This window comes from Tyto alba, unplaced genomic scaffold, assembly GCF_018691265.1.
Source record: "Tyto alba isolate M040663 unplaced genomic scaffold, T.alba_DEE_v4.0 Super-Scaffold_13, whole genome shotgun sequence".
NCBI lineage: Eukaryota > Metazoa > Chordata > Aves > Strigiformes > Tytonidae > Tyto > Tyto alba.
The window spans coordinates 32,546,466-32,765,745 of NW_024881275.1; the positions used below are offsets into that span (position 1 = coordinate 32,546,466).

At 36.9% G+C, this 219,280-nt stretch overlaps 2 protein-coding genes across 7 annotated transcripts; one reads left to right on the plus strand and one right to left on the minus strand.

Annotated features, from left to right (window-relative positions):
• The first annotated feature begins 1,508 nt into the window (after positions 1-1,508).
• On the plus strand, positions 1,509-113,589 carry VPS13A (vacuolar protein sorting 13 homolog A). 6 transcript variants are annotated; one of them, XM_042787877.1, is made up of 73 exons: positions 1,509-1,664; positions 9,452-9,495; positions 10,005-10,047; positions 11,031-11,126; positions 11,412-11,513; positions 12,190-12,299; positions 12,665-12,724; positions 13,869-13,928; positions 14,159-14,239; positions 14,675-14,732; positions 16,786-16,913; positions 17,158-17,264; positions 17,859-18,030; positions 18,398-18,460; positions 21,968-22,103; positions 22,811-22,905; positions 23,709-23,851; positions 25,199-25,400; positions 25,490-25,604; positions 28,232-28,368; positions 31,484-31,616; positions 32,408-32,525; positions 37,855-37,993; positions 41,968-42,052; positions 43,783-43,955; positions 45,529-45,685; positions 46,056-46,135; positions 46,390-46,449; positions 46,527-46,683; positions 51,794-51,910; positions 52,000-52,103; positions 52,549-52,716; positions 53,356-53,663; positions 54,408-54,555; positions 55,353-55,503; positions 56,291-56,415; positions 57,299-57,468; positions 58,071-58,291; positions 59,492-59,724; positions 62,166-62,258; positions 62,722-63,078; positions 63,826-63,927; positions 65,281-65,439; positions 65,558-65,819; positions 66,728-66,888; positions 68,024-68,127; positions 69,408-69,705; positions 70,907-71,302; positions 72,128-72,232; positions 72,330-72,476; positions 76,039-76,077; positions 77,129-77,257; positions 77,950-78,083; positions 79,927-80,056; positions 80,402-80,637; positions 82,797-82,950; positions 83,830-83,976; positions 84,536-84,617; positions 85,968-86,037; positions 86,486-86,591; positions 89,989-90,102; positions 91,926-92,071; positions 92,201-92,282; positions 92,837-92,950; positions 93,444-93,519; positions 93,621-93,784; positions 94,135-94,180; positions 95,061-95,184; positions 96,209-96,323; positions 105,857-105,942; positions 106,592-106,715; positions 108,255-108,329; positions 110,659-113,589. In XM_042787877.1, the coding sequence occupies exons 1-73, from the start codon at positions 1,565-1,567 to the stop codon at positions 110,707-110,709; spliced, it is 9,627 nt and encodes a 3,208-aa protein (XP_042643811.1). In that variant the 5' UTR covers positions 1,509-1,564; the 3' UTR covers positions 110,710-113,589. The 6 variants fall into 6 exon arrangements, with proteins under 6 accessions (XP_042643811.1, XP_042643812.1, XP_042643815.1 ...); XM_042787878.1 differs by lacking the exon at positions 76,039-76,077; XM_042787881.1 differs by lacking the exons at positions 105,857-105,942; positions 106,592-106,715; positions 108,255-108,329; positions 110,659-113,589 and adding an exon at positions 98,494-99,059.
• Positions 113,590-119,182: 5,593 nt separating this feature from the next.
• LOC104363342 (guanine nucleotide-binding protein subunit alpha-14) lies at positions 119,183-196,479 on the minus strand. Its single transcript, XM_042788007.1, is given in 9 exon segments — positions 119,183-119,373; positions 120,366-120,519; positions 121,799-121,928; positions 123,848-123,976; positions 126,338-126,392; positions 126,395-126,491; positions 158,283-158,466; positions 195,009-195,322; positions 196,405-196,479. Coding segments are annotated over 9 exon segments (1,329 nt in total).
• Positions 196,480-219,280: the final 22,801 nt, after the last annotated feature.

The following is a 219,280-nucleotide window of genomic DNA, read 5'->3' on the forward strand; positions in this document are numbered from 1 at the left end:
ATACAACAATATGTCTCTGATAAAAGTGTGCTTCCTTAACTCAAACTACTTCTGACTGATTACATTCTGCATGTTGGGGCAGGCTGTGGGTAAGAAGGCAAATGAATGGCACAGTGAAAGGAAAGGTCAGAAGTGGTAGGTAGCATTCTTCTGTTGCTGTAAAAAGGAATTAAATGGTCCTGGCAGTCTTCCCACTCCTCCCTCCCCTGTGAGTAAGACATTATAATTAAAATGGTTTAATTTACTGTGTTAGATACAAAGGTTCAGTGGCACTGAATGAAAGAATACAGGCTGCTCCAGTGTGGGTACCACTCCAGGCCACAAGTCATACCAGAAAACCTGCTCCTATGTGGGCACCCCATGGGCTGCTGCTTCCTTCAGGGCATGTCCACCTGCTGTGCTGTGTGTTTCTCCATGGGCTGCAGGTGGGTATCTGTTCCACCAGGAACCTCCATGGGCTGCAGGGGCCTCACCAGCTGCAAGGGGAATCTCTGCTCCAGCACCTGGAGCACCTCCTCCTCTTCTTCTCCACTGACCTTGGTGTCTGCAAGGCTTCTTTCTCACTTCTCTCACAGCTGCTGTACAGCATTTCTAACCCCTTCTTAAATACATTACCAGAGAGGTGTCACAAGCGTTGTTGAGGGGCCCGGTTGTGCCTTGCCCTGGGTCTGCTGGAGCTGGTGGTAACTGGCTGTGTCCCACAGCAGCCAGCCCTCTGTGCCCTCAGTCTTGCCATGCAAACCTAAGACCACGTGCTGCAAAAGTTCAGAGGTTTGCTTATCAATAACAGCTTTTAATTTGATTTCAAGCCTAATTGCTACCATTCCAGGAACAGGCTGGACGATAATTGTATTCTTCTTGGATCATCAAAGAAATGCGTTGTGGCTGTTTGGCAGAGCAAGAACTGGGGAGAGTAGGAAGCCTCAGCCCAGTCACTTGGACTAATGTGACCCAGATTTTTCAGTTTGATTCAGCAAATCCCCAAGCCAGAAAAATGGCACGAGAGTCAAGCTCTTTGGAGAAGCCGAATTTGGAAATTCAACCTGGTTTAGTCATTACGCTAATAATAGTTCAGCGATTCTCAAACAGCTGGGAGACAGAGTAACTCCTACCCATGCCCAGCCTGGAGAAAAAAAAAGTTATTCCAAAAATCGTCATGACTACCCCGTTTACACTCCTCGGAGTTCAAGCGGCCAGTCCGTGTGACACCCCCCTATTTCCCTCGAAAGCCGCCGGGACCGCCACCAGGCCCAGGCCGAGCCGCCCGCCCCGCCCCTCGCCGGCCGCCGTACCCTCACGCGCCCCGCGCCGACGCGCGAGGAGGCAGCCCAGGGCGCGTGCGCACAGCGCGGAGGGAGGCGGGGGGGAAGGCGTGTGGGAAGGGTGGGGAGGAGCCCTCGCCGCGGTTTGACGTCTGGCGGGCGGTGGGCGGGGCGAAGGCCTCGGGGCCCGCCCCGTCCCGCGGAGGGGCGGGGCGCCGCAGCGTGTGTAGCGGGGAGGGCGGGGGCCGGAGCCGGGGCGGCGGCGCTGCTGCTGCGGCTGCTGCTTCTGCCGCCGGGGCACGATGGTGTTCGAGTCGCTGGTCGTGGACGTCCTGAACCGCTTCCTCGGAGACTACGTGGTGAACCTGGACAGCTCCCAGCTGAAGCTGGGCATCTGGGGAGGTACGGGGCTGCCGCGACGCGGGGGGACGCGCCGCCCGGCCCGGCCCGGCCCGGCCGGCGAGCGCCTGCCCGCCGCCGCCCTCCGCGGCGCTGCCCGCCCGGCCGCTCGCTCGCTCAAGCGAGGGGACCGGGGCGGTGGCGTCCGGGCGGTGCCGCGCCCTGCACCGCGCTGGGCCGCCTGCCCGGCAGCTCCGCCGCCGCTCCGCTTAAAAATAGAGGTGGGGGCGGGCGGGCTGGGGAGGAGGTGCCCGCGGGGGGCGTGGAGCAGCCGGTTGCGGCAGCGGGGGGCGGCGGGGCGGGAGTTGCTGCGGAGCAAGGGAGAGAAAACCCCTGCCAAATCGCTGAGGTGTAGGAACCTCCGCTTGGGTTCTGGTTTTTGTTGGTTTTTTTTTTTTTTTTTTTTTTTCCCCATGTGGAGCTGCCGTTCCTGCCGTCTCCTGGCTGGGGACGTACCTTGGCTCGGGAGCTCGCGGGGGTCGGGTCGGGTGGCACTCGCGGAAAGTTTGGGGAGGGCTGGGCTGTCGGCGGGGTGCAGCCGTAGCCGGCAGCCTGACGCGGCGCGGAGGGGGTGCGAAACTGAACCGACTGACATTTTCTCTGCCCGGAAATAAGAAACTGAAAATGAACGCCTGGGGTTTTGGTAGCGTTTTAGTGCCGGTGGTGTGCTGGTGGAAGCGAGTGGCTCGGCAAACAGCAGTGACGTGCCATTCTTGGTGCTGTCATATGTAGATCTAAAATATTTGTTGTTTTTAGCGTTTAAAGTCAGAAGTAGAGCCCGTCTTAGGTAGTTGCAGAGGCTGTGACCAGCTGAGCTAGGCGAGGTAAGCAGTAGCCTGTAGAAATAAATTAGCATGCCATTCTGAAGGGAGGAAGGTATTCAGTTTGGATGTGCTCTCTTGAGGGCCCATCAGTAATGTATTTACAAGAAAACATCAACGAAGGTCTCTTTTCAGTATTTGGGCAAAGTAAGGTAGCATAAGAAGAGTGAGACACAGCAATTAACAGATGCATGTGCAGGGGCCGCTTCTGGATCGGTTTTGGATGTGCATTCAGGCGTTTGCAGCATCAGCAAAAACAAACGCAGAAGTGCAGGGGTTTTTTACATGTGCGTTCATATGTCTGCAGGTGTGAAGCATCCTTGAGGTATTCCCTACCTACAATTCCATTCTTAGGTACTCGTGTATATGAATCATATTTTGGAAGCTTCTCCTGGAGTTTTTTGCATCTTGGACATTTATGTTTCATGCTTCTGTTTCCCGAAATGGCGTCTTTACTTGGTTTCATCTCTGCAGTAATTTTCCTTCAGTTAGTCAAGGCATTTGTAGGATCTTTGCGAAGTTCAGCCTCTATATGGAGTCTTGCACTGCAACAGCACATGTAACTGCTGGAGAGAAGTTAGTAGTTGTTGATCTCTAGCAGTAAGGCCCAATATAGGATATTTATTATAGATTATGTGTGTCTTCTTTCAGATGATTGAGTTATTGCATCTTTCAACAAAATTGTGTTGAACTAATTGTTTGATCTGTACTTAACAAGTACTTCAGTTATCATACTTTCTTCTTTCTGTTCGGGGAAGGCAGGCAAAATATTTAATGTAAAATATGGAACATTCTGTAAATGTTTTGGGCAATGTTTATACATTACAGAAAGGTAGAAGCTTATTTTTCCAGTTTGTAGATTGCTGGTGGTTACTCTTGACAGTTTCTGTTTCTACGAGGCAACTCTTAACCAGATTAGATGAGCATTAGCTCTCTCACTGTTTTTAAAAAGCTAGATAGATCTCACTAATTTTTACTTTAGAGTTTTAATATTCAGCTATTACATCTTCTTATGTACATGGAATTTGATTTGGGGATTCTTCTATTATTTTCTGTTCAAGTAGTTTTAATATTTTAGAGACTTTAGTATATTTTTTCTTTAAACTAAATTCCTTTCTCCTCAGTAAACTGCCTTTGTACTAGAATAAAATCAGTTTTTCTTTATGTAGTCTGTTACTTGCTTAGCCTAAAAATTGATATTTGAAGCTTGCTCAGAGATGCCCAGAACTGCTGTGTAGCATTGTGGAAGCATCACCTGTAGAAGTTTATTTTTTTGTGGCCTACTGCATGAGGCTTTCACTTGTATTTGCAGCTTAAGCTATGTTTATTGGCATGTGCATCTGCAATATTTCTTTCATTCCAAAGATCTTGACAGACCTAGAAATTGCGTCCCTCTATCTAAAAGGCAGTAACAAATATTAGTACTGGTAGCAGTAGACTACTGTCTTTATATGGACATCATCACTGAATAGTAGATCCCTACAGTCACAGTATATATAAAGTCTACTGATAATTTTATTCATAATTGCTGAAATTGTGGAGCTAAATATTTTTTTTTAGAAAAATAGTACTATTTTTTTGTCTCTGTCTTTTGTAAATTTAATACTTTCATGCTTGTCTTCATGCTCTGAAAGTGTTTCCATTGCAGCTATACGTTTTCATACAGTGTCTTTATGTGTCATGATAAACTTGTTAAATTTTACATAAATCATGTAGTCTTGAAATTACATTGTCCTAAATCCAGTCAATACTTTAGTACTGGTTAAAGGGAAAGTTTTCCTCCCTGTTAAAAATGGCCAGTGCTTTTTGGATGCTATAGCACTGCATGGGTACTATATACTGTATATTAAATTTTAAAAGGCACATATTTTTCGCATCTAAGTTATTAAATACCCAAGGGAGTTTTTTTAGGTGCTGTAGGAAATGAGTTATGTCCTTGTCATATTTTGCAGTTAGCCTGTTTAGATTAAGACTGGTAACCTGTTGTTAGACTCTGGATATATGTACAAAAACTAACTGTATTGTTTCAGCTTCTGCAAATTTGGAAGATTTGTTAATGACCTTCTAATAAACATGCTTAACATTCATTTTGGTTTTGCATAATGAAAGAATTCAGCAGGCCGTATTAAAGCTATCCAGATTCAATCTGTGTAGTAAAGTTGTGTGGTGACACTGCTCCGAAGAACATACATGAGCACAGTAATAACTACAGAAATGTTTTAAAATGTTGTGTTGTTTTTTGTTTTTTTTTTTTGTGTTTTTCCCCCCTCATTAAGAAACCCTTCAGATTAAAGGGTAGAAATGCAGACTGTCTCAATACTAAAGAGAGATATGATGTCTGGAAACAGACTCATGGCTGAGAGAGTTGCAAGAACTGAATGACCTGAAATATAAAAGGCAACGCCGAAAGGAGAATGTAGGACAACTATATAAGTGAAAAGGGTAATTTGAACATGTAAGGATAGTATTGGAAAGGCCGAAGTGCAGAAAAGAACGTAACAGGGAAGAAAAAAATATTCCTTAAGAAGTCCATTAGTATGAAGCAGAATAAAGAGCTATGGTGTTAGGCAGCCATCAAAGAAAGCTATTGGGTCACAGATGCGGGGAAGGACAGTGCTTTAAACCTCTACTTGTTCCGGTCTTCACTTAAAATCATCGTTTCAATGAGCTGTGTTAAGAAATGTGTGAATACTTGGCTTAGGTAAATAGGTTAGGTAAGTATTTAGTTAAGTTAGATATTTTTGGATGCTCTAGACCTGATAAAGTCAAAATTAAATACCTGAAGAAATGTTTGAAGCAATGTGAGATGTTGACGGTTAGCTTTGGAAAATGAAGTGTCATTGAGATTTCCAATCACTATGAGAGACCAAATAGTTTTTTCACCAAAGTTCATGTTGCCACAATTTTCTTTTGCCTGGGCCTAAGTAAGTTTTCATTCAGTGCGTTGGTCAGACCCTCTGTACTGCGCTTTAAAATACTTAATTCTCTGTTGACTTGCCACACCTGCTTACTAGGTAATGTCTCAAGCATATCTTATTTAACACAACTTGTTATTTGAATAGCTGGTGTCTTCTGTTGGGACATCTACATTAGTAGGATGATGTAAGCAGATAATTGACGCAAGTTTGTAAGCACACAAGCACTTCCAGTTTTTCTCTGGCTACACCTATTATTATAATAAGACAACTGCTTTTCATATGTTGTCTTGTTTAGGTATAGCAGGTATAAGGTACAACAGGTACGGGCCTCCCTTTACATATTAGTAATTTGAATTGATTGAGGGATGAAGAATATCTAGTAATTTCTAATGCTTTTCATGACCTATTTTAGAATAGATGTCAATAGAGGAGGTATTTGGCAGACACTGATCCTCAAAGACTTACAGCTTGTCTACAGAAGGTATGCTTGGATAGGCGTAATTAACAGCACAAACACTATTGGGAAAAGACTGGCAAAAGGCAGCAGTTTGTATAAAGTGATTAAAGGCCATCACAAGCTGACAATGCTGTTGCTACGATGCAGAAATTCTGTTATAATATGTGAGCAAGAGTGGTGGGTACTGGTCAGATACCCATTGATGTAGTTTCAGTTTCTGATACCTATCTTTCATGTATCTTTTTGTCGTCTGCCTTCCCTACCTTCCCCTCCCTTCCACCCTTTTCTTATGTACAAGATAGCAGAGGTGTGATTTGATTAATACAGAGGTTAAATCTCCAGGATTTTTATGTGGATTAATTTTCTTTCTGCTCTTTAACTTCTGTTGACATCTGTAACAAAATTTTGGTTAGGCCTATGTGGTGATACGACAGTTTACTGAGTGTTACTTTATTTTCTAGATCTCTTTTTTGTGGGGTAAGTCTTTGGTAGTAGATGTTGTTCATGCACTCAAATTCATGAAGTTGCTTTGTGTATCTAAAATTAAAACTATAAACCTACTAATTCCCGAATTTTGTGAAGCTAAGAATTTGATTTATATGTGAAGCTAAGAATTTGATTTATAACATAGCCTAAATAAATCATAGACCATGCTATAGGTATTTATAAATGTTCTGCCTTTTATTACTGTTTTGGCCGTAAGCCTACATGTTTAACCCTAGATATTTATGCAACTCCAACTGCTTGTCTATACAGTTTTCAAAAGTTGCTTAGTTGAGCAATTTTAAACCCATCAAATGGCGTTTTATCTGGATGGACTTCTGTCATCAAAACAAAGAAACATCCAGTTGCCCACAAAGGAGGAAAAAACCCCAAAACACGAAAACCCCAACTAAACCAAACAACCAGATCTTGATGTATTTTAAAATTCTTGCAATTAGAATCCATGGCAGTGCTCCAAGACAGTACAATTCAGTAGGTGTGTTATGTCCTATAATAGGTCTTTGTTCCCTGATTTTCCTGCTTCTGTTTGTAAGTTCCCCTCCACACCCCCACCCCTGGAGAACAGTCAGGATTCAGTGTAGTTGCACTTAGATCTATCTTTCATTGCAAACGAAACAGCCAAGTGTGACAGAGACTGAATTTTGGCAATGAAAGAGAATACTGACATGGCCAATTACTGCATTTCAAATTGTGCGTGTTAGAATTGGTTGCCAGCTGAAGTGTGGTAACTTTGGAAATAGTTCATGTTTACTGGCAGGAATGTTTAGTCAATCTTTTTCTTGCACTCTCTCAAGTGTAGGAAAAAGAAAGGTTATGTAAATGCGTAAAACATAGTGCTTCAGTAGTAGCCTTTTGAATTCCTGGATAGTCCATTTGCTGTGGTCAGACTGTCAGTCAAGCTTTTTGTAAGTAAACTTTGATGTTTTAGTGAATATGTTTCAGTAATTTTATACTAAAATTAAAATGATTGAAGTCTTACTAATTTATATATATTCTAATTAATTTAACTAAAAACTTTAAACTTATTAATTGTGAGATTGTAAGTATAGGAAAAATGGTGAAGAATTATTTACCCCACTTCCCAATCCCAGCATTTCATGTAGAATTGTCAAAGCCTTCTTGTTTGAAACAGTGTTGATGCCATGTTTATTCTATGCCATGTTTATTCTCTGCCATTACAATGTGCTTGAGTAAAATGAGTTATAGTTCTCTGTCACAAGATATTGTTTGTAAGTGCTTAAGATAATAATCCTTGCACACTTTGCAGTACCTTGTTTTTTAGAAGCATTAGGGCTGCCAAATTATTGCAGCTTAAGTTACTGTGCCTCAGCTGAAAGGTGGAATGTGCCAAACCCTTGATAAATGAGAAATAATGTTTACTTAGCTGATGGTGAAAGTAAAGAAACTAAACCCAGTTAAAATGCTTTATATGTCATGTAGTCTTGGAGTTTGCCATTTTTACCATGACTCAACTGATGTGCAGAACTTGGATGTCATGCATGGTGACTTGGCTCTGGATACCTTTAGGACTACTTGCCGTGAATGCAGTTACAGTTAGAGATGTCTTCTTGGAGAAGCAAATGTAGTGGGGGTTTTTAAAATTATTTTTTTGGTATGTCTCTCATAAACTTTCTGTAATGAGTGTTAAAATGGTCAGTGCGGGGTCAGCTTTATCAGGGAATAAGTTTAGCATAGAATTGAACTGAATGCTTTAATAACCTGTCACCTTGTTATTACCTACAAAGACTATGTAGACTAGTTATAGAGTATTAAAGAGTATGCTTCCTTAGATTTTTGGGTTTTCCCCCTTTTCTGATATTCCTGTCACTATATGTGTATTGTACGGCTTGAAAGCAGAACCCCCAGCTCTCAAAAACATCCTTCTGCATGTAGTATTCTCTGGAGAAGCTGATGGCGGCACATGTTGGATATATACAATTCTACTGAAAAGTGATAATAGATTGTTGCAATTAATAAATTAAATCATTAAAAACTTCATAGTATTTTGTGAGCACTACAAGATGGACGGATTGGTTTACCCAATCAGCTCTGCCACAGCAGTTTAACATCTTGAGCCAACTGTTCTGATGAATGCATTTTTGAGATTAGGGTCCAGTTTCCCAAAATTAGTGGTACTTAGAACAGTAGTCTAATGCCAAATATGAAGAATATTTCTTGCAGCTGGAACTCCTGTCTCCCCGTATGTTTGGCCATTTCTAACTTGCATCCCCAAAAGGAAAGCATTATTGGGTCAATCAAATCTTCATTTACAATCTCAAGTTGTATTTCTTTCCAGGCCTGTAATCTGCTTCTGGTTTCCTGAATCTCATTTATGCTCCTGCTCAGCTGTATCAGGTGTCTGTTCCATGTGCATGTGTTACCTTTGAATTAGTTGTATAGTGTTAACCACTGCAGGTGTTCCATCTTTCTCGCAGAATTTGCAGAAGACTTTGCTTGGGACTATGTGCATGGTTTTAAGTTACAAGTTTCCTGGTCCCTTCCAATATTCCTTTGTTATGGCAAGTGCCTGATGTCAAGTATGTCAGAGAAACAGATCTTGCAATTCAAATTTTCTGTGTTTACAGGTACTGAATTTATTGTTGTCTTAAGACATTTAAAAATCACATTTACTGAAATGCTTCCTGTGAACTTTTATAAGCCTATAAATATAACTTGTGAATGTAAGATCTTTTGAGGGATAAAAACTCACTCTAAATTTAATACTGCTAGATTTCCACAAGCATAGGAAGCAGATGGTTGAGGAAAAAGCAGCAAACTTTTAATTTCAAAATGAGTTCTTATAAAATGTGACAGTAATTTCCAAAATTTTTAATTTGAGGAATCTTGGGTTCTTTTCCATGACATGCAAGCTCCGTAAGAAAATCTCAGATATCATTTTGTAGCATGAATGAACAATATGTTCTTAATCATCTTTCATGGATATTTGATGTGTAGGTTGTGGATATCTTGCACAGCAAAGAATTGAGGAACTACAGGCGAGGCACCACTGACTCGGACTTTAGGATGTTTAGCATGCATCACTACTAATTTGCTTATTACAGTTTTACATATTGACTTCTTTGCATTTAGGAGCTGTAGCACTGAAGAATCTTGAAATAAAAGAAAATGCACTGGTAAGTTATGAAAATAAAAATAAAACTATTATAAAAACGATTCTTGAACAACATTTTGGATTGTATGTGCTTCTTTCAGTTCTTATTTTAGGAATACACTATCTTTTAAGTGAAAACTTACTATTTTGTTTTCTCTGCACTTGTGTGGATTGTCTAATTAATATGAGATTAAAGGTGATGGTGTATACTGGCTTCATTTATCTTTTCAAAAACAAAACTCTCAACAGTTGCTAAAAGAATGTGTTTAGGTTTAAAACAATACTGAAAGACCATTTTCTATAGGTCATGAAGTTAGAAACTTGCTCTCGGCAATGTATTAAGCCTAGCATGGTTTAACAATCTAAATCAGTAACCAAACACTGGCTTGTTCCCTTATATTGAATGTTGGTTGGTTTTTTTTTTTTTTTCCCATGGTTGAAAGGTAAATTTGTTGTTCAGGTTATTATCATCTGTTTTTCTTATATGGGAACATTTCACAAATGAGCTTAAATGTCCTAAAACTCTTTCAGAGTCAGCTGGATGTGCCATTTAAAGTTAAAGCAGGACATATTGGTAAGTTACATTTCATCATACACCCGTGCATGAGTTGCTGAACATACCACCTTTCCTTGAAAGTGGCTCTAGGCATCCTAAGCAATTAATTTTCCTAGTTACCTTGATTTTCATGCTTTGTATACTCTGAAGTTTGACTCTTCTGAAAAAAATGTTTGAGGAAATTCCTTTTCTTGAGCTGAGATAGCAAAGTTAAAATATACTGAAGTCTTGTCTAATCACTTCACTGTTACTGAGAAAAGGACCCAACACAGCAAAGATGAACATCTGAGCAGGGCTGGGTCTTATTCTCAAGACTCCACAGTTGATTTTGCCTTCCACTTCCCTTTCTATCCTTCTCCTCTGTTTTTGCTAATATGAAAAGTGTTCTCATTGCAGGTTACTTGTCTTATAAAAGTTAGTGGTTTCCTAAAGCAAACTTAAGTCTAAAGCCATTATGTTTCCCTTAAATCTACCCTGGAAGTGTATATTTTCCTGTGACTGATTTAGTAATTATTAAAATTGGCACTTGTATGAAAAATGTGAGGTGCTGTAACCTCAGAGTCCCCATGTTCACAAAACATACACTCTACTTTCAGACTCACTTCCACAGAAAAAGAAGGAAAAATACGTGTTTTAAAAATTCTGGATTTGGGAGTATTTAGCTGTCTGGTCACATATGAGCTGCCCTTGCTTTTCTTGTTTATGAGGGTGCTGCTATGGATTTGCAAGGAGGGAGAGGTTGCTGTTAGGAAGAAAGAGTATAATTCAAGGGAGTAGGGAGAGGACCTGTAGACTTAATAGTTCTGCTAATACAGAAACATTTGTGTGCTATGTAAAACAACCAACCTGAAGGATATGTGCCTCGGATGCACTGCTTTTTCCGTCAATATAATAATTGCTCAGAGATGTTGTGGTTAATGTCGATCAGCTTTCTAATATTTTTTTTTTCCCCAGTCAACTATTTAACTGTATACCTCAACCTTTTTATTTTGTGTTTCTAGGTCAACTTAACCTACAGATTCCATGGCAAAACCTTTATACTCAACCTGTTGAGGCAGTTCTTGATGGAGTTTTTTTGCTTATTGTGCCCACAGCCAGTAAGTTAATGTAGAGAAAAAAGTGAATATAGATTGATGGGATTTCAGAAGTATCTGGAATGGGTTGATACTGTTTTCAGGAGCTTTATTCCTAGTAGATACTCCTATCAAATACAATTAGGTAATGGGGGTGGGGTGTCTTTCAGTAGCCTACATGTAGTTACCTACTTTTTTGCTGCTGTTGTATAACTATTAGCAAAATGTGAAAAATACTGCTTTTGAAACAGCATCTTCCAAAGTTCTGTAAGGTTTTTTGTATCAAACCTTTTTACATTGTGTATTTAGGTATAAAATATGATGCTGAAAAAGAAGCCAGACAGCTCTTGGAAGCAAGACAGAGGGAATTGCAAAGGATAGAGGAGGCAAAGCAGAAAATAGCTGACCAAGGTAAGAGTGGGAAAAACTAATGAAAGTGATGCTATTTCTTTCTTTCTTTTAATCCAGAAAGATACTGGATTTATCACTTAAAGTGTTTCAGATTTCTGTTTTCCTCGTGATACTAAAAATCCTATTAGTTACAGATTTTTAGGTGTGGCTGCCATCAATATTGCAGAACAGGCATCCTGAAAATTAAAAGATTCAAACATTGGTGCTATCTGATATAAATAAGGCTTTTGAAATATTGTTTGCTTGTGTCATATGTTGCTTGACATTTTCTTTCTTCATAAGAAACAGTTTGTGTCCAGTAGCAAAGAATTCTTATGATTATACCTTTTTAAAGATTCTGTTTAATTTGTTCTTTGATACATGTTAAGTCTTATAATCTCAAAATCAACTCCTGGTACTTTCAAGAAATATGTATTGGCCACCCTGAGTATGAGTGGGTACAAGTCACACTTCTGAACAACTTGATTCTTTATGGAGCAGGTAATAAAGCTGAAACTGTGTAGTCAGAAGGTATAAATGTTCTCGATTATACTTAAAGGACATGCTTTCATACAACTAGAGTACAATGTAATAGAAAATTTAAGTAAGTATCATGCAAACTTTATGATACTGTTTTCTCTAGTGTACTTCTAAAAATACTTTAATGCAAACAAAATATTATTTTCCTTTAACTTAGATAAAGAAAAAGAAGAGAAACAAGACACTTTTGTAGAAAAACTAGTCACTCAGGTCATCAAAAATCTTCAGGTGAAAATTTCCAACATCCATATTCGCTATGAAGATGATGTAAGTACTTTTGTACTTAACTCGGCATACATTTCTGTACTTATCTCAGCATAAGAGGTTGTGCACTGTAACATGAAATTAGGAACCTGTCTGATTTCTTCTAGTTGCTTTCCACGTTGTGAGAATCCTAGTAAAGTTTTGGAAATTTCATAGTCTTAAAAAAACAAAAAAAAACAAAAAAGAAAACTGATAAAAAGCTTGTACTGAGACATGAATGTATTTATAAGCATATGGTTGGGTACAAAGAAGATATAGTTGTCAGATCTTTGCCATATATATTGCTTTTATTGTTGGCTATTTACTCCCAAAACTAAATTTAGAGCATAAGATAACCCTTTTTTGGTATTTTCTCCTTGCTCTATTAGATCACAAATCGAAATAACCCCTTGTCTTTTGGGATTTCACTTCAGAATCTAAGTTTGCAGGTAATTTTATTTTTCATCCAAAAAGCATGTTGTATACTGATAGGTTAAGTTACGTTTTTGTGTATTATTGTGCTGTCTGGTAGCATACTGTCTAATGAAACTATACCTATAGTCACAAGCCAACGACAATGATAACTACTTGGTTTATCAAATCCAGCATAAATATTGTGGCAATGGTGCAATTAAAGATAGAGTACTGGCATTAAAAAAAACCTTTTGGAGGAAATTCTTAATATTCTGCCTGCTGCACTTTGTGGTTGTCAAGTAGCAGATTTTTGCTGGATTTGGGCTATTCAGAATCTATGAATATTTTACGGGAAGTGCCATGAGGCCCAAGAAAGGAAGTTACTACCTGATACTGGGGGAGAAAAAAAAAAGAGGATGGCATCTTGTTTCAAGCTGGAGCGCAGTTCTTTGATCTTCAGGCTCCACTTCAAAGTGCAAATTGTAGTCATCATAGATTGTATATGTTTTTTTTTCCTTGAGGACTACCTAGCAGCAGCAATATGCTGATACTGATGAGTTGCTCTGATTCAGTAACTTCTGCTGTGTAACTGATTATCTTAAAGAAAATGTGTCTATGTTCCTTTCTTGGATAAAACAGTTGTCTTATGAATGCTTGTTCCTAGCACATTGAAAGGTTTTTGCCAACCCCCTTCCCTAAGCAGTTTTGCATAGTGAACCAAAGCTTTGGTATTCTTACTGCTTCACTCTTGAATGGATATTATCCCTGAAAAAGTATAGTATGTGGTGTTTCTGTTGGGCTTAATCTAAAATGCTACTTCCAGAATTATAGAAGAATTCTAGTCTCTTGTTTATCTCTTTACAAAGAGCCTGCCTAAAAATAATATTGTCGTGAAGGAAAACTGTTTGCTGTACTGAAAACAGAATTTTAAAGCATCTTTTGACTCTTGTGCACAACCTGACAGTCACTGCATGTACATGAGTGTCTTTTGGGGAGAAGTAGCCTTGTCAAGTTACCACTTGAAGTTATGGCTTAGTCACCTTAAATCAGAAGATGGCATTCCATTATTTTCAGTTGGGGTTTAATTATGATGATGTTCTCCTCTTTTTTTCCTGGTTTGTTGATAAAATGTTGATGTATTATAGATGATGGAATAACTTTCTTTAATTCTTATTTCAGACCTCAGATAAGAATTGGAATCCATGTTTACATGATGAAACTGCCAAGTTGTTCTACAAGGTACAGTATAAACTCTATGCTAAAGAAAGAATTGTTAATAAAACAAGCTGAATTAGAGTTTCTTCCACAGAAACTGGGATCAAGAAAACATGTAACTGTATACGCTCTAAAATAAAAGGCTGCATAGCGTGCAAATTCTGAATTTTTTTATTCATCTTCCACTTTGTGAAATCCAAATTATTAAACTGAAACTTGTAGGTATTAATGCATATGTTTGGTTGTATTTTCAGCTTGTACGACTAGATAACCTTTTTGCTTACTGGAATGTGAAATCGGAGATGTTCTACCATGGTGGTTGTGATGAATCGTTGGTAAGTGAAACATGAGATAATGGATCTAGTCCTCTAGTTTATCCTGTGAAGCATCGAGCATGCTTCACATTCAGTTCTGCTTCCATTTATGTCAATGTCCTGAAGAACTGTCTTGTACTAATAACTTTGTTAGGAAATGCAGTAAATGCTTAGGTTTTTACCTGATAGAAGTACAATGCCTGTCTGAGGAATTTTTAAAAAAATTCCTTTGCCACTTAGGAAATGATACACAATATACGGTCATTTTACAATTCAGTGATTTTATTAGCTAAAAATAGAAATCTTAGTCTGTTTAAAACATAGATGAATATTTTTAATTGCACTGTATATCAGAGAGATTGTTTGAAACCTGTATTAAAATGCTAACATTTTGTATTTTAAAACTTTTTCATGAAATAAAAATGCAACTTATTTTTAACTCTGTTGTTTATGTAGGTTAATTTAAAACAGGGAGTTGCCAGCCACAATGTGATTCCGGAAGGTTATGATTTTGGTAAGTGCTATTTTATTTGTATTTGTAATATGTGTGTATACTTTACTTCTAATTTTTATTGCCTCTCAGAGGTTGCTACCTTGTCTGTTATTCAAAAATCTTAGCAAGGAGTGCAGTTTAATTCTTTTGTAGGGAAACTGCCTCTTTGACAGTGAATACCGTACCATATCTGTGGCCATAAAAAGATTTTGATTAAAATATGGGTCTTGAGTCATGTGTCATTCTAATGGAATGTCATAGATAAGTCTTCATTGTTCACACCCATTGATAATTCCTTATTTTAAGAAGTTTAGCAATAGTATGCACATCATGTAAGTTTTGTGAATGAGATTGGTTTGAGCAATAGATTAATGTTTTTGAGGTCACAAAGCTTACACAAAGTGTATCTTTTTTCATTAGAAGTGGAAACAGTAGTCACAGAAACATCAACTTTTTTTTTTTTTTTGGTGTCGCTGTATTGCAATTTATGTTGCTTTGAGTGTTGCGTACTTCAGTCTCTGAAAGTCACATTGGCTCTACTCAAACATGAGGATTGTTTACTTTTCACTGTATGGAAGATACATGGGTTTTATTTCTCATGTGTGATTGTTTAGTAACTGTTTACAAGGCAGAATGGCCCTTGATGTGACTTGTTCTCTAGTAAGCAAGTCCTCAATTCAGCGTTATAACCAGGGTTAAAAATGTGGTTTTCTTTCTGTCTTTGCCTGAAAGGGGAAGCCTTTATTTGACTGACAGAGCACTATTTAATAATTTCTACTGATTTCTTATCTATCTTTTCAGTTGCTAGCTTTGACTCTTTTTACAAGAAAATAAGTTTAAGCATCATCAGTTGTCTAAGTCTACACAGAATTTCAAAATAGTTGTATGCAAAATTCAGGATTTATGCTCTTAAAATTTGGCAGTTCCATCAGGAGATGCAGATATTTAAAGAATTATGTCAAGCTGATATTCTGTGGTAAATGAAAATTCTGGCTCTTTCATAGTAACTCTTTAGATTAAGATGTCGATAGAAAGGCAGTAAGCACAAACTCTGCTTCTGTCACTTGATCTAAATGCAAACATAATACTTACACATAAGAAGAATGAAAAAGGAAATTTAGGAAGCTAACTACAGGGAGAAACTGAATGTAAATGCTACCACATAAGATATGTAGATAAAAGTAAAATAAGCTTCACAAGAAATACAGAGCTTAAAATCAAACAAAGGTAAATTGGTGTAAATATGGTTTCATCTTGAAAAATGTCTGTTTCTACTTATATGAATCTTGGTGAATTTTGAATATTAGGTATGTAGGTGGTCTATCAGTATTTCTACTGAAATCAAATTTTGTTTGGTAGAAATACAATTTACACACTTCAAGTGATGTAGAAATTTTTGTTGTTGGATCAGTTGCTAAAATGGAAAAATTCAACTAAACATGGCTTCTGAAGGCTATATTGAATGTCTATATTGCTGAATTGTGAAACAGATAAAACACTTCTGCTCTGAATATTTTTCATGTGATGTTCTTTGCATTTCATGGGTTCCACACTGATTTTTTCTATGTTTACTTGGGCTTGGTTTTAGAAATCTGAAATGTTTGGCTTCATCCACTGTTGTGAGTTTAGTTTATTAAACAATGTAAAACATCAGTAACATTAAAAAAAAAAAATCCTCATGGAATTGGAGTTATTATAGTGAAATAAGTGTTATGTTTGAAACTACCTTGTACTATAAGTAGCTTGTGTCATAGCCAGAAAAAATAGATTTGTTGCAAATACAAACTATTAATTGGAACATCTGCCATGCAATAGTGCATACAGGAAATTTTTTGAAAATGTTCCACAAATATTTTTGAAATTTTTAATTCTGCAAATGTTGCCAGAATTAAACTGGAAATTGAGTATAGATTGTGTTACATTTTAAACTGTGTTGATGAAGTCTTCATGTTTTGAAGTCTAGCATTTGTAAATGAATAATCTGGCATATTTTGAGCTGATAAGACTGTCACAAATGATACATAATACTCTAAATAATTTAATTTCACTTTTTATGTCAACTTCTCTTTTTTAGTATTCCGCCCAATTTCAGCTAAAGCCAAACTCCTTATGAATCCTCGATCAGATGTTGACTTTTCATCACCAAAAATGGATTTAGATGTAAATTTACAGGATATAACTGTTGAATTCAATAAGCCGCAGGTATAAACTATTTTTCCAGAGTTATACGTATTGTGGTAAAAAAGTTAGCTTGCAAGAATAATAAGAAAAGCAGTCTGAAATTTTATAATAAACATACAGGATTGATTCACTTAGTCCTGTTTTTCTTTGTAAATTATTTTCTTTTTAAAGAGAAGTTTGAGTCACATTGTTCTCACAAAGACAATAACATGCAGTTTGAAATTTTTCTTGTTTTTTGTTTGTTTGTTTGTTTGGGGTTTTTTAGTACTTCAGTGTTATGGAGCTTCTTGAGTCTATTGATATGATGACTCGAAATCTGCCATATAGGAAGTACAGACCTGACGTTCCATTGCACAACAATGCCAAGACATGGTAGGCCACCTCAGACTTTGAAAACAATTTGTTATTCATTTGAAATAATTACCAGGGATTGTTTCTTACTTAAGGAGATTAGAACTCATTTCCTTCTGAAACACAGTCTCTTTTGTTTTTCTTTGTTTTTCTTAAGCTAGGAGTATTAAAAAAAAATGGTGAGGACTTCAAACCAAAGGTGAGAACACAATATTTGAAAGCCTGCATTTGCTGTCTTATAGACCATTATCAAACTTAAGTCTGATAGTATTTTAATATCCTAACTCTGTTTTGATGAAGGAGACCCCATTATATGCTAGGTACTATTACAAGAATGTAGCTGTTGCTTGAATATAGGCAAACCTTTTCAACACAGATGGCAGAGATTTGATTTCTTTTCAGAAGATTACTTACAAATATGTTTTGATTATTCACACACACACACACGCAGTAAAATCCTTCGGATCCTCTACTGATCAAAAGTTTGATGTGAGACAAGGGATTTCACTCTTTCACAACTTGAAGTTGTATTTAGTGGGAGTCTGCATAGTTCTAGCCGTCTTTACAGTATACCAAAAGAAATGTAAACTGAACTTCATTTGTCTATACTTTTAGGTGGAAATATGTTATTTATGGCATCCTTGAAGTAAATATTCAACCTAAGCTCCAAATGTGGTCATGGGAACATATTCGGCACCATAGGAAACAAGTGAAGAACTATAAAGAGATGTATAAAATGAAGATAACATCAAAAAAACCTAATGAAGAAATCTTAAAATTGTTGGAGGTCAGCCATTTCTCATTAAAGGCTTAAGTATTGTTCATCTTGATGTTTTCTTAAACTTAACTGTTTACATGTTCCTAAGTCAGTACTAACTTAAAATTTTCAGTGGCCAGGCTTGAAACTTCATCAGTACATTTCTCTATGAGCAGTATTAATAACCATATTAGATAATCTTCTAAATTAATAACTGCAGTGAAGAAAAAACTTAAACTGGTTCACTTTCTTCTCCAGGTTTATTTAAAGTTTTCAGCTTGAGCAAATTAACTTGGGTTGCACTGACACGGTTGTTTACTGTAATTTCCTGTGAAACTGAGCCATGAAATATAACCATATGAAATTGTCAAAATATAATTTTTCATCTCCTTTCTAGGAATTCGAAAAGGCCTTGGATATTTTTAACATCACTTTAGCAAGGCAACAAGCAGAAGTTGAGGTAAAATTTCATAATTTAAGTGAGTCTAAGAATAACTGCAACATGAGGTTGGGTTGTGGAGATTTTAGGCAGATGGATTTTAGTTCTAGTGATTGAATCGTGCATTATACAGTCTTCCTACTTTCCTTGTTTCATGTTTGTTGTTATAAGGCATAGTTAGTTTCAGCTTGTAATTAAGCAAAAATTAAGTAGCTCTGGGTGCTGCTTCTTCAGAATAACTGATCTGGGATAAATTTCTTTCCACTTTTGGTGAGGAAAATGCTGTGGAAAATATGTTCAAAGGATGATAGGGTAAGTCATGTTGGAAGTGATTATACCCAAAACTTCAGGCTACCCTGCCACACTCTGCAACAACCTAGACTATTTGTTTATTCCTTTCCTTCCTGATACCTTATTTGTAGGTTGAGCACCTGCATATGTAGTATGTTGACCTTTTGTTACTATTCACAAACATTATTCGGAATACAGGAAATGCAGAATACATTTAAGTAGATAATCACAATTGGGCAAGATAATGTGACTTGAGTAGTTACAGTTAAATTGTTAGCCTTTTTTTCCTAGGTTAGTGTACTGGTTAGTTTTCAATATAGTGTCTGAGTATCATTCTAGGAGACTGAGGTGAAATCTGCATAGGTTTTCTGAAATCTGTGAAGTGGTCTTACTTTTAGTCATATTAATTATTAACAGAGAAAGCAGAATATGAAGTTTAGAATCTGAAGTAACTTACTGATAATTAATTAATTTCAATAATTTCTTCTGTAAGTGCTTGAAAGAAATTTGATTTTTTTTTTTTTTTCTGGTGGAGTATATTAAGTATAGTATAAACTCATTTGTTGCAGTGATAGATACGGCACTTCCAAACCAAAACTCTAAACAGGAATCCATAAATGTGATTTTTTTTTTCCTTCTGGTTGTCTGTCTGTACACCCACATTTGGATCCTTGTACGATCATTATTGATCATTCTGCCGAACCAGAAGACACATCCATATTCCTCATCTTCAGCTGTTTGGATGGAGTGCTTTTCATGTGAAGGGTTTTTGTTTAGTTTTAGTTCTCATTTAATTTTGACAGGTTTTTATCTTGTACTGTGTAGTTTTATATGGTTTTATGTTTTTCCTCTTACTTTTTGCAAAGTGAGGGAGATCCCAAAGAGTGTCTTGTTTATGCTTATTTTCTCCAGTGTGAATGTGCTGCTTAGGAAAGGTTATGTCATACTGCATTCCTGACTAGTTTCCAGTCCTGACTTTCGAGATAGGTTTCTGTAGTGCTTTGGGTAGCTTGCAAGCACATGAATTTTCATTTGTTTGGTCTTTAAGCCTTGCATTTGAAAAGTGATAGAAAAGCATCTTGAAAGATCTGCTAGCTAACTCTCTATATTTCCAAGTATTGAAAATCAGGTCACAGTGATTCTAAACTGTGTTCTACCTCCATCTATTTGTCAGAACCCACCTGTCTTACTGTTATCGGCTCATACCTCAGAAAAAGATCTCAAAGGACTTGTAAGAGGCAAATCTACTACTAGCTTGGTATCCTGATAGCCTTACGCTGACTAGGAATTTAAAGGATCACCCTTTAAATGTGGGCTGAGTAAAGCCAGATAAAGGACCCTACTGTTAAGCTTTTGTTTTTTAAAAACATACCCTGTAGTTGAATTTCAAGGGCCTATTTTTCTCTAGACCTTGAAATCAAGTTCCCCAGAACTCAGGTATGTGAACACAGTACCACCTGATTTTCTGGAAACTTTGTAGCAAGAACTTTATGTTCCAAATGTTAGGCCACTTTTTAATCTTTATCACTAGTGCCCTAAGTACCAAACACCAGGTTCAGTGAGCAAAGCGTCAAGTCTCTGTATGAGAGAGCTTGAGAAATTTTGTGGTTTCAATCAAGAGAAGACTTTATAGATGATTCACCTAAATCAGAATACAGGATGGTGCTCTTGGTTCTTTCTTTCTTTTATTTACTTTGTTGAGTAATCTTTCCACAGACTATGACTGTATTCATTACTAAATCAATGTAAATGGTGGACAGGGGAAAGCTCAACAGCATTTCTTTAGGAAATTTCTTTAGGAAATTTAGGAAATTTCTTTAGTTCCCATACTGCACAAATGTTTTCTTTATCCTTGAAGAAGCACAGTTCCCCTCCCTCCTGTCTGTAGCCTTTCTTACCTTGGACTCTGATGCCAACTGCTGCCTTGGACATGTTGGGAATCATAGCTTTAAGCATCACTTCTTTTTCTCCATGGCAGTTGTCCTTCAACACCAACTCCTTAGTGTCCTAGAAACCTCTAATTTCAGAGATTTAACAGCCCTTTTTTCTAAGGTGCTGTCCATTCTTTTCTTGAGCTGTTTGCTCAGTAACATGTGCTTGATGACTTGGTATCCTTTGTGAAGAGAACTTTGGAGGATTTTATTCAAATTTCTGAGGGCTTGTGTTGTTTAGCTGACATTCTGCATCATCTCCCTAAGATGAATCAATAGTATCAATTCAGAAGCCTTTGTTTTTATGGTGAGTCATGCCTTGTATTGGCCTCTGGGTGGATAGGTGTGACAAGTCCTTAAGAAGTTCTGATTTTTAGCCAGCTGTTTTCCCTAATTGTACTGCAGAGACATCTGGGATTTTCTGAATGCTGAGAAGGGATCATTGTCTCACTTTGTGTATCACATTCACTAGAGCATTTCTAAATTCAGGGATTATCTGCAAGTGCTTATATCTTTTTGGATCATATTGGTCAGAAAGAAAAATAAGTTGTGCAGTCCACTACAGTTTTGAGAACTAACCTGCCTCTTAAATCACTTGATGGTTGCTTGCTGTTCCTTATGCCAAATTTTCAGTGGTCAAGTCTGGATGTGGTTTGCACTTTCTGTGGGGACCCGGTATTGGGATAATCATTGACATCAAACAAGACATCCCCTAGTTGTTGAAATAATGAATGTGGAACAAGGGAGGGCTTCCTTACTGTTATAGCTATGTGTATCAGATCCAGGAATAGTCTTCTATGTTCCTTAGAGTAAATATTCTATTACAGGAATAATGACTTTTTTTTTGGTAATTATTATTACTTTGGGCATCTGTCTTGAACTAAAAAGTACAGGGACCATTTAAAATTTAGCCTGTGCTATTTAATTGCTTAGTGTATTTTTAATGATTCTTTCTAAGTGCATTGTTGTAATGTAGTGCGCTATATTGTGTTGCAGATTTTTTTTTTGGTGGTGAAATCTAGAGAAAAAATCTGCTATGTAAGAAACATTTATTGACTTAAAATCAGCTACCTTTTGCTTGCTCTTTTTGTTCATAAAGATGGTTGATTTTATGTAGTGAGAATTGGTCCGATGATGCACTATGTACTTGAAAAAATTAGAAGAAAAGCTAACAACGTTGCCTTTTCAATGGCTGTCTGATGATATTTTGGTGTGTCAGAGCATGTATTGAGTCTACATTTTCATTAGGAAAATGAAGAAAGAATCATGAAGAAAATGACTTGTTTGAATATTTTTAAAATTTCAGGCAACTAAGGCTGGATTAAAAATCTACAGACCAGGAGTAAAACAAGATGATGAAAATTCTGGTGGCTGGTTTAGTTGGATATGGAGCTGGTCAGGTGAAAGAAAGGATGAACAAAAACAAGAAGTAAAGGGTTCAAGTATGTTAATTTCTTGTTTGTTTGTTGTGGTTTTTTTTTATTTATTATTATTAAAAATGACTTATTAGAATAATAGCTCCCTAGCAGTGGAAGTTTGGATTTAATAATTGGGCTATCAAATTATTGACCTTTACATTTTCTCTTAGTTTTTTTTTTGCTGATGAAGTTGTTAATTGCATGTTACGGAGGTACCTTATAATTCCTTCCATAGGTCTTTCTGAACTGTCTTCAATTTGTGCTTTTTTCTGCCCCAGTTTTTACATTTGTCTGCATGGTGTACTGTGTATGGGGGTTTGAAGAAAGTGCTAGAAAACAGTAGCAGTTAATGAAATGTAAACAATTTAACTTACATTAATTTTATACTTTGGCTATTTCATCCAGTGTATTAGAGTGGATTCATTTAAGTACAGGGCACATAGTAAAGGTTGTGAAACACAGAAAGTAAATAAAAAATGTTGCTGCTGTTGTTAGCAAGCTAGGAAATAGAGTAGGTCAGGGTAAAAGTATAACTGCATTTTAAAGCATGCTTTAGGAGGCTCAAGACTTGGATTTAAACCTCAGGGGTTTTGCTTTGTTGCTAATTCAGGACAATGTTGATAGTATCAATGGTATATCAACAGAGCTTCCAAGTACTGGAAAGTATATAACAGTATTTGGATTTTTCAGATACCTATATTGAGTTTATCTAACCCCTTGCAATGTGACAGGTCTTGAAGAGCTGATGACACGTGAAGAGAAGGCTAAACTTTATGCAGCAATTGGATATAGTGAAACAGCTGTGGATCCAACCCTTCCAAAATCAGTAAGTCATAACCAACTATGGTTCCAAACAGTTGGTAGGTTTATCTACTAGTAAAAATCTAAAGATTATAGGAAATCACTTCTAAAATTACTTGAAGCTGTCTCTATATTTGAATACTGTTCTGACACCTTTTAGGTTGCTGCATTCTGCTTTGTGCAGAACAGAGCATCCTTAGATGTAGTTTCAGGAGAGTGGTGTTAGAGCTTACTTTGGATATTCTGAAAGAGTTCAGAAAGAAATTTGCTTGCTCAAGCTAGAATAAAATCATATAAGTAGCGTGTTGTTGTTTAAGTTATGAAATGCTTCATATATCCACTTAAAATGTTCAGAAACCTTTTAAGAAAGTACACTTAAGTGATTTGCTGGAATCTTAAATATGAGTGATAGCAGGTGAGGTAGAGTAGGTGAGTATATGAGGAAAGAGGTGATTGAAGGACTGTAGTGGGGAAGAGCAACATTTTTGAACCATTCAGAAATAGTCTGAGAAGTCATCTTTATGTGCTATACTGTGCATGGTACAATGGACTGCCTTCCAGCTCTGTGTGAGAGGCCCTTTATCTCAAAATGCGATGTAAAGACATCAAAGATATGTTTTGTAATCACAGTCTACTCTTACTCTAACCTTGCCTCTTCGTAGTAACTCTTTGGGAATGACTTTTATACCAACTATGATAGAAGCTATTTATAGCACTAGAAAAGTAGTATGAAACTGGTATTTGTGACTTTCATCTCTTCATAAACTGTATTGAATTGTATGTTGAAATATATTATAATCCACTCTTGTTGTTTTTCTGCATATCTAGTATGAAGCCATGAAGTTCTCTGTGAATTTATTAAGCATGTCTATATCTATAAGAGAAAACAAGCAGACTCCTGAGCTGGTAGTGTTTGCATTAACCGGCTTGAGTACAGTATTTACGCAACGACCAGGTGCACAAGCAATAAGGTGAAATTTCCCTGTCAAACTGTTTTTGCTCCTCATGAAACATTGATGACAACTAATGGACATTTTAATGTTCTGTTATGATGTTTAACTTCCATTTTTCACTATCATTTACTGTGCAGTTTTAGAGCAGAGTCATCCCACGACTGATGGGCAAAGTGAATGGATACTGTTTCTATGATTGTTTTCTCCGTCTTCAGAACTTTTTGTGCCGATACAGTTTTGCTCCCATTTTTTCAGTCTATTATTGTTATGTACAAGCAATCCAGTTACTAATTTGTTTCTTGTTTTGAAAAGTGACTGTCACTGCTTTTGAAACTTAATCTGGACAAAGGATCTCATAACTGCTTGTGTGTAGGCATTTAACATGACCGAAAAGTTCCTGAGTTTTCAGTTAGTCTTTTAGATTTGCAGAAGAAAGATGTAACTGATGATTTTTACTTGATTTTATGCTCTCACAGAAGATGATGGAAAGCAGCGATGTGAAATACTTTATTTTCATTTCAAATGTAATGACTTAAAATTCGGGGGGAGGGTAGCTTTCCTGTTTTAAACCTTGTTCCCTCTACTTTGGGGCGTAGAAGTATAATCTATGTATGATATTAAGATGCTATTGCTCTTGCTGAATTTTATGCACATTTTTTTTTCTAAAGCTTTGCTTGCAGCTTTTCTGTTCCGCTGTGCGTGTAAATGGCCCTAATAATGCTATCTTACTGAGAAAAAGGGAAGACAGTGTTATATTTTTACAGTGAAACACTTTGAGTATTGGGAGATAAAGATCTTCAACTGAGAGCTGTTAAAGAGGTAGACAGGGTGTTGAAAAAAAAAAAATCCAATGCCTAAAAAATACTTTCTCAGAGTAATGAGGCTATTAATCTTATGCTTCTCTTGTGGTGTTTCTTTTATTTCTCTGCACTGGAACCCTTCCCTCTCTGCTGTATCCCAGTTCCCCGGTATAAACTGTGCCATTTAGTTCCTGAGCTCATACTACAGAATTGCCATTCACATGTCTCTTCACTACTCTGACACCTGTCCTCATGGAAAGTGTAAGAAGTTAATAACTTGGACCTCCTTTCTTGTTTACTCAGGGGTGGCTAATAGACACAAAAAATAATGAAATGCAAAACAGTTAACACATGGATATATGTATTAGATTCTTAGACTAAGCTATTTATATATGAGCCAGAGTAGAGGTATGTTGGGTTTTTTTGTCTGTTTTTTTTTTTGTTTGTTTGTTTTGTTTGTTTTGTTTTTTGCTTTTTTTTAAGCCCATTTCTTATGCTTTTACATCTAATTGTACCTAGCCACATGGGTATTACATCTGAACATGCTGTTTACCTTTCTTTACAGATTTGAAACAAAAATTACCTCACTTGAAGTTACAGGCATGTCTCGGGAAAAGTGTACACCCTGTCTCCTATCTTCTCGAACGGTCTATTCGGACAAGAGTACCTCGCTTTTAAGCATAATGTTTGAGACTAATCCTTTGGATGAGAAAGCAGATCAGAGGCTTAGGATAGAATCACAGCCATTGGAAATAGTATATGACGCGGTAAGTAAATATTTCAATAAGTTACAAATCTTGAAAAATCTTACTTAAAAGTAAATCTGCCACATACTATTTTTGCTTTATTTTAACAGATGACAATAAATAGCTTAGTGGATTTCTTCAGACCTCCAAAGGATGTACATTTAGAGCAGTTGACATCAGCAACTCTTATGAAGCTTGAAGAGTTCCGTGAAAAAACATCAACAGGCAAGTACTGTATGCACTTCTGATTGCACACTCGGACACATTTTAGATTCTAGGAGTATGAAAATATTCTCTATCCGTATGGAGATGCATGGATCCAAGTCATAGATTTCTAACACAACACCTAAATAGGTTGAGTTCTTCAATCTCATTACAAAGCACTTGTTCTAGGGTGTTGTGGTTTAACCCCAGCCAGCAGCTAACCACCATGCAACTGCTCGCTCACTCCTCCCAAATCCCAGTGGGATGGGGAGGAGCATCAGAAAAAAAAAAAACCTCGTGGGTTGAGATAAGAAAAGTTTAATAACTAACGTAAAATAAAATTGTAGCAATAATAACAACAAAACAGAATAATAATAATAGTAATGAAAAAGAATCTAACAAAAAGAGAGAGAAATAAAGCCCAAGAAAAGACAAGTGATGCACAATGCAGTTGCTCACCACCTGCTGATCAAGGCCTGAGCAGTGGTTGGCCTCTTCTAGCCAACTCCCCCCAGTTTATATACTGAGCATGGCATTCTGTAGTATGGAATATCTGTAGATCCTTAGATATTCCACAGAACAAGAATTAATTTGTTCCTGTAAGGATGTCTGAGGCTTTCTAGATCAGGGGTGTCTCTAGTGCAGTGTCCTGTCTCTGACTGTGGATAGGAGAGGATGCCAATGGGAAATTTCATACATAAATCCTTTTTAAAAGAAAAAAAAAAAAAGAGTTTCTTTTAACCTTATTTACCATTGTAACCTATTAATATTTAAATTGTACATTTAAAAAATCTGAATATTCAGTGATAATAAGTGAAAGAAGCTACAGAAAACTCAAGTATAATGTATATTTAGTCAATTGCTTTTTTCCAGCTAGTATCAGGAATAAAATCAGGCATCAGTTGTATTTCTGTTCATTAGTTCTTCTTTGACTGAACTGTTTAATCAAGAACTAATGTCAGATTAACCAGAGTTAGGTGAACCAACATGCTTGTCTTTTCTATCAGAAAATTCTTCAGCAATACTGAATATATTGATACCACAGTTCATTCCTGAGATTAATTTGATAAAAATTTGCTTAGATTCAATATGCTTGGTTCTTTGCTCATTATTGCTGAATGTTTTGGTTCTGATCATGTTTCTTTTATTTTGTGGAAATACGAAATCATGCTATGTATCTATTATAATTTAAGCATAGCATTACTTTAGAGGTATATCCAGTGACTCACCTTCACAAGAGTGCTAAATTGCCCTTAGTAATCTAAAAGCTTGTTCCACTTGCAAATGAGAAGCCTGATCGAAATTTCTAAGGATATGATGTGCATTGCTTGTAAAATCTCAGCCAAGACTTACAGAAGTGCCAAGAGAAGAAGGTCTGTTCTGCAGAATATTCTTTTGCAGAGGACTATGCTAATCTCAGAGGTAGAATTAAAAAAAATGGAATCATATCAATATAATTAATATGTTCAGACTTTCAATACTTCTCAGGAAAGAGTTCTTAACACTTTCCTTTCAAGCAGTAGAAGATAGCTGGCAAATATTGGGGAACTGTGAACTGCAGAAGTGAAGGACTTTTTGTTACACCAAAATAATTATGATTTTCAGCACCAGTAAAAGACATCGCAAAAACTTAGTTTCCCAGAGTTCAGTTTATGGACTCAACCATGTTCTCTTCAAGTGAATGAAAAAAGAAGGTATTTTGTTGAACTTTCTACATCACTCAAATACTGTTAGGCATTGAAAACTGAAAAAAATCTTAATATTTTTATTAATCCAAATTATTTTATCTTGCAAATCCTGAAATATTCTATGGAGATCTTCATTGATTTATCTAGCTCTCCTGTGGCAGAAGAACCTTTGATAATGTTGGAACAGTTCTAATTGCTTTCTTACCAGTGTGGGTGTGCTGCAGTGTCATGTTGTCATCTTCATAATTTATTATCTCTACTTCTGTGTTCATCAGCTTGTTGCACCTGGTAAATATTTAATGGGTTGCGGCTGCATCCTAAGGCAGTTTTCAGTGCTAATTTGAAGCAAGACTATTCATTCCTCTTCAGACGAGTAAAAAAAGTAGAATTTGATCTCAAATGTTCTGACAGTCTGTATTTCCCAACCAATTGCACGTTTTTTTAACCAGAATTTTTGTAAGAACTTGTATTTGCTGGTCTTCAGCATCTCAAGATGGAGATTCTTGTCAGCAGAATCAGTGAAAACTTTAGTATTTCAGTAGTAACAATGCTAGAAGTTTGGCTAGTGCAGTTGGACACTCCCAATAAGAACTTCTAGAGCAATTAAATTTCTCAATCTACAGAGCACAATGGGTTAACTTGACAATTGCCAAGTTGCAGTACACATTCCAGTTCTTCTCATTTCATCTCTGCTCAGTATGAAACTTGGATTTGCCTGTGTCGTGTTGCTGTCTCTACTTGTCCATTAGCATTGTTTGCTATCATAGTTTCATCTACTTGGTGCTTCTTCAAAAACTGCCTGTAATTATTAGTTCAGAAGAAATCTGAAGAACATCTGTACCTGCAATTAAACTTGGTTACCTAACATTCACAGCTTAAAGTTAGACTTGAATTTCTTTTAATTCTATAGGTTCTGTATGGATTACTTTGTTTATGGTTACCAATTATATTATTTTTCAGGACTGTTGTATGTTATTGAAACCCAGAAAGTTCTTGACCTCAAAATTAACCTCATGGCTTCATACATCATTGTTCCACAAAAGGGATTCTATGACCGTACATCAAATTTACTACTTCTGGATCTTGGTAGTCTTAAGGTATGTATTTACCTAATGAAGTAACTTACTGAAAATGATAGTTTGGATTTGATTTGATTTCCAGTTTCTTAATTTTTATTTTGTGGTACTGATAAAGTAGAAGTTCCTTTTGAAATTTTTAAGTATTAGGTGTTTATTTTAAACTGCTTTCCAGTCAAGGCAGAAATTATTGAACTCTTCTCAGTAAATTCTTTCAATCCCCAAAAACTGTTAGAAAATAATTGTCCTCTGGAATGAAACCACTGTTGATGCTTTGAACTGTTATGTGGAAAATGTCTAACAATTTTTTTTACCTTAGAATATAAAATGGTAAACTCTTCACTTACATGATTAAATAGTCTTTTTAATATTACTACTATTCTTGTCAATTACATTTTGGTCATTCAGTTTACTTTAAAATGAGAAAAGTAAACATATTGGCAATTTATAAAATAAAATTGATTAAATTTTGAGATATGTTTGGGATACTTCGTGCAAGGGAAAAGTCAAAAAGGTAGTTTAATGATGTATTTAAAATTATAATTTATCATTATAAAGAAGAGACTGTTTCTACCTATTATTAGGAATCTTTTTACTCATTGGTGAACTTGTGTTCTTTCAGGGGAAATGATCTTATATGTATACAGGCAATTTAATTTTTTTTTTTGTTATATTCTGGCTGAGAATGATTCTGCTACTTCCTACCTGTTCTGTTTGCCTTTTCTGCTTTTTTTTAATAAGAATTTGTTTCAAAGCTTAAAATTTTGCTAAAGTGAGGTAAGTTTTCTGTGTCTCTGCCACAGACTGACTTTCTGAGCATGTGGGTGTCAGTTAGAATCATAGAATAGTTTGAGCTGGAAGGGACCTTTAAAGGTCACCTAGTCCAATCCCTCTGTAATGAGCAGGGACATCTTCAACTAGATCAGGTTACTCGAGCCCTGTCCAACCTGACCTGGAACACTTCCTGGGATGGGACATCTATCACCTGCTGGGCAAGGTGTTCCACTGTTTCACCACCCTTATTGTAAAAAATTTCTTCCTTATATCTAGTCTTAAGTTCAAAACCATTATCCCTTGTCCTATTGCTACAGGCCCTGCTAAAAAGTCTCTCTTCATCTTTCTTAGAAGCCCCTTTTATATATTGAAAGGTAGCAGGAAGGTCTCCTCAGAGCCTTCTCTTCTCCAGGCTGAACAACCCAACTCTTTCAGCTTGTCTTCATAGGAGAGTTGTTACTCCCTCTGATCATTTTTGTGGCCCTCCTCTGGACCTGCTGCACAGGTCCATGTTTGACTCCAGAGCTGGACGCAGTACTCAGGTGGGGTCTCACCAGATCTGAGAAGGGGAGAATCACCTCCCTTGGCCTGCTGGCCACGCTTCTTTTGATGCAGTCCAGGATATGGTTGACCTTCTGAGCTGCGAACGCACATTGTCAGCTCATGTCCAGCTGACAATGTGAAATAATGTGAAATAATCCAACTGACAATGTGAAACAATGTGAAATAATCACCAATGTGAAACACCCCCAAGCCATTCTCTGCAGGGCTGCTGTCAATCAACTCATCCCTCAGCCTGTATGTGTGTTTGGGATTGCCCCGGTCCATGTGCAGGACCTTGTGCTTCGCCTTGTTGAAAGAACACGTCAGGTGCTTTAGAAAGTAGAATTAGTGAAAAACATTGCTATGTAGATACTAAAAATAATTTGGATTCACAACCAGATCACTTAGTTCAGTAACTAATAATTTTACCAGTTCTTCTGAATGCTGGTCATTTGTAAGCACTTTGCAGAGTTCAGTAATCAACCTGTATATTGGTTGGGTGTTTGAAACAGCCTCCTTGGTCTAATGGAGAGAGGGAATAGAACAGCCCATGTCATTGACTCCACCCATAAGAAATTACTCTCAGAGTAATACATAGCAGAATACATTTCAAGTTCAGACTCCAGTAAATGTGTCTGTGAGAATTTTTTTTCTGAAATGGATGAGTCATTTTCATAGTGAATGTGGCTCTTGCACTGGTTCCTGTCCTTTAATAGAAAGCAGGGTGAAGGAATTGGGCAATATCAAAAGAGAAAAGTTAGAGGCCTCTTAGGATATGACTAATAATTTTATACTAATTTGGAGTGACATATGCTTAAATGAAATGTGGGTCATTCACTGAATGAGTATGTTTAATACAAAACAAATAGTTTAATTCCCTCAGTTATGTGATGGATAAGGTCAAGCACCAAGGAGGAAAATGGCATATAAAATTAAAACTATCTCAGTGCAGATATGTAAGTGGACTTAATTAAGCTTGCACAGACAATATTAATTTGGTAATTCTGAATTTTCAATCTGCAAGTTAGTTTTAATGTAAAAGCAATCATAGTTCTGTGGCACTGGAAGAAGAAATTCTGTGTCTTAGACACTAGTATTTAAAGCCGTTTCATGGTTATGAACCTTACCTTGAATATTACCTGAGTCTGACAAAACCAGAGAGGGATCCAAAATTGTTAGCCATTTAAGGACGAGGACAGTCACGTTTCACCAGAGATGAATAGCAGAGAACGCACATACAAATGTGAAATACCAAAGAAGTCTGGGCATCTCAAAGCTGAGTCAAAGGGATATTGACTGATATTAAAGAAAAGACACTGAATACTGACGATGAACAATCCAAAATCCCTTTTCTCTCTTACTCTGTTTGCCTAACGTACAAGGTAATGCCACAACTAAATTCAACAGGATTCAAAATAGATTTAATGTTTCTGAGGTGATAAATGCAGTAATATTTTTATTTATTGAACAGTTATTCTACCGATTACAAAGGGTTTGAGATTTTATGCATTGGGGTATGAAACACTTACTGAAGGAAGTTATTCTATTTAACATGTTGTATAAAACTTCATAGATTTTAATAAATTTTTTATTTTGCATGTTTCCTTGAAGAAGAAATAGAGTTTAATACTCTCCATTTTTTGTTTTGATAAAGGCTTCTAATTTTAGATATCTCCTCTGCTGTGATATTTGTAACACTGTGCCCTTATAATGAGGCTGCTAAATTTAATATTTTGCTGTGGTAGGATCAGGTATTTGTAGAATTAGTGCTTTGAATATTTTTGAAATTGATTTATGTTTTTTTGTGATTGTTTTTAAGATGAAAAGCAAAAGTCGTTCAGATTTGTCAGAACTCAAAGTAGGACAAAGCACTATTGAAGATATAATGTCAAGAGCTTATGACAGTTTTGATATCCAGCTCAGCAGTATACAGTTACTGTACAGCAAACATGGTAAGTATTCATGAAAGAAATCTTTCTCTATATGGGTAAAAAGATGTTGGTGGTTGATGTACATTTTATATTTTTAACTGATGCAGGAGAGAATGTTTGGAACACAATTCTTTGAACTCATGTTCTAAACTTAGTCCTATGAACATGTTATGAATTTCCAAGACATACCTTTAGGCCTTAGATTCCAACCTTACCTTTTGCTAAATGAATAAACTTAAAATAAATCCCTTATTTTTGAAGATGCTTAATTTGATTTGTTGTGTAATAAATATGAGTGTAGTTAATTTATTTATGGTATTTTCCTTCAGTGTCTTTCCCTTGCTTCTCTCCAAATTTAAAGCAGAATCCACAAGTAGTTGTAGGTTTGATCATTTTGTGAGGGGAAAGAAAGGATCAGATCACTTATTTAAGCAAATTTTTACTAGTAGTTCAGGAACTAACAGTATAGGAGTCAGAACCAAAGAAGTCTTGGGCATTTAATTGTTAACTGTCTGATTCCAGAGGGGAATCCAGAGCCTAAACTCCCAGTACCAAGTATGTTAAGAATTGGGCCATTAGAAGTCTGCAGCATGGATGGGATAGCTATTTAGATGTAAACAGCAGAAATTATTAAGTAGTCTTGCATGTCTGAAGTTCAGATCTTGTGTAATATACATGTATTGATAGAGCTGTGAAAGAGATAATGTCACCTGAATTTTTAGCAATATATGCTAAATAAGATGCTTGTGATATGTATCATGAGAAGAAATCTCTTTCAGTTTTTGAAGTGTAGATTTTCTTTGCTCTTCTAGATGAGAACTGGCAAGAGGCTCGGAAGCTGAAATATTCATCTCAACATATCTTGCAGCCCTTGGATGTAAAAGTGGAATTTAGCAGAGCTATGGTTGTTACAGATGCAAGAATGCCCAAGTATGTGGTTTCTTTCCTGTTTTGAAATTTTATGGTAAATGACTTTCTTTGGGGGAAAGGTGGGGGAGGGGAAGAAGAAAAAATTGAGGATCTAATTATACAATTTTAAATCTGCCACATACGAATCTTGGAAGTAAAATACCTTGATTGAGAAAAACGGAGCATAAACCCAAGAACTTGCTAGATATGGAAGAGGTGATAGATTGTTACATTGTTATAAAGAATGCATGTATAGTATATTTAAAGATCTTTATTAATGGTATTAATACCTGTTCTAATTAGGTCTTTCTAATAACTACATTTCAGTTCTTATTGGAAATACTGAGGAGCAAAATACATGAACTTACAACGTCTCTTTTGTAAGCATCACAAAAATATTCTGAAAAATAATGTGCTGTCATACTCTCATGTTACTCATCTTATTTGTTTACCTACAAGAGATGACTTCTCAGGGAAACAGTTCTTAATGCATTGAGGTTGCACTTAGGCTTATTTAGCATAAAACCTATTGGTTATGGAAATTGTACTCAGTCAGAAGAAAATGTATGTTACTATTAATAATGAAAGTGTGATGTTAAAGATCACTGAGTCAAAGTGGCAAAGAGTTAATATTTGCATGTATTTTGGAGAGCGCATCTTCACTAATGTCTGATAAGGACACTATTACCTCAAAAAAGTCTGATCAGTTTTGAAGTACTTGCAAAGTAGCACATTAATGCATTACGAGATAATTTGGTTTATTAAATCATTAATTAGACTCATAGTCTTATGCTACAATAAGATAGCATATGCTTATTTCATTCTTAACACTGTCGGAAATTCAGATTTTAGCTATGCACTTCAGAAAATTAATGGCATAAAAGTAGGCCTAGGGTATTACAGACAACTGTTTAGTGCAATCAGGAAAATCAAGAGGCAGTTTATGAAATAAAAGAATTACAAAGAATTTAGGATTTGCTCAGTCAGAAAAAAAACCCTTAAAAATAATGTACCTCACCAGTGCTGTGTATTGTGAATGCAGATCAATGATTCCATGGTGTAACGGTGCCACCTTCTGGAAAGCTGTGAGGCCAGCTTCTGAATTTTGATGCTTTACAAAACATCTCACTCTTTCCTTCTTTAATTTTACTCTGGTGGAGGAGGTGAGATAAAGGAAATACCACTCACAGGAATCTGTCTTTTTATGTCAGAAAGTCCAGGTAGAGAAAGTGAGATTTCATTTCTGTTATAACAGAATGTTGTTTTAATGTACTCTCTGAGTTATGCTAGTGTAGCCCAGATTAAAGAATATCTGCTCTTAATGAGAGCACCTGTTGCTTGCAGTATTTTGTAGTACTACCTGTCTAATGACTTGGCTGATAGGTGTGCTTCTCCTTTTGACACTTTATGTGTCTAAACTGGTTCTGGGATTTTTTTTTCTAATGGATATTATTTCTGTATTCTGAATTCTCATAGTCAGTTACTCGACAGTAAATAGTTTCTACCTGTGTCTAGAAATTGGCAAATTTTTCTTCCACTGAGGTAGTAATATGTCTTGGAGATGAGCTGCTGCTTCTTTTTGAATGCCTGCACTGTCTACAACTGTTAGGAATGCCACAGACAGCAGTTTGATACTAGATGAGCATGTATCACAGTGAGTTACTAACCATAACTAATACTTCAACCTGAACCAAGAGCAAGTAACCATTTAAAATCTAGCATGTTGATACTATGACTCAACAACAGCTGAACTTGTTAATTTTGTACTCAGTTCAGTCTCAAATGCTTTCAGGATGTATTCTGCAGATGGTATTATAAGGCTCTAGAGTCATCTGCCAGTCTTGAAATGAGTGGTACAGCAACTTTTTACCTCATGGTGGAGATTTGACTTTTTCTTTAAGGGCATGCTGCTCTTCCTTCTTGCTTTGAGCTCTTTAGAAGTCTGAAAATCATGAAATTCTGTATAATATATATCTGTTTGGGGTCACGTGATAAATTTTTACGTTTAGTTGTATATCTCAAATCAGGTAAAACTACAGATAATCTATTTTCTGTTGGTCTCTAGCTGTGAGTACTCAAACCCACTGATAGTATCAACATAGTTCAAAATTCCAAATCTCCCATTATCACTGGATTATTTATTTTTGTTTTTAAGAACAGTCTGTTAATGAGTCTTTATGTACAAATACTTATGTCTATGTGATCTCTAGATGGACATTCTGCACAAATGATAAAAATTAACTGGTAGCTTTTGTGTCAGCAAAAATTCACCTAAACTGTAAATTTTAGTAATTATGGTTGATTAGGGTATTATTTGTCAGTATTTCTCACATCAGTGAGAATACAACATGAATGTATTTTTAGTATACATGTAACTATTCCTTTGTATTCCAATTTTTAAAAGTATACTTCCATATAAAGCCAGCATTATATGTTTCCTGAGCTTTTTTCCCTGAATGTTTTGAACAGTAGAACAATATAATTCTGTTGAGAAAGGTGAGTGAAAAAATATTTGTTCTACAGCAAAAACTAGTACCAAAATTGCTTTGTTTACTGTAGGAGAATATTATTAATGAGTCCTTTAGTTTGGAGGGCATCTATTTTACTTTAAATTATCTAAAAAGCAGGTATTCGGGTGTCTGTATTTTTTTTCTTCCTTGATGTTCGTACTTCCTTGGTGACCACTGAATCCAGTTGAAATCCTGGTGATTTTATTGTTCAAGAGCAATAATAAATCCACCAGGACTTTGTGTTGGCTGTGTTTAGGAAGGCACATATTGCTGCCTTGAAGAGAATACTGATTTACATAATTTTCATTTGTTGAAGACCACTGTGTCAAGGGCCTTTCACTGTTAACCTGTACTTTCATCTGCTCGTGTTTCCTAACCCTTAAAATGGAATTTCACTCTGTGTTTGGATCTGAATATCTGCCTTTCTTTCATTTCTGAAAATGTGCTTCTTATAGTTTCTGCCACTTCACATTGGGAAGCACTAACATGATTCTGTAGTTTTCTAGCCTGTGTAAGGTTTTTTTTAGTGTTTGCTTTATTCTGTGGTATGACTCCCCCCTTTTCTGAAGGAGGTGTCTGGTAGTCTGTCATCTGGTTTTTGAAGGTATATGAACCCAGCATTAGGGTACCAATATTAAGAGCATCCTTCCATATAATAGTGTTCATTTAAAAAAAAAAAAAAAAAAAATTCCAATTTGAAGGAATGTACTTATTTGCAGCTTTGAGAATGGTATGCTTAACATTTCCTTCTCTCTAAATATAACCAGTCTGGACTTGGAAGAAGTTTCTGCACAGATTTCCTCATCAGTTGAAGTACTTAGCTCTTCTATGTTGTAGTTTGAGCCTGGTGAGCAGCCAAACACCACACAGCTGCTCACCCACCCTTCCCCCCAACCTGGGAATGGGGGAGGGAATTGGAGGGGTAAAAGGAGACTCACCGATTGAGATGGAAACAGTTTAATGATGGTAATAAAATGAAAACAATGACAGTAATAGAAAATACAAACAGGCAATGCACAATGCAGCTGCTCACCACCCGCTGACCAATCCCCAGCCCGTTCCCGCCAGCGACCCCGAGATACCAAGATCCCGCAATCGCAATCCCAGAAGTGAGAGAGAGAGAGAGCTCCTTCCCAACCACCCCTCCTTTATATAGTGAGCATGACATTCCATGATATGGAATATTTCACTGGCCAGTTAGGGTCAGGTGCTGTGGCCGTGCTCCCTCCCTGCTCCCTGTGCCCTTGCACACGGGCAGGACATGCGGAGTTGGAGAGTCCTTCGAATCTCAGCAGCAGCTGAAAACATCAGTGTGCTATCAGCATTCTTCTCATAGCAAACCCGATGCTGAATCCAAAACACAGCACTATTCTAGTTACCAAAAAGAAACGTTAACTCTATTCCAGCCCAAACCAGGATACATGCCTCAGTCTCTACAAATTGGGAATAATTGCATTCCACTTCAAGATGTTTTCTGAACCTTAAAAGCTTCTGTTAAAAGAGCAACGCAGTGAGCCTGAGGTTACTTGCAGTTTCCTGCCTCGTATCTGCTAAGTGCCTTCTGTGTAATTGCATGGGCTGTCCGTTGTGTGAACATTCATCAAAAACGTCTTAACAATATACATGAATTTTTATAGGGAAGTTTGTGCAATGGAAGTGAGAATTGCTAAGTGTTGTAGACTGCTGGAGTGCTCAAGCAGTAGATGAGCAAGTCCTTTCAGATCTGGCAGCTACACATCTATGCTGCCTCTATGAAAATAAAAGAACAAAATGGAAAAAAAAAAAAAGTCTGCATTTCTCTCTGACAGAACTGTACTTAAAAGTAAACGTCAAAAGTAGTTGAGAATGAATTCCTTAAGAATTTAAGGATGTGAAGAAATTCAGAAATTGTAGAAAACTAGGTATTTACTCTTACAGTTTAACACATGGGACTTTGTGCTTGGCTTCTTCAGGTATGAGGAGCTTTTTTTCAGTTACTCTTGTAGTCTTAAAGTTAGTTAAGGGTGATAGAAAATTCTGATGTTTTTGTCCTCACATCTTCTCCAATGTATTATGTTTTATGTTCTTTTGAAGATTAACCTGTCAGTTAAGCACAGCAAAACTGGGAAGAAGTAGTAGTCAAAACATAATAATGCAAGCAGAAAATGGCTCCTTCTGTTCTGCTCACTTCTGCGATGAATTGGGATGCGGGTTAGGTCTTTAAAAAGTCAGTGTCCAGGTTTGAAGTGGTTCTACTTCTTTTTGGCCAAAGCCTGTTCCAACAAGTTTAAAGTATGTTTGACTGTTTTCATTTTTAAGGACACTTATTTTATTTGTTTATGTTATTTATAGCTATGTCATTTATTCCTTTGTTAAATATCTAGACTACTGCTAGAGTCGGCTTAAATATACATAACTTCTAGAAAGTATTTTGTATACTTTCCATGGACGTTTTGGTCTGTAAACATTCTTATGAAAAAAAGCCCCCACCTTTTCTTCTGTTAAATGCTGTGTAAAGCATCAGTTGTGTGATTTATTACAAGTAATGAAATATATGAACAAGCAACTTCTGATTCTGAGGAAAATATCCTTCATGTAGCCAAATCAGAAGTGGTTATTAGTATTATTTGCAGTCCTGATCTGCAAGACATTGTATCAAATGGAAATACAAATTACCTTAATAATGGTATTTACTGGTTAAGTAACTTTTCTGTGTGCTACAGAAGTAATATATATATAATATATATATATATATATATATATAAAACATGCAATGGTTAGATGAATGATTTTCTGACCAGGAAGACTTGTGTGACTTGAATTAAATAGTTGTAAGATAACTTTGATTGTTTACAAAATAGGTTCAAACTGTCTGGACAGCTGCCCTTACTTTCTATCCAAATATCAGACCGGAAGCTGACAAGTATCTTGGAGCTAATTGATAGCATTCCTAAGCCAGAAAGTGCTCCTGCTACCAGTTCTCCTCCAAAAATAACTGAGGTAAGTTTTTTTTAAAAAAAAATTGTTAATAATTATCAGAAAATACTTTCTTCTATTAGCATTGCAGTTTTGAAAGAAGCACAAAAAAGTGGAGAACAAGCATTTACTTAGTACCTCTTGACAAAATTAGCTAATTCTCTAAAGCTTATAGAAATTTTGCTTATTATCTAGATAGTTTATTGTGATATTTAGCCAGTAGCTTTGTGAGATAGTTTTGCAGTGATTGAATTTAAAATAAAAAAATCCCCAAACTTTTACTACTCTGGGAATTACTCTGTATTTCATATTAATCTTGATCAACAAACATTCACTTCTGTTGAGGATTAGTTTAACTGTACCTTCAAATTTACAAGCTCATAAGAGTACTGGAGAGTTTGGGTTCAGCTCTTTTGTTTAGTGAAGAAAAGGTTGAAACCTTGGAATTTTTGAAGTTGAAGTATTACATGGATCTTAGTCAGGCAGGAGTTCAACTTTGAAAAACAGAACAAAAAATATCAACTATTTGTGGCTTACATTGGCTAAACAGTGCCTGCCTGGCAAAAGGGGCAGCTTCATTTCAGCTGACTTCACTGCTCTTCCCAGCTTTTCTGTATTCAGTTATACAACATACTGGAGTGGGTGGCAGTTCTGCCTTGCATTTCTAAGATTTAGGAGTGTGGAGTGCATTCTCTCTCTACTTCCCCACTCCCTTTCCTTAGTGAAAATGGTTCAGGTCACTGTTTTATGCTTTGTTCGGGACAGATGATTGCCACCTTCTTGTTTTTATAAAGTACGTTTTACCTTTTGATATGACTGTTTTCAACAAAACTAGGAAATTAACTCTGAATTGATAATTTTTAACATCACTGTAGTCTGCATGATCTGACTATGTTTTCCTGTATCTTTAAAGCAGTCCTATCATTTGAACATACATGAAATCTCAAAGTCAGACAAAATTGGGCCATCCGGTTTTCCATCATTTGTAAATACTTTTAAAAATCTGTTATTTAATCTTTTATGTACTTGATTTTAAAGGAATAATGGTAATCTTTGTGTTTGGTTGTTTTTTTTTTTTTTTTTTAAAGTGGTTACTTGATAATTATCTTTTCATCTCTTTACAAATTATTCTGCCCTGTTCCTGATGGCTGTTGCTGCAGTTTTGGTGGTGTTTTCTGTAAATTCAATAACTGTAAATGTACTTGACTGGACACACATATCTATTGAAAGTGAGTAGAGAGTGGAGATTGTTTCCCTTAAACATACAGTTCCTGCCATCTCTTTCATGGTGACATTCAAATTCAGCAGGTGCTGACCTGCTCTTTCATTCTTCATATACTAATAGTATCCCCAGCCAAAAGCTGCCATAATCTGTTTTGTGCAACTACTCACAAACAAACTTTATTCAAGGATTTTAGTTTTACATAAATAAAATACGCATATACAAGATGATTATCCTGTACTTACAACATTGCCTATACTTGAATTTAATTATAGAATTCAACAAATTTAAAATATTTTAAGTGACTTTGATGTGCTTAGTATTACCTGTAAGTTACTTGTGGTGTACAAGATGGGGTGAGGAAAGACTTTTGAGCCAGTGTGAATGTATTTGCATTGTAAGCAGCATCCGTATAAAAACCTATGGTTTAGCCTATCTGTTCAATCTTCCATCTACTGCAGAGTTTGACATACTATAATCGCTGGTATTAAATTCAGTTAGAGTGGATTTGTTGCTTTGGTAGTAGCAGATATACTTTGATGCTTTCATCCTTGTAGCTGAAATTCTTCTGAGCTTTGTTGCCATCACATTACTTCTGAACTGAAAAGGATGTGAAATCCTTTTTCAGACCTCTGAATGTGAACTTTGCTCTTTACATTTTAAGTTAGTGGAGGAATTGTTCTTGGACTGTGAAAACAAGAATTCTCAAACCAGATCCTTCTAGATTTTTGCACCCTGCACTCTTCTTGTACTTCGGTACAAGAAGTCTGTCCACTTCAGTGTGGAAGGCTTTATTTCTCATGATTTGATACGTCTCACTGTTTCTTCTCCTTGTCATCTTAGAATGTGAAGGTGTTATAGATGAGACACTTTCACAGTCACAAGGCTCGTAGAGACTTGGTGTATCTGTCATTCATAGGCATGTATATATTCTGTAAGGTTAAATTATGCAGGCTGCAGGCTGAGAAGAGAGACTGTTGAAATGAGGGAGCTGAAAAATGGAGCCTTGGAAACAGCTTTCAAAGATGAATATTTCTTTGTTGCCATAATACTTAGATTTCTGTAAGATACTGTGAGTTACTGAATAATTGTCTGAGACTAGGCTTTGAAAGTAGCAGTAAGAAGGAAAAAAAAAAAAAAAAAGTACTGACATCTGTATAGTCCAGAGGCAAAGGCACTCAAGAAGAAAGGGCCAACCAGATAACACACGCTGTCTCTCCTTACTTTAACACTCTGTGCAAGACACATGTATGCTAATTAAATGTGTATGTGGAACATGCAGGTGAGAATTCTTTACAAACTCAAACTACTGACACTACTTTCTGAGGTTTGATGGGAAACCTGGCTTTAGTGAATAAACCATTTGGTTATTTCCATTAAGAGAATTTAATTCTGTTATATGATACTACATGGAGTGAGGATTCTTGTTCTTTTGTCCACTCTAGTGGGAAAACAGTGACATTTCATACATTTTCATTTATTTCTCTGGGTTATGCATAGGTACATCTCACAATTAAAGACTCTACTAGCACCTGTAGGGCCAAGTGCCAGGTCCTGCACTTGGGTCACAGCAACACCATGGAATGCTATAGTCATGGGGAACAATGGTTGGAAAGCTGCCCAACAGGAGAGGACCTGGGGGTGCTGGTCAACAGCCGGCTGAGTATGAGCCAGCAGTGTGCCCAGGTGGCCAAGGTGGCCAACAGCACCCTGGCTGGTATCAGAAGCAGTGTGGCCAGCAGGACTAGGGGAGTGACTGTCACCCTGTTCTCGGCACTGGCGAGGCCGCACCTCGAATACTGGGTTCAGGTTTGGGCCCCTCAGTGCAAGAAAGACATTGAGGTGCTGGAGTGTGTCCAAGGAAGAGCAACAAAGCTGGTGAAGTGTCTGGAGAACAAGTCTCATGAGGAGCAGCTGAGGCAACTGGGGTTGCTTAGTCTAGAGAAAACCTGAGGGAGGACCTTACAACTACCTGAAAGGAGGTTGTAGTGAGGTGGGTGTTGGTGTCTTAAATGATGTCCCCAGTGATAGGACAAGAGGAAGTATCCTCCAGTTGCACTGGGGAAAGGTTTGGATTGGATATTAAGAAAAATTTCTTTACCAAATGTGTTGTCAAGCACTGGAACCGGCTGCCCAGGAAAGTCTTTGAGTCACCAGCCCTGCAGTTATTTAAAAGGTGTGGAGATGTGGCACTTACGGACTTGGTTTAGTGGTGGACTTGGTAGTGTTAGATTAACAGTTGGACCTCATTGTCTTACAGGTCTTTTCTGACCCAAATGATCTATATTTCTATGAAATTTAGAGACAATCCTATCTGTCCTAATGTTTTCTCTAGCTCCCTTTTCTTTTTTATCCCCCCCCCCCCCACCTGCCACTATTACTTATATGATTTATAGAAAGAACAGTTGATCTTTTACTGTACTCTGAAGTCGTCAAACTGTAGTCCTGTGAGGGAGTAGGTTTTGTCTTTCCTGAGTTTTCATATGATGAGTGTTTCTGTCCATCTTTTGATCTGTAAAGTTGGATGTTTGATTATCTTTGTTGTGTTTCCTGATATATTCTCTCTGTAGCTAGATGAGCATGCAGTATTTGCTGCTTCTGCCTGATTTAGGGCTCATTTCTCCCCATGCTTTTAATTTTAGTAATGTGTTTAACTGTAATGATTTGCACTTAAAATAAGACCAACTTCCTTAAGTTGTAAAACTTCCATACAACATAGGTGCATGCAGTAACATGACCAATGAATTAAAGAATTTTATAATATCTCCTGTTTCAGGCTGCAATATCCCCTGTGCTCTCAGCACCACATTTATCGCAAGGTTTGTTTCCTGTTTTGGATCTTCATTCATTTGCGGAGTCAGGTAATATGATCTGTTTTAAAATGTGAGTTAATGAACAAGGGAGGTCAAGTTTTTGAGTTCATGGAATTAATTTGTTTCTCATGGAGTAAGTGACCATTTGTGGCTTTGTTTCAAGTTCTTGAAGTTTGAGGAGTGTTATATTCTGTGCAGCTTCTTATAATTCACTCTGTACAAAAGATCTGTATATTTTCTCATAGCAGTAAAATTCTGTATGCTTGTTCTTGCTGTTCCCTTTCTGAAAGCATGCAGTAAAATATTTATTTAGTAGGATGAGTTTGTTTATTTTTGTGTTTGCATATGTTACTACAAATCTCTATTCAGAACATCTGAAATAGTATGTATGCAATCTTTTTTTCCGTCAGTATATACTCAGTCCTCTGATGATGGTTTTAACTATTCTATTCTGCTGAAGGATTTCTTTCCTACTTATCTGGGTTTATTTAAATCACAAAATACTGAAAGAGTGACTGTTAGAAACTACTGTGTTGTTATGAACAAATGTAATTTTGACTCCTACAGGATCAAACAGAAGACTGGCTGTGGAGAAACTGGTCACATTTAAAACTACCATGCTGTTCAAACGGCTTAATTAGATTGTGATGTTTCATCTAGTGGTTACATTTGAAAAATAATCAAATATATCAGTATTATTTTAGTGTCAATCACATTTGTCTTGCTAAAACACTCAGCTGGAGAAATAGAGAGCAATACTTTTTCTCCTCTCTCAAGTTAAAGACATATGTGGTTTGCAAGCACATATAGAAAAATTATCAGCAAGTTAATTTTTACATCTAATTTATCACTTTAAATTTAGTGTGTGTATGGTATGTATAGAAATATGTATCTGTGCATCTTCATCTGTTTTTTTATATGAGTTTGTTTAAATGCCCAAAGGCAGAAAGCATTACGCAATTCTTAAAAATTAGGGTGAGATGAGAGCAATCAACAATTAATTTGAGAAATAACTAGATTTAGATTGAATTAAGTCTGTTTTTTAATTTATACCATATATAGAGCTCTTCTGTCATTTTAAGGGATACATGTTATTTTTCTGTCTTCTCCCCCCAGTCTCAAGGGTGCTTTTGAGCCTTAGACAAATACCTCTTAATGTCATTTGTTCAGCTTTGTCAGAAGGATTGTTCTTCCTCATTTACCTTTAACTTAATTGTTTGTTTTTTAGGTGAAGTAAAAAACCCTTATAAGGTGGTTCAATTTGTTTGTCTTGGTTATGCTTCTGTGATAATGTTAGGTGGATTAAAAGCTTGATAAGTCCTTAGGAGTCTCTCCTGAAACAGGAGATCCTTAGCAGGGAGAGATCCAAAGTAGTGCCGCTAACGGTAAGATGAAGGCTTCTGTATGGTCAGCAGCAGTCAGACCACCAGAAGAGTTATTAAGCTCTTAGTACACGCCAAATGCAAGATGAGCCACAGTTTGTGCTGTCTTTTGCACAGCCAATAGTGAGAGAATGCTGATGAAGGAGTTAGTTGACAAGAACTGATTTATGATGACATGATAGAGGGAACTGTAGGTGTGGTGAAAAGTTGTGTAGGCAGGAGCAGAGATAATTATAGAAACAAACTTTGCTGGTTGCAAATTATCAGCTAGGTCATCTTTCCATACTTGTACATTTAAGTTTTTATAGATGTAGACATAAAAGTTCTAGGTCATAGTACTGCAAAATATTTGCTGTCTAGAATATGTATCTAATAATGTTGTGAATTAATCCTTAGAATCAGAAGAAGAATTTTATGATGCTTTAAGCAGTCCTGTGGAAGACATGCCATTTTTTGAAGCTCCATCTGGTTCCCTCAAACGAGCTAGCAGTACAAGGCGAAGAAAACTACGTAAACAAGAATCTTTGAAAAATATGACAGAATTCCAGCTAAGGTTTGAAGTAGCTGAGGTAAAGTTACTGTTTGTTTTTTTTTTTTTTGTTTTTTTTTTTAATTTCTCTGAAGCACATCTGAACTGTAATTTTTCCCTCTGTCGCATTTATGAATCCATGTCTGCAGAGGTACGGGTTTCCCCATTTCTTGCTGACACTATTCTGTAGTTTTTTTCCAAGTCACAGCTGTGCTTTTGCATGATTGTTGTCACTGAAATGCTTTGATTTATGCACTTTATTTCCCAACTCATTTTATCACTGAATTTCTTTACCTATTACTCAAAAATAACATTATGTATTTGTTTTGGCTTAAGATGTAGATTTTGATATCTTTTTTTCCAGATTCTGCTGTGGTAACAGGGAAAACTTACTTAATGTTTCATCTTGAATCAACACCCTGTTTTTCTGCTTCAGTTTTTCTCCATTTTTTTTTTTTCTGTTATTCTCATACCTAAATCTGTAACATATTCACTGAGATGTTTTATGTGTCATTCTTGCTGTTTCAAACTCCGGGGGGGAAAAAAAGCGTATTTTTCTAAATGCAAGACAATGTCTCTAATTACATCAGTTGGTCTAGTAAAAGAGATGGCCTTTTACCACAATCGCTACCTTTATCATTAGACTATCATGGCTATGACACTGTTATTGCTGTTACTATGTAACTTTACAAGTATGTGTAACTTCACAAATAAAAAATACAAATTCAGTCAATTTACAAATTCTGTTTTAGGATATGGCTTCAACACATTATAACTAGCTTGCAATGTATTATATACTACACTGTATAGAAAATATATAAACAAAATTGAAATGTACTGTTTTTTTGTGTGATGATAAGACCTTGTCTAAGAACTGCTAGTCTAAAGAGGGATGCTATATTTTCCATTATTCTCTAATGGAAACTATCTTACAATCTCTTAGAAAAAAGTACAATTGAGAATCTATTAAGAAGCACCTTCTCTTTGTTGGCTTTGTAGTTTAAAATAACTTACTGGGTTTGGTTTTGGTTTTCCCTACTTGTAGAGAGCATTATATGGAAAGGAAGAGTCCATATCTTTGTATTGCCTTGTTTGTGAAAGACAGATAACAGCTCAGCTAGGTATTTATTTAACAACATCTTTGCCATGCATGGGTGAAAAAGTAGGAAATCCTCTTTCTTGATACTCAGCTTGGGAATCTAACTCTTACCACAAGAGTTTAAGGAAATTTCAGTGAAAGTGGTAAACTCTTTATGCTGACTGAAAATCTAGTTTTGACTGTTTTGAATATTACCAAATGCTTTACAGAGTTGTTTTTAAAAATAAATTAGTTCATGTAGGTGTAACTTTGGTATTACATGTGTGCATATTTAAATTTTTGTTAAAATAGCAGCAAACAGTATTCTAGCAATTTTGCATGTTGAACTGTTTATTTTTTCCAAGGTATTTGCTGTTTAAAGTTAAATGATCAATACACATTAACCAGTAAAATGTATGTAAATATATAATCCTATATAAAAGCTAAGAGGATAATCCCCTACTCTTTTTTTTTTTTTTTTTTTTTTTCTGTTTTTATTTCTTTGTTTGCTTGTTTTGTTTGGGTTTTTTTTTAGGTCTTAATTAAATTATGCCGTCTTACTGGTAATACTGAGACACCTGTGCTGCAGCTTGATATTGTAGGGTTAGGCACTGAACTTAAATTGAGAACATTTGACATGACTGCAAATGCTTTCCTTCGTGAAGTTTGTCTGCTGTGCCCAGAATATATGGGTAAGTATTTACAGTTTGATCAAAAACTTATTGACAAATAACACTGTGAATTTGTGTTCATAAAGCCAGTAAGGCTTTATTTGATCAGCAGAGGAAGATTGGCTTCCTAAATTAAATGGGGCAGGGAGGAAGGGAGAAGTAATTCAGCAGCTCATTCTCTTAGTAGTGCTTTGGAAATACGCTCTAGTGCTGCTGATGTTGTTAGAGACATCTAACTATTTTAGGTCTGCAGAAGAGGTTTTGTGATTAAATAATAATAACAGCTAGTAGTCTAGTTTGTCTATAGTCCATAGATTATAAGAGTTGTAGAAAACTTGTCTATTTTTTTTTCTTAAAAATAATTTTTTTTATTCTTTTGGGTTTTTTTAAGATGATAATGACAAGCCAGTTTACATAGTTACTACTTTGGATAATGTAGCAGACGATCTTCTTGCTCTGGAGTACATAAAGGTGAGAAAAGAGGAGACTTTGATTTTGAATGGTAAGCTAGTCATAAAAAGTATAGTATTACTGAGCAATTGTTGAAAGTTTTTCCTTACATACTAATTCCTTTAACATATCGAGTGTCATGTGTAAAGTCTGTCTAATCCCTAAACAGATTAATTTCTACATCTTAAGTTGTAGTGGTTTTAGAAATAAATTCTCTCTAATGAAATTCACAAACTTCTCATTTGTTTGTTTTCCGTGCACTTTTGGTGGAATAGGCTGATATTAATGGACCAGAACTGAAAACTGCCTATCAGAATGTTCTACAGAAAATAAAGGTATGATATCTTTTTTAACATAATTTTCTCACTGTGGGAAGAGAGACATACTGAATAAACATAATTTGTTCTTTTAGGTAAACTTTTCATCTCTTGATATTCATTTGCATACTGAAGCTCTGCTGAATGCTATGAACTATCTGAATAATCTTCTACCGAAACAAGAAACTAAAGTTGCAGAAGAACCAGTCCATGAAAAAACAGAGGAGAAGAAGGATGTTCTTAAGAAACTGAGTAAGTTGCTTTATTTTTTTTAAACTCTTTTCATTCCTCTCCACTTATTTAAACAAGGAAGCAAATACACTTTTTAAAAATTTTTGTAACTCTGTCAATGACTTTTGAATTGAGGAATTTTGTTTAGGATATATTTACTTATCTGCTTAGCAGCCTCTTTTAATTTCAGTGGTAGTAAGAACGTTAGCCATCAGACTACTATGGAGTAACAAGGGTATACTCATATTGCCTGGCTGAAAGTCTGTAGGTGACTGAATAACTATATGATTAATGAGGCAAGGTAGATACTGCAGCTATTGAGGTTTTCTGAGGTAGCTATACTAAGCATGTTTTTTGAAGATATGTGTTCAGATTCACTTAGTTATGATAATCTGCATTGGATGTTAGTTTACTGGCAGTGATTATGTACCTGGTAGTGTACTCACATATAATGAGAAAAGTATTTTTGCATTACAACATTTATATGGAAAAGACATTTGTAAAAAGTAAGGAAATAAAAAAACTTCATGGGTTAGAAAATTCAGCAGGAAGGTGAAAATTTTCTGTGGTAAGTGTATTAAATATATTCTAGACACTTTTGTGCTTTCCAAATAATAGCATAATTACTGTTTTCATCTAACTCCGTAGTGAAATGACTTTGTACACTATCTTTCTTCACACCATCAAGATATTTTTGTTGGTTTAGGTTTGCAACCTGCGGATAGGTACTCATTTAGCAATTATTGGCATGTAGATTTTGGCTGTAGACATTAGTACAGGATATACAGTACTACATTTCATAAGCTCAAAGTCAGTTTTGGTTGCTAGTGATCTACTGATTTGCTGAATGGCTCAATTCTGTTTGGCACCAGTTTTGTAGGAATGATTTGTTTGAATTTCTTCTTTGGGTTTATGATCGGGCATGTGAATTTGGATTTACCTTGAAGTGTAATAAATAAGAAGTCCTTGCATAGTGGAAGATGGCTTGAGCATTTTCAGTCTTCTGTTATAAGAAGCTGGTAATATCATTCAATATAGGTTACTGTGTTTTTAGGGACACATCCTGGTACTCTGTAGGTATCTGGTTTGTATATACAAGTTTAGGGTTCCTAGCTTTCCTTGGCCTGCAAAAGCAGTATCAGTGTTTCATTCTGAAAGGAGTGCAGGTCAGTCAGTTATTTAACAATATTTGTCTGAAGGGATTATTTTGCTTTAATAAGGTTAATCTCTTTCCGTATGTAACTTTCTGACATATTGGTCAAGACATAACTTTGCTATGTATTCAAGACACTGAGTATATTAAAAAATACATCCATAATTTGTCTTTTCTTTCTTCTTTTTTTTTTTTTTTTTTTTTTTTTCCCCCTGGGATGAATTAAGACTCTTTTGATTTGCCTTAGCATTATTATAGTTACTTTATTACCTTATAGTTGAGGTAATACATTAGGTCTCTTGTGAATAACGTGCTTACTATGGAATTTTATCATTCTCTGAACAAGAATTTGGCACGTCTGATTTGTTGATAAAGTTGTGCAAGGGCAAACAGATCACCTCAATTTTTTGATCTTGTGTCTAGGAGCTACTTTGAAATGAATGCTTCTATTAAATGCTCAGCATTATGCCAGTGATGTTCATTTCTGCTCTAAGAAGGGCTTCTCTGAGATCTTTGCAATCTTTGCTTGCTGTTAATCATAAAACACTGAGGGTCCAGCTAGTTATTAAAAAAAAAAGAAAACACACACACACAGAACTGTGGTGGAGGATAATTCTCACGGTGATTCTAGTTGAACTTTTGTAACTATGTGCTCTGCGTTTACTGATTTCAATAGTTCCCTCATATCACTGACCCAGTGTCCTGGTTTGAGTCCAGGGGGCAACTGAGCACCATGCAGCTGTTCACTCACCCCTTCCACCCCAGTGCTGGGAAGGAGAAAATGAAGCAAAAGTCTCAGGAATCTAGATAAGGACAGAGAGTAGTGGCTCACCACCCATTAAGGTCACAGGCAAAAGGCAGACTCATTAGGAGAAGAAAAAGAACATCACTTTAATTCAAATGCTAGCAAAGACAACACTTAACAGACAATGTGGGACAGTGAGAAGCACCACTACATCCCCAAAATACCTCCCCCTCACCTCTCCTTTATTCCTAGGCTCAGCTCCGCTCCGAATATCTCTGCCTTCTACCCCAGCAGCGCAAGGAGCAGGGGGTGGGGGTTACAGTCAGCTCACCACTCCTTCCTTCTCGGGAGGGGGTGAGCACTGCACATTCCTTCCAGCTTCCATATGGCTGCCCTCTCACAAGAGACAGTCCTCCATGAACTTTCTCTGGTGTGAGTCCCTCCCATGGGATGCAGCCATTGCCGAGCCGCTCCAGTGTGGGTCACCCCTGTGTGTTGCGGTCTTCCCAGCACCAAACTACAACAGCGGGGGCCACTTCTTCCCACAGGGTCCCAGCCTCCTTTAATTGCAGCCACCTGTCCCAGTGTGGGCTCCTCCACAGGCTGTAGGTTGGTGTCTGCTCCACTGGTGACCTCCAGGGGTGGCAGCGGTGGGGGTGGGGTGTGGCCCTGTCCTCTCTATGGGCTGCAGGGGTCTCTGCTCCAGCACACGTCCCCCACTTCCTCCTCCTTCCTTCCAGTGACCTGGGTGTTCACATAGGTGTCCTCCACCCAACCCCAACTCCTCCTCCCATGTTCCCCTTCCTAAATACTGTTATTGCAGAGGTGCAGCCACCATCGCTAATTGGCTCAGCCCTGTCCACAGGTGGGTCTGACTTGGAGCTGGGGGAGCTTCCAGAAGCTTCTCAGAGGGGCCACCGCTGTATCCCCCTCTCCCACTTCCACAAACCCAGCGCAGCTAGCCAACCGGCCGGTACACTGATGAGATCTTTATGAGGCTGCCTGCATTCACTCATGTTAGTTCTTATAAGCATTTCGAGTTAACCTTCAGTACTAGCTTGGTATCTTTAAACCCCAAGTATCACATTTGCAACATTTGGTGAGATTTTTTTGGAATGTTAGTTTGCGCTGCCTTTAAAACATATTTCTGTTTGGGAAAACAGACATACATTTGTAAGTCTTGTGTGGACTCATATTCAGTGATTAATTCACAGTGTTGCTGAATGTCAGTGGTTTTATTATGAGAGGTGGTGAGCTAGTAGCCTGACTGTGTTTTTTGAAGAACAACTTGAGACAGAAATGGTACCTGTACTAGAGAAAAAAAAAACTCAAGCTTTTCTGTGCACAGCTCTTCTTGGGATTTCAGTATTTGTTTCCCATATGTACTTAAATGGAATCAGTTACTTTTTTTAAGCATTATGAAAAGAAAGGTAATAACTGTGTCTGGAGCCAAACAGGTTTTTAACGAAATCATAAAAGATAAGGTTTGTAGCCTCTCTTTTTGGGGGGAATATGGAGGACAATGAAAGTGATACTTGCCTTAGGAATGATGAGAGCAGTTGGAATGAGATGTCACACAGCCATTATCCTTCAGTTTGGGATTTTTTATTATAACATCAGATTTTTAAGAAGTTTAGTTCCTCAGCCTGTTCTTTGAAGGTGTCTCCATTGCATGACAGAACTGAGAAGTAAAAGGTGAAATAATCACTCTGTGAAAAATATTCTTCCATTTCACTGTATTTTTTAAATTATTTTTTTCTGTATGAGATTGTTCTCATTCATGGTGGTTGTTTGGTTCTATTTATACAGGGACGTGCTTGGACACTAGTTGAAATACCATTTGTGTTCCTGTGCTAGTCTGTGAACTTAAAGGGTTCTGTAGCTTACTGAGAGCTGTGGACAGAAGATTCAGCACTTCTCTAACTTTGAACCATTCTGCTATGCAGGCAAACACTGAAGTGTTTGGTATCTTACATAATTCTTATTGAGAAAGGATTAAATTAGTTTCTTATGTATTAACATGCAACAATTTAGGCTTTAAACAGCTGACAGGCTTTTATGGGTGGTTCTCCTCCCTCCTTCTCCCCCGCTCCTGTACAGCTGTGCAGACTAAACTTTGGCTGAGAGTAGTTACTGGTTAATTTACTGTGGTTTGTCTTCTGTTAGCAACATACAGTAAAATCATGTGACTGAAGCTGATGTATTTATGGAACCATAGTTTGGTTGTGAGGGTTGAGAAAACCTTAACATACACATAATACTGAAATGTAATATTTCATTTGAAAAGCGAGGCTGTGGAAAAATGGGTTGAATGCTTATTACTTTTCATTTTGGTGCTTTGTTTTATAGATTACCTGTAAGACTTTGCCACTTAGAACTCAAAGTCTCTGAATACAAGCTATGATATTTCCCTTTGTCATTTGAAGTAGTGTGTAACATTGATTCAGATTTGACCTTCAGAAAAAATGGACTAAGTTACTGAGTCCCTCATCTGTTGACTTCTGTATTTAGCACCATACCAATAGATACTGTTGCGTGGCATCAGTCATGTCTACTCAGAATGAAGATAAATTATTTCTGTTAACAAGAAATAGAATATTTTTACTCTCATTCAGTTTTGGGAAAAACAAAAATTGAGTAAATATTTGGACACCTCTAATCTGAAGTGAACTGTATTTGTGCTTAGAGCTTTTGTAGATCTTAAGGTTGCCTGTACTCATTTTGAAGCATGCCCACTGTTCCTTCTCTTAGTGTGTAGTTATATTAATGGTATTAAGTTGCTTAAAACTTAAGTTTAGAAACTATAGGTTGTGGAGATTTAATAAAAAGTCACCTGGGGCATGTAAACAGGACCATTGATTGCAGACAACTAATCAACAGTCCAGATAGAGTACTATATTATTGTAGCCATCATATTACCACTATTTGAGGTAATCTGCTTAGTCCTGAATAACCTATCTCATTTTGCATTGTGCTCTGTAGATGTATATTAAATGTATTTATTGCAGTTAATAAAATAGGGATGTTGATTACCACAGTTTGTGAAGCATATGGGGACTCCTATATATTCAGTCCTGAATATGCAATTCTTGACTTGTACTTGCTTGTGTGAGTGCAGTGCGTTTTGCCAGTGCTGCAGGCTTGATACAAACTAGGCTTAGGGAAAGGGATAGTAAAATGCATCATCTCCTCCTTGAAGAACTATAATTTTTATTACTTTATATTTCCCACAGCATCAAAAAAATCCAAGTATGAAGATGTTATCGACCTCAATATCTGTGCGGATTTATCCTGTTTACGTATCTTTATTAGAGAGAAAAAACATAGAATAGCTGAAATTCACATTGAAGGTAGGAACAAAACTTTAATCACAAAAGCACAAAACTTTGTAACCAGGATAGCCTCTAGATTTTGTATGTCTTTTGGGGTTTTTTAAAAGGTCTGGATAGCCAAGTGATCATGAAGAAAGCAGCAACAGAAGTGACTGCAAAATTAAAGAACATCATTATTGTGGATTCTGATGAGATGGCATTGTATAAAAAGGTATGCATTTACATGTATCTGATTTCTGAATGAAATATAGATGTTAAATTGAACTTGCTTTGTGGGCTCCACTCCTTAACTGTGATTCTTCTTTTTTTTTTTTTTGTTAATAATGTTTTATGTATTTTCTGGGAGTATTATTCTCTGCAGGCAGACTGATTTCACCCCCACAACAGGTGATTGTTAGGCTGTCATTGATTTTGTGCAACTGTGATGCCCAGCTGCTCATTATGCTCCTTAGTTCGTTGACTTTAATGGACAGAATTATTCTATCGGAGATTCCAACTGAATATTTTCAGATATTTCAAGGATTTTTGTTTTTATTTATTGTCGAGATATTTGAAGTAATAAAAATGTCTTAGAAATGGGAGGTGCTACATTTTATTTTAGAATTCAGTTTCTCCAGCCTAAGTTTTTACAGTAGAGATACTCTTTTTTTTCCAAGGCTCTTTACATCACAGGAAAAGAAGTCTTCAACTTCAGAATGATATCATATGTGAATGCTACTGATGGCATTGCGTATACAAATATGGATGTTGTTGACAATCGTATTTACCTAACTGTTGGGTGTATTCAAGTAGTTTTTGTCAACAAGTTCGTTTCAACTGTTTTGGTAAGTTATGTTTTCCAGGTACTGTTCCTTAGCATTCAGATAACATTGTCAGAGCTAGACAAGGGTAATGTGTCCTTTATAGGGTGGTGCCCATTTGTGTAAGAACTCTTGTATACTATTGTAAAAACTTCACTGGGTTTGGTGGTTGGGCTATTTGCTTTTCTTCTCCATTTGTTTGTTGTTGTGGAGTGTGTGGTTAAGCAACAGTATTTGCTATCATTGTGAGTAATTTTTTTCTTTAAATGGCTTATGGCAGCTTTTAGATATACACACTGTTCATTATAATACTGAAATATAAGTAATATACCATGAAAATTAATGCCTTCTCCATAAATTCTGCTAAGTAAATCCATCTTTTACTCTCCTTATGACTTAATAAAATGTAATTAATACAAGTCATCTTACAAGGTCATTGCTGTTACAATCTGATTTGCCAGATACTTAGTATGGAAATTTATTTTTGCATGTATGCATACTTTATCATATGGGGGGGGATATTATCCTATTAAAGAATTCAGAAAAAGTGCATAGAAAAGTAATATCTTAAGATGGTTTACTACTGAAAAAACTGTGATTCTTAGTGTTTTTGAGGAAGTGTCATTCTTTATAAAATTCCCAAGATCTGTATTCTTTTCTTAGGCTTTTATAAATAACTTTCAAGCTGCCAAGGAGGCTCTTACTGAGGCAACTGTTCAAGCAGCAGAGAAAGCAGCTACAGGTGTAAAAGAGCTAGCGGAGCGTAGTTCCCGTTTGGCACTAGATATCAATATTAAAGCACCTGTTGTGATAGTTCCACAGTCAGCAATGTCTGCGAATGTCTTGGTGGCTGATCTTGGTTTAATCACCGTGAAGAACCAATTCTTTATCGCTAAAACAAAAACACGGTATAATCTCCCGCCTGTTGTTGACTCTATGACAGTGAAATTGAGTGAACTAAAGTTATACAGGTAATGTAGTGTCAAAGTGTTTTGTTTTTTTTTTTTTTTAAATTCATGTAGTCCTTTTGGGATACTGGAGTTGGATAACTTGGAGAAGTTGTTATCAAAATAATTAGTTAATGATTGGTGGTTGAATGATACACTATTATCTTGAAATGGAACAACAAATTAATAAAGGTTTTGTAAAGGCAGTTCAAATGTATGGTTTAGAAGAAATATCAATCTACACATCTTTAAATAGAAGCAAATGTTTGTTTAGGGAATACTGTGTAGAATATTAGACCTATGCATCATTCACTACTTTGCGACAGGTTATACCCATTTGTAAACAGCTATTTTGGTGGGGTTTTCAAGCTATACATAGGAGAAAGTTATCAAGTTGGATAGCTGTAAAGAGGTGTTTGAAAATGGACCTTGGTGTGGTGGAGTTGGAGGGTGAGATGGAAGGGAATTTTCAAATACAGTTGAAGAGTGCTGAGGAAAGAAGGAATTGCTCTTTAGTGGAAAGCAGGTAAGAGATCCTAACTTGCAAGAAGTTAGTATGTTATGTGCCTGGTATGTGCTTGATGTGTCTCCTCCCTGCCAAGAAAAGATATCTAGTTGGTGGAGTAAGGCTTTAACTAGAGATACTAGTATTATTGTGAAGACTGTTTTACAGTACTATTCAAAAAAATGAGGAAAAGACAGAAATGTGTTTTTGTGTGTTAGAATGTGTGAGTGGTCAGGCTGGGAGTATTTTGTTTGTGTTCACAGGTCATGCTTCGAGCAGGGTTCATTGCAAACTGAAGTACAGCTGCTGCAGCCACTCAATCTGGAAGTAGCTGTTGAACGAAATTTAGCTGCTGCATGGTATAACGAAGTTCCTGATATTGAAATATCTGGCCGACTGAAGCCTATGAATGTAAGCACTCATTTCTGAAAGCAGCTGTTAAAATACCTGTGAAAAACTGATTCATTTTTCTGTCCCCCAAAGTCCAAATTCCTTAGGGTATTGTTTGATTTCAAGACATACAGGTCAAGTGGATTTTGTTGTTTCATAGGGAAGAAGGAAGTCAAGATCTTTCTGTTCTAATCTAAGCTCTGTATTTCATCTGTGATACTTCAGGCAGACTTTGTACTATATATTACTGTTGTTATAGGCTTCTTTTACCTGTTAGTATCTGTCAAGGAAGGATTGGAAAAAATAGGGGTTTGTGGGCCTGTTGATTAGTAGCACGATTACCTGCTGAATTCATGTCCATGACAAACTTGAGTATGAGTTAATGCATGTGCTCATTTAAAATTAACATCAGAAATATAAAACTTGTCAGCTGTATGAGGAAAACCAATTTGCCAAATTTTGAAATAGAACTAGTAACCATTACTGTAAAGTACGTTGCGACTAAATGTGGGTAACAATTTTGGGCAACTGTAAGTCAAATTACACTTGTATGACTTCTAACATTCAATTTCTAAACTGTAGCTTTGTAAAGAAAGTTTGTGGACAAAACCAAACTAATGTGTGAACGACTTCTGATTTCTAGAAGTTACTATAAAGGATTGTGTGGATTTGAGAAAAACATTTTACTTGGTTCTTTAGTCGCCTAAACAGAGATGAGATAAACCAAATTAATCTATTTATTTGTAAACTTAGATTTTTAGTTACCAAATGTTTAATTAACTGAGTTGTTCTGAGTTTAACAACAATCTTTTTTAAAGCTGATTCTCAGTCAGGAAGATATTACCACAATATTGAGAACACTAAATGAAAATATAGGTGGAAGCTCTGGTGCATCAGCATCTTTACCGGAACCAAAAGATACGACTAGCCATTGTAGTGATATGCATAGTACTTCACAGCACTCTGCAGGTAATGTTTTCTAAAATTATGTGTGGTCTAGCATTTTTAGGTATTACAGTCAATTTATTATTCCTGTTGGAATTGCCTTTATGGCAAGATGCCAGATTCAGTTGTTTATAACAGTATGACTCTATTATCTTGACATTGTGGTTTGAGTTATGCCCAACAATAATGATAATGAATAGGGGCAACTAAGCCACTGTAGTGAGTTTTGTAGCATGATGTGTTTTAATGCAAGGACTGTTTTGTTCTGCTGGCAGTAATGCACTGAGCACCTAAAAGTCTGTCAGCTGGATTTGGTGACATGCCAATGTTGGAAAGTTCCTGTGTTACTCTTTTTCCTTTGTGTGTGGGTTCTGTTGCTGTTCAGTTTTAGATCTGTTTGTCTTGCTGTAATGGTGGCATCCCTAAAAGTTGTTTGTATTCAGTAGGCATCATTGCCCATGCTCAGCACACACTAAAAAAAAAAGGCAAGTAAGGCTAAGAAAATAATCTTTTATTGAACTCTTCTATTAAATGTGAGAAATAGCAAAAATATGGCAAGATGAACAAACAAGGATGAAAGTAAACTTACATTCTTTGTAACATTCTTTCGCACAGTACCATGCCACATTAAGGGAAGTCGAATATTTATGTCTTAGAGATGGTAAAAATTGCATGTAGAATATGTAAGTGGAGTGTTTTATTTTCTCAAATGTTGTGTGATTTAGCTAAAAGTTTTGTTTGTTTTTCTTTTTTCCTTATTTGCAGTCAGGAAATTTTCTTTAACATTAAGTGTTTTTCTAATTTCTGAAAGGTGTAACTGTTGTAACATCAGCTGTGGTGGAATTGCATTCACCTATGAAAATAAAGACAACACTAAAACTGGACTTCAGATTTGACTCTTTGACTTTAGTATTGTATAGTCCAAATTCAAAACAGGTAAATACAATTTTGTTGCAACAAGAAGGAAACAGCTTTAAGGTTGCCTAGAGTCCTGGAAATTTTGAATAGGAATAGTTTAATTTATGAGCAGAGAAAGTGATTTCTAGCAATATTAACAAACATGATGGAAATGGTAAACAGCTATTTTAACTAAACTGCATGACAGACATTACAGGAAAGAAAATAACGAGTAGTGGCACATAATACATGACATCTTCTGTGATCTGAATTAAAATTTGTTGAAAACTTACCTTAGTTTAAAATACAGTTTGGGAATTAAAAAATGCAGAGGGATACAACCTGTTCTTTAATCACACACACAGGTGTGTGTGGACACATACATATATAAATAAAATTATGGAGAGAGATTTCAAATTTGTATTACAGTATGAATGCATTTTTATACTTATTGGTTTAAATTTACAAAACGTATCAGCAAATTATGAACTGAAAATATGGTAATATTTTATTGTAAAATCATGGCCTGTTATTTTAGATTTTGAACAGTTTTCTGATATTTGACTGGACCCTACATGATCATAAGAGACAAAACTCCATTTTTTATTTGGCACCTTTGCACATACTGTGTAATTTTAAACATCAAACAAACCAAAATTACATAGGACAATTCTACTTTCTTTTAAACGTTGTCTCCCTCTCTCTATGTAAGCTTTAGCAAGCTGGTAGAAGGGTAAAGCTTTGCTTTTTTTCAGTTTTCTCTGTATGTTACTTATTTTTGTTGTCTTTCGAATTACCAGTAGGTTTACTTAATGTTATTGTTGCAAATCTTACCAATTAGAATAAAGCTGTCTGTCATGCCTCTGTATGATTTCCATTACCTGTGAGGAAATGTGCAAACGTTTTCATTTGATATAAACAGGTTACAAATTTGGATCAGAGAGATGACCTTTTGAAGCTTGCAGAGTTTAAATTAGTGTTGATGTCAGCTGCTGTCAAAATGTTATCAGATGGTTCAATGAATGCTTCAGTCAAGCTGGCAAACTGCACATTAGATGATAAAAGACAGTCAATCCAGAAGGCTACGCCAAGGTCTGTATTTTGACATAAATTACTGTTTAGTGGAGTTTGACAAAGAGTTCTAAATGCTTCTATTTTAATATTCTGTTAAAACTCCAGTAGTTTTGGTGTAGTGATTCTTAAAGTACATGTTACTGAATGTTTATTAGTTTTCCTTGCCTTTTGTTCCATGTGTTGTTCACGACAGACCAATATAAATCTAAAAACAAACTTTAATTATGAAATAAATCAGACTTTTAATATGAAATTAATAAATGCATATAGAAACAAATTCCACTTTCAGCTTTAATAAGAGTAAGATTTTTTTTTTCATGAAGAGTAACAAACTTCAGTAAAGTATAATACTTTTGATATGTAAACAAGGAGTTATGCTGGTTTACCTTGTTAAAATGATAACGCTTTAGTTGCCAATATATGGGAGTTCAGTTAGTTTTGAAGTTTATATTACAGAATTTATGTTAATGTTTTTATTCGTCACGTTTTAAAATTTTTGGTGTTAATTTTTAAATTCACTCTTGTTAATATGTTGCAGCTGGAGTAAGAATCTTGAATGTTTTTCAGTATTTGTGGCTGTTTTTATTGTCTCATTAAATGCTGCCTTAATGGTTTTTCAGAATGGTGGAAATGAAACATGGATTTGAAAAGAAAGTTATGGTGGATATAAGCTATAAGCAGGGGAGAGATGGCACTATTCTTGATGTGATTGTTCAGGAGATATACCTTTGTGCAAGCATGGAGTTTCTACTTACTGTTGCAGATATATTCCTAAAGGCTAATGCAGAAAGTGCTGCTGCACAAAGAAATCTCAAACAGTCATTACCTTTAAAGGAGCAAGGTATATATTGGAAATATTTAAAAGTTTATATTTAAGTATCTGTTTAATTTTGGTGTTAAAATACTATCTTAAAAATTATAATACTCCTTTTATGCTATTTCCTGTGTTTGTGTGTATAGAACAGCTTCTTTTAACCATTGATGTTTCTTTCTTTGCATCATGGAAATTGGTTCATGTCCTTTCATCTCCATTTCCAAAAGAAGCTTTGTCTTACCAGACAAAGGTAATACCTAAAAATGTTTGTCTAAAATAAAACAAAATGGGAAAGGACAATTACAGCTGATGCTCTATAGGTTTGTTTGGCTATCTTTGCAATCTCAACAAAGTTTAAAATGATGATTACCAGCATCATAATTTTCATCCTCCTGAGAATGATGGAGCATATTATATTATCCTTAAATATTAATTCAGCCTGCCTGATACTGCTGCCTAGAAATTTTGTCATTTCACTTGTCCACTGTTGTATGTTTCTCCCTACATCAGGAAACAAGTTTTCAGTTCAAGGGCCCAATTTGGTCTTTCTAGGGCAGAACCCTATACGTAATACCAGCAATTAGTCCATCAGCACAGGAAATGGGCTATTTTTGCTTCCAGGCCTCAGGTAGTTCACATCAGGTCTGCAAAGCAAGTCCTTTCTTTTTGTTTTTGTTTTCTTTTACCCTAAATACCTTAGTTGTGTCCACCTCAGCTAAGCCTGATGTGATTTTTTCAGTAGGTGATCAAAAGCTAAACAATTTAGGAAGTCTTTCAGAAGGGTATATTGGTACTGCAAATGGTTACGTCAAGCACTAGTAAATGCTGCAGTATTTTCCTATGGAGAAATGTGTACTTTGCTGCTCCAGAGAGCAGAAAACATATCCAGCATTTTCATAAGATCCTGTCATAGATGGATGATATATAGTGAAGCTGATACACCTGCTCATGTCAGAGGTAGTAACAGTGGTGATGCTGTTATCCTTTTCATTTTGACAAAGAAGCTTTGTGGAATCCTTTGTTGTATCTTAAAGTAATTAGAGCTTTAACGGTTTTGTATCTCCAGCAAAGAGCCTAGAAATAAGCCAGTTGCAAGGATCTACAGGTTTTCTGACACCAGCTTTGCTAGATTTTATCACTACATCTTTAAAACTTCTCAAAAAGTTATGTAAATAATGCTAATTTAATCTTTGAACAACTTGTCTAATTTGATTTATATTTTTGAAGCACCTGTGCAGCCTGTATCTACAATGGAAATGAACATTGTTGTTAAAAATCCAGAGATTGTGTTTGTGGCTGATTTAACAAGAAGTGATGCTCCTGCATTGGTGGTTACAACACAGTGTGAGGTCTTCATTAAAAATAGCCCTGAAAGGTATAGCATGACAGCTGCTGTTAAAGAGATACAAATGAAAGCTTGCCCATTTCTTCCAGAGCAAAGGAAAGGGAACATTACTACGGTGAGTTTGCAAACATCCAGTTTATATTTAAAAGGTGCTGTGTAACTTACACCACCAGCATGCAAGTTATTTCTGAAGCTTTCATTATCAGAATCTGTATTACAGACATATGAGTAGAATTTTGTGGCTAATTTATTTGATTGATTTTATTCTGTTTTGTCTGATATGCCAAAAGCATCATCTTGATATGTAGCTTTGAGGTTTGCTTTGTATGACAAGCTAAAATTAGGAGCCTAGAGAAGTAAAATGTTAATAATCTCTTATATCCCATCAAAGCCAAATAAATATAATATTATGAATATACACTATTTCAAATGCAATGTAGTAAATTTGGAATACTTTCAGTCTGAAATTTTGCATTAAGTAGCTATGTAAGTGAATAACAAAGGGTCACAGACAGAATGGGTAGCATGTAATATGAAATAGAATATGTATGGTATGCTGTTCATAAATTTCTTTATGTTAAGGTCCATAGATCCATTATATTAAAACTGCTTGTTTATATTTTGGCAACAGAATCAAGCTTGTTAGTTACTGGCCAGGTGGGAATCCACCGACTGATGGATCTTCTTACAGCTTGTCCGCTTCTACAGCAGACTATACCTCGCTTAGCTCTGTAATGCTATTGTTGTGTCAGAAAAAAAAATTAATTTCACTGTATATCCAACTGTTATCTGTGTCTTCAGACCATAGATGAATTTTTAAAAATTAGTCTTCTCAGCTCTGTGTTAATGGTTGCTCACTTCGGGGAGCTACATAGCTCCATAAAGCTATAAGCACAAATGACTGGAACTTCCACTTAATCTCTTTATCAGATACTTTCATAGCAGCTCAGTTTACTCCTCGGTTTACTTCTTGGGCAGACAAAGTCTTTGACTGCGTTAATCTCTGAATGATCCAGTAACTGAGAAAGTGATGCACTTGCACTAATAACCACAACACAATGCAAAGTTGCTTGACTTCTGTTTCCATAGCTGGCGAATGTGGCACAAATGTGATGAGCTTTGTAGAAAGCTCTTAGAAGGCTTTGCACCAAGCTTTTCCTCTCACAGGAACATCTTCTGCCAGAATCTCTTATCTCAGACTGTAGAAGCAGGAAAAAAAGACCTGTATCTGGGAGGATGCTTGTACTATAAAGAAGGAAAAAACTTCAGAGGACCTTAGTTTTGATGCTTAAAGCAGTACCTTTTTTGAAAGATTCAGAAAGTTCTCAATAGAATAGTAGAGATCAAAAATTAAAACATTCTCTGCAGATAGCAGCATAACTGCCCCTTTTGAAAACATGTATATAAGGAAATCTCTGAAGTCAGGTTTTCTGTAAACAATACAATTACAGTCTGGGAAAATAATCTGAGAAATAGATGGCCTTCTTTAATCAAGAAAGAAAATCTATGATATGAAGATATATGAAGATTATCAAATTTCTGAAGGCTGATACTGATGTGAAGATTTTATATTGCTTAAACTTTGTACATTAGTGATGGATGAATTCATCTTCCTGATGAAGAGATTTCCCCCGACACCCAGGAAACTAGCCTCTGGATTTGGAGTAGCACAACTGATAAGGCTCTTTCTGTACATTTGTCATATGTACCTTGGTCTAAAGAAGAGTATGTTATTTTTCATTCCTGGCTGTAACACAGAAGAAGGAAAAAAAAATACAATTTGACCTGCAGAGGATAAAATAATAACGTGGACAAAAAATACTGTTAGATCAAACTCACTTGGGAAAAGTGTGGAAAAACTGGTTCATGGTGTTTCTACATCCCTAGCCTCAGATTCAGATATGGACAGAGATGTCAGGAAAGACAGCAAAATCAATATAGTTTGAAATTACCATTTTTGAAAGACTTGTCTTCTCATGTAGGGACTGGAGAGCAAATTTTCCTGTCAATCAGTAGAGTCTACCTACATCAGAGTGCTTTATTAATCCCATAGCACTCTGATTTTGTTTGTAGTGTAACTTAGATTTGGTTTTGGTAAACCTTGGCAAATGGGAGTATGCAAGGTCTGCTTGTAAAATAAAGCTGGAACTGAGTGATTGTGATTCAAACAGTAATATATTAATGCAGAAAAACTGGTGTTTTAACTGAAAAGTCTGGTTCTCCTCAAAAGTCACAGGCATGATGACGCAGTGTATTTGAAGACATCTGCAGACTTTACCTAAAGAATGGAGTTACTGAAGTGTAATGCATTTTACTGTAGCTGACATTTGAATCTTTAATGATTGAGAATGGCTGAGGTGATGCCTCTGATACTTTTTTCTTTACGTTTTAACATGTTATTAGTGTTCAGGTTACTCTTAATTTTGAGGAGTCAAATTGTGGTAACTTTTCCTTTCAGTGCATAGTATTTACACATTTTCGATGTGTACTATTTAGAAGTGTATGATTTTTAAAAGATTTTTTTTCTCTAACACATGTTTTTACTCTTTTGTGTAGGTATTACAGCCTTGTGACTTCTTCTTTGAAATGAAACAGTCAGGTACTGATCCACAGACAGCTGATCTAACGATTAAATCTCTAACAATAAAAGTAGGTAGACTTTCATTGTGCTTTTAGTTCTCTACTACTTCCTGCCCAGCAGGCTTTGAAGTTGCTTGTGGGATATGTTCCTTAAAAAAGTAAAATCAGGAATGACTGAAGTGAGGAATTGTTTCTTCATTAGGTCACCTACCTGTTTAGCATGTGACAACAAAGAAAATTGAAAACTAACAGTGATGTCACGTTGCTTTGGTTTTGGAATCTGTGTTTTATAGAATGGCTTAAAGTGCAGAGATAAGTTTTGAAGTGTTCAGATAGAGCTTCAGAGGTTGAAAATCTGAATAGGTTGAACTGTACCTTGTGGAAAGGAATGAGTTTTTAAATATAAGAGTCCTGTGGAGAATGTATATGTGTTGTTAGTATAACATATTTGTTATAGTTTTGTGTCTGAGAGTAGCTGACTGTTTCCTGTACTAGCTTCCCATTTCCAATTATTCCAACTACTTATTTGCAGGTTTCACCAATAATCATAAACACAGTAATTACTATAACATCAGCCCTCTATCAAACTACAGAAACAACAGAAGAAGAGATTAGTCAAATTCCTCCAGATTTGTGGAATAAGAAAGATATAAAAAACCTAAAAATGTGGTTTCTTGAAGAGTCAAATGAAAATGAAGATACAAATCCAACTGCTGAACTGGTTCCCACAGGAGAGTCATTGAAAATGAATATAGAATCTGTTTTTCTAACACTTGAAGCTGGGGTTGGGCACCGAACTGTACCAATGCTTTTAGCCAAGTCCTCATTTATTGGAGAAGTCAAAAACTGGAGTACTCTAATCAACCTACGTTCTCGTCTTGGTCTAGAGGTGAGGAATCCTACGTAAGAAAGATTTTCTTAAGATTTTAAACCTGTTATGTTATTTAGTCAATAAAAGAAAAATAATCTGTATATCTGATGACTAAAGTACTGCAGATACATATTGTGGGAATAGGATGGGAATAAGGTGTTAATGTAGTTAAAATGAATCTGATGCATTAGATGTAATGTATTTATCGCAGTAATTGGTGTTATACAGTAAGTCTCAGATTTGTACTCTAAACAAGTTCCCAAAGGCCTGTTGCATCAATATTAAATTTTGGAGTAGCAACTACCTAAAACTGTTTGACAATTTTTGTTTAAGATTACAGTAGAATATACTCATGTGTCATTTCCATAAAATATTATGTGGTACCAGTATTGTACATAGAACATCCAAACTGGCTCATACTTGGAAATTAGCAGCATAAAATTCAGTGGTTGTTGTAGGTAGATTCTTCCCTATTTATAGGGCTTTAGACTTCCAGTGCCTACAGTTTAAGCCAAAATTACATTTTAAGTGACACATCTTACACAACTTATTTGGAAGTGGGTCTGTGCAGTAGAGACTTAGCTTCCTCATTTATTTCTCTAATGCACTGACTTCATCTTAAGAGGGAGCTGAAAGTGCAATCTGATTATAAATCTTATATTACTGAAGTAATTAATATACTTGTAAATCGGGATTTTAAGTCTTTAAAATCTGTAGACTTAGCAGTTGTCTGTAATTTCCTAATTGACTTCTGCATTTTGATAGGTACACTATTTTAACGAGATGTTTGGCGTGTGGGAACCTTTGCTTGAACCACTGGAAGTTGAAAAGACTGATTTTTTCAAACCATGGACTCTTGAAATCAAGGTATATTTTCCAAAGCTGAACTTAGATCTTCCATTTCAATACCTTAGAAGAAACAAATGTTTTGCACCTTTCATTACTGAGACTAATCTAACAATTTCGTTCCTTCCTGTTGATTACTGAGACTTTTTTTCCCAGTTGGTGAATGAAACCAGCTTTTCACAAGTGAAGATCCATCCAGACTCACGGATCTGTTAAATAATGTCTTTCGGGTGGCAAGCAGATTTAATTCCAGTTGCACTAGGTATTCATAATGGCTTTATATCAGTTTCTCTAAGGTTAGGTCATATGCTAATGATGTATTCCGTGACTTTGGAAAGATAGAATACCACTTGTCTCATTCCATGGTAGCGTCTATAGCAGAAATGTATTGGAAAAACGGATACTTGTTATTGACTAGCACAAAGTGCACTGTGGGAATAATGCTCTTACCACTTCAGTTCTGTCTTTCATAAGGAAATAGTCTAGATTTTGGTCTCAAAGTAGATAAGCATTTAACTAAGGAAGGGAGAATTTTTTTTTTTTCCACTTTCCTTCTGTCTTAACTGTTCTATTGCATTGTTTGCTGATTTTTTTCAAAAATTTTCAAGTTTTTTTTAGCCTGAGAGGTTGCTTAGAATGGAAAACCCACCCTTTTTCTTAGAGCTGTCATCAAACAACTTTCTACAGTAATGACCTCAGAAGGGTAAAATTATCACCTGAGATACTGGAATTAAGAAACTGTTATTAAAAATATTCCTAAGAATTTTTCAGAAATACACGACACCTAATGCAGGAGAAAGGTAGAAGATACTGAGTCAAGCCTCCCATCTTCTTGCTCGTATTTGAAATGTAACACTGGAAATAAAGAATTTCCAGAAATGTTGATGGCAAAGAAAATGTATTACATGTGATTTTTATTCTTTTCCTTCAAACAAATGAAAACATACAAAATAAATATTTGGTTTGGAAACGTAATGAATAAATTTGGGGTTACTGTTTTAAGTGTAGGAAGTCAATTATGTATAATAGTTTTTACACAGTGTTATTAGATATGTTAAGATGAATGTTTTCACATAACATTTACTGGATATGTTAGTAGTTAGTATGTAAGTATACGTTCTTTATTTTTGAACAATCATAAATTTTTAGCTACTATTATTGGAAATTCATTGAGTTCTGAAATATATCTTTTGCCTCTTGCCTTCTTTATTCTCTCCTGCTTTTGTTTTTATTTGAGAATAAGAACTTGAATAAAAAAATGAAAACCATGACAGAACATAGAAGTGGGAAAGGGAGAGAAAAAGAGTCTTGAGATGAAACTTGCTTCTACACAAGGAGTGGTCAGATAAGAATTCTTTAAAAATCTCCTTTCAGATGAAGAAGAAGGCTAAAAAAGCTTTGGTTGAATCAGATGCAGAAGAAGAAAACTACAAAGTTCCAGAATATAAAACAGTAATACATGTTTCCTCAAAAGACCAGCTGAACATTACACTGTCTAAATGTGGGCTACAAATGTTGAGTAACTTGGGCACGGTAAGAAAGATTATTTAGCTGTGCAGTCTCACAGCTGTTAAATGAACGTTTGCACAGATTGTCTTGATGAAATTTTATTCAGTATATTTGTGTTTTATATCTATACTTTGCTTTCTAGGCATTTGCTGAAGCAGCTAGTCAAACTTCAGACATCTTCAAAAAAGATCGAGCACCATTTGTAATAATAAATTCTTTAGGACTTCCCATCACTGTCTCGCCTAGTGATTCCTTTAGTGTCCTTAATGTTGAATTTGGAGCAAAATTATTTCATTTAAGAGATGGAGAGAATTTAAATATGGAATTTGTCAGAACTAAAAATGAGAGTGACCAGTTCACAGCAATGACAACTCTGAGTAGCAAGAGGTTTTACATTCAGATCTGTAAGTTCCGAAGCTTATACATACATTGTTTTTGTGAATACTGCATGATGCATAATACTGCATCTTGCACAGGTAAATAAGTATTGGGGGACTGCATAACATGGAAGGTGTGTTTCTTTGGATTCTGGATATGTGGCAGTATTTGAAATCCTACTTTAGTCTTTGTATCTAAAAGTTACATGTACCATGCTTATTAATTTTTGTAGCATATTTTTTCTACTATAATAAATTATTTAGGTAACTAGCCTTTATTTCATAATTTTACTGCAATCAAATATATGTGTTTGTAATCACACATTAATGCCGAATTAAGCTGCCCAAAATAATTTTTTTTGGTAGAATTTTGAGGCCTGTATATATGTGTGTTCATAGAAGAAGTTACTCGTAACGGGGATGTTTTTAAGAAAAGATTGTTTTAAATAATGTAAAGTAAAGTAAAACACAGTTAAAGCTAAAAGTAAAATTTAGCTATTTTTAATGGTTTATGTGTTAAATAGTTATGTAGATTTATTGTTTTTCAGCACTGGTTTTTCAGTCTGGTCTTGACCATATGATTTATTAGTTGAATTGTTTTTGCAATATGTATGAGCTGTACCTTGTTCATAAGCAATTACATTTGGTAAACTTTTCTCGTTAGGCACCAGTTTTATTTGCAGTGGGAAAAGCCACCTAAATATTTGAGTAACAGACTCATTTACTTTTTCCTGTAGTGAACAAAAAAATCTTTGCTGTTTCTTTAATATCACTGCAAGATTGGCATATTAAAAGTGGTGACTACTTTTTTACCTGCTTTAAATTTTTTAATAGATTGAAAGATACAGAAGATTCTGTTGAATGCACATTTGTGTCTTTCAAATGTATCTTTATGCTCCTTTTGAATCTTTAATTTCTCATCTTGTAAATCCTAGGTCCACATAATCATTCCACTGTGGAAAAGATTCCATTGACAAAAGTGGGTCGATGTATTTACAGTGTGAGACATGAGGAATCAGGTGTTGAAAGGTTCATTGTCTGCCAAATTGATACTGTTGAAGGAAGCAAGATGATAACTATACGTTCTCCTGTTCAGGTTATTATATTTCCATACATTATAATTTAATAATTATTTAAAATTTTTAATGAATGAAAATGTTCCTGTATTCTTTAAATACACATTTTAAAAAACATATTTTTAAAACTTATCTGAACAATTCATGTAACTTTGCTGTTGTGTATTATAAGGTATTTTAGAAGAAATTTTCAAGAATAAAAAGCTTTTTCAAAGTGACAAAGGCAGGAGTTGGGTTGCGGGTGAAAACGGACCAGATTTGAGATCAGGATAATTCATCAGTAATGTTTTCTGCTACTAGCTCTAATTTCAGTCTTGTTGAACTTTTTGCTTTGTGTCAAGAAACCTCTCTTAACCTTACCTTGGTTCCACAAGGTTATCCTTCTATCAGATTATTTATTCTACTTCATCCTGTACCACTGATACATGAATTTCACGTTTAGTACCAAGTCAGCTGAAGAGCGAGCCCTTTTGAGCATCTTTTGATTTAGTAGTATTTTTGATAGACGTTACGTAGTTTACAAGTGCAGGGATGGTCCAGTGATAGTGTCTGTGTTACATTTCACTTGCTGCTTTTGCCCGGAGTGGTTTATGACTTGGTTAATAACAAGATTCACTGTTTATTCTTCCCTAAATTAAATCTTTTTTTTTTTTTTTTCCAGACCTAGTAATGCCATTAAATTAACCTGAAATAATAATAAAAAAAATGTTTGCAAAGAACAGAAGAACTATATAGCCCCCAGATTATAATGGATGTTGGTGATTTAACCTTAAATAGATGTTGTACTTCCCTTGTGCTTTCTGCTGTATAGATTTTGACCCACACACCCTTGCATCTGTTATTTGTTGGAGAAAGTTCTTTGGAATGTTATCAGATTTCCTTGTCTTTGGTTTTATAGGGCTTTATGTTTTTCCTTGAAAAGAATTTTACAGCTAATGTATTAATTTCATAACTAAATATAGCATTAAACTGCACAACCAAATAATTTAAGGCAGTTTGCTGATATTAGGGACAGTTTTCTTGAAATACCTGACTTTGAATGCTAAATGGGTAAGATGAAAAATTAGAGTTCTCATTCTATGCTCTGTTAGGCTCAAAACACTTTATCTTTCCATTTTTTCCTAATGTATGTTGCTGGATTTTTATTTCATGTAGATAAGGAATCATTTTTCAATCCCATTAAATATTTTTGAGGAAGGAAGATGTTTAGGAACTGCTTCACCAGAAAATGAATTCAACATTCCATTGTCCTCTTACAGGTACGTTACTGCATTCTTCTTTTAGCATGGAATATGTTTATATGTTGTTGATCATTGTATCCATACTGTTATGCTAAACAAAAAAAAGTTTCCCTTTGCTACTTAATACTGTAATTAATACTGTACTGTTCTTGGGTAGGATCTTCTTAGAGCATCTAATCTGAGTTAAACAGAATACTATTTCTTATATTGGAAGTCTTTTGAAATCCATTTTACCAAACAAATTAGCTAAATTACTTTAAATCCAAGCAAAGGTACTTCTGGAACATGGTGACTGCTATCCACACAGTACAGACCTTTTTTCTTAGTGGAGGAATGTCCAGTGATGTGTTACAACTTTTTTTTTTTTTTAAGGCTCTTCTCGTTTTTGTGATTCTGAAGTAAAAAATTGAAACTAATACAATTAAACTCTATCACAGAGGTAGAAAAAGGCTTGTCAACCTTAGAACGACTTGACTTCCAGCATAGCTATGCCATTAGCACCTTCAAGCTAATACCCACTTAAAACTACAGTGAGTTTGTATGTATAATTTAGTTTAGCTGTCACCAGCTTTTAGGCAGATAAGTTTGCTTTGATTGTTTTTTATTACAGAGACTTTTTCCTTCTGTTTTCCCTCAAACACTCTATTTTTTTTAAGTTGACAACTTTGTATCTTTTTTGTTAAATAAGTAACACTTTACTGTAGATAAGTTCATTAATACTTCTAACTATCTGTATTTTATTTAATAAGGTTTAGTGACATTCTGATTCATTGCACAGATATATGGGTAAGTTCCACTAAGCAGTCAGGAAATGATTGCTAACAAAAATGTTCAGCCAAGAAGCAGCTGATTGGATTAAAGCAGTTGTCTTACAAAAACCATGTGTGTAAATAATCCATAAACCTGATGCTTTATGTGACTGGAAAAATGTGCACTTTCTGCACATCTGTCATAAGAGTGAATTGTTTATCCAGAGATTTTGCTTGGAGCAGGAATATAGCAGCACTTGTAAGGAAGTTCAATAGTTTCTTCATAAGAATCTCCAACACTCCCGTCTTTGCAAGGGAAGTATATGGAGTTATGGAACAAAAATCCCAACTGGTACAATTTTATGATTTTTTTGGGATCCAGACCACCTTTTGCTTCCTCCTTTAAGTGAGAGAGAGGCTGGCAGTGAATTACTGTCAGAAATCTTCCAAAGTCCAAATAATACTAGAGTGTTTGTGTTGCATAGTATTTTTTCGTAATTGAAAAATTCAATCTCATATTGATTGTTTAAAAAATGTTTTCATTTACAGATCCGTACTGAGTTTGCAACCGCTAGCCAGTGAAAATGGAGTGGATGGAGAATATGATATGTGTGAAGGAATTACATTTGATGAAATTATGAAAAATGTTGATAGTTTATTACAAAGGAAATGCCAGTCTGTGAGGTCAACTAACCACTCACTTATCATCAATATTGTTCCTGTAAAAGACACGTTGACATCTTCATTATATGCAGATGATCAATGGGATTTTCCATATGTTGTTCATTTATGGCCTTCTGTTCTTCTTCGCAATCTTCTTCCTTATCAAATAACTTATTCTGTAGAGGTAATTCTTTAATGTTTAGTTTTTTGATAATGTTTCCCACCTAGGATATGAAAGCTGAGCAGCTGCTTGAAGTATGTTTATAAATGGATATTAAAAGAAAAGGCTTCTGTTAGAGTATTTGTGAAGCAAGTTTACAGATCTTGTAAGGGCAAGTCTGTACCCATTGAAATGGAACAGTATCAGAATGTGAAAAGTGGTGGTATTAATCATTAGTAATAAGTCATAGTTTAGGTACATATGCAAAGTAAAACTTCCACTGTACAAGTTTAGCCTTGTGAGAAAGTAACTTTCTGTTGCTCATGTGCAACTTGAGCCTAATTAAGCAGTGTGGTTTTTCCTGTGAATTGAGTGCTGCAGGTGACATATGTGGGTCAGCCTGTTGTATTATTTTATGTGCTGTCACTGACTTTTAGCAGTAGCATGCTTTTAAGGAATTTTCACAGGCCTCCATTTTTGCCAGGTTTTGGCTTGAATTGCAGCCTAGTGTCAGATGTTATATTCTTGTCAGATGAAATTAAATGATTAGGTGCACTTTGACAGTTAATAGGCATTCATTCCAGGGCCAGATGAGAGCCAGTCTCAAGTAAAACACCTAGAACATATATGTACAGTGTGAACATTGGTTCCTCAGTACTAAATGTTTCATTCTGTGGATCTGCTATCATTGTGTCCCACTGCTTACTGATGTAGACTTAGGATAATAGAAATATAGATGGGAGACACTGAAACACTTTTTTTTTCAGTTGGTCTTAATATTTAGTATTTTGACTCAAATAGTAGAATTTAATCATTAAATATGTCACAAATTCACAATTACCAGAGCCTAGTGACCATGGCCTCTACCAAATGTATGAAAGTAACAGGCTCTTTTCTGTATGTCTCTTACAAATTTAAATTTAGTGAAAGAAATACCAATTTGAGGAAATCTGTCATTTCAGCATGTTTGTGTTTTGAATTTGGTGACAGATTGGGGTTTTTTTGTGTTAAATATTGATGACTATGCATCGGGTTTTTTTCCTGTAAAATGTTGTATTGGGGTAGATGTTTAAGAATGTAACATAATTAAATAGCATAAAAAGCATTATAAAATTTTGCCTAAATACCTTGTATCTTAATTTTTCAAAGCTAGCTAGAAAATAAAAGCAGATACGATTTTTGAGTGTGACTTATGTAAATGTACACTGTTCTTTTTTTTTTAAAGGGAAATGGAAACAAATATGACACTCTACAAGAAGGATGTTCAGCCCAGATTCATAATGCAGTCTTGGATCAAACAAAACTAGATTTACAGTTGCTTAACTATCTTGATCAAAACTGGAAAAGTGAGTACCATATAAAAAGCAGTCTACCTGATATCAGCTTCACAACGTTTTACTGCATCACGGAGTTGGATAAGACTGAGCTGGATATTGCTGTCCACGTGACCTACACAACGGGGCAGGTGGTTATAGCAATTCACAGTCCATACTGGATGGTAAATAAAACTGGTCGAATGTTGCAATACAAAGCTGATGGTATTCACCGCAAGCATCCACCAGATTACAAAAAGCCGCTCCTTTTTTCTTTCCAGCCCAAAAACTTCCTCCAAAATAACAAGGTATTGTATTTTATAAAACCTGACAGCTCTGTTCTCCCCTATGTTGTTGTACAAAAGCATTTTTAGACTTTGGAAGTTATCTACAGTACGCTATGCTCTGTAAAGGGCATGAAACCTACAATATCTCTGTCTAGAGGCAATATTTTAAATAAGTGTGTTGTCAGATATGCTTGAGATGAGAAACTTACATAATTAAAGGTATTGTTAAGAAAGAGATTCTTGTCTTTGAGATGAATAAAATTCACTGAGAAATGTTTCCTAAATAAAAGAATTTCATTTATTCCATTAAACTGCATCAATAAAGGCCCTATATTCCAAATAAGACGTAGAAATTGTGTAAGAAATATAAAGCTGTGGTACTTGAAAGATGAATGCTACTTGGAAAATGAATACTTGCAGTGGTAGTTGGTAGATTGGGTCTGAGTTGGTAGTAAGCTAAGGTTATGATGCAGTTTACCATTTGAGTCTGCTATGAGTTTTTAATGCTGATTTTTACTGATGGATGAATGATATGACAGAGTTTACAATACTGTTGATTTGCCTTTGGGATTTTAATTGTGATGAATTTTGGAAAGGATCCTTATGTGGTTGTGTCCTCTGGAGTATCTTACACTTATAATGCTCATTCAACATAGATAATAACTAAGCGTGTAGAAAACATCTTTGAGACGATACTGGCAATTGTTATGTCTTGATTTTTTAATAGAAACACCAGTATTTCCAGTATGCACTTATATTTATGTATATATATATGCACACTTTATATATGATTTTAAATGTTGTCAGTGTGTAAATTGAATATTAATTGAGGGTCCTTCTTCACAGGTGCAACTTATGGTAACTGACAGTGAACTGTCTGATCAGTTTTCACTGGACACCGTTGGAAGTCACGGTTCTGTGAAATGCAAGAGTCATAAAAAGGAATATCAAGTGAGTTAAACTTATGTCTCAAATTCATTACTTTCAGGAGATACAAATGAGGTAAGAAAATAACAGCCTACTTCTGACAATGTCTTTCTTTTCACAGGTTGGTGTCACCATAAACAATAGCAGTTTTAATATTACTAGAATTGTGACTTTCACTCCATTTTTTATGATCTCAAATAGAAGCAAATACACTTTGGAAGTAGCTGAAGAGGGCAAGGAAAAGTGGATTCCTATTGTTTTACAACAGGTAAACTTATAAAGGGAGCTATTCTGAGTTGTTTCTCTAAGGAGAAATAAAAACAAAATTTGATTGAATACTCATTGATGGAAAATATGAGCCATGTAGAGTGTTCAGTGACAATGTCTGAATATAGCGTGCTTTTACAGTAAATTATCTGTGTTCTCTTACCTTTTCTCTCTGTTTTAGGACATACTGTAAAGCTGATTTACATTGTAATTGGAATATTTACTCTGTTATCTGCTTCATAAACAGTATGAAAAAAAGACCTGTATTGTTACTGTATGAAACTTCTGTTCAGTATTTGCAGTGGTAGCTGAGAGTGGATTGGCTGACCTGGTACATGTCATGCCACTTTCATATAGGAAGGAAATCCCTCGTGTGGATCAGTTCAGATAGCCCCAAACTGTTCTTCTGGGACTAGTCTGACCACTGTGTTTTCGTGCTTAATTCATCATTTCTAGAGAGGGATTACTGGCCCCCAGGCCAAATGGTGTGGAAATGTCTTTTGAGATTTTGTCAACGCTGCAGAGGTCAAGACTGTTGCAGACTGACTATGCAGGTTGGCTGTTTGCACTGTAGTGTCCCACAATTATGTTTTGTATGTGTTTTGAGGCCACCATACTTTCCTTCAGGTCACGTAGGAAAAGCAGCACCTGTTTGGGGTAGTGTTGGAGGTCTATGAAAGCTGAAGGTGATCGATACTGCATTCTAGAAAGAGTGAAATCTCCCTCCTTCCCTTCCAGTGAGTCTTGAAGAGAGCATATCCAAAACAGAGACAGAGTTTAGCCTAACAAGTAGTGTGGTTGGGGGCCCTCTCAATTTTCTTTGGCATTGTAGATACTTCAAGTGGTTACCAAAAATGCTTGCAAACTAAAATACCAAGGTTAAAATAATATTTTAAATCAGATTCATAGCCAGATCTTTGTTACATTTTTGGTAACTTGAACAGATGCTCAAGTGTGCATTTTTCCTTTAATGTTTATGGAAGAGAAATACCATTTAAATATCATTATTTCAATTTATGTAATCAATACTAGTTTGCTTGCTTTTTGTTGTTATTGTTCCATTGTGATTTTTAAGTGTACACAATGATGTCTGGATCTTTGAGTGTTTAAGTCAGTTCAACTTTCCATAATGCTTATCATTATTTTAAAAAATGTTTCTTTGCTTTTACTCAAAAATATGCTGTTTCTCATAAGCCTACATATTTGTTCTATTTCCTAATATTCTTATGTTCCTCTGAACCAAACTTTTGTTTAACTCTACATAGTTTTTGGGTTCTTTACATTCATGATTCCTCATCTAGTTCATTGATAAAACTCTGAAATGACAAAGGCTCATGTGTAGCAGCATGGGCCACTTCATATCTAATGTCTTATGCTGAGAAAATACAGTCAGATTTTATTACTTCTTGTTGTTCTGTGGTATTTGATATAGAATTGTTCATAGAATAAATTGAATTATTTTACAGGAACTTTTGAAATTTTCTGTAAAAACTATTCAGAGGTAGTAGTTTTGCAAAGTCAAATGCATCACTATATATATAATCTCTGGTTATTCTGTGTTGGCTGTTTTATTGATATGCTTACAGAATTTTCTAGCTTTTCCCACAAGCATCATTGTTTCTCAGGTGTTTTATAATTGTATTAATTGATTTTAGTCTCCTTTCAGTTATCAGATATCAAAGGAGGACTTCATAGTTTTTAAGTTCACTCCTAATATCTTTTGAAAGATTAGGTATGGCAGTTTTATCAAACGGAGTAGTAGAAGTCAACAGAGGAATCTGTATCCCGTTCTAAATTATTCCAAACTTCACTCCCAAAACTGCTTTCCTTTCCACCTTGTGTTGATATTTTCCCTTTTGTTAAGAAGTCTGTAAAAATCTGTGTTGTGGTAGTTAAGTCTGCCAAGATGTCCATTTGTAACCTAGTTGTTCAATCCAGAATTTCTTATTTCTTCTAAATTTAGGTAGAGTCCAGCCACTATTGGTCTATCTTTGGGCATCCAGGACTGATTTCGGGGAATAAGTTCCCATCCGATCCTGCTCCTGAGATATAGAACATTCCTATCCAGATAACCTATTTTTTTTTTTTTTTTATTAATGCCTGTGATTTTTTTGAGTACTTCTCACTTTAGTCTTTTACATTAGGTTGATCTTGAAAAAAAACAAACTTGTTGAAATGTTAATTTGTATCTTGGCTTGCTCCCCTCTCCCCCCATTCTATTTTTGTCATTTTAAGTTAAGCAGGGTCCTTCTTGCTACTTTTCTCTTTTATCCACTCTTATTTCTTGGTGGCAGATAGCCCGTCTTCTCAGGGAAAAAAGCAACCCTTGTGTAGAACCTATCGCCTCTTGACATGCCTCTTGTCTGGAAAGCAGTTGATCTGTCTGAAACTTTAATTACTATTTATAGAAAAATCCACTGTTCTTCAAAGATTGTAATAGAAGTTGTTGGATGGTGATTTGTATAAAGGTGCTGCCAAGGACAGTCCTTCAAAATACATATAGCACAAGACACTTGAATAAGATACATCCTCAGAGAAAGAAAGAAAAAGAAAAAGAAATAAAGAAAGAAGGAGGGAAGGAAACAAAGGAAGGAAAGAGAGAGAGAAAGAAGAAAGAAAAGAAAGAAAGAAAAGAAAGAGAAAGAAAGAGAAGAAAGAAAGAGAAGAAAGAAAGAAAGAAAGAAAGAAAGAAAGAAAGAAAGAAAGAAAGAAAGAAAGAAAGAAAGAAAGAAAGAAAGAAAGAAAGAAAGAAAGAAAGAAAGAAAGAAAGAAAGAAAGAAAGAAAGAAAGAAAGAAAGAAAGAAAGAAAGAAAGAAAGAAAGAAAGAAAGAAAGAAAGAAAGAGAGAGAGAAAGAGAGAGAGAAAGAGAGAGAGAAGGAAAGAGAGAAGGAAAGAGAGAAGGAAAGAGAGAAGGAAAGAGAGAAGGAAAGAGAGAAGGAAAGAGAGAAGGAAAGAGAGAAGGAAAGAGAGAAGGAAAGAGAGAAGGAAAGAGAGAAGGAAAGAGAGAAGGAAAGAGAGAAGGAAAGAGAAGGAAAGAGAGAAGGAAAGAGAGAAGGAAAGAGAGAAGGAAAGAAAGAGAGAAAGAAAAAAAGAGAGAAAGAGAGAAAAAGAAAAAATTGCCAAAGACTGTACGTGAGGCTACAGCTAATTATAAAGATCCTATTATGGCTGGAGATTGTTGTGTAAATATGATATCTAGTGGAGCACTTAGCAAGTGTGCAGCAAAACACTTGGAAACAGCATAATTTTGTGACACATTCTGTGGCTAAAGACTATTACAAAAATTTATTTTTCAGTTCTTCATGGTTGATTCTGTAACTTCTTTTTAGCCAATCCTTTTTACTTACGTTGGTTTTAATTTTAAACCTTGATTTACTGTTGACTGATTCTCCTCGAATTTCCCTGGAGCTCTCTTAATTTCCATGTTGAGACTAACTTCGTATGTTTTATACTAATTTACAAGACAATTTAAATTTCCTTTGTCTGTAGGATACATTGATGTAGATAACACCTTCAATCTTGCTGTTTAACTATATTTTTTTCCTTTGTCTTCCTGCTTCCTGTGGTGTGAGAAACAATGGGAAAGGGAACTTAGTGGCATGGTAAGTTGGTGAACTAGTCTTTCACCATTGAAGATTTGATTCTAGGATTCAGACACAGTTAAATATCAACATCTTATTTATTAATCAATGTTGAAGAAAGATGCTCCTGAAGTTTTGGATGTTGCAGGTGAACAGTTTGAAATACAGGAAAACTGGTCTATCTAGACAGACTTTGGCTCTTGCTGGTTGGGAGTTAATCATAGCTTATTCCCATGGCAGGACTCTTTTAATTAGTTGGAAACTTTTCATTAATTACAATTAAAATTTGTCTTCCTTGCCTCTTTGTCTAATCCATTTGGCATGGATGTGTAAACTACTGAAGAGAGATTGTGGAATTTTTAAACCCAAAATGGCTGTGTTTTCAATTGATGTGAATAACAGAACGGGGTCTTCGATTTAGCTGTGTAATGCTTCATGTTTTATTTATATATGTTTTATACCCACATATATATGTGTGTGTATATATGTATGTGTATATGTATTTATATATATATATATATAAATTATTTCAAAAGAACAACTAGTATGCTAATGTCTTGCATACTCAAGTTACTATGGGGTGTATTTATGCTAATATTCCTTTTTGTCATTGATTGTCACTGTAAGATTGATTTGTACTTTATACTTGTTTGTCAGGAGGTCTGTTAATGTAAGAACAGTTTTGTCAACTGATTTTTTTTTTTTCCTTTTTTTTTTTTTTTTTTTTTTTTAAACAAGCTTGACCATTTCAGTGTTGTAGCCGTGCTCAGCTCTGGATTTCCTATCCATTATCCATTTTAAATCTGCTTCTCCATGTGAATATGAAGTGTTACTGTTTTCACTTTTAGCCCCTTCACTTCTCGGTTTCTTCACTATAGTCTTAATTATTTCTGAGTTCCTTTCAGTTTATTGTATTCAGGTAAGTAATTACTTTTAGGTTTTTTAATAAAGTTTCTGATCCAACTCGCTACACCTTTGGGTAGAATTTTACTAGATGAACTGTGGGCTAAAGTGAATGCCATTTAACATCTAGTTTGTTCTCATTTTCAAATATCTGATTATTTTTTCCTAGTGCATTCCTTTTTGGCCTGAAAGTGATGCCAACAAACTGCTTGTTAGAGTTGAAAATTCTGATCTCCCCCCAAAGAAGATAAATTTTGATAAGCAAGAAAACTGTCTGCTACTGCATTTGGATAACAAGGTAAATGGTTGCCTTCAGGAATTAGGTAAAACAACATGAATAACTGTTTCCATTCTCAAAAATTTCTGTCTTCCAATACAACCAAGTATTGCAGAACCTTAGCTGGGGAAAATATTATTTATATAAGAGTGCATTATTCTCATGTTCATGCTGTCTTTACTTTGTGTGTACACACATATATAAGTAGATGTTTTGTTTTAAGCGCTTTTCTGCAAAGCAGATTTATAGAAGTAGAAACGGAGATTGTTTTGGTAGTGTTCTCTAGCTGGGGCTGAGAAATATTTACATTAGTTCTAAAGTAACATTAAGTTATGTTGAAAAGTATTTTTGATTCCACTAGATTTACATCTATGTTGCATATAGTCTCTTCTAGCTGTAGTTTTTAAATATATGAGTGTTTTAATAGTAGAATATTTTGGAGAACAGTCATGCATATGAATGGTTCAAGGGAGATTCCTCTAATACCAGCCTAAATGTTTACAGTAGAAAACTCCTTCATAGTTTCGATTACTAAGTGCAGTGCCTAGTAGTTAGACCAGGGAAGTATTTTAAAGATATATTAAAACAGGTTGTTTATCTGACTGATGGTTTTATCTTATGAGAGTAAAAGTTTTCTGAAATATTTAAATTACATTTGCTTTATTATAAATTCATTACACTGTTATTTACTTTGTAATTTTTACATCTGATAGCTTGGAGGAATTACAGTGGATGTTAATCTGACTGAACATTCTACAGTGATTACCTTTTCTAATTACCACGATGGCGCTGCTCCATTTCTCTTGATAAACCATACTAAAGAGGACATTATTGAGTATGGCCAAAGGTAGGGAAAAAGAGTTTTAGTGTAGATGTCTGCATGGAGACATATGAACTGTTATTTCATGTATTGTAAGCATGCCTATTTCTTAAGAAGCCTATTTTTTTAAGAAATGCTTGCCATGATTTTGTCAGAGCACCCAAAAATCTCCTGTTTTATAAATTGAAGAGAATGAATTTTTAACAGAGCAGTGTTGTGTAGTGCTAGGTGCCTGTTTCTACAAGTAAATAAGCTATTTTGTGAGCTAAAGAAGCTCTCCGGTCTCTGTATGAATTTTGTGGCCTTGCGCTCTACATTCCTTTACATTCCTGGTGGGGGCAAAGCATGTGCTTGGCTTTTCTGGAACTATGCAGGTGCTGACTGTGCAGAATAAGTAACAAATAAGTTGTAAATGTAATTAGATTTGCAACTTACTGTTGTATCATATTTAGTTGAGTTTTAGCTGAAAGAATGGGTTAAAATTTATGGAAGAGATGAAAGAATGGATTGAAAAATGGTTAGGTAGTTGTGTAAATTTTGTCAAGCCAAATGAAAACTAAGAGTATTTTAAAAAAACACAAATTACCTGCAATCAGTGAAAATTTGGTTCTGCATCTGCACGCAGCTATACTGGTTCTGTTACCAAGCTGGAATGTCTTTGTAATGCTTTGCTACTCTATGCAGATACTGTGCAGTGCTGAGAAATGTAAGCATATCTACAGCATTCTTGACCTGTTTCTTTATAAAAGCCAAACAGCCTCTATGTTTTTTTCCTCTCAGTCAGAGCAGTATTTGAAGATACTTACTTGAGAAGAGGAAAAGCTGCTAGTCAAGCAGTTAAGCTTGCAGCTGTATGTTACTGTTTGTCTGAAGAATACAGTCAATTTTTTGAATTGGTTTCTATCTGTAAAGATTAGTAGTTTTTACCTTTTTAGCTAGCTTTTGGGCATCCCTAATATAAATTTAATACATATATATGTAACTATTGTAGAACTGCAGCGAATAGAGTAGAATAAGAATATTTCAGTTGGAAGGGATCCTACAGTAATCACCTAGTCCAAACTGCCTGACCATTTCAAGCTGACCAAAAATTAAAACATGGTATTAAGGGCATTGTCCACATGCCCCTTAAACACTGACAGGCTTGGGGCATCAACCACACATCTAGGAAGCATGTTCCAGGGTTTGACCACCCTCTCGATAAAAAAATGTCCAGTCTAAACCTCCTCAGGCGCAGCTTTGAACCGTTCCCTAGTGTCCTACCACTGGATCCCAGCGAGAAGAGATGAGCACCTTCCTCTCCACTTCCCCTCCTGGGGTAGGCTCCTTTTAGGGAGCTGTAGAAGACAAGTCTGCCGGTTTTTAACTGTATGTGAGGGGGAATAAAATTTAAAATCTGTTTGTCTGAAAATATCCACTGTATCCAGATACTAAACACTTTACTTTTTTCCCTTCAGCAGATCATGTAGGGGAAACCTTTCCTAAACAACGGATTTTGAACACACTTCTCTTCTCATGGAGTATTAATGTTAGGCAGCACAAATCCTGAATTTTCCTTTAAGCTTGTAAGCTCCACTGTAGGTTTTTTTTCTCTGCTTATTGTTTCCCTGTTAATCACAAGTGGGGAAGAAAATCTACTGTGTATACTTTATTTCTAAAGAGTACATATGTATTTTGAAGTATAACTAGAGGTTTTATTATTGTGCTGAGAACAGTTTTGTGTATGTTTTTCATGCACAATGTTGTTTTAAGTTTCCATTTTCATTATTTGAAAAATATAATTGAAGTGTTCTTGTTGAAATGCTAGAATGTAAAAGTCATTGACACAAAATATTCATTGACATTTTAATTTAATACCACTTTGTTCTAGCTCCCTCAGTGAATTGGAGGACTGTCTTCAGCCAAATAAGGCAGTGCTGTATACTTGGGCAGACCCAGCAGGATCTAGAAAACTGAAATGGAAATGTGGAAATAGAACTGAGGAAATTACCCCAAAAGAGGTACGTTTATTATCTAAATCTCCTTTTAACGCTAATTTATTATCGTGTTCATCAGAGTGTGTGTGAAATACCATATGTAATGAGCATGATCAGCAATCTCATATATGAGGTTCAAACAGAACAGTAGCAACACTGTTGGGTGGAGCTTGTGCCAATTAGCATTGTCATCAGTTCAAAAGCATGTGTGTGTGAGAGAGACTGCTGTAAAACTGCGTAATTAAAAATGTTATTCTTTCCCTGTACCTTCAAAAAATGTATTGTTGTTCATGTTGCTAAGACTTGCATTTTTTTGTGGAGTGGAATGATGAAATGGAGTTGTAAAAACTTTTCCTCTCTTCTTCATAGGACAAAATGGAAATACTCAGCCTGGATTGTAGAAAAGTGGTCTATTTAGTTTCATTTTTTGAAGGTTTGCAGCGTATTGTCCTCATCACTGAGGATGAGAATGTATTTAAATTGACATATGAAAGTGTAAAAGCAGAACTAGCAGAACAAGAAATTGTTCTGTCTTTGCAAGATGTTGGAATTTCACTGGTTAATAATTATACAAAGCAAGAGGTGTCCTACATTGGAATTACAAGGTACTGATTTTATGTGCAACAGTCTAAAATGTTTAACTTCAGGTATTTTCACTCACTGAATTTTATTTTGGAGTGTGATGGAAGAGGAAAAAGAGGTCTGGGTAAGAGTATTTAGAACTAAATCATTATGTTTTCCTGTTGTAAAGAGAAATATTTTCACTGTGTTTTATATTATTGTATATGCTTTCTCTGTTTGGATGTACATTTGCAACACATAATTGTAACTCTGTGTGGAGAACTTCCCAGTACATTGAACAGAAGTATTCTCTGCCCATGTAGTCTGGGATGTGGTAATAGAGTTTTAAGGAGTAGGATCTGTGGGTAGTTCATGTCAGTGGATTTTTTCCATCTTCATTACAGAAACAAGTTGCTGAATTCTGCCTTGAAAATTTTGATGCAGTAGCAGCATCTAGTTCTTTTTATTTTTTATTGAGAAATTATGGCAACTTCAAGGCTCTAATACTTTGGGTTTTCTACTATAACACTGCAGAGGGAAGCAGAAAAGAAACTATGTAATGGTTTAAGAAATGTGTGCTATCATATATTCAAACAGGGGCTTTATAGAATGCTTAAGGGACACTCGTATGTCATTGCCATCCGCACACTTCTGTATATTCATAGCCATGAGGTTGCTAGAGTGAGGCTTTTTCTCTTAATTCTTTGCACCACACGGCAAAACAAACAAGCCAAAACTTCACATACATATATATTTCACATACATCTGTCATTTACAAAGAAAATACCAATCCTTGCCCTCACCTGAGAAATTGAGATCTGATAACTATCTAGACAGTGGAAACACTCTATTAAATGTGTCAGCTAATTGCCTAGATTCAAAGTAGTATTGAGATTTCACTAAGTGTTTTTTGGAAGCAGTCATCCATAGTTAGTCATCTAGCAGTGCTTATAATTGGTATTGTTTTCTCATTAAACCCAGGTGGAAATCAAACTCCTGAAAGGTCTTTCTGAGGATAAGAGATTATTTCTTGGGTGGGGTGAAGAAAACCCCATTGTTCAGAATGTTCCCATTTGTGTATGTCTTGCTATAAAAAGAACAGAAAAGGCAGTTTGTATCTAACTTGATGCAGAAACAAGTTTCACCATGCCAGTTCTGGGATCACAACACACACACCAAAAAAAAAAAAAAAAAAAAAAAAAAAAAAGCAAGAAGGAGGGGGTGGGGCAAGGGAGGAAAGAAAGAGAAAACTCCCATCAGTTTTAAGGTAGTAGTCTTATTTTGTAGCTGTTTTGCCCTTCAGCTCACCTTTGTTTTTTATGGTGGTTCTGCCATTGATGTGTCTGAACACAGACACAGATGTGTCTCAAAGAGATGGCTGTGTCTGGAGAGGTATGAGTTTATGGGCTACAGAGTAACTTGGGGAAAGAAGAAATACCCTCCACCTCTCTGACAGTGTCAGTTGGTGCTTTATCTGTCATGTGCCTTTGGTTTGACTGGAAGGTGAAATCAGACATGAGAGCTTTTCACGGAAGCAGTTGAGTTAAGCAGAAAAGAATCCGGTGCCCTTTACAGATGATTAATTATTCTCTTGTTCTATTTATAATAAGAAACAAAATAAAGGAATGATTTTGGGATACCATTAAAAAGAAAAAACCCCAACAACACAGCAAACAAAAAAAAAACGGGAAAGCCTTCATCATAAAATTGGTAGAGGAAAAAATTACCATGTATTCATTTAGACGGAAAGAGTAAAGAAACTAGCTATCAAAAATAAGAGGTAGTTCAGGAGGCATTTAATCATGGCTTGAAGTTCTCAATTGCTGGTAAATTCAGCTATGTCAAAACACAGGCAAGAGTAAATGCAGTAAACTACATTGAGACTGTAGAATAATGTTCAGCAGTTCTGTTTAAACTGAGCTTCCCGATTAAGTATCCTTACATACCCATCTTTATCAAAGTGGGGAGTTGTACAGACTTGCTCTTAAGTTCTATTTTTTGCATTATATTGAAGAGACTGGCTTCCACTTAGTACCAAGAAGGCAGTGGGTGATTCGGGTCACTTTTATGTACTACAGTAGTTCTCTATGATGTGGTTTCTCATTCCATAGTTATAACCTATTAAAAAAACATAATGTGGTATGTAAAACTTTTTTTCAAATAACTAATCCTTCTCTCTTGCTCCTTTGTTTTGTTTTCAAAGTTCTGATGTGGTTTGGGAGACAAAACCCAAGAAGAAGTCAAGATGGAGACCAATGAGTGTTAAGCAGACTGATAAATTAGAACAAGAATTCAAAGATTACAGTGAACTAACTCCTTCAGAAAATAAGATTATTGAGTTGGAATCAAATGTTTTGGTAATACCGATAGTTTTCTAATCTTATTGCTTACATATATACACAGAAAAAAGATAATGTATCAATTTTGCTATCTTTGAACAAACTTCTAGTGAAAATTGAGATGATTGATTTACCATTTGAAAACCCTTCCTTATCTCTGTTTAGAAAAAAAAAATAGTTGAAAAAAAATGAGCGTTTGAAAGCTTGATAGACTTTTTGTTGTTAGGCCCTAACTTTGAAATTGAAGTGTGACATTTTTTCAGGTCATGGGACTAAATATGCATAAAGCTACAGTAAGGAAGCTTTGCATTTGATTCATTTGTTATACTGGGGAGGTGGGAAGGGTGTTATTTTTGAGGGGGTTGGTTGGTTGGTTTGTTTTAGTACAAAATCTTGTTTTTTTCAAGTGCCTTATAATGGGATAATTCATCTATGCCATTCAACTACATACATATGAAAAATCATTCCAGAAATTATTCTGGAATGTAGAAGCACGTTGTACTCCAAATGCTGTGGTCCTTCTCTGTAGAAGAATCTAGATACTCACTAGAATTTTGTTGTAGGTAAATGAACATAATACAAGTAAATGAGCTAATTTTTATCTCAGTCATAGACCATTGTATTATACTACTCTGCCTTTCCTCTAGAAAGCCGTGTATTAAATGCTAGTGATCCCAAATAATGCAGTATTTTGTTGTTTTACTTCTATTGGAATTCATGACAAAATTTTATTGTTTTAAATATAAGAAAGTTATGACATCGGACATAAAAGCTGCAAAACTTTTACTGCTAAGCTATCTTTACAGTGATAATGAACAGCATAAATTTTAAAGTCTATTATAAAAAGCAGTCTTTTGAGACACGTAGCATACCAAATTTTCTTCAATAATACAATAGGTATGTTTAACTCCTAATGGAATGAATATGAAAATTCAACAACCAAATGAGATTCCTATCAGAAGAAATTATCTGCCAGCTTTAAAAGTAGAATACAGTTCATCTGCACATCAGAAGTCTTTCAGAATTCAAATTTACAGGATACAGGTGAGTCTTGTCAAAAAACAGTGAGTTATTTATTAAGGAAAAGCAACTTCTATGGAAACTTGGATTTATTTTTAGAATTCTTTGGATTTGTTATGTTTTGAATTTAATTTTACTCATTAGCTCTTACATCAGTGCTGCTCAATCTTTGGAAATACTACTTAAGTGCTTTGGAAAAAAAAACGAGACAACTGTGACTGTTCAGGAAGAACATTTATCATTCATCTTCTATGCTTTTTCTTGTGGCTTTTCTTTATGACCAACAAAAAAATAGGTACAATTTGTTGTCTTGCATATGTTCAAGTTTTTAAAAACAAATCCTTTGCAAAATTTCTGTGGGCCGTTTATTACCATCGATTTAGAGAAGCTTTCTAGACTATTCGGATTGGATTATTTAATTCTGAAAATAGATATATTTTGAACCACAGCTTTTTTTTCTGCTTTTGAATTGGTGGAATGCTACAGGTAATGTTTACAATTCTTGTGTTTGTCCTGATTTTAAAATATTTCACTATTGAAAAGCTAACATGCTGCACCTTGTCCTGTCCTTACCCCCCATTAGATACAAAACCAGATTCCTGGAGCCATATTTCCCTTTGTGTTCTATCCTATTAAACCTCCAAAGTCCATCACCTTGGATTCAGGTTTGTAGTTGTAGTTTAATATGAACCTTACTTCTAAAATGAGAAGATATATTACTTGTACTGATGTTAACCATGTCACTTTTATCAGATGAAGTTTGTATAAGCTTACTGACTACAGATAACACAAGTACTAATGTTAGAGATAGGGAAGCAGTTTTCTCTACAAAGATACACAGAATACCATTTCAACAGTTAACAGTCAGAAGAAAACATTTCTTTCATCCTTCTATATCACACCTTTTAAACACTTTTTTTACACACTAAATCAGTGCTCTTGGAGAGCATAACATGAAAGTTACATTTGGATTGAGTTGAAAATGGACTTTTGGCAGTTGCATTTAGACCACAACTAAAACTTAATGCTGACTAATATGGAAGAGATGCCTGCTGAAAATAAGAAAAGATCAAATTGTTTATTATCTTGATGGTAGTGAATCTGTTGCACTGTTTCTGTATTATTTGCATTTGGAGTTCTGGGGCAGTGAGGATTCAGTTTTCATCTCTAGTCATCTGACTTTTCTCTACTGCCCCAAATAAATTGTTTATCTTAATCCTGTTGTTTATTTTTCTCTTCGCTTGCATGCAGTAGATGACCTAGTGACATATCTGAAATAATCTTAACTGATAAAAAAATAAATGTGTGCTGGTGCCAGTCTAAGATCAAAATTAGTATGTGAAGTACCATTTATAAACTCTGTAGGTGGCAAATTATATTTTGCCTGTTTTGTATGTAGCTTTGTGACTTCTCCCTTGCTGGGAGCATAGAGCTCAATGTCAGTATACTATGTGATGAACTTCAGTCTTCCATTAACTCCTTCAGGGCAAAATCACTTGGAAGACCGGAGTAAGCTCAGGAGGGTTTCTGGGTTGAGACAAAGAATACCGCTTATAATTTTGTACAGAAGTTAATAAGATATCAAGGTTTTCATTCATGAAACAAGGTGTTCGTTCTAAATATGATCAGTTTCAAGCTGCATTTCATAAATCTGCAGAAATCTTTTTTTTTTGTTTAGCTTATATTTTTTGTATTTGCCGTTGGAAAATTTTATTGCCTGACTAGGGAAATCATAAGTCTAAAATTATACTAATATTAATTTGCTTTTAAATGAACATTTTCAGAGATCAGTGAAATAGAATTTTGATGTTCCATTTCATCCTTGTATTCCTATTCCTTTCTATTCCTGCTCTTTTCCCTGACTTAGTTGTTTGCCAGTCATATACATTCTGTAATCCTACTTTACAGGATTGAGAAAATCCTGAATATATATGACATTTTCATATTAAAAATATGAAGGTATATATGTAATTCTAAAATCTGTGCTGATCTCTTTTTATTTTACAACTTCATAGCACCAAAACCATTTACTGATGTCAGTATTGTTATGAGAACTGCAGGACATTCACAAATATCTCATATTAAGTAAGTATTTTGACATGTTTCATTTCTTTTGCTATTGATCATGTTTAATCAAGCCTTAAAATTAAAATTATTACAGTGGCAAATATAATGCAAGATAATTTTACACCAACTCATTCTTGGAAAGATCAGAACACTTAGAGATGAAAGCTCACCCCCCTTTATTATCCACATAATTACAGAGTAAAGCAAGGATTTTTAAGTCTCTTTTTAATGCAGATGTTTAGTCTTTTTTAATTTAGAAAAAACTCTGTGTTTAATGGTGCTACATACAGTGTTAAATGCTGCTACTTGGTTAAAATAGTTCTAGTTACAGGAAATGTGTTTATCTTACACCACTACACCAGTACCTGAAGTCAATACATAAGTGGCCTAAATACCCTAGATTAAGTTTTATGTGCTACTCATGTTTGTAAAACACCGTAATAGTTGGTTTCTGTTTCATTCGTAGGTATTTTAAGGTTCTGATTCAAGAGATGGATCTCAGATTAGATCTTGGCTTCCTGTATGCTCTAGTTGAATTTTTTACACAGACTGATGTGCCAGGTGACCAAGAGGTAAAAACTTTTTGTTGTTTAAAGATTAATAGATTTTAAGTTTGTAATTATTCAACTTCTATTTTAAAAAAGAAAAAACAACTTGGTCTTCTGTGTCCATAACACTGGTTAATTGCTGTGTCTGGGACTAATATGAAGCAGTGAGGTTTTTAAGAGTTATGGTTGCCCGAGGCAAACAATAAACTTTATTCTCATCTTGCATGCTATGCAAAGAGGGCTTCAAAACCTTCCGAAACGAATGAAACTAATGCTGTTGTAGACTCTTTGATCTTACTAACGCCTGAGCGATTGGGTCATTAAGAACTCAAGACAGGAAGTAAGTGAAAATAATACTCTTCTTAATGTAGCTTATTTAAAAAAAAATACAAAAAAAATCTAGTAAAATCTTGGCCAGAAGTTCTTTGAAACTTGTCTGTCCATGAGAGCAAGAGAATGTGAAAGAAATGGAGAGAGGTTGATTAGAAAGTGAAAGTGTCTTTGGTGATTTTATGCAAAATTATAAAATTAGAAGATGATGTAGCTGACGTGTTGATACTAAGTGGAGAGGAGAGGGCAGTGAGCGGGAAATGAATTTACTGTACAGGGAGAATGAGAGGAGTTTGTATTTAGAAACAGTGGAAATAAAGTAAAATATAATAATACAAAGTGCAAGGTAGTCTGCTTGGGAAATAATAATGAAAACTTCAGGTACAACCATAAATAATATGCAGCCAAAGCCGACCAAGAGCCTATGGGTCAGGATTAAATGGAGGACAGGGACAGTTGACATTACAGTGGAGGTCTGATGCAGGCCACCCATTCAGGAAGACTGACTGGATGTGGTGCTCTATAGACAGATAGAAGCAGCCTCACATTCCCAAGGCCTGGTCTTTATGGGGGACTTCATCCACCCAAATATCTCATGGAGGGACAACACAGCTGGGCATAAGCAATCCAGGAGCTTACCAGGATGCATTGATGGTAGCTTCCTTCTCCAAGCAATAGAGGAGCCAGTGAGGAGAGGTGCTGTGCTGGACCTTGTCCTCACCAACAAGGAAGCACTGGTGGGGAATGTGACACTCAAGGGCAGCCTTGGCTGCAGTGGCCGTGAAATGGTGGAGTTCAAGATCCTTAAAGCAACAAGGAGGGCACACAGCAAGCTTGCTACCCTGGACTTCAGGAGGGCAGACTTTGGCCTCTTCAGGGATCTGCTTGGTACCATGGGATAAAGACCTAGAGGGAAGAGGGGCCCAAGGAAGCTGGTTAATACTCAAGGATCACCTCCTCCAAGCTCAGAATTCCAACAAAGAGGAAGTCAGGCAAAAACGCCAGAGGCTTGCATGGATGAACGAGAAGCTCCTGCACAAACTCAGTCATAAAAAGGAAGCCTGTGGAGGGTGGAAGCAATGAGTAGCCTGAGAGGAATACAGAGAAACTGAGCAGCCAGGGATCAGGTTAGGAAAGCTGAAGCCCACATAGAATTAAATCTGGCCATGGATGTCAAGGACAACAAGAAAAGCTACTATAAGAATGTTGGTGATGGAAGACTAGGGAAAATGTGGGCCCTCTCTGGGAGGAAATGGGAGACCTGGTTACCTGTGATATGGAGAAGACTGAGGTATTCAGTGACTTTTTTGTCTCAGTCTTCACTGGCAAGTGCTCCAGCCACACCACCCAAGACACAAAAGGCAAAGGTGGGTACTGGGAGAATAAAGAACCACCCACTGTAGAAGAAGATCAGGTTTGAGACCATCTAAGAAACCTGAAGGTGCACAAGTCCTGATGAGATGCATCCACAGGTCCTGAGGGAACTGACAGATGAAGTGGCTGAGCTGCTATCCATCATATTTGGGAAGTTGTGGCAGTCTGGTGACGTTCCCACTGACAAGAAAAGGGGAAACGTAACCCCCCATTTTTAAAAAGGGAAAAAAGGAACGCCCATGAAACTACAGGCCAGTCAGTCTCACCTGTGTGCCCAGCAAGATCATGTAGTGGATCCTCCTGGAGACTATTCTAGGGCACATGGAAGATAAGGAGGTGATTGGTGACAGCCAACATGGCTTCACTAGGGGCAAATCATGCCTGACCAATTTGGTGGCCTTCTGTGATGGGTTTACAGCGTTGGTGGATAATTGAAGAGCAACTTACATCATCTACCTGGGCTTGTGCAAAGCATTTGACACTGTCCTACATGACATCTATGTCTCTAGATTAGAGAGACATGGATTTGACAGATGGACTACTTGGTGGATAAGGATTTGACTGGATGGTTGCACTCTAAGATTTGCAGTCAGTGGCTCGATGTCCAAGTGGAGACCAGTGACAAGTGGCATTCCTTAGGGGCTGGTGCTGTTGAACATCCTTGTTGGCAACATGGACAGCGGGATTGAGTTCACCCTCAGCAAGCTTGCCAGTGACACCAAGCTGTGTGGTGGTCAACGTGCTGGAAGGAAGGGATGCCATCCAGAGGGACTTTGACAGGCTTGAGAGGTGCGGCCATACAAACCTCATAAAGTTCAACAAAGCCAAGTGCAAGGTCCTGTACATGGATCAGAGCAATCACAAGCACAAATACAGGCTGGGGGATACGTGGATTGACAGCAGCCCTTCAGAGAAGGACTTGAAAGTACTGGCGAATGTAAAGCTGGACATGACCCAGCAATGTGCACTCACAGCCTAGAAAGCCAGCCGCATCCTGGGCTGCATCAAGAGAAGTGTGACCAGCAGTCAAGGGAGGTGATTCTCTTCCTTTACTCAGCTCTTGTGAGACCCCACCTGTAGTGATGTGTTCAGCTCTGGAGTCCCAATATAAGAAGGACATGGGCCTCCTTGAGTGGGACAAGAGGAAGGTCACGAAGACGATCTTGAGGCTTGAGCACCTCCCTTATGAGGACAGGCTGAGAGAGTTGGGTTTGTTCAGCATAGATAAGAGAAGGCTACAGGGAGACCTTATAGTGGCCTTCCAGTTTCTATATAACAGAAAACAGTCTTTAGTCTACTTTTTTGTATTTAAAAACCTATCTGCTATATTACGTGTTCAGGAGGATATATGTGTATGCCCTTTGTTTGACCCAGGTAAAAATTGTCCAAACCTTACTTGAAAATGATTAGCATTTGAATTTTCATAAAAATACAGGTTTTTTGAGTTGTGGATTTGTTTGTTTTGTTTTTTCTTTTACTAAGGAATAGATATAAGTTGGATTGTCTTTTTATGCCTATGTCTCCTAGTCTTCACACAGAAAAAGGCAGCAAACAAACTAGTTAAAAGTACTCTAAAATACTAACTCTTTAAATAAAAAAATAAGATCAGGAGAGTGTAAGTTACTATGAGTCAATGTATTGCATCTCAGTGACAAATGCATGGTAGCTTTATATACTTTAAATTTTAAAATATTTTTATTTGAAAATGCATTCACAGCTAGAACTTTTCAAAAAGGATGTTGAATCTCTTCAAGAAGAACTGATGAGTGTGTCATCAATGGATACTTCACAAATCAGCTTGTATGAGTACTTTCATATCTCTCCAATTAAGGTACACATTTTTCACTGTACAACCTGTGTTTGCTGTGTAACTGAAGAGTTTTTGTCTCCTTCAGAATAGTAGGTACTGGAAATGAAGAAACATAGGGGTGAACAAAAATAAAAAAGAACAATGTCCCAGAAAAGTGCTTTCATTGTAAACCACTAACTTGTATGGGCTTTACATTACTATTTATTAAATATGTAGAGTAAAAGTTCATTATTTCATTCCTATCCATGACTTTCTTCATGTACAGGAATTATTTTTCTTTTCATTATTTAAGAGATGCTTTCCAAATGTGATAGTTTGTGTGCAGTGCATTGTGGATTGGGGAATGTGTATTTTCTAAAAAACATACAGCAAGCATTCCTGTGCAGTGACATTTTCTGCTTTATTGTTACTTATTCACTGGAAAAACAGTTTAGTTTTGTTTACTCCAGTAAAGTCTACTTCTGACTATTTCCCCATTCCCATAAACATTCAGGTACAGCCGTTGAATGGTATGTGCATGCTTACGCAGAAGCAACAGCCTGTCTACTCAAATCTAACACTCATGCATTTGTAGATTACTGGTCTTCATTTTTTGATTATTGCATAGCTGATGTGATGGTACTTTGCAGGCTCTATAACAGTTCTTAATAAGAGAATCTCCCCTCCTCCGATCAGAGAAGGGTTTGAGTTTCACCTCTTTACAGTATCTGGTTAGCTGTTAGAAACAGTCTGCTATTAGAACAGGTAATTCCAGCAAATGCTTGGCTAGCTTTATGTAATCAACTTAGCCTAACTCATTCCAAGTATATTCAGTAACTGTTTAAGTGTATCTTCTTTTAGATGTTCATAGGTATGTATGTCTCCAGTTGTTTTGTCAAATCCTCAGCAGTTTTAGTAATAAAAGTAAAATGCCCTTTACATGTTAAGATAACAAAGTGAACACCTTGTAACAAAGTAAACAAAAGCTTATTTTTTAATGTATTCTGTAATATCTTATAAGAAAAATTACACGGAGGAGATAGGATGGAATAAATGGGCTTCAGGTTCTAATAAAAGATTAGTCTTTAGTCTTTAAGTCAATATAGAGCTGAGAATTAAATGACAGTGATTCTGCAAGATGAGTTATATATCTTTGAAAAGAGTTATACTTAAGTTCTGTTATACTGTAAGTTAATGAATGACACATGGTGTTGTCTTCAGAGAATCGGAAACAGGCATAACTTCTTTTCATCTGATTTTGAAAATTGCTCAATGCACTTGTGCACTGTAGAGCCCTTTGAGCAGTTTTCCTGCGTATTTTTCTGTTCTGAGACGGTCACTTCAATTTCTGTGAAACAGACACCTTGGTTAATTCATGTCTGCACAGGTGAGGTTTTTCTTGGGTACACAGTCCAATGTTTATTTAGCACCTGTAGAATTTGTGTTAATTATTTGCTTTCAGGCTTTTGTTTTTCATTGTTGCTTAGACACCATGCTGTTACCATTTTCAGTCTGCTTTGATTTTGGGCATTAATTATAGAAATAAAATGTTTTGGAAACAAGCTAATAACCTACATTATAGCTAAAAGATTCTGGAGACCTTATCTGAAACATGAGCAAGCAATTTCAAGTTTTTGTTTTCTTAAAGGTAGTTCTGGTTATTAAGTTTGACTTTAAATGTCAGTGTGTTTTTATTGCCATATGTGGTGTATTTGTGTTCTCTGTTACGAAGTCAGTCCAATTTCAGTTCAAGATTAGAAATGTCTTATCGCAATTTTTAAATCATCTAAAAGGTTATAAAGATAGAAATATAATACTGGTAATAACCAACCATGTTACTTCTCAATCTCATTTTTATCCTTCAGTTACACTTAAGCTTTTCACTCAGTACCGGTGGAGAAGATAGTAACAAAGAAGAAAGAAAGAATGAATTGATACCACTTCAGTCCTTGAATCTCCTGCTGAAGAGTATAGGGGCCACCCTCACAGATGTACAAGATGTTGTCTTTAAGTAGGTTAAAAATATGATTGTAAAGATTACTTCCAAAGATTAAACCAATTTTACATATGTTAGATTCTATTTTGCTCTGCATAAGGACTTACTTCTTCTATTTTCTCTCTTTTTTTTTTTTTTTTTTAGGTTAGCATTTTTTGAACTCAGCTATCATTTCTGTACTACACAGCAGCTCCAGTCAGCAGTTGTAAGGCATTATTCAAAACAGGTTAGAATAAATAAATTTAAATATTTCATTAAATGTGTATTTTGAAAGCACTACTGTGTGCTTTGATTCTGTGAAAATAAACAAAATTACTTTCAGCCTTGTATTGTTTGTACAATGTTTAAATACATAAAGACATACAAAATAATTACTCATTAACTGGATTCTATTGCCTTTGTTTTCTGGGCAATTACTGTTTCCAAATTATGACTAGAGGAAAAGTGGCATGGATAACAAAACAAAGCAACTTGCTGGAATGGATAGTGGAAGCAAACACAGTGAAGCTCTGATAGAGCAGAATTGACATCAAAATATTAATGCTTTTTCTTGGACATTAGGATCATATAAATTATGATCCCTCTTTGGCCCTTGTGTACTGTTCGGGTCCTGTCACCTGGTGAAGAGAAGCCAGAAGACAGGCTTTTGTGTAAAAGAATTAGTCCTCTTCTATCCATCCATCCATCAGTAACAATAAGTGATTCTTCGGACATCCAAATTTTGTGCTCTGTCCATCTTTACAGGAGAAAAAAACGTATTAAGAAATATTTTTATTTTAGGCTATTAAGCAGATGTATGTTCTTATTCTTGGCCTTGATGTCTTGGGTAATCCATTTGGATTCATAAGAGGCTTGTCTGAAGGAGTAGAAGCATTCTTCTATGAACCTTACCAGGTAAAAATCTCTGCTGCCTTTTTATGAAATGTAGCACAAGTAGATAGATATGGATTACATTGAAAATGTGGATATATGGATATATAATTTGGTTTTAAATTTAGATTTAGGATTTAAAATTTAAAGTGAAAGTGCTAGGAAAAGTAACTGGAAAACTCAAGTGAGGTAAAAAGGAGAGAGTATTCCATTTAACTTAATTCACAAAAGACTACTCCTTATGGTTCTTATTTAAAAAAAAAAAACAAAAAAACAAAAAAACCTGCTTTTTTTCCATTGGCCTTAAAAAAAGCAGACTTCAGGGAATGAATTAGTATTCTAAAATAGTCTTTCTTTCTCTCATGGGTGCTCTTGTGGGTGCTTTCACACTTTGTCACTTAGTCTCATGCTCTTGTTCTCTTTATTATATATATTCCAATAAAAGCATAAGATTTTAAAATGTAACGCATACTAATTGAAGCTTAACATAAATGCATCCTCGTTTTTTTTTTCTTAGGGTGCCATCCAGGGTCCTGAAGAGTTTATAGAGGGAATGGCACTAGGACTTAAAGCACTAGTAGGGGGAGCTGTTGGTAAGTTTCAGCGTTATCACAATAGTATACTTCGTAGAAAAAATATTTGGTCAGTATTTGCAAATTGCATTGGCATTTTACTTTGTTTTATTTTTCGATAGGTGGATTAGCTGGTGCTGCATCGAGAATCACTGGTGCTATGGCAAAAGGGGTCGCTGCAATAACTATGGATGAGGATTACCAGCAGAAAAGAAGAGAAGCCATGAATAAACAGCCCACTGGTCTGAGAGAGGGTATCACTCGTGGTGGAAAAGGATTAGTTTCTGTAAGGAGGAAAAAAAATTAAAAAAAGGTTAATGAAGTTTATGCAGGCAAGAGTAACAAATATAGAGGCTGCTGCAGTCACCAGAGAGTTATTACTCTATTTTAATTCTGGTTTTGCAAATACATGGCCACAACTGAGTTACAGTTTTAACTAAAAATATGCAAGGTTAAAAGAGAAGTCAGGAACTGTGAAGCAGGTGCTTCTAATTCTGTTAACTTGTAGTGAATTTTTGAATAGTCTGACACATGTATTTTGAAGCTATTCACCAATGAAGTGGTAAGAAAAATGTGAAAAATTAAAAATATAAACTGAAAGCATGTTTGTAATGTCTCTTTCATTTCTCTTGGTAGGGTTTTGTCAGTGGCATAACAGGAATAGTTACAAAACCAATAAGAGGTAAGTTTAGGTCTTCTGATGCATTAACGGTTCATATGATGGTAAGTTCTTGATATTTGATGAGACATTATGTATTGGGTCTGGCTGAGGTGGAGATGATTTTCCCCTAGCAGCCCTCATAGTGCTGTGCTCTGTGTCGGCAGCTAGAAGGGTGTTGCTCACACACCAGTGTTCCAGCTGCAGCTGAGCAGTGCTCGCACAGCATCGAGGCTGTTGTCCCTCCAACATCCCCCCTCACCAGTCAGCTGGGGGTGGGCAAGATCTTGGGAGGGGACACAGCTGGGACATCCCCAAACTGACCAAAGGGATGTGCCACACCATGTGGTGTCTGCTCTGCAATAAAAGGGAAGGAGGTGGGTGGGGTGATGGGAGGATGAGGGGTTTGGGCATTCATTATTACAACATTTATTTTCTGGAGCAACTGCTATGCATACTGAAGTCTCACTTCCCAGGAAGTGGCTGGACATCACCTGCTGATGGGAAGTAGACAGTAAATGTTTTGTTTTCTTTTGCTTCCAATTGCGTCCTTTGCTATTGCTTTATTAAACCACCTTTATCTTGACCCACAAGGTTTTTTTCACTTATTTTCTCTGCCCCCCCATTCTTCTGAGGAGGGGAGTGAAAGAGCAGCTTGGTGGGCACCTGGTGTCCAGCCAGGGTCAACCCACCACATTTTATAAATCTGAGTTATATAACTTCTTATCAAGATTTTATGTTCCTACTGACTTTTAGTTTAAATGTTGTTTACGTGAACTTTTTGTGGAGCTTACTATGTAGGTACACATCAAGTAAGATATGTAATTAAATGGTAATTAAGTTTGATAATATTGTAAGAAAAACTCAGTGGTTTATAATGATTTGGTGCACTTAATCCTTTTAGGAGCTCAGAAAGAAGGAGCGGCTGGTTTTTTCAAAGGTGTTGGAAAAGGCTTAGTGGGAGCAGTAGCTAGGCCTACTGGAGGAATCATAGACATGGCAAGCAGCACATTTCAGGGTATTAAAAAGTAAGTATGAAGAATGACATATGACATGACATATGACATATGACATGAAACAAACAGTAGTACATTGTGGTTTTCTATCACTTCTGCATCAATGTGAGTCTCTCAACTTTGTCATTAATACAGAGGAGCTAGAAAAAAATCTAATACATGTTGTTTGTATAATAAATATGTGGCTCTTTAAAATGCTATGAGCTGTGTATTTTTTAAAAACTTGTCATCAAACCGTGGCTATTTCTAGCATTACTGAAGAAACTAGTTTAAAAGCCTCATCAATCAGACTTCCTTCACTTGCTGATTTTTTTTCCTCTTACCCCAAATTACAGGGATAAAGGACTTCTCAGCTGCAACAGAAGTTACTTTTTATATTATTACTGCTGTATGAGATGAGTTCCAGGAGTACCAGGTCCTGCCAGGATCTCTTCTGGTTGTTCAGACTGAGAAGTGTGTTAGGACTGCATATTGAATACTGTGATAGTCTCACTTTAGTAAACCCATGGCTGTATATTATCTCACACTGTAATGTGTAATGGCATAGGAGAAGTTGTTCTGAGGGGGCATTTAGTAGCTTTGTCTGAATGCAGCTGTTTAATGGCCCTGTTCTTGGCAAACCAGATCACTTTTGCTGCTGTAAGATTGCCAGTCTTGTTTTCCACTTTAAGTTCTTCATCAGAGAAAGGCAAGAAAAATATCAGAGCAGAAGTTCTGTATGGCACAACTGTCTTTAATTTTTAAGTTTTGAAGCACAGTGCACAGTCAATAATTAAGTATTGCAGGTGTGTGCTGCCCCATGCCATCTAATTTTCTAATACTCATTTTCTGAAAAAGATTTCTGAGTAAAATCTATTACTGTTTCATAGAATACCTATTCAATGGCTATTCATATGCAGAAGTACATACATAGACAACAGCTGCTGTACTGGTACTTGAATTTAATTTGTATTTAAAGTAATTTAGAGCCTTTGCTAAATATTATAGCTCAGTAGAGATATTGACACATATCTTAAATTTGCTGCTTTATTGTCAGAGTTGCAGATTCATCAGAAGATGTAATAAGCCTGCGCCCACCTCGATTCTTTGGTGAAGATGGAGTTATTAGACCTTACAGGTTAAGAGATGGAACTGGAAGTCAAATGTTACAGGTGAAGAAAAAGAAAGATATTTTGACATACAGTTTAACTTATCATGTGTTGAAATAAATATTTAAGAGAATTTCCCATTTCTTAAATTCCTTCCCACCCCTTACCTAGTAACTCAGTAGTCAAGAAGTTTCATTTAATTTCTTAGGCTTATGACCATTTTGATGATTTAGTTTCTGTGATACAATTTTTGAGAACGACACCATGATTTATACCAGTATATCTGTAGAGGTTTGTGCAAAATATAAAGCATTTCAGAGGAAGAAAAAGCTTTATATGTGTAATTTAAAAGGTTTATATCTTTAATTTTTATCTTTGATAAACAGTGATGATAAACACAAAGATACTTTTTTCAGTAATTTTATAATACCCATTTTAAACTGTGACTTTTAAATCTCAAATTTTGTGTAAAACAGCATTTCAAACATACTTAAAATATCTTTATTTATGTCATAGTACTGCCACTGAAATAACGTTAACAGTTTTGGTGGAGAATACTGTTTACAGGAAGAACATGCTGAGCAGCAGTTATTCTTTGATAATTCAGCTACCATTTAAGCAAATTTGACTCATCAAAGTGGATATAATCTCAGCTGTTACACACTTTACAAAGTTTCTATTTTTTTCTGTATTAGAAGTAGAATGGCATTTTAGAAATATTCAAACATAAGAAATAAAGTAGTAAGTAGTGATTTCATGAATGTAAACAGAATTTTTAAAATACACATTTCAGGATTCACAGTGTGCCAGGGAAACATTGGAGAAGTCATACAGAAATAACCTTTTTGGAGAAGTAGATAAGAACGTACTCATCTTTGGAGAGGATTTTTAGACTGTTTTGAGAATTTCCATAGTTCTTTGTTTCATGTTGAGTTCCAATCCAGTCATTTCTGTTTCTTACGCATTTCATTAGTATGTCTTTTGTGTTTCGGTGGAAGAGGATGGTCCTGTTTGGGGCATCTCAGCTGTGTTTGCCATGCCATTCATTGGTGTTCTGGTTCAGCAGACTGTGAAAGTTCTTTGATAACAAACAGTATGCCTCTGCCTTTCTTCTAATGGGGTAGTTTTAACACATCCTCTTCATTTTAAAGCTAGTGTTATAAAGCAGTGTTAACTAGAGCATAGCTAGAAGCTACCACTGATGAACAGCATAAAATTACTGGTAATATTTCTCCTCTCCTTGGTAAGAAAATTAATTTCCAAAACATCCCCTTTTCTTTTTAAAATTGTACCACTAAACCAAATGCTAGCAAGCCAATAGTCGGCTCTAATGTGCAGACTTCTCTTATTACTGCATTGCTTTTGCTTCTTACATTTGTCCATGTTTGCATTTTTTTTTTCTGAGAAACCTTTAAAAAATTCTGTAGTATAATATGTAATTCTGATTTTTATCTATTGTGTGGTTGAGACACTACCTCCATCTTCCATTATCCAACTTATAAAAAGCATAAAGGCATTGCCTTGTGTAATGCCTGTCATATTTTGTGATGGCAGCCACCATCTGGAAGTAGATAAAGCTGAAAAATTGTGTGTTTCATATTAGTTTTCACTACTGATGATTCTAAGGCAGAACTACTCTTGAATAAATGTTTTGAAAACTTCAAAACAGGGTTGTAATTCTTCTGGTAGACAATCAGAAAATAATGAATTGCATACATTTTTTTTTTCAGACATTATTTTCTGATATAGCATGTTTGATGTCTTAATTTTATTTTTACCCTCAAGTGTACAAATGTTTTTGATTCTTAATGTTTCTGGTTCTAGAGACATTTATTTTGCATGAGACTCCATGTATTACATGTTCCCTAGCTGAACAGTTTGAATAGCATAGTATTTTCTTATGGGGAAAAAAGATTATTCTCACCTTTTGTATTATTTCTATGCAGACAGGTCTGGTGACTGGCCCCACTGCAGTCACTGTATTATATAATTTTCAATGGACTAATGGATTAGAGTGGAATAAAACTTCTGGTGATCTAGAGATTGTATATACTGATTAGAGGACATGGGTTGTGGTGGATTCATAGGAGATCATAATGTTTCCTAAACTAGGATGTCACTTTAGAATTTCTTTGTTTTCTGAGGTTTTATTTTGCTTTAATTGACAAATTTACCAGATGAACTAATACTTCTAAACTAATACTGCTTTCTTCTTCCCTTACCATGCTTTCAGAAAAGACAGGCCTACAGGGAATGGACTAAGACTCACAATAGTAGTGATGATGATGACAGTTAGGATAATACGAACTGTAATAGATATACATGGCCTTTGTCACATTCTTTTGACCTTTAAGTATTAAATGTTGCTGCTATAATTCCCACTGAGAAATTGGAGTTGTCTGATATTAAATTCTTATTTTTTAAAACTGTGCAAATAAAATGTGGGGAAACAAACTGTATGATGATGAGTGCTAGGCAAAGGAACAAAGAATATAATAAAAATAGTCTTATAGATAAAACTGGACATTAGGTGAAAATAGCATTGAATAATATGAAGAAATAGTAATACCATGACTTAGAGTTTCTTTCCAGATATGTATCTATCAAGTGTATTTAATGTTTTTGCATTTTATATAAGTGTTTGACAGGTTTTAATTATAATTTGCTAGATGGAATGCTTTTAAATGTGTTTAGTAAAACTTTACTGAGTTGTACAGTCATTACTGGTGTTGAAATGCTCTTTGACTGTTTTATTTATCTCATATTTCAAAAATATTTTGTCTGCTTTTCTTTTTAACAATAAACACATCTAAAGTATATCTAAAATGGATTCATCTGTTCTGTTCCAACGTTGTTTCTCATGCTTCCTGGAACTAGATTATGTAAAAACACTAAATGGCCTATAAAAGTATTTAAAAGATAAAATATGTATATTTTGAAAGGAACACTTACTATAAACCTTTAATTTTTCATTTATCATTTGTTTCTCTGTAATTTTTAAGTATTCTTTTGGTATTCCAAATGTATCCTTTGGGATCCTTAGAGGTGTGAAATAATGATTTATTTAGTTACTTTTGACTGTGACCATAAATTATTTGGTTTTAAGGCAAGAATCTTTGTTTTCATAGCAACAAAAACGAAAGTTAAAAAATCCACCCCATAACTAAATCCTACGTAAAATCATGGACAACTGGAGAACATAGTAGTACTTTTACAAGGGTCTGTGCAGTAAAGCATAGGTAACATACAAAAGTATTTAGTTTTGTGTTTACGTGGACATGGGGGGAAAAAACAAGATAACAACACTGAACCACTATAGTTCTGTATTGTAAATTCTACAATACAGCTTTACAAGTTACTTGGTTTCTTTACAAATTTTTTTATTCTGTATTCACTGGAATGCTTGCACAGTTTTCTCATTCTTTTTTGAGGTTTGTTGCTATATTTATGTTTTTGTGTTGCTTTTCAGAGATGTCTTGCAATAGATATTTATGTTTCAGTAAGTACTGTAGTAAGAATTAATTCTTCTGCCAACATTTTGAAGAATTAAAATTGCTGTAAAGCAATAAGAGCATCTGATATATATGAATATTTACCAAAGGTGATTTCATGTCCTTCATTGTCTACTGTCTTCCAGTTATCAAAGTTCTGAGGGAAGAACCATTAAAATCCATAAGACTTCTTATTCTGACGCCATGCCTTCAAAAGCTGCTGTACTGTCTGATCTCTTGGGCAATGAGCAAAGGAATATATGCCTGTAGTCTCCCAGATAAAAGAGGGGACAAACTCAACTTAAGAGTTTGTTTTAGCTGAAACTATTGATGCTTAAGATTGCTACACATCATGTATTGCTACTTACTTTGTAATACTGTCAGCTCAAAAGGATGTAATGCAGAAGTAGATAAAGGACTGTATTGCAACATATTACTGCCTGAAACATTGTGGGAATGATTTTGAATATTTCAGATAGAGGTAGATCTCAGGTATTTTTTTAAAGAATGTAGGAGATTATTTTGACCTTCAATCCTGAAAAAAAGACACGTACGTCATGACCTAAAAGTTGAGGAAATTGTTAGGTACAACTTTTTTGAAAGGTTACTGCTGCATTTTAACTTTACAGGGTTTTGGCAACTTTGAATATGTTTCCTGACATTTTCTTTTTTTGGTTTTGGTATTTTAGTGCAATTTCTTATTTTATCCTGTAAAATTTTGGTTTTCTTCTGTAATAATCTGTCTTCTAAAACAATGCATGTCAGTTTTTTAACAAAACACATTTTTTTTCCTCATTCTAATACAGCTTTAGAAAGAAATATAATAAATTCTTGACTGAAAAAGCATCTCTGCAAAAATAATTTGATTTTTAGAAATAGTACATAATTTCATCAAATTGACCCACCTTTTAAAGTTTTTTAACTCATAATTCTACAAATCATTACAAAATGTAGAAGTAAAATTTAGAATGAGTGGTAGTACATCTGAGTCAGGTATCATTAATTTAAGTTCCACTGCAGTATAACTAAAAAGAGTTCTTTCTTTACTCAATAGATTGAAAAGTTCTAGAATGCTAACTTAAAAAAAAAAAGTAAAACCACTTGCCAGTATAGTTGGCAAATAAGATTATTGTTTTATAGTTGGCAAATACTTAAAGTATTTTGTCTTTTTATGGAGTATAGTTCTATTTTTGAATTTTTTATGTCAATAAAAAATGTAGTAATTTTGTACAAGTATTTTATTTGTTTTTTTTTGTCTTGAATCTAGCTTCCTCTCAATATGCATTAGGAAAAGAAATAATTTGGATTTAGGATAACAAAAAATTATATCAACTGGGTTATTAGGATTTAATTTCTCGCTAAGTCATGGAACCAAAATCTATGAAAAGTATAATAGTTAACTAGCTGAAGCTGATGCTTTTTAAGGCACCAAAAAGGCAAGAAACCCCTATTTAGACACTATTTTCTCTAGGGATTTAACGTAACAAAAAATACAGACCATCTTTTCAAATGCCCTTTTTTTTCTTCTTCTTCTTTTTTTCCCTTCAGTTTAATGTATTTTAATAGTTTAACTTTTGGCTGCACAATTTTCTTCCCCACTCTTGCACTGGTGAATTGCATTTAAAGTCCAGTACTTGTATATATTTATGGGAAGCTGGCTGAGACTAGCTAACACCAATTGTTTCAGAAGAACTTGGAAGCTTGTGTGACTCAGTTTCATTTTAGCTTGTTTGTGATTGAAGCATAAATGTTTATATATGGTAGAAAAGCAATAAGTGTCCTAGGCAAAGCATATACCAGCTTGTTTGCTGACAGACACTACAGAAAAGAAAACTGAAATATTTTTTCATTTCCCTGCTGATACACTAATCACTTCAGATGCTACAAATGAAAGAACATCCAGATGTGGTCATCATAATTACAGTGTAGATCAGTATGGGGTTTTTGTTCAGCTCATCAAACGAATTCTCTTGGTATGCAGATCAAAAATTGACCAAGATAATTCTGCCAGTCAGCATAGACAAATTATATTTCTATTGTGAAGTGGAAACTTTGTGTTCCGAAAGAAAGTTGCTGTCTTAATTTTTATTACCTTCCATGCTGTGGCCTTAGACTGAAGTGTTAACCTTGACCACAAATTTCTGTTGATTGGAACAAAACCATGTTGATTTCAGAGTTGCTGTTCAGTATGGCTGAGTGGAATCTTGAATTCAGGCACTAATGTGTCATGGACAAAAGCTTTGCTCTCTGTAGAATGACACTGCACATTAGGGTTACTGGAATGAGGCAGTAGGCAATAAGGGGTTAACATTAATTCTTATTAATAAACGACAAGGAGAGAATTTTTCATGGCAGAAAAAAGGAATGTTTTACATGTTATTTTTTTCTTTATTTAACAATTCTTCCCCTTTTTCACACACATTCAAGCTGGATCTAACAAGTGAGCTGGGTACTGCCTAGAATTATTAAATGTTTCTGTGGGAATATGGGATATGTAGTTATACCAAGTTAGCGTGTTGGAGGTAGCAATTCTACCGCTTTTGAAGAAGTCACCTTATAATTTTGGCTGAAAGATAAATTCTCTATTTCTAGCAACAACAGTGGATTGCTTTCAGAACCGGCACATTTGGACAGTAATCAATTCATAAGGAAATATCCTAGCAATCTAAAATCCAGTTGAAAACTTCATGTTAATCTGAGCATCAGGAGAGAAGAGTAGCAGATTTATAGCCACTTTTTAATTGGTCTTTACCGTATTTTTTTCACATGTTGTTTCAGTTGAGATGAGTTCAAGAAGGTTATCAAACATTCTTGCTTTTGTATCACACATACTACTAGCATTTTTCAGGACTACAACCAGATGGATCATAGATTTTAAATTTTGTCTCCACTACTTACAGTCTGCTCTGTTTAATTTCTAATTTTGTCAAAGGCCACTGTGCTTGCTTCTCAATAAATTATGAGCATGTGGTATGATTAGGAATCTTTCCAAACGCAGAGATGCTAATTTTAAGACACTGAGCATATTTGCATACCCATCACTGAACAAATGATCACATCTACTGTTAGATTATTGCAGTGACATCTAAGCATTTGTACTACAGGTAAGAATAACTTGCAAAGGAGAGGATTTATGCTTGAATTACTTCACGTTTTACAGCTGCTGGAGTGTCTTTTTTCAATAGATTAGTTCAATTTCCCGTCTAGTCAATGAACCACAACATATACTAGAGTAATCAGGTTATTAATCCTTTTTATATTTTAATTGCAGGAGTTGAATTTTAAAAGCTATTATTTGTTTTCTTACAGTGATGAAACTAGTATTGAACAAACAATGATTGATCAACATTAACTTGCATAGTTTTGCATCACCAAACAGTGGTCCAAGTCGCTGTCTTTCTCCAAACAACAGCTAAATACTGTAAAACTTAAAACCCCCATATTTATGCATCTGGATTGAGGGATCATTTATATAATCTTTGTTTGAGTTGTGTTGGGCACTTTGGTAGCAGAGTGCAGCAGTGATCTTGTTACAAGAATTATCAGCAGTAAATTGGTGTATCGCTCTGTGATGTATTTCCTAATGAATAGGGGCAGGTATAATGGTAGGAGGGAAGAAGACTGTAAATGAAGGGTAGAAAAATCTAAAGGCAGAGAATTTAGTAGTGGTTATTGCTCAGCATTGGCATAGATACAAGTGTTAACTTTGCATATGGACTGTGCAGCATTTTCCTGTACTTTATTTCCCAATTAATGTTTGTTATCTACAAAGCTATAGATGGCAGATAACTTGAATTTATGATCTTTGACTCATAGCTAATAGCGAGGGGTCTTAGCTCGATGCATACCACATGCTAACATTTTTGTGCTGAGTAAATCACTTGTTTTTGAATCTTAGTCGAATGAAATACTTTTTATGGAATTTGGTGGACATTTAAATAGCTTTTGTTTAGGGTTGCAATCTAGTTAAGTACAGTACTTAACTATCACTACTAGCTATAATAATTTTCGTTGTTCTCAATTCATTATCAGTAAACTGAGTAAGTTACAGTGGGGTGACATGGCTTGTTGAAAATTAACTAGCAAGCTAATGAAAAGACAGAAAAAGGTAACACTGCTCTCTTTAAGTCCCACTTAAAGGGCATTAATGTTTGGATTGAGAGCCTTACTTCAGTGCTATGCAAAGCATAAAAAAGTTATCTTCTTTTATGTGGGGGAAAGACTAGAGATCCTTTCCATCCTAATAAGGCTAAATTGCTAAATGCTTCTCCCCTATATTTGCCTCTAATAGAAGAGAGATACTGGTCATACTCTGCCATATTTATAATGTGTTTGGTCAGTAAAAGAAATTGCTGTCATTGTCACGGCGTCTTACAGATTAAATGCAATGGTGTGTACTTGTTAGCTCTACTGAACCACCCTTGCTCTTTCCACGCACATGATTTCTGTAAGTCCCTGTCAGCCATCTCCTCCCTTCCCCTGTCTTTCTCGCTAAGCCACTGATGCTGAATATCCATCAGGACATACACCTAGACCAGTAGCCTCGTATCTGGGCCAGGTATCCTGTCCACGCTGTCTGTACATAGAGCCTTCTCTGTCTTCTAACCATCCAACGTGTTGTGTGCTGGAACATTGTAGAAGCTACCTCAAGAGAGGATTTTTTGGTTGCTTAGTTATGAAGTAGGAGCTTGGACATAAATGCGAGAGGAAGGGAGAGACTCAAATCAGAGGCATGGCAAACCCTAGGCAAAGCTTGAATAAGAGATTTCCAAAAATAAAATAATAGTCTGTTTTCCAAGCCCTTGATTCCTCATTTCTTACGCCATTCTTGCTGTCTTCATCCTGCCCCGGACATTAGCTCTTGCAGAAATAAATTCAAGCAGTGACTTATGTAAGTACGCACATGATCAACAGCTGTAATTTTGTAGCCCAGCAGAGTTGGGGAGAGAGAAACAACCTGAATTTTTGGAGACCTTTCTGAAAAGCTGTATTTGGGAAATATGTTATTCAAATGTTTTTGCATTTTAGTCACTAAAAAATCAGCATCTTTGATGGAAGGCATCATTTAAAAAAATCTTTTGGGGCAAGTGGAGTTATCCATGCGGCCAAGTTTGAAGTTGTAGGGTACACCTAGTTAAATATCTTTATCATTTACATTGGTGATGAATACTCATTAATTGATTTTGCTATTTTAAGTGCATTGAGAACTAACCTACATGTTTTTAAATATTGCCATACATATCTGAAGCAATATGTAGTTAAGGGTTTATTGAATCATACTGGTTCATACTATACTAATCTATTTTTGCTTCCAGCTTGTAACAGATGGGAAGTATGCAAACAGTCATGTTGCTATTTCCAACTAAAATGCAACTATCTTAATTTGATTACTAATTTAATCACTCAAGAAAGTCAGTAACCCAAAAGTTGTTAAGTCATGTTGAAGTTACAGAGTGACTGTTTTAAAAAATTACTTAATCTGCTGTCCTTGATACTTAAAATTTATTGCCCAGTAAAGAATATTCTGCTGCAATATTTATGGCAATTGTAGGAGAAGATTAAGTTCAGGAGGAAACAAAAGAATATGGAAAAATGCTAAGCATTACCTCAAGTGCATTATTAAGTCCCGCTGCCTACATGATAGTGGGATCTTGTATACAATTAACTATAGATTTATTCGCAGAGTCAATTACTCCAATGTTTTGGTGGTGACTTGACATAAATTAGGAAATTAATCCTTATTTCTTTTGTTGTCTCAGAACTGTATTAGTCAGCAGTCTGGCATGTATTAAAAATATGTAGAAAGCTGAGTCCTGAAATGAATTGAGAAATTATATTGTTCCTTGCCATTTTTGGTTAGGATTGATTTTTATTTGCATAGCTGCATTAACAGCAACCGAGTAGCTCTGTGTAATTATGAACATCAGCTGTCACAGATCTGTAAGTTGTATTCTGACTTTATGAAAGTAGTCTTTTATTTAAAAGTATGTGCTGTGTGCTTTGTTATAATTTATACTTTTGTAGGATAAATACATTTTAAGCACAAAATTAGTACATTAATTTATACTAGCATATTCAAAGCTATAAAACTTTTATCTCTTTTAGAAAATTGAAAATGGAAGATTTGCAAAACTCAGATACATTGCACATGCTATGGTCAACAGTACAGATCTGTTAATGGTAACTAAAAGGTAAACAGTTTTGACTCTGAATAAGTACTTAACACTATGATCAAAATGTGCATGCCTTGATAACTGTTGATCAGTATCTGCGCTTTAACATGTCTGTCGTTATATATATAGGTAAAATAATGGAGAAGGCAAGCTTAGTGTGCTGTTAATAATCTTGTTCAACATCATTGTTCAGCACAAGAGTATGTTGAGTGTCATAATTTCTGTGTTTAAGGAGAGAAAAGGAATGTTGGTTTTATAATTTCTTCAGCTGAGAAGGATTTGTTATGTATCTGGTTAGGCTGAAGTCAATGGAACTGTGGGTTTCACTTATAAATTAATATATTGAAGGGAAAAAAAGGGTAATACAGGAACAGAGTCAATGTCTAACAGTGGAGTATCAGGCGTCCTTCTGAACTAAAAACTGTATACAACTTTTTGTAGAAATACAGCTAGAAGTGGTGTTATGGTTTTGCTATGAAGCACGGGATTTTAAATAAGGAAGTTTCAAAATTCACTCTTTTGGGAAGTATGCTTTTATGGTTATATATCATTATATGAGAACTATTTTGGAACAATGAATGACTTCACTAGAGCTAGGGCAACTTGATAACTTTTAAGTATTTTTACATTAATTTTTAAATTACTGATTTTATTTTCTGGTGCCTAGTGGTGTGTTATTTGTGACAAAAGGGACATTTGGACAGCTGACATGTGAATGGCAATACACTTATGATGAATTTACCAAAGAACCATTCATCGTTGATGGCAGAAGATTACGCATTGAAGCCAAGGTATGTTAACCTGGTCGTATTTTGTTTTCTTTTTGTGTTACTGTTTATAAAATTGAACTTTAAATTCCTGGTCTCTCTCCTTCAAATTCTTGATCTCCCATCTAGTTGAGATGCACTCTGAGAAGGGAGTTGAAATTTGGCATGGACAAACTCCTCAGATAACTAGCTTCTGACTGTTCTAAGGAGAACAGTGACTTGATGTTTGCAGATGAAATTGTTACTTGAGCCCTGGGAATTTTTTGTTGGTATGCACCAGTTTGTGGTGTAATTTTAGTCTGGAAAATGCTGATACAACAAAACTGTCGTAGAAGATTGCAGAATATTTTTATTATGCACTCTGGTGCTATGGAAATATGCCAATATGTGGACTTATACCTTATTGCGATCCCAAAGCTTCAAATATATCAGAGCAATACATTTGCATGTGCTATGCTTCAAGCGTTTTTTTTTTTTTTCTATTTGTTAGTAATCAAATTCTTCAAAAGCACAATAAGGTATTAGTATCTTCATAAAAACCATAATGACATATGTTTATCCCTTTCAATGCAAGTTGAAGAATGTTGTTCTCAGTTGCAATTTTTCCTTTAAAAAACTCCTAAAACCTTATTTCACTGATAAACTGGCAGAGGACATAAGGAGAAAGATGACTGCTGATGACTGAGTGCACGTACAGAAGCAAAGTTCCTTTAAAAAAAAAAAAAAATCTTAAATTCTTGTTGAAATGGTAACTGAATTTAACTTCAATCAGTAAATTTACCTGACAGTGTTATGTTTTGTTTCTGTTTTTAATAAGCTTCATCTGTGTAATTACACATCTTGGTTGTTAGGACAGTCTTGACAGTATACAAAGTCATTCAGTTTTTCACTCAGATTGTTTCTATTGCAGAGGGCTTGAAAGGCAGAGCCATATTGGTTTGGAGTCCTCCAAACTGGATTTCTGACTGCAAGTGAACTTTTACAGGATGAAATAATTCTTAGAGTTTCTGCCATTTGAGACAATGCTAAATGACATAGCCATCTTTACCCCTACACAGCAGTCATTTCAGAGTCCATTCACATCTCTGCAGTATGATGTTTATTGAAATCTGTGGTTGAAAACTGTATTTTGCAAAGCACTAAGTTGCTATTTTCACTACTTGAAACCACTACTTGCAAGTCAGTATTGGTGGAATGTCCACCCAGGTAATGCCTTAAAGGAGAATGAAAAATTAAAACGTTGGGTAGTACTGGATTTTGTTACCCTACATACTCCATTATCTGCCTTCTGCTCCTACACACTTTTATAGTACTGTCTGCAGGGCCTTCATGGTAAAAAGGGAAGTCTGTTATTGCTGGAGTGTTCCACTCCACTGTGTTTTCATGCAGAAAATGAAGTTTCTCAGGGTGTGCGCATGCAGTGTGAACATACTTAGATTAGTGTAGCGGGTAGAGAGGGATATCTGAACCATAGAGCTGCCTTAATGGTAAATAACTTCTTAGTTGTAAAGTTTGAAGAAACTAACTTTAATTTTGAATTACTGGTTGGTTGTTTTTTTTTAGGAACGAGTTAAGTCTGTGTTCCATGCCAAAGAATTTGGAAAAATTATTAATTTTAAAAGTCCAGAGGATGCTAAGGTAAAGTCAAAATACTATTACAGTGTTGGAGTTGGCTTAAAAAGTGAAACAGAATGCCTACTGTGTATATTTAAAATTCAGTATTTCCACACAGGCGTTACACAGATGGAAATGGCAATGATGTATTCAGTACTGAATTTCAAAAATACTCAATTCCAACACCAAACTCTTCCTTACCTAAATCTTTGGAATTATAACTGTCTGTCTAATGTCTGTTTTAACAGTACTGCTAACAACAACTAAACAATCAAGAATGTGAATTAAAACAGTATGTTTCACTAGAACAAACAATATTTTTAAATTAAGCATGTTTTTATTCTGGGGGGTGGGGGGTGCAGTGCCATTCCTCTGTTGCTCAAAGTACAGTTTTGGTTGAAGAATTAAGAAAATTCCTAATAGAAACACAAATAGTGTATCTGATATATGACATAATCTCTTCACTTTGACATCACTAGCTTTGACTACAACAGAGGGTAAGAGCGGTTCAGGTCTGCTGCCAGAACTATGGGGTAGCCAGGTTGTGAAAGTTCTGCCTTGTTTTTATTATTGTAGCTAATTATTTTCACATTAGTCTTGTATATATTCACACTGGTAGGATATGGTACCCTGGGATCACACTTTGAAACAGTTGGTGAAAGTTGGATCCTCTCATTAGTTTCTTTTGCAACTTCTCGTTAGATTAAGTTGCTTTTCTCTTCATGAGGGTGGTTTCTAACCACAGCTGAGTGATACCTTTTGACTTTTATCTCAAAAAGCATTACAAATACTGTTAAGGTATTTGAGGGCTCCGTGCTGAATGTGACTTGTCTGTACTCCTCCTTGGAAGTACTGATCTCCTCCATTTATTTTTTGTTTGTTTGTTTGTTTGTTTGGGTTTGTTTGTTTGTTGGTTTGTTTCTGTGGTGGAGCAGCAGCAGTGCAGAGGTCTGGTATTGTTTGGGAAGGGAATCCCATCTATGTCCTAGCTAAATCAGGAATAGTTCCAAAAATAAAATTAGTGCATCATATTATGTATGCCAGAAGTCTTCATCAAGGGAAAGAAAGCTGAAAAAGTTGTGTGCACTTTTCACAAAAATGTTGGTTTTGCATATTTTTGTAGAAGGGCCTGTGAACCTCATGGGCATACGAGTATGAGGGGAAAGGTCACTAGCAGACAGGCTTGGTAAGGAGTGTGGTTTTATCTTAGAGAAGGAATACTTAACAGGTAATTCAAAAATTGCCCTCAGGGCCTTAGGGGCTATCCTACAGAAGTTAAGTCTTTGAGAGTCACTTCTGGGCTGTTTAGCCTATGGCTCACTTCTGCAAAGGCGACACGTGTATGTAGAGGGATGACACTGAGGAAGGTGTTTTAGGAACATTAAAAATGAAACTTGCAGCCCTTATAGTAAAAAGGGTATGAGGTCATTTCAGTGACACTGCTTTGTGAACACTGTGTCAATCTCGTGGACACTACAAGGTTGTTCCATCTGTGAGAAGTCCCATATTCTGATGTGAACAGAAACTTATTGAACAGCCAATTCTTCTTTCAAACCTTTAGCATCCTGCTTAAACAGAAGCTCTGGTTTCCTTGAGGGGCTGAGCTTGTGATGGGGAAGAGGGGATCCTAAAGATGTGTAACATAAAACCTGATCCGGTAACAGAATCTGATTTGTAATAATCCACTCATCTTCCTTGAAAGCATTATGCAGCTTTCTCATGGCAATCCTTTTGTATAACTTCATCTCCTACCCTAGATTTCCATGTCGCTGCCCCTTTTTGCGCCTCCCCACCCCCCCCCTTTTTTTTAAAGACTCTTGGGAAACTGATTTTTCCTTCCATGTTCAGTAAACATATAAATGTGATATTCCCGAAAAGAAATCGAATATAGTTAAAGAAAACTTCTTTCTAAATAACTGTGTTATTACATTGCTCCAACCTATTCTTGTCCTCTGTCTTTTGTTGTCCTTGCTGCTCTATTGTCTGTCATCTGTGATTTGTCTGGAGTTGTAGACTAATGCAGAGGATTAATGATGATGTGGGTGAAATGATGATGTCATTTATTTTTTTAAAATATTACTCACTGAAATACAGACCAGGAATTGAAATATCAACCTAGCTAGTTTAATTATCTGTGGTATTCAGTGTCAGATATTGGTACTTAAATGCCTCCATTGTCATGTGAGAAAATCAGCGGTTTATAATCTACAGTGGAAATTTTGAGCATTGTGTTAAAACTCAGTTAGGAAGAGAGCAGGTAGTGAAGTGTCTGGCCAACATAATCTAATTTTCAGATGTTTTATATGGTTTTTACCAAGGACACATTCTTATTTTTTCCTTTTCCTTCACACAGTGGATCCTTTCAAAACTGGAAGAAGTGAGAGAGAATCAGCCAAAATTGTAATGAATGGAGAATCACCAAGATACAAAGAACACTGACTACCTTTTAATTCCTCTTTAACAAGCAGAACTATTTGAATATCAGCAACAAAAGCAAAAACAGGAGGGAAGGAAGATTTATGAAATTGTTCGTTGTGGTCACAACAGTCTATGGCTATATCACAAAAATCGGTGAAGTTAAGTTAAAACAAAATCTAGTGATCAAAATGCTCTGCCAAGTTTTGGCTTGTTTTGTTTTGGTTTTTTTTTTTTTTATGTAAGAATTCCAGATTTCATTTTTTATAAATACAGTGTAAAATGAATTTGTTTTACCATTACATTTGATATTGAAATTGAACTCTAGAATAATTTTTATGATACTATTCAGAGCAAATCTTTCAGTTTTGATTGGATTCTGAAAATCAATACTTAGTTTCTGTCTTAATTTTCACATGACTTGAGGCTGTGTTGAAATTCAGATTTCTCAAAGGAAATGTTAACTTAATAATCACTAGTCTTACAACTCAAATTCCAGGAAGGAGGCTACTGGCCAGAGCGGTCTAATTTAGATGATCACGGGTGTGGATGCTTAGTTAAGAATGTTATTTTCTTTTTGTAAATTAATGGACTAGGTCACACTGAATTTAGAATACAGTATCATTTTTAGTGTACACTTTTTTATATTCTACTCAAGGAGATATTGCAACACCTCTATCAATATTCACAGAAAATATAACCGTTTACAAAAATGTACAATGGGGAGAATTAATATATCTCTGCACTAAAGATATTAATTAAAGCTTATTATTTTAAATAAAAGTTACTAACAATCTTGCAACTCAAGGAGTTTATGGGGTTATAAGTGCACTGTTGCATACCAAAAAGAAATGCCTTGGATTACACAGTATTGTGTGCTAAGCAAGTGACTAATAAAAGTAAAATTTATATTCAATAATAAATATAATATTTCACAGTTGCTTTTATTAACTTTTATTACCCGATTAAACTTTTTCGTTTCATACCCAGACAGCAGAACTTTAATAGGAAGAGCTTGAATGTGTGCAATTCTGCTTATCTCTTAGATGTAATAATCATAGTATTGTTGAATGGCTGTTCACTACGGTTGATATAAAAAGTACAGGAAACAGTACAATGTTACATGAAGGTTTCCATAAATACCCATATTAAAGTCTTCAGAGTATCTGGTACATGTTATAAGTACCTGCTGCCAAAATACTATTTCTAAACAATTGTTTGGAATATTTATAGCTACAAGATACAATTCTGACATTGCTGGTGGTGCCTGAGATATCCAAATTGTTGCATTATTGTAAAATCTAGAATGACTAGCATGCTAACCTACAGTTGCAGTTCTTCAATGTACTGTACGCCTTGCCTTTGGTGTTGAGTAACCATTTAGTGGGTTACAAAATACGTGCAATCTTGTAATTTTTCCCATAAATTGTAAATTGAATCAAAAGATCATATGAGAATTTCAAACTATGACAACAACTGTGTTACTCCACTTGTTTGTACACAAAGCATGTACCAAGAGTATTAACTCAGGTTATAATCACGCCAAACTAATAGGATACTTTGCCTTAGATAAGTAGTTTTATTAGGTGCACTGAGTACCAGTCTATGTATGGAATTTGTTTTTCATCTATCACTCTTCATCTTAGGAAATTATAAGTCATTGATATAAGTCAATTAATAGTTTTATCATGATCTTGATTACTGTATTGTCTCCTCTCTCTTTCTATCCCCAGTATTTACTATCTGCTGCAACTTTCACTTCTAGTAACTCTTGCAAGTACTTTGTACATTCCCATTTGTGTAGCTTTTCAGTTTATCCTATCCTAGATATTTTCTCTTCACAGAGACTGTATTTCAGTTAATATTATCTCCAGTTCTTAACTTTCTTATGTTTATTTTGCCAACAAACTCTCAATTCTCAAATTTCAGCTGGCTCTTGAGTAATATTTGAGCAATTTAACCATTAACGTTGAAGGATTTATTTTAAATGTGCATGTCTTTGGTTAAGCTCATGTTTTGGAAAAGATAATATTTTCCCAAAAATTGCATTTTTCGTATAGAGTATAAAATGTTTTGATACTCTGTGCTAAGTAAAAGCCTTAATGCAAGAACTAAAACACTGGAAGTGTTCAAAAGTCAACATGGGACCTTTCCCCCACCTCCCTCCTTCTCTCCATCTGTAATGACAACATGGTTTTCTGTAGTTCCTTTTTCCTAATCAGTAAATTGTCTTTTTCCTTTGTTTTTTTTTTTTTTCTTACACTTTCTCCATACAGTCATGAATTAATTTTGCCACTTCTTGGCAGACACCAGTTGTCTCTGTGCTAACTATACATCAGCCTGGGGTGAGCAAAAAGGTATTCAGACTTATGTCATTCTGTAGTTTTCTGGATTACTGCAAGTTGTTTGAGATGTCCACTCTGCTGTGCCTCATTCCTTATTGCAATATGCATGTTTTTTTCAACACAAAGGCAGAATAGATGTATTCATTTTTATTAAAAATGTATATGCAAGCAGACAAGGGGATCTCAATAATAATTAAAATGTAGGCGTTTAATCTGCCCACTGTGGTGTTTAAAAATATACAATGGCCTTTACTGAAGTAGTGAAGAACAGTTTCTCTTCTGAATGACTGTTACCTAAACTTAATACTTTTGAGAAATGCCATTTAGAATTACCTCTAAGAAATCAATGACAAACCATAGAATCAAAGATGCCAGACTCATTGCTAAAACATTTGTAAGTCTAACTGTTTGAACCTCTTTTTGTCCAGCTGCACGGCTTTGCATGGCATGGCTCTTTTGGTTTCCAGAATTCTCCCCCCTCCCTGACATCTTCTTCACCTTGAATAAAGTGAAACTGAATTTTATTTGACTGGAATGTGATTATTACTTGTTTTCTTTATATACTGCTTTAATTAACAGGTAATATCATTACTCAGAATACCATAGGTTGAAATTGACAAATTAAGTCAAATCCCATCTCTGAGATCCCAAGATCAAGCTTCTGTTGCAGCCATTGCAGTGAAAGCAGAATACAGACTTTAGTCTTTACCTTTGCTTTATTATAAGGACAAGTTTTTAATAACAGGATTTACATGTATAAGCTCCCTTTAAAATATTTTTCTGTTGCCACATTGGAAAAAAAAAAAGATGATGTTGCCAGATAATGAGATTCTCATTAAATCCTCTTTATTTCCCCCCAAAATTTCTGTATGTATACCATTAGCTTATTTATTATCTTTAGCACTTCACAGAATACACTGACATATCAATCAAATCACTAAGGTCTTTTGTTCCTTAATGAGTTATTTTTAGCCATCTATCTGCAAACAACAAGTACCACACACTAATCAATAAAAGATTAGTATTACTATGTAATGGTAATTACAGTTTAATACTTACAGCATATTCTTGAATTTGAACTGCAAACCCTAAGTTTCATAATTATTTTGCTGACGTAAAACAGTTTCAATAAATACATCACATACCTTATTATAGGATTGCTAAGTCTTGTGGCTTTTTCATAAATAGCTCCATATCCATATGACATTTAAATAGATTTGTATATATTTGATTTGCATATATTTCCTGGTACTGTATTAGCTTCAAGAAAGAATATTTCACAAAACTATTCAGAAGATTTTTTTTTTTTTTCCCCCCTTCATGAGCCTTTCACATTTGAATTCCAGAAAAGAACTACCTAAAGGCTTCATTGCTTGGAATCACGTAAGTATTGTACAAGGCAAGAGTGCACAGTGTTTCTTGAGCAATCATACAATTCCACAGTGCCCTTTTCCAGCATTAAACCCTCCCACTTTGATCCCTCTCCATCTGCAGTGACTAATCTTGACTGAAGATGCAGCAAAAACTGAAGCAGCAACCAATACCAATGAAACATTCACTTCCCGCGAACTAAGGATATAGGAGGCTAAAGTTCCTAGCAATTACTGAGGAGTTGGGTTTTCTTTTTCCATGTTGATCAATTTATCTGTAACTTCTGCCAAGGAAGGGTCTCCGGCTCTATGCTTAAACCTGTTACCAAAACCAGGCCAGGCAAAGGAGCTGACTGTTTCATTATTGTGTGCAGACTATTATGGAAGTTAATTCAAGATTGTGGAAGGTTTGGGCGTTCATTTCCCTTTTTTTTTTTTTTTTTTTTTTTAAGTAATTGAGACTATTTCAAAAGAATAGAGTTATTAAATGTGGGAACTGTTGGTAAGATACTGCTAGTATGCATTGTGTGTTTGTCTCAGATACTGTGCAAAGTGTTTCTGACACTTGGTTTTCATGTGTATCACAATACTCATTTCATTATGCAGATCAAAATTTTACAAAGCATTTCACATTTTCATACAGAAAACACTTTTGTTTATTGTCATCTTCTCTTGCAATGCAAATTGTCACAGTTGGTTATGCGATTCTTGAATGTATTATGCTTTTCTGTCTAAAACTGAACAAATTAGTAGATAGATGATACCTTTTTTTCTGCCTAACTCTATTACTCAGTCAAGATTTGCCCATTATTATTTTTGCTGGTGGATTAATTAGGAATTTGCTGGCCAGTATATGCAAGTACATACACGCATCACCTAGGAGCCTGAGCTGTTATTTGACCTAAGAAATGCAACAATGATCTTGGTCACAATTTTTGCTTCTGTGACTCCAAGTAAGATCCAAGGATCTAAAATTCTACTCAAGCAGACACAGGATTTTTATAAAGATGGCTTTGATTGTTTTCAGGTCACATCTGGAAGAAGAATTCTAAATATTCTTGTAATACTTCAAGGGAGGAGTAAATTAGCTTTTAAGTCTCATCCTACAAGGAGTAAAAGAATGTCCATGCCATTAATTTTTATTAACTCATCATCTCTGGTTCAGTACATCAAAGGCTGAAACAAATGTGACTGCTGGAACAGGCATGATGAGTCAGGACACTAATAAGCAAACAGGGATTAAAACTGAATTATCTTTTTGCTGGATGTCTCCTAGTTTTTTATCTTTGTGGGTTTTCATTCCTTGTCGCATCAAGCAGATTGAGAACTATGTGCAGAAGTTCATCTTGGTAACTGCCCTCATTAATGTTTTTAAATGTTGGCTGCGAAGTGTGAAAGAAAAGCATTCATGTACTGATGGGTCCTGTAAAATGGTAACTGTCTCACAGTCTGCAAATCTTGTACTCCAGCAAAGCCAGGCTCCCAAATTCATGGCGCTGGTGTGCGCTTCACATAGACAGCGTATCTTGACTCAAGATATTAAACTGCTAAGAGTTTAAACAGATGTTTTTCCAGAAGTTCCCAGGGGGCTCAAAACTGGATCAAGCAGTTCAAGCGTTTGGACATTTCATATGCTTTCCTCCATCAACTCTGCTGCCCGAGAGAAACTATTTTTGTCATCTCCTTTTCCTGTCACTGGAAGTTCTGGAGTAAAGTACAACTCCAATATCTCCAGATTTGTATGACAAGAAATACTTCTGAATTATTTTTTGAGCAACAGTGGTTAGTTTAGGACAGCAGGTCTGAGGACTTGTCATGATGTCAGTACTTCTGAGGGAGGGTAGAGATGAAATGTGGGGGACATGTCACTCCCCCTTGGCCGCCTCTCGTTCAGCAAGTGTGGCACTACCCGGGACCTCATCCCAGGGGGTACTGACCTGTTCCCTCCGTGTTCATCACTGCTGTTCAGTAGCGTGGGCACAACATATAGGTCAGTGTCCTTCCCTCACAGAAAAAAAAGCAGAGTAAGTAAGAACAGGCATCAACTGCTTGTTCCAACACTAAGGAAAGAAAAAATGAATCGACTGTTACAAGCTGTTTTCTCCTTAGCAACCAAAAGCAGCTCTGGACATACTTTACTTTTTCTCTACTGCTGGACAAAAGGGAACAGTGCTGTTTAGTATGTGAAATGGTAAACATTTTTTATGGGCAGTGAAAGGTCAGGGTGTGCTTTTCACAAGACTTGAACTGCAAGAGCTATCAACCTGGCTGAATACACAGAAGCACTGCTCAAGCTGAAATATCAATATAACTTGACTTTTTTCTGTGCTGAATAGGAATTGCTATTTTATGCTGATAGTAAAAACTATTGCCATGATATTTCTTCTTGGAAAAATTGAATGTTCATATATTTAAATACAGGAAAGTCTCAGAACATCTTTTGGATAGAATTACTGCTAATTACAGACTGTTCTACTAAAACTCTCTCCTTACCCGTGTTGCTGGGTTAGCTGATCAAGTGCCAGTGACTAACACAAATCTTGCATGGGTAAACAAGGTTTTCAAGATTGCCCTAATTTCTTTATTGTTTTGTCTGAGAATTTTTGACCTAGTGAAGAATTGACTGAGCTATTAGTGGTGCTGACATCTTTAGCGGAGATGTTTGTAGTTGGGCAGGGAGCTGAGGAGACAGGACAATGGCTAGAAATCTTCTCGAGGAGAGCCTTTACTGCTCTATAATCTGTGCAAAACTACCAGTGAGGCTAAATGACAAGGAAAATGCAAAGAGCAAAAAGCAAATTATCTTATTGACTTGGGGTAATTTAAGGCTTAGTTTATCACAGGTAGCTGTGGATGATTCCCGAGCTCCCGTGGCAGTGAATGCTGAGAACGTTTGCTAAATGCCTTGCTGTCTGAGAAGCACTTTTCCCCTTCAGAAAAGAGTAAATTCCATGGACTGACTACAAGATCTTAATCTGTTATTCCTTAACTGTGAAAGGTATTTTATAATTGTAAGGCACTTGAACAAAAAGGCAGTGATATGCAAGTGTGACCAATAACTAATCTTTTGTAATGATTCCTAGAACATTAACAGGTTTGGTGTATCAAAAGCTACCGAGAGATGTTTCTAAGAAGTGTAAAAGCTTACCCTAGTCTTTCAACTATACGTTTCTCAGAACAAGAATATAAAAATGTCTAGCAACCTAAAATAACATTAACTTATCATCTTGTCATTTTTAAGGCATCACTGTTTGAAATTTTATAAGCAATGATTGTAAATGCTAAATAAAAAAAAAAATTAGAGGAGAAGAGAAAAGAAAAGAGAAAAGAGGAAAGAACAGAGAAAAAAGAAAAGAGAAAAGAAAATACCATCTGGGCAGCACAGTAGTTATGTAGATTCGTCTAAAGATACTAAATTCCCACAGCTATCAAAAAATAACTCACAGACAAAACTAATATGGGAAATATGGACACAGTATTTTAAATGTATAGCTTGAATAGTAAACTTTGAAACTCATTCTTCAAAGTTCTGCCAATCCGTATGTCCTGGGTTGAGTGAGTGGTGGAGTTTTTTGGTGGCAGGGGAGGGGGCTATCGGGGCGGCCCCCTGTGAGAAGCTTCTCAAAGCTCCCCCAGCTCCACGTCAGCTCCACTTCTGTTTAGGAAATTGAGCCAATCGGCTGCGCCTCTGCGATAACGTATTTTAAGAAGGGATGTGGTGACATGCAGTGGGACTGGTGAGGAGGAGTTGCTGCAGCTGCGTGAACACCAAGGTCAGTGGAGGAACGGAGGAAGAAAAGAGGGGGGAGGTGTGCCGGAGCAGAGACCCCCCTGTATCCTGTGGTGAGACGGCAGGTCGGCCCCCCCTGCCACCCATGAAGATCTACGGTGGAGCAGACACTGATTTGTGGCCTGTGGCTTCTGCTTGCATGATCAAGGTTCTGTACCCGAAGAAGGCCGGGATCTCGTGGGAAAAGGTAGCCCCGCTGCTGTAATTCAGCTCTGGGAGGATTGCAGCATGCGGGGGTGTCCCACGCCGGAGCAGCTCAGGAAGGGCTGCAGCCATGGGAGGGAATCCAGTCGGAGGAAGTTAGTGACCCATGACGGAGCAGTGTGGGGAATGCTGCGTCCCATGGGAGGAATTCATGTTGGAGAAAGTTTGTGGAGGACTGTCTCCTGTGAGAGGGGGACCACGATGGAGCAGGAGGAACAAGTTCCAGACACTCCCCTCACCGAAGATGAAGGGAAGTGGCAGCACTGACTGCACCCCCCCATTCCCTGTCCCTGCGCCACTGGGGGAGGAGGTAGAGATATCGGGAGCAGAGCTGAGCCTGGGAAGAGGGGGGGGTGGGGGAAGGTGTTCTCAAGATGTGGCAATGCTTCTCACTGTCCTACTCTGTTATGTGTTGTTAGTGTCTGTAATAAATGCGTGTTCTTTTTTTCTTCCCCTAACGAGTCTGCCTCTTGCTCGTGATCATAAAGGGAGATTTTTTCCCCATCCCAGTCCTATCTCCAACCCCAAGCCTGGCTCTCTGTCCCTTATTGCCGGAGGGGAAGGGAGAGAGAGCTGCTGCATAGTGGTTGGCTGCCAATCAGGCCTAAACCACGACACCATACTTTTTCAGTAAATATAAATCTTCCTCCCATTTCTGTAAACAACATTTAAAAAGACACTTTTTTTTTTTTTAATCAACACAGGCTGTGCTATGAGTAAGCCACACTTTGTGGCTGCAACCATGCTTTTGCTTTAAACCAGGTTGAACTCCCTCAAGTTTAATTGCAGGATTGTGTCCTTGACAGCAGCAAAGACAAAATGAATATTTTCTGTGTCTGTAGCATAAGTGAAGTGTGAATAGATTACTTTCTCCTTGTCTGGATTCTGATCCTGATACAGCTTCAAAATGAAGTCTCGGGCAGCTTTGACATCTTGTTTAGGTCCTAGTCAAAAGCACCGTTAGTGGTTTTGAACAGTTAAAAGCCATGGGTAAAGGAAGAAATGTATGGACAATATCTTAACAAGCTAATTTCATATTTATATATTAAATTGCTGTAAAGGCATACTCCCTAGTTGGCATTTTCTTATTCACATGTTAGTGGAGCAAAAGCTGTTACAACAGTGCTTTCTAAAATGTGTCAGACTGTGCTTTTTTCAATGGTAAACTTTATAGGTCAAAGTAATTTTTTTATAAAAGCCTGCACAACTGAAATTACCCAGCATATATTAACAGTTTACTACATTATTATAGTATGTCAAAGACCATGAGAGAAATTAAATTTTCCAAAACACATAGGGCAAACAGCAGTCTCTTTGGCCAAGAGAGGGATGTGTGTTTTTTCTGTAGCTATTAAACCATTCTAACTCATTATTAATTGTAGGATTCAATGAATTGTGTGTCTTGTAGAATATAATACTCTATTAAGTAATGGAATACATCTGTGATCATTTTTGTCATTCTTTTGGTGACTTTATCAGCAACATTTTTAAGGAAAGTTATCCAAGCTGCTTTTTAAGTTTGGACTTTTATGTAGATAAATTATAATAATGAATGCAAAACTGTGCTATGGGTTATTACTATATAAAGATCTGGTTTAATAGCTGTATTCCTCAAGTTCCCCCTGTGTCTTGTCTCTTGAGACTAGAGATGAAAAAGGTGCTTCTTCTCATAAATAAACAGTGATCATACCACTTTAATTGTAACAGAATGGATGCAAGAAATCTCTTAAGAATCTGTGCACGGTGCTCCAGTAAAAATACAAAGTTCCAGTAAAACTGAGTAACTTAAGTTTGTATTCTAAAGGATGGAGTAGAAAAGCATAGATATCAAATATATTGCATAATTCCACTTTCTGTGTTCAATTTAATGAGGAAAAACTAACTGCTTTAAATACTACTTTTAACTTCTTGAAGATAGTGTGGGTTAAATGCTTACCTGTGTATTCTGGAAAGTAGCTAATTAGATGGGAATACATGATCTTCTCTTCTAGAAGATCTTTTTTATTTAAAAACAAAATGACTGAAGAATTCAGAAACCAGGGATAGGTAATGATAGTTTTAAATAAGGCTTTGCTTTCTTCCATTCGATTCTACAACAAAAATTAATGTGAAGTTACACTCTTTAGACAGTTGCATATACAAATCACACCAGCCAGAGATCACATAGGTTTTTGGAAAGCTTTTTAAAAAATACTACTTTTATTAAGCATAATTGCAGCACACTGGCTGATCATTACTTTTCATGTTCTATATCCTTTCATTCAATGGGTTTTGGATCACCACTATGAATGACATGATGGCATGTGAAATCAAGGTAAGCCTATTATTAATAGAAATTATTCACATGCTTGTATGAGTTAGTGGGCAGCCATGGACTGCTGCTCTATGAAAGCCTCTTCTGACCTCACAGTGAGTGTAACACAGTGAAAGGACAGGAGCGTGTGTACTCATCCATACTAGTAATAAAGTCTGTCCATTTCAAGAGGGATCTAAGAACACCACATTCAGAGGTTGCTGTTTGGAGTCCCTGGGGAAAAGCTTGTGATGGCATTCAGTTCGTTAATGTTCAAAGTAATGTTCAAAGTGAGCATAACAGAATGTTCAAGATGATGGTGAAAGGAAAATTACAGTTAACCAAGTTGTTCATGCATTAAAAGATGAACTTTAAAAACTCAACTACAGTGGATGTTGTCACACTTCAGCAAGTGAAGTAGGGTATCCTTTTCACAGTTCAAACAGATCTTGAGAAAGTGAACTTTGGGACTTCAGAGTTTAAATGGTACTAAGCATTTCTGAAGGAGTCCTCATACTGCAGGATGTAAAGCCAGCACTACCAAAAGTAATGCAGTTCCACTAACATGCTTTTCCCTAATTACCTACTGTTTTCTTTTTTGCATCCTTCTCTACATCTGGCTATTGATGATGATGGCACTCTAGAACAGATGGGAGAACTCGTCTTATGTTGTCTAACTTTGGGAAGTAGGTAAATTTTAAGTTATTTTGTTTTAATTTTCCTTAATTAATGCACAGGTTAATTCTGAAACATCAGAGATTTAAAAAAACAAACAAAAAACCTAATTACAGAAGACTGAGGTAGTTTTACTTGCTTAGAGATATTGCTGACACTCAACTTTTCAAACATTTGACATGGTTTAAGTGATTTAAAACATTTTAAAATCATATTTTGTCTTTTAAGGTAGAGTTCACTTTTACAAGCAGACTGCTAATTTAGTACAACTTCATGCCTGCTTGAACAGCTTCTTAATGTAATTCTGGTATCTGCAAATGCTTTTATGAAGACATGTGAATGCTGTCTTTCTTAAAAAACACGCATCTTTTCCTGCACCTTATATACCCCCCACTCCTTACCTCACTGTCACATTCTGCCAAGACTTGATCATATTCACTTAATGCAACTAAGAAAATGATGGAAGTGACACTTTCGAAACAATGGATCCACTTCCTTCTTTCTGACCTTTGGCCACCTACATCCACCATCCTATTAAATAAAAACACAGTCAACATATTAGTCATTTTCATAAAATACATTACGTATATCCAAAGGCTTTATAACAGATTGCCCACCTGAGATAAGCTTGAACTATGAAAAGTATATCTTACCATTGTACATTCTGTTTAATAGTTAAACTTGATTCACTTCCTGTACTGCTCATTAGTGGTGTTGTGGGTTAATCCTGGTGGGCAGCTAAACACAACACAGCCACTCACTCACTACCTGCTCCCCACTGTGGGTGGACAGTAGGAGAGGAAAGAAAGAGCAAAAGCAAAAAACTCGTGGGTCGAGATTAAAAAAAAAAAAAATAAATTGTTTAGTAAGTGAAGGATAAGTGGAAGAAGAGATAAAGAAAAAAACACAAGTGATGCAAAAGCATTCACTCACCACCTCTCATGGGTAGATCAATGCCCAACCAGTTCCTGAGAAAAATATGGCTAACCTCCTTAAAACCCTCTCTTTTAATTTTTATCATTAAGCATGACGTTGTATGGTATGAAATGTGTCTTTGATTAGTTCAGGTCATCTTCCTGGCTGTCTCCCCTCCCAACCTCTTGTGTGCCCCCCAGCCTATTCACTGGGGAGCAGAGAAACAGAGAGGGCCTTGGCACTGTGCAAACATTGTTCAGCAAAAGCTAAAACACTGGTATGTTATCAGTACTGTTTTGGTTACAAATCTAAAACACAGCACCATATCAGCTGCTGTGAAGAAAATTAACTTTATCCCAGCCAGGCCCAACACAAACTTATAAGCCACTTGAGACACAATAGAAAATATAATGCTGAGCTTTCTTCTGTGTTTGTAGAAGTTTTAGTGAAGTGAGTTGTAAACATATTAAATACTGTTTCCCCACACACTCCAAAATCTCCTTCAGCTCCCTCCCACCCCCAAAAAAACCCCAGTGTAGTCATATCTCACTACTCAAAAGAAACAAAACATTCACAAATATCTCAGTTCGACATCAAATTCATATGGTTTTGCAGACAGTTAAGTATGTCCCTCATATTTTATTGAGGTCAAACTGTTCCCTAGAACATTCCATTTCCAAGAAAAAACAAACAAAATACAAAATCAGTCAGGCTGGTTTGACCATGTGTTATGAGAGGGGGTTCTGGTTCTGTGTTGTAACTGCAGGCAGGTGTTTGTTCATGACAAAACAGATTGCTTGATGGAAGAACATCTATAATCATGCTAGTGGGAATGCTGCAATTTTGAAATTTAAAAAAATGCTTTCCCTTTAGAAAATCAGTAACCCCACCTGTTGAAATAGCTTGTCTAGTAGTGGGCAAGACAATTTTAAGGTGCTTTTCAGATTTTCTTTCACCTTTGTGTGTTTGTTTGTTCCTCTCAATTCCACTGAACATAATTTTAGAATAATATATGGCAGGCAGAAGAGAAGCATCTACTGTCATGACCCTACACTTTTTTTTGCCCCTTCCTCCTCTCCTCAGTGTCTCCAACTCCCTTCCCTAACTTTATCTAACCGAAAGTTGTAAACTCATTGGAGGGCTTCAGCATATCTATTAGGGCCCTGTCTTCCAAACAGTTACTGTCAGGAGGCAGAACGGTTGGCTCTAAATGGAATTAAACTACATTCCAATATGAGCACACATGAGCACTACAAATACCTTGCCTCTGTACCCTCCCCATCCAAGGCTTTTAATTAAACTAACAGTTCAGAACGCACAGGGCTGCTTGAATTTAAAAGATTTTTTCATGTAATGTAAATTTCAAAAGGAATGTTTTGAAACACCGCTCAAATTACTGTCTCAACTTTGGAGACTGAAAGGGCTGGAAATACAGACAACACTCATGGAATGAAATAGCTTAAAGGACCTTAGAAGCAAAGTTGCAGCAACGACTTTCATAATTGTATACTGAATCATTTGACAGGCAGTCTTACCTAAATCCAATATTTTCTAAATCAAAAGCATACTCGATAATTCCTGTAGTTGGCACTCGGACTCTAAGAATATCTTGCTGAGTTGGCAAATGTGAGGGCATGGCAATACGGTCAAGGTCAGTAAGATAACTAAAAAATTAAATATACAATAGAAACAAGATTAATACACTATCATAAATTAATCACATCACAGATTCAAAACCAAGGTACTATCCAGCAATCACACAAATGTACCCACAAAAGCAGCTAAACAGAAATTCAGTTGTATATGGCCTTAGTGCAATTGTTGCTGGCATAAAACAACAAAACCCTTTAACTGAGACCTGCATGTACATTTCAGACAGAATACTACTAGTCAAAAGAGATGATGCCTCAGTGTTCTATACACAATCAGCCCACACTCAAAATGATGAATTTTATTTTAATAATCTTTGGTATTACCCCAAAATAAACACCAGAATTAAGATTTGTAAACAAATATAAATATCAGTCCTAGCCATAATGTTTACCAGCAGTACTCGATCCCCCTCAACTCATCAGTGATGCTAAAACTGCACACAAATGTGAAAGCTTGCTGGACAGTATTTGAGAGAGTTATTAATGGAAAACACTGCAAAAGTGAAGGCTTGAAACTTATGTATTTTTAATATAAAAGACGATGCATTTACTTCCTCATCTGCCCTTGCAGTCATTCTTAACTTTACCCCCCTCAGTTTCACAAGGCTCTTGTGCTTTTAATGGCTGGCATGAAATTCTACGATGATCTGAGCAGCACGTGAGCAATACAGAACTGATGCCTGGTTTTCCTCCCTGCAATCTATCTTACCACCACCAGAAGGCAATATTAGATCATCCAAAATCCTTACAAGGGATACAGAAAGTGTAAAGTAAGGTGTGTTCCAAATCATGTAACATGGTTGTAGCACAAACCTTCCTTTATTTAAGCACAAATTTCCCCCTTTTTCTTTCGTGGAAGAGGGATTGGTGTCCATGTATTCTCCCCCCTTGCTGCCCAAATATCCCTCATATTTGGACTCCAAAATCAGAAGTATTCACAATGTTATCACTTACTCAGAAAATATTTCTCTTAAGAAAATTTCTCCTCTCCAGCAACTAGCAAATTGTTAAAGAGATCTCAATTGTAATTAACAGTAAAAGGAAGATTTAATAAAATTCAGAATAAAACTGATTTTCAGTTGTGGCTGATTTCTTAGAAAATGAGGCTATAGTAGAGCATTAAGCGGCATCCTTCTTCTCCAACGTAGGATTAGTTAAGATCAAGGCAGACAAACAACTGTCAAGATTGATAGCACTTAACACACAGGAGCAGATTGCCTATGCGTAACCATTCTGAGTTAAAGTTTACCATAAATGACTAATCTAAATGTTCCTTGCTGAAATTTAACCTTGCTACTTCTCAACTTTGGCCGAAACAGAAATGGAAGGTTTCTGTTCTCATTAAAACCTAATTTTTTCACAATAAATTCTTTGAAAATTGGAGACAGATTTCTCTTCATTCTTATTTATATTCTAAACTTTTAACGTAACTGAACTGTCTGACCTGCCCACTCGCTGTCAATGTATTTTGTACAGCTGTTCTTCAAGATTTCTCCCAAGGGAAACTCAGTTATGTACCAGCTGTGTTGACCTCAGAGCTGGGAGGGAAGATGGCTCTAGGATGACCAGAAAGCCTAAAATTAGTTTGTTTCCTCACTCCAGTTTAAAATTTGTTGTCTACCACAGGCCAACAGAGACCAGAGACACGGGTATAACTAATAAAATCAGAGTGAACCTCTCTCTTCTCTTATGAGCCAGCAGTGTGCCCAGGAGGCCAAGGTGGCCAACAGCACCCTGGCTGGTATCAGAAGCAGTGTGGCCAGCAGGACTAGGGGAGTGACTGTTGCCCTGTTCTCGGCACTGGTGAGGCTGCACCTCAGCTACTGTGTTCTGGTTTGGGCCCCTCACTACAAGGAAGACACTGAGGTGCTGGAGCATGTCCAGAAAAGGGCAACGAAGCTGGTGAAGGGTCTGGAGGACAAGTCCTATGAGGAGCGGCTGAAGGAACTGGCGGGGTTTAGCCTGGAGAAAAGGAGGCTGAGGGGAGACCTTGTCACTCTCTACAACTACCTGGAAGGAGGCTGCAGTGAGGTGAGTGTTGGTCTCTTCTCCCAAGTGACAAGTGACAGGACAAGAGGAAATGGCCCCCACTTGCACCAGGGGAGGTTTAGATCGGATATTAGGAAATATTTCTTCATCAAAAGGCTTATCAAGCATTGGAATCCAATGCCCAGGGAGGTGGCTGAGTCACCATCCCTGAAGGTATTTAAAAGATGTGTAGATGTGGCACTTAGGGACATGGCATTGTGGTGGACTCAGTAGTGTTAGGTTAACAGTTGGATCGATGACCCAACGGGTCTTTTCTGACCTAAATGATTCTGTGATTAACTTCATGAAGTCTGGCCTGTCTGTGTAATTACGTACTGTACTTACTACTTAGCAGAGTCTGAAAGCTGGGACTCCCTCCATCTGTCATAGCATTCTTGATTCCTAGGTCTTCCCAGAGATTTTTGATTGCTTCAACTTGTTTTTTTTCCAGCACTGTCACTTCATCCACTTCCACTTCTTTGATCATCGGAGCACTCACCTAATCAATTAAATGATTACAGTATTGTGAGAAATGATTGACATTGGCATGCAGTACGCAATCTCCTCTTTCTTTATTATACTCTTCCCACCAGTGAGACTAAGAACCTAGGAGAAAATAAGCAGTTTTGATCCTTGAATGCATTTAATTTTTCAAGTTAAATGACTGCTACTGAATGTTTCAACTAAGTTAGTCTTGCTTAATGCCATCCAGGTGTGATTTTTCTTTTTGAAAAGGACCCTGGCAAAGGTCAGAAGGAGCTTTAAACCTACTTTTTAAACTCACAATATTTTAATACTAATTTATAACAGTGGTAATGTTTACAAAATTCCAGATACTTTCTTTAGGACAGATACTTCTGGTTTGTTAGTTTCATTTGTTTCTGGATAAACCAGACACTGACCTAGCATAAACAGTCATCAAGCAGGCATTAAATTCCTGCAAGCTATCTCTGTTTAATGCTGAGCTCAGTGACATACAGCCATTCTAAGTACTCTGTGGAAATTTTTCTTTGCTTTCTGCTGTTAAGAGGTATGTCAAAGATAAATTTAAGTTTTGCTTTTAAGGGATACAAAAGAATCTATTCTTCTGCAGCTAGTGGTGCCTTTGATTTGCTGGAGGGAAGGGATGCCATCCAGAGGGACATTGACAGGCTTGAGAGGTGGGTCTGTGCAAACCTCATGAAGATCAACAAGGTCAGGTGCAAGGTCCTGCATGTGGGGAAATCTCCATCATCAATACAGACTGGGGGCCGAATGGATCGAGAGCAGCCTTCTGGAGGACTTGGTGGTACTGCTGGATGAAAAATAGGACATGAGCCCACAAAGTGCACCTGCAGCCCAGGAAGCCAGCTGTATCCTGGGCTGCATCAAAGAAGTATGGTCAGCAGGTCGAGGAAGGAGATTCTCCCCCTCTACGCCACTCTTGTGAGACCCCACCCAGAGTACTGCGTCCAGCTCCGGGGTCCCCAGCACAACAAAGACGTGGACCTGGTGGAGCAGGCCGAGAGGAGGGCCACAGAAATCATCAGAGGGCTGGAGAACCTCTCCTATGATGAAAAGCTGAGAGAATTGTTCAGCCTGGAGGAGAGAAGGATCCAGGGAGACCTTATTGTGGCCTTTCAATAATTAAAGGGGGCTTATAAGAGACATGGAAAAAGACTTGTTATCTGGGCCTGTAGTGAAAGGACAAGGGGTAATGACTTTAAACTGAAAGTGGGTAGATTTATCTTGGACGTAAGGGAGAAATTTTTTATTATGAGGGTGGTGAGACCCTGGCAAAGGGTGCCCAGAGCAGCTGTGGCTGCCCCCTCCCTGGAAGGATTCAAGGCCAGGTTGGACGGGTCTTTGAGCAACCCGGGCTGGTGGGAGGTGTCTCTGACCTTGGCAGGGGGGTTGGACTAGACAACCTGTAAAGATCCCTTCCAAACCATTCTATGATTGGAAGTGCTCTCTTCTGTAACTTCAGCTGGGTATATACTGATGTTTGCTAATACCTTTAGTAGTCTGGAAACGTATTGTTCTAAAATGCATTTAATATTGAAATAAATTAGCTTATTTAGTGCTTCAGTTTGCCAACACTTTTTCTAGTACATTGCTAGATATCATCGAGATTTTAACATACATCCTCTTTGAAAATGAAATATGACTTCTTCCGAACTTCTTACTTAAGCCTTGAAGAGTCACAGATAGTAACACTGCATACAGATCTGTTTTGGATCCAGGGCAATGAATTCTTGGGTCTGAACTGGAAAATACGAATACTGATGGAACTGTTAAACTAGTAATTTAAAACAAGATACAGATCTGTCAGAAAACATGACTTTTTCAGTTATGAGATCATTACGTTATCACATGCAACTGCAAAACTATGTAACATAGAGACTAATGCCTCAAAACCAGTTTTTCCTTGCTTAGTTCAAATTAATTTTAAATATTATAACTCTCCAAAATGTTGTGAATATATTACTTTTCTGAGTTTTCATATTAAAGACTTATAATACACTCACAATGCCTGGGCAAATTCTCCGTGATTGGAATCATCTTTGATTTTACAGGTATTCTGTTACACAAAACCAAGTTTTCTGATTTTTATTAAAACTTTTTTTTTATATATATAATTTGAAATGCCTCATCATATAAACATTCCTGTTAGTATTTCCTGTAGATTCTTTACAGAGGTAATGTAATCTGTAGTGGTTTTTTACCTTAATTTTACACAGCACAGTTATGTTAGCAAGTCAGGTAATATTGCCTATTGAACAAATCTTTCTGTCCTGTAACTATTACATCAAATGTTCATGCTGATCTAGAACTACAACAGAAGAGTTTTATCTGTGATTTATACTTTATTTAGGCACTGTATATGAGGCAGGAGATTAGAAACCCTGTATCCTGGCAGTAACTTCTGTCCATCTTTTCAATCTTATCTGCAGAAAGACATGCGAAATAATTTGGATTATGAGGAACTCTTCCTTCAATTCACTTGAAGTTGCAGAACAAATACCCTTTTCTAGAGGAAAAGGCACTGACATGTAAATATCCATCACAGCATTTTGACTGGGGTTGACTTGGTCTTCATTCCATGATAAAACTTTGCACTTGTCTGAGAGGACTTCATGTAATTGTAGCTGCAAAACCAGCTTTGGTTCAGGTCCTTGAAGATAGAAATATGCAAACCTCAGTCCACGTATGTGGCCAAGTGTCATGTAACAGCAGGAAAAATCATTTTTGGGAAAATAATTCAGATTAATCTTTCATTTCATAGTATATAACAAATAGAGTTCAACACTGACAGCTAGTCTCCTGCTCGTAATGCAAAGAAAAAAAAAATCCTACAATGAAGTGAAAAATTACTTAAAGCACCGATTTTAGTATCATTCCATGGGTATGTCTTTCTCATCCTCAGTAAACAGGCATGTTACTACTAAAAAATGCCTTTGGTATCAATTATGGGTGGATAACATGACATGAAAGCAAGATGCAGAAAATGTCAGTTTCCTTAAAATGCAGTCTTCAGGATAAATGGGTAATGAGTAATCTTAGGAAACAGTGTACAATAATCCAGTCAGGATCTGACAGAAAAGAGGATTAAACTTGAAACACACTCCAAGATGTTCTTAGAGGCAGCAGAAAGTCCTTCAAACTGGGCAGCAGGAGAGACCTATATTTTTAATACCAGGAAATATCAGTATTTTAGCTAAAAGGCAGGTGTTACAGGGTTTTGTTTGAGTGTGCGCTTGAACGCATGTGTACATGTGTGTGACAATTTATTACTAACAGCAAACTTTCATCATAAGTAACAACCAGAGTAATGCCAGCTATTTCAGCCTCCAACTACTGTAATAACTGAAGTAAATGATTTTTCTACAAAATTGTGTTAACATGATAAAACATATCAATGTAAAATAGGATTATAATTGGAAATTTATTGTTTGTTTTACATCTAGTTTTGACTAATACTGATTGTCAAACATTGGTAATAGCTATACTCAGTTAAAGATATTCTCTACTGTATTCATGGTCAACACAAATATTAATTGCAACTGAACTGAAAATTTGTAAGCCATGCCAAAATTAAGTAAGCCCCCAAACGCTATACACAGCTCTTCCAGTACACTGTAAGAACCAGTTCCACTAACCAGGACTTTTTTTTATTTATTTATTGTTGTATCTAACCCACTGAAGGATTTCTGCTGATTATTGAAAGTAAGTGTCCTTTGAATCTGTCACAAACTGTGAAAGCTAAATAATTTTTCCAACCAGCTACAGCTCTTTAAGATAGCTTGACATCTGATAAAATGCTTAAATGTTCTTTTTTCCCTTCTGGTTAAACTCTGTAAAGGGCATCTGAATAATGTAAGATGCCCCACAAGACTCACAGAGATTTTATTATTTTATTGTAGAATCTCACCACTAAGAATTCTAGAAAAGGGTTATTAAATCTTGTCAACACTTAATAATAATGTAAGTTTACATTTTAACAAATATCTTTTGGCATTGCCAGCAGCATACCATGAAAGTAGTTTTTAAGTATCATGAAAGTTTATAACTGTATTTTGAAAAGAAGTGGACCTCGGTGTTTCAGGTAGACAGTGTCATATTTTAAAACCTTCCTCTGCAACTTGGAAGAATGCCAGAAATTCAGTTTTCATGCCCCTCAAAGCAAGAGTGGAATTTTATCTAATTCTCACTTACCATTAAGTTAGTCCAAGAGATTTAGTGGAAAAATGCAGTAGTGTAATACATGAGCTGTAGGTGTTTTACAGAAAGAACAGAAAGGGCTCACTAATATGAGAAGAAAACAAAACAAAACACATCTACCATCAGTACAGAGCAAACCAAGGAACAAAGAGAAGAAAGGCTAAACGGCACAAGCACATGTTGACAACATCAGTTGTTGGCTTAATATTTTTTTTAATGAAATACAAGCAAGACATTAGTTCCAGAATCCACTTTTAATTAAAATATGTATAGCACATTATGCTCTCTCTAAACACAGTATAAGCAGGAACAACAAAAGTTACATTAAAAGTGCTGTAATGTTTTTATATTCAAAACCCTTGTTCTGAAGTTACCCTACTTCAGACTGATTTTTTTTAAGTAGACATCTGCTTCTTGATGACATGGTGCAAGTAGAGAAAGGAATACAGATGATACAATAAGGGTAAGTAATTTTGAATACACCAGACACAGGAGAATATACTTGTTACATTCAAAAAGAAAAACCCACACCACCAAAAAAAAAAAAAAATCAAAAAACCAAACCTTATGATCCTGGAAAGAAAACTAATCATGTATAAAAAAGACAGTGTCAAAATCGTTGGGCAAATACTTTCAAAACCCATGTCTAAGCTTCTTGGAATACTAAAAATCTATTAGTCTCTTAAAAATCTATTACATTATTCTCCACTAGAAATCAAACTTAGTTCTGCAATTAAAGGGCAACTGAGGATGCATAACAAGCAAGACTTCAGGGTTCAATTCTTAATCTGTTTTCATGAAAAAGATATCCTAAAAAGAAACAAAATAATCGGGAGGGGTCTCGACTCTGCCTTTTTCACTTCATGCAGTAATACCACTGGGTAAAAGCAGTTTTCTCATCTTTTGAGAAAGTGCCAAGAAACATGCACAAATGCCCGCTGAATGAGTATAATATTAAATACAACTTGTAGTAGGGACACATCTGTGCCAGACAAGGAACGGATAACACCACAAATGACAATTGTCATTGTTTTTTTAAGATATATGAATAAATTTTACTTTCAGCTGTTGCATGCAATACATGGAACTGATTATTTCAGTTTCTTTTTGGACGGTCTGAATCTCCACACTTGGAAAAAAATTATATTTGATTTGATACCTTGCAGCTCTGTTCTATTTCTTAGCAAACTAAAAATAGCGTCCATAAATGGCTCTACGTGTTACCATATGAAGCTGTTTTTATTTATAAGGCCCGAGTTTATATACCTATTTACTTCTTCACCCATAATCTAGGTTAGTACTCCTTTAAAAAGCTTTCTGAGAGGAGCAGTCAGTTTCAGAGGAAGAACTACCAAAAAGTGTTTCCTAAACACCCAGTGGTAAAGACAGGAATTACTCATTTTATAAGTGCTGTGAGAACTAATGAAGGTCCTAGTTTCTTATGCATTTATATTTTATGGTCTTTTCACTTCACTTTCATGCTCCACGTTCTTCCTCATTTGGCTGGGCAAAACAAACTACAAAATGCTCCAGTAAAAGTTGTACTTGGAAGTTACAGCAGGTTCTTCACAGCAAATAGAGGATCACATGAAGGGACACAAAGTGGTTATTCAGTATTGGGAGGTAACACGAACAGCCAGTTTAGGGCTTATACCACATCAGAAAGATGCTATTTCTCAGGAGATACTTACATACACCAGGAGTTTAAGTTTTCACACTATGTGAATAAGAAGTTTGTGAGTATCACTGACCATGTTTTATATCTCTAATCATTTTTACTTTTACAGTACCACTGAAATACAGATTATACCTCACTACAGATTATGTAGAAATACACAATTGAGTACTTGCCTCTTCTTCATACTGTTGTTATTCCCATAAATTGAACTTCTGGGGAGTACAATGTAATATATTTTGGAAGTCATTACTAAAACCATTTTTGCATTCATGAAATCTCATTTTTTGAAACAGTCCTTACAGCTAATTTGACATAATTAATAGGGTGCGTTTGTTTCTAAAGAAATAAAACCAGAATGCATAAAACGGGGAGGGGAGAAACACACAATAAACCCTAAGATACTATGTTTCACTACAACAGGGATAGAAATCTGCTATTCCCAGGCCATGGATAACTTTAGCAGAAGTTACTGATTAACAAATAACATTTTAAGTTTCACAGAGAAGTTAGGTGAATTTCAGTTCTGTTAGCTTGCTGTTGCTGCTGTTGAAAATTCTTTGACTTGGAACCAAACACAAGCCTAAACGCAGACCCAAATGCGTAAGTCAATTTCCTCTTAGTACCAGCAACATTACAAAACTTTGCTGAATCACAAGCACTGTATATAGCTTCCCTGGTTGGGGTATGGTAATTTTCATATCTCAACCTCTATTACAGATAGATATAAAGTACACACTAAGAGACTTCTAAAATTAGCTACACAATTACCTGTGATTGTTTTGTTTCCATATTTTGGGTACAGGAGGAACTGAATATGAACAAACCACTCTTAATACTAAGGAAGAGGAAGCTAACAACTCTCTGAGCTGTATATAAAATGCATACACTGGTGCCATTACCAGTATCTCCTAATTATCATCAGGGAAGGGACAAAAGTTAAGTATATAAGGGTTGGTTTCAATGTCTAAGTTAAAAAACATTTTGGAAGAGTAAAATTAAGGAAGGTAAAAAATGCAGGAGAACTAAAGGACTCAAGCATTTAGTTAGGACATTATAAAGATAAATAAATACCACTTATTTTGCAGTCTCTCATTATTCACATTTAATAGTGCATTGTTCTACGGCTATGAAAATGTACCTGGTCATAATCTGGAAAACTAGATAGGAACAGTAAATTAAGATGAAGATTAAATTTTTGCAAATTCAAATAATGAATTGGTTGTGCCCCAAGCACTTACCATGAGCTTTGATTGTATCTTTCTTACTAAATCAATTCTGTCTGCCATCCATAGGCTGTAGTAATTTTTTCCTCTCACCTTTCAATCATTATTAGTCCCCCCCATCTAGGATAACCGCAGGAATAGCAAACAGTACACCAGCTAGCAGTAAACAAAGCAAGACTAAGCAGTTGCAACTGTAAAAATACCAGGCCAAATCACTACCCAGCTCATAATTGGCAACACAAAATTTTTGGCAAAGACCTGAATGAAAACAAGACATCACAGTCAGGTCTTTCATTAAATATAAAATTTAATAGATTACCCTTAAAAAAAAAAAGTAAGAGAATCACAAGATGTCTGTTTTCCTCTTCACAGAATGAAACAGCTTGCAATTATTCTTCATATATTTCCCTTTTGTTAAATTACATGTGACATTACATCTATGCATATGTAAATGTTGGTCAAACACAAAAGAGTTGTTTCTGCAGTATTATATACATGTGGACTAAAAGTAAGCATGTATACATATAAATATACAAATATACATATAAATACACAACTATACATATAAATACAGAGGTACAAATACAAATACACAAGTACACATACATGTAATTTGTGGCTTCCAAACTTATTAAATATTTGGGTCACAGCTTGATTTAACAATCTCTATTTGAAATGGTGGTTTTAATATTTTATGGTTTTCTTTTTTTTCTGGCTACCAATTGCCATCAGTTGACATCAAGAATCGTTTTAGAGGACTGTGTGCAAGAGTGAGATGAATGTGCATTCCTTCCCACATTTACTCACTCACGGCATGGTTTAAAAAAAAAGGGGGGGTGGGAGAGAATTGGCAGGGGAGAGTTTCCCTTTTATTAAAGCATTTAGTAGCTAGCATATATTAACATGGAACAAAAACATTACACTTTTTTTTCCTTTATTTTGAAGAAAGAGGAGTCTAGAAAGACAGTTCCTCTACTGAGGAACTAAAATGCCTCTAATCTAACAAAATTTTCTAGTGATCTGTTAATCCAAGTGAGTTTTACACATGTTAACTTTTCCTTTTCATCATCATAAAAAATGTATGCAGTGTTAAAATCTTCAGGGTTGCTGAAGACAGAGAAAGCCTGAAGACTTGCAAATGCAACATTGCTTCCTGTTAATGTAAATGATCACTGCAATCTTGTTTGTAAGACTAAGCAGCACCTTCACTTCCAACATGCTAGTAACGCTGACAAGTTCAAAGTTAAGAGCATGTGTAATTTTCCTTAGGGCTTACACAGTGGGCCAGGTTTCTGTTTCTTAAAATAAGAACTGTGGTTGTGGGTGGGGGTATTGCGAGATTCCTTCAAATTATTTTTCCCATGCCTTGTCAATATTTATCTCATGAACAGAAATACAACTTTCAAGATCACTAAACACAATCTGCATAGCATGAAGGCTTTGAGATTCACAACCACCACTCGCAGGAGGGGAGAAAAGACTTTAGTTGTTGGTGACTCCTTTCTGAAGGTGTCTGTTACGCTGACACCCTGTGTCATCGGCTCCAGGCACCAGCTGCAACAGGAAGGCCCAATGGACCCTCCGCCACTGCTACTTCCAGCTAATCCTGCACACAGCTTCTGATTTGCTTGCAGTACATTATGAGAAACGGCAACCAAGTTTAGTGTGGGGATGTGAATTATTCTCTATCACTGTTTCAAAGGTTAAATCGGAGTAATAGCTCTAAGCACACAAAAGCTAGCAAAGCGTGCCACTGGCTTCTGCAGCAATGCAACGTTCCTATGTCAGTGGCCAGGCACAGGCACACATGCCTGGTATGGCCTCTTCTGTCCCATATGCCTCCTTTTCCTGCACAAACACACTTGCAACAATTTTCTCCTTTATCCATCCTCCTTTATCACAAAACCTGCCAGAAGCTAACTATCCTTGAAATGTCTCTCCTCTGTGACTTTGGCTGACACATGTCACTGGGTTTAAAGGTTACAAGGGGTGAAGAAAGGCAGCTGTGCACATAGTGTGATCACAGAATACTTCTTCCTTAAGAAACCAGACTTAATACTTATTAAATTTATTCCAGCCTTACAAAACAATAGAAAAGCCTTATGAATTAGTCACAGTACATTAAAAAAAAAGTTCCATGAAGAAAAAAAAAATGTTTCCGAATAACGATACTCACTTTGTATGTGTTCAAATTAGGGAGAAAGTTACTGGGGGATTTTGCTGTTTGGTTGGTTTGTACACATATTCCAACAGTGACTGTAATAGAGCTCTTTGAGATTTATAGTGACTCAGGAAAAGCATGAATAAAGTTCTCTGGAGGTACAATATGTGTAGATTCCTGAAAGGAAGGAAGCAAATTCAGGGGGAAAAAAAAAAAATGTGATTAGATAACGTTCATCTCAAATCAAAACAAACCACAAAAATGCAGCTTGGTAAGAACAGGAAATTCATCCATGCCGCGATTTCCTTCCTTGGAAGTAATGAAGGTCACAGATCCAAGAGCCTGCATCTCTGCTTTGTACCGCCCTGTGTGCAGAACAAACCTTTCAAGTGGTAGGAGAGGTGGGACTCCTGTTGATACAGACTACTTTGAGATTTCCTAGGCTGAGGAAGAGTCTCAATTAGTGAGTTCGGAGTCAGGAAAGAAAAGAAATCAAAACACAAGCTTTAAGATGAAATGGAATGACCTTCTGGCAAAGCAACAAATTCAACTATTAGTCCACGAAAAGAAGTTTTCAGAGAGAACTTGCATAGTTTCTTACTTCTGAGGTGCACAGCTTTAAAACACTAGAATTTTTACAGTGGAAGCTGGCAGGTGTGGGACAAAAGTGACATAAATAGGTTTTTAAGTATGTGACTATTATATATGGAAGAGCTACTGGGGTCACAAAGAGGTTTTCCAACCAACTGAAGACATGCATACACACACACAAAAACCAAACCAAACCGAACCCACACAGAAACAAAGACCAAAAGAAGACAAGAATGTGGGTGTCTAACTTCTATAGTTTGGTTCAAGTTCACTAGAGTTCACTAGATTTCCCCCACCTCAAAACCACACACCTTTCCACCTATTAAAGGAATAAAGTTCTGAGGGAGTAAACACTGATACTGCAAGATAAATTTCCTCTCATTTATTTCTGCAATTCTACCAGAAAATATCTCAACCTCTTGAACATAGAAAATATTTGTGTTACAGACAATGAGAATACACTGTGCAAAGGAAGTTATGCAATGAATAATTGTGAACAACAATTCTGGATATTTACAGTATGTCAAAATTGCAGGAGTTGACCAATTCAGTGTTCCTACATCCTAGCTCCAACTTCTTAAATTAGTGTATAGAGGTTCTGCAGATGATTCAGACTTTCTGATAGAACCAGGAGCATCTCAAAAGAAAAAAACATCTTCCTTGCGCTGGACTGTCTCATAAAAAGATAATATACATGAAAAACATGAACTACTACTTATCTCTTTTCAAACAGCTCTAGATAAAGCAGCAGCTTGGTCTCTGTGCACCTATAGTACCAACACTGCCAATAAATTAAGCCTTTCTTGAAAAAAAATTGCTTTCCTGGAATGAGATTTTGTCAGTTGGTGTCTATACACAATTTCCAATCCCTGGTGAACTTTCTTCTGACTTCATTACTCCTGACACAAAAAATCCTAACCTAAATAAAGAAAATACATGACATCACAGGCCATCAACAGGTCCCTTGGATGAATGCAATCACATATTGTCTCATTCTTAAGACACATACGAACATCAAACCTGAAAATAACAAGAAATATGTCATGTCCTTGAAGACTCCATGTTAAAGCATCTGGAGAAAATGAGATTTCTGACCATCTTAAGTTTCTGCAACATGCTACAGGAAGAGGCAAATATAGTACAGTTCCATGAATTCCTTTAAGGACACAATACTGCTTCTCCACAGTCAATCAGTACTTAATAATGACATATAATATCCACCTACCACTCTCTACAATTTCTTTTTTTTTTTATTTTTAAAGCAGCTGGAAATTTTTAAAGTATCTGACAGGCCACACTGCACCTCAAGAATTCACTCATTTGCAGCCTTACTAATGTACTTACAGGATGCAAACTATTTGCAGAAATGGTTTTGGATTGTGGACAGTTATTTTTGAGTGTGCTTCATTAAGATGTATAACAGCTTCATCAAATACAGCTGAGTACGATTATTTGCGTAACAGTGGGAAAATTACTGAGAACAAGACTGATATAACCACTCTAAATAATAAAAAATGGCTTTGAGTTTTCAGTTTCCCTGTCTCAGAGTCTAATTTCAATATATTCAGAGACAAAGGGTCTGGATAGATTTGGGGTTTGTTTTTTTGTTTTTTTTTACACTTAGTTCTGACTAAGGACATCACACAAAATGCATTAAAATGAAGATACCACTTCTCAGTGAAACCACTACACATTAAATAATCTCATTAATTCAGTATACAGGGAAATATGAAAGAATTAAGTAAAAGCACATCTTTAAGAACATTTAGGCCTTCACTGGCTGTAGTCTAAATACACTAGATGATTCCCCCAAATGTATCTTCGTTTATGAGATTATCTTTAACATTTCAGTCTTTAGGATTAACATTTTCCTTATACTGCACTACATACTAGGCGGGTTATTCCAAACTTCTCCCGTCTTATTTTCTAAAATAACAAATCAACCATCATTGTGAAGTAGTGCAGGACTTCACGTTCTAAAAAAATGTTAAACACAGGAAGTACCAGATATCTAGCAATATCTAACAATCTGCTTTACCAGATTTGCAGTCCATATTTGTAGGCATAATTAGTTTAGATGTTGTTTCTATCTGAACTAAAATGAACTCTAAGTCTTTTGATGTTCACTCATTATTAAGGACTGTTTTTAAGGACAATGTCCTTGGAAGTGCATGCTTTCCCACTGAGCCAAGATTCTCGGCTGTCTGATTTCCTTGCTCACTGAATTCCTTTGATATTGTCTTATGTAGCACTGTAAGGGTACATCATGTTGTATATGGCAAGTGAACGCTGCCAAACATAACATGTCCCTTCCAGGGAGATTACATTCTAAAGACATTTCAGACACCTCACAGCACAGCCCATGTGAGCATCGCTTCAGACTTACACCGCTCTGAAATGCTTCCTCCTTAACTGCTTCAACTCATGTAGGGCACCAGATGCACTACTCATTTCAGTACCAAGCAGAAAAGCAAGTGAAGACGACTGCAAAATGCAAATGTTACTGTTGTTTTTCTACATTCAAGAATATCCCTGTATTCTCAAAAAGGGGTATGGAGAATCTTATGTTAGACTTCTATTAATACAACTTCCCGAGCTCTGAAGATTTTGCATTCTCAGTTTCTGTTTAATCTACTAAATTGTCTAAGTAATGAATAGACCCAATGAACTGTATTTAAGAAATTAATTCCATGTTTTCATGGAAGCTATTTCCTGTTCATTACTCTCCACTGAGCATTTTAAAATCCATAGACACAAAAGGCCAGTCTTTTCTTTCCTCTCATCTGCTCAAACACAGGGAAACAAAACACTCCGCAATATGGTTTTGACTTTTGAAAGGCAAAAGGAAAGAAATGAGATTCATTTTGCTTTCTTTGTTAATTAGTGAGACCCTCTAACTGATGAGACTTCAAGCCATGGCCCAACTCCCAAGTGCATGCTTGATTCCTCTCTCAGCTGTCTTTATCAGCAGTGGCACTGGATAGTGAAATCTTGCTCTCACATTTAAATTCCTACCACTTTTTTTTTTTATTATTTTTAAATAAAAAATAATCCAAGCATATAGACTCTAGCAAACAGAAACCCACTTTCTTCACTAACACCTTGATGGTTTTATATCTCTCGAGGAAAACACTACATATTATGGAACACTGTCAATTGAGCAAAGTTGATGTATTGGTTGAGAAGTCTGGGCTGTTAAGAGCAATATGACAAGACAGAAGATGCATCTTACATGCCTGCCCACTTTGTTAATGGTTTACTTCAACAAGGGATGTTGGAAAGCCCATTTTCTTCTACCCTGAAGATGAGCATTACTTTAGAAGACATTAAAAAAATGAATGGAAGAACCAAAGAACTGACATTTTAGATTGTATGTTCCGATGTACTGCTGTTGGTAATTTATTCCAAATAATCTATATATACTGGGATGAGAGATGGAGAGTGAATAAATATTTGCCTCTCACCCCAATCAGTCTTGTCACAGGTCTTGCAAATCCTAGGTATGGGCTCTAATTCTGTTACTATTCAGCTCTGTGGGAGGAACAGAAGGTCTGTGTTCTGGTGTTGCAAACCTTCACAGCAAACTGTTTAGAAAACATTTCACAAAGAACATACCTGACAAGTTTTCATAATTTCTGTGCTCCTTTCTGAGTTCACATAGTAAACTTCACCCCTTTCCTTTTACACATTAAGATCAATTAAATATTACTTGTAATAGAGATAGAGGTCAGTATTTATAAATTATTGCTTAAAACCCCCTCTATTTACAAATTCAGGACAGTATGAGCCTTTTTTTTCTTTCTAAATAACTTGTTACATATGTCAGCAAAATAAGTGCCATGGAATTTTAAGCCAAGAAATTTTTTAACATTTATTAGAACAGGAGAAGAATACCATGCTTTTACCATGTCAATCAATATTTTCAGTGTATATAATTTTATTTTTTAATCTAAGAATACTCTGTACTTAAAAAATTTGACATTTACAGTCTAGACATTTATCTCATTCTGTTTACCTCTACTGCCTTAGATACAAAAACCGGTTAAAAGTGAAGATGCTTTACAAACTTTAAAAGAATTCTGCTGGGCAAATAGCTAGGTTTCATGGCTTCTCATTTATCACTTACTGGCAACTCGATTTTGCTTTAAGATGAGAAGACGTCATTGTAATACTTTCCAACTGGGAGCTTTGGTAGAGGTAAAACACAGAAATCCATAACCCTCTAATAAATAAGGCTGTACACAGCCTGACTCAGATGAGATCTTACGTTGTTTCATTGAACAATAACCTTTGACTGAAACTCCACTTTCCATGATGTGAAACCATCCTCTCCCTCTTCAGTAGAGCAGAAACACTGATAGACAGGTGATGGGATAGCTGAGAGATAAACATTTTCCATATCTTTTGCTGCAGCTACAGAACTTCTAGTGGAAGAGTACTTACAAAAGCCACTCTAACAGCAAATATTTAGTGAGGCCTAGTAATCTATATCTGCCTCTTCCAAGTGACAGTCTAAAAAGCACAGAAATAGTTTTTCAAAATAAAAGTTATTTAAGCATATACAAAAGAGGGAAAACAGACATTCCTTCCACTTCCTAATTTGGAGGTCAGTGCACTCACTTGAAGAAAGGAGACTTAAAGTTTAATCTCTGCTCTGATGTGTACCAAGCACTTCTGAATGTCGCTGTTTCATATTACTCTACACAAAGTACCACACCACCACTAAGAGAGAGACTCGATTGTTTAGGATATCTTGCTCATTGTGACGCTTTTAAGTTGTTCCTGTAACAAAGGCAGATAAGCATCAAAACAAGTGAATGCTGAAATGCCCGATACAGCAAAGTCTAATTCTGCATTAATGATTTCAGCCCAAATGACAATTCTTTACATTAAGATAAGGGACACACTCCTTCATGCACAAAAAGCCTACTGCATATAACAGAACGAGAAGCATTTATCCTTTGAAAGTTTTTCTTCACTGGCACCTGCTTCCATGACAGTTTTCAGCAGGTATTTTTTCCTGTTGTATGCTGGAGTCCTCTAAACCACAGACAAAGACCCACCAGACCTCTTTATTAAAGTCCTCAAGTACATTAGGAAGCATGATACAGCTAATATTAATACACTTGAATATACTTTAAGCAAAGCCCTTAAATAAATGCTGTTAGAGATAGTGAGTTATTACAGACAAAGAATAGGAAGGTAATCTTGTGGATTAAGAAGCAGGTAAAAGACAAAAAAATAACAGGGGAGTTAGATGGTTTATCCTCACAGAGGAGAGGGTTCAGCATCTGATTTGATCTGTCACTCCATTCCACAAATAATGCACAAAAGATTACATCTTTACTGAGGTTACAGAGCCTAAAGATAACTCAAAATTAGGACAGGCAAAGCTAAAGACGACAGTGAGTAAATGCAGAAGAAATTCACAGTGCTGAGTGACTGGAAAAATAAACTGACAGATCAAACAAAACAAACAAATCAAAAGAATCACTCATTAGTGGAAGTACACATGTCTTGATTCTGGCCTCTGTTTCATACCACATCCAGGCACTGGAAAGATTGTAAGGGATCAGTATAATCACACCCTATTTCTTATGGATTTTCCCTAAAAGCTCACTAGTGGGTTTTAAGGCTCACTAGTAGGACTTTATGGACTTTTGGTTTTATTTGGCAGAACAGGATTTATGATCTTTAGCAGATTTCAGCTGGCTCTGCTTGATTGACCACTTAGTTTCTGTGGAAAAGAAATTTCAAATTATTTCCTTCAAAGATACAAAGTTAAAATGGCAACTATTAGCTTATACTCAGTGTTCTTTGGATTTTTTTTGTCTCTGAAACAAAATTGTTTTGAAACATTCATATAAGCAAAGGCTTATTTTCTTAAATCCAATCTCTTACTCATGACTGTTCAAAGCAGACTTTCATTACACAAGCATGAGAACTACATTGTAGGGTTTTGATCTGCTTTCCCAGACCACCCAGAAGTTTACTCACAAGGAAGAAAGCCAGAAACCTTTCAGGAGAAATTCTTGGAAATTAATATGTGTAAACAAATTTTAGATGCATACAGTTCCAAAAGAAAGTATTTTTGAAGTGTAATTCTCTTGCAAACTTTCAATCACCCTGCACTTATCTGTATTCCAACTGACAAGTATAATAGAATAGTGGTGTCACGTTATTGCAAATTATTGTAGGATTTTCCTCAGTTACGAATTCTAGCTTGCAAAATTATGCTGCAGAACTAAGTCTCTGAAAAAAGTTTGTACTTCAAATACCCTTTGGCACTTTAAACATACTTCAACTCTGAATAAGGAACTTTCCAGGTAAGAAATTGTAGTGAAAATTTTAATATATCCTGCTTGGATTTCTCAGCTGAAAAACTGTCCCAGTTACTTTGGATTTACATTTGCCTCATCTGAGTTTGTAACTGGAGACTGAAGTCCAAAGAAGTCCAACTATAAGCTATGTACGAAGCACAGTTGTAGCCTAAAAGACTATTTGATTGACACCATTAAGGGAACAACGCAAAGGTAAGTTAGGAAGAAAAGAGCAAACCAAGAAAGTTAAAAAAAATACCCCCCCTAATCAAAGAGATTGCACAGAAACATCATGTCCATGTTAGGACCTATTTAACAAGAGGTTGTAATCTTACTACTTCACCTTTCCTTTCATTTATTCTTGATTATGTTTTTATGTGGCTATCATTCATCAAAAAGATTAGGAAAGCAAATGACAACACTTCTGACATATTTTGTGGAAGCTTTAGACATCTTTGTTTGTTTAGATTTAACATCCTCATGTTTGGTTTTTTTTTTTTTGGTTGGTTGGTTGGTTTGGTTGGTTGGTTTTTATTGGGGGGAGGGGGGTCAGTAGAATGGTACAGCTAAGGGTGAATGAAAGGAATAATACAGTTGTAAGATAAACTGCTTCAAACAACTAAATTGAGAATTATGAAACAGCAATTTTAAAATCAAATTTTTGTACAGTGTCTCAAAACCTAGTTTTCCAATATTTATAAAATACTTCAGTCTCAACAAACACCAACCTTAGGCATAAAGCCTGTTAAATCTATTTCAGTGTTAAGAGGGCCAGGCATATATCAAATAACTACGAAACACTTCTGGCATTATATTCTCAGTTTAAGTCACTGTAAACCTGTAATTTTCTTTCTTAGTTCATCACAGGAATACTCTATGATGGAAGGCTGCAAAAGGAAAAAGTAATTAATGGTCTACAGATAGTAGAACATAATTATACACAGACACAAAAGGCACACCAACACTAACAAAGTGTGGCTTGGTCTGTTTATTCTTATTATTTTAGAATTTACTTTCTTGTTCTACATATATGCAATCAATTCTAGATATTTTACTGATAATCACCTTGAAAAGTATATATAACATTGCAAAGTTCTTTCAAGTTCTTTTTTATTTTGCATGTTATCTGTTTCTATGGAAAGCCCTTCCCTGTTTCTAAACACCTGTGAATACAGAATAATCTTCAGCATAGACTTGCTACTGTATACGCTTAACTCATGAAAATGACTCTGGTATCAAACTGAGAGACAGGCTGTAAAATATAATTCCATGCAAAAGTAATGAATCAGTTTGTTTCCTAAATTTGTAGATCTCTACATAAGGAGCAATGGATGTAAAAGATGAGAAAGGTTTATGATTTTGCTTATTCTTGATAAATGATGATGTAAACACTAGAAACATCACAAAGCTGCACTTCCCAGTGCAGATTCCAAACATATGCAACTGTAGAGTCAAAAGCCTCATAAATGTAGTGTCAAAAGCTTTTCTGCATTAGGAAAGACTAAAAACAAATATACCAAATAACAAGCATAAATTACAAATCTGCAAACTTACCACATCATCAGAAGTCCTTTTTCCTTACATCATTAAAGAAGTAGTTGCAACAGCAACTACAAATGTTGCAAGACATCAGACCATTGTCCCCAGTACAGTATTTCTTGGCCTTCAAGAGTATCGAATTCACTACCTATGTACAGTTGTATAGGAAATAATAGGCCTGTCATTCCTGGAAAAAGAGAAGCTGCTATTACTCAACTTCCAGCTCTCTTATCTGAACTAAATTCTGGGCATCTGAATTTATTCACCTTGGGAACAGACTTCTGATGTGAACATCAACACTAACAAGCCACATTAGAACCAGTCCTCTCTGACGCCTCAACCAGTGCACTGCACTAATGATCCTGCCGTTCATTTCCAGTGAATTTTTTTCCTGGACTAAGGATGGAAACCATCCAAAAGGATTATTTTTGCTGTGCTTTAGTCATTGGTGTTCATGTTCACACTTCTGCCAGGCTACCCTGGAGTTGAGCACCCCATGTGGAAATCATGACCACAAAGTGGACTCAAAGCTTTGTGTCTGGCTGCCCTAGAAACATAAAGTTTGCTTACCAGCAGAAGCCAGGGTAACTAAAAGCAAGGGAGAGTCCAGAGTAGCTGTCTCCTGAAGAAATCCCACCAACCACCTGATTTACTATCTTACTGAGATGTGAAGAACACCTAGCCAAGGCACACTGCTTCTCAACTTCCTCATTCTCCTCCCTTCTTCAACAAGCTATGCCACACAAAGAAAATTTCCTCCCTTAGCAGACTGCAGTGACATAACTCTAACTGCCTAAAAACAAGTGAAAATTAATGAAACAAATAAAAGTATCTCACAATAAACAAATGAGATGCTAACCAGTGTTCTGCCAGTGCCTAGTTCATGAATTGCCATTTCTATTCCGTGTAACATCAGCTTGCTCTTAAGGCAGATGCTTGTAAATAGTACAAAGAATTGGGTGCTTTGTTGCCAAGTAGCCATGTTATAAAATTCAGAAGAGTTAATTTTTTTCTGTTGTAACACTGAGAAAATAACAAGTGCAGACACGTGTTCACTGTTGCTTTTGGCACAGAATTTCAGGTTTCTGTCCCAAGGGTATGGAGATAAGCCCAAAACTGCATCAGAGAGGAGAATAGCTGAACTATCCTACCGAGTCTCATCACTGGATTTCACTCGAGTAAAGAATAGACCTTTACACTCACAATTTAGGTTCTCTTTTAATCAACTAAAAATGTGCATTAAATATTGGCAATGATCATCTGACACCTCTGAATGTCGCTGCCCTTCACATTTTTTCAAAATAGTAATTTCTTTCCTTTGCCTTACGTTTTTGCTCTGTCAAATATTTGTTTCTAATTCCCCACAGCAGAGGATATTTTCATTTACTTCTGATTCAGCAGAACCTTTTGTGAGTGGAAATAGCGTATTTGGATTTCTTCCTTATAGCTCAGCTAATTCTACCCTCTTCCAGTTTAAAACTGTTACCTCTCATCCTATCACTACATGCAGTCAAAAAATAAGAAAGTTAAGAAAGAAACGCAGATTTCTGTATAATCCTCTGTGCCCAAGTCCTGATTTTTGTGTGCATTTCTGGTTATCCACTGCTAAAACCATGTAGCAGGCCTGCAAAAGTATGAACAAAGTTATTAAATAGTTACCATGAAGACAAGTCATTAAGAACTGAAAAAGAGACAGGTGAGATGTGGTTATATTGGTCTACAAAACCATGGAGTAGCATAGAGTTAGAAGAGGTTGAGCTAGCCTTCTTCAGAATCAAGAACTGTAGAACATGAAATGAAGGATTATACAGAAATCTGCATTTCTTTCTTAACTTTCTTATTTTTTGACTGCTACTGAGTGCTAAATTGACATTTTCATGGTATGATCTGTTAAGACTCCAAAATATCACTCTTGAGCAACAACATTTGCCATTTTGTGTGAAATTTGGATTTATTCTCCATATATACACAATTTAACCTCTCTTTACATCAATTTTATCTGCCATTTTATTTATTATTTACCTCATACAATTCTTTATTGTTGACTGCCATCTTTACTACGCAAACACCCAGGAGAGTGCTCATAGAAAAGCTGTGACAGTGGTGAAAGGCATTCCTTTACCATTCAAGACAACTTGTACCTATGCAAGGGAGACTGCTGCCTAGGACATGAGGCTGACAGAAGCAGCAGAAATCACTGGTCTGCACTTCACTGTGGCTGTATTTATTTTAATGTAGAATGCCCAACCAAAACAGAAAGCAGTTTTCAAATGCCTCATGCCTCTCCAAGCCAGGCATCATGTCATATTGAGACTTGGGGAAAACCTAGCTTAGCCACCCTGTCTCTTGATTTTTAGCCTACACCACGAATAAGCCTGGAACTGATCCTAATTAAAGGACTGCAGTCATGCCTAATATGTCCCTTCATGAGAAAACTTGAACTATTAAAGGGATCAAAGAGAATAAGCACAAGTAACTCAATCACTCAAAGTGTAGAACAGAAAGTAACAGATGACTTTCCAAGATAACCAGCAAATATGTAACAATATCCACATGCCAAAAGTTAAAGCTTGGCACGGAACAGAACAAAGAGCCCTTTCCATCCACTGCTATGAGAGTAACCTATCACTAGAATGTTTTATTAAGAACTGAAGTGAATTTACTATTACAGTGATTCTGATTTTATTTTGAATTGGAGCATAACTTTTAGAAAAAGAGCCAAGCTGGAAGGCAAGCAAGTCCTACAGTCTGTGTTGTGCAGGAAATCAGACTAGATAATCGCAGTACCATCTCTCTAGTCCATGATGTTATTTTATAATGTGTCTTTGTGCAAATCCTTTTTGGTGCATATTTGCATGGCATAGCAGAAAAATATCAGTCAGCTTTTGGGATACTTTTAAGAAATGTTATCTCTTGGAATTCAGCACAATGTGTGTTATGTTCCATGTATTTAATTTAATTTGTTCCTAGCAGGAACATAGAGCAGAAGCCAGAATAGCAGTGGAATTACAAGTACGTATCTAGCATCAAAAGGAGACACTCAGGAATTTAACGAAAGACAACTAGGAGTAAGATATTACTTTATACAATACTAAGCTTTATTTACTTTTAGAATTCCTACTCTTTCTAGTTCACTCTTTGTTCCCTGTTCTCTTTGGGTTTCCTATACCTCTATCTCAAGTTTCCCCAACTGCTTTCTGATCCCTTATCCCAACCATTTATACAACGATATTTAACATTCTACTAAAAATTAAACTTTTCTACTGCTAAAGCAGAAACAGGTTTTTGAAAGGTAAAACTTTACTTTTAATTACCTGTATAATTACCTTCTTGCTTCTGCTCATCAGACAACACTTGTCCTTTTCAGTAGAAGCAAAAGAAACAAATCAAAAAGCAAGGAGAAAAGCCTACTGTGCTGGTAAATCTCTTGACAAGTCTTTTTAAGACTAACAAACTCGATGCTATATACTTCTGGCTTTGCCACACAATTAACACAGGACACACGATTTTGTGGTTTACAGATATGGTGGTCAGGTCTGCAAATACCAAAAGGACCTCTTGGGAATCTGCTGACAAAACTCACTAAAGCTGTAGATCCCCTCTGGACCTCTATTTCACTACCTACCTTCCAGACTACCCTTTCCCACACTGCTCTGAGGGCCATGTCCTCTCCTCCGCCCATCCATGACCATCCCTGTAGGGTTCACAGAATCACAGAATGGCTAAGGTTGGAAGAGACCTCTGGGGGTCATCCAGAGTTAAGAAACCTTCCTCTTTTTTCTGACTACTGCCTCATTCCATTAGATATCAGCTGCTCATCCCATTCCGCTTTTTCCCAGAAACCGACTTTAGCTCGTGGTAGCACACATGGTTTGAACACAAAACTGAAGTGCTGAAATGCCTCAGATTGGTGTGCCAACCCAAGTGTTTATGTGAAATTTTGCCAGGTTTGCTGCCATCTAGTACATGTGGCAAAAGGCCTGCAATATGTTCAAAGTGTTTTTGCTGCAATGATGTGGACAAGTACTGTGAGTGCTTAACAATTAGTATCAGCACTCTTCCATTAATAATGCCATTAATGCCTTATGTTACTGCACTCCTCTCTCAGGAGAGTTTTGGCAATGCACACAGATTTTAGGCATCCTTTTGAAAGTGTTGGCCATTAGACATTAGTTCATACAATCAATTTGCTATACTGTATTCTCAATTTGTTACACTGAATAATCCATACTATTAATTATATAGTCTTTTCAGTTTTGACACTTACATATAGATTTCTGTTTTAAGAGAGTACTTGTCAATTCCCAAGACTTTTCATAAGATGTTTCAGCCAAAATTTTCAGAAAATATTGCAAATTACAAAACTTCTTTAAAGTATATGAAATGTCAGACTTGTCTAGAAAGCTAAGATTAATTTTTGCTAATGACCAAGAGATAAGAGTAAAAAAGAAGAAATACCAGCAGCCTAAACACATACAAAAACACAGCAGGAAGAAGAAAGATACATACCGGCCATAAAGCATGCAACCACTCTATGTTTTTTATTGTATTGCCTACTATGCAGTCTCAGCTTCAAACAGAGACTCCTGGGTAAATTAATACTGACCTCCTCTAGAATAGCGTAACTACCTATTTAGATGAACATACATTCTACAATAGGGAACAAATTCTAGAGACGGATTCAGAGCGACAGACCTGTAAATTTAAGCCGCTAAATAACAAAGCGGAAAAAGAATAATTCTAATTCCCAAATAAGAATTAATTTTCTTCAGAATTTCTAGCATAAAACTTTGTTTCATCAAACCTGTTTAAAGGAGTATATAAAAGAGAAGAAATCTGACCTGAGTCAGTTCCTTAAAGACCATTATTAGTTGCATATTACTTCAGCTTTTTACATCCTCATCCTTTTCCCCTTTAATGTGAATTGCATATAGTCAATTTGTTCAGTTGCTATGTTGAAATTTGTTATACACTCTTGCCTAATGGCAAATTAGCCAACTTTTCACCTCAGTTTTTAGGTAGCAATCTATAAATACCTCAAAAACATGAGTTATACTCTAGTGTCACACTAATTTAGTTAGTGAGTAAATATGTGTATAAAATATACTACTATTTTCTTATAAGAAACAGGACATTTTGCTGTTCAGGAAGATTTCAAAAAATTAATTCAAGATTTCTCCTCTGTATCTTGCACTCAAATACGATGTATTCTACACTACTGCAGATTTTCAATAAAGGTGACAAGAATCAAGTGACAGAAAAAAAGCTCTTCAGTTTAAAAGGTACAAATGTTTGTCCAAAGATTCCCTTTCCTGTGATGAGCTGCTTATCTGTGCACCCCCGCCATTTTTTCCCCCCACTGTTACCACACACACTCCTCAGAAAAGCTAAACTTGCACTGAGTGCTGCCTTTGCAATCTGATGAAGAAGAGTGAACAAGTTTTGCACACAAAAATCCATCTGGCCTTGGTTTACTGTATTCTTGTTTCTCTATGGATGAGTAAATAAATACTAGTCTCAATGTCAAAGCCACTAAAATCCCTATTTTACAAAAGCAAACAGGACCTTTGTAGACCCTACTTGACAGTTACTGAGCACAAAACCTATTCAGAGTTGTCCAGCTCTTGCAAATAGATAACAGTGTCAACCCTGCTAGACGAGGGGAGCCTCCTTGCTGTGCTGGCAGTGTGGCCTCCAGGCAGCAGCAGGCATTTCTCCATGCCTCTAAATTAATCTACCAGTCAAACATGGAGATGTGGAAATGGCTTGCAAGAAAAAACAACTGACAGCATGCAAAGAGACATCCAGTAACAGAGTAGCATATTCTGCCCCCTCAAAATGCTCTGCATCCATCCAAGAAAGAGGGTCAGATATACAGGCTTGATGACCGCATCAATATAACAGTCCTTAGAACCACTTCATACAGTGTAAGAACATATGTTAAATTCATGAAAATAACAATATGCATCATGTTTCAATATGTGTAAGGAAAAAATAAAAAAGAGTAAAAACATCGCACCACTGTATTTGCTAGGAAATAGACTAACACCAAAAAAACTTTTTCATTATGGCAAATTCATTCCAAGGAATAATTTTGTCGGCAGATCATAAATCCACAAAATGTGTTACAGGCTTTAGCACTAAGGAAAGAGCAGGCCTAGAGGAGTTTTTTAGCTGCTTCTCTTTCTGAAGTGGCTTTTTCATTTTTAACATGACAGCAGATGCTGATTTAAGTGATTTTGGCTAAGTTACTACTAATTGGTCTTTTCATCTGCCATTAATTTATTTGTCTTCTTGCTCATTAAGAGATTTAATTGAAGCAACATAGAAATTTGCCAATTTTCCTTTAGAAAAATATCCATTAAAGTTTCCATTAAAAAAAACTCTCATATTTTCCACTGCAAGGAGTTAGACCCATATTACAGTAAATACTTCTATAAAACAGAATGTCTTTCTTCTAAGAATTAGGAGTTTTCAACTGTATGCACTCACTCATTTCTTCATAAAAAGAGTATGCGAGGAAGACTGCACAAGAAAACTTCACAAGCTGGAAAAAGTTGTCAGCAAAAACAGTCACACAGCCTTTCACACACAGAACATGTCTTTTACACAGCTGGTTGTGCACAGATATCAAAAGCCTCCAGCTGCAACACACATTTTCAAGTATCTTCCTCTCAGGACTGATTCAACCTCTGGCTCATGCCAAATCTGAAAACACAGACTTTTGTGTTGTTTTAACCATTATTTCCTTAGTGCTTTTGACAAATCAAACATTTAAAAATGACAATTTATTGTTGCTTTCTGATTGAGAGTAATTTTTTCCTCATTCTGCTGACCAAGGGCTCTGAGAGATGAACTCTTCTGGCTAATTTTGTTGTGACAACTACAGATGTGAACTTGCCAGATTGATCTCGGGTGGTGGAGCCAAAGGCATATGTGTCCATCCCGATTCTGATGTGCATTAAGTTCTGACAGAGAAGCCAGGTGAGAAAACGCATTCAGCCACAGCAGCCTTCGCACAGTGGCTTTCTTTCAGCCTCTGTAGCAAAGTTTTGCCACTTTTTATGTCTCTAACTCACAGCACAGAGAATAATTGAACTCTGCTACATCTTCCGCACCATTAGCAGACTTGTTTACCAAGCTTTCCCTGGTTTCCGTTGCCAATAAATAATGCTTTTGCAGCCACAAAGGCGGCAATGGAATTATTCAGTTGTTACAGAGGAAGGAGTATGGGGAACAGAAAGGATATTTGGTCTGCAGAACATTAAAGTCTGCTCTGAAAAGCCAAAAAATCTTAACCACTTGTATGTATACTAGTATTTTCCTTTATATGCAATCATTCACTTCAAAGTACAAAACTATGTCTGAAGTCTTCACTTACAAGCTCTACATCATTAATTATCTCTTCTCATCACCATTGTCCATTCTCTTCATTATCAGTTCACTTCTCATCTATATGTATTACCTATATTTATGCCAGTAAGATTTATAGCATTGGAAAGTAAGAGGCACAATGAATTCGCTGCTGGCTGAAGGCCTTCTGCCCTGTCATTCATAATGCACTAAAATCAAGCCTGGTTACTTACATGCTGTGTGCTTGCGTACTTTTGTGTGTTATGTTAAATGTTGCATAAAAATAGTAACTATAAAGGTAAAACATTTTTGATGAAAGGCCATGTCAGGAGAAAAAACCTCAACGAATTCCAGAAGATACAGATAACATTTTCTGGGAAAAACCTAATAAAGTATCAACACTGAGAAGTACCTTATTTTGATAGATCAACTAGTGTACCTCTAAATGTGTTCCTTCTAAATATGTTCCTTCTAAAGAAGGAATTATGCACCTACCTCAAAGATCAGCAGACCTAAGAAATTGAAAATTACCATTATCACAAATGTAACTCAATTTAGAGACTCAAATAAGTTGGTTAGGCACAAACTTTCTTAAAAATCCAATATATACACTCATTCTTTCTTCCATCCTTCACTTCCCTCCCACAAACCTTAAATGTATCTGCTTTGTAAGACACACTTTCTTCTACTTTCTGCTCTTCTGCTTCTGATATCACCCCAGTTAGTTTTTTACATTTTTTTTTCCTAGAACATTCATAAGGCAGTTATCATTAGTTGAAAGAATTGGAAAGGTTAGCTCTGTTTCTGGTAAGTTAAACCATCTCCACTAGTGCAAAAGACCAAAACCAAAATGAAAATACATAGAACTTAAACATAAGATTTTATTGGCAGGAAGGAAAAAAAACCCCAAAAGAACTCAAAAACACAAAACAAAGCAAAAAAAAAAATAATCCACCTTGAACTAAATAACAAAAATGCAACACAAAACTTGGAATAAATTTGTGAATAAATTAGAGGGAAGCTGTTATATTTCTGGTAGCTCTGAAACTTTAAAAGGTAAAGAAATACCTGAAGATTTCTAACCAACAGCCAATTATTTTGAAGAACAAATGAAGACAGCAATTTCACTAGAAAACATGGAAGTAGGTACCTTGCATGCAAAGAAAAAAAAAAGCAAAACTGTGTCAATATTGCTTTTGCATCTAGGCCTGCCTAGAAAATACCCAAGAAGGAAGTCCACCAGCAGCCCATGATTCTGAATTTACCAAAGAAGAGAAAGAAACAGAAAACAACTCTAAACCCATCCAGTCACATGTATTTCAATTCAATGGAGTGATGCAAACAATAAAGCCAACAACCTCTCTGGTACTGGCAGGGCTAAGCAAATGAAACAGATCCCAGTATTCACCCTCATCAACAAGATGGCACAGTAGAGAAACTCAGAAGTTTTTAAAGCAAAAGGAAATGGTCCATATGTTTACAGGGCTGTACAGCACTCCCATAGGTCTCTTAATAATTAGTAACAAGCATTAATGTTTGTAAGCAGACACTTTCACTGTGACATAACAGAATAAGAACTCCACCATTCAAGGCAGTAGTGTTACTGAAAACTGTCCCATTAGGGGTCTGGCAATTTTTAAATACAGTAAAGCATTCTGATGAATATGACTGTAAAAAAACAAAACAAAACCAACACAAAACAAGCAAACAGAAACTCACCACACAACCTCAATAAATCCCACATATTCTAATGTCAACAAATATGCACACAGTCTCAACTGAGCACATGCACATCCCACATGTGGCAGGGAAATTTGTCACCTAAGAAATGGAAAATTTCCTTCCTGACTTCCACATGGAGAGCAGTTAATTCAGTACTAACATTTTATATTTGCTCATGTAAAGTGGCACACAACTTTAATCCCCCGAAGTGGATACTTAATCTCCTTGCTCTAGAATAAGGCCATATTCTCACTCAAAAAATAACTTACAAAAAATAAAAAAACAGGAAAAATCTATGCCTTTCCAGGAATGAAGCAGAAGGTCTGATGCTGTGTGCCCATGTTTAAGCATATGATGCTACATGCTTACGCATGGTCAGCTAAATCACATTTTGTGACTGAGTGAACACCAGTTCCTTCCACAGGTACTTTCTTCTCTGTTGATTCTTTGCTTTTACTTCAATTGGGTTACTTAGAGAAGCTTTCTCCTTCCTCCGGTTTTAACTCTCTAGCAACACTAAACTTTCTGAAGCCAAAAATTTCAGCTTTTTCGACTTTGAACTCTTTGTGGAATTCAACTGAAATCAGACCGAAGATCCAAAGACAGATACAATTACTTTGGTCACATAAGGCTCATTTCCTGGGAAAATCAAATTGAAACCTCTGTTTAGGAGTGCCTAGACCCAGACTTTGTGCATTGGCCCATAATTAAACATGCTTGTTACGAAGAAGGATGCAATATGTTTTGGAATGTTTGGAATTACTGTCTCTATAAAATTAACTGCTAAAAATACATCTAGACTGTTGATAAATTCTAGCCCTTTATCACCTGCATTAATGCTAGCATAATGAAAATCAGTTACCAAAGTTAAATTTGATTGTAATAAAACAGTACTCTTAAAATAAAGCACCTGCTATGAGCAATGGTTTCTCTGCTAAGCTTTAAAAAAATTAATAGATGTAAGAACTGTGTTGTGTCATTTTCCACATCTTCAAATGGAAACATGCAATGAAATCAACCAATAATTACTCTTTGCTGTGTTTTCCATTTGTCCCAGCTACATGGCTTCCTTCAGGAATTCCCAAATTTCATCTTACTGTACTTTTTTTTTTTTTTGTATTCCCTTTTTCTAATATAAGTTAATTATCTGTCCCGTAGAATTCATTTGTCATTGTAGTGCCCCTTTTGTTCATAAAAATATTAGTTTTGTAGACACACATTCATGCCAGTGCAACTTTGTAAAACAAAAGGACACTAGATTACTACTTACTGAAAGCAAGAAATGTTTTGGAGATGCAATATGATGACCTCTTTCTAAAATGCATTTCCACAGAGTATTCTGTTTTTCTCCTTAGGAAAAAAGTAACTGTTCATAGTGCTACGAGATCTGTTGTTAATTGCAAACATATGCACTGTCATCTTACCAAGGTATTTTAAAAAACAAACCAACCCACAACAACATGACTGAATTCCTATTCTATGATCCTTACCCTGAACAGCTATATAAAAAGGTCTTCCCAGTGGACTAAGTGCATGGTTGGTTTTTTTGGTTTGGTGTTTTTTTTTTTTTTTTAAAAAAAAAAAAAAAAGGCAAATAAGTTGAAATTTCTAATGTTGCCTTAAGTGGAGAAGGGAAAGAGAGTGATTTTCCTGCGATATAGGATATATGCTAGTTTGGAAGATGATGGAAGAGTTTCGGTGAACTAATATTTTAAAATATCTGTTGCGTCTCCAGATAAGCTTAAAAAACTTGTTTCTTTTGTGTATTTGTAATACAGGAAAAAATAACATAATCCAGTAAAATACGACTGACTGGCACAGTCAAGCAACCAAGAAATATTTTTAAATCTGCTTTTTAAATTGACGTATACTCACAGGTGGAATGCTGTATTTTCCCTTCTTCCAACATTACCTGATTTCTTCCTTCTCCTGTTTCAAGTTCTATTTTCCTACACTTTGACTTAAGTTGATTAAAAAAAATTCTGGACAGCAAAAAAGAGCTTTCAGTACTTCTCAGCTATCAGCTGATTTTTTATTTCTCTGTGCCTCACAGTCATTCCTTCTTTCATTTACATATCTTAATATTCACATCAACTCAATCACAATTTCTCAAAGAAGCCAGAAGACAAGCTGTCATTAACTTTCATCTTGTGTTTTGGCAGTCTCTATTATCATATGGAAGGAAGTGTTTGTAAAAGTAGTTGATTCAAGCCCTCACACAAAAAGACTATCCTCAGAGGCTGTAAATCTTTTTGTAATGTATCCGGCTACTTGACCAACACTCAATTTACCAATTTTCACCCTACAACACTGAAAAAAGTGAAATATAGATAATAAATATTACTTCCTCCATGCCACCTCCACCCTCCAACTAGTTCACCTGTAGCAGCAAATTTTATAGAGTGGTCGTAACAGGAAAAAAAGGAGAAGAGAAAAAAAAAAAAGGCAAACAATCTCTTCCAAAACTGTGGGGTTTAGATAGCACCATAATAATTCCTTTAATTATTAGGTTCCTAAACATCTGCAGGATTTATGCTTAAAATATACCCAAAACATGCTATGATACCTTCCAACTTCAAACTGAGGATGAGACAAAGTATCTCAAAGAACAAACCATCTGAAATTAGGATAAAAATTGCCTGTTCAGTTAAGGTTACAGGTCAAGCATGACTATGTAGATAAGTACTTCATCCAAGCAACTTCAAGCCAGTATAAAACAAAGACCCCTTCACATCTCAATGCAGCATCTACAGAAAATCAGATCATTTACTTAAATACTTGCAGCTGCCAACAGCAATAAGAAATCTCTTTAAACACCTTCTATAAAACTTGCTTTTATTTGCAAATACTAAGAGGATGAAGAGGCCTTTTTGGACATTCTGTCCATATATCAGTTTCAGATTTTCACACACACCACACAGGGAAGAGACACTTGGTGCAGAACAATCTGTCCCTTGCTACAAAAAACATTAAATGAAGATATACAGCAGCAGAGAATTCCAGGGCTCACAGAGGAAAAAACCTGACCTGGTCAAAGCATAAACTGGATACAAGAAAAACAAACAAACAAACAAAAACTAATAAAAAGGCCAGGGGGAAACAAATTTTTCAGAGAAAGAAGGCATGCCATGGAGAAGATGGACATACCAAAATGTGGGGGAGCACATGGGACAATTTCTGTACGGTCACTGGACATAGGACATACCTTTGCAATAGAGCTACAACAGCAGAATCACAACTCCTCTGTTTACCACTGTTGTTTTCAACTGTTTTTCATTACAGGCTTAAGATCCTTTAATGAAATGCAATTACAAGATTTATAGTACTTTGCCTTAGGTTCATCACCTAAATTAAAGATTAAAATGCAGTTGTCTCTTGTAAAGAGACTGGATCAACACTTGGTTATTTTCATGTTGTTTCTCAAGAGTTTCTCCGTGTGTAAGCAAAAATTACTTTCCCTTCTAAATGCCACTGAAGCCAAGGTTGCCAAAATATGTTCTTATTGATTAGCACTTTGTTATCTTTAATAAAGAAGCAAAAGACCAAATTCTGGTACTCTCTAACAACCGTAAAATAGCATTATAATCTTCTGAATATGAAGACACTGGCAACACAGCTATTATCAAGAACACAATTTAGCCAGAAGAGTGTGTTTTAGGAATGTATTCAGCTCAGCTCTCGGAGCCCAGAATGAGAAAAACTTTGATTTTTATGAAGTCTTAACATTTTTTTCTTAATGGGGTGAGGAGAGGGAGATGTAGAGGACCCAGACTCAGCAAGAGGCAGTGAAAACATGTTTCTTCAAATAGATTCTGATTATCATAATTTTTCATCAAAATAGACACATCTGAATTAGGATGAAATATATTCGTAATCACATCTGAAGTTTCTGTAACTGACACCTTCTTAAGGATCTAAAGCTGTTTTACAAACAACAACTTATTATCCCTCAGAACATTTTTCTTATGTTGGAAAGAATTATGCTAACACCTCAGATCTTTGAAGCCCAAAATCTGTTTCTCCTGACATCATCTGTTTTTTTATGAGAAAAAAGAAAATAATTTTAATTTCCCAGTCCTTTATTTTAAACAACATTATCTATCCCTCTTCTCTATAACCCTAAGGAGAATAACACAAAGCAACCTAAATAGTAAAAAATATGAACATAATTTTGATTTTTGTATAGTTCATATGCAATCCTATTTTTTGAATGAGAAGCTATCAACTGTATTTTGTTCATCTAGTATTTCAGTTAATAAATTCATAAATTCTACCTTGATACTTCCTACAGTCTTCCCTATCCTAACACTAAAATTTAGCCAACTGCAAACCCCTCTTAATTTAAACAAATAACACTCAATAATTTGCTTACATATTCTTCATGAGCAACTGATGCAATACATGGATGCAAAGGATGCAACTCATTCAACTGAAGCACAGTATTTTTTTGGTATAGTTCTATAATCATAAGCACTGAAACAAAAAATGTAATTGTATAATGTACGTTGAAACTAAAAAATGGTTGGAGAAGACATTCTGCATTTTCAAGTTATTTAAGTACATAAAGGTTGCTACCAAATCCATAAAAGGGTTTTACGTGGTATGTTTCAAAGCACACCAATGTTAAGCAGATCTAATGTTTTCCTACAACAGACCCCAAAGCCCTTCTTCTGGAGCTCTATTGACAAACTAGGTTCTGTCTGCATATTCCTATCACGCACAGTCTAACTCTACAACTTAGATTAAAAAAACCCTTTTTTTTTTTTTTGGTGCTTATTACCAGGTTGCAACTTTGAAAATTCTCCCTTCCTAGCCAGCTCCCCCCCATCCCTGCTCACCCTGCCCCTCTTTCCACTAGGAACTCCCTGTTGTTCTGTAGAATCAGACGGTGGGGCACCAAACTCCCCACAAGACATAAGGATTTTTGAGGTTCTGCCTGTAGAAGGTTATGACTCAAATAATTTCATGGGCTGAAACTAGAATTTTCTTTGTACTGGCTTACCTCGTTCTCTTTGGATGTGTGCTGTATCATGAGAGTATCCATGGCTCTGATCATTGCTTGCATGGCAGTAAATACATTTTGGTAAACCAGTTTTGTGAAGCCTTTCCTGTCTTCTTCTGTGTAACCTGATCCATGAATAATCCTCATTTGTTTAATGAATGTACTCTTGCCACTTTCTCCTGTGGGAGAGGGAAAGAGGAGACAGACAAAAAGTACTGTACTTGCAAATCCTGGCAGTTGAGAATATTTGTAAATACACATACAAAGATGTGCACCTTATCTGAGCATGCACAAGTGTCACCATTAACTGCAGTATAATTTCTGAATTTTTCATTCTCCACAACCTATAATGTTTTAGTCAAAATATTGGCATTGATGGGTTTGGGAGGGTTTTTTAGTAAAATAATATACATATAAGTATCATCTCATAATACATCCTACAACAAATAATCTAAGCATCCTGTAGGTAGAAGTCAGATTACAAAACAAGCAAGGTACATGAGCACAAAAGAAAGAAATTACGTTTGTATAGGGATCAAATTCCTCAACATCGAAAACTTTGTATAAAGTTGCTGTTCCATTTACACCTTAACAATAATGCCCGCACTAATGCTGAACTTGGGAAAGAATTTTATCATTATCCAGCTACTCTGGGAATTATTGATTCTATTTTTAAAAATCCTAACAAACAGATACTATAAACTCATATATGCATTTACATCATTCATGTAATATTTTGCATGTATATACTACTTTAAGCCCATTTACAGGACATAACAATGTATTGCCTAACATTTTTCAGGACATAAGCCTTGTTTCTCTGTTCTTTTCTATTAGTCTTACAACAGAAAAACATCTTCACTGACTCATATCAAGGGTCCATTCAGGCAGTGTCCTGTCTCCAACCAAGTTTCTAAGCGGTGGCCAAGAGAAGAGTAAAAAGAGGGGCTAGAATACAACACTTTCTCCACAAAAACCTCCCCGTATCTTAAAAGGTAGGAGTTAGATTAGAAGCTCATTAGCTGAATGCTACCTATTTGGTAGCCCTACTGTATCTCTCAAGTACCCAGGCAGGTCTCTCCTTAAAGCCACGGAAAATTTTTGCATCCTCAACGCATTTTAGTATGGAGTTTTAGAGCTCTATCATCCATGGTACATCATTTGTTCTGAGCCTGGACCCACCAGCTTAATTTCTGTTTCTCTGTATTTCATTTCTGTATTCAACACCCCTACCTTCTCCACACACTCTTCATTTTATACAACTCCATCATACTGCACTGGGTTTACATGGCAAGGTTTTGGTTAGTGCTGGGGCTGCAGCAGTGGCTTCTCTGAGAAGATAGATGCCAGAAGCTTCCCTCATGTCACACAGAACCAGTTTCACCAGCTCCAAGAGGGACTCCGCCACCGGCCAAAGCTGAGCCCATGAGCAATGGTGGTAGCACATCAGTGATAACATATTTAAGAAAGGGTAAGAAAAGCTGTGCAACAGCTGTGTGAGAGGGGAGTAGGGAAATGTGAGAGAAACAGCCCTGCAGACACCAAGTTCAGTGAAGGAGGGGAGGAGGTGCTCCAGGCATCTCTGCTCTCTCCTTCGCAGCAGAGAATCCCTTGCACCTCAGGGAGAAGACCACGGTGGAGCAGGCTGTGCCCCTGCAGCCCACAGATGACCACAGTGGAGCAGATGCCCACCTGCAGCCTGTGGCGGACCCCACATCAAGAGCAGGTGGACGTGCCCTAAGGGAAGCTGCAGCCCATGCAGAGCCCATGCAGGATCAGGCCCCTGGTAGGAGCTGTGGCCTGTGGGGCACCCACGCTGGAGCAGTCTGCCCCTGAGGGACTGAACCCCATGGAAGGGACCCACGCTGGAGCAGTTTGTGAAGAGCTGCAGCCTGTGGGAAGGACCTATGTTGGCTAAATTTGTGAAGGACTACTCTGTGAGAGGGGCCCCGGACTGGAGTGGGGGAAGAGTGCAGTGAGGGAGGAGCATCAGAGATGAAGTGTTACAATCTGATGACGACCCCCCATTCCTCATGCCCCTCCGCTGCTCGGGGGGAGCATGTAGAAGAATCAGAAGTGAAGTTCAGCCTGGGAAGAAGGGAGAGGTGGGGGTAAGGTGTTTAAAGATTGGTTCTTATTTTTCACTGTCCTTCTGTTATTAATTGGCAAAGAATTAATTTAATTTCCCTAAGGTGAGTCCATTTTGCCTGTGATGGTAATGGGTAAGTGACCTCCCTGTCCTTACCTTGACCCATTAATTTTTTTAACATATTTTCTTCTCTGTCCTGTTGAGAAGGGGGAGTGATAGAGCAGCTTGGTGAGCACCTGGAGGTCAGCCAAGGTCATCCTACCATGCATATTCACCTTCAGCTGTACTTTTTCTACATTGAAGAGTCTTAACCAGGTCAATTCAGTTCTCACGTGGAAGATACTCCATAGCTTGATCATCCCTTTGATCCTTGATGAGGCTTTCTCAGTTCTGTTTACCTCTGAGATATACCTACAGAACCTAAACTTCAAATACTAAAGTGCTGCCAAAACTTAGATTTATGAAGTGTCATCATTGTTTCATCTGTACTGTAAGTAATTAAAAGAGAAAGAGAGTGCATGTGCAATATAGTTGTTCTCCATCTGCATTATGTTATACTGATCTACAATTAACTTTACCTGCCATTTTACTGCCTACTCTCACGATATCCTTCTGCAACTTTCAGTTATCCTTAAACTTGAATAACACTGAGCAGAAAAATTTCTCTTGTAATTGCTCAACCCCTTTCACACTATACCTTTCATTTTCTCTGTATTTCCTGTTATTCAGAATCAGTATGGTGTGACTGAACAAATCCATTCCTATCCCACAGAGCTGCTATATTGACAGGGTCACGGTCAGCATTTTCTTGCTCTCCCCAACTGAAGGAGGGTACAGGAGCAAAAAATACCTGTTACACTTCCTTCTTAGAACTGTAATTTTTTCAGAAGTTTAACAATTAACTCCATTCTGGATGGGCTACAGGATTTGCTTCACTTCTTCACCAAGAATTTACTGCTGGTAGAAGTATTTCCATTAACAAACTTTCAGTAATTTATACTCAGAACCACTAGGTGTCGAAATACATCAGCACAAAGGGGAAAGGGTTCATCTGAACGTTATATCTTCAGCTATAACAAAGCAGGAAAATCCTGTGGGTGCCCACCTCATCATACTCTGTATCTCAGTACCACAGCAGACCAGTCTCACTTTAATGAAAAATCATGCAACTGCAGGGTTCCAACCATTAACAGTAATATCAAGCAAAACTCGGGTAACCTAGGAAAGTATAATACGTTATGTATTACTCATATATCATAGCCATTTTTCCAAAACATTTATCACTGTCATTGACTCTTACTGTATAACCTTCTTTCATATTTTGTATCATCCATTGTGGGCTTCCTTTCAAAGCTGTAGCTGTCCCTTATTCAAGCCCAAGTTGTTCAACAGTCCTTCTCTAGGACATTGATAGCACATTTCTGGTCTCCAGGAAACAGGACTTACAGCACTCATCAGAAGCGTGAAGCAACTTTTTAATCAAACAATAAAAAATATTTAATATATTTGTCTGTAAAATGAAGAGTAATACAGCTGTTCTTTCAACAAATGTTTGGGATTTCTTTAATTCTGGCATTGTATTGGTTTACTTGAGAGATGGAACATGGAGATATGCTGGAATACATGTGAAACAAATTCCTGGAGGAATTTGTTTTGGTAAAATGCTAATGTTACATTATATATCACAGTCCTCAAAGACAGTCCTGGCAGTCAGCTTTAAGAAGTCAACATAAATACAATTCAAATACAATTCCGTTTAAAAACAAAGCAAAATGAAAAGAAAACCCACCACTAACTTTTTCACTTCCAGTAGAACCCTTATATTTGAGAGGAAAACACTCTGATTAACCCATCTTGAATTGCTGGACTAAATTTTTATATAACTCAGAATAAACAGTCCTATCACATTACAGCTGTACCCCCTACTAATGTTTGAGTTAAAGAAAACCCATTGTGCAACTGTTAACTTCACTGTCAGGGATATGTAACAATGCTGTGAAATTAAGTTTAGAAAATCTAATTCAGCTTTTAAAGAAATATAATTTTTTCCAAGACCCACAAATACTAAAGTCAGATGAAACCAGGTTTGAAGAGATTATAATCTGTAATTCAAACTAGAGTTCTTTCCTGCATGTATCCAATTTAACTTTAAGAAATTTAAGGTTAATATTTTATTATGATCTGATTTGATCTAATCTATATCAACTCATAGCAAATGAAAAATGTCTATTTAAGTGATATAAAGTGCTATGAAATACATGGGTAATAAACAGAGCCATCCTGCTTTACCCCCTTGACCTCTCATAATTCTGAACATAAATTGATTTAAAAGCTTTGTGCTCCCTATCCTGACCTTAAGTAGAGTGCACAGATTTCCTTCTGTATTCTCCCTTCCAGCAACTCCTTATGTGCCTAGCTATGCCTCTTGTCATAAACCCAGGATACAGACAGAGTCTGTGCAAATCCAACAATACATGCTCTTTGCTTCTCCATTCCCATAAACTATTTAAAAAAATCTTCAGGGCTCATTAGCTTACAAATTAAACAAGGCTTTTGAAGCACATCGTGACAGAGCATCACTTTAAAGCATGTTAAAAAGTGTCAGGGCTTTCAAAAAGAGTTTGAATATGGAGTAGTCATGCCAATATGCATACTTGTGAGATATTAAGCTAAAGATAACTGCATTTCAGGATGGAACTGCATATATAATCAGATTTGGATTGAGTATCTTTTTAATTAAAACAGTTGAAAAACAAATGCGGACACACAAATTGGAATTTGTGTTTTAAGACTTCAGGTTGTGGGGCTTAAAAAAATGCAGTACAGTTTTTACATTAGGAATAATAAAAATGGTAATAGGGTAATAAAAAGCAGGTAGTACAGAAAGTGTAGATAATAGAACAATTAAATATTGATGTGTTATATACCTTGGAGGTACATAATCATGTCTTAATGCCATCAGTTCTAGAAGCATTAGCAAACTTGAGGCTTTAAAACGTGACTATGTATCTCCAAGTTTCTGGAACTCTGTTATTACAAGTAAGTTTTAAAAGGTTATTTGTGTTAAAAAAAAAATTAAAATAAAAACAAAACAAAACAAAACAAAACAAAAAACAAACAAACACAAAAGACCAAACAAAAACCAAAAAACACAAAAAAAATCCTGACAAAGTGTCTTTTACTCCTCAGTGACATTTGTAGTAAGCACTTGCCCACAGTACATTTAGTGCATTTATCTTCAGGAAATGATCTGTTGAATCATTACTGGCAAAACATGGAATACATATTCTACTGACTAGGTCAAGAGACAGAATTTTCTCAAAAGGTGAGATGTAAATACATTAGTTAATTTCACATATTTACTCACCTTCCAGTCACTTCAAGCATTCATTTGTTTTCACTCTGCTTCCAGTTACTGACTGCAAGTAGGTAAGTGCTACCTGCCCAAATCCACTTTCTCAATTAAAATAAATATTGGAATTTTGCCAGTTAATTCAAGGAATAAAACATTATATCTGTTTTGGCCATTGTCTCTTTGTCCTTACCTCCTCCTTGCCTGTCAACTTTATTTTCCATGTCTAATATCTCATTTCTTTATGGAGGAAATTACAAGTTATTAAAACAAACAAAAAAAAACAAAACAAAACAAAACAAAACAAAACCCCAAACAACACAAATCTACTCTCTTAATCTCCTAAGGACTTGGTGTCAATGAGGAGGCTGTGAATACAACCACAACAAAACTAGAAGGCTGTAATTGCTAAGGACAGAGAAATCTAACTAACTAGTTCTGCTAACTTTACCACCATTAAGAACAGAACAGCAGTTGTGGCAGAGGTGATAAAGCCTACTGTAAATCTTGGATCCACACTTGAGCAGTTCAAATGACAGATCCAGATTGCTCTTCACCATTATCAGCTCTCAAATGGCAGTGATACCTTATGCACTCACTTTCACTTGCCATACCTGAATAGATGTGTGAAAATATATTTCATCTGTTGCTGCATGACAACAGATTTCAATCTTGTCCTGGCCTCTGTCTCTCACTCAACAGCTGTGGTGTTGGTAAGGGCCAAGTCACTGGATACATGCATAAGCAAGCTCCCTGGTCCCAGAAGAAGCAAGAGAAGTCCAAATTACCTTCCCAGTTATCCCTGTTGTCAAGCATGAGAAACATGATGAGTCAAAATGCCACGAGTAAAACAAAAAGGTAAGGTACAGGGCCATAGAAGTAATATTTGATGCCATCTTTAGACCAGAATCTAGTGTTAAACCTCTTCTCCAGTTATGAGTGGCCACTGGAAAAGTCTCACTGACAGAATCATGTTTATAGATATAGCTGACTTATCAGCTCTGCAAAACCCAGTAGCCTCAAGCCTCTATGACAGGTCACATTTCTGACTCTCTTCACAGACTCATTTCATGGGCAGAAATAATTATGTGAATAAAGATACCAACATTTAGTAATTAAATTATGAGATTTGTTGCTTGCATTACAAACTATATTTAAACAGGATCTGAAATATTTTGTATTGTGGTTGTTAGGCTTGTTCAACTAATGGAAGGAAAAATCTTTCTACAAGTGTAGGATTAACAGTTTGATATACAGAACTAAAAGGTGCTAGTGCACAAATGTGGTCATGACAAAAATGGCTTTCAGGTAAATAAAACTGACTTACTGAAAATTTATAAGGTTAGATCAACAAAAACTTATGTTTTTAAAACAACAGGGCAGAAAAACTATACAGAATTAAACTCTGTTTATTTCAGGGAGGACGCCTGAAGCAGGAGAAAGGAAATTTTGGAGGTTTATCAGGAAGGAAAATCTTTAGAGTCATTCAGCAATCTTGGAAGATTACTCTGCCCATTCTGTTAATTACTTTCATGGAGATACCATATCAAATGATGAAATTAGTTTCACAATGCAATGTATATAGTTACACAAAAACAAAGCCACAACCGTTTCCACTATCAGGAGGCAGGGCCAAGATGGTGTTTTTAATGACCTGGGAAAAGGCCAAAGCAGATTTAATCTCTATAGCTCATACACAGTCAGTTCTTGTTTTCCAATCAGAATGCAACCCCAAAATAAAATGTGTTTTCACTTCTCTTGTTCATTTACCAACAAGCATTCCTGATATCTGTGCCAGGCAATATTTTGAAGTGTTATCTGTAGCTTTTAACTAATCAACAATACAAAAAAACCCTCCATAAATGTATAAAGAAACAAATTTGGCAGGGGACGTGGAAGAGGGAACAACCAAAAAAACAACCCCCCCAAAAAACAGCAGCTATTTCAGATACTCCATTCATATTGTCTAAGATTCAGAACCATCTTCCACATCTGTTACCGGGGGAACAGCTCTCATTCATTCTAAAATCCCACATGTTAATAGCACATTCTGTTGACTTTTCCCCTGCTGATGACAGGGAACATGATTAAGAATAAGAGTTTTGCAATTTCCGAAATTAAATTAACAGAGGGAGAGACTCCAAACATATTTAATAATCACCATTAAAAGCTTTGTAGAGAAAAAAAAATATACTTTTTAAAAAGTTATTTATAAGTCCATATGGACTAGTGTTATGCATATAGCTGAATGTCTGCTTCTACACTGGCACCATGTATTTGACACCTACATAATTCATTATTTTTGCTACTAAGTATAAAGGTGGAACTGACAATATATCTGCAAATAAGCCACTCAATTACAGGATTCTCAGAAAACCAAAAAAAGCTTAAGCACATAAATTTTTAGCGAGGAACAATTATATAAAGCAAAAGTTCCATAGCTCATTATAGTCCTTCTATAAAAGCACAGGATCAATTCTTCATTCTATTATTCTAAGTCATTCCAAACACCATAAAGGAAAGCATAAAAGCAAAATCAGCATTGGAACCAAAATTTACAACCTCTGGTGAAACCCTTCAAGGTGTTGCACATGGTATATGAGGCTTTGTAAAACAGTTCATGTGCTTAACATGCAAAAGCTACTGCCTCACCCACCCACCCCCCAAAAAAGTGTCCGCTACTGTTGAAAATATTTAAAGTATTTTTAAAATAATTTTATTCTAAAATAGAAGAGAAGATCACAAACAATGCAGGCACACGTGTGCGTTCAGAACACTTCAAACTCAAGTTGGCTAACTAAGGCCATCTCACTAAGTGTACAAGCCACGTCCATTAGTACTCACCATAATCCAACTTTTGGCAACTTCATTCATGAAATAGAAGGGTGAGGCGAATTTAAACTGTATTTTCACCAAAAAGACACCACAGCTGAGACAAAATTTGCCTACAAAATATAACTGTCAGTAACCCTACCTTGTCACTTTCTGTGTGACAGCTGAGAAAGGCTATGACTGATCTATCGTTCTTGAGTCTTCACCTGCATCGAAGTGCCCTGTTTCAGACCAATACCTTACTTTAAAATTGTACTGTTTTAGCTCAAGAACCTTTTCCAGATTAATCCATAAAACAGTGAATGCTGCAGTTAGCGAACAGTAAAATGTAATCACTAGACAGCAGTAACAAGAGGCCACAGCCTATCTCAATGATATAAAATAGGAAATAAACTATTTATATGCACACACTTACAGAAAGCTCTTCCACCAGGAGCAGCAGTAGCTGTTTCAGATTGACATTCAAGAATCCAGAGAGGTTTCTTTCAATGCTGAGAAAGAAGCTTTGTTTTCATATATCAAATGAAATGAAGAAGCTGAAAAAAAATAATACCAACAAGGCTGTACCATACAATAATGTTATTTGAAAGAGAAAGATGTGTCTCTCTAAATGTAAAGGAAAAAGATAAGAAAGTAAATAGCATACAGAGTGACTGACACAGTGCTCTTCCCGAGCCCACTTTCTCCCTCTCTGTCTTCACAGTCTCTCCGATCCTCTTTCTCTCCATCCTCCCTCTATCCCTTCCCAATCTAACCTATCTCTCATACATGCCCTCCCAACCCCCTTCTGGTCTCCTCCACACGCCTCTCCCTTGTTCCTCAGTTTATCTAGCATTTTCAGAAACACAGTCTTCACAAAAATCCAAGCAGACAACAAAGAAATGAAGAGTGAAGACCCAGCAGATACTTCCATGTTATATTCTTTTCTTCCCACTCTTCATTTTCCTTCTTTATTGAAGATGGATATTTTTTTGGATCTGTACACTTCTAGCTACATTTCTGTGTAATGCTTCAGGCAAATACATATTACAAACCACTACTAATCCCAAGAAAGAGAACTGTGATGTAAAAAAGACACCAAATGAAACCGCTATAATTAAAACACATTGAAAAACAAGGTATACAGAGGTGTGTGATGAAGGCCAACTCCTTTACCCTATCTAGATTACAACATATCCTAATATCTAACAGGACAGCCTTATTACTGTTTTATTCTCTTACAGGTCCAATATTTCCTAGATCATTTTCCTCGATCAATTCTAATGTTGCACTTTGGCCAACAGCATCAGGCAAACTTAAGATTCTCACCAGCTCATTCCCAGGGAAAAAACCACTGATAATCAATGTCTTGATATATCTTGATACAGTCCCAAAAAGCCTGTTTCAACAGTGTTCTGTGGAATAAACATGAAGGGGCAGCTTCCTTTCCTATAATTTTCCAAGCAATCAGTCTCTAGTTTTTTTTAGTGTATTGCACTTTTTTTGTCTACCAAAAACCCCCAAAATAATCTGGGCTCCGGTATTCTTACTGTTAATGAAAACCTACAGACTCTAAATTCTGGCACATAGCTGAAGACCAGAGACCATCTTTCAAAGCTCAGCAATCACTATTGTGTTGATCCCTCTTCCTTTGATTCCTTTCATCACACTTGGAATTCTGGGCACTTCTTGTGAAGCCCAGATGTTCTCCTCCTCCACAATGAAGGATGCTGTAACAACATCTCTTGTGTCAGACTGGAATCTGTGAGAATGAAACTGCCAACGCACTGATGCACTGCAATCGGTTCAATAGGAAAATGCTTCTAAAATACACTAAACCTTCACACAGGATGCTGGTGTTCAGAATTAAAGTGGCTTTGGTTCAGTTTCGGTTTATCCTCTCCGCCCTCACTGGGGCAGTAGGAGAAAGCTGCTGTGACAGGTGATCCTCCCACCTTCCCGCCACTGGCACCAAGCAACCTGTGTGCTGAAAACCCTAAGGCATTTGTGCGTAGCAGGTTCAGATGGATAGGTCATGAAAGTAACTGGGCACTTCCTTCCTCGTTTATGTATCTCCCCCTCTCTCCCAGAGACTAAACAAGAAAGCAGACATAAGAAAAGTACCCAGCCAAAAACCCAGCCGAGTCTCACCAGTTCTGAGAAAGGCAAAAGAATATGATGGGGGTGTCAAAACAGTCTGTATTGAGCCCCAGAAGAGAACTGGAAAAAACCTCTCACTGTTTTCTGGATGGACTACAGCTGGCTTTAGTCACAGGAAAAATAAAAAACAAACAAAACCCCCCAAAACACTCTGCTTTGCCTGTAATGCTGGCAGTTACACCACAGTAGAGTAATTTCCTATACAATGCAGAAAAGCTAGTCAAAAAGTGAAAAAAACAGTAGTAATCTAATGAGATTATCAATACCAAACAGTAGATGTAATTTTAAAATATTCTTCATATTCTTTAAAAAAAAGGAAAACTCCTATGTAAGGGAATCTAAATGCCACGTTACTGAGTAGCTTAATGAAAATGCAAATGAAGATAAAGCTACCATAGTTTATAATTAAAAGTTTTACACAGGAAGACTGAGACAACCATGCAGAGAATAGGTAGGCCTGACCAAACCATGTACAGAGGCACAGCAATGTTCCTGCATTTTGTAATAATCTTATTTCTAAATTATCCTTCATGAGAAAATATGACTAAATAATATGAATAAAGAGAAATAGCATCAAAGAACTAATTTGATCTATACATACTGAAGTTTCTGAGGTTTTCCCTCACCTTCCCTTTCTCCCAAACTCATTCAATGACTGTTAACTTGTGCTTTTCACCCACTAGATCATAAAAATTATTCTGTTTCTTCTGTGATGAAATATACTAGCTTTCAAATGTACTTGTAATGGTATTCCTGGAAAAGATAAATATGTTAGTTATTTTTATCTGCAACATTCACACTAAATTGAATCATACCTGAAAAGTCAGCAAATTTTATCTTTTGACTTCAATTGCTGTAATATCAACACAGACTACCAAAAAATCCTAACAGTCCTACACTGCTATTTTAGTTTTCTAATACTGTCCCATCTTCCTCCCAGACACCATTCTCTTTCTTCCCTTTCCTCAGGGAAACATGCTGGACCAGACAGCCTGCAACCTCTGTTTTCCAAGGGTGCTGTTATCTCCCATTTCCCTCAGCTGGCAATGAAGAAGTAGCTGTGCACTTGTGGGCCACAATGGCTTCAGATATAATCCAGGCTTCACATTCCATTACACTAAACTGGGATTATGTATCTGACAGAACAAGTGCATGTTTAAGGAAGAAGAACAAAAGGTACACTCTAATCTTTTCTTTGAAGCAAATTTCCCTATTTCCCTGCATTCCTCACTCCTCACAATAGGTAATAATCAGCTTTCAGCATGGAAATGCTTTATTTAAACTTTATATATTCTCTTTAATTTATTTTTAAAGTCCTTTTGTGTACTAAATAAAGGAAATAGTGAAACAGCTTCCTAATGGAAAATCTTTTGCTGCTGCAGGATGTCCTGGATGATGCCAGTAACAGTTCATATTCCTGGTGTTGTGTGTGTAATAGGAAGTACTGTAACAAGCAGGAACAAAAATTAAACACAAGAAGAAGCTTGTTTAAAACTGACAAAATCCATCCGACAACAAGAACTCCAAATACACTTTCTTGTCTTGCTAAATTATACTCTGTTAGTGGTTAGTGGAAGGAATGGGTCCAGTGCCAAAACAAACTATTTAGAGTGCCTCATCTACCATAAACGAGTAAATGCCAACAAGCGTCATATTTTGAGTTTCATCTCTCCTACACACTGTACAGTTAACCTTGGTAACTGCCAGGAAGACAACAATTTCTTACATTCAGTGGTAGGACAAAGTTTTTCTTCATACCAACACTTTGAAACTGATTGTAAATTAATCATAAAATCCCTGTAATCTTGAATATCCTCACTATCAGTAACAAAAGGAAGAAAAACCCTAACAACTAACGCTGCCATTAATGTACTTCCTGAAATTCAGACCTGACTTCTAAAGGCAGAAGCCTGCAAAAGCCAATACAACAGATGCATGGCTTTGCTTAGGGAAACAGAACTCCTTCCCTGCATCATCACAACAGACATGTCAAAACTGAGTGTCGGTGCTCAAGGAGTCCCTGCCACAGTGTATGAAAAGGTGAGGGCAGAGGGAATGCCCCTGTGCTGCTAATTCATATGCTTGTACTTGTTAAGAAGGGTGAATGTATATCACTTTTTATATTATAAACTTGGGCTGTCACAGTAGCTACTTAGCAACTTCTTTAAAGCACTGAGAACTAACAAGGCACACAAGCTATTAAAGCTGGTAAATGCATGACTGCATTTCACAACAGCACTTTTCAATTTGCCTAGCACATGCAATAACCCCCTCACTTTTTTTTTTCCCTAAAAAGCTGTAACCTCAACACTTCCTTCCCCCTTCCTACAAGTTCAGGGACAGCAACACCTACCTTCTGCAAAGTACAGAACCATGGCAAGTAAAGCTGACTGGCAAAACTCTGCCACTTGGCAAGGCAAGCCTCTTCTAGTCTATTTGCAAGAGCCAAGCAGAATATAAGGTCCACTGTGCCTAGCATATCAGTGTGGCAGTAGCTCTCTGCTCCTCGGACATTAGGAAACTACCACCACTAAAATGTTGTGTGCATCTCCTTCCTTCGCCATCCACATCATGCAATTTTGAGTATATGTTCAATCTTTTAACCTCCTTGTTTCTTGCCTTCCCTGCTCTGCCAGACTTTTAAAATTCCAGAGAGAAAAGCCTAGAAGGAATCTAGCAGTATCAGGAAACACAAACTTGCACTGACGAATTATAAGAACCATGATAATGTACTCTCTTTAGCTACAAGGAAAAGATGGCCAGAATGCATCAATAATTTTTTTAACATGGTAGAAGGAGAGAAAGTTGTTCTTTACATAGCTACAGCTACAGATGCCATTGGTATAGAAGCAAAATAGGAGTAGCAGCATATGGTAACTGGTTTTAATTTCAGCTACTGATGACAGTTATGCTTTTGTAAAAAAGGTGATTACAAATAAAAAGATTTAAAAAAAAAACACCACACCAGGAATTCTAGGTAGAATCTGAAAGAAACTTTACGTAAGTGGCAGCTAAACCTTTTGTATCCATAAGAAGCATTAGATTTGACAAAAAAAGCTCGTCTCTGTCCTTCCAGCAGTGCTGGGAGCAGATCTTTCCAAAGCCAAGGTAAAATGCAATCAAGACACTCATGTGTTCACTGCTCATATTCTCCACATTAATTAAATAAGCTGTGAAGACAGGAGAAAATTTGGAAAACAGATTTGAAATCGGAAGCCGTAATGCACTTCCGCCTCACTCAGTAAGAAAAATAGTAACTTCATGCACAGCAGCCATCCCTACTCTCTTAGAATAAAAGTTAGACCGACTCTGACTGTAAGAAGTATTGCATCAAGACATCTCAGCTCTGCTACGCACACTGCCAGTGAAATACAAACTACTGCAGTGACACGAGAATGGCAACAACAGAGTTGAACGTTGGCCTTCCACACATGTATTTGGCACAAACCCAAGAGATGTGGGAATATTGGGACAAGCTCTGTGACACATGGGACAAAAACATAACCCCAAGTTACACATGAGACAAAAGTGTAAGTGGGAGATCAGCAGCATTCAGCAATCACACACTTTGAACTTTACCAGAAGATCAATTTGAGGCCTAGTCTAAACACTAATGTATCAACACTTCCTCAGAACTACGCAAAAGTTTTGCCAGTTCATCTTATGAACATATGCAGGTTGAAATAGTAAGCACTGGATTAAACTAAAAGAAGTTTCCCACCAAAATTTAACAGTCTAACTACCAGGGTCGTTTTCTTTTTTTTTTTTTTTTTTCCCCATGGAAGATGGAGCCTAACTGCTTCTGAAGGATCTGAGAAATTTAGCACACTAAGTTTTCTTGACTTTATATGAGACTTAGACACTTGTATAAATCACTATTAAAAAAAAACAAAAACTATCATGAATTACTCATGACTTACCTTTGAATGACAAGTAGTCTCTCACCCTGTATGATTCAGTAATATCTTGCTCAAATATATAAATTGCAAATTGTTTTTCTAAAATATTTTCTGATGTTATCCTTAATTAGTCAGACCTTCTATTAGCACTTTGTGCTGCTGAATACAAAGAGGCTAGTTTGTTATTGCTATAATTATGTTTTCTTTCACTTTCGAAGAGAGAGAACACCAGTTCCAACTCCCATCACTGCCCCATGCAGGGAACACAGAACTCTGTTATGGGTAGTTAAATGTAACTCTGAGGAAAGATACAAATTGCCATTTCATGAGGACAGTATTTAAGTATTTAGAAAAGCCAAAAAACTTTATTAGTTTGCTTATCAAATTGTTGATAATGAATTTGCCATCCAAAATCAAATAATAGTTAAAATACAAAACTGTTCTCAGCACATTTCTTCTAACTTTGCCACCTTACATACACAGATACAAAGCAGACAAACACTCCCGTCTGTGAAACAACTTTCTGAAAGGACATTCCACAGTGATTTTAGTCAATTTTTGATCTCCCATAGCTTTGAATCATTAAATTGTATTGCAACTGAGCAAGGTTTACTGACACGGTCTTTCCACCTGAATTTCAGCCTTTCAGTCTTAACTTCCAATTTTCTTATCTATGCACCACCAAGGACAAAATCCCATTCCAGCCATCTTCTCCTCTTACTTCACATCCTAGGTCCAGAATATCTCCAAATCCTTTAGGGTCTCTCTGCTGTTGAAGAAGTAGAAAGCATACAGCAATTCCTTAAGTCTGTAGCGTCACCAAATACCTTGAACTAGGCACCTCTTGTGTGGTACTTGGCAATAGCATATATTAAGAGCATATGTCTTACAAAAGCATAAACTAACAAGAGTAGGAAATTCCTTTCATTGCAAATTTGCCAAAGAACATAAAAAGTTTTAGAGAACTTAACTATACTCAAGTGTCACCTGCAGTCACTAGAGACACTAAGTAAATTATCAGTCATTGTGATGGGGTTTACCTAATAGGATTTTTAAAAAGGCTTTAGAGCACTTAATAGAGTATTCTGTAAAATAAAATTTTCTTAAAAACAAAAAAACTATTTTTGCCTAGGTTGTGCCAGAATCCAACTAACTGAAACAGAATAAATTATAGAAACCCATAAAACAGCAGTCTGATCTGCTGATGGACTGGGTCTAACTTTTTGAAAATTCAAACAAGAGTTTTCCTGCTGTTATTGAATAACATAATATTGTATCTTAAGCTAAGAAATCCATTTTGTGAGGGAGCCTTAATTTTGTGGCCTTATATCTGATATATCAATTCTGTTATTCAAATTTTATGCTTTCCCAGTACCCAACATATCACAGTATCCCATACAAAGAACTACTGTGACTCCACTTAGATAACCAGAGATTAAATAGGCCTGTTTGTCTTTCATGTTCCAGGACACTAGAATTATTTAAAGAACTATAGCAACACCTTATATTCAGGAGAGAAGCTTAATATGAAAAGGGCAGCTGTGACAGAGTAAGATGTTTCCTGATCATACACAGTCTTGAACTTTAACTTCAGAGGAGAACGGGAAAGCAAATTAACAAGAAGTCGTCTAACTGTAGAAAATAATCCTGAATATTATCCCAATTTTAAAGCCAAGTGATAAAAGAATAACATTTTTGTTCTTTAAATGGAAAAGATAAAAATATAGAGATGATTGTCCTGTTTCTGAATGTCCCTTAGAGAGTAGTGTGGTTGGAAATTATTTGCTGCATTTTGGACTAAAAATATGCCAAACAACACTTTTTTTTTTTTTTTTTTTTTTTTAACATCTCCCCAGTTGTAAGCCTCCATTTTACTATTCATGGAAAATTTCCCAGTTGTCTAAGAAATCTTTAATACATTTCCTTTTTGAACATGAAGGGCATATATCAGCAATGAAGGAACACCTCACCAACTCTAGGCTGCCCTGCTGGTGACTTCCTGGAGGCTGGCTGGAACATCTCTGTAGGTAGCCCAAAGGGACTTTAAACGGCTGACTTTTCTCTGGTCCTTTCCCCTCTAGCTCAAGGAATAAGAGCCAGTATTCAGAAAGCTACTACTCATTGCTTGTGCCAACAGGACATGAACTTACACAAACAGTCAGATGACTTCATTTTCAGTAGAAGGTGTGTGTGTGTGTGTCCGTCTCTCTCTTTTGTCGGTTTTATGCTACAATATTGTGAAGTTCCCTGGTATACGGCCCAAACTCTAGCCTGGGTAGTTCTCCTGACCACACAAAGTTTTCAAAGTGAGACCGAGGGATTTACTTTCCTTATTATATAAAAAGCTTAAAATCATAGCTTATTGCATTTGGGGGGTAGTTGCTAATTCTGGCTCAAGCGTGCATGACAGCCATGAATGTGTTTCTAACAGTGAATACAGTCTTCTAGAGAGGAAAAGACATGTTTGTATTTGTATGACACACTTCTTAAGGCTTTTACTTTATTTTAAGATGCAACAGTTACCAGTTTCCCTGCTACAACTCATCTCCAAGAAGACATTCATAACTTTTTAGGAACAGTACGTTACCATGTACTTGTGATAAAGTAATTCACTAAGCATTACTAGGTTACTTTTCACAAGTATATTTGGCACTGGAGACTGCAAGAAAGGGCAGAACTTCAAGAAAAGGTAAAAGTGTCTAAATTGTTACATTCACCAGCATTGAATGGGATGGCACAGAACTCCTGCCTGTTGAGGTTTACCTCAAATAGGCTGTCTGTTGAACACGACTAGCTTATACCTTTGAGAGATCTACAGTTTGGAAGTAGTGGAAAACCTGATGCACTAGATAGCTGTGCTGACATTCAGAGGTACCTCTACAGGCTGGAGAACTGGGCCAACAGGAACCTCATGCAGTTCAACAAAGAGAAATGCTAAATTCTGCACTTGGGAAGGAGTGGCCCCAGACATCTGGAAAGTAGCGTGACAGAAAAGTCCCCAGGGGTTCTGGTGGGCACCGAGTTGAATGCGAACCAACAAGTGTCCTGAGGTGCATTAGCAGGAGCACAGCGGCAGGTCAAGGGAGGTGATTCTTCCACTCTAACCAGCACTGGTGAGACACATATGTAGTCGAGGGTCCAGGCCTAGCCTCCCTGTTAAAACAGAGCTATAGACATACTGGAGCAAGTAAAGTGGAGGGCCCTTAAGATGAAGCATCTCTCATATGAGGAGAGGCCGAGAAAGCTGGGACTATTTCTCATAGGGAAGAGTAGTTCTCAGGGTTGTCTGATCAGGGTGCCTAAACATCTGATGGTGAGAGTAAAGAAGGTGGAGTTAGACTCCATCTAGACTAGATGGAGCTGTGACAGGACAGGAGGCAAAGGAGATAGATTGGAATATAAGAATTTCTGTTTAAACATAAGAAAAGCCTTTTTTTAATGTGTAGGTGACTCGACATGCAGCTAGTCTGTCCAGGGATGTTGTCTCTATCTTTGGAGGATATTCGAAACTTAAATGGACACAGTCCTGAGTAGCCTGCTTTAAGCAAGGGCATGGACAATAGAATCTCCAGGGGACCCTGCCAACCTTGATGACTCTCTGATTCTATGACTAGGTTGATAAAAACACAGCCCAAAATAACATAGTGGTGTGGTAGGGAGAATCTGAAAGTTGACTGAAACCATGTCCTCAGAGGCAGGAACGCCTTGTATAAAACTTCCATGAAGCCAAAGTAATACTGAGCTTGAAAAGGCTATTTGGGTCACAAAGAGGACAAGAGAAGAACGAGACCACCAGTCCTGCACAGCTCTGGGAGATGGAGAGAACAGGATCTTACATAGAGAAGCAGTGGTGACTATATAGAAGCAGTCTCCTGAGAGGCTGAGTGGGATCAAAGCACAGCTGCTGTGCACCTATTTCTGCATACAACCCAGATTTTGTGTAGATTTTTGGACCACAGACTGCAGATCTTCTATTATTCTCCTATAGATTTTTTTGATAAGCAGTATTATTTAGCTACTGCTGGTCAAAAAAGGCTAAAAGTACTCACTTTATACCAGAAAGGATAGCAGGTAGGCATTTTGGAGTCTGCAAGTAAGATTATGGACTGACAGAAACAAAATTTGTGGCTAGTGAAAAAACAACCAACCAAACAAACAAAAAAAAAACCCAACCCCCCACATACTAATCTTAACTGCCAATTATAAAGACTGTCCTCATCCTCCACTTTTTTTGTTGGTCCTGAATCAGCAGCTCCACAATTTTATTTTTTAAATACTGTTGGGAAAGAGGAGGTGAATGGGGACTAATCCATATCCACACCACATTAATATAGACATAAGCAAGCTCTGACGGTTACCTTACATAGCTTCAAACCAGAATCACAGAATGAGAGCCGTAATTTACAACTGTGAACTTTGTACACCATGACAAACATCCATTGCAAGAACAAGCTGATGAGCATGGTCTTTGCATTGAGTTATAGAAATCTTTAGAAACCAGCAATAATAAATCTGAGCAAAATCTGCTTTCAAAATTAATATTTATTTCTGAATTTTGACAAACAGCACTAAAAGTTTCTAGTTTTTTATTTTCCCATCAAGACTTAAAAAATTTTGCTAGTCCTTTATAACAAATATAAGGCAATTATTTCCAAATTCTTTTTAAATAGCCAAGAAAAGCAGATGATGTTATTCTTGCTATTTCACCTGTAGCAGCCCCTTAATCTATCCATAGGTGCTTCAAAGAATCCCATTTCTTCAGTTAGCAGCTTGTTTGCTGCTACAGGTAATTGAACCTGGTGAGAACATACCAAGAGAGCAGAGACTCCGTCCAGCAAGTGCACACACTGCAACAGTTTTGACTTCGTGCTCCATTTTTAGAGGTAGCAGAGTCATTTTTGAATGCCACCATGCCTCAACTAATAACCTGCCGTTCAGACACTACACAGGCATGTCTTCCACAGCTGAGGCTGCTCCCACCCAACAAACCTAGTAATCTCCTTACTGCAGTTCAAGCTTTAGCATCAGCAGCCCTTGCCTGCTTGTGTTTTCAGTGTGTCAACTTATTTGCTATATGCAAGCGAGATCTCCAACCACTTCTTGAAAGTGTAGGACACTGTTGAAGTTAAGCACTTTGGATCTAAATGTATAGCTTTAAGGTGAGAAGTCCCCAAGACCAGCACCCATTGTTTGACATGTGTGTATGTATGCGTAGGCATACACACAATACATACAATTGCACATATGCAAGTGCCTTTATGGTCATGCCTTCATTTCCGTGAGTTTACCTAGGAAAAGTGTCTGAATCAGATCTACACCTTTCTAAAATTCTACAGCATAGCAAGGGAAAGAAAAGGTGAATTAATTTAGGCTGGTGAAAATCCTATCTTTCCTAGTTTTGCTATTAAAACACGGTGAGCTGTTAAAAACAAGACTTGGGGTCATGAGCTTAATCATAACCACTGTAACCTGAAAACAAAACAGCTGTTATTAACATTTGAATTCAAAGGACAAAGCAATAGATGTTCTCCACTCCTCCCCCCAAAAAAGAGCAAAAGAACTTATATTAGAATTACCTTTTATACCCCAGCCCCCAGAGAGTATAAACATATGTCAATCTGTTAATATTTGCTTTCCTGTGGCTGCTGTATTAAACTGAGCACAGCTACATGGATCTTATCAAAGAGACAAAGAGGAGAATAAAAGCATTTTCCTGAAATGCAGAGTTTTAATCCTCCTAAGAAAATTACAATAACTCTGATCTAGAGGTTATGGTTTGCAGTGAAGAAAAATAATCTCCAGACCCATAGGGGCCCTTATGGTTACATGTAACAAGTCCATACCTAACCTTTTCAAAATACATTATAGCACTTACGAAACAACTATGAAACCCGACTTCAGACCTAGAAGTAAAAGGTAAATTGCCAAACAATTTAAGAGACAAGATAAATTTGATAAAAATTACTTCTGCAGTCATTCATCAAGAAGGTGAAAATGGTTTTATGGGTGGCCCATCAAAAAAGAGCAGTAATAAAGGAGCAGCCAGTTCAAAAAGGTAGTCAAGCAAAATTGTTTTGAAAAAAATCATGCTAACACTGAAGTCTAAGGCAGGGGTTTTCTGTAGCTTCTAAGTAACCTGAGTTACAATTATTTCATCTAATCAAAGCAGCCTTCATAGGAATCTCTGAAACTATTTCTACTCTTAGCAAAGGTCTTTCTGATACTTAAGAAAAATTCTTAAATTAAATATTTATAATACATGAACATAAAAAAATATCTCCACACATCTCTCTGAACTACACATGTGAACACAGATAACTCATAGATAGATTAGTTTTACAAAGCAAAAAGCAATAAAATATGTACTTTATTCCAGCACATAGCCACACAATTACTGCTAGGAAGGGTAACAGATACCAGTTAGGGATTGCACTCAAGTCCAAAGCATACTCAGCACAGTGGAAGCCATTCAACTGCTTTAATAGATGATAGATATGTATTTACACAAATCACACAGTTAAGATAAAGTTTACTTACTGATCTCCTTGAGACTGGCCCTAATGAAAACTGTCAAATGATCAAAACCACAGTCTGATTACTGCAAATATTACTAACAGAAAAGTGCTGAGCTCCAAATTGTCCAATAGCTCTTCCAGAAAATCATAATTAAAAATAGACTCTCACAACCGTACACATGGTGATACACACAGTATTCTCCTCAGTGGGTAATGAGTATCCTAATCTGTTCAAAAGCAGCAAAATATTAGACCTCTACGATTAGACTACTACATGTTCTTTACATTAGATGCTAATAGCATCAATACACAATCTCCCTATCTCATCTGGTTTCATTGGTCATAATTCAAAAACACCTCAATTAAGATTTAAAACATGACAGGGAAATACTGTACCACCATTCCTTTGCCATTTTCATCATACTTCTATCAATCCTCTATACACTAGAAAAGATGTTATGTACTTAATGTGTGTACCTCTACCTCAGATACAAGCTCAAAAGTGTGAAATACTTTACATACATGATTGGCAACAAAAAGACTGCAAGAACTAAGCAGGTTCCTCTGTTTAGTTTGCATTTCAGAGTGCACCAGCTGTTTCTCCATGTAGCCAAATAAAAAACTCAGGTAGTATGTAGTTGCCAAAAGATCCTTTGTTTATTATTCCCAGTGCTTAAACTGGGATTTTCAAATATCTAGATATTAAAAACAATTAGCTGATAAAAACTGCAGAACTTAAAGTGTGAGGGATTATCAAGTTAAACATTGTTGAAGACTGCATTGATAAAAAGCAAGAACAAAACCAAGACACAACAGCGCAAAATTAAACAATTTCAAACTAAATTTTTCTATTTTTACAGAGAAGTACATCTCATGAAAAAAAAATCTGCTGCATTAAAAGTACTAAATAGCATACTTAGCACTGAGTACAATAGCAGACTATTTTATCTTAAAATGAAAAACAATTTTGTAAGAAACTGCTGCCCTTTAAAAGCATGCCCCTTTAATGATTCATTTTATTAAAAAAAATGCACCTTGAAGTAAAAGTTCTCATGTAACCAGAACATCTAAATTTCCCTACATTTCACTAGGCCTGCTGGCATTATATAGAAGACATATTCCTAAATCTATTAGAATTGGCTTTAACTCACTTACGTGGGGTTTCAGCATGTAAACAATTTCAAAACAAGAACAGAGGTTTGAAATCTCTCTGTCTCATGCAGTAACGGGATGGTAGGCAGTTCTACTTTAAATGAACTGCCATCCTAAGAATTTATAGGGATGCAATTCTTTTGCATGGGAAATTATAACTGATTTAATCTCAGGGATAGACTGCAAGTGCTCAGGTCAGCTCATAATTCTAAACATGTTTGCTCCCCCTCTTCCTTCTCTTAGCAAAAAGAACTGGACTTCTCAGGTGTCGCTTTAGAGCAACCTGCAGGTACAGCTGTGCTGGGAAGTGACTATGCATGCAGATGGCAGCTACTCACAGGTAAAAGCAATGGCAAAGAACGTAAAAAGTTTGGAGCTGCAAAAGTTACTGAAAGGCAGGGGGGAAGTTTAATAACCAGTGAAAACTTCCAGTGAAAGAAACTTTGCTTTCACCTACTCAGTTTTCACACTGCTCTATGACTGGGGCAGGGAGTAAAGGAAAACCTACAGTACACTAAATGCACATGCAGATTACATGTATGGGATTTGCAGGAACTCCTCCCAAATATAGGTTTGCAAACTCCTTGTCTTGAGATCCATTATGCTAGCATTTAAGAATTTCAGCTGGAAATTAGGACCCCTATGTGTCTGTTAAGTACGAGATACCAGCTCCTGCTCCAAGGTTACATAGCACAGTGTCACAGAATGTGCTACCTCAAAAAAAAAAAAACACAAGCTGACACGTGGCTTTCAGACTGTGAAGTAACAATAAAACAAAGTTAAGCACAAAAGCTTCCTACTTGGGTAATGAATGCCAAGGTTTTATACAAAACACATTTTCATTTCAAATACAAAGCTGGGAATTGTGAAATGAGTATGTCCTAAGGGCTAAAATGAATTGTTTGGCCTTTCCTACCAAATAAAATCTATAAGGTTGGGAACTTACTTGCTTTTTAAAATACATATTATGATTATGGATAAACACTTGGCACAATTACGCTGGAAACATTTAGGTCCAAAAAGTATTAACTTGTAAGGTTCTTCTTAAAAAATGGGTTATTTTGTGACACATATTCTTATTTACTTAAAATGTTTTGCTTTTCAGTTAATGTTCCATGCAATTCCCAGTTAGTGGCTAACTACAGATATTTCTCCAAGATGCTCTGCATAAAGTTCTAATGCTTTTTCAGCAAAAGATGGGCACAAGTACAAGCACTGGGAAAAGTAATCACATGTAAAAGAAATTAAATACAGGAGACCTGGGACTAGCAGTGGAACCACACGTTGCAAGTATGTAAAACATCTAGAAACCCATTCTTCCTTTTTAAACGTTATTTTACAAGAACTTTTTTCTTCCATGGAATACTTTCTGTTTGAAGATAGCAAGCAAAGGTATCTCCAATAAGCTATTTCAGCTCTAGCTCAACTCAGAGAGAAAAAGGTGTCACCATTAAACTAATACTTTCACAATAGAAATGGTTATTTCAGTATTGAGAAACCCAGCATAACTTCAACCATGAAATACCTCAGCAACTAAAGTGCCTGAACTTTAATGAAGTTTTACTGACTCATATTTAGTATACATTACAAGAACACTCACCTTTCTCTTAGCAGGTTGGAATACTGTTTCAAATAATAATTCTGTAAGCTAAATTCAACTTTGTAACTTAATCACATTGAAATTCCATAATGATGAGAGAAGATAATCATAGAAGAACAGTAGTGTCACTATGCACAAAAGTTTTTGCAAAGATCTGCTTTACCCACCCTACTGTTGTAGAAAACATCTTATAATTCTAATTTTATGGAAAGGATAGTTTTCAAGAGAGAATGCTGCATTACATGCCAAGAGGTCTGCCTGCAGAAAGAGCATCAGCACTTGAAAGCCTGGAAATAAGTGAATATGCAATATGATAGACAGGATCATCTCCCACATTATCATTCACACAATTTTTGCCTCTAGGGAAATGAAAAACACAGAATGTGTTTTCACACAGCAGGAACTGATTCCGACCAAACCTGAAGAACTTCCTCCTATTACAATTTTTTTCATAACTACAGGCTTGGGCCGATAAAATTTCACATTAAATAGAACCAGTGTAAATATATTTGAAATAAATTAATTTCAGTTTAATTTAAAATATATATACACTCACCACTACTACCAGTAGAAGATACTATGTTCAGACAGCAAAGCCTACTCTCTCCAGCTACCAAGAAAAAAAATGTAGCAATTCATTTTCAGGAACATGTTATTTTCCTATTTACAGTTCAGAATGCTATCTGGAAAAACTTAATCATCTCTGTGTTACTACATATTATGAGTCTATTAGAAGAGCATTAATATTAGAAGAAATGTACAAAATAGTGACTATTCAATCAACCGGAAAAGAACACTTTTTTAAAAGGACATTTGAGAAAACAAGCAAAATCGCAGCTAATGAAGTTGACCTTTATGTTTTGATTTGTTTAAGAGCATGTATACTTAATTTGTACTACCTGATTTAGAGAGGCCTCAAATTTAATTTTCCTAAAACAAAACTTAAAACAAACAAGATACTATACACATTATCGAATCCTGTTCATTCTTCCTTCTGTTTTGGACAAAACCCTACAATTTTAACATATCTGAAATATGAACATTGATGTGCTAATGTAAAAACTACACAATTATCTTTTTACCATTTAATATTTTTTCACACTGCTTTTGATAATCCTTGCTCTAAGAGTGTATGTTTTACGTGGAAAATGCTCCCTCTATGCTTGGTTTCAACTCATGTATTGGTGAAAAATTTGCAAATAGAAGTGATGGAAAAATAATTTCAAAGTTGCCTATGCTGCAGTTTTCACTATGGGTTAACTACATAACAGTGGAAATGGGAATATTCAAGAAATTGTAATATCATTCTATGATTCGGATGTAAGTAACCTCAAATTTTACAGCTTTTTCATAACAGGCTGCCATATGTTGGCACATAAATTTTTCAACTATATCTTATAGTACTTTTAGCACTCATATCATTATCCCAGAAGAAGGGTTCTTTCACCCAGTATGGAAGCCAATACACACAGGGTCGAGGTATTTCTTGTATTTCATGTCTGCGCAGAGATGGGTGCTGGGTGGTAATTCCACAAAGCTAGCACACCACGCGAAAGAACTTCAGTGTATTTATACACATCAAACTACACAAATACACATTTACTGTAATGACCCTTGCTTAGTTTCTTATCCCCTTGTCCCTCATTGGTTAGTTCCATTTAAATTAGCCTCGCTTGCGATGTAAATTAGCATGCATGCTCCTTATTGGCCCGGAGAGGGAGGGGGGGTAGGCAAGTCTTTTTGGTCTAGAATTGAGTCAGTGGTTATGATCTCCCCCTTCTGCCTTTACCTTTCCCGTAGTTACCACCAATTTTTGCTGATTTCATGCTTCCTGGGCAGCCATCCAGCCTTTGGAGTCTTCTGGGGCAGAATGTTCCCCTCTTACCTATCTTTTAGCTGTTCTTCAAGAGGAGAGTCATTAGCAAGGATGGCATCGTTTATACAAAGTATCAGGCTTACACAGTATCACCAATGTTGAGTGGTCCTCCTTAGAAGATTAGTGTAGTACATTTGATCCTATATTAAAGTGTCACTATAGCTTAGGCTTTAACCCGAACATACTGTTTTACTTAGTCTACAATATTGCCAACTGCTTTCCATTGGAACAGATGGAAGGCTCCATAAGACACAGTATTTCAGATACATAAAAGCAGATTACTGTCCCTATTTAAGAAAGAAACAAAGAGATTCAGTTGACAGTCAAATATCAAGCAATATATCTGAAAAGTGGAAATGAGCAAGGGTAGGAAACCACATTCTGCTAGGCATACTGAAAAGTTAGCTTCCTCCTTCAAAAAACACTGCAAATAAAGTTACATCTACAAAATCTTCAGCTAAATTTATACAGAATTTTATACATGCAACAAAAGTGAAGCAAAGAATAGTAACTACAGAAAAGCATTGAGATACAAGACAGCTCAAAGGCCACTTAACAATGTCATGGTTTCAGCTCAGAGGACAACTGAGCACTACCCAGCCACTCACTCACTCCTTCCCTTCTCAGGAACAGGAAGTAGAAAGTGAAGCAAAAGGCTCAGGAATTGAGATAAGGACGGGGAGGGCTGGCTCACCCATTACGGTCATGGGCAAAAGACAGACTCATTAAGGGAAGAAAAAGAACATCACTAATTCAAACACTAACAAAGACAACACTTAACAGACAAGGTGGGACAGTGAGAAGTGCCACCACATCCAAAATCATCTCCCCCCACCCCTCACTTCTTCCTGGGCTCAGCTCTGCTCCCAGTGTCTCCACCTCTCCCCCAGCGGTTCATGGGGCAGGGGATGGGGGTTATAGTCAGCTCGCTGCTCCTTCCTTCTTGGGAGGTGGGGTCAACGCCGCACATTCCTCTCCTGCTCCATGTGGCTCCCCTCTCACAGGAGACAGTCCTCCACGAACCTTCTCTGGCATGAGTGGTCCCCACAGGATGCAGCTTCTGCCAGGCTGATCCAGTGTGGGTCACCCCCACACGTTGCAGTCCTCACAGCACTGAACTACAGCAGTGGGGGGCGCTTCTCCCCTCAGAGTCCTGGCCTCCTTTAAGCGTAGATGCTTGCTCCAGTGTGGGCTCCTTCAGAGGCCGCAGGTCAGCCTCTGCTCTACCTGTGACCTCCATGAGTAGCGGGGTTGGGTGGCCCTGCTGTCTCATGATGGGATACAGGGCAAGGGGCTCTGCTCTGGCGCACCTCCTCCGCTTCCCTCTCCTTCCTTACACTGATCTGGATGTTTGTCCTGCTTGTAACTCTTAACCAGAAATCCCTCAAGCCCCTCTCAGGTTCCCCTTCTTAAATACGTTCTCACAGAGGCGCAGCCACCGTCGCTGATTGGCTCGGCCTTGGTGCAGAGGTGGGGCCGACTTGGAGCTGGGGGAGCTTCCGGAAGCTTCTCACAGGGACCACCACTGTAGTCCCCTCCCCTGCTACCAAAAACCCACAACACACAGAAACCCAGCACAAACAGCAAGTTTAAAATACATAACCAAAGAAGGTTTGTGAACTACTGCTAAGTTTCAGCAATTAAATATGATAGAGAATGGAAATTACAGTGATAAAACTTATCAATATGATCTAATTTTTCACTTTTTTTGGGGGGGGGGAAGGGAGTGTCATCTTCTCTGCAAAAAAATCAAAATCTTTCTTCAGAACCCTTTAAATCACAGGCTAGATCAATTTACAGACTGAAAATAAGAAAGTTCTTGAGTAAATTGGATTAGTACTTACCTGTTATTTATCAGTAATTTCTTCCCTCAGATTTCCTAAGTGTTTTATTGTAATCATATTTTAATTGTAGAATGAGATTTTATTTACTTGAATAAAATTTTAACTTTGTTTTTAGCATATTGAAAGTGGCAACCTGCACATTACGTACTGTCAGCTATGAGTGAACCCCTCTGAGCAGAAACCCAAAAGCATGTTTCTGGTAAGCTTTCTCAGTGCTCAGGTCTATAAACAATTGGGCTAACAAGAGTGTTTAGGACACAACAGCAAGTTGTTCACTCCCTCCAAAACAACCCTAAAAGTAATTCTTAATACCACTGAGGTGGAAAATACATACATTTGTAAAGTACTGTAATTAGAAATATTTGGTGCCTGACCCAAAACAGTTTAAAAAAATTTTCCAGAATTAGCTCCTTCAACGATATTCACCCAAAATCTTACTCTGCAAAGGCACCTACATACAAGTTTTTAAATGAAGTTCAAATGAGTTAAATGATTAAAAAAGAAGGAAAGAAGAAGCAATAAAAAAAAGGAGCAATATCTAAATACATGAAAACAAACTGAAGCCAGAGACAAGTAACACAGACAAGGTAAATTTACAACATGCTGGATAATACAACATGAATTCTGCATGCAAAGAAAGCTGTATCTACATGTTTTGAAAAACAAATTCCAAATGAGTTCTGCTCCCTTGTTGTTTGCAAATGAAGATGCATGCTTAGATCACTATCCAAATTAAAGAGATTAAATTAAACAGAGTACATGTACAATGTTAGGAAGTGGCAAAATCAATCTCAAGGGCTTTGATGGTACATTTTAAACAAATAATTATTGAGGCAACAATCTGTATATTTCTACTCATAAAAAAAATTATCTAATTTGCTTTCCTCAGTGGAGGAAATCACAAGCCCTAGAACTGATTTAGAGAAAGTAAAAAGGAAAAAGGAAAACATAAAAATTAAAGCTTGCATTTAATATTTCACTGCATAACCTAGAACTAAACTATTTCCCAGGACTATATGTTAGTTTTTATGTTTTATGTTATATTATTTCCAACAGGAGTGCTCTTTCAGAAGCATTTGTTTGTTCAAATTGACCATCTGATCTTACAAATCAAAAAGGAACACAATTAATAGTGGCTTTGCATGATCACTACACTCAAGGGGAAGCCAAGCACTAATATGTCATGAATCAGCACTTGCTAGACATAAAATCAACAGCTATTACTTGAAGAGGCTTTCTGTTTATGTAGTGGGGAAAAAAGGGACTTGGTGACCCACAACAGACTTTGCTAAATATTTTTTTGACAAAAAAGTGTGTTTAATAGTAGCTATGAGTCAATAGAGATGTGTTATATCCACCCTTAAATCATTAAAAGAAGGTAAAGGAATAGCATACATCAGTCCATGACTTCTTTGGGTGCTTTCATTCATACTAAATACTTCAAAATCAAAGCTTGTAATGTATAAACTCCCACGTTCATTTATGTTAGCTCAGTGCCCAATACTTCATACATGCTGCTCCTACGTAACAGGGGAGCTGTGGAATCCTGAGCACTTATTTTAAGCTAGTCCTTGTATTTCGGTTTCAAAGCAGGAAGATACACTACGCAATTTACTTTGTTCCACTAATATTAGACAAACAATGTAACAACGAAGCAAATACTGTAAAAGAAAAAAATCTGAAAGCAATCCTAACAAGTATCACTTAACAGTTAACAGAAGATTTAATACCTTTATCATAAAAATATAATTGTTCTTTTCTTTCAGAAGGGTAGGTATGATTATATTTTTTCTCTTTCAGAAGGGTAGGTATGATTATATTACACTACTCAGTAACCTCCCTTTTAAGTAAAAGAGTAATTTCAGAAAATTCTAATTTTTCCCTGCTATTATTTCCTTTGGAAACAAGGCCAGATGGGATGAAATGAAAAACAAAATTCAACTATCTTCCGTTATGATAGCAGTCACAGAAAAAAAACAAATTTTCTCCCTTATTCAGTTCTGTTGCTTTCTTCACGGAACATGAAGAATGAACATTAGCTGTCTTCTAAAACGATGGTACACCACAAAGCCAAAATGGTCAATGGTAAGATGCCACTTTATAGAAGAATTGCAAGTGTGCCACCTTATTCCTTGTGTTACATCTTAATTAATAAAACAACCAAAAGAGGGTTGTGAAAGAATGCCAGTTGATACAGGAATTGGAAAAGCTGACAGAGCAATCCTGAAAAAGCAACACTGTGGTTAAAACAAGGAAATACCAAGATAAGCAGGAGGGATGATACTCTCAACCATTAAGCCAGGAAATACCAAGATAAGCATACAGGAACAAAAGCTGCTAATTGAACCAAGGAGACAACTACTTGAACTATGAGTGTGCTTCTCTCATTAATATAATAAAACCCACCCTCGAGCAGGAAAAAGATCCCTAACAAGAAAAGCCCCTTCCTCACTGACCCTGCAGAGTTAAAAAAGAGGATACTGTGACTTTAAATCGAGACAAGGCATGTTGTTCAACAATGAGGGACAAAGTGATTAGAAACTAACCAGTGGTCATGGCATTAAATGTGTATTCATGTAGTTTGAAGTATATAAATATGTCACTCGCCAGTGAGTGTGTAGTGTGCTAGCTTTGTGGAATTCCCACCCAGCACCCAACTTTGACAGATATGGATTAAACAAATATCTCGACTTTGTGTGGTTTTCATCTCATTGCACATCGAGTAAAAGAACGCAGATTTTGGGACAACATTTGCAGTGGATTGCCTTTTGGAGACCCTGTGGGTAGCAAACATTCTCAACAGATCATGTTCTCATCTCTTCACTACTGATCTCTCCCCTCCCAAAGTGATGCTTCACGGGTTTTGTATGCCAGGTAATACAAAACCAAAGGGAACAAAGCCTTTGTGTGATCCTTTTCCTCCTCAAAACATTGTGCTTGTTCTATCTAACAAGAACTGCTACTAGTTGTCTAGTAACTGCTATCCCTTTGAATGTTTCAAAAAAAAAATCTTTCATGTTTTGATAATGATGGCATCAACTGGAAACACAACAGTTAAATTCTCCTGAAATGAAGGACAGAATATACCAGTGTTGGAAAGTAACTGGCATTTCCAACTAATACCCAGTGAAGACAAAAAGAAGTGGTTTTGGCAGAAACCACTGATCATTTTGCTAAACTTCCAAACAAAGGAATGTTATCTTAATAAAATCCTTGAAGCATTTAAGATTGCATAATGATAATGTCAAGAGAAAGACTTAAACTGTTCTATTCAGAGAGCCAAAAGGCTGTTTTAATTACTAGGTACACTGGGTGAATTCATGAATTACCATCTGATAGCTTCAACATAACCTTTCTTGGAAATAAAATCCAGTTCAACTAAAATTACTGTCTTGACACACATACTGATGGGTAAAAATCTGAGCAGAGTCTGAGTTAGTTGCTGTGAACTACAGTTGGCTTTGCCACCCAGCACGTTCATCCAGGGACCAGTCTACCCTCCATCCTGCAAAATCAGGTTCTCGATATTAAAGCACATTGACTTTTTCTAATTTAAAAAATTATGCCACAGTGATTCAACTGTCTGTCATGTGATTCAGAAATAATTAAGAATGAAGATGTATTTGTACACTGATAGAGCTGTTCTTACATATACTTACATTATCTCTGGACTTCATGATTCCAGTCAGCCATGCACAATCCAAACTGTCCATCATGATGAAGCTCGTGGCTGCCAATATTGATTTGTATCAAGTATTTGCTTCTAAAGAAATGGATTCTCTCATTTACTCCTATAAACCATAACACACAATCAGAATCCTAAGGCATAACCAGCACTCGTTCATTGCATCAGTTTTCTCTAGAGTCAATTTTGGGAATCCTGTGTTAGCAAACTACTAAAACAAGATGAACAAGAATCAACCACATTCATGTCAAAACATTATTCTGCAAACTAAGACAGCCTCCTCTCTTTGCATCTAATCAAGATAGATTAGTTTACATGATTTCTTCTTGTATTAATTTTCAAATACATGGGAAAGAAAAAGCATAAGTTTACCAGGTAGATAACCGGAGTGATTCCTTATTTTTTTACAAAATCTGTTCACAGAAGGCAACACAGATATAGTAAATATGTCCAACAAAGGCAGGCAGACAGCTCGGAGGAGGAAGGCTGCAGAAAAGCAAGCAATCATGAGCAGATACATCGTCATGACTTAGGAAATAAGCACTCCTGTAGCACACATATCCCAGGAAGTTAAAACAAGAGCCATTGTTGCCAGTTGACAGTGAGAAGGTGAGGCACAGCAGCAATTTTTTCTCATGTTCATATCTACAATGAATTATGGAGTTGTACAGGCTAAGATGCCTTGACTGTGCCCTCCAACACCCACATGGGTTCAGGTACAGTCATGCTTACTGATTAACTCAGCTCTGTCTCAATCCTTAAGGTTTTCACCAGCCTTTCATTCACCACAGACAAATCTCGTTGCTGACAGTAATAAAAACAATGCATAAAAATTGAAAGAGTAAACATTTCTGGTAATTACAACCTACTGAGAGCTACAGCACAAAATTGACAAACCAACATGCAAAGCCATTAGTGTGCTGAGAAAAATATCCTATTCACTATAGATACTCATTCTTGCCATTTTGAGCTTGTATTAAATCCAAATATGGGGGTTTTAGGTTAAATTATACAGTCTGCTGATTTAGATTAACACAGACAGATCTATTAAGGACTTCGGTAATATGACTCTACCGTCACTAGACTGATATATTTCCTTTGTCTATAACTTTCAGACTTCTGCAAATTCAAATTGTTTTCATCATAAACAGGTTTCTTATTCCATTCGCCACCACTCAAAAATAATAAATTGCATTTTACCACATCCATGAATGTCAGCCTGCCCAGTGCCATAAAAAAAATGAATCATGCTGACACATATAGAACTTTCTCAGAGAGATTAATTTGTGCTCCCTCAAATCCTGCAGTAATATAATGACTTATTTTAAGGAAACAAAAGGTCCAAAGAGACGTCTTGTTCCTGCAATGAATGCCAGAAAGCACTTCGTCTACCTGTATGGAAGTTCCTGGTTCAGAACAGTGCATCTGTCCACACATGTGACTATAAGTGAAAATATAAAACTGGACTGTTTCATCCTAGATTGTAGCTGAGTATATTTAAAAACTAGGGGGATTTTTGGCATAACTGGGAAAACAGGTCCCACAGAAGGACTCTATTTCGGACCACTGTCAAATCCTCGGAATCATATGAGCCTTCACAGGACTTTGTGCTGCCAGTCAAAATCTGCATGTTTGTACTCTCTCTATATATATACAGGACACTTCTCTGAGAACTGCAAAAATCAGTTCTGGTTAATTCCTTTACTACATTAGAGACTCCGAAGTGAATGATGGTATTATGTGGTTCAGTTTTACAGCTTCGCAATTTCTATCTTATGTTTTAAATGGGAAAATTGTTAAGTGACTACGGCCTCCCATGCATGACAGCAAAGCTTTCAGTAAAGCCTCATTCTCTTTTCTTCTTTTTTTCCTTGCCAAGGCATGGCCTAAAATTAGAGAGGAAATAAACTAACTAACTAAGTGGCTCATAGACAACCTATATGTGATATGATCAATTTAAACTCTTCCAGGTGCTTAAAAGAAAATGAAGACCTATGACAGCACATCTGTCAAAAGCGCAGTCTTATTCTACTGAAATCTGTCATTGTCTTGTCTGGTTGAAGATCTTTCTACTTCCAATGAGGAGCCAATGTACTGCTGTTTTCTTATAATTTCTTAATACTGCTGTGGATTACCGCCCCAAATGCATCTCTCTGCATTATACAAGCCCTAGAAAAAACAGCTGATCTATCTTAATGCGGTTTATCACGGAGATCTGACTCTGCCTGTCAAACAGGACCCTCTCCACACACGGCCATTATAACGATACAGGCTGGAGGAAAATCCACTTGATGTGGCTTCACTGGGCCTTCAGCAGGACCACCTGAGCTTACCCTCACAGTCCACAGTCTGATGCATATGTGTGTTCACAAGCAGCATTATTTTCCCCGTGCTTAGAGGTTTTACACTGAAGTTTTATTATACGATCATAATTTAAGTATTTATTTATAAATTATTATGTCCTCTAATAAGCTACCAGGAAACAAATAGAGCATTAATCCTCTAAGCCATTAAATTTACTTTGTTTTGTTTCTGTTAAAGAAATGCCTGCTTCTCCCAGCAACAAATCCCTCTTAAATAAGAGGTTTTTAATGGTGTCTTCATTTAGGAACCCATAATGCCTGCAATGGAGTCCATTCTGCTAAGGGTCTCAGCACTGTGGAACAATCTGAGCTCTATCCAAAGTCTACAACCAGTGTTGAGAGGGAAACCCTGATGCATTTGAGGGCGGATGGTGAGGACAGGGAGGGGCAGAGAATTAAAAAGCAAAGTGGAAAAAAAAGAAAAGCAAGCAGGGAACAGATATTCAAGGGTAACAATGAAAATCAATGTTTTTTATAAAAATAATAAAGCTAGCCATTTCCCAGTATATTTCTCAGGAAGAATCAAGATTTCAAAATATATTATACCCCTCTTTATGAGCACACCACTGCCATGCATTTGCATGGGTACAGTGAAGAAAAAAAAAAAATCTCACTTGTTTGCTTCAATTTGGAAAACAGATGGCTAAACAGGGATATAACAGGTCTGTAAAACCAGAAGAGTCATGAGTGTGAATGAATAGGCACTGACAGTCTGCTGTCTCTTTCAAAACATGTATTCCAGAGGCTTTAAATAAAAGGAATAAGCCAATCAAAACCAAAAGGACATGGGTTTTAACACAGAACACAAGTAAGCTGACCACCTCCTGCCACAAAATGCTGTGGATGACAGAACAATGCTAGATAAATTCATCGAAGAGGAATCAACTGAGAGTTGCTTAAAACTCAGAACCCCCATGTGGCTCAGGAAGCTCCTGAGACAGGAGCAGTTGGAAGCTGACAGTACAGGCTAGGGAAAGAAGAGAAGTCATGTTTATACCACCCTTGCATCATTCCTTGAAGGTCTGTTTTTTGATGACAAAACATTGCTGGATAGGTAGTAATCCAGAATAACCACATTTTTTCCTATCATGTAAGACTAAAGGAACTGCTAAATTTGCCAGATAGGAAGATACATTTTTATACCCAAGGTCTTCCATGACGGTTTTGCACTACAACAAGCAAATATAGTACTTTTTAAAGAAGGAGAAGCTGACTATGGTACAACAAGAACAAGCGGATGCACACAGTAGTCAAACTTTTTCCCTGTAAAGTTCTAGCATGACAGTTGCTTAAACTTTTAAACTAGGACTCAAACATCACAAGGGACAAGTTTGCCCTCAAAACAAACCAATAGCCTTATTTGACTTCATGGCGAACAGGGACATGGGATTTCACTCTAATTTCTCCAATAAACCTAAGTCTCAAGATGGACAAAAGCTTTCCTTTAAGATAGCTGTGAAAAATGTTTTTATCTAAATAACACAAGGGTTGGAGAAATTCAACTCCAGAACAAAGACTCTCCAGGCTGGTCGTCCACGGGCTCTCCCCACCATAGCCCAACAACGTCGACCAAGCTTTTCCACAGGAACACAGCCAGGAGTTACCAAAGGGCACCACCCGCAGTTAAAAGTTTCATCTCATCTCTGATATGAAGGCATACAAACTCAGTTTCTACATGCAGCAGCTCCTTATGATTTGCCTACTAGGTTCTACCTTTCTGTTTACTTCCCTGTATCTTTTACTAAAATCACACTAAGGATCTTGCATTTCTTATTCAAAAACCTATATAATAATGCTTGAACACCAAGCCGTGTTATTTGTATATTCCACTTGACGTTCAAATACCCAACCTGCCGAACGAAAGGTTTCTTTCCATTGTGCATAACACACAACAAATATAGCTGTACATGGCTGCATATAGCTGGAGGTGTCTTTTACAATTATTTCAATAAGAAAAAAATACAGAATAATAACAAGTGGTTTTGTTTGTGCGGTATTTTTGTTTAGTTTTTCAAAACAAACTGAACTGTTTTCATGCTCACCTGTCTTCCCAGTAAAAATAGTAAACGAATATAAACAGCCATGGTGTTTTCAGTTAAAGGAAATCAACACTGCACCGCATGTGATAACCCAAAAGGAAACTGAGGAGAAAGTGTGAAAACACTATACATTATAACATCTAAATTGCATAAAGGTGAGAGCATACACTGAAGAAAAGTAAACTGGTATAAAAATTATTTCACAATCTTTCAAGACATCAGCAGCACAGATAAACCATTCCACTATTTTTTTAACAGACAATTCTTATTTCTTAGAAATATTTGTTGCAAAATCCAAAATCCAACAGACTGTTGCATCGGTCAACCACAGATTTCTACGCAGTTAATAGGCAAAGGCAATAGCAAACCAGACAGATGGCACCGAGGGCGAGTCAGTATTTTGGGGTTTCATTTTTCCATCGGTTTCATGTTAAAATCATTTCGCAGTTCAACAGTGAGAGCAGCCTGTTTAAACTTAGTTTCCAATCTACAGTTTTGTTCAGTCTTCCTAAAAACTGACTGCTGGAAGCCTGGTGGGATATTCGGTGAGGCCCATTTTTGCAAGCCGCTCTACCTTGACCCACCCGCAGCAGAGACGAAGGCCGAGTCCGCAGCAATGGAGAGTTGGGGACTAGGACACGGCAGCCTGTAGCTCACCCACTCCTCACTGCGCCACGGACACAGACTTCTCCTCCGGCACTGGCTATAGCCAGAGAAGCTGCTCCCACGCTGGGAGTTTTGACGCCTGAGAGCTTCTGCATCGAGCTGTCTGGGCACAAGCTGCTGCCACAGAGAAGAGAGATTTTCCTGGGCTGAGGCGGCTTCACCTCAGTTTAAGATTTTGTGCCAGATGGTTTCAAGCTTCCCGCTTCCTCTCAGGCACCGCTGTGGGCTGCTTCCCGCCCGCCGGCCCCGGAGCAGCAGGAACCCGACGGCAGGGGCGGAGCAGCCGCTGCCGGAAAGGCGCCAAGCCGCCGGCTCCACCCGCGGCAGAGCCCCCCGCCAACATCCGGACTGCCACTCGTGAAACGGCCCCCACCGACAGCGCCGCGGGGCTGGCGTGGGCAGCGGCGCCGCCTCCGCCTCGCCCGCCGCTCACCGCGCTCCCCCGCAGCATCACCCCACGGGGCGCCGCGGCCGCCTCGCAGCGCCCGGGCGCTTCGGTTTCTCCCCGAAGACGACCCAGCCAGGCGGGCGGTGGGCGCACGGGGCTGCCCGTGGGCTGCTCCCCAGCCCTCCCGGCTGGGACAACCGCCGCCAGCGCCCACCCGAACCAGCAGAGCCCCGCCGGGGCCAGGCGTCTGCCCGCCCCGGGGCGGCGGCAGCCCCAGCCCGCACTCACCCAGCAGCAGCAGCTTCAGCTCCCGGCGGGCGTCCCGCTTGTCCCGGCGCAGCTGCCGCTCGATCTCGGCGCTGATGCGCCGCGACGCCTTCGCCTCGGCGGAGAGGCAGCAGCCGGCCGTGGCCGCGGGGAGGGTGGGGGGAGCGGAGGAAAGCCGACCCCCGCTTCGCCGAGCGGCGGCCGCCGCCCCCCCCACGCACCCCCACGCCGCCGGCGCAGGTGGCGCCTCCGCCCCTCCCGTGACTGCCCGCGGCCCCGGTGGGGCGGGAGCCACCCTCCTCCCACGGGCGCGGGAAGCAAAGGCGGCCGGCTGCTTAAAAGCAAAGCAAAACCACTGCAAATACCCACGCACGCCGAGAAGCCCCCCCCCCGGTAACTAATTAAAAAGAAGCCAAAACGCACACACCCACTGGCGAAAGTTTAGGAGGCCGGTGGGGCAGGGGAGGCTATCTGTCATCCCGGAGCCCCGCGGTGTGTGGGAGGGCTGCCTGCCTGCGGTGGGGGGGGGTAAGGGGGGCTGTCGGAGGGGGGTTATGGGGTGCAGCGCCGTCGCCCCGCTGCCGCCTCCCTCCGAGGCCGGCGGAGGGCAGAGCGGCGACCCGAGGGGTCGGTGTCGCAAAACCCCGTACCCGGGGCTTGCTTTCCCTTTTCCCACCTAGCACCTTTGCCGCTCAACAGGGATGGAAGCTGCGCAAAGGAGGGGGGACGTGCCTGCTTTTGGTGTCGGCTGGTTTTCTTTCTGGGTGGTTCGTTTTTTTGGGTTGGTTGGTTGGTTTGTTTGTTTGTTTGTTTTTTTTTAAAAAAAAAAAAAAAAAGAAAAAAAATAGCTGTATCCACTCCTTCCTTACGTAGTTAAATCTAGTGTTTAACTTACTGGCTTGTATTTCGTAAGGAATACAACCTTGGAAAATCTTTCAGATCGAAGTCATGCCTGCAGTAGTAAAACCAGTGTTCTTCGGGGCAGCTATAAAAGCATTAACGCGAGGCTGCTCCATCGACGTGCCGTGCCGGTGTCCTGGGAGCCGACCCCACCTCATGGTAAAGCAACAGTTGCTTTGCTTCTGCCTGCCACGAGTGGTTCAAGGTCTGTGGTAATATAGGTAGGTAGCAATTAGCAGCGTTGTTACAAAAGGCGTGTTTGCTGATCCGTAATGTAGAAAACACTGATTTATTACCGAACAATTACCACCGTCTCCCTTGAGGACGTGGAACTGCAAGCAAGCTGCTCGAGTACTGTAGCGCCAGAGAGAGCGAGCTACATAGTCCCCTGTGCTAAAATTACAAATATAACTCCATGCTGAGGGTGGTCGAGTTGGGAACTCTTTCAGGCTACAGATCCCGTGGCTTCAGGATTTATTTTCAGTGCAGCCCCTTCTGTTCCCTGGGCAGACTCACCTCTATAGTTGCTTTAGGACACACCTGTGAATGCAACGCTATGTCATACTCTGTGTCCCAGAGTTTGAAACTCATTTACAAGTTTGCAAACAGTGGAGAATATGATATTTATAACCTTCTAACTCTACTGAAGGTCTGCAAAATCAGCACATAATTTTTAAGTCTCTTGTCAAGGTCATTACGTGTGTGGTTTTGGTTTTGGTTTCTTCTTTGTGTTTTGTTTTTTTGTTCTGGTTTGCTTGGTTTTTTTTTTTTTTTTTTTTGAGAGGGGAAGGAAACATTTACTGCACAGGCACTAGATCTTCAGGCTTATAATAACAGTGTGTATACAATAAAAATTAAACTACTGAAGTTTTTTTTTTTCTCAGCTTTGCTTTCTCTGTGCATATGTTCAAAGTCTCCTTAGAGTTTGATTCTTTGTTACCCTCCTATCATTTTTTTCTCTACTGGTTTATTCTAAATAAAACAAACCTTGTGATGATACTTGAACTTTTGAACTTGCAGAGTTTTAAATGTATTTAATAACAAGCAACAAGTTTTTGGCTCAAAGTTTATGCAACGGTGATAGGTGAAACCACTAGAAAATAGAAAGATAAGCAAATACTTATTTAAACAAGCATAAGTGGTTTGTTGACTTCTTCCCCATAGGCAGTTGTGTGTATTTATATTGTGAGTGTAAAATATTTTTTTAAATCAAGACTTACTGTTTCTTGGTCCATGGAAAGCAGTTGTCTCCACCTTTACCAATTAAATATATGAGTAAGTAATTACAAAGCAGTTGCTTCATAATTTGAAAGCTAAATATTTTTATACTTTTTAGCCATAGTAACTTTTTAGAATACCTTCCTGACATAAGAAAGAACGCAGGCAGATTTTAAAGGACTCAGGATCCTCTGAGTTTGCTGATCCTGTAGTTTCATACAAAAGTGGTTATTCTCTAAATAATGTTATTCATTGCTAGTGCAAGTAAATATTTGCCTTGTCTAATAGTATTTGATGACCAGTATATACAGTTTGAGATAAGTCTCAGAATCGGGGGGTTTTTGTGAACTACAGAAAGGTGTACACAGCAGTACAATTCCCACTACACTAACAACATCATACCTTTGTTCCCACATTAGGGTTGACTCTCCAAGGAAAAAATCCAAAGTCCAAATTTATTCTTACTGTAGATCTCTTACCTTTTATTAGCATTATTCAAAAGCAAAAATAAGCATCTACAGAAGAGTTTTCAGGATTATAATGCATGAGGTTTTCTTACGTGGTTCCACAGAAGTAAATCAGCTCATTTAAGAAGGATCAACAGAATTTCCTTTTTCGAAGGAGGAGAGTCCCAATTCCCTCATTAGTGATTCCTTAACAACAAAGGCAACAAAAAAGTGTCACAGTGCAACAGCCGAATGAAGGGAGAGGGAAAGGGAAGCTACACAGATTCCCATCTCTTATGGGTAGCTTTTTATTTGTGCCATAATGCTGTGAAGTTCTAAACAATTTCTCGGTGACTGGAGTTCCCTACCTGTAAATTTTTTAACAAGCTAAAGAACTCTTCCCAACATATTACACTCTATTTCATCTATTTCTTCATCTGAGAACAAGTTAGTAGAGTGTAGGAAATCCTTTGGGTGATTTATTCCTGAAACTAGCATTTATGTGATAAGCTTAAGCTTTCTTCCAATCACCAGTGCTATTTTTTTCCAGGTTACTTGTTGCTTTCTTCAATAAACTTACACTGCTGGCAGTTGGATTATCCTGTATCTGAGTAATGGAACTGTGCAGATTACAAGGCTATCAATATTTTCCGCTGAGCTCCTGAGGGTTTTGTTTATGCAAAATGTTGTTACATCTCTGGTGGTGCAGCTGAAGAGAAATAAAACCTCTCAAAGTACCTTGCAGCTGCATTTGTCTGTACAAGCCTCCAGTCTTTATTAAAAGTTACACTCCAAGAGGCTGTGCAGAACTGAGTGGTATTTTCTAGACCAGTTATTAGCACCCAGCACATTTCCCTTTAACTCCGCTGGCTGATCCACCATTAACCAGGCTTGCCCACTCCCACAGATGCAAGCATATGAACTCCTAACTATCTTGAGAAGGCTGCCAAAAACTAAGTGATATGTAAAAGCCTGATGTCCATACCATTTTTCTTGAGAGCTGGTTATAATATAAATAACTGTCTGTGGTAAAAATTCTGCCTGCAGCTAAAAATGTATGTTTTGCTAAGGGTAGGTCTGAGATTTTTAAAAATCTGATGTGATATGATGTAAAAATGCTTAGAACTGAAACATCTGATTGCCTGACATGCCCACATTGCTGAAAAGTAGCTGAAAAAATCTGTGTTTGTATGCAGCTGGGAAAAGTTTTAAATCACTGCTTTTTGTTAAGTGGGATGGTATTTATGTTTGACCTCATGGACGACAGTCAGAAGTCATTTTCAGATAATATCTTGTGACAAAATCATAGAATGGCTACAGGTACTTCCTTCTGTCTTCTTGTACATCAATATTCTTCAAGAGTAAAGGCACACGAAACAACATACTGCTCTTTTCTGCTGATCAGGTTTTCCTTGTTGTTATGATTCCTTAAGAGTCAACACCATCTTCAAATCAGGAGGGTACCAACTAAAAAGGCCAAGAAACAGTGCTCTGTAACAACCAGGAAGAGAGTGGATATTGTGGTTTTGGGTAGAGGTAGGAACCTTAAGAACAGCTACAGTAGAAGGAACTTTCAGATTTTTCATAACCTCGTTTTTTATCATGTGCTTTAGATGGAAGTAGTCGGTTGAAAAAAGGGAATGAGTGTAGAAGTGGTGCAGATCATACTTTCGAAAAAATGAGCAAAAATATATCAATGTAGGTTCAATGAGGGAAGTAACTTCAGTTTTGGTATTTTTAAAAGTGGAGTTTTGATGGCTCACAGTGGCTTTTTGAGTGTTGTTGGTATGGAGAGAGAACTTCAAGGCAGAATGTTGATATCAATAATATTTCAGTTTTACTCCTAAATTAAGTATACACTTTTTCTTAACTATTTCTAGCTAAGAGTATGTTCTTACCTAACACGAGTGAGAGCAATGGTAGGAGAGCACTGGAAATCCTGCTGTCATTCACTCAAGAAGTACTGAAAAAATGAGAAATGTGTTTTTTTCCTGGGCCTTCATAGAGCATGATCATTTTAACCTGTGAAAAATGGATACAGGGTTTTTATTTGGTAGTGGTTTATATCCACTTTTCTTAGGAGTAAACAGCTATGTAGGATACAGAGATTCAAAGAGAAACAGACACCTAATGTTATGTGTATTTCAAAATTGGGAGATTAAAATAAACTCTATTTTGTACTAACAATCATGTGTGGCTTTCTCTTTAGGGTGGGTGGTTTAGTTTCTATTTGGTTTGTTATTTTACACAGTGATAAATATTCACTCCAGCTGACTTGTTTATTTTCTTTGCCACTCTGTGTACTTTGTGCATGTCATTGCTCAGTAACTCACAGTAGCTGCACTCCTTAAAAGGAACAGACTCAGAGAAACTTTCTTACTGGCCCAAACAAGTTTGACAGGTTCAATGACCCCCAAATACTGGTGCAGTGAAAAATATCGCAGATTCAACCACCTTCTAAATACACGTTATTTAATATACTCTTACCCTTTGACAGAAGTGCCTGGATTAAAGGATACCAATTAAAGCAGCACTTAGAAAGTGAACAACTAATTGGATAAAAATCAAAAACTAGTCTAATTCTCAAAAGGCAAAACTGATTCTTGCAGTAGGAATACTTTGAAAACTACCAGTGGCAGCAGCTCAGGTTTCTTTCTAGCAGACGTCTGAGATTTATCATCACCAAATTGTGCTAACTTAATTGAATGGTAGGCTAATCTCATCCTTGCCATGTGAAGTTACCCACTACCCTAACATTGCAAACAAACAAATTATGAAAGTAAAGTAAAACTGCTGGTGTACCTTACCTCATGAGAGAAATAAAAAAGATATTAAGGAAGATGAACAAATGAGGAAGCAAAGGAATTTTCAGATTATAATTCTTGTAACTGGAAGGATAGGAGAAAGACATCTTTCTTAAATCCTAAAGGTTTGACCACATAGGAGAATTTTCTTGAGTAGCTCTGCATGTGCGTGCTCCTGTTAAGATTTACTAATGTTGTGTTTTGTAAAGGTTTATGGTGTGCAGGAATAATGGGGAATATAAACCCGCAATCCTATTGTCTGAGGCAAGGAATCCCATATTTTTACTATTAAAACCACTAGTTACAATTAATGTTTCAGTATCTGTGGAGGGATTAAACCCACCATCTCCTGCTACAGCAATGAACCCTAACAGCAGCTCTTGAATTCTGTCAGGTTCAAGTACTTTATGGTACTGACAAAATCACATTAAATAATTGCAGGTTCAAAGAGAGACTTAGAAACAGAGTGGATTAAAAGATGTTTTGGGAAAAATACATGTTTTTGTTGTTGGCAGATAAAGTAAAGTTTTGCATTTTTATATCATCTTTTATCACGTAGTTTAAACTTCACTAAAATGAATGCATTACCTCCCACAAAACCCTGTTTGGATGGACTGTTTTTACTCCCTGAGCTGCATTGCCCCTTTCTGAAAGGCAAGAGATCAATGAATCCAATTCCACTGGATCACACCATAACTGTGACAGAACTGGAGCCGGAAGCCCTATTATATCACTTATCATCCTGTTTTTCAGTTTATCATAAAGCATTCAGTAACATTCAGACAAATGTTTTTGAAAATTTATCTGGATGTTTACTTGTGCTGTCTGATGGCAGTGTTTAATTAATTAAACAACAGCTGATAGTCACACAACAGCACCACTGTTCCAGTCTGCTGGTATCTCTCTTGGAGTTCATGATTTATTAAAATTTCACATCAAACAGAACAAGACCTCCTCAGAATTTTTGGCTGCAAGTTATCTGGGCCTGTTTTAATTCCTTCTCACTATTATTCACAATTATCCCTAGTTACTAATGGATTAGAAAATATCTCATTATGCTCACGTGACAGCACCTCGCTATATTCCCTTCAGATATATACCATATATCAGCGTCTGGGATGCCTGCTTCATAATTCATTCATCCTTATGTTTTATCATTTGGGTAAAACCATGTAGGACCTATAACATTGCTAATATATTTTAATGTACTTTAAAATATCAGCCTTTTTAGTGTCACCTTATACTTAAGAGCTGTTGGTATTTAAAATTCCCTTTAGCACTTCCTGTACTTCCTACCTTTGAATTCCTATGATTTATGGCTAGCTTTTACATTTTTTCTATATGTTGCATTTCCTTTCCCTTCTCTTTGCTACTGAGTCAAGATGAATTCTTAATCAAACCTGTCTTGTTACTCAATCTTCTTTTTTTTTTTTTTTTTATCTAATACATTTCTGTAAAATTGTGGGTTTTCTTTGCAGTAATCTGCTTATTTTTATTCCATACCTCACTCATAATTTTTCCTAACTTTGGTAAATTGGCACTTCTGAAGTATCAGGTAGATGGATTACTTAGAGTATCTGTCCTCTCCTGTCCATAACAAATGCAGGGAACTGGGGGTGTTTAGCCTGGAGGAAAGGAGGCTGAGGGGAGACCTTGTCACTCTCTACAACTACCTGAAAGGAGGTAGTAGCAAGGTGGGTATCGGTCTCTTCTCACAAGTAGGAAGCAATAGAACAAGAGGAAACAGCCTCAAGATGTGCCAGGGGAGGTTTAGATGGGATTTTAGGATAAATTTCTTCACAGAAAGAGTTGTCAAGCACTGGAACAGGCTGCCCTGGGAAGTGGTTGAGTCACCATCCCTGAAGGTATTTAAAAGACATGTAGATGTGACACTTAGGGACATGGCTTAGTGATGGACTTGGCAGTGCTAGGGTAACAGTTGCACTTGATCTTAAGGGTCTTTTCCAACCTAAATTATTCAATGAGTCTAATCAGATTTTTATTACAGGTTTCTTTGCAGTAACTGGCTTCTGGTCCAATAACCAATCTTCTACATCATCATTCCATTTTTAAAAAGGCTACTTTGGATTGTGTGCAAAGATTCTGTGTTTTAAAAGTTCCTGCATATCATTTCTAGAAAAAGAAATTATGGTTTCTTACTGGCTAGATTCACATTCCCCAGAACACAACCTTCTAACACATTACCACCAGGAGATTTAAGAGTAATTACTTGTATTCTTGTTTAATTCAATGATTTACAATATCCTTCCTCCCTCCCTTTCTAATTCTTCCAGCTTTGGGATTTTTTTTAGTTAGTGCACTGTTTCATTTAAGATCCTCAAAACTTTACGTTATCAGGTACTAAAGACAGTGAAAAGGTGTGTAACTGAGAATGTTGATCAGTCTGTTTTATGCATTCTTTTTAGCAAAGAGGTTGTAATCAGTTATATCTGCTCCATTTCTGTAAACCACTCCTTCACATATAAGTCAAATTACAAAAATCAACATATATAATTCATAAACCATATTAAATTAAGAGCTCTGAAATCTACATTAAAAATATAAAATTGGGTTTGTGGATAAGAATAATAAAGAAGAGCATTTAAATTAATCAAGTAGGGATAGCTGAAATAGAATAACAGAGTCCGAATTGTTGAGTGACTGAAATTTTTGGCAAAATCTAAGCTGTATCCAGAGTCAAAGGAAATACTGACATTTTATTGCACGATAAGATTTAAATTCTATCCCAATAGTGTCTTCAAAGATTCAAAACATGCTAGGAACAAATCAAAATCATGTCTGTGTCCACTGAATCAAAACTACATAAAATATTGGGAAAATAATTGAAATCCTGTCTTTTGCACATGAGTTATATGGGAAGTAGTAAGCATGAATTAATGTGGTTGACAGTATCAAGATGAAAGGAGAATGCCTAAAGCTTACAGTATGGTTCTACAGCTGTAAACATATTTTGTCAAAAAAGAATGCTATCTTGTATGAATATACAGTCTGGTCTTTAAAAGACCATTGATGCATTTAAGATCAAACATTCAACAGATGAAGGTCTTCAAACCAGGCAGTGGAAATAGAGCAGATAATTGCCTACCCATTTTAATTATCACAAGACTGAGAAACATTAATGAAGACAGGCTTTTGGATACCTCCAGTTGCAATAAGTAAAGATGTAATCTGGGAAATTAGTAACAAAGTTGCTGAAAATTCAGCAAGAATTAGACATGGTATGTGAAAGAAAGTTTGACTTTAAAAATTAAACAGACAGATAAAAGTGAGTACACATTGATTATTTAGCACCATGGAAAACATTAGGGCAGCTGATAATGTCAGCAGCAATGTCAACTCCTGTCCGTGTTGGTTTATTTCAGGAGAAAAAAAGACTAATTTACCTCTAGTTAAAAAAATGTAGTCAGCTGGGAGGGAACTGGTTTATCAAAAATGATAGCCAAAGCTGGCAAAACGCATATGCTATCAGACTGAGTGATGACTGGTAAAGAAACAGCAATGCCAAGTGATTCTAAGTTCCACCTGTAACATTTTGAAATAGCTAATATTACAGCTAATAAGATCAGTGATGAAATAAATGTAAGGCATACTTAAATTGCTTTCCCTCGAATTTAAAGCAGGTTTAAACTACATCTGGTTGTGACTAGCATATATTTCATAAAATAATAGAATAATATGCACAATCCTCTTGGCTCTTCCCTCACATTTTTTTACCCTGATGACACAAAAGCCCATGTTACAAATCACCATTTTGTCTGGAAAGAGACTTAGAGAAAATATAGCAGTTACCAGAGTACTCCTTTAAGGTTCTCAGGGTTCTCAGGCCAGCTATAGGCAAGTATTTTTGATAGTTTTATATATATATATATTCATACGTGTTGTGGGAAACAACTCTTTCTGTGCATAGAATTATACAAAGCCAGACTATAAAAAAAACATAATACATTCAAAGAAATGTATAATCAAAATAAAATTAGAACATAAAATTACTGTCTCCTTAATGTGAGTGACCATCCAGTTAAATATTTTCTATGTTACAAAGAATTTGTTCATTACAGAAAACATCACCTGCGTAATTACAAAGACAGTCTCATGTCTAGCCATGAGAATGTGCTGCCTATTTTGCTTGTGTCTCCACCTAAGAGCTCAAAAGCACTGCTCAGTAGGCTTTGTCATCATCCAGTTCCTGCTAATGAACTCCACAGTCCAGTTTGTAGGTCTGCTGCCATGAATATCATTAATAAAATCCTGGTTCTATCCTGGGTTTGAGTAAAAGGGATCTGAAAGGGGAAGACTAATTTTGATGCAGAAACATGGAGGAAAGCATGGAAGGAGGAGGTCTTTCTCCTATAGTACTATATGTAATATGTTTGAACCATACCATTTCAGAATTCCTTCAGTAGTGCTAATGTTTTGTTTCTCTTGTGTTAACCTACCACTTCTAAAATTACACCTATTCCTACACTCTTGAATTATCATAGAATCATAGAACCATAGAATAATTTGGGTTGGAAGGGACCTTAAAGATCACCTAGTCCCAACCCCCCTGCCAAGGTCAGAGACACCTTCCCCCAGCCCAGGGTGCTCCCAGCCCCGTCCAACCTGGCCTTGAACCCTTCCAAGGGGGGGGCAGACACAGCTGCTCTGGGCAACTTATTCCAGTGCTTCACCACCCTCACAGGAAAGAATTTCTTCCTTACATCTCATCTAAATCTACCTTCTTTCAGTTTAAAACTGTTAACACTCATCCTATCACTACATGCCTTTGTAAAGAGTCCCTCTCTATCTTTCCTATAGGCCCCCTTTAAGTGCTAGAAGACCACAATAATGTCTCCCCAGAGCCTTCTCTTCTCCAGGCTGAACAACTCCAACTCACTCAGCCCGTCCTCATAGGGGAGGTGCTCCAGCCCCCTGATCATCTTCATGGCCTCCTCTGGACCTGCTCAAGCAGGTCCATGTCCTTCTTACACTGGGGGCCCCAGAGCTGGACACAGCATGGCAGAGGGTTCTCACGAGAGCAAAGCAGAGGGGGAGAATCACCTCCCTCAACCTGCTGGCCACGCTTCTTTTGATGCAGCCCAGGTTACAGTTGGCTTTCTGAAATTAATTATACTGTAAACTAAAGGGAACTTTAAAAAAATATAGAATTGTATCTAAAAGTGATTTTTTTTTTCTATTCTTTGGGAGGAAAGTATTAAGTTGAGATGTAATCAAGTCTGTTGCTTTTACTGTTCAGAACTGTAGGCTTTCAGTTTCTGTAAGCTGTTCGTTCCAGTAAGCCTTTCACTCTCTCTCCAACAGCAATCTTAAAATCTATAAAGTCAACAAATGAAACTATTGTGAATAAATGCAAATTATGGCCTTGTCCCAGGGTCTTTGTCTTTGCTCTTGACTCATTATAATTCTGCGATAACTGCTTTCTGCTAGTATCAGTAGGCAAAATATATTGACACGGAGGCATTTCGGAAACCTGAGATTTGTTTTCAAAGGGTTGGAAGAATTGGGATGGACAGATAATCAGAAGACATATCCAAGTCTGACAGAGGACTCATTAGTGGTGAAGGAACAGGTCAGAATAAGACACAGATGTGTGAAAAGCCTGAAATGGTAAAGCATTTTATGACTGTGTTTATTACAGCTGCACAAAGGCTTGGGGTGTAAGACAATTTGGCATGTCAGTGCTAGAACTAGGAGATTGCTGGCACTCTGCCTGTATTTTACATAATGAACTTTCCTGTGGGACTCATTTATTCTTATACCTCTTTCCCTTATCTTTCTCTGACACATTTCCTTGTGAGTGGGACTTTTTAAGTACTGCAGATAAACTAAATACACTTGTGACATCAGGTACTTAACTGAATCAAGATCTGTATTAGAGTTCCACGTGCTGATCTATCATGGACAAGAAACCCTTCTCCTACTAACCTGTAGAATTCACTTGCATTTCACAGAACAGTGGTGTCAGAGCAAAAATGTCGACCCTACTTTTCCTTTTGCCTTCTGCTTCAAACTTTAAACATTAATTTAAAAGCTTTGAATCCAAGTATAAATGGGTATTGCGGAGGCACACATAAGCAAATTTGGACAGGTGTTAAATTGAACAACATTTATTTTTTGTCATCAAAACCATTTAGAACTCCAACAACATCAGCAAACCACAGATTCAGGATGTAAGAGGGGTTAATTACAGCACAACCAGCTTAAGAATTCTTAATGTTTAGAAATGATGACCCAAAATGCACAAATCACTCACCTAACAGATGAGGGCTCTCAACCTCAAGGAGTCTCCTTAGGATGTGTCCCAACCTAAGGGGAGAGTCCCCCACTGCAGACCCGCTGCTCCAAGGAGGACTGGCTCTATTTGCCCTCCGGCGGGACTCCATTTATACCCTAGTCAAATCTGATCTGTGGTCATATATGGTCAGAGGTCTAGAAACTTCTCTCAACTGTGGTGTTTCATTGACTGAGTGCCTTGCCTTTCAACCAAGGTGTGCACGTGATGGTTGTCACCCACTGAGGTGTATATAACTGACCACAGTCATCACGCAGGCTGGGCAGCTTGATCCCCAAACCCCAGTTTCTAGTTTTAACCTCCTTTCAGTGGTTGAGAAGTTTCAGCCTTCACTGGGGCGGGTGCACCTGCCACACAATCCGCCCCATGACCACCATCGTGATTTGACTGGTCTCCTTGGAGTGGTGGTACAGTCACCTCTTGCCTCCAAAGTTAAAAGGGAGTGCAGTCTGGGTGAATTTTAAGGCTCGCTCTGGATCATCATTCCTTAAGTATTTTCAGAATACTACAAATTGTTATCAACAATCAATAATGCAGTATCAACTAACAACATGACAGCAATCAACAGTACAAACAATCAGTTGTACAGCAACAATCAACAATATAACAATAATCAACAGCAGCAGCAAGCAAGTAGGTAAATACTATCCTAAGGTTGCACTGGGATATCTAATACATGAACAGATTTTAAGGGAGTATACTCCACAGTTGACACAGATTTCATTACAGCACACAATACTGCTTATGATAATGCAAATCAAAATAGTTACAATTATAATCATTATTAACGACTGGAGGAGGCTAACTAGCCATCCCAACAAGGAAAACCCAAATGTGTTAAAAACTTCCCCCAACCAACTAGATCCTAATGCAGCAACAATTGCCACGAAGTCTTTTGCTACTTTCTTCATTTTGTTGACCTGATCCTGAAGCAGCATTGACACATTTGGGATGTGGACCCAGCACTTATCTGATGATAGATACAGGATTCCATATACACGTTTCTCCTTTAGTAATACCAAATCCAATACAGTTCATTTTTTGACAGTCATTTTACTGACTCACAGCTTGCTTGTGAGTCTCAGGCTATCAGCTGTGGTGTTAGCTAGGCTGATACCTGCAGACCCAGTTCTAGAATACCTCATTGGTTTTGAACCAGAACAACTCCCAGCCCAAATACCAATTCCATCCACCATCCAACTCATGTTGAGGTCTTCTTCCATCCTTTCTGTCTACAGTCCCACCACTGGTGTGGTATGGGCCCTTCCTGATAAACAGGACAGAGGGAAAGCACAGCCAGTGTGCGTGCTAGTTCCAGGATAGTTGTATATAATCAGGATTGTAGGTGGCCATCAGAACACGCCCACACTAAGTTAGAAGGGGCATGGACAGTGGATGTTCAACATGAACCTGGAAGGGTAGTAAGTAGATGATAATAGTCTTTCTTACTATGGTCTACAGCAGAGGGCTGTAACTAACTTGTATTACTACATAGACAGCCCTGTATTAAAGCTTCCTGAGCAAGAGGATGTAGCTGTAACAGTGACATTTGATCTATGCGTTTGCACCCAATCTCCACCTGGGAGTTGCAGAGCAGAGATTTCCCTACTGAGAACACCTCATCCTTTTTTCCATCCCACCTAGGTTCACAGGTATGTCTAACCCATGTGCAGTTAAGAGGACAATAGAATGAGTTTCAGTTACATGCACTAGGACATTTGTCATTATCCTTTTCAGCATGTTTGATACACCATAAGGCATTTAATGGTCTTATATGTTGTAGCAAATGACCATCCATGCTTCATAAAGCATTATATTTCATAGTTCCCCATGGAATTTTGGGACACAGTGTGGTGCTATTTGAAGTCCACCCTGTGGCCTCATGAGTGGGTTGGAGAATATAATCACATCTGTCGTCCCATACTGAACTAGCATTTACCGTGCCTGGTGACCAACTGTAGACAATATAAGTATAGCTTCTTCCCTTGATCTCCCTAAATCTCCAGCTATAATTATTATATTGCTCCCATGTGAGCTTGAGGGCTAACAATATATTAATGTCCTGCACAAAAATTGCTAAAGAGTCTTATGCTGATCTGGCCATAGGTAGGCAAACTGTTACCCAAGTTAGGTTCATCATTCAACCAAATCCCACCACCATTTTGCCACTACATTGTCACCCAGGTCTGCATTGTCCACGTCAGCTGCTATCATCCCTGCCAGTAAGAGCAGCAGGGTGTTCTGTTTCTCCAGTGTCCCACAAGGAAACACAAAGCTGAGCCTTGGTCCTCTAAGACTGGGTCTTGGGGTTAGAAGTTATGAATTATCCATGAAACACTGATACAGTGTTTTTTCCCACTCCTCTCTAGGGCTTCCCAGGCATATAAGTCTCTGGCTTTTGCCAAAGTCATGGGTACAATGCCAGTGGAGGGAAGTTTCACCATTACAGGCTGGCCCACGTATGTCCTTAGTGGGACCTGGTCCCTTTTGATCATCTAGTTTTGGAGTGTCATCTGTTAATAGTCCCATAGGACAAAATGAAGTAGGTACTATCATCTGCACACCAGCACATCAAATCCTAATATATTTCCTTTACAAGGGCTCAGAGCCACCTCCACAGCTGTCATCCCCTTTTTCTCAGGTAGTCAAAGTTGAGTTTGAGTTAGGGCACATTTTTCTGCTGTATTCATCAACCCATTATGTTTATAGTCTTTCTCGATGGTTTCATTCCTAATTCATCAGATTGTTGTCTGTTTAAAACACTAATTTGGGCCCCTGTATCAATTATAAACTCCAAACTTATTATTTTCAGACTTACAGGGATATGTATAGAAGGCTCCTTGTCAGCAGACCATTGGCAGGAATTTACCATGTGGAGTGGGCAGCCTGAACCCCAAACTGTGACTTCTAATTTTTTAACTCTTTCTGTTCCCTTCACAGATTGTCTAAGGGTTAATCTTCCCTTCCTGAGGAGGGTGCAGTTACCTTATTTCCCTTTGGTCCTGAGTTTTCCTATCTAGCAATTCCACCAGCTTCCTGTTAGGATCAGTGGGTTGCGCTGGGTGTTCCTGGTGGTAATGCTTTTTGACAGAGATTGGTTGTTTCTTTCTGGATCATAAATTTAATCCAGTTTGCCTCAGTGCGGTTCAGGCTCCCAGACAGGAGGCCATTTGGGGTTTTTCAGCTGGCTTTCCAGACCTTTCTCTTACTGTCCACGTCACTGCCCAGATCAGTCCACCCCATCTTGCTCCTGTAAGCAATCATACCATGTGACACTTCCACCCAGGTTAATATATGAATGGGTGAATTCTGAGGATCTTGCTGATTACATTCACTGGCCCTCTGAACCCTTTTTCTGAGGAACTGAACACACGTCTTTAAAGCATCTGATAGTCCTCTAATAAGAGGCCTAACTTGGCGGGGGTCCACCAGCACAGCCACTGGTATTCCTCGTTGCCCCCTTTCATACATTGCCTGAACACATGTGGCTTTTTACACTCTCTTCGTTAACTCAGACAAAATCTTTACCTGAATAGCGATAGGCTTTCCTCTCTCCTTGGGGTCCATAACCCCAGCTCAGCAAGATACTTGAGACATTATCAACTGATACCTGATGGCCCATCACTCAGAAACACTCCCAGTCCCCAGAAACTCCTTGCTTCATCATCACTTAATAGTATCTGATCCCCACCATTGAAGAAACTTCCTACAAATACTCTGGTACAGTTTTGCCCAGCTTGCACAAAAACTTAATCTGCAATTCACTGAGCTTGGATCCCATCCAAGGGGTTGTACAGATAGTGTGATGCCTTTCACCAGCCCAGGTTGCTCAAAGCCCCGTCCAACCTGGCCTTCAACACTTCTAGGGAGGGGGCAGCCACAGCTTCTCTGGGCACCCTGTGCCAGTGCTTCACCACCCTCACAGGAAAGAATTTATTCTGTAGAACTAATCTAAATCTACCCTCTTTCAAATTTAAAGCCATTACCCCTTGTCCTAACACTATATGCCCTTGTAAAAAGTCCCTCTCCATCTTTCCTGCAGGCCCCCTCTCAGTACTGCAAGGCTGCTATAAGGTATCCCTGCAGCCTTCTCTTCCCCGGGCAAAACAACCCCAACTCTCTCAGCCTGTCCTTATAGGAGAGGTGCTCCAGCCCCTTAATTATCTTCATGGCCTCCTCTGGACCTGCTCAAGCAGGTCCATGTCCTTCTTACACTGGGGGCCCCAGAGCTGAACACAGTACTCCAGTTGAGGTCTCAGGAGAGTGGAGAAGAGAGAATCACCTCCCCCAGTCCGCTGGCCACATTTCTCTTGATGCAGCCCAGGATACAGTTGGCTTTCTGGGCTTCAAACACACACTGCTGTGTCATGTTGAGCTCCTCGTACACCAACACCCCCAAGTCCTTCTTCTCAGACCAGGCTGTATTTGTGCCTGGGATTGCCCTGACCCACATGCAGGACCTTGCTCTTGGCCTTGTTGAACTTCATGAGGTTTGCACAGGCCCACCTCTCAAGCCTATCAAGGCCCCTCTGGATGGCATCCCTTCCCTCCAGTGAGGTGACCACACTGCACAGCTTGGTGTCATCGGTAAATGTGCTGAGGGTGAACTCAATCCCACAGTCCATGTCCCCAGCAAAGATGTTCAACAGCACTGGTCCCAATACCAACCCCTGAGGAACACTACACGTCACTGGTCTCCACTTTGGCTTTAGCTTTTCTAACCTGATCCCTGGCTGGTTGGACAAGTTCTCTGTATTCCTCCCAAGCTGCTTTTCCTTGCGTCCACCCTCTGTGGGTTTCCGTTTTGTGTTTGAGCTTGTCCACGAGCTCCTTGCTCATCCATGCAAGCCTCCTGGCTTTTTTGCCTGACTTCCTCTTTGTCAGGATGCATCACTCCTGAGCTTGGAGGAGGTGGTCCTTGAATATTAATCAGCTTTCTTGAGCCCCTCTTCCTTCTAGGCCTTTATCCCATGGTACTCTAACACGCAGATCACTGAAGACGCCAAAGTCTGCTCTCCTGAAGTCCAGAGTAGCAAGCTTGCTGTGTGTTCTCCTCACTGCCCTAAGGATCTTGAACTCCAAGATCATCAAGAATATTAACTTAGGGGCAGCTGGTAAAGTAATAGTTTGTATGGCATTCACCAGATTGTCTTTGCCATGTGTCAGAAGCAGTGGTATGTAGACTGAATTTTTTACCTCCGAGACCACAAAGAGTCAGGCTTTGACAGCTAATGGTGTGTGTCAATTCTAAGGAGGAAGTGGTGTGCACTGTGATATGAAGGAGGCTTTTTATTGGTTCCAAATTAGCTAAAGCCGCCTTCAGCATTTCTCCTCCAGATCTCAGTAGGTAATTACATGGTGCTACTGAGAAGCGAAGAAAGTCTTTCAGAAGATAGGAAGTTGTAGCTGGAGAGTTAGCCAGTCAGCCACATCCTTTCACAGGCAGGCTACACAAAACCACTGCACCAACAGACCCGCTGTACAGGTGAGATACTTCTGCAGTTGATGCAGTCTCATAATGGGACCACATGAGGAAGTAATACATTTTTGGAACTGAGGAAACAGAATTGTCCTAAATAAATGAATTTTAAAGAGAGTCAACATCTATGGGAGTGTTTAATCTATCAATCATTTTCAGAAGACTCAAGCTTGATATCAAAAAAGCACTCAAGGGTAACTGCACATGACAGGTTCTCCGACATGTATGATGCTCTATCTGTGAAAATGTATAGATTTTTTAATATTCTGTCCTTATAACAACATATAAGATAGGTATGTTCTTTTTAAATAGCAGATTTGATCAAAGTACATACTGCCAAGTTTACTAAAAAGTGCCTATCTTGATCAATTTATGAGAAATATGTTCCTCATTAACTCCTACATCTTTAGCATCTTTGGTGGTTTATATAGTTAATTTTTCTGCCAGGAAGAAAACCTCCTCCATATTTCTGACATGATTTTCCATCATCCTGGTAGCTGACCACCTTCAGTTTTGTTTGGAAAAGTGACGGACATACCATTCACTTGCAACCTACTCATGAAATTTGAAAATTACTCAACATTTGTGCCCACTGAGCACATGAACATTTTGTGAAAAAAAGTACCAGAGATGAAGGCAAGGTCCGAAATAGCCTCCATGACAACATGTTTAAATCAATTCCCATAGGCATTCAGTTGTTTTTACACTTGAAGTGGGAACATTCATCCACAGCAAAGCAGCCCATACAGTTCCAGAGAAATTAGAAAATATCTTTGGTATTGGAATCTGGTAAATATAAATAAGAATCTTATGAGAATCCTGTTATGTACAGTGATTGTCAGGGGCTTTTGTGGATGACTCATTAGCATGTATGTAGGCTATTTATTTTTTTACAATGTGTTTTCTCTGTAAACAAAATGGACTACACTTCTGTAAAGCTATCTGCTTACTGGTTTACTCACCGTGAAATTGTAGCAGATCTGCAAGTATTGATCTCCAAACTACTTGAGTAATCACAATGAATTGCAGTTCTCAGATCCTGGACTTGGGACTAGATGTTTAGATTTCTACCCCAACAATGAGGGAAGGAAAGGTCCAAGGTCAACAGATGCTCTTCTGATCCTAGAACTGTGGTATTCTCCATTAACTCCCATAGGCCAAAGTGGTACTCGTCCTGAGGTCAAGCATCAGTGAGGTTTGGCTTATGAAGTCAGTGTCAAGCACTTCCACAACAGAATTTCAGCACTAACTATTACAAATGATAAATGCAAGCCACTTGCTTGAACACTAGTCCAGAGAAGATGGAACTTCAGTCAAGAAATAGAGAGTATTTTTTGTTTTGTTCTTCTGAATTTGAGATTCAGATATGCTGTGACACTATAACTAACGCTGAAGTCTGGGAAAGGTGTAAACCATTTGCGAATGGCAAGTCATGAATGGGAATTACATGACTTCTAGAATCTGCTAAGTGCTTGTTTGTACGCACCATGACAGTGTTTGCTGTGCTAGAACATGGACAATATTTGGAGGATAAATAATTACCACTCGATTAACATTTTTCTTTGAATACAATTTTGTAGTAAATGCTAATAAATATAGGTTAAGTTGCTTAAAAAATGATTGATCAACTAGTCACAAATCAATTCGGTATAGTTCTAAAAAATTAAAAGCTAGAAATCAACACATGTAGTATTAACATCAAAGACATTGAGAAGGACATCTGAAACTTTTAAAATCCCAAATTATGAGGTCTAAGTGATTAAATATATTAAAACATTTCGGAAATATATATGTTCCAACTATTTCTGTTTTCAGACATTCACAATGTACTTCTGGACTCTTGACCACACATCCAGAATTTTCTCAGAACCATCGTAGTCTGTGAAAACCTAATAATCTTCACCCACTAGGACAACCATCACTGTACTTAGACATAAGATATCAAGCAGCTCAAGCTCCTGTATAAAACACCTTTAAAATAAAATTAAAAAAAAAAAAAAAAAAAACACAACTAGTTTTCATTACAATCTATGAAATTACAATGGTTTTACAATACCTTTCTGGAAATTCTTTAGGTAGATAGCATTATCTGTAAGATTGCGGATCTCTTGGACATCATAAAATGCCTGATATGCATTCTATGCCAATAGAAATGTGTAGGTATATATAAATATACTTAAAAATGTTTATACTTGCCTATGATGAAAGACATAAAATAGTGTGGCCTGCTATTGGTTGTGTGTTAAATTCTTTACGTCTTTATTTGTATATGCCATTTCCTAAGTGTCACAGCTCCTGCATTTGTAGCTAGGTAGTATATGGTTGTACAGATAGATTCTGAACTTGTGTTTTCTTTAATGATAGCCTCAAAGTCTTGGCAAAATGCCCCAAATTTTACCTTTTTGTATTTTCAAAAGAACTGTTACTAAGTGGTAAGATGATTTCCACATTACTCTTTTCTCAGTGTACTTTTGGCGTAATCATAAGTAGTTACGGAATTAGTTCTCCACAAAAAGTAATTCCTTTCCTCCTGAATCGGTAACTTCAGTGTCTGAATACTTCAGTCTAGTGTCCTTCTTGTTCTCACTGTAGATCTCAGTACATTATTAATGGCCACCTATCATCAGTTACTTCTTTCCTCTCCACTTGAGAAATTCTAAATTTGAAACCACCTTTTAGGGAATCAGTAAAGGCATCTTCAGAAAGAACAAGGGGTCTCTACATACCAAATCCCAACAGCTGTTACATGCTTTATGTTGTAATTACAGGCTCAAAATCAGTAGCCAATGATCTTACTCTTAAACCTATTAGCCTCTTGTGGGCTGAAACAAGACTACTGAAAACAGTTGTCTGGAATGTGAGTGTAGGATGTCATTAGCTTTCCTGTTTCCCCTGGAAGTTTTTTTAGATAAAAATGAAGGAGAGGGAAAACAAAAAGCAGAAAGTGAATAAAATATCTCTGTGGTAGAGAAATTCTGTACCACTACAGAAACAGTAGCACCGCCCTTGCTTTCAATGCATAAACATCAGACCCTAAGACTTTCTGTTAAAATCTCCATGCTTTGGGACCCTGGGTTCACAGGTGGCACAGTGGGTCATGATGACAGTGATGTACCATATGGAAATGTCCGTTTAAGCCCAAGCATTTTAAATAATGCTGCGTTGGCCTGAGTCAGTCTGCTCAAGACAGACTGCTGTCAGTGGTGGAATTGCATGCTTTCTTTATACTAATGCTCCAACCTCTGTTAATTACAGAACTTAAACTAGCAAGTTAATGTTGAGAAATTCCAGATGACCCGCTCTAACAGAAGCCTCCTCTGAGAAGCAGCTTTCTTTTCCATGTATCTCAGTGGAGTCAAATTTTTACTCAAGCACTTCCAGGCAGACAAGCGAATCTATTTTCCTTCTACTGAACTGTATTGGGCACAGAACTACTGAAAGCAAGGAATAAAGTAGTATGAGTAGATTGCAGAAAATTAAGTCTGCAGCAGCTAAACTTGTCTGCCATTTAATGAGTTTCTGGTGGCAAAGACCTGTCTTTTTGCTTGCTGTGCAATAGAAGACTAAATAAAGGTCATATCCATAGCACTCTTAAGACAGCAAATCAGGACATTTAGTGCTGGTGATTTGGGGAAAGGAATTCACCTGTTTTTGAAGCCTACAGTAAGGCAACCGTTCTTTCATATTTCCATTAGAACAACTGAAGAGCGAATAATTAAAAAGATCATCTGCTAGGCCACTGAACTCACAACATTTTCTAATGCTAAGACATACTAAATAATTGAATTATGCATATTTTGCAGATCAACTTGCAAAATCAGTTTCACTTACTTGACTGGGGATGTAAGATCCATGCCTTGCAGCATTACACTATTCCCCTCTGCTGCAATTTGGAGGTGTCCTTCATTTTGAGTGCTCTGCAACAGGATGTATTACTCAACTCTTGAACACCAGAGTAAGGGAGAAAAAACCCTTAACCTGCATTACTTCATAATTTTTGTGACGTTTAAATAAGTCTCTTAGAAATAGGAAAATAAAAACATTGTTATATGCTTTGTTAGCCTACTAACCTTGAACAAGTGAACACTCACCTAAGTGATTCAAAAATGGTTTATTGGTTTACTTAAGCTTTTGTCTGCTTATGAAATTTGTTGTGCTCTTTTACACTCTAACACCATCACCTAGGATGAGTCCTGTATTCACCTTCTAGAGTGATATAAAGTTTTGCTCTTCTGTTTTTAAATTGAGAATTACATTTTGCTATCTTCAGTGGAGCTGCTTTTGTTGCATATTAGCAGAAATGAAACGAGGATGTATGAATGTGAATACTTATCAAAAGAGAATTGTTTAATCCCTAACAACAAAAATCTTTCACCTGTACCACCATTTCTATACTCTCCTACAAAAGATCCAAACTATTCCTAGACCATATTAAGTAACACTGAAAATCAATTAAGCTGTTCTTACAAATATTAGTCACATCATTTGATCAATTCTGACATCTGGTAAAGAAACTAAATAGTATGATTATGTATTTAAGATGATGAAAACTGATTTCTTTTGTCTTAGTACCACCATAGCCTGTTGCAATTCAAGAGGAGTATCTCCATCAGCTAAATTATAGTGATATTATTGACTTATGTGTTAAAATAAAAGATTATGCAAGGGAAGTACCCAATTTATATATGTTTGTATTTGGCCTTTTGCCTCTCAATTACACTCAGGTTGCTTAAGTAAAGTCAGATAAAACAGTGAAGATCTAAAGCACTTGAAGAAAAACCTTAATAATGGATTTTACACAGCAGTCAATTTCTTGAGCTAAAATACATCAGGTCCTATCAGTAACTGTGAAGGTTTTAAGACATGCTAAGTAGCGATCACCATATTGATACAAAATGTTTTTCTGCCTTTCTAAAATCAGCATTTAGAATGAACCAAATATTTGACAGCATATAACAATTTGATTAACCTCTGCTATACAGTAATCACACTTGCGTGTACAGTTAACTGACAGTTGTTAAGAGACTCCAGATACTTCATCTTGAGATAAATGGAATTTTATTTTTAGGAAGAGAGTGATTCCTCTTTATAATAAATGTATAAAAGTGCAATATCTTAAATATTTACTGCATGCAAGTTGTCCTTTTTTTTTTTGTTAGCATCATATAAAGTAATCTTATGGAATAACTTATGTCTGCAAGAATACATTTGAACTTAGTGTTGAATTAATGAGTCTCTTCTGTTGAGTGCCAGTCTGATCATTGCATTAACCACCTCATACAGGACTGTAGGAAAAAAAGGCAAATTTCACTAACATCTTGGCAAACAGTTCTCTATTGACAATGCAAAATGACATTTTAAAATGGGTGTTTTGACCCAATTTGGCCCACACTAGCCTACTGTATCCTTTAGTTGACTGTATTACAACTACAGTGTTATAGTTTTCTGAAATGCCTATCCACAAGGTTAACTGGATCTGTCCCTGATTACAGGAAACTTCTGAAACTATTCTTACTCACAGATTTTCTTTAACTCAGCCAGTATAATCAATTCTGTAACGATTACCAGAATCAAGCAACCTTCTCTTTTTGGCAAACAAGTTAAAGATTCAGAAAAATAATCAGAACAAGATGTGAGGAGGAACATGAAATAAGATTAAGCAAAAAAGTGCATTCTTCTTCAATTGTACATTTCATCAATTATTTAATTTAGTAGACCAATTTACATTGATTCAGAAGGATCAGAATGTATTCTGGAATCTATATACATAAAGCCGTACTGTAAAAATACTTCCTTTAGATAGCAGGAAGCAATTAATCAGTGTGATAGACAACTGTGAATGTAGAAGGAAAGAGTGCATTAGACAAGGACACAGTAAACCTTGAATGTCATGCACAGTGACATGAAATCTTAAAATACCTTAAGATAGAAATTTTTTTTTTTTTTAAGATCTTACTGGAAATCAAGAACTCTTTTTTTTTCTTTTTTTTTTTTTTTTTTTTTCCCCTGTGAGACAAATGAAAGCCTAATTCTTACATTTCTCCATCCTTAACACCAAGTGGGACTTTCTGGCTTCAGTCTGACCACAGTCGGGTTTAGTCCTTGTAAACACAAGATTGTTATTCTTAAAAGGGGAGCAGAAAAGTTTTCCTTGATGTATCATTTCCTTTATTTTTTTTCTGGATAAAAATGCAATCAACCTTTCAAAGTGAAAAAAGCCATCCTTCCAAGCCAGAATGGTTAATAAGCCATGAAGTGCATAAAATGAAGGGTTTAGATACTACATATTGCTTGGGACTAGATTTTAAATAGAGGGGAGTGTAACTCCCTTTCTTCCTAACCTGTAAGCATTTTGGCCACACAATTCTACCTCTTCCATTTAGTCAGTTTAGCACTTGTCTGAACTTTTGATTAGCCAAATTGTCTGAAACCTCTGAAAATTAAGACTACTAAACCAATCCAAGCAAAAGCAAAAATGAATGGAAATTTTCACCCAATATATTGGCTGGCCAAGTGGCAGGGCTGACATAATGGAGAAGGAAAACCCCATGCAGGTAAGAATCAGGAATTGAGGAGGTCTTGGAGGGTAGTTCCTTTTGGTAGCAATGAGCTATGAGAAGGGGTCAGCTGTCTTGATACCAGATGTGTTCCTGAAGAGCTGGCAACTGTGTATTTTTGGGGCATTCTATAAATACTCTGGAACTCTTAGGAGTTTGGGACAGTATCCTACAAAGCAGCTGGCAATCGGGTGATATGATCATAGTATGTGATGTAAGGTTTTATCACAACTATGCACAATTTATCACACAGATATAGTTTCTACATCTATTTCATGTATCTAAAGATCATCACTTATAATGTATTTTTGTTGACTTGACTGGCATTGAGATGTGAAGATAAAATAAATCCTTCCCCACCAATCTCTCTCCCTTACATTCTGTAACAGGAAAGTCAGGAACCATTCCCTCAAGCCCTTGCTTAGTCACACTGTTTGGACTCCAAGAATCTTACTTCAACTGTTGTGGTCACATAGTAGAGAACAAACGCATTTTTGCAACTGGCCTGAAATTCTATTTCTTCAGTAATGAAGGTTTGAGATCCAATGACTGTTGATCAGATATGACCCAGACTT

Bases quoted from the DNA above. Each gene is read 5' to 3' on its own strand.
- VPS13A (XM_042787877.1), top strand. From the start codon at position 1,565: ATGGTGTTCGAGTCGCTGGTCGTGGACGTCCTGAACCGCTTCCTCGGA. The intron at 25,605-28,231 runs GCAAGTACTGTA...ATTATTTTTCAG, and splicing joins CCGTGAAAAAACATCAACAG to GACTGTTGTATGTTATTGAA. The intron at 52,717-53,355 runs GTAAGTTATGTT...TTCTTTTCTTAG, and splicing joins AGTTCGTTTCAACTGTTTTG to GCTTTTATAAATAACTTTCA.